This window comes from Marmota monax, unplaced genomic scaffold (genome assembly GCF_021218885.2).
Source record: "Marmota monax isolate L192 unplaced genomic scaffold, Marmota_monax_Labrador192_F-V1.1 WCK01_AAM20220418_F8-fsc00092, whole genome shotgun sequence".
In the NCBI taxonomy this organism is placed as follows: domain Eukaryota; kingdom Metazoa; phylum Chordata; class Mammalia; order Rodentia; family Sciuridae; genus Marmota; species Marmota monax.
The window spans coordinates 2,641,878-2,901,134 of record NW_026692583.1 but is presented as its reverse complement, the minus strand read 5'-3'; the positions used below and the strand labels follow the sequence as shown (position 1 = coordinate 2,901,134).

Here is a 259,257-nt window from a genome sequence, read left to right as displayed (position 1 = left end):
ATTGCTAAACAGGGATGTAGATGCCATATTCTTTGGTGCCTGGAAAAGACCTACTGTAGAGAGACCAAGGCCAATCCACAAAGCGAAACAAATCAAGGATACTCAGAGAAAATGTAATTCAAGTAGTTTTGTTGTTGTTTGTTTGTTTGTTTTTTGGTACTGAGATTTAATCCAGATTTAACCCTTTACCACTGAACTTAACATCCCCAGCCCTTTTTTAATGTTTTAATTTTTGGGAGGAGGTAACAAGGATTGAACTCAGGGATACTCAACCACTGAGCTACATCCCCACCCCTATTTTTTCATTTCATTTTGAGACAAGGTCTCATTGAGTTGCTTAATGCCTCACTTTTGCTGAGACTGGCTTTGAACTAGCGATCCTCCTGCCTCAGTCTCTAAAATCACTGGGACTACAGGTCTATATAGATTCTTTTTTTTTTTTTTTTGCCTACCTAGATTTTTGATTGATGAAATAGCACATCTAGAAATCAGAATACTTAAGTATTGGCCTTGAAACTAGTTCTATGATTCAGGGAACCACCTAGTCTTCTATTGAATGTGGGTTAGACACATTAACAATGAAAGTTTTGGGCTTATCATTTATAAATGGTAAGTGAAGTCCTCTGCAGTGCTAAAATTCTGTGACTTGTTACTCTATTTTTTAAAAAGTTTTTATCATGGGAAAAAAATACATGTAGCATAAAAATTACCATCTTAACAACTTGAAGTGTACAATTCAGCCTTCACATAATGTACAACCTTTACTACTACTTAGTACTGGAACATTTTTGATTACTCCAAAGGTAATAAATAAAGGAAAATCATATACATTAGGAATAACTCCCCATACCCTCCACTCTCCAGTCCCTGGATACCTTGAGCCACTTATTTTTTATTTTTTGGTAGTTGTAGAAACAGAATGCCTTTATTTATTTATTTTTTTATGTGGTGCTAAGGATCGAGCCCAGTGCCTCACCCATACTAGGCAAGCACTCTGCCACTGAGCTCCTTTTTTGAGCACTTTTTATCTATGGATATTTAGTATTTGTCTTTGAGATATTTAGTATGAATGGAATCCTACAACACGTGTGCCGCAGTCCGGCTGGGCAAATGACCGGGAGGTGACAAGCAACTTGAAGGTTGAAGCGGGAACTACTTCATTGCAAGTGAACTCAGCGGGAACTGAGCGAGAACTCAAAGTAGCGGGCTCCTAAGGTAGCAGAACCGCTTCTCTGCCAGACAGCAGAGGTATATATACTTAACTAATTACACACAGCTTGACTCAATTAACATCATTTAGATACAGCAGTCAGCCAATAAGGAATCCTCATCACCTTAATGGCTCGCTGGCGTTGCTTCACAAACCACTCCTCCTGGCAAAGTGCCAGGCACCATCTTGACTTGATTTGCATCCCCAACACATGTGGCCTTTGGAGTCTGATTTTTTTTAATTTGTATGTGAGGGACAGACATTGGGGATTGAACCCAGGAGGGCTACGTCCCAACCCTTTGTATTTTATTTTGAGACAGGGTCTCACCTAGGTTGGCTTCAAATTGTTATCCTCCTGCCTCAGCCAAATTGCTGGGATTAGATAAGTACACTACCACACCCAGTCCATCATTACTTCTAATGGATGAATAATATTCCTTTTTTTAAAAAGAAAAGAGAGAGTGAGAGAGAGAGAATTTTAATATTTATTTTTTTTTTTAGTTCTCAGCAGACACAACATCTTTGTTTGTATGTGGTGCTGAGGATCGAACCCGGGCCACACGCATGCCAGGTGAGCACGCTACCACTTGAGCCACATCCCCAGCCTGGATGAATAATATTCCACTGTGAGGATAAACCACATTCTGTTCATGCACTGATTAGTTGATGGAAATTTGTGAATCATAATGCTATGAACCTACTTTTACAAATTTCAGAAATATTTAATCTTCTCAAAGGGCCACCAAAGAAAATAGTGTTTAACAAAATATAATATTTGAGTGGCTGAATTTCAGCAAGTGTGGGTCAAGAGCTTTTGAATATCCCCTAGACTACGCTCCCCTTGGCACATACTAAACAATCAGTACCTATTGGTTGAATTATAATCTACTCTCTGTCTCTATATATTTGCCTATTCTGAACATTTCATATAGGTCTGTTCATACAATATATGATCTTTTGTGTCTAGCTTCTTTCCTGTAGCGTAATGTTTCTGAGGTTCATTCATGTTGTAGCATGGACAGTATTTCATTTCTGTTTGTGGCTGAGTAACATTCCAATGTATGAATAGACTACATTTTGTTTACCCATTCATCTGTTAATGGGAACATGGGTTCTTTTTTTAAAAATAATTTTAGTTGTACATGGGCACAATACCTTTATTTATTTATTTATTATTATTTTTTTTTATTTGTGTGGGTGCTAGGATCAAACCCAGTTCCTCACATGTGCTAGGCAAGCACTCTATGACTGACAACCCCAGCCCCTCATGGTTCTTTCTACCTTTTCACTATTGTGGATAAAGCCATTTTGAGCATTCATGTATACTTTTTTGGGTGATCTTCCTTTTGGTTGTTTTGATTTTGTTTTTCGATGTTGCCAGGAATTGAACACAGGGCCTTGTGCTACCAGGCAAGTCATCTACCACTGAGCTACCCTTCTCCCAGCCCCCTGAATATATATATATATATATATATATATATATATATATATATATATATATATATATATTTGGTACTGGGACTTGAACTCAGGGTTGCTTAACCTCTGAGCCACAGCCAAAAATATTTTATTTAGAGATAGGGTCTCACTGAGTTGCAAGTGCCTTGCTAAGTTGCTGAGGGGATCCTCCTATCTCAGCCTCCCGAGTCACTGGAATTAGAGGCATGTGCCACCGCGCCCGGCAAACATGTTTTCCATTCTCTTGGTTGTATATCTAGAAGTGGAATTTATGGGTCATATGGTAACTCCAAACTAGTCATCCCATTTCACATACCCGCCAGCAATGAACGAGGTGGACTATGCATCTAACCGAGGACCTAGCTCGCTATTTAATTGTGCATCATATTCAGAAATATCATGATTATAAAACAAATAAAAATTATCAATGATTTAAAGACATCCTGAGTCATGGATGCTCAGGGTCATGATTTTCTGTGTCTCTGAACACTACATATCCTGGTGAGGACTGTGGCAAGTAGAGCCCATTTTCCCTGTTGCTGACATGGCATATTCAGCTCCCACCACAGATGGCAAAGGCAGCATCATCTCAGAACAGCATGCCTTAACTGCTGCTCATCAGATCTAAAACTTCTGGGAGTGACAGACTCTACCCATGGTGGTTGTGCAATTTTAAGACATCACGTTAGAGGAAATGGGCGAGTGCTCTGATTCCTCCAAACAAGGGAAATGTAAGAAAGCCAGTCCTCCTGAGTGCATACAGAAGCACTGCCTTTTGATAATCCAAAAGAATCCAGCTGAGAGGGAAGAAAATAACTCCCATTGAATAAAATGAGCCCTGATTTTGAGAGAGTCAATGAGAGTCTCAATCAATACAGAAGATTCCGGGTTATTAACTGAAATGCTAGGGAAACTTGATCACTAGCTTAGCAAGTATTACTAAGTATTTCCAGATCCAAAGTAACATCCCAGCTTCTCAAACTAAATGGACCCCAATCCCTGTGGAAGGGAATTCTCCTCATTGTCTCTGGACTTCCTATTTCATCCAAAGTGGACATCACCATCTGCAGTTGGAAGGATCAAAGCACAAATCAATTACCTAGAGTTGGGTTTACATTTCTACTCCACCAGGTGACCAGCACGCTGGTTTCATTAAAGAGGTTCGTGGCATAGAAGTTAACTAGTGAGATCAAAATAAAACACACAGACTCAATTACCTTTTTCTATGACCAGGTCCGAGACGGCTCTCCCCTCTGGCTCTCACCTCGAACCACCCGAACCACCCGGTGGGGCAGCAAGGATTACTCAGGACTAGCAGGAGAGAGAGAGAGAGCACACCAGGGAGTGGCCTTTTATTGGGGAACAAGAAATTCAGGGGAAAATTCCATCCAATGAAGGTTGAGGGGGGCATCATTCCAAGGTCAGGGTCAGTGATTGGTCTCAGGATCAGTGGTCAGTCACACCCCCACACGGACAGGCTCTCGCACCTGGAGAGGGTGGGGATAGCTCCGACACAGTTTGGCCAGAATGCCTCACACCCAATCCGAGAGGTGCCCAATCACGTGCGAGAATGGCTTCCCACATTCTACCATCAAATTTTGTCACTTGCTTGGGTGAACCCACTTCCTGTATCTCTTTGGTGATTATGAGCAAAAGATAATTCATAATTTTCACAAGTATATGACTGCACTTACACTCACTTTTCTCTTTTGTTTCTGGGCATCCTGACTTATTCTCAATATCAGAGTAACTGTCAATGTCCAATAGAAGGAAAAACATTATTTGTTTGTTGTTTTTGCTTATTTACGGGATGTTAATTCCTTGCTTTGTAAAACTTTCAGACAGTTCATTTTGAAAGAGTTTCTGGACCTGTGAAGTCTGGTGAATATCTAGTGCCATCAGTGGCAACATATCAGTTCTCTACTCCCACGATAATGCTGTGTGACAACCGTGACAAACTACAGGGGTATAACAATGAGCCTGCTTGCTCACATGTTGGGGCAGCTGGCAAAAGAGCCCTGCTGCTCTTGTGGGGAGGGACTGGCTCACAGATCTGGAGGCTGGCTGATAGATGATCTAGAATGGATGTGGTTAGGTGGCTCTCTTCCTCCAGCCAGCCTCCCCAGGGAGAGTACTTGTGGTAAAGGTGGCTCAGTCCCCAAGTCCTCAGTTCAGTGGTGCCACGCAACAATACTTCTGCCACATTCTGCAAGCTAAAGCATAAGCCAGCCCCGATTCAAGGGTTCCTTAGCGATAGGAACAGCAAGTCACATGTCAAAAAGCCCGGATACAGGGAAAGATGAAGAATTGGGAAAAAAAAAAAAAAATTACAACATACTGAAGATAAGTCCCTGGTAGAGTGCCCCTGAGGTCATCCCCAGTACTAAAAAAAAAAAAGAGAGAGAGAGAGAGAGACAGAGAGACAGAGAGAGAGAGAGAGAGAAGAAAATACAAGTGAATGATTGTTTCACTCCTTCTAATGGTCTTGAACCACAAAAGCAATTAAGTTGCCAGAGAACATTTCAAATAGTCTGCTCATTTTAAGTTCTTTGAGAGGTATTTTATTCATTGTGTGTGTAGAGCAGAAAGGATGGGAACTTTTTTTTCAGGAAATTAATTTGTGTCAATTAATTAATAAAAGAATGGACCCCCCCCCCTTTGCTATGGATTAAACCTAGGGCTTCATGCATATTAGGCAAGTGCTCTAGGTTAAGCCTCTAGCCCCAAGAATTGACATTTTTTTAATATATTTATTTTATTTTTATGTGGTGCTGAGGATTGAACCCAGGGCCTCACACATACTAGACGAGTGCTCTACCGCTGAGCCACAACCCCAGCCCCAAGAATGGACATTTTTTAAAAAAAAATTGTTTTAATTAGTTATACAAGACAGTAGAATGCATTTTGACACATCATACACAAATGGAGCACAACTTCTCATTCTTCTGGCTGTACATGGGGCAGAGTCATACTGGTAGTGTAGTCATAAATGTGTATAGGATAATAATGCCCATCTCATTCCACTGTCTTCTCTCCTCCATACCTCCCCTCCCCTCTCCTCACTTCCCTCTGCTCAATCCAAAGTTCTTTCATTCTCTCCTCACCACCATATTATGGATTAGCATCCTCTGTCAGAGAAAACATTTGGCCTTTTTTTTTTTTTTTTTGATTTGGCTTATTTTGCTTAGCATGATATTCTCCAGCCCCATCCATTTGCCAGCAAAAGCCATAATTTCATTCTTCTTTAAGGCTGAGTAATATTCCGTTGTGCATATGTATCACATTTTCTTTATCCATTCATTTGTTAAAGGGCATCTAGGTTGGTTCCATAGTTTAGCTACGGTGAATTGAGCTGCTATAAATTTTTTTTTAATATTTATTTATTTTAGTTTTCGGCGGGCACAACATCTTTGTTTGTATGTGGTGCTGAGGATCGAACCCAGGCCACACGCATGCCAGGCGAGCGCGCTACCGCTTGAGCCACATCCCCAGCCCCTATAAATATTTTTTAATATTTTTTAGTTGTTGATGGACCTTTATTTTATTTATTTGTATGTGGTGCTGAGAATCGAACCCAGTGCCTCACGCATGCTAGGCAAGCACTTTACCACTGAGCCACAACCCCAGTCCCGAGCTGCTATATATATTGATGCGGCTGTGTCACTGTAGAATGCTGATTTTAAGTCCTTTGGGTATAAACCAAGGAGTTGGATAGCTGAGGCAAATGGTGGTTCCATTCCAAGTTTTCTGAGGAATCTCTATACTGCTTTTCAGAGTGGTTGCAACAATTTTCAGTCCCACCAGCAATGTATGATTTAACCTTTCCCCCACATTCCTCGCCAACAGGTATTGTTGCTTTTATTCTTGATAATTGCCAAAGAATTAACATTTTTTAAAAAGGAAGAAAGTCTCCAGAGAAGGAACTCATTAACCTAGAGGAAAAGAATTTGTTCAGAGGAAAAGAATTTGTCCATTAAAAATGGACTCATATTTATGAAATCTTTCCAGCCTGGCTTTCCACCATCCACATGTCTAGAGAAGAATAATCCTGAAAATAGACATTCAGGAAAGCTATTCTTCAACCCAAATGGTATCTCAGGGAAAAAGAGATAAATTTTAATCAGCAAAAGAAAATTTTAGAGTTTTATAATAAAGGACTAGGGATGTAGTTCAGTGTCAGGGTGTTTCTGGATTCAACCCCCAGTTCCGAAAAAAAAAAAGTTTTAGAATCATTAAATAAAATATTTAAAAAGGCTGTGGGTATCGCTCAGTTGTTAAGCAACCCTGGGTTCAATACCTGCTATCAAAAAAAAAAAAAAAGTAATATATAGCTAGGAGCTAGAGATATAGTTCAGTGATAGAGTGCTTGTTTAGCATGTGCAAGGCCCTGGGTTCAAACCCCAGTACCACAAATAACAACAAATCAATACAAGGTTGTAGTATAAAACTTTAAAAAATACAGGAAAAGGGCTGGGTTTGTGGCTCAGTGGTAGAGCACTTGCCTAGCATGGATGAGGCACTAGTTTCGATCCTCAGCACCACATAAAAATAAATAAGTAAAATAAAGGCATTGTGTCCACCTGCAACTAAAAATTTTTTAAATACAGGAAAGGATTAAGCAGAAATAGTAAAATTGACTGTCATTCCTCGACCCAGTGATAAATTCCATGTCATTCTGATATTTCCTTTACCTCTGCTCATTGTTCCACATCCACACTTAGAACAACATCTAGCATGCAGTTGGCTTGTAATAATTACTTGTTAAATATCCCAGTTATTGGATTGGATCCCTATTGAGAGAAAGCTAAACCAAGCTAATTCTACCTTAAGAGCAGTTAGAAGTCATGCGCAGTGGCCCACACCTGTAATCCCGGCAGTTTGGGAGGCTGAGACAGGAGGATCATGAATTTAAAGCCAGCCTCAGCAATTTAGTGAGGCTCTAAGCAACTCAGTGAGACCCTGTCTCTAAATAAAATACAAAATAGGGCTGGGGATGTGGCTCAGTGGTCAAATGCCCTGGTATGTCCCCACGCCTGCCAGAAAAAGCAGTTAGAATATAGGTAATAATTGTGTTAACCCTGTATCTTTTAGTTTTCAATTTTGTGGGACTGAGGAAGTATTATAGAGAAGCCCAAGATTTGGAAGCTACATGAACTTTTTTCTGGCCTCTGGAGCATGGTATAGATTGTCAAGACCCTTTTTAAAATTTTTTAAAAATATTGATAGACCCTTATTTTTATTCATTTATTTATATGTGGTGCTTAAAATTGAATCCAGTGCCTCACACATGCCAGGCAATTGTGCTACCACTGAGCCACAGCCCAGCCCGTCAAGACTCTTATTCTATTTGAAAGCTGAGTTCCTTGAGAATAATGAACAAGTCCTTTGATGGTGAATAAATTTTCCAGTGCCTGAAGGAGATCACAAATTATGACTGACAAGAAGTTGTTAAGCAGGTAATTGTGAGGCAACACAATTTTTTTTGTAGAAGCCTGAAATTTTTTTAATATTTATTTTTTTTTAGTTGTAGTTAGACACAATACCTTTATTCCATTCATTTATTTTTATGTGGTGCTGAGGATTGAACCCAGGGCCCCCACGAATGGTAGGCGAGCTAGAGATGATGAGCATTTTTTCATATATTTGTTGATTGATTGTATATTCTCTTCTGAGAAGTGTCTGTTCAGGTCCTCCACCCATTTGTTGATTGGGTTATTTGGAGTTTTTTGGTGCTTAGCTTTTTGAGATCTTTATATATCCTAGAGATTAGTGCTCTATCTGATGTGTGAGGAGTAAAAATTTGCTCCCAGGATGTAGGCTCTCTGTTCACCTCACAGATTGTTTCTTTTGCTGAGAAGAAACTTTTTAGTTTGATTCCATCCCATTTATCGATTCTTGGTTTTAATTCTCAATGTTTATAGCAGTACAATCCTCAATAGCTAAACTGTGGAGCCTACCTAGATGCCCTTAAGTGGATGAATGGGTTAAAAAAAATGTTGGGGCTGGGATTGTGGCTCAGTGGTAGAGTGCCCAACTAGCACGGGCGGGACCCGGGTTCAATCCTCAGCACCACATAAAAATTTAAAAAAATAAAAAGATGTTGTGTCCACGGAAAAACTAAAGATAAATATTTAAAAATTCTCTCTCTCTCTCTCTCTCTCTCTCTCTCTCTCTCTCTCTCTCTTAAAAAAATGTGGCTTATATACACAATGGAATTTTACTCAGCATTAAAAGAGAATAAAATCATGGCATTTGCAGGTAAATGAATGGCACCGGAGAAGATAATGCTAAGTGAAGTTAGCCAATCCCAAAAAACAAATGCCGAATGTTTTCTCTTATGAAAGGAGGCTGACTCATAGTGGGGTAGGGAGGGGGAGCATGGGAGGAATAGATGAATTCTAGATAGGAAGAGGGGAGGGAGGGAAAGGGAGGAGGCAGGGGATTAGCAAGGATGGCGGAATGTGATGAACATCATTATCCAAAGTATATGTATGAAGACTGGAGTTGGGTGTCAACATACTTTATATATAAACAGAGATATGAAAAATTGTGGTATATATGTGAAATAAGAATTGTAATGCATGAGGATGTGGCTCAGAGGTACAGCGCTTGCCTAGCACGTGCGAGGCTCTGGGTTCAATCCTCAGCACCACATAAAAATAAATAAATAAAGGTATTGTGTCCAACTACAACTAAAAAATTAAAAAAAAATTGTAATGCAAAAAATGTACATGTATAAAGGAATGAATTGGCATGAACATACTTTATACACAAAGATATGAAAAATTGTGCTCTGGTGAAGGAGTTCCCATACCCGCTGTCTGACAGGGTTACAGCGTGGAACCATTAGGAATGTTAAGTGTTTTGTTTGTGATACTCATGATATGGATAACAGGGCATACGTCAATCAATAATAAAAATTCGTATTGCCTGAGATTGCAGGAAAATTCCCAGAATGAGATTAAGGATACAATGGAGACAACCCATGAGGTGTGTTTCAATGTCTCTCAGGATACAAACAATGGTGTTATTCCTCAAGCCTGAGCAAGAAGAAATATTTATCCCATGGTTAACAATTTACACTACCCACCCCACCCCCATCTTAAAGCCACAATCTGTACAATAGCCTAGTTACAGAAAAACAATTGCTGTTCCAACAGTACAAAGACCACCATATGTAGCTTATGGTATCCCCCTAGAGGGCAAGAGGCTAATAAAAATACATTCCCCAACCAATAGACCCTCCTTTGCTTTGCGCAGAAACTTACGATGAAAATGGAAAACACATAGTTAATATAAATGACAGATGAGTTGAGGTGTAAAGCCTGCCCTTTAAGTTAAAGATTACAAAGACATAAGAATTGGTGTGCTTTGACCAAGGATCAAGGAAGTTCTTTAAGAAAGCAGTTGAATAGGTCATAGGAAAAAAGGAAATTACCTTGGAAATTAAAAATAGAATAATGTAAAATTAACATAGATATATTTTAGAGGCACTTCAGTAGACTTTCACTACTTTAAGTGTGTTTTACTGGGATTTTAGTTTAGAAGTAAGAAAGCTTACCAATAATCATAAGTATACTTTAAAGTTAAAGGTTAATGAAATAATTATAAGTATGCTTTAAAGTTAGAAGTGAATAATAGGTCAGGAGTCATGCAGTCTAGTTGTGTCGCCTAACACCTAGTGATTGAGGTGAAAATGTAAAAGCTTAATCATGATTGTCTAAGGTTACAGAAAAATATTTTGAACAATGTACTCAATATCTTAGGTAATCAATGTATGTCAGAAAATATTGTAACTATTGAAAATCATGTAAATCAAAAAAGTTTCAGGCTTTGAAGCTATCCATTAACTACCTGAAAAAACACCTGTAAAAAAAAGTATAAAAATAAAGATTCCCCCCAGAGGCAAGATGAGATGTCTTCTGAAGGTTGCTCATAACTTGCAACCTGTCATCCTGACTCTTCTTCTTTCGCTGATGCCACTCCTCCTTCGGGACCACCCTGGACCCTCACTCCTCCCGCCGGGGCTGGACCTCAGCAGTACTCTATATGTGTAATAAGAATTGTAATGCATTCCACTGCCGTGTATTTAAAAAAAATAAGACAAAAATCAATAAAACTGGGGCTGGGGATGTGGCTCAAGCGGTAGCGCGCTCGCCTAGCATACGTGCGGCCCGGGTTCGATCCTCAGCACCACATACAAACAAAGATGTTGTGTCTGCCAAATACTGGAAAATAAATATTAAAACTCTCTCTCTCCCTCCCTCTTTCTAAAAAAAAATCAATAAAACTAAAAAAAATGAAAAGAAAAAAGAAAGAAAAATAAAATGTTAAAATACAGATTCTGATTTAGTTGGTCTGAGACAGGCTGGGGATGACTAGCAAGTCCCCAGGTGATGTTGAGGTTGCTGGTTCTCTGACCAACTTTGAGAAGTAAGGTACCATCAGGCAATGCTGAAGAATAGCAAAATAGGTGTCTACTATTAAAACCCCAGGGCAATGAATAAATAAATAAGATCTCAGGGTTCTGTGCTATAGATTTAACAGAGGCATTTGGCTGGGTTTCATATGGAGTTATCTCTTTATCTGATCTAAATCATCTCTGTCTATTTTATTTTTAATGTTTATTTTATTTATATGTGGTACTGAAGATAGAACCCAGGGTCTCACACAGGCTAGATGAGTGCTCTACAGCTGAATCACAACCCAGCCCCATCTCTGTCTATTTTTGAAGTGCCAATAAATAGACAAAGCCACAATCATTATTTTCTCTTTCTTCATCTCTTCTTAATTGAGGTGAAATTTTCATAACATGAAATTAACTCATTTCATTTTTAATGGTACTGCATCAAACCCAGGGCCTTGCAGGTGCTAGGCATGGGCTCTGTCAGGGAGCTACACCCTCAGACCAAATAAACCATGTAAAAATGAACAATTCAGCCAAATGTGGTGGTGCACACCTGTAATCCTAGCTACTCAGGAGGCTGAGGCAGGAGGATCATGAGTTTAAGGCCAACCTCATCATTTTAGACAGACCCTATCTCTAAATAAATAAATAGGGCTAGGGATAAAGCTTAGTAGTAGAGTACCCCAGTGTCACAAAAGAAAAAAAAAAGAGCCTTCAGTATGTTTACAACGGGGTGCAACCATGACTTCTATCTTATTCCAAAACATCTGCTTCCTATCTCTATGGATTTACTATTCTGGATACAGTATTCTATATTCAGATGAAAATGTTCTAAAACTTTACATATAAAGGTAGAGGTAATGGTTGCAAACACTGTGAAGATTCTAAATGCCACTAAATTGCATACTCCATCTGGTTAAAATGATGAACTATATTATGCTATGTGATTTTACCACAGCAAGAAAATATAGACATCTGCACATTCTAGCTAAAGCCTCTTTTTAGTGATTTTTTTTTTGTATGTAGATGGACAGCTTCCCTTTATTTTGTTCTTTTATGTGGTGCTGAGGATCAAACCCCGTGCCTCACACATGCTACGAAACACTCTACCGCTGAGCCACCACCCCAGCCCCTCTGGTGATTTTAAGAAACTATTCGAGGCCTACATGATGAGGAAACCTAGACTGCTTATCCCCTGAGCCTACTTGTTTTCAGCCAATAAGGCAACAACCCATTTTTACTTATTATTTTCTTGGTACCGGAGATTGAACTCAGGGGCACTCGACTACCAAGTCGCATCCCCAGCCCTTTTTAAAATTTCATTTAGAGACAAGAGCTCACTGAGTTGCTTAGTGCCTCACTAAATTGCTGAGGCTGGCTTTGAACTCGTGATCCTCCTGTCTCAGCCTCCTCAGCGATGGGATCACAGGAGTGGGCCACCACGCCGGCCAACAAGCCATTTTTGATATGACACTCTATGGCAAAGAAATCAAAGATCAAGATCTGCTCCTCAAGGTTTGCAGTCTAATTGGAGAAACAAAATTGTCACATGAGAGCAAACAACCTATCACCAGATAAAAAATAATAATATGTGCAAAATGAAAACAGGTAAACATTAGCATACAGTCCGGGAACTCTCTACATACAGCTTTGAGGATTCTTTCTTCCCTGCATGGAAAGCGATTTTAAAAAATGAACCATGTTGGGCTGGGGATGTGGCTCAAGCGGTAGCGCGCTCGCCTGGCATGCGTGCAGCCCGGGTTCGATCCTCAGCACCACATACAAACAAAGATGTTGTGTCTGCCGAAAACTAAAAAATAAATAAAAAGAAAAAAAACTGAACCATGCAAATCAGGCCAGATAGGCACTTTGTTAACCTATTCAAAATGCAACATCTCTATTCTAAAATCAATGGTGAACTTGCTAGTTCTAATGTACTTTGAAGTGAGGTCCATGTAATTGGACTGCCTGGGTTTGAATGTGGCCTTCCAACTATGTGGGACTTGGGCAACTTCTTAACCCTCTGTACATGAATATCTCAGAGTTATTGCACATGCTGAAAATCACATCCCTTTCAATATATCATGATTCAGACTTTTCAATAATTCAGATAGACATTTTCTGAAACAGCACAAATTATTGAGATTTTATTTGATGTCAAAAGAAACTAGTGTGTTGCTAGGCTAGTGGTACATGCCTGTAATCCCAGTGACTTGAGTGCTAAAGTTGGAGGCCCGCTTTGGCAACATAGTGAGACCCTGCCTCAGAATAAAAAAATAAAGACTGGGGATGTACTTCAGCCGTTAAGTGCCCTTGGGTTCAATCCCCAGTAGCAAAAAACAAAACAAACAAACAAAAAATAATGTGCATTTTTTTCTCTTCCAGGGATTTGAACAAGATTTCTTTTTTGGTACCAGGGATTGAACTCAGGGGCACTAGATCACTGAGCCACATCCTCAGCCCTATTTCGTGTTTTATTTAGAGACAGGGCCTCACTGAGTTGCTTAGTTCCTTGCTTTTGCAGAGTCTGGCTTTGAATTTGTAATTCTCCTGCCTCAGCCTCCGGAGCAGCTGGGATTATAGGCATGAGCCACTGCTCCGGCTCTTGAGCAAGATTTTTAAAGTCTCTTTCAAAATCAGGTTGAAGGAACCTAGACAGACAGAAAAAAAGAAAGAAAGGAAAAGAGAGAAACACCTCATAAATGGGATGACATCAAATTAAAAAGCTTCTATATGTCAAAAGAAACAAGAATATGAAAAAAGACCTTACAGAATGGGAGAAAATCTGCTACCTACTCTTCAGACCGAGGATTAATATCCAACTATTAAAAAACTTAAAAAAACTTAACAACAAAAAATACCCCCCAAAATAAAAACAAATACCCCTATTAATAAACAGACAAATGAACCAAAAAGTCATTTCTCAAAAGAGGAAATCAAATAGCCAACAAATATATGAAAAAATGTTCAAAATCATGAGCAATTAGGGAAATGCAAATCAAAACTACACTGAGATTTCATCTCCAACCAGAATGGTAGCTATCAAGAGTAAAAACAATAATAAGTGCTGGAGAAGACGTGAAGAAAAAGAAACACTTTTACACTGTTGGTGGGATTGTAAATTAGTACAACCCCTGCGGAAATCAGCATGGAGTTTCCTCAAAAGATTAGGCATGGAACCACCACGTGATCCAGGTATATCACTTCTTGGTATTTATCCTGAAGAATTAAAGTCATCATGTTACAGACACCTGCATACCCATGTTTATAGCAACACAGTTCACAATAGTCAAACTATGGAACCAGTGTAAAAGTCCATCAACAGATGAATGAATAAAGAAAACGTGGTATAGTATGGGTGGTGATACACGCCTGTAATGCCAGCAGCTGGGGAGGCTGAAGCAGAAGGATCACAAGTTCAAAGCCAGCCTCAGAAAAGCAAGGTGCTAAGCAACTCAGTGAGACCCTGTCTCTAAATAAAATACAAAATAGGGCTGGTGATGTGGCTCAGTGATCGAGTGTCCCTGGGTTCAATCCCTGGTACTAAAAATAAATAAACAAATAAGGGGCTGATTATGTGGCTCAGTGGTTAAGTGCCCCTGGGTTCAATGCCTGGGGGTGAGGGAGGTTGGTGGACTAGGTGAATTTGATCAGGAAAAATATTTTAAGTAAAAGATCTGTAATTTGGGGCTGGGGATGTGGCTCAAGCGGTAGCACACTCTCCCGGCATGCGTGCGGCCCGGGTTCGATCCTCAGCACCACATACAAACAAAGATGTTGTGTCCGCCGAAAACTAAAAAATAAATATTAAAAATTCTCTCTATATATCTCTATCTCTCTTGCGCTCTCTTAAAAAAAAAAAAAGATCTGTAATTTGGGAAAAGGTAGGGAAGCATAAGAGAGCCAAGACTAGAAAGTAGGGTGAGAAAAAAAAAGTTGGCAGCAATTGTCTTATCTGTTCAAAGATTCTGGAAGAATATCCATTTTCTTCTTACATGTTGCGATTAGTCATGTAGCACATAGCCTGGGTGACTTAAACAAAAGAAATGTACTTTCTCCCAGGCTATGAAGGTCAAGGCCAAAGTGCTCGTCAGTGCAGTTTCTCCTGAGGACTCTCTTCCTGGCTTCCTGTCTCCTCACTATGTCCTTACATAGTGGAGAGAGGTTGCTTTTTCCTTCTCTTCTAGGGATATCAATCTTCATCTGTCCTATTAGATCAGGGCTGTCCCCTTATGACCTCATTTGGCCTTAATTACTTCTTAAAGGACTTATCTGCAAATATAGTTAGAGCTTCAACCTATGGTTGGGGGAGGGGGGGACACTGTTCTGTTCACAGTATTTTCTGAAATTTTGTTTTGTGTGTGTGGGGGGTAGGTACTGGGAATTGAACCCAAGGGGGTTTTACCACTGAGCTATAACCCCACCTTTTTTATTTTTAATTTTGAAACAGGTTCTCTATAAGTTGTCCAGGCTGGCTTGAACTTGCCATTCTCCTACCTTGGCCACCCAAGCCATGATTATAGGTGTGCTCCGCCATACTCAGCAGCATTTTCCAAGTTTCTGTGAAGAGCATTCATTACTTTTTTGATATGAGTATTTGTTTGTTTGTTTGTTGCAGTGCTAGCCTTTGAATCCCTAGCCTCAAGCATTGCTAGGCAAATACTCTACCACTGAGCTATAAAAGACTGAAATGAAAGGAAAGGGGGTACTCCTAGAGGTACTCAAAGGAGTTGCTGATCCGAAAGAATGTGAAATTACTTCCCTAAGTTAAACATAGGAATAGGGAGCCTTATAAATGCACAAGTCAGAAAGGGGTTCTAATTTGAAGGATAGGGTGGTGAGTTTCTCTGTCTCACCTGAAGTAGGATGAGGTCTCAAGTGCCTGCAAGAGAAGCCATGAAGGCAATCATAAAACAAGGCTTGGGACACTGGATGGTCAGGTTATCTCAGAATTCCCCCAGGAAGTCTATACTCAGGTCAAACCAGCCCTGACCACCCCAGCTAGGATGATTTCTTCCTCTTTGGAATTAATGGAATATCAGTCCTTACCTCTCATTTGGCACATCTTTTATTTATCCATTCATTCTGAAATAGTTTATGAACATCCTTTGTTCAGTATCACTCAGGGTAGGGAGTGAATAGACCAGATGTGGGGTTCAGCAGTGAGTAGGGAGGAAAAGGAAGAGATGAAGAGTAATGGAAGAGCCCCCCGGGGATTTTCCCCCTGACAGATTTCAGACACCTTCAAAATTATGTAGCTGATTGCTAATATGTCTCACACAAACAATAACTATTCCTTCTTCATGCAAAAATTTTAAAAAATGTCAATATAAAATTAAAGATAAAAATGTATCTGGCAAACAGGTGCCAAGCATCAGCTGTGAAGAGGTAACTGAGCATCTCATGATTGTCTCCATTGATAATGGAAGTAAACATTTAGCTAATCTCTTAATTCCCCTACAGTCACCCTTGAGCAGTAGGAAAAAGATGGTAATCTTTTGAATTTGATTCTTCCTTTCCAAATACAAATTATCCTGTGAACATCAATTACAGGACTTTACTACTTTTTTTTTTCCCAGATAAAAGACTGAGGAGGAAATTAATTTGGAAAACATCCTGTCAGGGCTGGGGTTGTGGCTCAGTGGTAGAGTGTACACCTAGTACACTTGAGGCACTGGGTTCAATCCTCAACACCAAATAAATATAAGGATATTGTGTCCACCTAAAACTAAAAAATAAATTTAAAAAAATAGAATCTGGCTCTCAAAAAAATCCTGTCAATAATTTTCTATATAAACATTAGTGATTAAATAAGCATTGAAAACATAAACATGTTAGGGAAAGTAAGAATATTATGACCACACTATATTGAAGAGTTTGTCAAACTTCTCATAAGACCAAAATGAAAGACTAATTTTTTTTCTTTTTGGTACTAGGGATTGAAGTCAGGGGCATTCAACCACTGAGCCACATCCCCAGCCCTATTTTGTAATTTATTTAGAGATAGGGCCTCATCATTGCTGAAGTTGGCTTTGAACTCCTGATCCTCCCAACTCAGCCTCCCCAGCTGCTGGGATTATAGGGGTGCGCCACTGCACCCAGCTGAAACACTAATCCTTTATTTTGTAATTTTTAAAAAATTTGAGATGAAATTCACATAATATGAAATTAACCATTTTAAAGTGATCAATTCAGTGATATTTAATATATTCACCATTTGTACAACTACCATCTATATACTTATTCCAAAATATTTCTATCACCCAAAAATGAAACCCCAGACCCATTAAACCCGTTTCTCCACTGAGCTATATCCCCACCCTTTTTATTTTTAATTTTGAAACAGGTTCTCTATAAGTTGTCCAGGCTGGCATAAACTTGCCATCCAACAGTTGGCTTTCTGTCTCTGTGGATCTACCTATTCTGGATAATTGAGACAAATGGATTCATACAGTAGATCATTATGTGTGACTTTTTGTGTCTGGATTCTTTGACTTAACATGTTTCCTATGTCATTCATTTTAGCCTGAGACCCTCGCTGGCTTCATGAAAGAAGATTTGAGCTGTGAGAAAACGCTAGGGAGTTTTAAATTAAAGAGACAAGACTCTAATTACCTTTAAACCAGCTCCAGGGGGGCTCCTCCTAGCTCTAGCCTCCAGCCACCTACTGGGGTAGCCAGGTTTACTGAGGAGGCCAGAGAGAGAGAGAGAGAACACACCAGGGAGTGGACTTTTATTGGGGAACAAAAAATTCTGGGGAAAATCACATCCAATGAAGATTAAGGGGGGGCAGCATCCCAAGGTCAGGGGTGACGATTGGGTCTTCCAAGTAGTGGCCAGACACGCCTCTGCACAGACAAGCCCTCAGACCTGGAGAAGGGTGGGGAAAGCTCTGACACAGCTGTGTCTAAGCGCCTCTCACACAGCCAGGGAGGTAACTCAAATCACGTGCAAGGATGGCCTCCCACAATTCATGTTGAAACGTGTATCTGTACTTCATTCTTTTTATGGCTGCATAGTATTCCATAATGTATCTACAACAACTTTTTATTTCATTCATCAAGTGATGGACACTTGTGTTACATTTATCTTTTTGGCTATTATTTTTAGTGCTGCAAAGAATTTTTACAAACAAGGACTTGAGTAGCTGTTTTCAATTTTGGGGGTATATATCTAGGAATGGAATTGGTAATTCTTTAAAAATTTCCTATTACTCTTAGAATACAGCATAGCCTAGGCCTAAGCTGCTTGATGAATGATTTTTTTTTTTGACAGAAGCAAATTTTTTTAGCAGGGTAGAGCGATTTTGTACATCAACAGCTACAGTCTGACATATTCATCAGACAGTAAAAAAAAAAATTCTCAAGAGATCTACATGCAATATACATGTTTTTTAGAGATTTTTTTTAAGTTGTAGTTGGACACGATGCCTTTATTTTATTTATTATTATGTGGTGCTGAGGATCGAACCCAGAACCTTGCATGTGCTAGACGAGCACTCTATTGCTGAGCCATAACCCCAGCCCCATGCATACAATATATTTAAGAATATATTCGAACTGAATGTGGTAAAGCTCACCTGTAATCTCAGCCTGGGAAATTTAGTAAGACACTGTCTAAATATAAATAAATAAAACTATGTTTGAAAATGTAGTTGTTAAGTTGTTGTTGTTGTTTGGGGTATCAGGGATTGAACCCAGGGGCATTTAACCACTGAACTATATCCCTAGTCCTATTTTTTTATTTTGAGACAGGGTCTTGCTAACCTGCTTAGGGCTTTGCTAAATTGCCAAGGCTGTCTTATGAACTTGTGATCCTCCTGCTTCAGCCTCCCAAGTTGCTGGATTTACAGGCATGAACTAACACTCACAGCCACTTGTTAAGTTTTGACAGTCATAGGAGCTGTGTGTGTGTGTGTGTGTGTGTGTTGCTGGGGATTGAACCCAGGACCTTGTACATTCAAGGCAAGCACTCTACCAACTGAGCTATATCCCCAGCCCAAGGAGCTACCTTTTCATATTCAAGAATCAGTTCCATGGGGTGGGGGGACATGGGTGGATTAGATGAACTCTAGATGGGGCAAAGAGAAGGGAGGGGAAGGGAGGGGGCATGGGGGTAGAATGAGATGGACATCATTACTCTAAGTACATGTATGAAGACACAAATGGTGTGACTCTACTTTGTGTACAAATACAGCTATGAAAAATTGTGCTCCATATGTGCAATAAGAATTGTAATGCCTTCTGTTGTCATATATAACAAGTTTAAAAAAAATAAAATAAAAAAAGAATCAGTTCCAAACCAGTCACTGTTGAAAGCATGTTTATTTATTACAACATGACTAGCCACTCTTATATATGCAGACAATAACAAATTTAGCTTGGTAAAAAAAAAAAAAGGTTCAATTCAAGACAAATAATGCATAATTTCATTACATACAGAATCTAAAGAAATTGAACTCATAGAACAGAGAGCAGAAAGTTGATTGACAGGAGATGGGGGTAGGAAAAATAGGGGGGGATCAATGACACAAAGTTTCAGTTACAAGAGGAATAAGTTTTGGACATCAAACATGGTAACTCTACTTAATAATAATAAATTATAAATATGAAATTTGCTGAGAAAGTAGATTCTAAGTGTTCTTACCACATACATACATACATACACACAGGAAAGTAATTCAACGAGATGATGGACATGTTAAATAGCTTGATTGTGATGATCATTATACAATGTATATCAAAACATCACATTGTACACCTTGAGTATATACAATTTATTTGTCCATTATACTCTAATAAAGATGGGGAAAACGTAAAAGAAAAAATAATCAGCTCTACCCAAGATAAAGGAGACACAAACCAAAAGAGGAAAGATGGTATTAGTTAGATGCAATATTAGCCAAGATTTAAATAAACTGATAAATAAGTGATAATCATGGCACAAGAATCATGTCTGCTGGGTGCAAGTTTCTAATCCTAGCTACTCGGAAGGCTGAGGCAAGAGGATCTTAAGTTTGAAGGAGCCTGGGCAATTTAGGGAGATCTAGTCTCAAAATAAAATTCAAAAAGAGTGCACACCTGGAATCCCAGTGACTCAGGAAGCTAAGACAGGAGGATCCTAAATTCAAAGCCAGCCTAGACAAAGTAGCAAGACCCTGTCTCAAAATAAAAAATAAAAACAGCTGGGGATGTAGCTCAGTGGTGGAGTATTCCTGGGTTCAAGCCCCAGCATTAAATTTAAAAAAAGAAAGAATTGATTCCTTTCTTTGTGAAATTGATAGGTTGACAGGAATGCAAATTGATACAAACTTTCCCTGGACAAAATCTACAGTGCTTATCAAATCCCTAAGAAAGGTTTATATTCTTTGAGCCTATTATCCTTTCTGGGATTTAATTTAAGAGAAAAATCATGAATATTTATGATAATTTATGAATTCATCATTCATTGAAGTGTTCATTAAAATGAAAAATTGGAAGCTATCTAGAATCTATAAATAGAGATTTAGTGACATGAATTATGGTTCATTCATATGAAGGAATATGGTGAAGCCAAATTATTTTGTAGGCAATATGTAATGACTTGGAATAATGTCTGTTTCATGATATATTTTTAAAGAGAAAATAATATGTACACTACAATACTAAAATTTTCCAAATAGATCTATGCATAGAAAAAAGTCAGCTTCCCTGCTCTAGAATATGGAAATAATAATATGCATCTCATGTAAAGATTACAAGAATAAAATAAAAATATCCAAGTTCTAATGCTTCATATAGTGCTTAGGTTATTTAAAGAACTCAGTAATTAATTTATATATATATATATATATATATATATATATATATATATGGAGAGATAGATAGATAGATAGATAGAGAGAGAGAGAGAGAGAGACATACATACATACATACATACATACATAAAGATATTACAGACAGAGTCTCACTCTGTTGCTCAGCCTGGTCTCAGACTTAGGGCTCAAATGATATTACTGCCTCAGCCTCCTGAGCAGCTGGAACTACAGGTGTGAACCACTCAGTAAATTTAGTAAATGTTAACTATTGCTATTGTAGTTGTGGAAGGATGTACATCAACATGCTAACAGAAGTTATCTTTAAGTGGTGGACTTGTGAGTGATTTTAAATTTTCTTTTGCATGCTTTTCAGTAGTTTTCACAATTAACATTTTAATTTCATAATCAGAAAAAAAATAAAGAAAGCATTAAAAGAAAAACATTAAGACTTTATAGCCATATAAGACTTTATAGCCATCTTTTCAATCAATATAATTCTGTTCAGGATAAATCCCACTTTCTTGGGAGAGTAATTCCATAGCAGATACCATAAAGTTTGAATATTTTTGGAACGTCATTCTGGTCTTTGCTAGTCTCTCTTCAGGAAAGAGTAGATGCAAACAGCCAATGGAAAAATACTTCTATTAAGTCAGTTCTACACACACACACACACACACACACACACACACACACAGGAATGCAGATTGAACCCAGGGATGCTCTGCTACTAAACTACATCTCCAGCTCTTTTTATTTTTATTTTGAGGCAGAGTCTCTTTGAGTTGCCCAGGCTGGCCTTGAGCTTGAGATCCTCCTGTCTCAACCTCCTGAGCAGGGGGATTACAGGCATGAGCCATCATGCCCAGCTTCTCCACAATATTTATATTTTTATTCTTAGACATAAAATAAAACGTTCAGAGCACTCCTTTAGAGGCTTGTCAAGAATTTTAGAAACTCAGGGATTATGACAGATCTGGACATTCCTCTCCCTACCTCCCATTAAGTGCTAGGAACTAAAAAACTCAATGATGAGTCATCATTTACAGAAAAAACAAAAAGCAAGAGAGTTGGATTATATCATTTCGACGCCCTTTTTACCTATTCTAGTGACTCTATATGACTCAGTCAGGCATTTAAGGTCAATTGAAAGATATTTTTTTCAGAGTGACTTGAAACGTGGATTTTTCTGAATCTAAGTATTGGAGTTTCAGTTTTGAGACTTTCAAGTTCACACCCAGAAATAAAAGTGTCAAGAGAAAATTCCAAGAACTTTTCTTTGGTTTTCACTTCCAATGCATGTAGTTAAAAAGAAACCGTTCACAGAAAGGTTCCTCTATTTAACCATCGTTGGGTATGGTGTGAAAGCCCCAAATTTCCCAGCCTTTTAGTTGGGTGAGATTGGCAACATTTTCAGCCAATGAAACAGCTCCTATTTCTCAGCCACAGTGATTGGTCCACAGTGATTGACCCTTGTTGGACCAATCAGAAGCAACCAGATTCAGTTCTGTGGGTTCTTTATACATTCTTTCCCATTAAAGGAGACTGGGTACGGTTGTGGCTTCAGAGCGGGGACCTCTCCTCTAGACTCTTGCTTGGGAAAACCTACTTGGAACTGCGAATCTGAGAAATAAATCGAGTCCTGGTTGCAGTGTGAAAGCGCAAGATTAAGCTTGGCCTAAACGAGTGTTGCTGAATTGGCCTGTTTAGGCAGTTCTTCACCCCCTGTTTTTGGTGCAAGCATCTTTGATTCATAATTTGGATCGGTTACTTAAAACTAAACAATTCTAACTGACATAGAAGGAAAGAGTGTACAAAATTCATAATTAATTATAATTAATTATAATGAAACTACACTGGATAATATTTTTTTCAAATATTTATTTTTTAGTTATAAGTGAACACAATATCTTTATTTTGCTTTATGTGGTGCTGAGGATCGAACTCCATGCCCCACGCATGCGAGGGGAGCGCTCTACCACTGAGCTACAAACCCAGACCCTACACTTGATAATTTAAAATCAAATAGAACTCTTTCCTTACATTGATAATGTACGTATTTCTCCACCTGTGGTTCTTTGAACAGTATGCTGTATTATAAATAATCTTAACATTCTTCTCTCTCTTTTTTTATTTTTTTTTCTTTAATTGTAGTTGGACACAATACCTTTATTTTATTTATTTTTATATGGTGCTGAGGACCAGACCTAGCACCTCACATAGCTAGGCGAGTGGTCTACCGCTGAACCACAACTCCAGCCCCTTGAGTCTATTCTTTTTTTTTTTTTTTTTAAAGAGAGAGAGAGAGAAAGAGAGAGAGAGAGAGAGAGAGAGAGAATTTTTTAATATTTATTTTTTCAGTTTTTGGCTGACACAACATCTTTGTTTGTATGTGGTGCTGAGGATCGAACCCAGGCCCCACGCATGCCAGGCGAGCGCGCTACCGCTTGAGCCACATCCCCAGCCCCTTGAGTCTATTCTTATGCACTGTTATAAGCAACCTAACCTGGGTTCATTCTCAGCAACAAAAATAAATTTAAAATAGGCTTAACGTAGAACTCATCCTACTTCAGTATTTTTTCCAAGTGTCAAATGGTGGGATAATTAGCCGTTCAAATAAAAGAGGCCATTCTAAAGAACTAACTCAATAGAATTGAGGCAGTTAAAACAAAAACATCTTCAATGTAAGGCTCGAAGAGCTATATGTTGGAAATCTTACCAACAGTGCTTGGAAGAAAAAAGCTATTTTATTTTAGCACAGACATAGTCAGATGTGAATATGATATTTGGAAATATCATTCAAATTCATGGTTTATAATCATGGTATATAAAATTGCTGCAAGTATTGTGTCCCTAGAAGGCATAAGGGTTTCAGAATGAGGCTGGATAAAAGCTTGACATTTTGGGGAGCAATTGTGAGGCATGTATATATTCTTGTATGACTGTAAATGAATGTGATGATGGAGAAGAGTACTAATTTTTTTTTTATGTTGTACAACCTGAAACTGGAATTTTTAAGGCAACTCTACTTATTACGACCTAATAAGTAGAGTTGCCTTAAAAATAATGTTTTTAATAATGTTTGCCTTGTTCCTTTATCAGTTTATTTAATGTTTGTATTTCAATGTATTTGTCCAATTTGGCTATAAATGGGCAAGAGCGTCAGCCTGTCTGCCTTGGATTGTAAACTGCTGGGGGGGAGAGGCAAGGTTTAGCTAATTTTCTCTGTGAATCATTTACTATGACATAGCAGGGCACACAATTATGGATTTAATAAGGGTGTTGATTTTGATCTTTAGAATGATGCTTAGTCCCATTTATTATCTTCTTGATCCTGCCAGCACTTCTAAGAGTGTGGGGAAAGTTGACTTGATGTACTTTTAATACATTGTGATCCCTGGAAACTTATATTAAATAGGATAACTGAGATCTACAGTGATGTCTATTGGTAAATGCCTGAAGTTTTATATTTTCACTCTTCTGTAGCTGTTTGATGTGATATATATATATATACACTTGAATGTTTTAAATTTTGATTCACTTCATATGAAACTCAAAAGTTGTGTTATTCAAAGTGATAGCTTTTAAATAGAGAATTACAAAACTTATTTTGACTTTTACCAATTGTTATTGGAAATAGAATACTTACCCTGACATTTAAAAAATATTTATTAATATGATTATGGTTATTCTTGTTTTTTTATAATTATTTTTTGTTGATGGACCTTTATCTTATTGATATATAGTGCTGGCATTTGAACTCAGTACCTCACACATGCAGGCAAGTGCTCTACCGCTGAGCCACAACCCCAGCCCCTGATTATGGTTATTCTTGATTGGAACCAGAGTTTTTTTGCATGCTAGACAAGCACTCTATCCCTAAATTACAACCCTAGCTTCTTTCCACATCCCCACCCCCACCAAAAAAAAAAAAAAAGAAAGGAAAAAGAAACCAAAGGATTAAAACAGGAAGAGACAAAGTCCAATGTATGGTATAGGAAGTTAATTTGTCCACAAGGTGGGAAATGGATTGGCAGAGAGCTAGACTAACGGAGGGAGGCAGGAGACAGGCGCCCTTGCAAGAGGTGTGGCCTGAGCAAAGTTCAGGGGCCAAGGGAATGGAGAAGTGGCTCAATGTGAGTGGCACATACGGGACGGGATAGAGTTGCCTGGATATGGGATTTATGGAGAAAGTGAAAGATGACTCCCAGATCCTTGGTATGGATTCCATATACCAAGATAAGGCACTCAGAAAAAGCAGCAGAGTAGGAGGGAGGTGGGGCAATGAGAGGGTGGATTTGATGGGCAGCTGAAGATGTGGATGGTTAGGGCATAGGACATTGTTGATAGGTCTAGACTTGGGGGCTGGAGGTGTGGCTCAGTGGCAGAACATTTGCCTAGCATGTGTGAGTCCGGGGTTTGATCCCCAGTACTAACAAAACAAAACAAAAAAACAAATCTAATCAAAACAAAATACCCAGATCTAGACTTGGACTTGGACTTCCTCAGAATGATTACAGTGTCTGGAGCGTCAGGGCCCGCTGGATGAGGTCCTCCAGGGAGAATCTGTAGAGTGAGAAGTAGAAAGGCCCAAAGAATTTGTATGAAGACCACAATTCAAAGGGTGGATGGAGGAGATCGAGAAGAAAATGGCAGAGAGAGAGAGAGAGAGAGAGAGAGAGACAAAAGAGTAGATGACAAAAATATACAAGGGAGGAGAGTCATTGTTTGCATATTTGATGATTGTTTGCATCAGTAATTCTCAACTGGAGTGACTTTGCCTTTTAGGGCACATTTGGCAATGTCTGTGGACATTTAAAATTATCACAACAGGCAGCGGGGCGGGTGTGCTACTGGAATCTAGTTTTTAGAGGTAGGGATGGTGCTTAATATCCTAGAATTCACAGGATGGCCCCTCCCTTCTCAACAAAGTATTAGTATTGCCAAGATTGAGAAATCCTGGTGAAAAGTTCATATTTTCCTTACTTAGTATAATGCTGTGTGCAGCATTATTCAGAACCTTATTATTTTGTTTTATAGTAGCTAACAATCTGTTATATGTCAGGTACTATTGAAAGCACCTTAAAAAACAAACACTTGGCTAGATATACACCTGTAATTCTAGCAATTGGGGGGGCCAAGGCCAGAGAATGACAATTCTGAGGTTGGCTTCAGCAACTTAGCAAGGCTCTAAGCAACTTAGTGAGACACTAACTCAAAATAAAAAATAAAAGGGGATGTGCTTCAGTGATAAAGCACACCGAATTCAATCCTCAGTACAAAAAAAAAAAAAAATCTTAATTACACAGGGAAAGTATTCTGACCCTGCATTTATTTCATGGAGGTGAATTGTTTCTCAATACTCTTCAGTGTTTACAATCACCATTAAGAGATTGTGAATTCAGATTTACTGTACAAGAATGAACTTGTTATGCAAGATCTCTTTATTAGAAGAATAGAAGTACAAGTGAACCTGACATTGGACTGGGGATAAGAGAGTTGGCAGCAATTCTAACTTTCATCATTGTTCACTGCTCACTGTGAAGACAGTTCAGTGGTGGTTCAATTTCCCAAGATATGAAAAAAAGAAAACTATCCTGTTCTCCCTACTAAGGAGGATTATGGAGGGGGAGCATGAAAATTGTCTCTACCTTATTTTTTTTTTTAACTCTCTGGAAACCACTTTAAAATTCTGTTTCTGTTTCATTTTCAGTAATCTTCAAACATTCAGCAAAGTTGAAGACATAGGTTCCCAGTTAATAATCCTTAACTCCATTTTTCAGATGGAAAAATTTAAGGTAGAAAATTACATGTTCAAGGCAACAAAGTGGGCTGGGGATGTGGCTCAAGCGGTAGCGCGCTCGCCTGGCATGCATGCGGCCCAGGTTCGATCCTCAGCACCACATACAAACAAAGATGTTGTGTCCGCCGAAAACTAAAAAATAAATATTAAAAAACTCTCTCTCTCTCTCTTAAAAAAAAAAAAAGGCAACAAAGTAATTCACTGGAAGAATTCCAAAAAGATTCCATGAGCCCAGACCAAAATGATTCTCTAGAACTGCAGAGATGGTTTTCTAAAGTGCAATAAGTGTTGTTGAAACCATTTTTAACGTAGTGGAATTTGATCCAACAACCCAGCCAGGATTCAGATGAGACATGATTGAAGAGATACATTTTCATTCTACCAGTGAATACACTTTTTATGACTTGTCCACAACCTTGCCATTTGCAAATTTAGGCTAAACTATGTTGGTCTTTTAAATCATGATAGTTAAGCAATGGCTACAAAGATGAATCACCATGACTAGGTTAAATAGTTATATTTGTGAAAGTGACCAAGGACAAATAGAACACAGTGAACTAGCTTCAATTCTCAAATACTTTCATTTGGCTCATATCTAGGCAACCAGAGTCATGCACCCATCTAATGATGCAATTAAACTCAGATGGGGGGTGGGTGGGGAGTGGGTAGAGAGACACAAGTTCTGGAGATGAGACAAGAATGGCAGAATATAGAGAACTGTTAAAACTGGGAGATGGGTACATGGGGGTTTCATTATAATCTATCTACTTCATATATATTTGAAATTTTCCAAACTAAGAGTTTAGTGCAGCAAGTTGTTAACCAACTTCGCAAATGCATTACTTTTATTGAAATTGTGTGATGTTTAAAAGCAAAAATATTTGTCAATCTTCAGGTCTCCACTCCAAGTAGTTAAGAATTTTTTTTTTAAGTTTTCCAGGTGATTTAACCATTCAATAAGAATATATATATATATATATATTTTTTTTAGTTTTCGGCAGACACAACATCTCTGTTTGTATGTGGTGCTGAGGATCGAACCCGGGCCGCACGCATGCCAGGTGAGCGCGCTACCGCTTGAGCCACATCCCCAGCCCAAGAATATATTTTTAAAATATTTTTATTTGTTGATAGTCTGAGTTTGGCAGTTTTTTTATCTTTATTTTGTTTATTTATTTTTATGTGGTGCTGAGGATCGAACTCAGGGCCTCACATGTGTGAGGCTAGCGCTCTACCACTGAGCCCCAGCCCCAGCCCCAGCCAGTAGTTAAGAATTTTGAACTAATGTGTACCCTATTAATTTCCTTATGACTTTCAAATAATTATCATATTTTTTTCTAATCTTCCAGAAAAAAAATAATTCATTCAGACAGTTACTGAGATCTTGTTTTATGCTAGGCACAGATCTATGTGTTGGGTGAAAGGACACTAGCAAAGTTCAAGGACCACACCACACACCAGAATCCCAAGCAAGAGATTTATTGTCAGAAGCATGGAGCAAATTGACAAGGCTGTCCATCCGAGCATAGCAAGCAGCCTATCGGCACTCACAGAGCAGCTTTAAATTTCACAACCACGCTAAGGGGTTACATTATGGGCTGGAGTGGGGTCCACCCTTTAGCAGACACATGTTCTTATGGGAGGCTAAGCACAGGCCTCAGAATCTCTAGATAAAATGGCTCCTAGGGCTGGGTTTGTGGCTCAGTGGTGGAACACTTGACTAGAATGTGAGAGGCATTGGGTTCAATTCTCAGCACCATACATAAGTAAATAAATGAAATAAAGGCCTATCAGCAACTAAAAAAGTATTTTTTTAAAAAATGCTCCTAAACAGAAACTTAGAGGAGTCCCTAGAAAAAATGGCTCCTGCCTAAAATGGTGGACCTAATACCAATATTCATCTGATGCCAATATTGGGGACAAAGATAATACAAAATTTTCCCAAGAATTGCATTGTTTTAAACTGTCCCCCAATACTCCTTGCCTTCGTTGTTTTAGTAGTTTTTCTGTGGCCATTCTTCAGCTGCATTAAATTTTTATATTGGTGTAAATCAATGGTAGTGTGCCTAGCATGCCCAAGCCCCTGAGTTCAATCCCCAGCATCAAAACAAAATGAAACAAATTTCATGTTGTTTTTTGATATTATTATCTTTTAAAAATATTTTTTAGTTGTAGTTGGATGCCATTGAGAAACTGATGTGACTCCATTTTTGAAAAACCAGCCTGTACCTCAGAGCAGGGCCTGTCCAAAGTGTGTGTGGGGTGACCCTTGTCCTTGGAAAACCTATTTCTAGGTACATAAGTTACCCTGCTGGGTCATTTGTATGTACCAGATGTCCTTGACTCAGCAAATGCAAGTTCCTGAAAAGACCAAAAGAATGCCTGAGGCCTAATTTCAGACCATAGCAACAACCAGAGTGAGACAGGGATAATACGTGAAATATCAAGTGGCCCTCCCAGTAGTTCTGGTGATTGATAACATGATTAGGCAACCCTGCAAGTTTAGCATATACACTCTGGCAACCCCTCATGGTGGCCCAAACCAATCAGTTCAAATGTATGTACCACTTGAACTAACCAATCACCCTTACCCAACTTGTTCCCGCCACTGAATGTGCTAATCAATGTTAAGAGTTGTTGTTTGATTTTCCTACAGTGTGAAATGATTTGCTGTGTGATGTTGTGACGCATAGAGTATCCCTGAAAAACCTATAAATCCTTACTGAACTAAGGGTCAGAAACTGTTGTGAGTCCAGGCTTGAGCTTGCAATAAAGACTCTTCTGTGATTGCATCGGATTCGGCTTCTGGAGGTCTATTGGGGTCCCAGGAATCTGGCATTACATCATACCTTTTATTTTTATGTGGTGCTGAGGATCAAACCCAGGGTCTCCCACATGCTAGGCAAATGCTCTACCACTGAGCCACAACCTCAGCCCCATAATGATATTATTGAAAGGAAAGCAAGGAACCGGGAGACGGGCGAGCAAGAGATGAAACACAGAGACCAGGCAGAGATATACATAGTTTGTCACAGCTGACAAGTAAAAGCCATCTCTCCATAGATGTAGAGAGGCAACACAGGCTTGGGGTTTGAGACTTTTATGGGAGGGGGGGCTCAGGGATTAGAGCTGGATGGGCCCTAATGTGGGCCGTTAAGGGTGGTTTCGGTATGAGGGAATGGTGGACCTTTCTCTGAAAGATCCTTGGGTGGGAAAGCAAAACTTTTTCTTAAGATGGCAGCTGTCACTTAAAGATGGCCATCCAGATGCTAAGCAAGGGCCTTACAATTATTATTGTAACTACTTTATTGATGTATAATTCACATAGCATAGAATTCACTTATTTAGATTTCACAATCCAATTTTTACTATATTCACAGAGTTTGGCAACCATTCCCACAGCCAATTTTAGAACATTTTCCTCATCCAAAAAGGAATGTGAGCTAGCCAGTAGTGCATGCCTGTAATCTCAACTACTTGGGAGGCTAAAGCTGGAAGATTCAAAGTTCATGGCTGGTGAAGCCAGAATTAGACAGGCAGTCAGTATAGATAGGTAAATCTGGCATTACAGGGCAACTTAATAAGACTGTCTAAAAAACTTAAAAAAGGGTTGGGGTAAAAGTTGGGCATAGTGGTGTAATGCCAGATTCATGAGACCCCAATAGACCTCCAGGAGCCGTATCCGATCCAATCATACAAGAGTCTTTATTGCAACTGGAGCCTGGACTCACAACCGTCTGCAATACAGCGGTGCCAAGGAGTGAGTCCTGATTCTTAGTTCAGTGAGGATTTATAGTTTTTTTGGGGGGATACTCTATGCGTCACAACATCACACAGCAAATCATTTCACACCATAGGAAGTCAAACAACAACTCTTACATTGATTAGCACATTCGTTGGCAGGGACCAGTCAGGTAAGGGTGATTGGTTAGTTCAAATGGTGGATACATTTGAACTGATAGGTTTGGGCCAAGAGGGCTTGCAAGAGTGTATAATGCTAAACTTGCAAGGTCAAGGGTCATCCCCCCTCCTTTGGACAGGCCCTGCTCTGAGGTATAGGCTGTTTTTTCAAAAATGGAGTCACATCAGTTTCTCAGAACATCAATTTAAAACGGCACCTGGGATTTGAGAGCCCTTGGTTGTCCAAGTGTTTTCAATAAGTCTTGTTCTTAAAGGCTTAGCCTACTACTTGCAGTTTGGCTGCTAGAGGAGACCCTAGGTCATTATCATCCAGTGGGCACAGTGAACCCAGATTTAAAGACAGGTCGTTAGTGTAGTTGGGTAAATGCAGTCTAATATCCAGTACGATAAAGAATATGGAAACCATATTGAGACTGGAGTCCAAAAAGAAGATAGAGTCCTATGTGAGCCCAGGAAACCAGAACAACACCTGGGGAAATTGAAATGTTAATGTCTCCAAGGCTTAGGGCCCATCTTAAAGAACTGTCAATGAAGTAGCTCTCAGCAAACAGGGAGGTGCTAATCAAACCACCCCAGGCCATCCCTGCCCAGATTACTCCTCTGTGCCCAGTTGTTCCACCAATTTCCCACCTTTTGGCCTTCTCACCTGCATTCTATCACTGAAGGAAAACAAAGGACAGGAATGTGGGGGGACTAAAAGAAGACCTTACATATAAAAAAGGGAGGATCTCCTCTTTCCATGAATTCCTCCTTTCCGGTCCCCTTCTTCCTGGGGGGGGGGCGGTCTTTTCTGCTACCCTTTAATAAAGCCTTCCACTTTCCACTCTACACTTGCCTCCAGTGCTTCTCTCATATTATACTTGAGCATTTGGGAAGTAAGGATTGGTAAACAGCGGTAACAACAAGGCAGTGTTACCACCAGTTATCAGTGACAGTTCTGCTCCCTCAGGTGTTGAAATTTGAGAACAATAGAGAAGTACCCCAGGCAAGCACATAAATCAGGGTTTATTTAAAAAGGGGTAACAAACACGTCTCCTGGGAGGGAGAAGAGGGCCATAGCTGGTATCCCCAGAACCGAAGTGTTCTGCCCTTGGTATGTGTCTTAGGCTTCCTTTGTTCTCCTGCTCTCTTCCCCTTATCTTTTTCCTTCGGTGTACATAACTAGGCCCAGCAAATGCTCCGTGAGACGGCCAAAAGGTGTGAAACAAGTGGGAAGGACAGGGTGGAGCAGCCCAGGACACATTAATTAACAACTTTTATCACTCTCTGTAGGGAGGGGCCATTCCTGGGACTGGTTACCTTAGTAACAGGTAGGAGCAGGGGCAGGTTCTTGATAAGGGTGGAGGAAGAGCACAGAAGGAATTAACATTTCAATCCCTCAGAGTACAGTCTCCAACTTCCCCAACTCACTCAAAATTGGCCTCCTTGATCCGCCCAATTCCTGCCTCAGCAGGTCAGGCAGGAGGAGTGGGAGGAAGACCTGAGGCCTTGCTCTGAGGTTTTAACAAAAGCCTTCCAACCATAGGCGTTTTCATATTCACCACAGCCCTTTCAGCCCTCCGCGCCCCGTAAACTTGACCCACCCACTCCAGAAAGCCCACTCTGCAGAAGCAGGGCCCTCAGGTGACGCTAACTTCCATTTCAGTCTCCTAAGAAGGAGGGTATGGAAAGCCCCTTCCGCCACGCCCACACTCGCCCATCTGGGCTTAGGACGGAGCAGAGTCCTCCTGGGTCCGCCCGCCTGCGCTGGAGGCCCCACCCCTCCCTGACCCTTCATTGGCTCTGTTGACCGGCCCCCCTAGCTTTGGCTTTCTATTGGTCAACAAGGCCGCCGCTCAGCTTTCTTCCCGGGGCGTGCGGCGAGCGTGGCCACGCCCCTTACGTCCGGACGCTAGGTCGCCTCGGGAGGCGGCGTAATCACCGCCTAGGAGGAAGGAGGTCGGCTCTTCGAGGAGCTGCTATGGTGTTGAGTTCCCCGGGAGCGCCGACCGAGCCGAGGCGTTCGCTGCCATGAAGGTGAGCGGTTGGTGGAGCTGGGCAGGCCCTCCTCGCCCCTCCTGTACGAGAGGAGGGCCTCCTTACTTTCTGCTTTAGCGGGTACCCCACCGGCTCCTTGGAGACCTCTGCGGAGGGTGGTCGCCGGCCGGCGACTGGGGCCCTGGGTTGGAGCCTGGTCTCCCGGACCCTCGAGCTCGCATGAGCGAGCCTTAAGGAGCCGGGAGAGGCCGTGTGGGCCCAGCGCAGAGAAGGGCTTTCTTCGGGGGCAGGAGGCAGGACCAGTAGCGCTCGCTTCAGCCCTCCGTGGCTTTGCCCACTGCATGCCCTCTCCTTCCCCGAGTCCTTGAACTAACCCAAATGTCGGGAACCTCACGGGACCAAAAGGAAAAAGAGTGCCGGGAGTGAGGAGGCTGGGGCCAGGCTTACAGGCTAGAAATGCCTGGGGTAGGGGATCCCACCCTCAAGGAGTTCTTGGTAGGCTTAACGTTGGGACGGTGACCTGGAGCGCCAGCAAGGTAGATGTGGCTGCATTGCCACTAGGTACGCAGCAAGTAATTTGACAGCTTTTCTCCCAGGTGGGAGTGAGAGCGTGGGAGCATCACTGATGAGAAGTTTAAGAAAAGGGGGCAGAGGGGAAATTCTGGCCTACTTTTCAGAGATGATTCTCTCAACTTGGTCGCTGAGAGTTCTAAAGGGCTTCTCCATATAGCGATCAGTTCAGGTGTTGATTTATTTAACGAACTCAGATGAAGTGGGATGAGTCATAAGGTGGTGATACGCTTCCAGACATGGACGGTTTCATTAATCTCAATGAACTGTGCTTGATGTGGGTAAAGAAAATAACAGTGAGCTGTTTGTTAGGTTAACTACCTTCATAAAGCCTCGAAGTTTTACTGTGGAAGATTGAAAAGGGATAGGGACAAGTGGGTAGGGACATTCAGTAAATATTTTGTTGAACACTCTCTGTTTTGGCCAAGAGGAAGATATGGTGAATAGGAATATTTCAAAATACAGTCTCATCCTTAGTAAAGAAGGATTTTGCCAATCGAAAGGGAAAAGACATTCGCTTGGCAGCTAATTACATTTCAAGGCAGAATGATCTAAGTTATCCCCCCCACCAAAACAAAACAAAACAAAACTCAGAGGCAGGAAAAGATACCTCTGACTGCAGGAAACAAGATTTTTGGAATAGGTAACTTTTGAACTGTGCCTTGAGGTATGAAGATATTATAAGAGTATTTATAATTCCCATTTTAGTTATAAAATATTTCAACTTCAGATACCTATTAAAATATCTAGATATATTTTATTTCCTGAAAATCATTATCTTACTGTTAAGATTTAAAATCAAAGCAGGGAAAAAAAGACAATAATAAATCAGGGGTCTCATACATATACCTCAAAAATATCATTGACTTGTTAATGTAAAGTTTTTATTTTTAATATTTTTTTAGTTGTTGATGTTTATTTTATTTGATATGTGGTGCTGAGAATCCAACCCAGTTTCTCACACATACTAGGCAAGTGCTCTACCAGTGAGCTACAACACCAGCCGACCTAATGTTAAGTTTGTGCCCTCTCAAGGAACTAGATAGATATGGAAGGAGAATTAGGAATAGGCCCAGTGTTGAAATTTTTAAGTATGTTCTTTAAAAACAAGTGTTTTTGAACTTAAGTGGAAGATACTGCTAGGTGGAAATTTTTAGAATCAGTTAAATGGCATTTGGAAACGCAGAAAAGATATTTTCTGAAGCACATTGCAAACTTGGGTAGTTATATATCTATGCAAGATGATAGGAATCTAGCTTTCATTTTTGGTTTTGTGAAACTGGATTTACAAAATTTAGGATTGGACTTTTTTTTTTTTTAATTATTGAAACTGTGTAATTGTGGATATTATTATCTGTAGATTTCTGGGAAAGACCAGTGACTCCTGATGTCATGAAATGGTAACATGAATATTCATGTAAGCAAATACTTTGTATTTATTTATTTTTTTAGTTGTAGTTGGACACAATATCTTTATTTAGTTAATTTATTTATTTATATGTGGTGCTGAGGATTGAACCACAGCCTGGCATGTGCTAGGCGAGCGCTCTACCGCTGAGCCACAACCCCAGCCCCCCCCACATGTAAGCACATAATTTGAGTTAGGATTAAAGTTACTTCAAAAGCTAAGTGACTAGATAAATACATCTTCATTCAATCCCAGGAATATGTGGAATGCATGTATTCTTTTATTTTTTTGATTTGTTTAGAAACTGATGTTTTGGCATCAGTTTACTTCTTACATGTAAGTAACTGTTTAACTCTAGAATTCATCTGCTTACCTCCCCACAATGGATTGTTTTAAAAATCTAAATTGGTGTCATATGTTAATTTGATTTTGCTTCTCCTTTCTGTGTTTCCAAGTTTATATGATCTCATCCTTAATTGTGCTAATCACATTCATTATTCCTAGCTCAAAATGAGATGTCAAGGATAAAGTAATCTACTAACTGTAATTTCCTGTTTTTTTTTTTTTTTTTTTCTCTGAAAGGAGGGGGAGTGGTGCTAAGGGTCAAGTGTACTGTTTTAAAAGACAAAAACCCAACATGAGGAAGGCAACATTTATGGTTTATACATGCTTTACCATTAAAAAAAATCTATCAACTTGACCAATATCTTGCCTACAAATATTACATTTTAAAGGCCAATATCTGTTTTAGGATATAGCATTTTTTTTTTGTGGTATAGGGTTGGATATTTTATTGTTAAAAAGGTGGAGTTCCTATGTGTTGTATTTCATTTGAAGCAGCAATTTGAGTAAGAAGTCCTTTTACATTCTAAGGACTATGTTTCTCAAGTGGCTCTAAATAGGGTAAAGATTTTGTTTATCTCAACTACTTTTTTTCTGTTTCTTTTTAACTTCTCTAGGTAGGTTTAACTGTCCTGAAATTTAAACTATAAAATGTGTTCTTTTATATCACTGGTTCAAAGATTTGAAACATCTTTTTCTTATTTTTTAACACAAGTGCATTCACTGAACTTTAGAAAATTAAAAGTTGTCCAGAATTTAAAACAGAACCCATAGTTAGTGAGTTCTTAATAATAGCTGAGAAAATTAATATTCCTGAATATGAAACTTTTATGTTCATTTTTAAGATAACTGTAAAAATATTACTGCATTTAGATTTAGAATTTTCGTAAGCAAAGTAGTACACTCTTAAGAGATGGCATTATTACTGTTGTTTACTTAATCAAAAACAAATGACTTAGATTATTTTGTTTTTATACCTAACTTTCCCTGCCCTCTGTGCATGTGTCCTCCCTCCAGTGTCAGTCTTCATGGAACCTACCATCTTTTTTCTAATTCTTTATTCTAAATAGTCTGGGTGGTTAGTATTACATTTGATGGAATCATTAAAAGGGCTCCTATGCTAATGCAATTGAGAATAGGATCCAAAATTTGTAGTAAACTTCAGTTAATTCTTTAGATTATTTTGAAATATTTTTACATGGATTCTAAAAGGACATTAGATCATGCACACAATCAAAAACTGCAGAACCTGAGGCCATTTGAAAACTGGCACTCTGCCACAAAGAGGGCTGGGCTATTGCTCTTATAAACAAACAGAACACATTTCCTCTTGGTTTAGTTGACTGAAATAATGATTCAGAATGAGTTTGTATTGTTTAAGTCTAATGAACCTGAGAGAGTACTTATAACATTGGTGGTCTATTGTTGTGGAAACCACAGTGCTGGCAACTGTCACCTTCATCCAAATTATATGGGCTTGTAGGTAGTACCTTCCTTTTGTTCCTGCAGAGGGGTAGGACAGTTTGTGAACACTTTTAGCCTTCCTGCTACCTGGAGAATATAGAGGAACTTTGATGTTGGTGAATTTGAGTGAAGGACTAAGTATGCTTGGCTCAGTACATTCAGGATGAGCTCACATCTGCCCTCTGAGAGAAGATGACATTTTGGTTTCCATCAGCTAGCTAGGTGTTAAGCTGCCCTTGATTAATTATGCCAGTGGCTAAAAGGCATATTAAGACCAGTTAGTTGGCTGCACAGCTGAAGTCATGTTTTCCAATTGGTGTTTTCAGTACAAAAGCAAACATTTTAATTTCCATTTGTTTCTTTGTTCACATTGGGAGTTATGGATATGAGCTGCTTTAAAATCTTGGTGCCTGGGCTTTGGGAAAAAAAAAAAAAAGGCCAGAAATGTCATTGGATGCTAGAATAACATAAAGAAAACTAATTGTTAGGGGCACTTCAGGTGGGTTTTAGAATTTCTTACTACAAACTATGTAAGTTTTTAAATGATGTCTGGTTCTTAACTGATGCACAAGACAGGAAACCATGGTCTCATGACTGATCTATCAGGACCAATTTTGGTCAAATGGTTTAGATAGGAAATAAGCTGCAAACACAGCTAAATTCCCTGAGGTTGGGATTTTGTGCCAGGCATAAAATATTATGTTTCAAACTACATTCATAGTCAAGGGAGGGAATTTAGCATCTCTGTAGATTGCTGTTCTAACATCTTGGACCCGTGATGTAGCCTATATAGCCCTGCTGTCAACCATGGCCCTGAGTAGGGCATGTGAGTCCCAATCAAGACTTAATTTCTAGTGATCCTGATTTTGTTTTTTTTTTAATACTCTTTTAAAATTATTATTATTTTTATTTGTTCTAATTAGTTATATAGGACAGTACAATGCATTTGACACATTGTACACAAATGGAGCATGACTTCCATGTCTGTGCATGGTGCTGTCACACACAGTATTTATGGGTTGGTGTAGATAGGGTAATAATGTCTGTCTCATTCTACTGTCCTTCCCATCCTTACTGCCCCACCCCTCACCTCACTCCCCCCTGCCAAATCCAAAATTCCTTCATTCTCCCCCAACCCCCTGCCCAACCCCGACTTTGGCTTCACAAATAGAATAGTAATTTTTTTTTTTTTTTTGTAGTGAGAATTGAACTCAGAGTGCTCTACCACTGAGCCACAACCCTTACCCTTTGGTTCATTTGTTGGTACCAGGGATTGAACCCAGAGGCACTTAACCACTGAGCCCCCATCATCAGCCCTTTTTTTTTTTTAATATTTATTTTTCAGTTTTCGGCGGACACAACATCTTTGTTTGTATGTGGTGCTGAGGATCGAACCCGGGCCGCGCGCATGCCAGGCGAGTGCGCTACGGCTTGAGCCACATCCCCAGCCCCTTATCATCAGCCCTTTTAAAAAATATATTTTATTTTGAGACAGGGTCTTGCTAAGTTATTTAGGGTCTCGCTATATTGAATTTGCCATCCTCCTGCTTCAGCCTCCCAAGTTACTGGGATTATAGACATGTGCCTGCGCCCGGCTCATTTTGTTTTATTTTGAAACAGGAACTCAGTTCCTGAGGCTGTCCTTGAACTTGCAATCTTCTTGTCTTAGCCTCCAGAGTTGCTGTGATTACAAGTGTGCATCACTGTGCCTGGCAAAATGAAACATTTAAAGGGGAGCCAGGTAGATGAGTTCAAGCCTGGGAATATTTTTCTTTTGGGTGGATTCTTAACTACTTAACGATGAAGGACAAAAAATAGTTTAAACAGTAGGATTGTGCTCAGGGCTGCTTTACTACCAAGCTATATTTTTTGCCCTTTTTTATTTTTACCACAGGGTCTTGTTGAGTTGCCCAGGATGTGATCCTTCTGCCTTAGCTTCCTGAGTAGCTGGAATTGTAGGAAAGCATCACCATGCCTGCCAATGGCTGCTTTTGACACACCCTGAAAGTCACACTTTCTCTCTATAGTGCAGATTTCATATGCCAAAACATGCATGAGTGTTAGGAAACAAAAGCTTGGGTAAAGAGTGAGTTAAATGAAGAAAATCACCAATTTTCAGCAAAAGTAAGAGGGGAAAGGAACTAACTTAATCAGATTAAGTTAAAAAAGCTGAGCATTTCTGCATGGACTGGGGGAAACTGTGGACTGCAGGCATGGCTGAGGTATTTGTCTCAGAAAGGTAGAGGCACAGGCTTCAGAAGTACCTGTGGCCCCTTTGTTCAGTAGTCTGTGGATGGTGATTTTCCAGTGGAAATAGTATAAGCAGGAAGGAGAAATCTTTAGACTGAATATCCTTGACTTTAAATTTTTTTTTTTTTTAGTTGTAGATGGATATAATACCTTTATTTTTATGTGGTGCTGAGGATCAAACCCTGTGTTTCACACATGTGAGGCAAGCGCTCTACCACCGTGCCCCAGTCCCAGCTTTTGACCTTTTAACTTTGGCTGTATATCAAAATCACCTGCTTAGGTTTTTTTTTTTTTGGCCCAGGATGAACCTCAGACCAGCAAAATCAGTCTCTAGGACTGAGACCTAGGCATCAGGATTTTTAAAAGGATCCATTGATGAGTCCATGCAGCCAAGATGGAAAACCTCTCCCTGTCTTAGGGCAGTTTCATAGCCTTAGGCAGTTCTTACCAAGAGGCAGTGACCAGTCCCTGAGGTACAGGACTAAAACTACTCCAGAGTTGGGGAGGTCAAATCACTAATGAAATTACTTCCATTACCACACCAGGATGCCAGGAAAATGGGCTTTAATAGGGAAGTGGAAATAAGTTTTTCAAACACACTTAACGGTAAAGAAAGGTATTTCACATAAAACTGGTGATTGGGGCCTCCGTTTCAAATTTCTGAACTATCAAGAAGGTTGGAGTGTTGCAAATGCTACTTTGAAGATGAGAGCCGTGCATACATGGATACCTTTCAGTATTCTAAGAGTATGCTCTTTTTTTTTTTTCAATTTTTAATTTTTTTTTTTAATTTTTTTTATTGTTGGTTGTTCAAAACATTACATAGTTCTTGATACATCATCTTTCACACTTTGCTTCAAGTGGGTTATGAACTCCCATTTTTAGCCCATATACAGATTGCAGAATCACATCAATTACACATCCATTGATTTACATATTGCCATACTAGTGACTGTCGTGTTCTGCTACCTTTCCTATCCTCTACTATCCCCCCTCCCCTCTTCTCTCTCTACCCCCTCTACTGACCTTCATTTCTCCCCCTTGTATTATTTGTCCCTTTCCCCTCATTTCCTCTTGTATGTTCTTTTGTATAACCCTGAGGGTCTCCTTCCATTTCCATGCAATTTCCCTTTTCTCTCCCTTTCCCTCCCACCTCTCATCTCTGTTTAATGTTAATCATCTTCTCATGCTCTTCGTCCCTACTCTGTTCTTAGTTACTCTCCTTATATCAAAGAAGACATTTGGCATTTGTTTTTTAGGGATTGGCTAGCTTCACTTAGCATAATCTGCTCTAGTGCCATCCATTTCCCTGCAAATTCTATGATTTTGTCATTTTTTAATGCAGAGTAATACTCCATTGTGTATAAATGCCACATTTTTTTTAATCCATTCGTCTATTGAAGGGCATCTGGGTTGGTTCCACAGTCTTGCTATTGTGAATTGAGCTGCTATGAACATCGATGTAGCAGTGTCCCTGTAGCATGCTCTCAATTTTTAATTTTTTTTAAGAGAGAATTTTTAATATTTATTTTTTAGTTTTCGGCAGACACAACATCTTTGTTTGTATGTGGTGCTGAGGATCGAACCTGGGCCGCATGCATGCCAGGCGAGCGCGCTACCGCTTGAGCCACATCTCCAGCCCTAAGAGTATGCTCTTAATGTATGACTTATTATTGGTCTATTTTGTCCAAATTTAAATTCACAGATCCTAATGAGGCTGCAACCTATATTTTCCAGTGTTGTTTTTTCTCCTTCTCCCCGACCCCCTTTTGTACCAGGGATTGAACTTGGGGGGCACTCAACCACTGAGCCGCATCCCCAGCCCTATTTTGTATTTTATTTAGAGAGCGTCTCACTGAATTCCTCAGCACCTTGCTTTTACTGAGGCTGGCTTTAAACTAGCAATCCTCCTGCCTCAGCCTTCCAAGCTGCTGGGATTCCACACTGTGCCCAGCTTCTTCTTTTATTCTGTGATGTCTTTGGCTAACAGCAGTAAAGTACATCTACACTGCACTGAGTATTGGGTTAGAGCAACATACTCCTGCCTGGGATATTTTGGAGGTTGTCTTGGGCTTTTTTGTTTTTAAATCTGGAGATGGCTGAGGGGAGATAAGTATTCTTTTTTGTTATTTTCTTTTTGGGGATGTAGAGGAAATTCCCATATTCTTGTAGAAATATGAGGAATGGGACAACATTGTTACCTTCTAATACTGACCTCTACACAGAGATTCCACCTGTTTTCCCCAAATAAATTCTCTGTTCCCTTCACTAGATCTGTGTAGATAAAAAAAACGTTTTTAGCCTGAAGAATTTTTTTTTTTGAGACAGAGAGAGAGAATTTTAATATATATATATATTTTTTTTTAGTTTTTTGGTGGACACAACATCTTTGTTTTTGTATGTGGTGCTGAGGATCGAACCTGGGCCGCATGCATGCCAGGCAAGCGTGCTACAGCTTGAGCCGCACCCCCAGCCCTAGCCTGAAGAATTTTGATGATCATTCTCATTAACATAGTTTGAACATTATATCCTTCCTTAACTTGTAAGATTGTCTCTGGTAGAAAGGGTGAAGTATGACTTTTTAGAAGTACTGCCTTTAAAAGGGAGTTTCATTGAGGTTTTCACCTGTTAAATCATGATCTCTTTTACCTTAATTGTTCTTTACAAGAAAACAATTTGAACCACTTAATAGTGTGCAAAATTTAAATAATGTTACATTGCCTGTAAAGAGGGAATACAAAGAAACCTTTTGCACAGGTGTCAGCCATATGGAACTAGAGTCCTTGGGAGAAAGAAGGTTGTGGTCAAGGAAACATCATAGGGGAATGAGAAGGGGGATAAAAGCAATAGGCCTCCTAGCTCATCAGTAGCTATATTAGCAGGAGGCTAAAGCTTCCTGAAGACTTTGCTTCTTTTGACTTCTATAATGAAGTGAAATTTGCCCAGTGGCAGTTCTGCAGGTGTATTCCCTCCTTTCTCCCAAAATTATGTGCAGTTTGAATTTTTTAAAAACAATATGTTTTCAATAGTTTTAACAGGGCTTACTTTTTTCTTTTATTATTTTTTAAAATATTTTTTAAAATAAAGGTATTGGACACAATACCTTTATTTTTATGTGGTGTTGAGGATCAAACACAGACAGAGCTTCACACATGCTAGGCAAGCACTCTACCTCTCAGCCATGACTGTAGCTCCCTATTTTCTTTTTATTTAACAAGATCTGAGTGTTTTCAATGCCAAATATTCTTTGGTAATACCAGAAGATTATCTTTCCAAATAGCTTGAAATTTTGGTGCCTAGAGGAATGCAGGTTGAGCTTCTCTTATCCAAAATGCTTGGGATTGAAAGTCTTTCAGATTTTGGTGTTGTCTCTGGAGGCTTCACCTGTTAAGTGTCTCCTATTCAAAAATCCTATGAGCATCTCTTATTAGAAAATTCAAAATCTGAAACTTCTTGAGCATCACGTTGGTGATTTCAAAATTTCAGATTAGAGATGCTCATCTCTAGATGTGAGAACTGTGTTAGTTACCCCCACCAGAGTGGCATTCCCTGGGGATCCCAGACAGCCCAGGTTCCACTTAGCTTTAAACTGTGGCACTTGTGTTCCTTTTCAGGCGGGTGCCACATCTATGTGGGCTTCGTGCTGTGGGCTGCTGAATGAAGTCATGGGAACCGGAGCTGTCAGGGGCCAGCAGTCAGGATTTGCAGGAGGCACTGGTCCTTTCAGATTTACACCAAACTCTGATTTTTCCACCTACCCACCAGCAACTCCGGAAGGGCCTAATATAGTTTGCAAAGCCTGTGGACTTTCATTTTCAGTCTTTAGAAAGAAGGTGAGTTGGATGACTTGTTACATACAAGACATATGGGATAAGAATTATTAATCATAGTTTATTTTGAATAGGTAATGAATTTTTTTTCTTATAAAAATATGAAAACTTGGTCCCATTGATTTTTTTTTTTTTTTTTTTTTTTTTCCCCCATTTAGAGAGGTATGCAGTCAGGGATTATATTTCTGTCGAGTGTTCTACATAGACATTGTTATGTGTCACATTGTCAGGCATCCTTTTGTCTGAACTCTGACCTGTTTGTACCATTTCATTCTTCCTGATGACACTTATTTTTTTGAAGCAAGAGATTTAATTAATCTGCAGTTTCATTCAGAGATGATTTACTATAATTCCGATCTCAAGTTTCAAAAAATTTGTCTCTAACCATGCTCTTAACTCACACGAAGAAATGAGTGTAATAAGCTAAGTGCTGTTTAGAGGCTAAACATAAAATGGGCTTAAATTCAGCTCTTTTCACTTTTCTTTGATCTTCATTTCAATCTTTTGAATATGCAGACAAAAAACTGTTAGCTTATGAGAACAGTGCACCAGGCAGAAGTGGCTACAGCTGAGTCTGTGAAGTTCTCTAGGGCATTGGTGTGGGTTGTGATTAAGGCCACGTAGGTGACAGGTTCCTGGATTAGTGGGTCCTCTCTTGAATTGACTTGGAAAGATTGGTTGCCTTTCTCTTCATTCTCTGTGGGATTCTTTTTTCCTCATCTTGAAGTGAGGAAGTCCTTCACATGGGAGACCAGGCAGAGTGTGTGGCTGTGCATTCCATGTGGTTCAAGTCAGCTGTGTTCTGCTAATTACATGTTTGCACCAAGGGGCGGGAAGGTTTTAATTCATTAACACAAGAGTGTCTGTTTTCCTTAAAGTGCAGTATTTGAACTTCACTGAATCCAGACTGCCTTGGCATCGACCGTGTTGATTTTTGTGGCTTTTGGAACATTAAAATTCCTGTGAAAATGGTGCCACAGGGGATTTCATAAGAACTAAAATTTAAATTTTAATAAAGGCAAGAATAAGGCGTGGTTTTCATAATAGCTTGTATCTTGCTATCATTAAATGCTTCCCTTCTGTCTCTTCAGCATGTGTGTTGTGACTGCAAGAAGGATTTTTGCTCCGTTTGTTCAGTCCCGCAAGAAAATCACCGTAGATGTTCTACTTGTCACTTATTACAAGAGACGGCCTTCCAGCGCCCTCAGTTGATGCGACTAAAAGTGAAGGATCTTCGGCAGTATCTCATTCTTAGAAACATACCAATAGATACTTGTCGAGAGAAGGAAGACTTGGTAGATCTAGTACTGTGCCACCATGGACTAGGCTCTGAGGATGACCTGGACACAAGCAGTCTGAATTCTTCACAGTCCCAGACTTCTAGCTTTTTTACACAGTCATTTTTTTCAAACTACACCACCCCCTCTGCTACCGTGTCTTCCTTTCAGGGGGAGCTTATGGATGGAGACGGCACCTCCAGATCTGGAGCACTGGCACAGGTACGAGAGGGTGATAGATTGCTGGGGTCCCTGCATGCTTACTCTTGGCCATATTTGGTGGCCTTTAGTGCCTGATGACTTCAGATAAACCGGAAGTTAGGATTTGGAGCGGTGTTTCCGCACCCAGCTGAATTGGCACTTGCAGCCTCTCCCGCTGCATGTGGTCTTTTGTGTAGATACAGGGTGGCCCCAGGGTCCACTGCCTGGAGAGTCCAAAAATAGCTCGTGGATTTCTTGACCTTACTTCAGCACTAAATAGTACTGACAGAAGCTGGGCATGGCGGCATACCTAGGTCATTCCAGCTACACTGGAGGCCAAGGCAGGAGGATTGCAAATTTAGACCAACCTGGGCACCTTATCTCAAAATATAAAATAAAAAAGGGCTGGGGGTGTAGCTAAGTGGTAGAATGCCCAGTGTTCAATCCCCAATGCCAGACACACACACACAAGTGATGACTGAAAAAGCAGCATGTACATATTTGCATGACTATTTGTATAAGTGTCAGTAACCATAGAAATAATCAGTACAGTAAATTAATCTGATGCCCCCTCTCTTGACATTAGTGAAATTGTTCCTAGTTTAGATACTGAAAGAGCCATCTAAGTAGAAAAATGTAGTTATTTGCTAATTTTAATTTGAATATTATCCCAATGAGATTCTTGAACATCCTGGTTGAATAACATGTAAAGACTTGTAGTGGATATTCCCTGGTGTGTGAGTGATTATAAAATGTTGAATTAAGCCCGGCATAGTAACATTCACCTATAATTCTGCTACTTGGGAGACTGAGGCAGGATGATTGGGAGGTTGAGGCTAGAGGCTAGCCTGGGCAACTTATGAAGACATTTTTCAAAAATCTCCGAAAATAAAATGATTTTTTTCCACATTTAATTTTCATCCCTGAAGAAAGGGGATTTTGTTTTGTTTTTTTGGGGGGTGAGGGGTACTGGTGATTGTACTCGGGTACTTGATCACTGAGACGTATCCCCAGACCTATTTTTTTTTTTTTAACCTTTTTTTTTGTTGTTGTTTTTGTGCTGAGGATTGAACCCAGGACCTGTACATGTGAGTGCATGTGAGTCAAGCACTCTACCAACTGAGCTATATCCCCTGTTGTAGATGGACACAATATCTGTTTTATTTATTTATTTTATGTGGTGCTGAGTATCGAACCCAGGACCTCATGCATGCGAGGCAAGTGCGCTACCACTGAGCCACATCCCCAGTGACAGGGTCTCACTGAGTTGCTTAGCACTTTGCTTTTGCTGAGTCTGGCTTTGAATTTGTGATCTTCCTGCCTCAGCTTCCTGAGCTGCTGGGATTACAGGTGTGTGACACCACACCCAGCAAGAAAGGGGTTATTAAAAGTAGATTTTTTCATCTGTATTTTACTCAAAAATAAGTCCAAGCTGAGAGATTTTATTATTTTCTCAAATAAGAACTGGCATAATAAGACTTTTGTATCCTTTTTGGGAATAAGATGCCATTTGGGAGATGTGGGTGGTTGGATGCTACAGTATAGTACCTATGAGTCAGTCAATTGGGAATTGACCTAGACTATTGTAGAACTGTGGTCGAAATATATTGAGAGAAAAGATGTGCAATGTGCAGTGGCTTGTGCCTGTAATCCCAGTAGCCTGGAGGACTGATGCAGGAGGAAGACAATGGCAAGATCCAGGTCAGCCTCAGTAACTTAGTGAGACACCCTGTCTTTAAAAAAAAAAAGGCCTGAAGGTATAGCTTAGTGGTCCAACCTCAGTGTTCAAGAATAGGGCTGGGGCTCAGTGGCAGAGCGCTTGCCTAGCACATGTGAGGCACTGGGTACAATCCTTGGCACCACATAAAAGTAAGTAATTAAAGGTATTGTATCCATCTACTCTAAACAAACAAAAAACAAAAAAGTTTTGAAAGGCATATGATCAAAATTAAAGGGATTTCTGTTTTCCTTAAAGCAGACTGATTGTTGAGGATTTTTAAAAACTAGAACCAGCACAAACACTCTGAAGCATATTAGAAAGCCTTCTTTGGAATTAGAAGTGTGACTTAGTAGGATTGAGACCTTTCAAATTGGATGCTTATGACATTGGGGCGGATCCTGGTCAAATTAGCTTTCTTTGTTCAGTTAAACTAGCCTTTTGCATCTTGTAGTGCTACCCCTTATCCTTGGTGGCTTTGGCATTCCATGATGGGATGTTTCTCAGGGAATTAGTCCTTTGGTTTTATTACAAATTCTCCCCCTCCCCCCCCCCCCACAAATTTGTTTCCACATAACTTGATGGAATATAAATTCTTTTTCTTCTTAATATTTTTTAGTTGTACTTGGACACAATACCTTTATTTTATTATTTTTATGTGGTGCTGAGGATCGAACCCAGTGTCTTACACATGCTAGGCAAGCTCTCTACCACTGAGCCCCAGCCCCAACCTGGAAGGTAAATTCTTTAGTCATGTGGGGCCCAACTCTGTGGGAGGGGCAGCAGCATTGAGGATCCAGAGAAGATGTGGAGTGTGCAAGGTATTTGGGTCATCCTTTTTTTTCCCCCACTCAGTACTGAGGATGGAATCCAGGGGTACTGTATTGTTTTTATTTTGAGATAGGGTCTAAGTTGCGTTGGGCCTCCTTGCTAGATTATGGAGGCTGGCCTGGAACTTGTGATCCTCCTGCCTCAGGCCCCTGAAACACTGGCATTACAGGAGTGCCCCCATCAGGCCCAGGCCCAGGCCCATTTTGAATCATTCTTGAGGATGATCAGTGGAAAGCTTTTCTCTAGTGATAAATATGGGTTGATAATGTTAGGAAAACATGATTCCTGACCTAATCAGATGCATCATGTGTATAGGTACAAAGTGAAATAGCTTCAGCAAACACAGAAGACGATGATGATGATGATGATGACGATGACGAAGATGATGAGGAAGAAGAAGAAGAAAATAATTTGCAGGATCGGGTGAGACCACTTATAAAATTTTTCCCTGGGGGCTATGGTGGTAGCTCAGTGGTAAAGCACTTGCTTTACATGTGTGAGGCCCTGGGTTCAACACTCAGCACCACATTAAAAACGATAAGTAAGTACAATTAAAGATATTGTGTCCATCTACAATAACAAAAAAATTTTCCCCAAGGGCTGGGGACATAGTTATAGTACATTGCTTGCCTAGCATGCCTGAGGCCCTAGGTTTGATATCCAGCACAACCCCCCCCCCCAAAAAAAAAAAATTGCTTTCCTAATATTTGTGAGCCAGCAGGAAGGGCAGGTGCCCATATAGACTTCTCTAGGATAGCACTGGTTTGAATGTAAGACAGTACATTAAAACCCTTCAAGGACTTCTGAGAAGTCTAGGAATCCCCAGTGGGGATTGTCTGGTAAAAGGGATCTGGACTCGTGGGAACAGAGGTAATGGGACACTCTGATTTCAGACCCTTGGGCTCTCCAAGAAGCGAGTGAGAGCTTCGCTGTCTGACCTGTCAAGCCTTGAAGAGGTGGAGGGGATGAGTGTGCGCCAGCTGAAGGAAATCCTGGCTCGGAATTTTGTCAACTATTCTGGCTGTTGTGAAAAATGGGAACTGGTAGAGAAAGTTAACCGGTTATACAAAGAGAATGAAGAAAACCAAAAGTCATGTAGGTTTATTTTTTCTTTTTTTTCCCTATAGTATCTTTCCTTAGGCTTTAAAAAATGGGGTTGTGTCAGATTTAGTTTTGGGAAAACTATTTACTTTTTATTGAATCTGAATTAATTATATGAGCCTGTTTATAGAATTGTTAGTAAGCTCATCGTGTGATGTTGCTCTGAGACCACCCTTACCAAGTGTGTTCAAGAAATTATTTGTTGACTTGAAAGGTCCTTTCATCACTCTTGTCATCTTAGTGTTAATCTTAAATCCTGGCTGTGATATGGCATCCATTGACGTTTATGCTCAGAATAGGCAGGAAGTCTTTAGGCACATCTACTTCCAGGGCAGTGCCACAGTGGCAGGCTCAGGAACCAGTCCACAGAAGCTTTAGAGGTTGGAGGCCGCTGGCTGAGGAATGGCATCCTGGCAGTGTAAATCCCTGCACGGTGCTTGGTGGACATGCGCGGAAGCCCCACCCTCAAGTTTTTGGTGTAGGAAACCATGACATGTGGCTGAAGAGTCTTTTTTGGTTAACTGTTTAATTTAACCCTAGGTCAGTCTGTTTGGTGGACACGTAGTTTGTTTTGAGCACAGCTGGGACTTTCCTAGCTTGACTGTCTTGACGCCACTTATGCCAAGATTGACCCAAACAGTCTGTACTCATAACCTGCTGCTGGACTATTTCCTTTCTTGGGCCCATAAGTTGTAAAGAGTTGGAAGGAACCTTCCTACCCAGGAGAGGGGGCCAAGGCCCAGATTCCAATCTTACCTGAGCCCTCAGATGCCTGCTCATCTGCCATTTTACGCTATACATCTTCTCTGTAGGTCCACACCAGTCATGGACCATGAACTAAGACCCCACATTACAAGATCTCTTGACATTGCAGGCTGTGAAATTTATTTGTCTTAAATCAAAATATTTCAGTCCTTCAAGCTTGAATTCTGGTTCTGTTCTAACCATGTTTCCCATTCCTCGCCTCTCTGACCTGTAGAAAGGGAAGCCTCCAAACTTCTAGCTGTAGGGTCAAATCTCAGCTGAGGTTAACTTTTTAAAACTCATTCATTGCCTTTCTTACTCAGAGCCTGGATTTTCTCAAAACCTGAGTATGGGTCATGGAGCCAGAAAGGTCCATCTTGTTTTAGGTAGATGGACTCCCAAGAATAAAATGGCAAAAGTATTTCTAGGGTTGTGGCTCAGTGGTAGAGCACTTGCCTAACATGGGTGAGGCACAGGGTTTGATCCTCAGTACCACATAAAAAACAAGTAAAAATAAAAGTTAAATTCTAAAAAAATTTTTAAAAAGTATTTCTAAGGCCAAGACAGGAGATGTAGCTTACTGGTAAAGCATTCCTGGGTTTAATCCCCAATACTAAAAAGAAAATAAAGGGAAGTCCGGGGGAAAGAGGCTCTTTTTTTCTACTGAGATGAAATTTCAAAGTGGCCTGACTCCTAGTCAAGTGCATGGTGTTGCATATCTGTCATCTCAGCAACTGGGGAGGCTGAGGCAGGAGGACTGCGAGTTTCAGGCCAGCCTGAGGAACTTAGACCCTATTAAGTAAGATAAAGTATTAACAAATAAAAAGGGGGGCTGAGGAATATAGCTCAGTTGGTAGAGTGCTTGCCTTACATGCATAAGGCCCTAGCACCCCACCCACTAAAAAAATAATAAATAAAGGACTGGGGATGAAGCAGGTGGTAGAGTGCTTTGGGCTTAGTCGCCAGTACTACCAAAAAAGGGGGGAAAACCCATTGTGGCCTGACTCTGGTGGCCCACATATAGAAGGCCAGGCTGGGGTTTAAGTTTCTTTTTTCTAAGTATAGTCAATATGTCCTTATGAAAACACCTTAAATTACACCAAGATATAAAATAGAAATAAGTAGCTGACATTTGTTGTGCATCTTACCTGGCCCTAAACACAAAACCTTGAGATGTAGACACTGCGATTTCTAATGAAAAGAACCAAAGTACACAGAAGTCAGGGATGGTCTCTTGTACAGCACTGTGCTGGTATCGGGCCTGCGATGGTCACTCAGCAGGTGGGCAGTGCAGCAGGGCAGGAGGCCTGGTCCACATCTCCAGCTCTGTTGCCTTTCAGATGGTGAGCGGCTGCAGCTGCAGGACGAGGAAGACGACAGTCTGTGCCGCATCTGCATGGATGCTGTCATCGATTGTGTCCTACTGGAATGTGGGCACATGGTCACCTGCACCAAGTGCGGCAAGCGCATGAGTGAGTGTCCCATCTGCCGCCAGTACGTGGTGCGAGCTGTGCACGTGTTCAAGTCCTGAAACCAAGGTTCTCCCCAGTGGGACACGCACCCCCAGACTCCATCCCAAACATTTCAATGCACAGAAGGGACTGGAAACTTACTGTTCAAAGGCAGAAGCTATTTTTAAAAATTATTTTCACTACTTATTGGGGGCATAAAGTTTCATCCTAAGTTGAAGAAACATTGGTCCGCGCCATGAGCCTGCCTGCGATCACGAGCTTCCTAGGTTTTACGGGGTTCTGTCACATGTCCCTCGTGAGCGCTAGTTGTTGAAGTCAGACTGTTGACACGTGGGCATCAGCTCCTGCTCTCTGGTGAATACTTACCCCATTCTTGTTTCCCTTTGATCCTATGTTGGAAACTTCTGTTCTCTTTGGGTGAGGTGAGCTCACTGTCCACAGTGGCTCATGTGGAACGTGCTAAGCAGCGGCCCCTTTGAATGTTCAGTTTATTAGTCATGTATATTTTAAATGCTAATATTTGATGAATGTAAGTTTCCACATTATTGCCATTTCTGGGTTTAAACATAATTGGGAACAACTGACATTCTGGTCACCTGTCAGGGCCTTAGATGAAACATGTCCATTTTTGTTTAGGTGCATCTTTTTATGCTGTGCCTAGCTTCTTACATTAGGAGTGTGTGTGCTTGATTTTTTTCTTAATGTGTAATCAGTTTACACTGTTTTGTATAGTGAAGGTGTATTTTTAGTGCTACCTGCTAGCTAATTTCAACATTAAGAATAAAATTAGATTTAAAGGAAATGTTTTTGTTTACATCGTCTCAAGTCGGTTCCTGATTCATTTGCATACAGTCTGAATGGTATCTGCAACCTGGTCTAGCATCCTCTTCAGAATAAATGAGTGCACCTTCAAAGATGTCATAACAAATTGCAATGCTTATCTTTGCTGCTTACTTACCAGAAAGGTCAAGTACTGTTTAGCTGTTTGTTAAAATCGGGTGTTATGCTAGATGCTGTGTAGTTTCCAGCAGTTCTCAGTATCAGACTGGATAGATAGCGCCCGAGAAGTTAAAGGACTGTACAGAATCTCAGTTAAAATGTGGCTGTAGCTGGGTATGGTGGCACACACCTGTAATCCCAGCAGCTCAGGAGGCTGAGACAGGAGCAGCTCAGCGAGACACTGTCTAAATAAAATACAAAACAGGGCTGAAGATGTGGCCTAGTGGTTGAGTGCCCCTGAGTTCAATCCCTGGTACCCCCCCCCCCAAAAAAAAAAAGGTGGCTGTATCAGGATCTGGGGTGTTGTTCAGTGGTAGAGCACCCTGTAAGCATGCACAAGGCCTGGGCTCCATCTGATACTATGAGGGGGAAAAAAAGACGGTTATGTCAGAATAATTCGAACCTAGCTTGGATGTCAGTTTCTTTTAACCTTTTCAATACCACACAGCAAATAAGAAACTTCAGATAATTATGTTTCTTTCCTTAGGTCCGGTTTGAATCAGGGTGTGTTTTTGGTTGATCCCAGCTGTGGATTCTTCCTATTGGTAGGGGGCAGATGTTTTTAGAAATGGCCAACTTAAAAAATCTCCAGGTTTTTTTTTTTTTTTTTTTTTTTTTGACTATGAAGCTGGTAACTCATGCCCTCATGTACTGGGGAATCTACTAGTAGACCTGAAAATAGCTTTGAACTTAGGGCTGAAAGTTTGGCTAAGTGAAGAAAAACATGCCTTTCTGCCCTTTTTTCCCCCCTTATCAAGGCCCTGAGGGTATTTTCAAATGCTGAACCCAGGCTGGGCTGGCAGCTCCCAGCTTGAACGATCTATGTATGCTACAGCTTTGTTGCCCATTCCCTGCCACAGCTGCAGGGGCACTGGCACCTGGTCTACATTTCAAGAGTGAACTCTTGAAATTTAATATCATCCCCACCCCCCGGCCCTGCAAATCTCTAACTTGGTGGTGGGAAGCCTTTAAATTCAGGCCAGCAAATGATGGTACACAAATTCAGATTTAGTTACATGTTAGCTTAAAACATGCTTCTTATTCTTCACTTTTGGATTTATATAGTTGGACACGATACATCTGTTTTATTTATTTTTATGTGGTGCTGAGGATTGAACCCGGGCTCTGCATGTGCTAGGTGAGCGCTCTACCACTGAGCCATAACCCCAGCCCAAATGGTGGATTTATTATTATTATTTTTTTAAGGTAGTGCTGAGATCACTTGGTTTAGTGACAAACTGACAGAGATGTTTAGTGCAACAGGCTTGACAAAGAACAGACAGCCCTTTTGTATCTGTGGATTCAACTGAGGAGTAAAAATATTTGAAATATTATACTAAACATGTACAGATGTACAGACTACTTTTTCCTTGTCATTAGTTCCAAAACAATTAGTTGTTACACGTTAACAACTATTATGTAGCATTTACATTGCATTAGGTATTATAAGCCATCCCGAGTGACTTGGAATATATAGGAGGATGTGTGCAAGTTATGTGCACACGGTGCACCATTTAGTAAGGAACTTGAGCCACTGCAGACACCAAGGGATGGCTGCTAACTTGTGTGGCAGAAGGCCAGTCATTTCCCCTGCAAGTTGCATGTTTTAACTGGCATACCATGCATCTTTACGTTAATTCTTTGATTAGGTAATGTCACATGGATAAAATTCTGCAGGTCCACACTGGAATATAGTGAAGTGCCCTTATCCTCCTTTTTTTAAAAAAAATATTTTTTAGTTGTTGATGACCTCTATTTTATTTATTTTTATGTGATGCTGAGAATCAAACCTAGTGCCTCACGCATGCTAGGCAAGCTCGCTATCACTGAGCCACAACCCCATCCCCCTTATCCTTCACAGTGAAGAGGGTAGTCATTTGAAGCTCCACTGTACCTTCCTTCATCAGCATCAAGTTCCCTAGAGATAGGACCTCTCCCCTGAGGTGGGAAGCTATGCTTTAGTACAGGGAGTGCAGTCAAGCATGTGACTCTTTCACTATTTCATCTGCCCTGTGTGGGCCTACAGCTGATGGCAGCAGGTAGCTTAGGCTGGCTTCACCCTAAGTTTATTTTTTTTTTAAATGGAAAGATTTATTTTTAGAGAGAGAGAATTATTTATTTTTTAGTTTGCGGTGGACACAACATCTTTATTTGTATGTGGTGCTGAGGATTGAACCCAGGCCGCATGCACACCAGGCGAGCACGCTACCGCTTAAGCCACATCTCCAGCCCACCCTAAGCTTATTTTTAAAAGGTCTGTACAGAGACCTTGGATTTGCATTGGGGTGAATCTCACCAGGCTGTTTAGTACTCTTGTGGCAAGCTCACCTATGGCCTGTCTTGCATGCCTAGAATATGTCAGGACATTGCTGTGTGTCCCTATGATGGCATGGATCCCTAGCAAGTGGCAATCCTGCCACAGGCGCCTCTCGTAGACCTGTGTGCTTCGAGAGTCCTTATAGGAGAGGTACTGCCTTCTAACATGGAACTCTGCTATATTTTAAGCAGTCACAGCTGCAGCCCTGAGCCTCAATGTTGGCTGCTAACAAATGAATACAAGGACCTCTGAAAACCACTATTACTCTTAAAGCTATTTCCCAAGGAAGAGAATAACCCAAGTAGCAAGGTAACTATTATTTGCAAGTTCAGAGAACTAAGGCTACTAAGAAACAGAACCTGTGTCTCTCCATCATGAACCATCAGGACGAGCAAAGATAAATTACACTTTTATAAATAAACCAGAGTGTTTACCAATCTTAATTCTGTTAAGTGGACCACCGAGTTATAGGGTGCAATGGCTTCAGTGTCATTTTGCCACAATGGCATAATAAGGTAAAGGAGGGTAAATAAAAAATTGGACTGTTGCTGGGCATGGTGGCATACACCTGTGAGGCGTGAGGCAGGGGAGGCTGAGGCAAGAGGATAACAAGTTCAAGGCTACCCTGTCTCAAAAAGGGATGGGGACATAGCTCAGTGGTAAAGTACCCTGGGTCTCATCCCCAGTATTGCAAAACTGGACTATTAGCAGGAAGGGCTTGTCTAAGGGGGACAAGGTTTTATGTTCTTGACTATTGAGAAAAGAAGTTGGTTATCCTCCCCATCTTCAGATTCGCCACAGCAGTTATTTCTGTACATGATTATGAGGTTACAAGACCCTACTTAAAAAAAATTAAGTGATCTAAAATTATTTCTAAGAAGCCAAGTGTGGTGGTGCACACTTAAATCCTGGCAATTGGGAGGCTGAGGTAGGGGTATTACAAATTCAAGGCCAGCCTCAGCAACTTAGACCCTGTCTCAAAATGAAATATAAACATTGGGGCTCAGTGGTTAAGAAGCACTGGGTTCAATCCTTTACCAAAATTAAGAAAAAAAAACCCAAGTGTCCTCTCTAGCTACTTTGCAGGAGGGGAACCTCTCCTTGAGTTGTCTCCTGTGGGAGATTTTTTTTTTTTTAATATTTATTTTTAAGTTTTAGGTGGACACAATATCTTTATTTTACATTTATGTGGTGCTGAGGATCGAAACCAGTATCTCGTGCATACTAGGCGAGCTCTCTACCACTGAGCCACAACCCCCAACAAATCTTGGAAACTTCTAGGGATAGGTGATACCAAGCAGCCATGGAAGTTGTTGTACAGATATGGCAAGAGGCCTCCACACAGGTGAGCTGCCCTGCCCCTTAGGAAAAGTCTTTTCCTTAATTTTTATATTTGGCCATATTACTTTATAGTCCAGAAACAGCTGAAGGAAAAAAAAATATCATGTACTCTGAGGCTGCTATACTTTTCAAATTAAAGAGAAATTATATTGACCTACAGACCCTGGGCTTTCCAATTAAAACTCCTAGTCCTCTCCTCAAACAAAAACCCCCGAACACACAGATTTTTTTTTTTTTTTACAACTATTTATACAAATTCAACAAAGGTAAAATCGAGTCAGGGAAAGTCTAGGAAACACCACCATACGACAATGGCACTTCTGAATGCAGAACATTACAACTAGGAAACAGCCAGGTTACGAACCTAAATGAGAACTCAACTCACACTTCAAAGGAGAGGAAAAAAGGAAAAGAGGCTGTGTGGGCGCATTTATTCTACTTCTTGTCTCACGGTATAAATTAGATCTATGTAGAGTACAAGAGCTCATGCTGGAGCAAAACCCTCCTGAGTGCAAAGGCTGAAGTCTGATTTGTAAAATTTCAGGAAAAGGTGAATTCTCTACAGAGGAAACTGGGCAGAGTGTCTTACTTCGACTGTAATTTACATCTGTCCACATCATGCTCTTGTAACTTCTTGACATACCAAGCAGGCTCCACTTCCAGTTAAACATGCTTTTAAGTGGAAGGTCTTGGCCCACTCTGTCAGATCTGGGCACATTTGTAGATGAGTTCTTTGTGTTGATGAAGTACAGGTTAAGTTCTCTCCTACCTGAAGGAAACCAGGAAAGTTGGCAATCTCGAAACAATAAAAACACTGGTATGCATTCAAACCTTGCATAAATAACTTTTAAACAATTTGTACAAAAATAGTTCTGCATAATGTAAGATGTAACAAAACCAACCAAACAAAATGTGTCAAGACGGCAGCAGATGTGGTGTGTGGTCCACTTTATATTGACACCAAAAACCTCAGCATTTCAAGGAACAAGGTGTCCAAAACAAAAACACCACAGGGGGTGGGGTAGGGAGAACCCCTAAAGCTCATGCTTCAAAGAAAATTCCTCCAAAGCCCATCTTCCTGCAACGGGAATGTCTTCTTGTAAAGGCCGCTTAACTGTGGTCCAGAAAGCAGTGCAGTTACAACGCAGAAAGACCAGAGGGAAGAGTCTGGCTCACACATCCCCAAATGGGTGGCTTCTCCCTTGGCAAGACTTGCAAAATGGAATCATTCTATGGTCTGTTGTTCCAAGTTCCATGAGAAATAAAAGCCCTCGTGTTTTGTGAAGTCTTTCCCCTCCCTGGCTGCGCCCACCCCCACCTACCCCATATTTACATACTTGTCCTTGGACTAACTCAGTTTTTGCAGGAGTTTTTCTTCCACTTGCCCAAACTGGACACTCACAGACATTTCAGCTATGAACTGCTCACAGCCTTCCTTGGTGACTTGCTTGCAGTACCTCAGGTCAATATGACAGATATTTCCACAGCGTTTGAAGAAGGACAGGCACTGATCAGTGACCTTATGGCAGTCTACAGGGAAGACAAAATTATGTTAAAAAAGAAAATGTGAGGTGGGGGAAAAGGTGCATTGTACAAAGGCTGCTCCTGGCACTCTACAGTGGAACCAGGCACAGCTCTCTCACATGCAGCCTCTGATGCCCTAAAACAAAACGTATTTGCTTAAAATTTTTCTTCTTCAAATGGGCAATGGTTTCATCCACCAACTATAAAGGGTTCATTCGGACTGGGCTGGGGATGTAGAGCATTTGCCTAGAATGTACAAGGCCCTTAGGTTCCATCGCCAGTACCACTGGGAAAAACAAACAAACAAACAAAAAAAAAAAAACAGTATATCAAGTAAAAACCACTTAGACCACAGAGCTGCCTCTTCATGTACACTCAAGTAAATCTATCTATGCTGTCAAGAAGCTTTTTTCCATCTAATATACTGTTGAGTACTTTTCTATGTGCATTATTGTATACTCATCTGCCTGTTCCCTTTCAGATAATGCTCAGGGGGACATTGCTGGATCAGAGAGAATATTCTGTAAGGTCATCTTGGGATCCTCCTTTGCCTCCTGGTTCATTTCCCCTGTTTTTTTTTTTTTTTTTTTTTTAATTCTGAATGTCTACCTGTGAAGAAGGATATGCCCAATATGCTGGAAGGGGATGGAGAGGTTCTGTCCAGAGAATAAATCAGAATGTATAACCCTAAACCACATAAGGCACCCCCCTTCAGCTACATATGTCCATCAATTTATACTTTCTGTTTTCCTTGAAAACTGAATCCACAGTCTATTGCCTTAAATGTCAGTCAACATCTGAGATTCACCATATAGCAAAAGGAATGATTTCTTTTGGGGCAAATTAAATGGAGGAGATAATGATTCCTACCTTCCTCTAAATGGTGTCAAGCCAAGCTTTCAATTCTGCAAATACTTCAACAAAATTGATACAGGCACATTAAAATAAGTTGGAAACCATAAACAGAACATGGGGACAATGTGCTATCTTTTATACATATAAGCTGTCCTATAAAGAGAACATAGGGCAAATGATCCCTGGGATGCTGGGACATGTAAAGAGAACTCATAAAGGCAGTGGGAATTCATGAACGGGGAATAGGTGGTGCTGAGAGGCTGTCTACACCACCTGCAGAGACACTGACAATGAAAGCTGGGCAATTAGTGAAGGTGGGAGAACTGACAAGGACCCTGGCAAAAAGATATTTTCTCTAGGGCAATCCTTAATCTAACTAATCCTTCAAAAATGTTCCCCCAAGAGAGCCACATCCCCAGTCCTATTTTGTATTTTCTTTATAGACAGGGTCTCACAGAGTTGCTCAGCGCCTCACCTTTTGCTGAGGCTGGCTTTGAACTTGCGTTCCTCCTGCCTCAGCCTCCCCAGCCACTGGGATTACAGGTGCCCTGATCACTTTATAATCTTGTACAAAAGTCAAAGGAAGGATATTATATATGCTAACATATTATTCCTTCAGAAAAAGATGCCCTCAAAACAATACTTGATTCATTTTAAGTGTAAAGATAAGGATTTTGGCAGTGATAAAATATGCTTGTTTTTGCTACTCAAAATTTGACATGAGGCCCTATATTGAACAGGTCTTTTTCCCTGAGATCCAGTTATCCTTAGATGGCAAGAGTTGCTTACGGGTGTTCACCTAACCCGGACAATATGAGCAAACTCCATGGATGACCAGCTAACCAGGGGCTCTAGTGTCAGCTGGTAGGGTGTACCTGTCTGTGGAAGTCTGAGAAACGAATCTGGAGGAAGTCTAATACACAAAAAGAACCTCCCCACAAGAGTCCTTTCTATTCAGCTTTCTGAAGCCTTTGGGCTTCAGCTTCAGGGATTTTTTTTTTTAAAACCAAGGGGGCTGGGGTTGTGGTAGGGAGCTTGCCTCGCACGTGTGAGGCCCTGGGTTCGATCCTCAGCCCCACATAAAGATAAATATGTTGTGTCCATCTATAACTAAAAAATATTAAAAAAAAGAAAAAAAGGAAAAAAAAAAAAAACACCTCCCAAAAAAACCCAAGAGCCAAGGAGCATGCTGGCTGCCATATGATCCTCCAAGGAGGTGTCAAGGCTGTCTGCAGGAGCCAGATAAGCACAACAGAAAGGTAAGCATCAAGACACAACTGAGGCCACTCCACAGCTGCAGGACTTGTCCAGCAGGCCTCTCTAGCTAGGGGACCATTGGTGATGGCAGTTGGGGTGGGGGTACAACTGGACAGCTCTGGAAGGACCCCCTTCAGGAGGAAGGTGGGTGAGTCTGGAAGATTCTCAGGAGGACTCAAGGGAGGGGTCTAAAAAAGGTGCCTGAGTGTGTCAACAATGGCAGCTAGGAGAAGGGACTGCCTACAGCAGGTGGGGCCATTCTCTGGTGTAATGGACTCTGACCAGCAGTTCCAAGGCTGGGAACTCACCCTAAAGAACACAGTATACGATTATCACCTGTGATGTTTTCTTGTCAAAAATATCCACATTGAATTTAAGCAAGTCTACAGTTCACAGGAAAAATGAAAACAAAACAAGCTAAATACCACAAAGTCAACAAATTCTGAATGTGCACATTCTTCTAAGAAAACCGTAGAAAGACTAGGGGGACTGTAAGGCTTTTTAATTTTTTTTTTGATGGCTTTTATTCATTTATTTATATGCAGTGCTGAGAATCAAACCCAGTACCTTGCACATGTGAGGTAAGTGCTCTACCACTGAGCCACAACCCCAACCCTTCAAAAGTAGTTTTTTTAAAAAAATATTTTTAGTTGTTGTAGATGAACACAATACCTTTGTTTTATTTTTATGTGGTGCTGAAGATTGAACCCAGTGCCTCACCTGTGCTAGGCAAGCACTCTACCACTGAGCCACAACCCCAGCCCTAAGCAGCTGTTTTGATAATGATTTTTTTAAAAAATATTTATTTTTTAGTTTTTTAGGCGGACACAATATTTTTTTTAATTTAATTTTTAATTTTTTTTTCAGACACAATATATTTTTTCATTTTTTTTTTTTTTTTTTTTTTTTTTTTTTTAAAGAGAGAGTGAGAGAGATAGAGGTAGAGAGAGAGAGAATTTTTTAATATTTATTTTTTAGTATTTGGCGGACACAACATCTTTGTTTGTATGTGGTGCTGAGGATCGAACCCGGGCCGCACGCATGCCAGGCGAGCGCGCTACCGCTTGAGCCACATCCCCAGCCCATTTTTTCATTTTTATGTGGTGCTGAGAATCAAATCCAGGGCCTCACACATGCTAGGCGAGCACGCTACCACTTGAGCCACATCCCCAGCCCAGATAATGATTTTTTTTTTTTTAAAAGGCTGGAGATAGAACCCAGGGTGTCATGCATGCTGGCAAGTGTTATCACTGAGCCAGACCCCCACCCCACGTTCCTTATCTAAGGATAGCTAACTGAAAACAGGAAGAGGCCTGTTGAATATGGGGGGCCCTTCACCATGAATAGTGGAAAACAAAAATATATGGAAATAAGCATATTTTATCAAATAGGCAAAATCCCTCTCCTATTTACACTTTTCTTCATTTGACTTGCAGGGTCAGCCATCTTGGTATGTTTGAGGGATTAATTAGAAGAGTAAGCAATGCCTTTAAAAAAGTTAGAGGTTACTTGAAGAATATTTTTGGTGCATCTCCTTTTTGACAGTTTTCCCGTCTTCAGTCTCACTGAAGAAAAGGCTACATTTGGTGATTTTTAATCTTTTTAGGTGTGGGACTATTGTTGTAGTCTTTAATCTTAGCAAATATACACAGAAGTATTTAAAGATGTTTAGGGGTGAAATGATGTTTGTAAACCTTCAAACAACTAAAAAGAAAAAAATATGTAGAAAAAGCACATGTGACACAATATCTACAACTGCTGCATCTAGCTGGAAGGAAATGTTTCAACTGTACCATTTTCCAGTTTTCCTGTATGTTTGGACGTGTTCAAAATACAGAACTGGTGGTGTGAGGAACTCTATGGATAGGTGAAGAAAGATGTTTTTCCTCAACTTTTTTAATGGTGAAAAGTAGAAGAGTCCAATGAAAGTAAGCTGAAATTAAGAGATACAAACCTCCAGTAGTACAGTCTATAATAAAGAAGTGTTCCTACATGATAACAAAATTCTAGACAAAACATTAAGTGTAAAAAGTAATAAATAAAAATGATTTGTTTGCAGATGACATGATCTTACACAAAGAAAAGAAAACTAATGATTCTACCCAAGAGGTGTGGGGGAGAGATCTTTTTTTTTTTTTTTTTCTAATAATCTAAAATTCAACAAAGTTGCAGGATACAAAAACCACACAAAAACTAACACCAATGAACAATTATGAAAGGAAATTAAGAAAACAAACATTCACAATAGCATCAAAAAGAAGCAAAAAGGGGCTGGGGATGTGGCTCATGTGGTAGCGCACTTGCCTAGCATGCGTGAGGCACTGGGTTCAATTCTCAGCACCACATAAAAACAAAGATATTGTATCTACCTAAAACTAAAAAATAAATATTAAAAAAAAGAAGCAAAACTTAGAAATAAATTTAAACAAGGAAGTGAAAGACTTGTACATTGAAAACCATAGAGCAGTGCTGAAATTAAAGATACATAAATAAAAATATTCCATCTTCATGGACTGTTCATGGATTAGAAGACTTAATACTGTGAAGATATCAGAGAGATCTATAAATGCAATGAAATTGCTATAAAATCCCCAATGTGTTTTTTGCAGAAATAGAAAAATCCATCCCCAAATTGATGTGCAATGCAATGGACTTGAAATTGCCCAAAACTCTTGAAAAAACTAGTTTAGGAGACTCTTGCTCCCATTTTGAAACTTAGCTGCAAAGCTAAAGCAATCAAAACACTTGGTACTGGTATAAGGATACCATAATCGAGAACTCAAAAACAAACTCTTGACTATAGAGTCAAATGATTTTTGACAAGGGTGTCAACACCGTTCAACGAGGGAACAGACAGTCTTTCCAATAAATGATACTAAGAAAACTGAATATCCATATGCAAAAGCATGAAGCTAGACTCTACCATACACCATATACAAAAATTTAACTCAAAATGACCTAAACATAAAACGTAAAGCTGTAAAACTCTTCTAAAACAGAAAATCTTCATAAGATTTGGAAAAAGATTTGGGAAAAGGAGGAAAAATTGGCCTTCATCAAAATTTAAAACTATTCTATGTAAATGACACTGTTATAAGAGTGACAAAACCACCCAAAGAATGGGAGGAAATATTTGCAAATCATTACCATCTGATAAGAGGTTAATATTCAGAATACATAAAGAACTAGACAACCTGATTAAAAAAAATGAACCCTGAAAGCATTATACCAAGTGAAATAAACCAGTCAGCCATAAGGACTGGATGATTCCACTTCTATGGGGTATGTATAGGAGTGGAATGGAGTGTTTAGGGGGACTGGGGTTCTGCCCAATGGGTATGCTTTTTAAAAAAAATTTTATGTTTTTTTTTTCTTGTAGTTGGACAGCATGCCTTTATTTTATTTGTTCTTATTTCTATGTGGTGCTGAGGATTGAACCCAGTGCCTTACATGTGCTAGGCAAGCGTTCTGCCACTGAGCTACAAACCCAGCCCGAGTATAGCCTTTTTGACTGGGTGATGAAAAATTCTGAAAATGGATCGTGGTGATGGTTAAAAAACTGAGTGTATTTCATGTCACTGAACTGTATACCTAAACACGGTTAAAAGGATCAATTTATTTACATATTACAATAAAATTATTTTGAAAGCTAGCTACAATACATAAAAACTTAGCAGGTTTAAAAAAGCTGAACCCTACTCCTAATCCTAAACTTATTCCTAAATGTCTGAGAAGAAAGCAGGGAAACACCTCCAAGGGATTTGGTACTAATTTCTTAGAAAGCACTGTTTTAACAGAGTCAACACATATATCAGAAGAGGAGGTAAACATGGGATTAGAAGCAGGATGACTGGCTGAGAATCTGTTTAAGGAACAATAAGATGCCCAGATTTCCTCCTCAGCAGAAGACAGGCCACCATGCACAGATATAGGGCTACCTACTCAAAAATGGGAACTAAGCAAAAATTTACCTAGTCACTGGTGATAACCCCAACCTCCTTCCCCATGCCCAGCCCAAGAACACTGGTAGCTCAGCCTACACCCTCCAGTTTGGAGATCAAGGAGTCTCTGGTGACCCTGATCAACTTTAGAGGAAGACAAAATCTGGTGTCTGGGTTTCTACAAAGAAACCACCAATGAAGATGACCCTTTAACGGCTGTCCATAGCAGGTGAACTCCAATCATCTGCCCAGAGTGTCCGGTCACCCTTGACTAGACAAGCAACTGAGTGTCAACATTCAATCTCAGGACAGCCTCTTATGAATATAGCTTGTGAAATTAAAAATATGGCAACCATTTGTGTTTGATCAATATAAACAGCAATTTCACATGGCTCAATCTACATGACAGTAGAAATGGAAAACTCACTGTATAAATTGTATGACAAAAGAGAAGAAAACTGCTAGAAAACAGCAAGTAGATACAGAGGTGGAAAATAAGAAGAAAAATGGATGATATCAGGAGTAGGACAGAAAGAAACAGAAGGGGAAAACAATAAGAAGAAATTCAAGAAATTTTTCTAGAATTGAAGAACATGTTTCTAGATCGAAAGGGCTCATGAGTGTTTAGTGTGATAAATCAGACTCAAGCCAAGGCTCATCATCAAAAATTATGAGACAAAGACAACTTCTATAATCTTCCCATGAGAGAAAAGAGATTCACTGATGGATGAAGAACCAAATAGTTTTGGATCAGGCATGTGGATCTGGAGGACAGTAGAACAATGCTGCTCACTCGCTGAAGCAACATGGCTCCCAAGCTAGAGCTCTAGACCCAGCTGAATTACCAACAAAATGTAAGGTCTAATAAGGACATGTGTCCTCTACCCAATGAGAGTCAACCACAAAAGATGATATGGGATCAAGGAAGGAGGGCGTCCAACAAAGGCAGAAACCCGAGGGGATGATGGTAAAAGACCCAGGATGACAGCGGTACAGCAGAGGTAGCCAGTCCCGGTGGAAGCAGGAATCCAAACAGGAAAAAAGAAAGGGAGGATAAAATGGTGGCCAGAGGGGAGGTCTGGTTGTGGGATTGATGAGTTTGTGTGGGGTAAAAGATTATTCTGTTCTGTTGTTTAGTTTCCTTAGAAACCAACCAAATAAAAATGAAACATTTAACTCTAGGAAACCCAAAAACAATTGATACAGGAAAGGAAGTTTACTCACAATCCACTATGTGGCTCAACAGTGACCAATACTCGCATGGTCATAATAAATAATAGTAACTTAACCAAAAACTAGAAAGAAAAGAAAAAAAGGGTGGTGGTGGGGTGCCAAGAGGCTGCAACAGCAGTAAATCTTCATGTTCTGTAATAGCCAGTTAATAAAGACTAATGTCTAAATGGAAATGGCAGTAGAGGGGCTCACTCTGGAATATGGGGGTAAATACTGGAATAGAGAACTCGAGCTAAAGGACTGCCTCACAGGGAAAATGGGAGGTGGGGCAGAAGCAAGGAACTGCCTTGAACATTCAAAAAAAAACTTCCAGGTTGAAATATGGACCAGGTGACAGCAGCTAGAATTTCAGTGTCATTTATCATGAGATCAGATCCTCCAACCATATTTGTGGATCATGAACATGTCAACTGCAATCTATTTTGTGGCAGAGACTTATTTTATAATTAACTAGTTATAATGGTGGGAGAGGGGGGAAAAAAACACCAGAAGAGACTACAGAAATATACCTTAATATACTTCTTGGCTAATAACAAGAATGCAGAGCTCCATCTGTGTGTAGTGAGATGAAAAGGTGACTTCAATGTATTATGGTGGAAAGATAAAATACCCAGAGATGATTTATACACACATACCCCCACCCCCTATACTTCCTGAACTACACTATTTAAGGGAGGGAATTTAGATGGAGATCTTTGCTACACACCCACAGTAACTAAGCCAGAACACGAAGAGTCACATCAAGCACTGAGAACAAGACACCTTCTAGCCCTTCTCCAAAAGGCAGGTCCAACACCAGTCCAGGCCAATGAATGGAGCTTCAATCCGGTGCCTCTAAGGAGAAACCTCTTTTCAGCACAGCTCTTTTCTTTGCCTCTAGGAGTGGGACAATCCCTGTCACCAAAATTTCATGAGGAAAGGAATGGTATCCTAGGTACAGTGGGATCTCACCCGGCAGGCAGGCCTGGTGTGCAGCATGGATGGTAGGGGGTGTTCATCTGGCATGAACCGGGATGTAAAGACAGACAAACAGTGAACCCTGAAGAAGCAAAACCCCAAATGGAGTCATGTCAAAATGGAACTTAAATGAAGTGAGGGTATGCTTTAATATTTAATAATTTCACGGGAGAAAAAAAATAAAGATTTAAGTTTCTATTTCTTTCTTTTTCTTTAAATCTCATCCAAATGTGACACCCCAACCCAAGCCATCCTAAGCTATCAAACCAACACTGCATTAGATGAGTAAGGACAGGCAGCACCACCTCTTGGCTACTGCACCATACATACAGCCAAGCTCCCAGTCCTTCAGAACCAACTCCCGCCCCATTAGTAAGTGAAGGAGTGAGGATTCCATGGTGTGACAGTCAGACAAGGAACAACAATGGAACTAACTGAAGTTTTTTTTTTCTCTCCAACAACAGGCCCTAGATAGCAGGGCCATGAGGAGTACACACAACAACAACAAAGGCAGAGACTGTTCCACTGCTTCCGCCTGGCCACTGGTCTCTAGATAGAAGCCCTGTCACTGTGGTCCTTGCCCCATGCCTACTGCTGTCCCCCTACCCTGGCTGGAAGGCATCAACTCAGTTGTACCACCTTCAGGAAGTTATCCCTAGCCTGTATGTTGGGTTAGAAGCCACTGCCATATGCTCTTACTGCTATCAGTACTATTTTTTTTGGTAGCTGTTACTGCAATTCCAGCAGGGACTTACGTATGAGTCTCCCCTAGACCAGGCTGTCTCACTCCCTGGTGTGCCCTAGCACCTAACGCTGATAAGAGTGGGCACACCATTTTCAACAAACATGAAACTCCCACTGTGTTCTGTAGACTTGGGAGGAGGGGAAACCTCACCTGACAGGTTGATCTCGGTTAGAGAGTCTCGGGTGGTGGTGCCAACAGCGGTAAGCAAGTTGATGGACTGGTCGGTGACGTGGTTACAATAACTAAGGTGGAGTTTGGAGAGCAGGGGCATGTGGCGGATGATGAGCCGCAGGGAGACATCTGTGATGTCCAGCCCTGCCAGGCGCAGCTCCACGATGTTCCGGAGCTTACTCCGATTGTCCATCTGACCTGGTGGGGCAGGAAGGAAAGGGGCAACCTGTCAACCTGACAGGAGATCAGGTCATACTGACATGACTTTAAAAGGCCTACAGACAGATATAACAGTTAAATTTCATTTAGCCACAAAGTGCTTCCTCCTAAAACCAGAATTCTAACATTTAAAAGTCAGGAGTCTACATAAAGAGTCAATTTCCAGATTAAAGAGTTAATTTCCAGATTTTCTAGAAAAAGCAGAAGATCTAGAAACCTGAACCAACATTTCACTCAGCGGCAATCAGCCAAATGAAACAAGGTGGCCCAGCATCGCTGCCCCCAGTACCTTGGGCACCATGTAAGCTGTGAGAGTCAATGATCCAGACAGTGAACCGGGCCGGGAGTGGGCTGTGCTACAAGCCCTTCTCCAACCACTTGACCCGGAGGCTCAAAGAGGTCAAGCCAGCAAGAGGCAAGTTAATATGGAAGTAGCCAGAGTGTGCTGAGCCCCAGGTGCAGAGTCTTGGCACATGCAAAGGAGCCTCTGCCTCCTCCTGGATCCCCTCTGTGCCCAATGCTGACTGAGAACACAGCAGCAGGGACTCTTCCCTGTGTCCTCTAGAGAAGGGCTGACGCTAGAGGAGGCTTCAGGACACATCACAGGATCCAATGGCACAAGTCACCCCATCCACAGGACCCCCTGGCACAGTTCTGGACTGGAACTTACCTGGCCTGTTATCTGTAGGTGGAGACAGGAGATCCCGCATCTGGGCATCCTTTAGTCCTTCTACCCACTGGACATCCAGAGTCCGGAGCAATGGACAACTGGAGCTACAGAGGGCTGAGACTGCGATCCACGAGCAGCCCGACAGCACCAAGTCTCGGAGCCCTGGAGGGACAGGAAAGGAGTCATGGGCCAGGTGATACACTCCAGCACCCCTGGCTTCCCACTCGGGTCCCTGGCCCAGGGCTCACCAGGCAACCGGTTGATGAGCCAGCTCAGCTGCTTCTTGGAGATATTGGTCCAGCTGAGGTCGAGGGAGACAGGCTGTCGCCGGATGATGCCGCTCAGCATCAGGGGCGTGATGGACTTGCAGTGGTTCAAGTCGATGCGGGTCCATAACCGCTTATCGCAGCACCTGAGGGCCCAGCAGGAAGGATAGCATCAGAGATGGGGGCTCATTTGGGGAGCCCCTGCATGGCCACCAAACCCAAACAGGAATCTCTTCTCTGCACCTTTCTGTTTAGCACTCATTTTGTCCACACGTGGACACCTCTGCTCTGATGGCCACAGGCCGTCAGCGGAAGTAGCTGGCATCCACTCTCCATCAAGTATTTCCTGCAGGCCTTACTACATTCTCTAAACCACCCTGTGAAGCAGGTATCATGCCTATTCATACATGAGGGTGAGAACTTGGCCAAGGCTACAAAGTTGATAAATGTCAAGCTGGGTCTAAAGCTGGTACTGGCACCCCTTGCTCTTAACCTAGGCTAACTCTAGGGACAAGGACTCCACTTGGTCTTTACTGAGCTGCAGAGAGTTAAATCAGGAAAGAACAGGCTGACAGGAAGTCTTTGGTGGACAACAATTAAGCTCTATCAGGGCTCGGCAGGAGAGAGTACCATAAGTGACTAGAGTGGGATACACGCCCAAACGGGCCATTCCAGGCTGAGCCAGCCTTAACCAAGAGCCTAACACAGGGAAGCCCCTCACCAGCGGTTCCAGGTCCTGCAGACCCGCATGCAGACACACAGGTCTTGGTGGCTGAGGTAGCTGAAGACGGCCATCCACACCTCCCTGTGCATGACATGGGCTGCCCCATCATCCAGGGGCAGCGAGTCGGGTGGGGGGCTGATAGGGGGTGGCCGGATCACGTGGCGCTCCATCTGGATGCACTTGGGAGGGGACACGGAGGGTGGGGGCCGGGAGATGACTCGGGGTGGGCTGCGCAGGCTGGGCCCCAATGGGTGCCTCAATTCCCGTGGGGTGCCATTGAGCCCCTTGCTGAAGCGGTGGGGGCGCTCACAGAGGCCCAGGGGCCGCTTGGGTTCCTCGTTCTCACTCTCAGGTTCTGACTTGATGGGCTGGTGGTTCTCATGGGCCAGGCTGCTCTCTGTCTTTTGGATCTCATGGTTGAGCTCCTTGCTCAGCTCCTTGCTCAGCTCCTTGTTGGGAAGCCGCCGTTTCCGGCGCATCTTCACCTTTTTCTTCTCCTCTGGACCCTCAGCCCCCTCATTGCTAGGCCCAGCCGTGGGCGAGCTGGAGCGTGAGTGGTCACTCTCCCTGGTCTTGGGGGGCGCCTCAGGCAGATCATCCTCTGGTTCCTGCTTGAAGCGCCGGAGGGGCTTATTGGCCATCCGGTCTTCTGAGTTTTTCCAGGATCTCCGCTACGGAAGAGAGGAGCCAAGGGCCAGTGGTCAACCCATACGGTTCTGTGTGGTGCCCACCCCAGAAACTCCCAACCCTTTGCCACGGGACTCATGAACCACCCAGGTGCTGCCTATACCTCTGACAGCTGGGAATGGTCTGGGAGCACAGGGAGGAAGGGGAGATGGTACCTTTTTCCTGAAAAGTTTATCTTCTTTGCCAGGTTTTAGCTGTCATGAGGAAGAAAGGATGCAGTTTGCTCATGGGTTAGAGGAAGCCAGTCCCCTCTACATCCAGCCCCACCACAAGCCCAGACTCCAGAGCAGGGGCTGGAGGGATGCCTTTCCCACAAATGCCATTTCCTCCTTCCCATCTGACTTTCAGTGGACCTTGCCTGCTGCTTTCAAGGAGGAAGCTGGAAGTAGAGTAAGGCCAGCTGTTCCCACCCAGCTGACATCCCAACCCAGAGAGACCCAGAGAATGTAGTCACCCATCACGTTAGCCTCGGCTCCAGGAGCGCAGGCCTACGAATATCTCACAGTGGGCTGGAGCCAGGAGGTTCCATGTGCCACCTTGTGGCCAGTGAAGGCAAGGCCAGTGGGTGGAGCAGGGCCACCAGGATCCTCAGAGGTTCCGGAGATTTCAGGGTTTCCTGGGCAGCCGCGCCTTCAGCTTTGATCCCAACCAACCAAGGCTCTCCTCAGAGAGCTCCCATAGACCTTGGGGCTAGACCTTGGGACCAAGGGACAAGGTGGGGGACAGCCCAGGACTCGCAAGTCCCCATGGCCTGGGGTGGGGAGGGGCATGGGAGCACCTGCTGCTGGAAGTAAGTGAGACTGGATCTCCACCAAGGGCTGAGGCTGCTGCCTAGAGGGGGCCTCGGCGAGAGGTGAGAGGAGGAACCGGGGGACGTTTGAAGCGTCGAGGCCTAAAGGGGGTGGGAAGAGGAGTGACTTGCTGTTTTTTTTCTCCCTTCTTTTGGGATGGGCTCTCAGGACTTGGGTGACCTGCTCAGGGCAACAAGAGGCCAGGATCCCGAGTTCTACCCATTGCCCATCCCTTCCCCCACCCTCCACCCTGCACCCAGGACAGCCAGGCCAACCCTCCACTGCCCAGGGCCTGCCCATTCGTACTCGTTTGCGTCCACTCAGCTCTTGGGGCTTCTCATATTTCCTCTTCCTCCTTAGGTGTACATCATCAGATTTTCGGCGCAGGATGCCATCAGGGGGCACTTTCTTGGGGTGCTCGTCTGACCTACGCCGGGGAGCCTCTTCACACTCACTCCTCCGCTTGACAGGCTCTGGTCCTTCCTTGTTGTCCCGGTTCATCTTCTGCTCCTTGAGCAGCGAGCCAGGCAGGTTGGAGGCATATTTAAAGCCAGGGCCACGCTTTTGCTTGTAGGCCAAAAAGAGAGAAGAAACAACCCCACTGTATATCTTTGGACTTGCTCTTCCTCCTCCCCAGGCTGCCGCACCCCACCTGCCTGACCACCCAGGGACAGGCTGGTCCTGACAAGGCCCAGCCTGGCCCCGCCCGCCCGCCCCTCTCCGAAGATCACGACTTGGTGCCCGCACTCACTTTCCCGGTCTTGCCGGCATGGTTACACTTGGGACACTCCCAGCAGTTTGGAAGTTCGTCGTTGACCACACCCTCTGACTCCTTAATCTGGAAGGACAGGCCAGGACTCAGCAGGCAGAGAAGGTTGCTGAGATGGGCCCTTGAGACACAGGGTCGCTGTGTCTTCAACCCCTCCCAAAAGCCATGTTCGTCCCATTTATATAGCCAAAAGAAAATACAGCGGTACAGAGCTGGTTGAGATGGGTAGTTCTAGGTTCAGATGCTCACCCTTCTGCCTCTGAATGGCTCAGCCATCCTGAGCCAAGCACCTCATTTCTGTGGCCCAGTTCCCTGGACCATGAGATGGAGTTTGAGTGCCCTTCTCACTGGGATTTGAGAAAATTCAATGAGGGTAGAACAGCTCAGGGTCTGATACACGGGACTTTGTGCAGGTTGAATCCTGTGTATGAGCTGAGGCAGAAGAGAAATGACCAGGCATTTAACAGGAAGGGCTAACTTCCAAAGCCTTAGAACTCACAGCACCCCTGCCAAGAGGGGTATGTGTGACAGAAGGAGAGAAAGGCAAGTGAGGTAGGAGACTGACACAGAGCTGAAGGACTGTCCTCGGCAGACCCCGCCCCCCACGGGTTCTGACACTGTATTGTCTTGGCACAGAGGGCACAGCCCAGAGTGGGCTCTTCCTTTCCAAGACAGAACCTGCTTCCTGAATCAGGCAGGCACAGAGGTCACCCAGAAGGTAGTCCTGCCCTCGACACACCAAGGGAACCGGTTCCTGGTGCAGAGGCACAAAAAGGCAGCCATCTGTCATTCAGGATCCACCCTCCCTGGCCCAGGCATAGTTCTCCCAAAAGCCAGGAGCCAGGACTCCAGAGAGCAGCCACCTCAGGTCTCTGCCTCTGGCCAAGGTGCAAACAAGTAGCCCATGTCTTCTGTCTGCTAAAATGCTGGGATCCCTCTGTGAGTCTGAGGTACTAGAAGGTGTTGTGGTGATGGGTTCTTTCCCCTAGGAAACTGCTCCTGACTCTTCTTGCCCTGGGCTCATCACTTGATACAGAATCCCCCAGATTCAGGGTCCTCTAGGAATTCAACATGCTACCTGCATCCCACCATGTCACCAGTGCTCTCCAGGAAGGAAATCTAATCCCACCCCACCATGCCATCACCACCAGACACCCCAGGGTGGGGTGAGGAGATGCATGCCCAGTGCCCACAGGGTCACTTACCTTAAGGCATCCAGGGTGGATGATCTCATTGCAGATGGAGCACTCCATGAGCATGAGGTTAAACTTGCTCTCTTCCTCTTCCACTGTGTCCTCCTTCCCCGCCTCGCCACACACAAGACACACAGCAGTGTGGGGCAGCACTGGCTGAGGAGCCGGGAGACACACAAGTCAGCAGGAAGGGAAGAAAGACCCTCCTGAGGACCAAGTCAAGGGCACTGAGCTACTCTCCTGTGCCTGCCAGGAGACTCCAGAAAGCTGGCCCAGGCACATTCATTCATCCATACACTTACCAGATTGTTACCTCTACATGCCAGTCACTCTGTATGAGCTAGGAACATAGCAATGAACAAGACAGATCAATCTCTCTGCCATCCTGAGCTCTCAGGTAAGGAAGGCCCACAGAATGAAGAATAATGAAGTACGTTAGATGGAACAAGAAATACCAGGGAAAACCAGGGGAAAAATAGAAGGGGGACTGATTTTAAATGTGGAAGTCTCCCATTTGAAAAAGACTGAAGGAGGTGGGGTGTGAGCCTAGTCCAGATGCCCAGAGGGCTGAGGCTTGCCTCTCCAGCAGGTATCAGAGCTCAGTCCACAGTATGGAGGTCCTTAAGACCTTTACAGGGAAAGGCTGTGAGGTCAAAATTGTCTTTAGAACAAAAGTTAAAAATACTTTTCCCTCTGCAATGTGTTGATTTTTGCACGGATGGTGCAAAAGCACTGGTGGATGAAGCTGCTGGCTCCTCAGCACCAGCAGGCAGGCAGGTCCAGCTGTCCCAGGAGTTGCTGAGGACTTGGGGCCAAGTGCACAACGAAAAGATCACCAGCTCCATTTAGGACTTTCTGTGATTTTATGAAAACTTCAACCCTTGAGCATACACCTTCTCACACAGGAAGGACACACACAGCACTTCTGCACACTGAGGGACCTTACTGAAGGACATATTCATGTGGCTTATCTTGTGAGCTCAACTGACCACTTTCTCCAAAGAACGTCATTTTTTTTACTTGAAATAAAGACTGAATAAACCACTGGATACTGGTGCATTTTCTTGAAGACAAAAGAAGTAAAAATCTGTTGTTTCCAGGGGAGGAGGAGGGAAAAAAAAATGCAGCACTTGGTACAAACAACAAAATTCAAGTATTTGAGGGAAAATGAGACGTTTGGAAAACTTACATGAGCCATCGTGAACTGGAAGGCTTCCCAACACTGAAAGGCTTTTCTGATGAGATTAGGAGTGGTATTACCAAATGTCACACATCTATATATCTATAGATAAATAATATAATGGCATGTGCCAATATTTTGGGAAATCTGCCTCAGTGAATCAATATTTTCCAAGTGACCAATGAATAATGTTACAACATACTGCATGAGCAAGATGAGCTACTCAAAGGGCAAGAATAATGACTTGTAATGTAACAGTATGAAAAGTCCTTGATACAGTTTCAGACTCCACATTGCAACTAACCTTTAAGTAACTGCCACCCATTCTGGTGGAGTATAAGAGTATCCATGATTATGAAATGAAGGCTTTTAATATACCCCTCCCTTATCCAACTACTTATTTGTATAAAGCTGGATTTCCCTCATTCTCCTTCTAAAATAACATATCCCAACAGATGAAATATACAAGCAAACATGAAAATCCAGGTACTTTCTAATGAACTACACTTAAAAGATTAATAAACAAGGTCTTCTTCCTCTAGTTATTTTAGTTTTAGAAAATGTAATTGGTCTTCAAAAAATGTTATTTTGGTTAATATATAATGGGTTTTTATTTTTAAAATGAACTTAAAACATTTTTAAAGTTTTCTGTTTTAATTTTATTATTTTTTTACGTAACACGAGATTTATCTTTATTTTTAATCCAAGAAACAAGTTCCTTCAAAATTGTGACTCCTCAAAAGTTTCTATTCAAGAAGTGGAAAATGTTACCCATCTATGACAGACTCATTTGAAGTGAAGGCTTGAAATGATTTCCACCAAGTCACAGGCTGAGGTAAAGAGTTCCATGCCTACCACCTCTTAGGCTAGCCCCACAGTAGCTCCCAAACCTGTAGTGATTTTTTTTCCCTTTTTTTTTTTTTTGGGGGGGGGGGTATTTTTAGGTACACATGACAGCACAGTGTATTTTGACATATTAAACATACACGGAGTATAACATCTAATTAGGATCCCATTCTTGTGTTTATACATGATGTGCAGCTTCACTAGTTGTATATTCATGAATCAGTTTTAATTTTTAAAATAGCAAATGTCAGTAAGTAAATACTTCACATGAAAACAAGAGCTCTTTGGGGTCTTTGTAATTTTTAAGTCCACAAAGTTTGAGCGCTATGTACCCCTCCCTAAGGAGAGGGGCCAGCTTAGACCTACTCTCCTTTATGTTCTTGCCTGGCCTCCTACACCCATTAGTACCTGCAATGTAGCAAAACCACACAGTTTTTATTAAAGTACTTCAAATAAGCTTGGATATACTCCACCAATAAGTGTGCTGGGGAAGAACCCAGCCAGGGCCTTATGTAGGATAGGCAAGCGCTCTACCACTGAGTCACACCCCCCCAAAATGTCTACAAAATGGCATGAATACTTGAACTCAAATAGAACACAAAAGACAAGAGCATCATCAATTGTTCAACAAATACTTAGGGAACACCTGCTACAGCCTGATCCAAGGTACCCAGGGGCACAAGAACTAGCAGACAGCTGCTCCCCTGCAGACACCTGGGAATACAAAGACATAACTCACTGAAATTCAAAGGAACATGGAAAAGTTATATTCAAGGGCTACCTGAAGCAGCAGAGGCTTACTTCTGCAGGACAAGAAAGGCAGAAGGAACCTCAAGGTGAACAAGGCCAGAGAAGGCTGTGCAAGAAAACTTCAGCATGGGGAGCAGGTCAGAAAATAGACCCCCATAGAAATTGTAGTTAGGGTGAAGAACACCTATGATGTAAGAAGAGAGTCTGAGACAGGGGACTGACTTGAGATGGGTGAGAGGAAGCACCAAAGGGGAAACTACTGTAGAAATTCATAAGGGAGCCCACCCGAGGCAGGGAGAGCAAGGCCCTGAAGGAAGCCACTGGGGACAGGGAACCAAAGCAGGGAGGCTGGCACATCAAGAGAGAAGGACCACAGAAGGGGTCGGAGGCAGATAGGTCACATGTGGGCAAAACATGGGATACTGAAAGGCAGAAAGACTGAAAGAACTATCAGAAGGGCTTGAGAAGCCAGAAGTAGCCGAACAACAGACAAGCAGAGTCGGGGTACTCTCTACCAACATGATCAAACAGGCCGGGCCTCCTGGCTGCAAAGATAAGGTGGCATACAGCACATGTCTCCTGTGACAACTAGGTCCAGGGCAAGGGGAAGAGAAAAGATAATCATGTCTTCACTGCCAATAGGCTAAGTTTTAGGTGATACCGTCCTCAAAGCTAACAGTCTCTATAGGCAAACCCCTTAAAATCCTGACAGAATCCAATGGGTCACCTGAACCCTCTTCTCCAGAAAAATGCACATATACACAGACAAAAATCTGTATTTAATCTAGGGGATTAATACTCAGAATAAATAAAAAACTTGTATAGCTCATCAACAGAATACCAAAAAATCCTACTAAAAAAGGGGCAAAGGACTTTAAATAGCATTTCTCCAAAGAGGATACACAAACAGCCAAGAAGTACATGAAAAGGTTCAAGGGGTGGCACACACCTGTAACCCAAGCTATCAGAGGCTGAGGCATGAGAATCACAAGCTGGAGGCTAGTCTGGGCAACTCAGCAAGACCCTGTCTCAAAATAAAAACTGAAAGGGTTGGGATATAGTGCTTGCCTAGGATGTACGAGGCCCTGAGTTCAATCTCCTATGATCCCTCTCCCCTACCAAAATTCTGTCAGAAGTTACAACAGAGAAGAACCTTGAGGATATTATACTAAGTGAAACAGGCCAGCCACAAAAGACAAACACTGCATGGTCCCACTAAAATCAGGCATCTAGATTAGTTAAACTCTTAGCATCTGAAAATAGAATTGTGGTTGCTGGGGGCTATGCAGAGGGAAAAGGGCAGTAGTTGTTCAATGGCTGCAGGGTTTTGGTTTTAAAAGATGAAAATGGTCTATCCAGGCATGGCGGTGCACATCTATAATCCCAGCAACTCAGAAGGCTGAGCCAGGAGGATCTAAGTTGAGGCAACTGGGCAACTTAGCTGGAGATGTAGCTCTGGAAAAGTATCCCTGGGTTCAATCCCAGTATCCCCCCCCCAAAAAAAAAAGTTTTAGAGATCAGCTACACAATAATGTGCATATATGGTTACCGCCACCTTGTACTTAGACATGTTAAGGTGGTAAATCTTATGATATATGTTTTTTGACCACAAAAACACAAGCAGAGTATGTATGCAGGGTGAAGGGAAAATGCGGCTGGGTTTGGAGGGACATCAGTACTTAGGGAGAAAGGGCTCATCCTTTGTCAGGCTGGGCCTACAGATGAGCTCACCAAGGCTAAGGAATCCTGCCTCTCCAGCTGAGCTGGCTTTTCAGGGAGCAGGGGGATGATCACTCCCACAGGGAGGACCACTGGGCCTCAGGTAGCAGTGCTCCAGGGAAGGCAAAGTGTGTGGGCATGCAGAGGAGGGAATTGAGAGCAAATCCCTTGCCAGTCCACACCAAGGTGCCAAAGGCTGCATCCACCGCCTGATCCAGGTAAGGCCAGTAGCCCTGGGCCACACTGGAAGAAGTGGCAAGGCAGTCTGTAGGGTCCTAGCTCCGGGGGCTCCATATCACTCCTCTTTGGGACAACTCCCTCAGGAGGGACACTAACCTTCTACAAAGACTTCTGTCTCTGAGGGAAGGATAGGAAGAAGAACAGGCCCAGAACCTTTAAGAACTGGACCATAAATGTTGGCTACAGGGTCAGAGATAGGACAAGACAACTTCAATGGGAGGGACTTTGAGGTTCCTGGCTACCTCAGAAAGGGAGGAGTTACAAGATCACCAGACTATGAAGACACAAGAGCCTGACGTGTGTTCAGCAATGGGGGGTCTGAAAGGAGCCCTGGCTGGAGCCCCCTCCTGCCCACCGAAAACACCTCTTGGATGGACAGGCCAATGAGCAGAGGGTCATAAAGGGCTGAGGCAGCGGGGCAACCCAGGACCCGCAGCTAAGAGCGGCACTCACCGCGATGCACTGCCGCATGATGCAGCTCTGCTTCATCCGCCCTGGGCCCCCGAACTTCTTCATGTCCTTGCAGAAGTGGCACTCTCCGCACTCGGTCCGCAGGCAGGCCTCGCACTTGCGGCATCGCGTCCGGCGCCTGCGAGCTCCTGCTGTGGTCCTGTTGGCGGCCAATTTCACCGCGGAGGCTGGGCCCAGCTTGCCCTTGGGCCGACCCACCGCCCGGTTCTGCAGGAGAACAGACAGGATGGATGAAATGGGAGGCTACCAGGGTGGCCGGTCCCCTAGGAGAGAGTATGAGCTGTATCTCCCAGAAAGAGATGCTGAAGCCCTAAGCCCTGGGGACCTCAGAACGTGATCTTATTTAGAGAAAGGGGCCCTAGAGAGGTAATTAGGCTCAAGAAAATCATGAAGGTGAATCCTAACCCTGTATGACTGGTGTCCTTCTGAAAAGGGAGAAATCTGGACACAGGCAGACACACCCGGTGGGAACACATGTGAAGACATAAGGAGAAGTGGCCATGTGACTGCAGTCTTGTCTATAAGCCAAGAGACACCAAGTATTGCGGGCCAAAACCAGAAGTTGGAGAAATAAGGAAGGTTCCTTCACTAGAGCCTTTAGAGCAAGCTTGTCCCTGCCAGCCAATACCTTGAATTCAGGCTTCTGGCCTCCAGAACTGAGAGCTTAGGTCTGTTAGGACAGCTCTAGGAAACTTACAGGGACCCCACACACACACACCTCTGCTGGCAGCGCACTCTGCCTCAAGACCTTTCAGGTCCCACACTCAGGACAGGGCCCCACACACCCCTCTAGCTTCCCCCTATCTGCAGCCAGGCTGTGCTTCCCCAGAAAGGCTGCATGGGGCCAGAAGTTGTCCTCTGTTCCCTGTGCCAGGAACACCAGTCCCCTCCCCATAGTACCTGGCTAATCTACACATTCTGCAGGACCAGCTCATACACTACTTTCTTCTGGAAGCCCCCCCCCCCCGCCCACCTGTGCTGCATTCGGTGCCCCTGCCATGGGCCCTGTCACAGCACTCATGACTGGTAAGCATCTGCCTCCAGCTGGTCTTCCCTCTGAGGTGGGGCACGGGAGGGAGCTCAAACACTGCTATATTTCTATGAGACGGCTTGTCACCCCAACCCCTGGGAAAACAGGAACCTGAAGGGCCCCTAAGTACTGAGACCCTCCCTAAATGGGAAAATAGAACAGGTCACAGAAAATGGAGTTAAATTCTTAACAATGAAAGAGAGCTGCAGTTCCTGCCTCCAGTTCCCACATGCTGACCCCAGCCCCCGAGCCTCCTGCAAACTCAGGAAGCATGGTGGAACTGCTAGGACACTATCCACCAAGGATATGAGGTGGGAGAGTTAGTCCTGTCTGAAGCATCCTTCTCAAGAACACGACTTTGCTGGGACACAGTCCTCTGTATGGCACACGCTGCACTTACATCGAAACCCTCTAATTGGCATCCAATGCTAAAGCCTGTTTTAGTCAACTAACCCCCCCCTCTTCAGTATGGTGCTATCCTTTCAACTTTCATTGTTTATCATACTTGGAGGGGGAACCCCAATCCTTCTGTTAAAACTCCAGAGAGTTGTAACTGTACCCTGTACCAGTGAAAAGGGTCTTCCTTCCAGAAACCCCGTCCCATAACACAAACAAATCCCCAGAGTCAAAATAAATCCCCTGGGGTCAGAGGCAATGCCATTAGTATGAAAGGTGCAACGAGAGGCACAGACAATATGGCTACTCCAAAGCAGAAGCCCCAGGAGTCTCCCCCTCTCCATGCAGCCAACCATGCTCTCTTTTCCCCCTAACAAAGCCCTGTTATCAACTCAGTCCTCAAAACATTGAAACCTAGGAAATGACCTTAGCTTTTTGAGAGCCTCAAATAGGTAGAGCACATAGAAGGTAGAGCACAGTCCAGATCTAAGGACAAAACCTGAAGGAAAGGGCTCAAACTTAGAACTTTAGAGCAGGAGAAGGCAAAGACTAGCTGCCTTGGTGAAAAACTGAAGAAATTCCAGAAGTCCAAAGGAATGTCTGGTATCAAGGGCCAGGGAGGCCAAAGGGGCTCACCTTCCCTTGCTTCCCAAAGCACATTCCCATCCAAAGAAGAACATTTCCAACCTATGGAAAACAAATCTGCCTGGACTTCACTGGCAGCTGAGACATTCTGGAAAACGACAAAGCAGATGACAGGCAATGCTTTGAAAGAAATCCTGTTTCCAAAGGTCGCTACTGTGCCCGCCAAATCCCAAGCTAGAAAAGCTTCCTCTGTGGTCACCAGTTGTCAGGAAGAAACTGAGCAATGGTGAAGTATAGGAGCTAATAAAAACCAATGAAAGGGGCCAGGGTTGTAGCTCAGTGGTAGAGCACTTGCCTAGCACGAGTGAGGCACGGGATTGATTCCCCGGCACCACATAAAAATATACAAAACAAAAATGGAAAAAAATCAACAGTGAGAAAGCCATTAGAGGGTCTCCATTAAAAAGTCCATTAAGAACCATCCAGGAAATCTGGAGAAGGTAGAATAATAGATAATAGTGACACCCAAAGAATAAAAAGGAAGGTGAATTGGTCAAAGTCATCTCATTCTGTCAAGAAGCTTTTATCCTAATAACTTTGGTGTGCTACCCAAAATTTCAAACACCTAACTTGGCCCAGTAAAAGAAAGGATGGCAACCAGACATTCACTCACAAACATGCAGCTCAACCCAAGGCCACTTTCCCAACTCAAAAATTGGAAAATTCTGGGCTAGGGATATAGCTCAGTTGGTAGAGTGCTTGCCTTACATGCACAAGGCCCTGGGTTCGATCCCCAGCACCACACACACACACACACACACACAAAAAAAAAAAAAAAAAAGGAAAATTCTGGAACATACACTTTAGTATTCCAACATCATTTCTCTCCATGGCAACTCAAAAGCATCTCCATTAAAGGAAAAATTATCAAGGTCATTCACTCATTCATTCACTCATTCCATCAAAACTTGAGTCCCTCCCAGATAGTGTCCTCTAGAAAATTTATGGGTATAACCTCCTCAATCCCTCATCTCAGAAGTACTGTGCCATGGTACACACCTGTAATCCCAGTGACTCAGGATGCTAAGGCAAGAGAATCGGAAGGTCAAAGCCCTCCTCAGCAACTTAGTGAGACTGTCTCAAAATAAAAAGATAAAAAGGTTTGGGGATGTGGCTCAGTGTTGGAGCACACACGAAGCATTGGAAAGGTTCTGGGTTCGATTCCCTGAACACATAAAAATACATACACAAAAGGAGAAAAGCAGAGGACTCAAACTTCCCGATTTCACAATTTATTACAAAGGTCCAGTAAACCAGACAGTAAGACACAAATACAAACAGATTGATGGAGATAGATCCGAGTCCAGAAATATACTCACTTTTTTGACCAACTGATTTTCAATAAGGGATGGGTGCCAAAATAATTCAGTGGGGGAAAGAATGACCTTTTCAACATATGGTGCTGAGATAAATGGACATCCACATGCAAAAGAATGAAGGTAGAACCCTACCTCACACCATGTACAAAAATTACCTAAAAAATGGATCAAAGCCAGACATGGTAGCACATGCCTGTAATCCCAGTGGCTCAGGAGACTGAGACAGGAGGATCATGAGTTCAAAGCCAGCCTCAGCAAAAATGAGGTGCCAAGAAACTCAGTGAGACCCTGTATCAAAATAGATAAAAATCTTCATGACTTCAAATTGTCTTGGATACGACACCAAAAGCACCAGTAGCAAAAAAAAAAAAAAAAAAAAAGTAAATTAGATTTTACCAAAGGACACTACATGATTAAAGAGCCCAACAAATGGGAGAACATATTTGCAAATCATCTATCTAATAAAGGGCTTGAATCCAGAATATAAAAAGAACTCTAACAACTCAGCAATAAAAAGACAAAAATGCCAACTTAAAAATGGGCCAAGGATTCAAATAGCTATTTCTCCCAAAGATATACAAACAGCCAATAAGTACATGAAAAGACACTTAACACCACTAGCCAATAGAGTGTGCAATCTGCACTTGGGATTCATTCATTAATCCCCTCATTCACACATTCACCCACCTACCCACCCACTCAAATGCTTTCTGGCTGTGAATTATATGCCAGATTCAATGCTAAATGCTGGGACTACAGAGATGAGTAAAATGCGTTCCCTACTCTTAAAGGCCTGAAAGACACGTGACCACATAAATACAATGCAGTGTGACTATGAGATTACAAGCTAATGCTGATTGAAGTACTAGTCAGTCTTCAATATTCGTATCAACAACCAATGAGGTAGGAATTACTATTATCTCCATTTATAAATGAGGAAACTGAGGCATCTGCCCAATGTCACACTGCCAATAAATGAAGAAGTTGAAATATGAGCCCAGGCAGATATGAGATATGGAGGTAGATATGACCCCAGCTCAGAGGGAAGGCAGGTTGGGAAAAGTACCCCAGACCACAGGAGTTGGTGATTAGGTAGACCTCAGAGGGAGAACAGGCCAAGGCTGGGGGTGGGGTTAGAATGGATATTCTGGTCAGAGGGAAGAGTAAGACAGAGATGTGAAACTACATGACACAGTCAAGGAACTGCATACAGCTCAACAGAGCTGCTGGAAAACAGCTCTGAGGCAGCAGGAACCTAACCTGCAGGGCCTCATATGCCACACTAGGGAAATGCACCCTGTACAACTATGTGACAAGGCCTAATGCACAAGAGCAATAGGACTGTGTTCTGGCAAGCAGTGTGGGAAATGTATATTTTTTGGGTAGTGAACGAAAGGCAGATCAGCTGAAGATTATGAAGGTATGAACAGAAGCAACAGACAGGGCGACAGGGGAGCATGATTCAGGAGACATCTTAGGGCTCAGTGGCAGAGCGCTTGCCAAGCTTCTGCAAGGCCCTGAGTTCAACCCCCAACACCATAAAAACAAAACAAACAAACAGGAAATATTTTAAAGACGACCTAGTTTTAGACTCAAGTAACTTGAGGGAATGTGGGAATGCAGACAAGATAAATCTTGGAAGACTGAGATTTTTAGCTGCAGGAGCATGGGGGCTCAGGAAAGGAGGGAAACAGTGACTCTGGAGTGGACCTGTGGACTCTAAAGGACACAAGGGACACCCAAGGAGGGTGGGGAGCCAAGCTAAGATACACATCTGGGAATCAACATCACATAGGTGGTTAGACTCATGAGGCTGTTTGGGGAAATGGGCAGAGTTAAGAGACTCATGGAACCCCTCAAGACTGAAAATATTCAAGATGAAGGCAGGAAAGGCTGCCCAAAGGGCAGAGAAGCAGCAGGAGGTGGTGCTATGACAAGGGCTTGGGAAGAGTCTCCAGAAGGGAGTAGTCAGGAGTTTCCACTTCGAGAGAATGAGGAAAACAATAAAACTTAACTGAATGCTTTTACAGTTAAGACAGTTTTAAGTTTCTCACCCAACTACCCCTAAGGACAACACACCTTTAGCCCTAGGGTTTCTCTGAACATACTAATGTTGCTTCCTGCTGCACGGAATTACTTCAACACTGTCTGTCTTCAAATCCTCCCACATAATGGACATCCCAGAAAAGCCTGGATTTGACCAGAGTCGCAGGCCCTGAACACACCTGCCAGATTCCAGGGAAGGCTCTAGTTTATTTATGTACTGACTGTAGGGAGGAAGAGAATAAAAACACAAGAATTACCAAAACACCCAGGGGACGGGGACCTCAGGAGAATGTGAGGAAAGATAAGGACTTCTTCCCCAGAAAAATGCAGATGGGCACCAAATTCACCAAATTTTTACACACATTTTTGGGAAGGTTCAGGGACCTCTACTTTAAAATTTTACTATTTAAGAAGCTATGGTGGGGGGCTGGGGATGTGGCTCAAGCGGTAGCGCGCTCGCCTGGCATGCGTGCGGCCCGGGTTCGATCCTCAGTACCACGTACAAACAAAGATGTTGTGTCCGCCGAAAAAAAAACTAAAAATAAATAAATAAATTCTCTCTCTCTCTCTCTCCCTCTCCTCTCTCTTTAAAAAAAAAAAAAAAAAAAGAAGCTATGGTGGGTAACGCAGTAGTATCACCACATAAATTTCGGAGGGATTCTCTTCTCCATAATTCACCAGTTCTTACTATTTTCAATGACAAGTTGCAGTCATTTTTATTGAGGGGGGAAAAAAGAAAGCAATTTTCACTTCAGGGTTAAAAAACACATACTCCAAGATGGAACAAAAATTCTTACCAACAGAGCTTCTTTAAGGTGGGGGTGGGGGTGGGTCCCGGTGCAACTTTCACCTCCCCAACATGGAAAGCAGAGCTTAAGAATTTTCCAACACATTCTGTACCACAGGTGCACACCAGCAGAGTAGGCAAGGAACCCCCTACCAACGTGGCTCAGTGGCCATTATCCCCTGCTATTCTATAGGCTGTGACCCTTGGGAGAACCCAGGATGCTAAGGGAGGGCATGGGGTAGAGTCCAGCCCAGCAGGGCAGGCCCGATACTGCCCAGGACTGAACACTAGTCTCAGGTGGGGATGAGAGAAGAGCAGACTTTTGTGGTGGCACAGCCAGAACTCTGATGAGGAATGGGCACCAGAGCTTCACCAGTAGCAGGATGGCCAGAGCAATACCAACTCCCCTGGAGGGCCTGTGGTTCAGCAGGTGGCTGATACTCATGTACTTCCACATCCAGGACTTGCACCACTTCCTCATGAAGTGCCTTTTCCTTTGGTGCCAAACCCATCAAGAGCATAGGGTGAGGCTGGCAGACAGAGAGACTCAGAGAAGAGCCATGTCTAGGGCCTATGATGCAGAAAGTTGCAAATGCCTTTGAGATTCTCAGGGGAAGCACCTCTTTTCAGGCCCCAAATCTCTCAAGTGGGAAAAACTGCAGTGGAAAGTGGGGGAAGCAAAGGGCACTGAGCCACAGCCTGGAGTGTCCCCATGTGTAGGGTACTTAAGCAGACAAAATCTCTGAGACTGAGAAAAACTGCTGCTCACTTGCTGGGCTTGGACGTCATCTTCCTCAATTAACCTAAGTGGAAAAAAAAATCATCTTAAACTGAATATCAAAATCCAGGGAGTATTTCTGTTGCTAAACACCATGGATGTTCCCAACCTGGCAGACCCATGGGAACAGGAGGAAAACTACCTGGCTACAGGAGTCCAGGTACCCTCCTAATGGCAGTCTTGCTTGGAAGCATCAGAATTTAAAAACATTTTTTAAAGCCCAGACATGTAAGTCTTATCCTGTGCAGTGTTAAAAATTTTATCTACCACAGACCAGAGGGTGGGATCAAATTTTAATAAACAGGTAAGAAGCCATGCACAGTGGTGCACACTTGCAATCCCAGCTACTTGGGAGGCTGAGGCAGGATAGCTCAAGGCCAGCCTGGGCAAGGTAGTAAAACCATGTCTTAAAATATTTAAAAAAAAAGGGGGGGGCTGGGGGTGTAGCTCAAGTGGTAGAGCATTCCTGGATTCAATCACAAGTACCACAAAAACAAAACAAAACAAAAATAGGTAAAAGGAAGCTCAGTCTTGACACACCAAATCCTAATGGACACTGAACACCAACATCCTATGAATGACCAGATGCCACAGGAAAGGTCAACTGTTGGCAGGTGAGGTGGACTCAAATCATACTGCAAATATTCAAACCAAGTACTGAGGTGTGAAGGACGTAACAAGAATCTGAGAGCCATTCACACACCATGCTACTGAAGCAACAGAAGTTCGAAGTCAAAAATCACTTGAATGCCCCTGGGTTAATCCAGCCAAAAGACCAGTGAAATTCAGGAACACTCAGAAGGTGCACACGCTGAAAAATGTACAGCACAGCCAAGAAACCAAAAGAAAAAAAATTAACTTTGTTAAATAAAACCACTTAACAATATGCATGATACGATTTAAGTGCAGCCTATGTGGTACTTCCTCAATGACGCCTAATGTTAGGAAAGAAGAGTTCCCACATATTTTATTAAACATTCCAAAACATCTTTATTTCACTAAGGAAATGCATCAGGATTATAAACAAGCATCTTATTCACCCAGTCTGTCCAATGCCCGAAAGATAACCCATCCTGTTAATTCCTTGCACAAGTCTACCTGGCCTGCGTCTTGTTACAACTATTATTTTGCACATTATACTTGGTAAAACCACAACTTTCTTCCCCCACATCCTAAACACGAACCTTCCCGGAGTAAATCCACGCCGTAAACACACCCAGGGCTTTGTTTTACACATAGATTTCTCGTCCTGGTCCCGAGAGATGTCCCTTTCCTTCCAAACCCCACCGAGGCCGAAGCCTGCCATCTGGGGTCAGGGCTTCCTCCGCTGCCGCCTCCAGGGCGCACTCGCCGGGTTCCGGATGGCCCGCGCCGGCCGCGGCTAGCACCCCTTCCTGTCTCCGCTGCCCACGGCGGGCGGGCGGCGAGCGCGCGGCGCCCAGACAAAAGCTCGGGCCGTCGGGCCCACGGGCCGCGGGCGTCCTCCAGGCAGAGGCCGAGGGTCCCGGCGCAACTTTGCCAACGGGGAAGAAGGAGGCACCGGCGCCCGCAGGTCCGGGTGCGCCCGGGGCGCCGGCACGCGCGTGGGCCGCGGGAGAGGGCGCCAGGGAGGGCGCGGCGCAACCGCGGCCGCCCGAAACTTGCCCGCGGGCCGTGGCCCGCGCCCCGCAGGCCGGCCCGACGGCGAGGCCCGGCGGCCCACATTGTCCCCGCGGCGCCCGGCGGCCACCCGCGCGCACGCTCGCCCGCACACGCCCCCTGCCCGGGCCGGCTGCGGGGCCCGCCCGCCGCGTTCCTCCACGCCCCGCTCCGGCCGGGCCCTGGCGGCTCCGCCGCCGGCGGCTGCAAAACTTTCTCCTCATCGCCGCAGCGGCGGCGTCGCGGCCGCCTCGGCGCGTCAGGCAGGCGGTCGGGAGGTCTGGCGGCGGGTCCCTCCCTCAGCCCCACCCCGGGCCGCCGACCTGGTCCGGCTCCGATTCATAGTCGTCGTCCTCGGCGCTCACGGACATGGCCATGGCTCATGGTGGGCCCAGGCTCGCGCGCGCTGACATGGCTGGAGCGGCGCCGCCGCCGCCGCCCGCCGGGAGCAGGCTCGGCTCGCCCTGGCTCGGGCTCGGGCTCGGGCTCGGGCTCGGGCTCCCGCTGCCGCGAGGAGGGAGCCGCCGCGCGCCTCGCACGCCCGCGCGGGAGGGGGCGGGAGGGGCCGGCGCGGGGAGGGCCGGGGTGCTCATGCATATGCATGAGGCGAGCCAGGAAGGGGCTGGCCCCCCGGGCGGGCGGGCCAATGGCGCGGCTGCGGCGCTCGGGCCGCACACAAAGGGAGACCGGCCTGCGGTGACACGGGGGCGGGCCCGCCGAGGGCGGCCCCTCGCGGCCGGCGCGCGGGGACTGGGGCTGCGTGGGGGCGTGCCCCGTGCGCCGCGGGATGCACATGGGTGGCTGCACGCCGCCGCCGCTGCAACAGGAAATGCACGCCCGGCCTGGGGTGGGGTCTTTTGTGTAGTCCTGCGGGGCGTTGCACTGGAGCCCCCGGGCGCACGGGCCACCGGGGGGCGGCCCCGCGCGCGATGCCAGGCGCGGGTCTCTACGCCCCCTGCAGCGGGCACACGGGCTACCGGATTTGCAGACGCTCCGGGATCAGAACCTGATGCCTGAGTCTCAGCGTCCTCTACCCAGAGCCTGCGGGCGGGCCTGCCTGGATAAAATCCCAGGACCTGGTTTCCCAGGACGCGGGTGGTTGGGCTAAGCGGCCCTCTGGACGCTACCCTTCTGCCTCAGGTTTGCGTTTCATGGAGGAGATTCAACATCAAACATGGAGTGGTGCAACCTGGAGCTCTCAGACTTCGGAGCTGTCAGAACGCCCGGACTCTGCCCTGAGGTGGGCGCCCCACCCTCTTGAACAGGAACCTGGATACTTTCCTCCTAAGCTTAGGAGTCGACCTCAGGGGGGTTGAGGGCGCTGCAGACTAGAGCCCAGTGCTCCTAGGAAACTGGCAGGTCCCTAGGCTGGCCTGGAAGGTGTGGGTTTCTAAATCTTAAACCCTGAAGGTTCCCTGTGCCTACTTCAAAAGCAGCCCACTCCTGCAGAAAAATGTCACTAGAAATCCAGATTGATATTCATTGCAAAGGAAGTCTATCCAGCACTTATGCCAGCAATCCTTACTGTGAAAGAGTTCATGACACCCTGAATGGCTAATGATGTTAGGTCAAAACCGTAGTTAAACATCACCTATGGAGCAAGATGACTTAGCTGGACAGATGGCACACATATCATCCATCCATCTATGTGATGTGCACACCTGCACCTCAGTTGCTCCACCTATGAAATGGGAAGGATTTATGGAGAGATGGGTAGCCTCTGTAAGAGATCAGAGGCTATTCCAAGAATAAACCTATTAGCTGTGAAATCTAGTGATCAACTCTGCAATGATCATCCAACTGTTACTCATGCCTAGGCCACTGGTCAAGAAATTCAGAGAACAGAAGGGCCTGTAAGCTGGTCATGGCCTGGGCTTTTAAAAAGGAAGAATGTGTGTGGAGACCTTATAAATAAAACTTGGAAGGCTTCTAACAGAGTCGGCAGGAGTGAATAAGCAAGCAGGGATGTCAGTTTTACTGAGTGGATTTTAAAGTCTGAAATTTATACACCTAATGACACTAGGGAAAAAAACCCAGCACACTTGCTCTTTACTGAAACATCTCTCTTCTCAGTTTCCTTCCTAACCTCTTTTATTTTTCACAGTCCACTCAAAGTTACAACGAGAACAGCAGCAAAAGAATACTACCCTTTCCCGAAAGGTAACCAACTTTTTAAAAGCTATTTTGTCTGGGCTGAAGTCTATCTCTGAGCTCTTAGGGACCACTCCATCCAGGAAGAAGCCTTCTGAAGAAATTGGAAGGGTCTGATAAAATGTTAATCATTGGGCTGGGGGGCAGAGAGCTAGCAAGCTCAAGCCCCTGGGTTCAATTCCCAGCACTACAACAAACAAAAAAACAACTAACCATACTTTCCCTTCATTATAATTGGTCCAACCTGCAAGGGGACAGAGACATCCAGATGATATGATACATCATGACAAAAGTCTGGAAGCAGGAATTTATTTCACAGGTCTCTCCCTTTACGAATCAGGAATGCAAATTATTTAATAGAATTGTCCTTTGAGGACTCTCAAAAGCTCACTCCTGTATTTAAGGCAGTAAAATGGCACTGGCACAGTTCGATGATCATGGTTCAAAGAAGAGAAAAAGTGTGGACAAACAGAAGCTGCACAGAATACAAACACCCTTCTCTATTTATAGCATTTCAGAGCTACCTTACCAGACTGCCCCCCACCAACTTCATGGATAAGGAAATGGAAGGCCCCAAATTATGAAACAGCTCTCAAGCCCAGGGTCCCTTATGTAACACCATCAGAGACAGCACCCCTCCTAGAGTGCAGGCAATAATAACAGCTAATAGTAACTAAGCAGGCTTAAGGGCTAGACCTGGCACTGTGCAACGGTCATGATCTCATTGAGATTACAGGCAGGTATGGTTTAAACCACCCTGTGAGCTGTGGATAGTTGTCCAGATAAGTGAAAGGACCTGAATCTGACCCTGTGGGCCACCCCTGCCTGGGCTGTTCACCATGCCACTCCACTGCCTCATGCCAGAGTCAAGAGTAGAGGATGCCAAATAAGATCAGTGTCATAATTGAAGTGACACACTCAAGACTTAGGAAATTCTGTATTCTTGGTTTAAATCCAATTCCAAGGTGGGCAGGTATGGCTCGGATGGCGAGCCTGCTGTCTGATCTGCCAGGATCAATGGTGGAACCAGGAAGATATGATTAGGACTTGACAATGTGATGGGTCCTCTCTAAACATTGAGAAGGTGCCTGCTAGCCACTATCCTAACACCTCCCACAAATTTTCTCTGACACTGGCCAAAAGCTTCTTCCCTCCTCTATCTGTCTCAACCAAGTTTCCTTTAGTTATCTGGTCTGTACAATTATCCAACATCTGTTTTGTATTGATAATGTTTTGGACTGTATGTAAAATGCAAATTATGCTACCCCCTGCCTGGCACAATTGCCACCTTAAAATGCCTTGTTTATGCTGAGCCTTCAGCTGGTCCTTTGTGAAACCTTCTTGATCTCAACAAGGATTTGACCCTAAGGACTGAAAGCTCTCCCTGCTCACAAAGCCAAAACTTCCTGATGTTCTTAGAAAGAGCTCCCCAAAGCGGATGCTACCCAGTTGTACTTGCCCTGAGCCAGGAAGATCCAGAACTTTCAACATGTGGTAAGGAAATAAACAAGGACAGATGCCAAGTCCTCCTTGGTCACACCTGCCACCCACTTTCCTGCTTTCTCTGGATGTCACTTAATTTTCTGGACTGCCTATCAGATCATGAGACCTCAGGAATGGCCCCTGGTTGCCCAGAGGTTCTGCCCAGACACCCTTGTCCCAAGGACAGGGACAGACAATATGCTAAGATGAAAAGAGAGAAGTAGTATAATACCCAAAGCAGGGAGGGCTGTATGTACATGGTAGTATAGCCATGATATGGAGTATGATGCAGCAGCCTCTATGCCCAGCCTCTAATCCCAGCAGCTCAGGAGCTGAGACAGGAGGATCTAAAGTTCAAAGCCAGCCTCGGTAAGGGTAAGGCGTTAAGTAACTCAGTGAGAAGCTGTCTCTAATAAAATACAAAAATTGGCAACTGGGGTTGTGGCTTAGTGGTAGAGCATTTACCTAGCATATGTGAGGCACTGGGTTCAATTCTCAGCGCATATGTAACTGAATAAATCAATAAAAATCTAAGGAATGAATCTTTTAAAAAAAATACAAAAAATACAAAAATTGGGCTGGGGATGTGGCTCAATGGTTGAGTGCCCCTGAGTTCAATCCCTGGTATCCCCCCTCCCCACAAAAAGAAGTTACAGAAAAGTATGCACAAAATGTATCACTTTATATTAAATATGCATCTATAAATATGATACTATATATTCTGTTGATTCATATTTGGTATATGTATGTTAATTTACAGTAAAACACCTGGAAACATCAATTCCAAATTAATTACAATGAAGAAAGAATTAGGGTAATGAGTGAGGATAAGGTCAGAACTGGGAGAGACGGTACAGGAGGATTTTGGTCTATATGCAATGTTTCATTACTCTTAATAATTCAGATACTGGGCTGGGAATGTGGCTCAAGCAGTAGCGCGCTCGCCTGGCATGCGTGTGGCCCGAATTCAATCCTCAGCACCACATACAAACAAAGATGTTGTGTCTGCTGAAAACTGAAAAATAAATATTAAAAAAAAATCTCTCTCTCTCTTTAAAAAAAAAATAATTCAGATATTCACGAATTCTTTTTAATGTTAAAGTTAATAAGCCAGTATTCATATTCTCCTTTATTTTTCCCATAAAAAAAGGGAGGAAAGGCCGGTGCGGTGGTGCACACCTGTGATCCCAGTGGCTTGGGTGGCTGAGGCAGGAAGATTGCAAGTTCAAAGTTAGCCTCAGTAACTTAGTGAGGCCCTAAGCAACATAGTGAGAAACTGTCTCTAAATAAATAAAACATAAGAAGGGCTGGGGATGTGGCTCAGTGGTTAGGTGCCCCTGGGTTCAACCCCTTGTACCGCCCCCCCAAAAAAAACAAACAAATAAATAAAAGAAAGAAAGAAAAGATCACCATCATCCCAAGGACAAGTATTCCCCCCCGCCCCGATAACACAGCACCTTTAGTGATCCCTCTTAATCCCCATCCTCTCCTAACCCCTAGAATGGACAGGGGACAGGCAGACTAGTCAAAGCCTGGATCTGGGCTAACCAAAGCTGGAGGGTCTCTCCAGTTTGTGTCCCCTTTCCTTGTATCCACGTCCCAAAGAATGATATCTTCTTTCTTTTCATCTTAGCCACAGCCAAAGCTTGTGAAATTATTTTCCAGAGATTCAGGACAGGGAAAGAGAATCAATTCTCTTTGTGTCAAGTCCAATGACTACCCTCCTGAGCCAATGAACACCGTTTGCAAACGAGTCCCTTAGGAGGGGACAGAAATGACAGAGCATGCCTGCAGAAGACCACTTCATGACACAAATCAAAATTCATGCTTAGCAAGCAGTAGAGAATGCACTCCAGTTATTTTACTGTACTTTAGCATTTGTCTCTCTGTTTTTCAATAGGTTTTCCTCTGTCTTATTAGCAAAAGCAAAAGGTCTTTTGGGGAGTTATTCTTCAAAGCTAACAGGAGGAAGAGGAATTTTAAAATTTCATCTTGTAAGAAGTTAGGACGGTAGGGTTACTTGGATTGGTTCACCTGTGTGCTTTGACAGACCAGGGATTGCGGTGAATTCTATTAAGGAAATTACTAACACTATTTAATTGCTTTTTATATTCCCCTTGGAGAGTCATTCCATGAGCATTTAAAAACTTGTCATATGGGTCCCTCTACACAACTGAGCTTTCTGTTTAGTGGGGGTTCCTCTCCTAATCATGTCTCCTTCATCACAAAATCAACCAATAAATATTCACTTGCACTGGAAGATGTGTGAGCATGCACAGGATGTTTTAAAAATCAGGTCATTTAACAGGCGACTGGAATTGATCTGAGAAATGTTTCTCTACCATCTACCTCATTTTCGATGCCTTCTCTAACCTTAGAAAGTTACTTTCCTTCTTTATTCATTTCCCACCAAACTCCACACCAAGGATGAATGCTCACACAATTTGAATGAAACTAATGAGTTCATTTTACGTCCCCCTCCAGGTGCTGGGGGTATAACTGAGGGCAGAGTATGAGGCCTCAGTTCTAACCCAAAACTATAAAGAAAGAAGAAAAAAATATATAGGTATACAAGATTTTTTATGTGTGTGTATGTGTGTGTGTGTGTGTGTTCATTTATTTATTTACAGACCATAGCTCCCCCTTGGTTTCCCTGTTAACTGGAATGCCCATCACACTGTCTCCCTGCCAACCCCTGGGGAAAAAAAAAAAAAAAGACCTTGAAGAAACAGGATCTAAAGTTCTATGGAACTTGGGACTCCAAAGATCACTCCAAATAGGATGGTACAGGAAACAGAAAAGGAGCAGAACTGTAAGTAAAATATGTTGATCACTTACAGCCCAAAGCTGGACACCTCTCAAATGCTCATCAGCTGATAAATGGATGAACAAAGCTTGGCCTGGCCCTACAGAGGAGCACGATTCAACTCTAACCAGCAAGGCTGCACTGAGGGGTGCTACAACGCCATGAGCCTTGAGACTGTGATCCTGAGCGAAAGAAGCCCAGCACAGAAGACCATGTACTGTGTGATCCTGTGTTTATGAACTGTCCACAGAAGGCAAATCCACAGAGGCAGAAAGCAGACTAGTGGGTGCCAGGGGACAGGGGAAGGGGGAGTAGGATGGACAGATGATGGGTCCAGGGTTTCCTTTAAAGGATGATGAAAATATCTGGATTTAGATAGAAATGGTCATGTGACATTGAGAATGTACTAAATGTACCAAATTGTTCACTTTGAAATGGTTAATTTCATGTTAAGTAAATTTTCCTTCCAAAACAGGCATATTGTCCATGTATATGCATACACAATATATACATATCCATATATACATTCTTTCTTCAGTAGCCACGTTTTCCTAGCTTATTAGCTAAACTGGCCAAAATGGAGGCAAAAAAACTTAGGAATGAGGATTAGTTCTGATCACCACTGAGGGCCTCCTCCACCCCAAGGTCTTTGAATGAACTTCCTTTGTTTTCCAAAGGTGGGGGCCATCTCCCTAGGGCTCTAACAACACCATTCCCATTCCCATTCCTATTCCCATTGCTGAAAGGAACCCAGCTAAGAAGGTAAGCTTTACAACCATACCAAAGCATAGCTGAATCACCTCTTAAAGAGCTGCTAACAGTCACTGTGGGGAGCCAGAAGGGCTCAGACTACACTTGCAGGTCTCAAATACACACAGGTCAGTACAGCTAGGAGCCAGGATAGGAGAACACATCCTCACACAAGCACTGTATCTCCCTCCTCCCTCTCCCTCTCTCTCCTTCTCTCTCTCTCTCTCTCTCTCTCTCTCTCTCTCTCTCTCTCTCTCTCTCTCCTTTCCTGTTATGGGCCTTTCTTTGTTTACCATTATTATGCTTTGTCTTTAAAAATGGCTCCAATAGGCCAATCTGCCTCATCTATGAAAATCCATGAATTTATGATGACAGTCATCAAAACAGAAAGAGCTTCACCAATCTCAACTGTCACTATATGAAGCAGCCACTAAACTAAACAAAACCTTTGAAAATTGGCATTTAAAGAAGAAAAAAATAGGGGCTGGGGATGTGGCTCAAGCGGTAGCGCACTTGCCTGGCATGCATGAGGCCCGGGGTTCGATCCTCAGCACCACATACAAACAAAGATATTGTGTCTGCTGAAAACTTAAAAAAAAAAAAAAGGAGGAAAAAAATAATCAAACATGCCTACTGCCTTTCCAGGAGGAATGTATTTTAGGGTAACCCTGATCAATGAAGGAACGCTCTGCAAAAGAATGTCCCCTGATTCATAGGCAAAAATGGTACGCTTCAAAAATCATTTTCATCTCCTGATAAAATAACTGATAGAAGAAATAATGATCAAGGGCTGGGGATGTGGCTCGGGCGGTAGCACGCTCGCCTGGCGTGCGTGCGGCCTGGGTTCGATCCTCAGCACCACATACAAACAAAGATGTTGTGTCCGCCAAGAACTAAGAAATGAATATTAAAAAAAAAAAAAAAAAATTCTCTCTCTCCTCTCTCTCTCTTTAAAAAAAAAAAAAAGAAATAATGATCAAGAAATATTGAAGCCAGCGCTGGGAGCGGAGGTGTACACCTGTAATGGCTTGAGATGCAAAGGCAGGAGGGTCTGAAGTTCAAGCCTAGCCTCAGCAATTTAGCAAGGTCCTGTATTTAAAAAAAGGCTGGAGGGGCTGGGGTTGTGGCTTGGTGGTACAGCACTTGCCTAGCATGTGTGTGAGGCACTGGGTTCAGTTCTCAGCACCAAATAAAAACAAATAAATAAAATTAAATGTATTATCCACAACTAAAATAAATTTAAAAAAAGAAAGGCTGGATGGAATGTGGGTTGGTGGTAAAGCACTGATTTCAATTCCCAGAATCTCCCTGCCTAAAAGAAGTACTGAAGCCAGCAATGAATGGTTGGCAGTAGGGGAAAGAGGAAGGGTAGCAGGAGCCCAATGAAACCCCATCCAGATTCTCTGGAAGAGAAGAACATTCACTAAATAATGAAGGATCATACTGCCATTGTCTTAACTATAATATTTACTTTAAACAAGACTTTTGATCAAATTTCCAGCTTGCGGAAATTGAGAGATAAGTGAGTTAAATGACACCATGAGGTCACACAAACAAATGCAAAAAGTGGGATGGTCTAGAAGACATGTGGCTTTGTGTCTTCTGCAAACTGCCATGCTGAGAAAAGTCTAGATGAAAAGAGAGAATCAAGAACTGATTCAATGTGTTGTCCTAGATTGGATTCTGATGTGAAAAAAGCAGTTGTAAAAGATTATCTGGAAGGTCTGAGTATGACTAGGCATTAGGCAGCACCAAGGAATTATAAATTGTGTTAGGTGTCATAATGTTATTTTGGCTATATAGAAAATCTTTCCCCTTTTTTGCTGGGCAAGGTGGCGCACACCTGTAATCCCAGCAGCTCAGGAGGCTGAGACAGGAGGTTTGGGAGTTCGAAGCCAGCCTCAACAAAAGCGAGACGCTGAGCAACTCAGTGAGACCCTGTCTCTAAGATTACAAATTCAACAGCCTCAGCAACTTAGTGAGGCTGTCTCAGAATAGAAAAAAAAAAAAAGAAAGAAGGACTGGGAATGTGGTTCAGTGGTTAAGTGCTTCTGGGTTCAATTCCCAGTAACCCCCCCAACAAAAGTAACACCAAAAGTAACCACCCTTTCACACCCATTAAAATGGCAATTGTCAGGAAGAAAAAAAAGAATATAAAGAGTATTGGTGAGGATGTGGAAAAATTGGAACCCTTGTGCACTTTGGCAGGAATGGAAAATAGTGTAGCCATTACGGAATGGTCAGACAGTCCTTTAAGTTAAACACAGAATTATCATGTGACCTGACAATTACACCTGTGGGCATACACCAAGAGAATAGAAACAAGAACTCAAAAAGATGTTTGTGGTAGAAGAGACTCAAGTGTCCACGGACAGACGAACTGATCAACAAAATGCGGTACTTACACACACGCAAGGCATTCAAACCGTGGAATTCGGCCTTGAAAACAGAAACTCTGTCACAGGCTACAAAGTAGAGGAACCTTGGGAATGAAATAAGCCAGGAGAAGTGGAGATGGCTGTAGGAGTCCACCTATACGCGGTCACCAGAGCTGTCAAACACTTAGGGTCAGAAAGTGGAATGGTGGACAGGGAATGGGGTGGGGGAATAGGGTGTGATAGGGACAGAGGTTCTGTTTGGGAGATGGAACCTGTCAATGTTCAATGTCAATGTACTTAATGAGGCTGAACTGTGCACCTAAAGATGGTTATATTATGTGTATTTCATCACAATTTACAAAAATGTGATAAAAAAGAAATAATAGTACCCCTGCCAGAAAATGAGTTAAGAATACCCATGCTCCTTCCCAGACCTGCTCTGTCACCTGTCTGATCAACTAAATGAAAGAAAAAAGAAGCTACATGGCAAAGAAATGAATAATAAAATAAAACTTCCTTTTATGCACGAGATTCCCCAGAAACTTCCTTAATGCTTTGCTGCTGAGTTATTTGCATTGATATTTTCAGCGATTTCCAGCAGGTTTGACGGTCACTATAACTCCTCACCCACTTCCTTCCTTGCATCAAACGCATTCATCTTCCCCACCTTTGATAAATGAAGCCAAATCAGGTGAGACTTTGGGGGCTGTGGGTGCAGTTCAGCGGCAGAGCACAGAAATGGCACGCTCATGCTTACCACACTCAAGGCCCGGGGTTCCAGCCCCAGCACCGTAAAACAAATATATGAATCTCCCCTGTCTTCACCCAATCTTACCCTTTTTGTCTTTACATCACATAAATTGGGAGGATTATCTAAAGGTATCAGGAGACCAAACACATACCCATCTTCATGACAACTTATTTGCAATATAGATGGCATTTGATGACTCATCCCCAAAGTTTAAAGGGCTTGTCTTTGTAATGGCAAATAATCACCTCTAGTGCCAGCAGGCTTTCTAATAACTCCATCAAAGGCAGAAACATTCAGTATCTCAGTGGCTCTCCAAGAATCTGTCCCTGGCATTATTAACACAGACAGCTGAGCAGGTTATCAGAAAGAAAAAAGAAACCCATGTCTACAGACTTTAATTATAGGTTATTTCAGCTGAACTCCGTCTTGAAGTTCCAATAACATGGTACTAAAAGATACAAATAATGTTGGCTGAAAAAAATCCCAGGCGCGATAAGATCTTTCCAAGTCCAGTAAGATAAAGGGAAATGCCTCAATTTGAGAGACAAGAGGGACTAGGAAGTTAGAAGTGTCTTCTTACTTCTCTTCCAATTAATGTTCTTTTAGCAGCTGGTTGGGAGTAGGACACAAAAGTTCAAGTATGGATGGAGTAAGTTAAGTCACCAAAGAGAATACAGAAGCATCCAGAAGCAGTGGAAAAAAGAACAGAGATGAGGGCTGGAGCTATAGCTCAGTTGGTAGAGGGCTTGCCTTGCACACAACAAGGCCCTAAGTTCGATTCCCAGCACTCAGGGGGAAAAAAGAAAAAGAACAGAGATGAGGCTGAGTTTGACTTCATCTTTTAAAAACTTTAGGAGAATTGTGCTATCGAGTTCATTCATTCATTTAAATATCTCCCAGGCCTTGCTACATTGCAAGAAATCTTGCATTAATAGGATATAAAATGGACAAGGAAAAAAAATACATAAGAAGAGCTCTAACCTCAAAAGCTAGGGGACACCGAGGACAGGTTATGTTGACAGTGAACATACAGAGGAGAATGTGGAAATTGAAAGGGAAAAGAAATTGGGGAAATCTATCCATCAGGATCTTGGCAGGAATTAGAGGGTTAATGCTCATGGAAGAGAGTGTAACAGAAGCTGGAGATGGGGCTGGGGATGTGGCTCAAGCGGTAGCGCGCTCGCCTGGCATGCGTGCAGCCCGGGTTCGATCCTCAGCACCACATACAAATAAAGATGTTGTGTCCACCGAAAACTAAACAATAAATATTTAAAAAAAAAAAAGAAGAAGAAGAAGAAGCTGGAGATGCACCCTAAGCCTAGGGACAATGATGAGCCATTACCCAATGAGAAAGAGAGCACAACTGTTAACAGAAGAGTTGAGCAGGTCACATGGTAGAAGCTGTGGTCTTCCACAGTAGGAAACAGTCCACCTGCAATGATCCTATAGGAAGGAGACTGGGAAAATGGACACTTCCCTCCATCTCCTCCTACCTTCCCTCTCCTGGTAGTGCCTCTGGCCCACTAGCTGTACTCAGCCAGAAGCCAAAGGCAGGGAAGCCCTTTGCTGTAGCCCACAGAGCAGGCGAAGGAGGAATTTGGCTGGGCCTGGAGTGGAAGGATCTGTTCATGAGGAAAGGAGGAGGATGTTTTTGAGAAGAGGAATAGTTGGCGGGCAAGGAAAAGGAAACTGTGGAGAATCTGGTTCTGATGCATGGGAGGGAAGACAAGAAGAGGCAATCCTGAGCACCTGAAGTAGAGCTCCAGCTGGTGACGTGGGCACCCCAGGATAGGCCCGGGACTCAAAATGTGATTTTAAAGAAGATGGAGATTCAATAACAAGGGATGACTGTGTTAGCCTCAGAAACTCCCATGGTGTATTCTAATCCCTGGAACTGCTTAAGATGACTGTGCTCAGACAACTCCACAGATCTAAGTTGAAATGATCACCTTCCGTCAGGGTGAGCAGAACCCAATGACAGGAGTCCTTATATGATGAGGAAATTAGGACCAAGATGCATCCAGAGGGGAGCTGATGCAGACACATAGGAAGGTGAGGGTCAAACACAGACCAAACAAGGACCGGCCTGGAGATCTTCCCTCCCAGCCCTCAGCAGGAACCAGCCCTGTCGACACCTAGAACTGCTGTCATTTAAGCCACATGGTCTATGGTTCTCTGCTACAGTGGCCCTGGCTAACTAACAAGGGTGTGATCAGATCTAAACTTGGGAAGTTTAGACAGAAAGCTGGGAGACAGGAGACTGGAAGCAAAGCTGCCATTCCATCTTAAGGATGTTGAAAATCATCCCATGTTCGAGTTTCCAGGTAGAAACGAGGACACTAACCCCAAGTACCTCCTGTCTCAGTAAATGGAACACGGGGGAGCCATGGAACACTTCCCCCTACCCCAAGAGCAAAATAAATCAACTCTGGTCCTGTCCATCCACCCCCAATATGCCAGCACCCATTCTCTTGATCACCACTTGCCACTACCCTAAACCAGTCCAGACCTGTAGCCACAGTCTCCTAACTGGCCAACTGCTCCCAGGTGCCCCAACTTCAAACTGTTCTCAATCTTCCCCACTCAGGAGTGCTCCCCCACTGGGCTACAGCCCTTTCTATGCTAGTTTTTAAGAAGTTTCAGTTTCCCTCCCAGGGGAGGGAAGAAGCAGGAGTAAGTGTGAAATGGTCCAGCGTTTGAATCCGGTGCATCATTGGTGGTTACAGCTGCGCAGCATGGTGAATGTCAACACCAGCTAAGCGTACACTTGACAATGCTTAAAACGGAACTTTTATGCAACATATACTTTATCACAATTCATAAAAATTCATCTCTTCAGAGTATAATCCTTCTAATTATGTACTTATTTGTGTGCCTGACATAAAAACTCTAAGTTCCATGAGGACAAGGAAATCTTCTTCATCCAATACCTAACCCAGGACTGTATAGAGGTAAAGGCTAGTCACTCATCCATTTGGGAAGGCAAGCAATGAAGAATCACAGCTGATTCTCTGAACTCGTGGCTGCTGCATTCTATAAAATCACTCCAAACACTGCATTAGTGAACACCAGGCTGTCACTCCAAGGGAAGATACAGAATTAGGTGCCTTCCAGTCTCTGGTCCCAACATTTTCCTCAATCAATGTATCACCTTGTTTTTTGTGTTTCTCTTTGAAGGCGCCTTTTAAATATATATTGCTGATCCATTACATTGAACTTGGGACCAACAGCGCCACAACCCTTGCCTGAAGGAGGCTCATCGAACACCTAGCTTCTCTGCACTGCAGAACCTCCTTGCACTTGGTAACAACAGACACCAACCGCCACAGCTCGGGGGGCATTTTGAACAGCGAAATCACCAATCAAAAAAAGAAAAAAAAAAAAAACCCTAAAATTTTGAAAAATGGGACACCTGGAAAAGGATACTTCTTTACAGTATGAGACCTACAAACAGAAGGCAGAGCACTGCCTGCTCAGCCCCGCTGCAATGCACCTGTCATCTGGCTCATGTGCATGTCTGCAAGTGATCACAAAAGCACTCCAAATATTGGTTTGGGGGCAACAGATGAATTTTATGGAATAGGTGAGTTCACAAATATAAAATCCATAAATGATGAGCCTTGACTGTACTTGAAAGTACGCCCCAACCTTGCTGATCCCAAGGCTGGAAATCTCACTTGCAGAGAGTCGGCAGGTAAAACTACCGCCCGTTCTGCCTCAGTCTGTCTCACACATGTTGTGAGACTCCAGAGACTTCCACTTTCTGGCTTCAGATCACCCCCCTTAGAAGGGCCTGAAGAGGGCATTGATGGGACCCTGGTCAGCAGACTTGCCAGCAGGTACAAAATACTATGGTTTCTCACTAGCAAATTTGGACCTGGAGTCGAAATCGACTGCCGGAGACCTGAGTCTCAGCTCCTGAGGAACTTGGATGCTACAGCATGGTTCAGGGATGTCCCCTAATGGCCCATGGGTTAGAGGCTTGGTCCCCAGCGTGGCGTTCTGAGAAGGTGATGGAAACTTAAAGAAGTGGGGTTTAGTGGGCAGTCTTCTGGTCTCTGGGGCTGTGCCCTTGAGGGGGATGTTAAGACCTGGCCCCTTCCTCTCTCTCCCCCACTTCAGCCACGAGGGGAACAGCTTTGCTCCACCTGGGCCAGGATGCACTACCTCAGCATGGGCCCAAAGCAATGGGGACAAGTGATCATGGCCTGGGAACTCCAATACTGTGAGCCAAATAAACTCTCCCTCTTTTTAAGTCGACAGTCTAGGTATCTGTTACCCTCACGGAAGTTGACACATGGGGTTTCCCTTTACCACCGACAACTTCTCAACTGGGTTTTTCTGTAGTTGATGTTCATATGTGAAAGTCCTACAGGTCGCAGATCAGGAGCCCCTCACCACACCCTGCCTGGGTCGGCTTGCTTTGCCTGCCTTTCTTAGCCCTCTTGGGCTCCTCTGTTCTGGCCCAGCTACTTCTGTCACCTCTTCCTTGCATGTTGAACTACACTGTCTTTCTCAGAGGTCACTCTCCTAACAGACTTTCACAAGGCCTGTCCAGCTCCCTGGAGGCTGCAGGGACAGGGCACCTGAAACCCCTGGTCCTTCACAACCATTCCTCCTACCTGGACCCCACAGCAGAGCGTGTGGCCTTGGCCGCCTCAAGCCCCAGGGGCAGAAGCTAAAGCACAAGCTAAAGGGCCTGGGGCTTCTCGGGCTGGGCCAATGTGGCAGGGATGAAGGAGAAATGGCTTTTTTAAACCAGTCCCCTCCTCCCAGGAAACATCAATCCACTTCAGCAAAACTACAACTATTTCAAAGAAATTAAGCCATCAAAGTACCCACTTGAGATTAAGTTTTGTACAGGCAATTTGTAGTCTAGGGATGCAATCTGTCTCTGCACCCTTCGCCCTCCCTTTGGTTTTCTCTATTTCTGTCAGGAGCTGGAGGGGGGCCGATTCAGGGTTACCGATTACATATAAATCATAATTCTAAAAAATTACAATAGCTACCAGTATAATTTTTTACAATGGTAGGCTGATACTACAGAAGCATTTCACAGGCAGCATCTCACAGGGATCCTGCCAGGACCACTCAATGAGCCCCTTTAACAGATGAATAAACTGGGGTTGAGACTCATCCTTTAGAATAATTAGTCAATCCTCAGGTGCATCTGACCCCAAAGCACATCCAGGTTATGCATGAGAATGACCTGGAAGCTTTTAGAAAGTCCAGATTCCCAGGCCTCACTTCAAATCTACTGGATCACAATGTCCGGGGCAGATCCCAGGAAATTATATTTTTAATTTTTTTGTTGGGGGAGGTACTGGAGATTGAACTCAAGGGCACTGGACCACTGAGTCACATCCTTAGCCCTATTTTGTATTTTTATTTAGAGAAAGGGTCTCATGGAGTTGCTTAGCACCTTGCTGTTACTGAGGCTGACTTTGAACTTGCAATCCTCCTGTCTCATCCTCTTGAGCCACTGGGATAACAGGCATGCACCACCATGTCTGGCAGGAAGTTATATTTTTAAAACAAGGTCCCCAGATGAAGGGGATGCCACCAGTCTAAGGACTGGTCATCATTAGACCACATGCCTTCCTAGGAAATGATGAACCCTGAGTAGGGGACGTGAAAGGGCTGCCACTGCCACAGTTGCCCCTCCTCATCATCAACTGTACATTGTCAACTTAATGACTCTGTGACAGGAATTGAGAGGAGGACACGTGTGAGACAGGAAGTACACGGGGCCTCACACTGAATGATGTGCCTCCTCTTCTGGGACAGGCCACGTGTCACATCTGAGAGACCCCAGCTGGATCAGGCCTCCCAGATCTCCCTGCCCCACTGTTGAGGAAGGGGAAGAGAAACATACCAAAACCATGGGTGGCAGGGCAGCAGGTGGTGTGTCGCTTCCTCCTGTAGCCTGCAATGTCCCCATAAGAAAGCTGATCCAGTAACTACTGAAGAGGGCTGGCCCCACATCCCCTGCCAGAGCACTTGTCCTACACACCCCAACCCCTCTGCTCCTTTGCTCCAGAAAAACTGCCAATAATTTAAATTCAAGTGGCACCTGCTTTGGCCACTGGTGACGACGGATTAAGAACCAGCTGCCTCCATAGGCTCACCTGCCAGCACAGCCCTGGCCCAGCTCCTCTCCTTCCCCAGTCTACTCTGGGAAAGATCCAGCAAGATCCAGGAGAGAAGCGACCGGCTGAAGCAGTTCAGCTTGCTAATAAGGCCAAGGTCAGAGGCCGGGCTTCAAATAAGCCCAGCTCCCTTCCTTTGCCTCTGGGGTCACAGACAGGGCCCCGAAAATCCTGCCACCTGGTCATAAAAGGAAGCGGCTAGAGTGTAGACAGATCAAAACAAATCCAACGCCACTCGTGAAAACAGCCAATCGGGTGAATGGTGATGGATGGTGACTCGGTGGCATCTCAGATTTGAAGGACATCGCATCAGAAATGACCTCAGAGCCTAATCAGTTCCAGAAAAGGGCTTTGTTCTCCTGGGGGCAAGGTGGGAGATCAAAGCATTTCTTGCTAATCACCATTGGGCATTAATTACTTGTTAAGAAACCCGACCCGAGAGCAGAACCCATTCTGGGCAGCCTCATGGAGCACCCTTGATCTTTCAACCCAACCTGCATCAAATTGGGAGGAAGCAGACTGCAACCCTGGGAACCCAGAGACCCCGGGCGGCCCAGGCAGCCAGTCGTTCAGTTACTTCTTCCTTTCCTGTTAACTTTTTAACCCCACCAGCCAGGAAGTGCAGAAACATAATGCCTTCCCCTCCCCACGCCTCCGCCACCTTTCATTAGGTTCTCACAGCAGGCAGATGGGGACAAACACCTCACTACTTACAAGCCGTGTGGCTTGAGGCATACTCCTAAACTTCTCTGAGCCCCTTGGTCTCCTTGACTGGACTGCGCAGCTGAGACTATCCACCTCCTGCCCTCATTGTAAAGATAAAGAAAATCTAAAAAACTGCATCTAAAACTTGATGCAGGGCTGGAGGTGTAGGTCAGTAGTAAAGCCTTGCCTAGCATGGGTGAGGCTCTGGTTCCATCTGGTTCCAAAGAAAGACAAAAAAAGAAAAAAAGGGCTGGGGTTGTGGCTCAGTGGCAGATCACTTGCCTAGCACATGTGAGGCACTGGGTTTGATCCTCAGCATCACATTAAAAAAAAAAAAAAAAAAGGAAAACTAAATAAAGGTATTATGTCCATGTACAACTAAAAAATTAAAGAGAGAGAGAGAGAGAGAGAGAGAGAGAGAGAGAGAAACAAAACAAAATGGTCTATCCATACAATGGGATATTATTTGGCTATAGAAGGAGGAGGACTAATCCATGCTTCATCACGGTAGACCTCGAAAACATTAGGCAAAATGAAAACAGTCAGATACAACAGGTCACCTCCTGCATAAGTTCGCTTATAAGAAATGGGCACCACAGGCAAACCCATGAATGAAAATAGAAAGTAGATCAGAGGTAGAAGGAGACCACGGGGGAGGGGTTGAGCACTGATGAGGTTCCCTTTTCCTTTGTGGTGCTGAGGGTGGAACTTGGGGCCTCACACACCCCAGGCAAGGGCTCTCTGCCACTGAGCTACATCCCCAGCCCCAACTGATGAGGTTTCTTTTGGGGGTATAAACATGACCATAGATCATGGCGATGGTCATACAAATCTTTGAATGCGCCAAGAAAACACTGTTTTATTACACTACAAAAAAAGTGCTGTTGGACACCCCCTGTCCTCCCTCCTCCCTCCCACCACTTCTTCCCCACCTAGCCCTTGATCCTCCCTGCAGCGTTGACCAACCAGCCAGGCAGAACTGTGCCCACTGAGTGTTTGGGAACCCACCCTCCCCAGGAATCCCAGAGAAGGTCTGTGCCACCAGAAGCCATCTTCCTGACCTAAGCTTTTGGAGAAAAGGGAAAAGAGGTTTGTTTGTGTGTGTGTGTATTTTTCCTGCCTATAAAGCCCTTGGAGGGTGGGGTTAGGGACTCAGCTCCAGACAGGGCCAGTTGTCTGCCTGAAGTGATTCAGGGGTCCACTGGGGCCCCTTTATTAATTCTGACAGTGGATGAAGGTGGGTTTGTCCTTTCAAAATCTTTTGTTCCACACATTCTAGTGCCCCTCCTGGAGCAACTGCCAGCTAGGAGGGACCTGGGTGTGGGGGACAGGCAAAGCCTTGCTTTCCTCTTTGGACTCAACACACCTATGGCCCAGCCCATTGGTTTCAAGATGCTGTGCCTGCAAGCTGTTTGTGGTCTGATAAACGGCATATGCTATTGCACACACAGGGGAAGGCGAGTTTGTAACCCTGCACACCTCCACAAGCTGGTGAGAGGGGAAGCCCTTTCCACTCCTACCTCCACATGGGGTCCCACTGAGCTTCGGAGAGAACTCACACCCACAAGTAATGGGCTCCTTTCCAGGCAATTCCACACCCAGAAATATATCCTCTAAGGAGATAATCAAACAAAAGTGAATCATCTAGAATAGCACTATCCAAAAGAGATACAAATAAGGTGAGCCACATATGTACTTCTCAACTTTTTTAGCCACGTTTTAAAAAGATTAAAAGAAACAGAAGAAATGAATCATTTTTTTTTGTTGAACCAATATATCAGAAATATTGCCTTTTCAACTAGGGTTACCAGATTCAGCAACTAAAAATACAGTGTGTACGTCATGACATTCCAGGTAAATGAGTAATCGTTTTGAAGATAGTTATATCCCATGCAACATTTGGGATATACTTATACTAAAAAAATTTTTTTTATCTTATTTGTTTATCTAAAATCCACACTTGGGCTTGGGGTTGTAGCTCAAGGGTTGAACGCTTGCCTTGCATGCATGAGGCACTGGGTTCGACCCTCAGCACCACATAAAAAAATAAATAAATAAAATAAAGATTTTGTGTCCATCTACAACTAAAAAAATATTTTAAAATAAAAATAAAATTCACACTTATTTACTTTTATTTGTTGGCACTGGGGATTGAACCCACAAGCACCTTAACATTGAGCTACATCCCCAACCTATTCTAATTCTTTTTCTATTTGAGACAGGGTCTTTACTAAGTTGCCCAGGCTATGCTCCTGCCCCAGCCTCCCAAGTAGCTGGGATTACAATTTAAGCCTAAACTTCTTCTTACACATGAGGAAAGTCAGGTTCAGGAAGCTTATGTAACTTGCCCAAGAAGATGGCAAACTGAGTGTATTTGGATGGATGGTAGATGGAATCATCCGTGCACAACCCACCCCACATGGCCTTTGGAGGGATGGACAGCAATATATCATTGACTTCTCTGAATGATGGATTTTGAGATGGACATCCACCGACCATCAAGCACTGACTTATTCCAATAAGTGACTTTACCTTTTTAAACCTCAGTTCCCTTTTCTGTAAAATGAAAGTCACTATGATCTACCCCCCTGACCTGCTGAAGTCCAGATAAAACAAAGAATGCAGAGGAGTAGACAGCAGCAACTTGCTCCTAATAAGTTTCATTGATGTAAATGTTATCATTCTTCCTAGTCTCTTCATCCTTTCCTGTTTGATTAGACATTTTTATGTGCAGCACTGATCAGTTAAATGAAGATAAAAAAATTATGTTCAAAAGAAGGGAAAACAGTCCATGGAGCAGCTGGACGAAAAGGGATGATGGAAAGAAAGAGGTAAAGGAGAGTGAATGAGAGAGATTAAAATCCACTTAAAGACAAAGTGAGACATTGCTTCCCCGCAATTATCTGGGTGACCAGCAGGGGGCACTGCTTGCAGCTTTCACAGCTAGGTAAAAAAGCCCTTTCAGAAAACAAAAACTTGCGATGAACAAACATATCACTGAAATCATTCAATTCATGATAATTGGGGTGCTCTCTCCCAAGAGCCCCCTGAAAAAGATGCCAACATTCACAGAAGGTGTCAAAGGCAGTGGACAATGTTCTCCCCAATGTGAGCAGTTTGCATCTTACCTTTGGAGTCTTCTTTGGCCAACTGACTACAGGGACACCAGTGATGGCCAGATTAGGGTCGTCATCTGCATGTTCCTTCAGGACATTCTGTGGCCAAACAAAGAAACCATATTAGCCCAGGGTGAGGGGCGGTGTTTGAAAGGGGCTGAAGGCTGGACCTAACCCAGCAGAAGACTGAAAACTCTATACACACACACACACACACATCAGTGCCTATCTACCACCATCCACTGTGCAATAACCAAGTCACCAGGGTTCCCTGGGGTCCACAAAATATACAATATCCTCTGGGTTCAGTGGTACACACCTGTAATTCCAGTGGCTCAGGAGGCTGAGGCAGGAGGATCCCATGTTCGAAGTCAGCCTCAGCAACTTAGTGAGACCATCTCAAAATAAAAAATTAAAAAGGGCTGGGGAAGTGGCTCACTGGTTATGTGCCCCTACCTCTGGTACCAAAAAAAAAAAAAAAAAGAATGAGGATGGAATCCCCCAGACAAATGCTGGCAGAGAAGTGGGCTGTGTTGGACATACCAGGAGGGGTCTCCAATGTAGTGCACTGTGTCCATTCCTTTGTTAGCAATTTTAAGGTTCTGCACAGGTAACTGATTCTACCAGATTTTGGCCTTATGTGCAACTGACTTTAGAACCTCTTTCAGGTGTAAGATGCCATTCTACTGGGTAGCCCTAACTTGCAGCTGAGATGACCAAGACTCAGAAAAGCTCAAAAGACTTGGATGCCACCTCAGGCAAGGAAGGGCAGGGCCCCGAACCCTGCCTTCTGGTACCCGACTTTCTGCCCCACGAAATGTGGATATGTTTGGCAGAATCCACAGCACACCTGATAAAACATGTGTAAGGACACTGGCCTGTTGTTACAGGCCATGAATTCTAGATTGTGCTACTAGGACATTTAAGAACAGAATAAATCACACATGAGCACTTAACAGGAATAACAGAGGAACCCAAGATAAATGCAGACAAAGATCATTTTAACTCACTTTCTCTAATCCACTTCACCAGAAATGACTCCAATTCAGTTCTGATTTACTTTATTTACTGTCCTATTTTTCTCGATTGTCATTTGGTTTCCTCATTTTTCAAGATGTACTTAATAACATCTCAGACCCGCACAAAGAACTCCCTCCACTTCCCATAGGAGGCCTCGACAGCACGTTGGTGGAGGGAGTTGGCTCTAGGTCTGGATGTCTAAGTTCAGATTCCAGCGCAGGCACATGCAGCTTTCTTGAAGCCCCTTGGTCAACATCAATGACATGAAAGCTTGATTCACTGGTATGAACCCAAGGCCCAGCACAATGACTGCAGTAAGCTTTCAGGAAGTGAAATTTAAAAGAAAGCAAGCCACAAATCTCAAAAGAAAAAACTGACCAGTATTCCTCAAAACAGTCCAGGTCTTCAAAAACAAGGAAAGGCTGAGAAACTATCACAGTTCAGAAAAGCCTAAGGAGACTAAATTCAAGATGGTATCCCAAGTGGGATCCTGGGACAGAAAAAAGGACATTAGGTAAAAACTGAGGATATGTGCCAGGCACGGTGGCACACCTGTACTCCCAGTGACTCAGGAGGCTGAGGTAGGAAGATCGCAAGTTCAGTCAGCCTGGGCAACTAAGCAAGACCCTCAGCAACTTATAAAATTAAAAAATAAAATGGGCTGGGGATGTGGCGTAGAGGTTAAGATTCTCTGGGTTCAGTCCCCAGGACCACACACAGTTGCTCCTTGGTATCCATGAGGACTGGTTCCAAGATGTCCCATGGATACCAAAATCTATGAATTTGAAAAATCCATGAATGTTCAACTCCCATATAAAAAGTGTTGCCAGGTGAGAGGGGTGCAGGGAGAGCCTTGCGGGTACAGGGCTGCACCTTTTGCTGAATGATGACAGTAAGAAGTTCTGAGTATGTTCTCTATTCAGACGACTATAAAAACTGTCTCATGTCACTCTCATTTGACACCTGTGACCACTCTAGGACAGGGACTGTCATTTCCAAGTCACATATGAGGAAACTGAGAGATTTAGATAGATGAAGACAACTGTCCATGACCACAGAGCTAGTAAGAGGTGGAACATGGCTGAATCCTGATGGAGAAAAGCATGGGGGCGTGTAGCTCAGTTCTAGGGCATTTGCCTGGCATGCGTGAGGCCCTGGGCTCATCCCCAGTACCCCCCCACCCCCACACACACAAATGGCAATATCATTTAGCCTATATTAGCTTACATAAAAATTTTTAAAAAAAAGAGTAGGGAGAAGCCCATGTTCAGAGCAGGGCTATTCGTAATAGCCAAAAAGAAGGGGTTACAGTGGTGGATGAATAGATACATGAAATGTCGTCTATCCATACAACAGAATATTATTCAGCCTAAAAAAAGGAAAATTCTAACCCGTGCTTCAACCTAGATGAACCATGAGGACAGACAAAAAAGGACCAAGGCTTTATGATTCTACTTACATGCAGGACCTGGAACAGGCAAATGTACAGAATGTTGCCAGGGAGATGCAGAGTAAGGCCTTAATGTTTCATGCATACAGAGTTTCAATTTCAGTTGCACAAAAAGGGAACATACTTAAGGCCACGGAGCTGCCACCTGACTGTGTCAGGATGGCCAATTTAATATTATGGTTCTTACTACATTTTTTACAAAGTGGTGAGGGCAGTAAGGACTCTAAGCCATGGACTCAGAAGTTCTAGAAAGCACAGGGTAGGGACATGATACTTCCCTAGTTGAATTGTTACTATAATATCTGGGGGGTGGGGGTGGGGAATGGTCTTCTCTGAAGACCTGGGGTCAAGTTCTGCAATTTATGCTTCCTACAGTCTCACCAGGGATAGAACACTGACATCAACTGTGAAGCCACCCATAATTTCATTACCATTCTTAGGAGCTGTTTAAATCCCTGCTCTGCATAACAATGTAATCCTATCTGTGAGGCAAGACTGATTCTCGGGCTGGGGATGTGGCTCAAGCGGTAGCGCTTGCCTGGCATGCATGCGGCCCAGGTTCGATCCTCAGCACCACATACAAACAAAGATGTTGTGTCCGCTGAAAACTAAAAAATAAATATTAAAATTCTCTCTTTAAAAAAAAAAAAGAATGATTCTCCCCACTTCAAGAGAGGTTAAGTGACTTGCCCACGGTCACATAGCTAGGAGGTGGTAGAACTTGGAGTTATCAACTAAAACAAAGGAACAAAACAAAACAAAAAACCCCAAATCACTAAAACTTGGGAGGCCAAGTTGGGAGGATTACAAAGGACAAGTTGGGCAACTTAAGAGGCCATGTCTCAATAGTTTTAAAAACGGATGGAGATGTGGCTCAGTGGTAGAATGTTTGCCTCACATGCAGGAGGCCCTAAGTTCAATCCACAGCACCCGCTTCCCTGCAAAATCTTTTAAGATTTTACTCGTAAGATGCCCCATGTTTAGTCAAAGCCTTAACTCTTCCTTATGTACAGGCCACTCTGGCTGAGAGAGGTCAACACTTCCACTGGGCTTTCTAAGTCCCCTTAGCCCTGTCCTGGACTCTAGTGGGGAGAGAGGATGAAAACCTCAAAGGCCTCCGGGATCCAGGCAGTAAGGCGAAAGATGTACGTGGACTAAGACAAAAAGAGTGGTGAAGCCTGTCCAAACTGGAGACCACGTGCCCCATTTAAAGGAGTCACTGGCTGGGCTGGGGCTGTATTCCCCAGCAGAGCGCTTGCCTAACACATAGTGAGGCAGGGGTTCAATCCTTAGCTCTACATAAAAATAAATAAATACAATAAAGGCCTTCTGCCCACCCACAACTACCAAGAAATTAAAAATAAAAAAAGTCACAGTCTACTCAATTCCAGCCTACTCACTTCCCATGGATAGGAAAGCCCCACCGGATCTCTGATTTTTTTCCAAAGAAACCAAAGATCTAGAGTTTTACTTGAAATCTCTGTATTTTAAAATGTTGAAAAATTTTAAAAATATTTCTATTTTAGTAGATGGACACAATATCTTTATTATGCTTATTCATTTTTATGTGTTGCTGAGGATCAAACCCAGTACCTCACATATGCTAAGCAGGCGCTTTACCACTGAGCCACAAGCCCAGCCGGCTGAAATTTAATTAAAAAAAAAAAAAAAAAATCAACCAACGTAAGTCGAATGTATGGCTGAAAACAATGCCGACTCGCCTTGTATTCTTTGCGTTTCCCTCTGAATTGTCTCAAGATTTCTTGTGATTTCAGTGTCAGAGATGAAGTCAGTAACTCACAAGCACAGAGGCAGAGGGAAGTCTGGTTACAAAAAGTTATTACTGGATTAAGTATGGATAATAACTAATAAATAATGATCAATAATAATTTATTTTTATGTATATACATATTTGTGTGTATATATGTATGCATATGTGTGCATGTGTGTGTATATATAAAATATATAATATAATTTTTTTTTTTAAACTTCCTCCTGGAGTAGAATTCTAAGTACTTCAGGGAGACAGTCCTCTCTCCACATGTGGGCCTGTGTGGCCACCAGGGGGTGCTCTTGGCTCTTCCCTCAAGGAAGTATTTTCTTTTGTAGGTGACATGTGGGATGGGTATCCTAATAGGAGATTTTATCTTTGAGAAATAGACTGTTGTGGAGGGAATCATGCCACTGGCTTCCCTAGGCTCTGCCTGAATTTATACATTCCCTGGGGCTCTTGGAAGCATGGTTCAAGCAGGCAGGTTGCCTGCAGCTCAGTCCCCTAAGCCTTCAAGCCTCAGGCTGGGAAAAGCCCAGGGCTGGCCCTCTCTGCTAGAAACTGCCCCATGTTTGACCCATGGAAGAGAACCACAGACCATGGATGGCTGGGCTTTGGCTCCCCCTTATGCCAACTTCTCTCAAAGAGCTTAATTAGTTAAAAATGGATTCGGCCCGCTGCTCCCCAGGGTGGGGTGTTAATAATTAGAAACTCCATCTATGCAGTGACTAAAAATACCACCACTGTGATAACAAGGCAGAGGCAGGCCGCAGGAAAGCAGCACTAACCCGGCTGGTAAAAGAGAGAGCAGCTGGGAACCCAGCTGCCTCAGGGGTACCCGCCCCCCTGCCAGCAAGAGCCAGTGCTAGGCATTAATGTACCTTGGCTCTCTGGGCACCTCCCTCTGTTCCAGCCTAACCATCTTGTGCCTGCCCCTAAAAACCATCTGTAGTGGGTTGAATTGTGCCCCCTGTCCAAAAGACAAAAGTGAATGCAAGCTTACTTGGAAAAAGTGTCTTTCTTTGCAAATGGAATGGCTACCTATGAATCAGGTGTGGAGTTTGCCTAGGTATCTGAATCTAAGCCCTGGGTCCCTGTCTTCTCTCCTTTGTTCTCCTGAGATTTCATGGCTTGTTCTGTAATCAAACTGGAAGCCAGTCCCCTACCACTGGTTCCGGGCCTTTTGGTTTCTCTGAAGTGGTTAAGGCAACAGGGGGCTGGGGCTGCAGCTCAGTGGTAGAGCCTGTGCTTAGCAGGTACGAGGCCCGGGGCTCAGTCCCCAAGCAGGACAAGAAAATAAAAAAATTAAAAAAAAAGAATCCAGAAATGGATGTCTGGGCTCTGTGCCTTATTGTTTTGTAAATCAGCAGGATCTGAGAGGGACAGCTTAAGTGAGAAGGTATGTTCCAGAATCAGGACTCGATGGTCCCAAGAGAAAAAGCTAAGCACGTCTGTTCTCTATGGTCCTGAGTTTTGTCACAGGCTCTTCCACGTGACTCTAGGCCAGCCTGTTTTCATTCCATGGTGAAATAATGATACAAACAACATCAATTCTAGTTTACTGCACATTTGGCCCAGCGTGAAGGCTTTACACCTGTCAACCCTGACGCAGGTATTCCTGTGTGCTCCCCAAGGGCACCCAGCTCAGGATGGATGGCACAGGGAATTCCACCTCCCTCTAGAACTTTTTTTTTTTTTAATATTTTTTCTAGTTGTACTTGGACACAATACCTTTATTTTATTTATTTATTTTTATGTGGTGCTGAGGATCAAACCCAGAGCCTCACACATGCTAGGTGAGCTCTCTACTACTGACCCATATTCCCAGGCCAATAACGTACTCTTAATTTAGGATTATTTTCATATTATGTTTGGAGTTTGATATAAGAACAGTACAACCAATCTCAATTTTGGTGTTAAGAAAGAAAAAAAAAAAAAAACACTTGAGGCTGGGGTTGTGGCTCAGTGGTAGTGTTTGCCTGGCACGTGTGAGGCACTCGAATCAATCCTCAGTACCACATAAAAAATTAAATAAAGGTATTATGTCCACCTACAACTAAATGTTCTTAAAAATTTTAAAAATAAGGGCTGGGGATGTGGCTCAAGTGGTAGTGTGCTCGCCTGGCATGCGTGCGGCCCAGGTTCGATCCTCAGCACCACATACAAACAAAGATGTTGTATCTGCCGAAAACTAAAAAATAAATATTAAAAATTCTCTCTCTCTTAAAAAAAATTTAAAAATAAAAATAAAGACATTGTGTCCACCTACAATTAAAAAAATATTGGTAAAAAGAAAAAAGGCAGATGTTCAGGTATAGTGACTCAGGCCTATAAGCCCAGGGACTCAGGTGGCTAAAGCAGGAGGATCTGAAGTTGAGGCCAGCCTCAGCAACTCTGTCTCAAAATAAAAAATTTTTTAAAAGGCTAGGGATATGGCTCCATAGTAAAGCACCCCTGGATTCAATTCCTGTCACCAAGGTGGGGAAAAAAGAGAGGGAGGGAAAGACACAAAGGCAGTTGTCCACAGTGAGTGGGCATTTCCACCCCAAACTGACACTACGGCACAGAGGAGTGTGTCATCTCAGGAAAGAGGGCGTAGCATGACATTATCTTAATGATGATGGGGCCAGGGGCACTCATGGGAGCAGCTGCAGAATCACCTTGTGAAGAGGTATCTGACAACATCCCTCTACCTCCAGCCTTTGTGGTCTCTGTCCAAGCCCTTCACAAACCTTGCCTTCTAGCCAGTTATTTTTTTTTTTTAAAGAGAGAGAGAGAATTTTAATATTTATTTTTCAGTTTTTGGAGGCCACAACATCATTGTTTGTATGTGGTGCTGAGGATCGAACCCGAGCCGCACGCATGCCAGGCGAGCGCGCTACCGCTTGAGCCACATCCCCAGCCCTAGCCAGTTATTTTTAAGTCATTTAGAATCAATTTGAAGACTAGGCCTGTCCCCAAAGAACTACATGCCCTCCTCTGCTGCCATCAGGAGCCACAGCTATCTCCCTAAGTCTAATTGAAAGCAGAGATGCTTCTTGGAGGGACGGCACACAGATCAATGGTGGCCAATCCAAGAAGGAAAAGATGATGTCTTGGCTTTATAGTGTACCCCTCGAACATCCTGTGTACCCACAGCCTCCCAATGCAACTACAGGGTCTTTGGAGACTGAATCAAGCTGAAATGAGGTCATAATGGATTAGGCTGGTATCAGTCATTGACAGCACACAGAGAAGACAGCCACTGACAGTCACTCATCCCCTAGGGGAGTTGGAAGTGACACAACTACAAGCCAAGGAGGACAGCCAAGGAGGACAGCCAAGGATGGCCTACAGCCACCAGGGGCTGGAGAAGGCAAGGAAGGGAACCCAGGAGCCTCTGGAGGGAGCGTGGCCCTGGTCACGAGGCAAGTAGCTAAGAGTAGAAACCAAATATGAAGCTGGGCATGGTGGTGCAGGCCTGTAGACTCAGGAGACGGAGGCAGGGGGATGGGGTAGCCTCGGCAATTTAGTGACAAACTGTCTCAAAAAATAAAAAGTGCTGGGAATATAGCTCATTGGTACAGTACTCGGGGTCCAATCCCCAGGACCAAACAGAACAAAAAGAAAGAAAGAAAGACACCAAACATGACTCCTGATTTCCGGCTCTTCCCAATTTGTACAGGCCAACTTCCTGACACCTTTGTTGGAATAAGTGTCCTACAGAAGGGAGTCACTGAAGGTACCTGGTGCCAACTTCCTGGAGGATTCTACCAAGAGAGGAAAGAGAGTGGCTTTCTTAAGACTTTCACAAAAATACTGGAATCTCCTTTTCTTTCATAAACCAAATTAAATAAGGTGGTTACTTCAGCTTGAATCTAAATAAACACCAGTCTAGGCAAGTCACCAAGGTACTGTCTGCCCACAGCATGTTGTTGAAAGGACAAGTGCAACTTTAAAAAGTTCTGTCCACAAAAAAGAGTAGGAGAGCTGGGGCTGTAGCTCAGCGGTAGAGCGTTTGCCTGGCATATGTGAAGCACTGGGTTCGATTCTCAGCACCGCATATAAATAAGAAATAAAATAAAGGTCTATCAACAACTAAAAAATAGGGGCTGGGATTGTGGCTCAGCGGTAGAGCACTCGCCTAGCACGGCGGGACCCGGGTTCGATCCTCAGCATCACATTAAAAATAAAGGCATTGTATTGTGTCCATCTACACCAAAAAATAAATATTTAAAAAAAACTAAAAAATATTAATAAAAAAATAGTAAGATGGATTTATAGGTATGAACACAGAAAAGAGAGTTTCCAGAGAGAAAAGAAATCACAGAGCAGTATAAACTAATTTTCTTTTTCTTTTTTTTTGGCCGGGATGGGGGGTGGGTACCAGGGATTGAACCCAGGGGTGCTTTAACCACTGAGCCACATCCCTAGCCCATTTTAAAAAATATTTTATTTAGAGACAAGATCTCACGGGCGGGGCGGGGGGGGGGGTTGCTTACAGCCTCACTAAGTTGCTGAGGCTGGGTTTGAACTTGTGATCCTCTTGCCTCAGCCTCCCAAGCCGCTGGGATTACAGGCATGCATCACCATGCCAAGCCTAGTATAAACTATCTTTATTAAAAAATTGGGGGCCGGGGTTGTGGCTTGGTGATAGAGCGCTTGCCTAGCATGCGTGAGGGACTGCGTTCAATCCCCAGCATCACATAAAAATAAACAAATAAAATAGAGGTATTGTGTCCATCTACAACTAAAAGAAAATATTAAAAAAAAATTATACAGTCCACCCAGCAGCCCTACATGTCCATGGATTCAGCCAAGGATCAAATTTTATATATATAATATATTTTATATTTTATATATATATATTTTTAACTGCATCTATACAGAACACACACAGACCTTTTTTTCTTATCATCATCCCCTGAACAATGCAGTATGACAACAATTTACCTAGCATAAACATTGTCTGAGGGGTTATAAGTTATCTAGATATGATTTAAAGTGTTTAAGAGAGTGTTTTGGGCTGGGGATGTGGCTCAAGCGGTAGCGCTCTCGCCTGGCATACGTGCGGCTTGGGTTCGATCCTCAGCACCACATACAAACAAAGATGTTATGTCCGCCAATAATTAAAAAATAAATATTAAAATTCTCTCTCTTTAAAAAAAAAGAGAGAGAGAGAGTGTTTCTAGGTTATTTGCAAATTCTCTGCCATTCATACAAGGAGCTAGAGCATCCGTGGATCTGGTGTCTGTGGGGGCCTGGAACCAACCTCCCAGGGATTGCAATGGACGCTAAATGTGTTTAAATACGTGGCGGTGAGAAGAAAACTCTAGAAGTCATCCTTTTGATGGTTAGTTACCTGCCGGATGTGAGAAAAGGGGGATATTTTCTATCCTCAGATTCTAATTGTTTGTTAAATCTTTTATTTGGATCATGTAATACTGTCATGCTTACAACTTGACAAAAATATTGGGGAGGGGAGGTACAAAGGGCCTTGCTAAGTTGCCGAGAGTTGCTGAGGCTGGCTTTGAATTCTCCATTCTCCTGCCTCGGCCTCCCAAGCTGCTGGGATCACAGGCATGTCCCACCCGTACCAGGCCACAGAAATAATTTTTAGAAGCAAATGTCATAATTTAGAACTGAGTCACAATAAAATATCCAGAACCCGGACAGAAAGCTGGTTGAGGTTGGAGGTGGGAAGTGATCTCTAATGGGCATGGGATTCTGTTTGAAGTGCTGAAAAGGTTCTGGAACTAGACAGAGGTGACAGTTGCACTGTATTGTGAATGTACTTAACACCGCTGAGCTGGACACTTAAAATGGTAAAACTTGTGCTTGCTGTATTTTCCTACAATTAAAAAAAAAATTACAAATGAAACAAAACAAAACCAATAAAAAGTGGGGGGGTGGTAAAAGCCAAAACTAGCCATCAAGGAACTGAACCAGAGTCAGAAAGAGCCCCTCCAATCCCAGGGACTCTAGTCACTATGAGCCACCGTGAGCAGTACCTCTGAGATTCCAGAGGAAGACAGAGGACAGGGACTATTTTCTGGAACACAAGCCAAAGATCGAAACTAGTCAATCACCAGGGAGAACCACCTCTGGCCAGAAGCAGGAATCATTCAACAACAGCAGTGGACGTGGGCATCAGCAGTGACTTCTGTCTCCAATCCAATTCCTGAGCTGTGTGTCTCCCCCCCCACCCCACCTCAACCAAGGCCAAAGAATCCCCACCATCTAAGAGAAAACTAAAGAGACGAGAGCACACAACTGGGAAGAAGGGGCTGCCCACTTTCTGTGACAACAGTTCCCAAGGTGAGTCCCTGGTTCAGAACCTTGTCAGGGTTTGTGGGATAGTGAAGAGCAAATGGCCTGTCCAGACAACCAGGAACTCTCCGCTCTTGAAGACGCCTTCCCCTCGCAGGCACCTGACCACAGAGCATTGAGACATTAGGGGAACTTCTGTTTTCCTGGGGCCCTAAGGAGGGTAGTGCACCCAGTTTACAAGCTCTTTAGCCTGAAAGAGCCGCTCAGACAATGCTCAGGAATATAAATATCTCTAGAGACAGTTAAGTTCAATAAATGAGCTAAGCGGCTAGGGTGTGTGAAAAAGAGACTTCGCCAAACTAATGGTAAGCAGCAAGTGACACTCAGGGAAACAGTAGGGAGTGGTGGGGACTGGGACACACAGGGTCAACTGCTACCCTCCTGTGATTGCAGTCAACGAGGAACGTGGACCAGGAAACTTATATAACTCCCCATCTTTTTTTCTTTCTTTTTCTGGCACCAGGAATTGAGCCCAAGGGTACTTAACCACTAAGCCACATCCCTAGTCCTTTTTTACATTTTATTTAGAGACTGGGTCTCACTAAGTTGCTTAGGGCCTCACTAAGTTGCTGAGGCTGGCTTTGAACTGGTGATCCTCCTGCCTCAGCCTCCAGAGATACTGGTATTACAGGCCTGCACCATTGGCACCCAGCTCCATATTTCTTAATGTTGGCAGCTATTTACAAACTATGTTTCATACTCTGTAGGCCAAATGCAATGCCTGGAGTCTAGATTTGATCCCAGGAGCTGCCGATATACAACTTATATTTTTGGACCAAATCTGTTGCTTGTTCTGTAGAGAAGACCAAGCAGCCACCTCGGTATCTCCCTGAATGTTGGTGACCTCTTGAGAAGTGAGAAAATCTCTTTCTGTATATCCACTAAAACAAAACAGTATGGCAACAGTGGGCACACGCCCCCCCCCCCGCCCACCCATTGAACAGCAAGTGTAGCCTAGGCCAGTTACTTTTAACCTCTCTTGTTCCTCAATTGTCTCATCTGTAAGATGAAGATAATAAAAGTAGCTCAGTGGTAGAGCACTTGCCTAGCATGTGTGAAGGACTGGGTTTGATCTTTGGCACCATATAAAAATAAAGAGTATTATTGTCCATTTACAACTAAAAAAAAATTTTTTTAAATCATCTTTTTTTTTTTTTGTAGATGGATACAACATGCCTTTATTTTTATGCGGTGCTAAGAATCGAACCCAGGTCCTGCTCATGCTAGGCATGAGCTCTACTGCTGAGCCACAATCCCAGCCCTTTAAATAATCTTTAAGAAAAAAAAAGTACCACCAAGGGTTGCTAGTTTACACACAGAAACACCTGCACTACATGCAGTCACTGATAGAATCACACACACAATCATGAGCTGCCACTGAACCTCAGGGCAGGGCACTGGGCTCTTTGCATTTTGTCTAAGCCCCTGCCTGCCCCAGGCTTCCTCCACAGCATCAAGAGGTCTAGGCTGGATCCAGCCTTAGAGATACATCTGGAGGTACAGGTGAGGGCCAGAGTCGGGGCCAAGTCTCATCTCCAGAAAGAAATCTGACGACTCAGCTACTAGGATAGGACACATGAGGTATTTTATAATAATAATAAAAATTAAAAAGGGGGTTTTTCCAAAAGTACAGACCATTTCTTCTTCAGATGAATCAGTTTTTAAACCATTTGCAATATTTCCAGAACCCAATGCCATTCATTATTTTATGATTGATGAAAATACCTTTGTTTTCATTTTAAGGGATCTCAGAAGGAAAAAAAAGTAGCCACATGAAAGAATCCTAAGGTTTCCTTTAGGAAATCTAACATTAAATAGGGCTGGGGATGTGGCTAAGTGGTAGAGCGCCCACCTAGCATTCACAAGGCATTGAGTTCGATCCTCAACACCACATAAATGTAAAATAAAGATATTGTGTCCACCTAAAACTGAAAAATAAATATTAAAAAAAAAAAAAAGGCTGGGGTTGTGGCTCAGTGGTAGAGTGCCTGCCTAGCATGTGTGAGGCACTGGGTTCGATTCTCAGCACAACACATAAACAAATAAATAAATAAAGGTCCATCAATAACTAATAAAAAATTAAAAAAAAAAAAAAAGCACATTTAGAGCCAGATACCATGGCACATGCCTGTAATCCCAGCATCTCAGGGGCTGAGATAGGAAGATTTCAAGTTCAAGGACAGCTTCAGCAACTTAGAGCATGTCTCAAAATAAAATTTAAAAAGGGCTGGGGATATAGCTCAGCGGATAGTGCCTGCCAAGCATACATTAGGCCCCAACTTTGATCCCCACTACCACAAATGAATTTTTAAAAAAGCACAGTTAGGAATGGGGGTGTAATTCAGTGGTAGAGCTACTGGGTGAAGGGTTGGGAGAGGGCATAGACGACACACAGCAAGATTAGGAAATGGGCTTAGGAGCCCAAGATCTTTCACTCCAGGAATGGGCTTAGGAGCCCAAGATATCTCTCTGTCTGTCTCTCTCTCTCTCTTTATTTTTATTTTTTTTTAATCAAGTCTTGCCATTTTTTTTTAAGACTTTTTTTTTTTTAAGTTGTAGATGGGCACAATACCTTTATTTATTTATATGGTGCTGAGGATCGAACCCAGTGCCTCACGCAAGCAAGACAAGCGCTCTACCACTGAGCCACAACCCTAGCCTGAGTCCAAGATCTCTTAATGTTGCATGGAAAATTTTATAAATTTTTGGAGGGTGGAGAGTTTTATTTTCATAAAACTCTTAAGAGGTCAGCAACCGGGCTTGGGATGTGGCTCAAGCGGTAGCGTGCTTGCCTGGCATGCATGCGGCCCGGGTTCGATCCTCAGCACCACATACAGACAAAGATGTTGTGTCCGCCAAATACTAAAAAATAAATATTAAAAAAAAAAAAAGAGGTCAGCAACCTCCAAAACTCATAAAGTAATGAAAAAGACCCATTCACAAGTAAAGATCTGCTGGGAGGGGTGGGCGCAGGGGAGGATAAGAGGAAAGCGGGGCAGGGATCATGAACTGAAATAGATTTCCATGCATGTGGCTTACTCTTAGAGCACCTGCTTGGCATGCAGGAGGCCCTGGGTTCAATCCCCAGCACCGCAAAAAATAAAACAAGGTTGGAGTTAGGGGTTTTGTACATCAGCACCCTCTACTGATAGCACCTGCCAGGCTACCTGATGCAGATCCCAGGTCTTTGACCCCCAAAGTTCAGTCCTTGGTCAGTGAGCCCCTCGATGGCAGGAATAGTACTAATAGTTCTGTACCCCAGGGCCCAACACAATGTTTCCTGAAAGAACAAATGTACGACCAATTCCTAAAGAAGAGGCAAGTTCAGTTTGCAGCCCCAGAAGGCAGGTGGCTTTCCCTGGGCATCAGACATTGCAGGAGGAAGCCCAAATGTCTCTGCAGCCTTACACCAGAGCCTTAGCCACACTGAGACAGGAGGCAGTTCTGTGTGGGTGGATACTCTCTCCTGCATCCTCATATCTGAGACTTCCCTTAACCTCTCTGAGCCTATACCCTCATTGGTTAAATGAAGATGAAAACAAAGACCTCTGAACCTCAGGCCATCATGTGGTAACCACATTAGCTGGAAGAAGACCACTGGGATATACAACCTATTCACATGACACAGATACACACTCCAGGGAACCAGCCACAGTGGCAAGTCCTTTTGACCAGGAGGGAGAAACCAAATTACTGCCACACTCAACCCCTCAGCCAGCAAGACCTCAGCCTTCCAACAAGTACAATGAAAGAATCTGCTGCCAACCACAGAGCCAGCTGCTACCAGGAAGTCCCTCTGCAGCCATTAATGGTGACCCCTGCTCAGGTGCCCTAGGCAGTCCTGTCTGGACAGAGGCCCTCCTTGCACTTGGGTGATCCTCTGAACATGTGCACTAAGCCATCCTGAGCCAAGCTGCTTGCTGTCACAATGGAAAGAACCTGCCCATCTCCCCAGCCATGACCCCTGCCCACCTTCACGCCCTCCAGGAGGGCCTGGGGGTCCTCGATGCCCTCGGGGACACACTTCTTGTTCTCTGGGAGGGACTCAAGTTTCTCCACCAGGGCTTTCAGGCCCTTCAGTTCAAATTCAGTGAGGTGGGTCCATTTGGTGGAGACCTCGGTGGCAGGAGAGCCGCTGGGTGTCTTGGGGTAGTCTATGGGCATCGTGGTAGACTTCACGCTGTCCTCTGACTCATTGGACAAGGTCCTTTTGAGGAACTGCATGGCAGGTGCTTTAGGCTTCTTGCCAAGGTTCTCCTGCTCCTCGGAGGGGGTGCTGGTGGGGGAGGCAGGGCCATCCGCTGGCAGCTTGGGCACCTTATCTGCCCCATCCCCCTCCTCCTCCTTCTCCTCCTCCTGGGGCTGCTGCTCACAGGACTCTTCCTCCATGTCCAACCAGGAATCAGATGAGAAGCCGTCTATGCTGGCCTTTCTTGGGGCATCTGCAGGGGTAAGACAGACAATGATCACCAACCCCTGTGGAAGTTCTGGAACTCCTTTCTCTACACCCCCTGCCCCCACTGTAGAAATCAGCCTTCTCTGAAGATCCTGAGGACCTCCACCTCCCGACCTCCAGAAAGACTGTGGTTAGCTGGACGTAGGTTCACATCCCAACTCTGCTTCTTCCTGGCTATGTGTTGAGAGAGGTTGTTTCACACCTCTCATCATAACTGGCAATTTATTGAGTGTATAAAAAAGACCATGTGTCATCTGATTCCAATGGTATGAAAAGTCCCTAATGATCCTGGCACAGTGGCACACACCTATAGTCCCAGCCACCTGGGAGGCTGAGATAGGACTGCAAGTTTAAGGCCAGCCTCAGCCACTTGAAGAGGCCCTAAGCAACTCAGTGAGACCCTGTCTTTAAATAAATACAAAAAAGTGGGTGCAGAGGCTGTAGCTCAGTGGTAAAGTGCTTGCCTCGCATGGAGGCACTCGGCTCAATCTTCAGCACCACATAAAAATAAATAAAGATACTGTGTGTTCACCTAAAACTAAATAAAATTTTTTAAAAATACAAAAAATGGCTGGGGATGTGGCTCGGTGGTTAAGTGCCTCTGGGTTTAATCCAGAGTCCCTAATGTATAAATCTCTACAGACAAGAAAGTAGATTAGTTCTTGGTGCAATGGCACACATCTGTTATCCCAGTAACTCGACAGGCTGAGGCAGGAGGATCACAAGTAAGGATCATAACAGCAAGATCCTGTCTCAAAAAAAATTTAAAATGGTCTGGGGGTGTAGCTCAGTGGTAGACTGCTTAACCAGCATGCATGGGGCCCTGGGTTTAATCCCCAGCACTGCAGAAACGAAATGAAGAAGGAAAAAATTATAATAATATAGTAGATTAGTAGTTGCCTAGGGCTGGGGTATAGAAGGAGAGATAAGGAGATGAAAGCTAAATGGCACTGCTTTCTTTTTGGGTGATGAAAATGCTGTAAAACTAATTGTGGTGACAGTTGTTCACACATGTGTGAATCTGCTAAAATCCACTGAACTACACACGTTAAATGGGTAAATCATATGATATGTGAACCTCATCCCAATAGAGCTGTTTTAAAAACACAAGGTGTATGGGCTGGGGATGTAACTCACTTGGTAGAGTGCTTGCCTCGAATGCATAAGGCCCTGGGTTCAATCCCCAGCACCACACATAAAAAAACTGCAAGGTGTGGACTGAGGGTGTAGCACAGTGCTGCTGTGCTTGCCATCATGCACCCAGTCCTGGGTTTGATCCCCAGCCCCACAGGAAGAGGCGGGGGGAAAGGCAGCTGGGCTCTGTGGCCCACACCTGCAATCCCAGCTACTTGGGAGAACGAGACAGAAGAACTGCAAGTTCCAGGCCAGCCTAGCAATTAGCAAGACCCTGTTTCAAAATAAATAGCTAGGGATGCAGTCGCAGAGCACCATGGATTTGATCCTCAGTCCCAGTACCGCACAGAGGAAACTAAATACAAGGCGAAGGTTGAGGATTAATCAAGCAGCACCGAGCCAGCTCCAGCATGCAAGTGTCAGACGATAAACCAGATGCCTCCCTAACTCCTCTCCCTCTCTTTGGCAGAGGCGCCAGAAGGGCCAGGGGCAAAACAGTGGCAAGAAAATGTAAACCAAAAGCGGGCACTGATTACCCAAAAGCCTCGGGAGTCCTCTGTTTCTGCTAACAGAACGAGAAATGTTCTTCTATTACCCTAAATATCCAAGCAAGAGAACAGACCCTCTGTTTCCAGTTTGGGGAACTGCCACAAAATCAGAAGTCCTTCCACTCTCCCCAGCCTCTGGACCCCACAAAAGCAGGTAGCTGCTGCAGTCACTGCGGACATCCTGCTATTTCTGGGTTATTTCCCATCTCTCCTGCGCAGCTGGGAGCCCCCAGAAGAGAAAGTTGTGAGGCTTCAGGATTTTCCAACACACCGATATTGCCATCACCTGACGTGAACAAGACTCTCAACAGTTCCCACAGACAAAGCTGACATCCCAGGTGGCAAATGAATGCTACCCTGTAATGATCCCAGCAGGAACATTCGTTGCCATTCCATGCCCAGCCTGAACCCCCACAAGTCAGCAAGGATGGGAGCCAAAGAAGCAGAGGAAGAAAGCTTATGGGGGCGCGTGAATGTGCTACACATCGGAGATTGCAGGAGAAATCACGAGACCTTAGGAGAGACGAACCAATCTCACATCTGAGATGGGATATATGACATCCAGGAAAACCCCTCAGCACTAGCAGCTCAGCAACACAGATGGAAAGAATTGTGCTCTTCCTACATATTGCAGGTCACGGCTCACTGTCACTGCTAGACACAACTCCAGAGCTGGCATCTATGAGTCAAGACTCAAGGATAAGCTGGGTGTGGTGGCGCACGCCTTAATGTAGCCATTTGGGAGGCAGAGAGGCAGGAGGACTACAGGTTCGAGGCTAATCTTAGCAACTTAGGGAGATCCTTGTGTCAAAAAAATAAAAAGGGCTGGGAATGTAGCTCAATGGTAAAGTGCCCTGAATTCAATCCCCAATACCAAAAAAAAAAGATTAAAAAACAGCCATGCAGCAGGGATGATGTCCCTTTAAGTACCAGTGGCCGTGCAGGGCACAGCAGCTGCAGCTCTGAACACTCCCCTGTGCCTCCAAGCTAGCTTCGCCACCACTGCTGCAGCACAAAGGCAGCCTGGATTGTGTGGAAGGCCTGCGCACGGGTCTGCTCAGTTAGAGCAAAACCCAACCCCCAGGGAGTGTCTGTATGGGGGTGTCAGCTGGTGACCACAGGGGAAGAAAAAGAACCAGGATTCTTTGCTCTGTGGGACGGTCCTGCTTCTGTAACCTGCTGGTGACCTGCTACTCCCCCCATCTGCATAGCCGTGAGTTGGAGGTGACAAAGTGACTCCTTGGGGGTCATGGGTTCTTTTTCTTGGCTTCTGTATTCCAGTTGAGAACCTGGCAAGGTTGCCTTCCCCTGAGGGACGTCTAGGATTCTGCCCAACACTCTGGCTCAAAAGAATCCCCTGAATCCTAGACTGTCCCCAGTCCCCAATGAAGAGACAACTCTTGCCCCAGCCGTGAGGACTGTCCGAGGGCTCTGGGGGTCACTCACCAACGAGCATGGACTCTCTCTGGTATTCCTGAGTGAGGTAGGAGCGCTGAGTCACACAGTACACATATCTCTCCAACACATACCAGCACATCTCATAGTAGAAGGGGTAACGGAACTTGGGCTGCACCTAGAAGCAGAGACCAGGTGGGCACAGGTCAGTTTCCGAGGGCCACGGGGACAGGAGGGAGAGAAGCAGGGGCAGGTTCCATAGGTTGGGGTCACTCTTATCATCTTAGCAAGAGCACAAATGGCGGCAGGGAAAAATGGGGGGTGTCACTGGAGGGGAGGAGGGAGGCAGGCGCTGGAAGGGAGGATGCCAGCAGCATGCACCGATGAGGCAGAGGAAGAAGCCTGGGTGAGGGCATCGCTTCAGAGGTCCCCAGGCTGCACACCCAGGAAGGTGGAGGGCTTGACTTTGTGCTTCTGTGAGATGCAGGCAAACAGAGCTGTCTCCTGCCTTGCTGACAGTGGCTATGGGAATCTGTAGGGGGGAGCCCAGCCTGACCCCAGCTTACAACATACATGGGCTCCTTGTTCTAGAATGTTCTTGCACAGACTCTGCTGTCTCTCCCTCCCCATTTAAAGGGAGAAACCCACCCCAAGCCTTACCCATCTGCAGACAGGCTATGGAACACCCTCCTCCTGCACTCTGGGAGGGAGGCTGTGGGGAGAACCAATGAAGATGGGGTATGGCCTCACCTACCTCCAGGGGCGGGGGCCTCAGGTGTCCACCTCCTGCTCCTCCCCACACCACCTGTGCTGCCCCAGCCTGTATTGCTACCAAGGGCTCCCTAGGGCACAAGTCCCTGGCATGACGCAGACATCCTGACACCAGGGCGCACACACCTGGAAGTCCACATGGAGGGCCCCCTTGGATGTTTCTTATGGGGGGAAGTAAAGGTGAGAGAGTGGATGGAATCTAAAAGGTTTGGCTCCCCAGGGGTGGGGGGAATTCCGATGGGTGGCAGTGCGGGATCTGCACAGTGGAAATGGCAGCAGAAGATGGGAAGGAAGCAATACCCTGGCACAGAGAAGCCTTCTGGAAACTGCATCCTGAGTGGGTGAGGGAAGAGCAAGGATGTTGAGGGTGGTCCCCATCTCTCACGGCAGGGCCCTCTTCTCCAGACACTACACGGGGGTCTTGCTCGACCGTGCTCGCCCCTGGCCTGCTCTCTAGCTCTCCTGCCAAGGGTCTGTCTGTGCCAGTCAGAAACCCCCTCACCTCTTTCACCCACCAGGAACTCAGGGAGTTGGAGGTTAAGCAAACACGCTCTGCCAGCCCAGCTCCCCTGTCTGCTGACAATATAAGACAGCGCTCTACCTCTGGGATGGAGACAAATACAAGCACACCTGCTGTTCTCCAGGCACCCACCTGGAAAAGCTCCCACCTGCCCTCTGCTCCTTGCCCTTGCCTGCTAGCTTAGTTTCTGAGGCCTCCCATTGGGTCCATTTGCACTCCCTGCCTCTGGTGGGTGGTATGCTTTGGAATGAGGTCATGGCCGTCGCATGCTTTCCAGCTCCTTGGGGAGATGCATGGAGGTGGGATCATAACCTAGCGTTTTCCTTGGCTCCAGCTACTTTCTGAGAAGCCCAGTTTTATTGCTGTGGTATTAATCTTTTTGCACAGTTAATGGATCCATGTCCCCTGGAGATTACAAAAGAGAGGGGCTCTTCAGCATGAAGCAGACCTTGACCACCTGTGACAAAGGGTTTGGGGGTCTTCAGCTCCTCCCCCCCATTGGAATTTTGAAACAAATCACCAATCCCTCAAATGCAAGCTGAGGAGACAGGCTCTCACTGGTATATCTTTACTTGACTGGTAAAACTCTGAGTTCATTTTGACTTTTCAAATTTTTTGACATCATCCAAGCCACTGTGCCATGGATGAGCACTGTGATGCCTGAGAATCTTCCTAGATTAGGAAAAAAAACCAAAAACATGGAGGGGCTGTATTTCAGGAGGGGAAGATAAATCTCCCCTGTTTGTTGCTGAACCCAAGGGAAACCAGCTGGGTGAAAATAAATGCTGATGAAGGAATTTGAGGGGTTTTTTTGTTTTTTGTTTTTATTTTTAATTTTTTTTTCCAAGAGAGGAGACTGCGCAGAACAAAATTTGCAAAGAGTTGACTTACAAACGGGTTGTCGCCTTCCACCCTTCGCCTTCAAAAGGTTTCAGCCACATGCCTGGGAACATTAAACACACGATTGCTCAATATTATTTGGTGACAAACTCGGAGCCTCACCAAACTGAGTTGTTAACTGACCTCAGTCCAAAATGCAGGGCAAGGCAGTCAGAAAAGGCATGCACTGAGGGGTGATCACAAGGTTCAATTTGAGTTCCAAAGGCCCATTCGAGGGGCACCTGGCCTGAGCCCCACTTTGGAGGCCTCAGTCATCTGATATCTGAACGGCCTTTGGAGATGACAGCCGAGGTGTCTCAGTGCATCTAGAACTCCCAGGTCTCAAGGAGTTGCACAAGTCAAACACAAGGGTGGGTGGAAGTGCCTTAAAATTTGTTTTTCTCCTGGAAAAAAAAAAAATCAATGGGGGAAAAAATCCAATAGCGGGGGGGTAGGGAGGGGGAGAGGAAGGGTAAATTATTTGCAATTTCCAAACAGATTTGCTGGCTGCGAGGGAATGGATATGTCGGCATTACCTTTTCTGGGAAGGCTGCTTTCACTAAAGCCATTAGCAGGGGGGAAAAAAAGATAAGTATAAGAGACGCAGCAGTTTGATGAGTGATCATTTGGACCATCCCTGTCCCTTATTAACCTAACCGGATTTAAAAGCGCATCGTGATCATGACATTATCTTAGAAGACCAGCATATCACATCCATACCAGGACACTTCGTCCATCATTCTTATCTTCAGAGTGGGGAGGGAGTGGAAATCCACCAGGCACTAAGGCTGTACCTGACCTGCCACCTTACTGGCAGTGACACTGCCAGGTGAGGTCACCTACCATCCAGCCCAGAAAAATTACAACAGTGAGAGCAAGACATGACCTCCTGGAGAATCTCAGGGCTTTCCAGTCGGGATGAGGGTCCCCCATCTTCAGCCACAAAGGCAAATTCCTTTTCTAACATAAACCTACATCACGGGCCTTTTAGTCTGAGAGTCCTCCGGCCCACCTCCTGCATGTAGTTTCCACAAGCAAAGCCAGGTTTAAGGACTTTTGGAAAAACTACTTTTTATTTATTCATTCCTTTGCGGTGCTGGGGATTGAACCCAGGGCCTTATACATGCTAGGCAAGTGCTCCACCACTGAGCTATATTCCCCAGCCCGGGAAAAACTATTTTTAAATGATGATAACCTTCTTAAGGGAGCTCAGGGGGATGCAAAGAATTAAGCTGTAGCGAGCTGACAAGGAGCCCTGGCATTTTATCTGGCTTCTAGGACTCTCTCTGCAGTGCCTTTTGTCTGCCTTGGCTCCTAAGACATAAACAATTGAGCCTTGTAGCCAAGCCCCTCTCCAAAGACCAGAAATCAAAGCAGATTAAAAAGCCTGCCGCTGGTTCCAGCCCAGCCTGCCCGTCAGCCTGTCCCCATCCCCCCATCTGGCAACCTGCTCCAAGGAAACCAGATGGGGTGCCCACTCAGAGGACAGGGACAGGGGGTCTTGGGGGAGGGGCCCTGCCACACATCTCAATATGGACACAATATTCCACAAGAGCTAAGCGTGAAGCCTGCCTCCTGCCTTGAGCACCGCCAGTGGGGGAGGGAGCTGGCTTCTCTGGGAATGATGGGGCCCAGATCCTCTGAGATACATGCTCAGATTCCCAGGGGAGGGGACGGCTGCCCAGCAAGTTGCCAAAGTCTTTAGAAATCCCAGCCTGACTCTGGCTTTCAGGAATTGCCTGGAAAGTCCTAAGCTTGACCTCCCGCTCTAGACTGTTCTGTTTCTATCCACACCTGCTGGTATGCTCACAAATTGGCCTGCTCTTCAGGGCCAAAGAACAGTTGGCCTGAGCCCCAGACAGCACTGACCCAGACTGTGAGACACCACTTGGGCCTCAACTGTGCCTTCCCCTGGACAGCCCAGAGTAGCACACTCCAGATCAGGGCTGGGCTGGTCTTTCCAGACCAGGACAGGAGGGTAGGGTGGGTGACAGAGGGGAGAAAGCCCACAAACAAGGGGTTTGCACAGAGTCACAGAACCCAGTGTCTGAAGACCTGGGCATCACAGGCAGCAAATACACCAGCTGCAAATGTCCACATGCCCTTGGAGTATGCATGACTGCCCACCAGGGCTTTGGGTCGTCTCCAGAGAACCTCTGGACCAGGCCCCTCCACATCAGGACTATTGAAGGGGTCCGGTTCACATAGTGGCTAAGACTTTGACTCAAGGATGTGATTCCATGAAGAAGACCTGGGCCTGAAAAAAAGATCAGGAAGATGGACTTGGCCCAGAGCTGCTCTTTTGTGAGATGCTTCTTTAGGGTCCAGGCATATCAGTGCCTCTCTGAGGCCCAAAAGAGGTAACTCCAAGGCAAATCCCAAGAAGAAAGGGTACCATCTACCCCCACAATGGAGGGTGCTGAGCCCTAAGAAGGAACGATGCATTGATACACATGGCAGTGTAGGGTGACCTTGAAAACACCATGCAAAGTGAGAGCCAGACACAAAAGAACACATATTGTCCAATTCCATTTATAGCCAATGTCCAGAATAGGCAAATCCATACAGAGAGTTGATTGGGGGCTGTTGGAGCAGAATGGGTGGGATGGGGAGTGACAGCTGATGGGTACGAGGTTTCTTTTTAGGGCGATGAAATGTTCTGGAACTAGCGGCGATGGTTACACAATGTTGTGAAGATACTAAAAACCCCGATTTGTGCACTTTGAATGTAGATTTTATGGTTATATGAATTATATCTCAAAAGAAACATTGAAATAGCCATGTTAAAAAGAGAGAGAGAGAGAGAAAGAGAGAGAGAGAAAGAGAGAAAGAAATGGCCCCTCTTTGCCCCAGGGATCCAGTTTCCAACCCTTGGTCTTGTCTCAGATACCTGGGGACGCTTGCTCAAGCCCCAGAATGGGGAAAGCGGGTGGTAAGTTCCCAGCCACCAGAGCTCTGTAGGGGAAACTCAAGGAACACAGGACACACATAGACCCTTGGTCCTGGGGCATGGGTTGGGGAGACCCGATATAAGAGAAATTGTCACTGTCAAAGGCAGAGGAAAGCCTTGGCCTCAAAGACCTTGAAATGTCCCCAGTAGGCACTGAGACTAGCTCGGAGAGGGGACCTGGGGGAATTCAGGCTTCCTCTCCATCAGATTTCAGGTCCCCAGGGAGAAGGCATAGCCAATAATTCCTGAATTTGGACCAGGGTAGACCCTCTTTCCAAGGCCTCCAAACATCAGCAACAATAAGATCCCCCAGCCCCTCATACCCCCTTCCTCACAGGAGAAGAAAAGGGCTAAGTTCCTGATATCTTATGCTGTTTTCTCAAGAGATACTTCCTCTTCCACAAGGAGGCTTGGCTGCCTTTTGTCTGGAGATGATCAAAAAACTTGAGGGACTCTTTGGGGATACCCTCCCCTCCACCCTGTAAGACTACAATCCAGGCCTGGCTCAAGACAGGGAGTAAGAGAGAAAGGGGGACTGCAGAGGACTTCATAATGGTTGGCACCACCACCACCACCCCCAGGAGAGAAGGAAGCCTCCTTACCCGGGTTCTGTCCTCGATCTCGTAGATCCGCAGCTGCATGGGCACGTTGAAGCTATGCAGGATGTTCCCACCGAACACCAGGGAGTCTACGGGGGTGTAGACTGCGTGGATCCAACCTGGGGTGCAGAGGGTAAAGGAAGATGAGCCTCCAGTCCCCTGGGGACTCCTCTCCACCCAAGGCCTGAGGGAGGGAAAGATGGCACTCAGGAGGGCCTGGGGGTGCCGCGAGTGTGTGCCTAGGGCTGGGAGAATTCCAACACAGAGAGATAGTTGGTGTAGAAAGCCAAGACTCCTGGTTAGCTTAGAGGAACTGGGCTGGCAGCCACAGTGGCCCCTGGCTACTTCTAGTCAGGTGGTAGAAGCTGCAGACCAAGCCCGACCTCGAGGACCTTGAGGGCCAAGTCTTTCTCCTGGGACCCCGCTATGGCAGCCAATAGAGAGTCAGGCCCTGTTCCCAGCTTCCACGCTGGCTAGGCAGCTGGAAACACCCCTCCCAGGCTGCACATCTGTCCCGAGACTTTTTCTCATCATTGCCACAAGCACCAGGACAGCTCAGAGCCACAACAAAGGAGTGATATCTTGCCAGAGAGGCAGGACCCAGACACTTTCCTCTGCAGAGTACAACTTGTCATTGAATCCTCCAGGCACATTTCCAGGTGGCCTCCTTCGCCACACGATGCCTGCGCCCCATCTCAGCTCTGCTTCCACTAGGCCCCCGATGCTGAGCGGCCTGACAGGCCTCTTTCCTGCAGACTGCAGCTTCAACAGCATGGGCCCTGGCTGTTCATCTCCCTGGGATCCCAGGCCACAGCCCCACAGTCACCACAGTAAGGATACTGAAATACTCACTTGTGCCAGGCACAGCCTCAAGACTTTCCAGACCTTTCCTCGGCTCATTAATTCTCCCAGAAGCCCTCTCAAAGACATGTATTCAACCCGAATACACGAAGAAACCAAGGCACAGAAAAGTCAAGTCACCGTGGGGATTTTGAACCCAGGCAGTCAGCCTCTGCTTGATCCCGCTAGGGACAAAGAAAGATGCAGAATTCATCCAACAGCCACCCCTCAGTTCAGGCTGGCCATCCTGCCAAGCGCCTGAGAGACCGACATGGCTCCAGGTTGCCAGATAGAGGCAAAGTGAGGGGCTAGAGAGCTTTGCATCGAGTCCAATTTACAGATGCTGAAACTGAGGCTCAGAGGAGGCCAGCCACTCGCTGAGCAAAGTCGCAGCTGACAAGAGAAGCAGCTCCCTTTTTAGCTGGGAAGTCCCAGGGGACAGGCATGGAAACACACAGGAGAGGCAAAAGGAGAAACACGGTGAGAAATAAGAGACAGAGGCAGAGACAAGGGCAGACAGAGGCAGAACAAGCCCCAGTGGGAGACAGAGGGAGGTCAGTCGGAGGGGAGGGGGCAAGTGGGCAAGGGCAGCAGCCACCCAAGACTCTTCTCCCGTCCATCTGTGTGCCTAATTCTGTTTCTTTTTTGGTTTTGTTCGGTTTGTTTGCTTTTGCAGCGCTGGGAATCAAACCTAGGGCCTCGCACTTGCTAGGCAAGCGCTGTACCACTGAACTGCACCCCCAAACCCTATGTGCCTAAGTCTTTTACTCAAAGGAAAATGACAGGGAGAGACCTAATCTGCCTCTCCCCACAAGCCCAAGCAGTTGAGTCGCTCCCCTGTGAGCTGTGACATGCCAGCCCTGAGTCATAGGCGGCCACCGCTGCTAGGAGCAGAGCCGCCACCTGGGAAGAGCATAGGGAGGCTGAGACCTCAGCTGGACACTCGGCTGCTGGCCCTTCCTACCAGGGCAGACCTGGCGGTCCTCAGGGGAGAGCAAGGGAAAGATGGTGTAGGAGGCAGCCACCCCCAGGCATAGGAACAGAGGCTTCCCTTTACCAGCCCGGCTCTGCCTTTCACTCCCAGGCTCCGGCTTGGCCATCAAATGCAGCTACTCCGTGGGCCAGGTGTGCCACTGCAAGCCACCTGGGCCCTCATACCCTCTGTGCAGAAAGACAAAGGCTGCGCCTCTGAAAGGCCTCGGCCCCCATAGTTCTTCAGTCTCCAGCCTCTGCTGCCTGCCGGCTGCTCTTCCTGGTCTCACACTTCCTCCCGTGCCCACCTCCCTCCCTCCACAAAGCCCAACCCAGTGGCCGGTGTTCCAGGCTGCCCCCAGCCCTGATCACCGTGTGACAAGAGCATGCGACTGCCCCCTCCCCTGGCCTCAGTGTCCTGCCTGACAAGAAGGAGAGCACTCCCTTCCTGGTGGAGAACTCACTGTGTAGGGAATGTGTCACTGATTGTGATGTTCTTGCCAATCACGAGGGTCTGGGAAAGGCTGGCACACATGGAAATCTGTATTAATCAGCCTCAGACTCTCCCTATTCTCCTGGCAGGTGGAGCCGCAGACGCACCTGGCTTATATCCATGAGCCCAATGTGTGAGCAAAGAGGGAAACAGACGGGAGTTGCCACTGCAGGAAGGGAGGAGGGAATCTGCACACCCCAACATTTGAGGGATTCTGGAAGCTTCTTCTGACCCCAGGGCTCCCTGGTAGGTCAGGTGGCCTGCCCTGGATTACAGTGGCTGCTGAATCCCTCCCCCGCCTGCTCACATCTGCCTCACTGCCCAAATGCTGGCCTCAGGAAGAACCCAGGAGGAGAAACCACAGCCGTCATGAGCCCCATCCTTGCCTACCCTCCCAAAGGCAGCCCGCTCATAACAATGCTCCAGGAAATCTGAGAGCAGGTGTCCCGGGCTGGTGGCTGGACAGGGGAGGCTGGCATCTGCCATCAGTTTTCAGTCCAGAGCCATCAGCAATATGATGGCAATAAACAGAGGCTATTCAGGCCAAGTGACAAGGGACAGATGCACTCATGGAAGGAGAGCAGCAATCCACAAAACCCACCGCCAGGCTGATCTCTAGGACCTGAGGGGGCCAAGAAGGGCAGTGAAGGCATAAGGAGTCTCACCCACAACGGATATTCAGGATTCAGAATCAAAAGCCCCCTCCGTACAGCTGCCTCCTCCAGTAGAGGTGCTTCACACAGAGGTTCACGACCCACAGAGGCCCATGACTCACCGGGGCCCTGGCTTCACTCCTGAGCACTGATGAGCATCCTGTGTAGGGTCAGGCCCTGGGTGGGCCCTGGGGCTGCCAACATGAAGTGAGGACCTCGTAGCTGGTAGCAGTAACCCAAACTGGCACACCACGGACTGTATCAGATCCAGGGACATGTTTAGTTTGATTCAACTCATGTTACAAAATGAAGAAATTTCATGACACAAGGGGTCGAACGGCTTCTCAGTCACCTGTCAACAGTCTTCCTCTCCCAGGCAGCTCTCCAGGACTGTCCAGGAATGAGGCTTGAAGAATGAACAGCCCTGACCACAGCCCCTCAGACACAAGCCAAAAAGTTCAATCACATCTCACAAAAAATACTGCACCATTTAAAATCTTCCTAACTCATCAGTGTCCCATGGGCTTTCAGAGAACTGAAGAGGACTTACTCAAGGACAGATTGGGGGGGGGGGGGAATTGAGGGTAGCATGAGGTGAGACAAGCACCTAAAGTCACACCAGGGGACAGAACACCCAGGTCAGAAGCAGGAAATGCCCAAATTAGATTCTCCAGTAAGGAAAAGCTCGTCTCAGGAGGCTGCCAACCCTTCCTGGAATCCCCAAGGCTCCCTCTCCACCCGAAGCCACAACCAACTACCCCAAATCTCAGATGTGGGTGTGTCATGGCTCACAGGGTGTGGACACAAGAGAAAATCTGAAGTCCCCAGAGGAGCCAAAACATTCGTCTATGTCCTGTGGGTCTTTTGATTTTCACTGGTTGGCAATAGAATGAGAAAACTAAAGATGGCATAGATTTTCATACACATGAAACTACCAGAATTAAAGTACCATCCCTTATTCTCTAGTTTCTTCCTGTCGTCTGTGCTCATCCGCACCTTCTGCATCTACACTTTCAACCAACTGCAGATCAAAAATATCCAAACAAATTGCATCTGTACTGAACGTACACAGACAAGGCTTTCCTTGTCATTATCCCTTAAACAATACCGCATAGCAACTGTTGGCACAGCGTTGACCCTGCTCTGGGTACCGTCAGTCATCTGGAGACAGAGCTTGGTATCCACCGAGGGTACTAGAACCAACCACCAGGGATGTCAAGGTGGGGCTGCATGTCACCTGCTTTACTGCAGGAATGGTCATGAAACAGCAGGATTACATGAGTAGGTTTTTTGCTCTTGGTTTTGTTGGGTTTTGCAGTGCTGGGGATTGTGCGCTCTAGACAGGTGCTCTACCACGGAGCTACAGCCCTCGTGTTTTTAATTCATGTCCATCTTTAGCAAAATTGTAATTCTATATCAGATCCCAACTTTTTTTTTTTAATTCATTGGTCCAACAAATGATGCCTGGGGACCACCGATTTATTTTGTTACCACCCCTCCCACACCACCACCAGGAGGCAGGTGGTAAATTCCAATGGTCTCTTATCTTCACTTTCTCTAACTTTCTTTCTTTCTTCTTTTTTTTTTTTTTTCCTTGTACCAGAGATTGAACTCAAGGGTGCTTAACCAATGAACTACATCCTCAGCTCTTTTTATTTATTTTTTTTATTTCTGAGACAAAGTCTCACTAAATTGCTTAGGGCCTTGCTATGTTTTTGCTGGGGTCTAACCCCTGCTTGCTGGGGTTCAAAGCCACATCTCTTCCAGCCCTCAAGACAGTTATATACCTTCTGTGGCTGTGATGCTTCCCAGGACCTTCCCCAACGAGTGGAAGTCACCAGTCAACAGAATGACCAGCCCCCTCCCAGTTCTGCACAGGGCCGGAGCTGAGGGAACAGGGATGGGAGGGATCTCGAGGGTCCCAGAGTTCAGTCCCAGGACACCACTCCCTCTGTAGAGATGCAATAGTTGAGGCACAGAAATAGGAAGGTCACAGAGAGTGACCAGGGCTGTGTGTGTCCCCCCCACACCCCACAACACCTGCATGGGCTGGAGCACACTCCAGGACCCACCTCCTGCCCAAGGCTCCACACCACTCTGCAGGGTCCACATACCTGCTGCCCACAAAGTGCTATCCCTTCTGTCTCAAGCAGGGGCCTGGGGCCACGGTAACAGAGTCACCCCCGCTGAACCCTGCCACCCCCAATTCCCACATTTTCCTAATAGGGCAGTCTCCACCTTCTGCCCAATCTGCTAGAAGAGCTCTGATGTGCAGGCCCTTCCTCCACTGTGAGAACTACTGCCACAACCACAGCCCTCCTGCTCCACGGCCAGACCCAAGGTCAATGTGCAGCAACCTAAGTGTAGCCAGCTTGTCCATGCAATGGATCTCCGTGGTCTCAAGGATACCCTTATCCTCTGGTACACACTTCCACCCAGTGGCAGTTCCCCTAATCTCCTTGAGACACCGATAGCTACTTTCTACTTGTATATCTTCAGTGGCGGAGACCTCACTACCTACACACAGAGCAAGTCATCCCAGCACCACTCAGCTATACCTTCTTCCAGGAGACAATCCTTCACCTGGCTAACTATAGTTACCACACATCTGTTTCTCAGGTTACCTGATGTGGTTTCTAGATTCCTTTCTCTTAATATTAACCTCCCCTCCAAAGTATAATGACCAAGAGGTACACAACCTCCCACATGTGGCCTGACTCCTTCACTCTATGCATGGTTGGACTGTAACCTATCTCAACCTGGATAGAATGCTTGTGTTAATGCAGCCCAAGACCTAGAACATGACTCCTAGGTCTTCAGCCACATCCACTAGTGACTCAGCCTATAACCAGCCAAAAGCCTTCAGTCCATCTCCAAAGAATGGCAGGCAGGTAGATCTCAGCTTACTCAGTCCTCACAACCACCCTGAAGCCCTACTCCCATTCCACAGATGGGAGCAGAGGCATAGAGAGGCAGTCACAGCTCATAAGCAACACAGCCACAATTTCAACTGACACTATTCACTGCACTTCCCCAGAACTTGCATCCCAAATATATGGGGTGCACCCACCACGGCACCTAAAGGGTCGCTGTCATCATCTCACACAGAAATCTCCCGAGGAAGTCCCAGGGAAGACATGAAGAGTTCCCCCAAGGCAGGGCCTGAGGCCTTCTCAAGGATAGACATTCTAGCCCATAGGCACAGACATGTAGGTTACATCTTTCCCAGCACCTGAAGCCCACTCCCTCGGCCTCAAACCCTGTTGAGGCCACTGGGCTGCAGAACGTGGTTCTGAAAGCTGGGGGAGCCAGTGGCAGACCAGAGCCCAGGGCCAGCCACGCCAGAACCTACCGGAAGGGATGAAAAACGTGTAGCCCTGCTTCAGCTCAATTCTTTGGCATCGTTCCACACGGTCTCCCAGGAAGATGTCGCTCTGTTTGCCTGACAGCACCCACTCCTCATACAGCGCCAAGTTGTGCAGGGTTGGTGGGATCAGCCAAAAGATCTTGGGAGGAAAAGATGTCATCAGCCAGTCTCCGATTTCTTCCAGGCCCTGACACAATCCAGGCAGCCTCACCTGCCTGGGGGCGGGGGGGGGGGGGCAAGGAGGGGAGAAGCTTCATCCCCCAAGCCCCTGGGTCCCCTCCAAGATCAGGTCTAAAGGGCCTCTGAGGAAGCAGGGAGGACTCAGGTCAGCTTTAGGGCATCTCCATTCCCGCTGAAATGCCAGGAGAGGAATACTGTCTGTGCTGAGGGCGTAGGGGCACATCCTCTTGAGCCACAGAGAATGGGAGGTGGGGGAAGGAGAGGAAGGGAATTTCCTAAGTTGTATGATAAAATGGCCCAATAAATAAACCCAGCTTGCTCTCACTTTGGAGAAGGAGAAAAAAACATCTGGAATCAAGTGGGTTGACTTCCTCCCAGACTCTCTTCCAACATGTTCTCTCAAAACAAATGCACATGCTGACCCAGACGAGCAGGGAGGCACACAGACATTCTCCAGAGGCACCCACGTCCGTGCAGGGACACCTACATCCGCACATGGACACCTATATCCGCACTTGGACACACACACAGAAAAGACCCATTGGGAGCACCCTGAACGCACACCCCCCCCTCCCGGCTCAGGTGGTATAAAGCATTTTTGAGGCAGGTGCTGCTGGCACTAGACTCTGAAGTTGAAAGATCCCTGGGCTGGAGCTTATTGGAAGTCAAGCTCAGCTCCAAACTGGCTGAAGGTGCTCAGGACACTGAACTGGGCAAGTCGGAGGGAATGGATAACCCGACATTATGCCAAACAACTGGTAGCATTGACCTTGCCCTCCAGAAGGAGGCAGAGAGTCCACAGATGGTCCTAGGAGATGGAGTGGCCCTGAAAGTACTCACGGGGCAGGGCTGGCTAGAGGAAAGGTGCAAAAGGAAGGGGACAGGTAAGTGAGCCCTCTGTGCTCAAAGAGTGAGAGACACACAAACAATTGGAGAATCATCGGAACTCACCTTCCCACCCCGGAAAACATGGTACCACACAGAAGTGCCTCCAAAGTCGATGTGGAAATCAGTGAAACAGCCCTTCACGCTCATCAGACAATACCTGCAGCACAGAAGAGGGGAGGGGACAGGAGTTTAATGCAGTCGCAGGAGGTGGGCAACCCTTCAGAGCTGTCTGACCTGGTGCCTTTTATACATGCTGATGCTGGGAAATTTCCTTTCCTTTTTTTAAAATTCAAATCTACATGGGAGTTCCCCCAGAGGGGATGCCCCTGTGATCAGGTGACAAACCTCAATCATAGGCCACCAAACCCCCAAGACTGGGGATGGCATTATTTTTTTTAAGGGGGGGTGGTACTGGGGATTGAACTCAGGGGCACTCAACCACTGAGCCACATCCCTAGCACTTTCTTGTAATTTTACTTAGAGACAGGGTCTCACTGAGTTGCTTAGCACCTCGCTGTTGCTGAAGCTGGATTTGAATTCATGATCCTCTTGCCTCAGCTTCCCGAGCTGCTGGAATTACAGGCGTGCGCCATGGCACCCATCTGGGGATGACATTTTTGTTGTCAGGTTCCTGAGAGTGGTGGCTACCCATAGACTCCTTCGTTGTCAGTGTCCACCTCTGCCCCACCCCCAACCAACTACGAGGCTTTCTCTCTGCTCTTTCACAGCTCTGATACCCACAGTTCTCCCAATCTGCCAGCCCCCCCTATAGCAGCTGGGCCCCCTGGAATTCAGTTGTAAACCACCTGCATAGCTTGCCAATTACTAGTTCCTATTCACCTCACTCACTCAACCAGTGGGCCAGCCCCCAGTGAGACAGGGCACTGAGAGAAATGAACAAGAATGCATAAGACCCTGTGGATGGAGCAAGGCACAGACAGGGACAGCGACGTGGCAAGAGGATCTGCAACTCCAAGTAAGCGACGCAGCTAGAAGCCAAGAGGGACAGGCCATGAAGGCCCACACAGTGTGATACCACCTATGAAATGTCCTAAGAAGGCAAATCCACAGAGGCAGCAGATAGATGGGTGGGGGCCAGGGGCTGGGGTGGGCGGAATGGGGAACAACGCTAATGAGTGCAGGGGTTCACACTGGTTCTAAAATTGATTGTGGTTGCACAACTCTGTGAACACACTGAAACCACTGGACAGCACACTTTTCACGGGTGAATGGTATGGGAATTTTATCTCAATAAAGCCGTTTAGAAAAAAAAAGAAAGTGAAGAGATTTAACAGAAGCCCTGGGGGTGTTGGCTAGGCAGGGAGGGGGAGAGGAGCTGGACCTCCAGGCTGGGGTGGAGGGCATATGCTGGGGGGAAGAAGGACTTCCCTCCCTCCAGAGCCCCAGGGAGAGCCAGAGTCCACCCTTCCTGACAGGATCACACCAGTCCCTCTCCTCTGCTGCCTTCCTAGGGGTGGGCAGAGCTTGAGGAGGGGGCACAGAGCAGGCTTCCAAGTCCAGGCCTGGAGGACAACAGTGCCAGGGCCCCCCACCACCACTCACCCCTTCCCACAAGAGCCCTGGATGGCACAGATGGGGGCAGCCTCCCCTCCGCTCATGCCCATGCACCTTGGCACCTCCAGAGGCCCGCGCACACGCTTACCCCACTGACCTCTTTTCCCTGCTGCACTTTGCTTTTCATGGTTTGGGGATGAGGGGAGGAATGGGGCGGGGACGGGCTGGGAGGAGCCAGCAGCAAGCCTGAGTGGAGAGAATGGGGGCATGGGGCTGGGCTGGTTAGCAGGCGGCAGGGCTGGGCCCCTCCTGCTGGCTGCCTTGTGCACCTTGCGTTCAGGTGGACCTGGGGCTCGGCAGTATGCAGGCAGCGTGCCCCGCGTCCCTCCTCCGGATAGGCTGGAAGGAGCCTTAACCATGTGTCTGCAGGAGGCTGACAAATCAGAAGGCCTTCCAGTACATCAGAGCCCCGCTGCCTAGCAACCCCATCGGAGGGGTGTAGTTGACAGCCCAGGACGCAGGCTGTCACGAAGCTGGCACTAGGGCTGCTGAAGTCCTCACTCTGGGTTCCACGCCCTCCTGCCTATCCGCCCTGGGCCAGGCGCGTCCCCAGACTGAAGGCCTCTGAGAGCCTCTTCTCTCCAAGGAATGGGGGGGTCCTGAAGCCCTCACTCACCCCACCCCCACGGACACCACTGGCCTCTTCTAAGCACCACTTCAAAATATTAGTCCTCATTTCCCTAAAACCACCTCTTCATCTAGGTTTGGTTTTTCCTTTTCTTTTTTTAATCTAACCTTGGTTTCCACCCCCTCCAGGCCTCAGCTGAACAGTTTAGAGAAAACAATTTAAGTGAGTGCAGGGTGGAGCCGGGGAACCTGCGAGCTGCCTTCAGACTGCAGCTAGAACCCACCAAGGGTGCCCACAGCAGAGGACAGGAAGGGTGTTTGGCTCCCCAGATCCGTGCCCCATGACTGCCTGGCCCAAAATCCTCACCCAGACTCAGCTCAACCTCAGCCCCCAGCCCTAACCTCCACAGCACGTGGAAAATGGGGATTCCTGACTGCTGTGTGTAGGGAAAGTTATCCAAGTTGAGTCTGTGTCTGATCTGCTTTCAGGGTCACCCTCCAACATCAGCGGAGGCCCCTTGGGGCCAGGGGAGGCCACTTCCAGACCAGCCTCTCCTGAAGTGGCCCCTCCTTCTGATGTCCCTCATTTCCTGGCAGCCAGCCCTGGGCTGCCCCTCCCACCCTGTGATTGCGAGCCTTAGAACAGCCAGGGTGGCTGTGACAGGGTGGTTTTGCCCTGGCCCCTACAGGCCACCCCAGACTCCAGCCTGCACCGACTTGGGGCTCCCCACTCGCTCCTGTTCGCTCTGGCGTGACGCCTTTGCACTGACCTCTACAGCTTCCTCTTCCCAAGCACACCGCAGTCACATGGGCACCCCGGCTTGGTGCCACGGCCGCTGAGCTCTCCCCGCCGCCCGCCGCCCGCACGCCAGCCCGGCTTCCGCAACAGTCTCGGGGGGGCCCCCTGCCCGGACAACCTCCCACCCGAACGCCCCTGCCCAGGTGGCTTCCGTGCAGGAGGGCACCCAAGTTGGCGACTGAAAATCGGGAGCCCCCCTCCAGCTGAGCCCTTGAGGGATTCCCGCCCTCCAAGGCCCGAGGTGGCGGGGAGGAGCGGGGAAGGAGGGGGCGCTGCACCTGCAGCAGCAACTTCGGGGTGCGCTGCCTGGGGCTGCGCGGGCGGGCCGCCTCACCCAGCCCTTTCCCCTCCAACTTAAAGAAACTCCCCCTGGGTGGCCCAGCCGCTGTCCCCTCGGGCAAAGGTCTGGCGGGGTGGGCCCTGGAAAGCTGTCACCGGGTGGCGGGCTGGAGGCGCCGCGCGGGCGCGAACGCATACACTCCACACTTGCACCCGCCCCGGGAGACACAAAGAGCAGCTCCGCGACGCCGGCCGCGCAGCCCGCGGGCTGGAGGCCACCCACACCCCGCCCGGAGCGCCACAAAGGAGCGGGCGCAGCGCAGGGACGCCCGCCCGGCCCGCCCGCGGTTACCCTCGGCGGCGGCGGCGCGGCTCCCGGGCGTCCCCTTCGGCGGCGGCGGCTCGACGCGCGCCCGGCCCCGGCGGCGACGGGAGCCGAGCCCCCTCCACGGCGCTGCCAGGCCCCGGCCGAGGACGCTGGGGCCCTCGCGCGCCGCCTTCCTTCCTCGGGGAGCCGGGCGCAGCCTGCGCTCATCCCCGCGCTGAAACTGAACACCCGCGCGGCGCGGCCGCCGCCAGGGAGGCGGAGGGAGGCCGCGGCGGCGACGGGGAAGCGCACCCGGCCAGCGCCAGGGGACGCCGCCGCCGCCGCCCACGGCCGCCCCCTGGCCCGGGCTGGGCGGCGGCACGAGGTTAGCTCTCCCGGCAGCCGCTTGGCCTGGGTTTTCCCGGAGTGTAGACGCCACACTGCTGCTGGGGTGACGACCAGCAAAGCAACCTTATTTAAATGTACACCTCCAGGCACAGCTGAAGGAAGCAGTTCTAGGGGATCAAGGAGTGTCAGATCCAGAACAGCAGCCAAGAAAGGAAGGATGAGGCTCTGACCCTTAAGAGAATAAGAGACCCTAAGAGGCTAAGAGCTGTGTGACCTAGAGCAGCTTACTTTCCTTCTCTGAGCCATTTCCTGATCCTTCTAACATGGAACGAGGTGACCTGAATGAAGTTCAACTGTGCATTCTATGAGACTCCCCTTACCTGACCTCTTAGCTTGTAACTCTACAGAATTATGCAAATTGTGACAAATACCCATTAACCAGAAGGGTGATACTTAGATTATTTAATCCAAACTTCACAACAACTGTATGAGGTCATTTCCAGGGCCCCCATCTTTCAGAAGCAGAGGATAACTGGTAGTTTCTCATCTTGGTCACTGAGACTGTTAGGTGGTAAGGCTTACCTGTCACCGGTGTTGGGGTCTGTCACGCCTTCTGCCTGGCAAATCCCAATTCTAACTTACAGTGTAGAAGATGCAGTCGAACCTCAACCACTGGCTTCGGGCTGAAGGAGGTGATCCAACTCAAATCACAAGTCCCACCCTACAGGTCACCAGGGTCACCGCCCTCCCACCCTGTCCCCACACCCTTCCCTTGAACCACAAGGAGGCAGGAGACAGTCTTCTGCAGGGGCAGGAACCAAGCTTCTTTGGCCAAACACCATTCACTGGGGCTCCCCAGCAATATTAATAGGCTCCAGTTATATAATCGGTAATAATAACCCAACTATTAACACACATGATCTCATTTCATTTTGGGGATGCAAATACTGAAGCCATTTCAAAGTGGTCAATGACCTGGGCAGGGAGCTGCTTCCTGGTGATGTTAATGGCCAATTCTGCCCATGAGATTAGACTATCAACTCTCTAACTGGTTGGATTTTCTTAGCAGGTATATGTTTTGCCTATTTAAAAGAAAAATTAACAACTCTGAGAAATGGTCTCCATCTTAGATTTGGGCAACAATCACTGGGAGGTATCCTTCAGCAAGAATTTTGTCACACTTATGAAACGGATGTGGGGTTAAATAAGTCAACAGAGGAGACCACCCTAACAGCTGGACCATGCTGTCCACGTGAAAGATTTACCTTTTAGAGTCACAAAAGCCTCAGCTCCTTGCTGACAGGGACCATATCTGGTTCCTCTGTGTAAGTGCAGCACCCAGCAACAACCCTATCGTTATTCTAATCAGCTGTGCAACCTCAGACAGCCTTCCCCTTTCAGAAACTTGGCATCCCCATCTGTAGAACTAGTCAAGAGCCTCTAACTGGTGGCCTCAAGGGTCACACCAGGATGTATTAGCTTTGGTGAGCAATGCTTTTGCAAAAAAAGAATTTCTAAAGGCCTGCCTCTCTAGTTATCCACAAGCCCCACCAGTCTCTATTGTCTTACACTCACCTGCTATGTTATCTGCACTGAACCATTATGAACTTCAGTTTCTTTATCTGCAAAATAAGGATACTACATCTGCCAACAGGATTGCTGAGATAGTCAAACCAGTATCTAACACAGAATGTTGGTGCACACCTATCTGGACAGAGAATGGTAGAGAGGTAGGAAAAAGAAATCAGGAATCCAAAGGCCTGGGGTGTGGCCCACAACTTCCTCCCTATTTGACACTGGCAGCCTCTTAAGCCAGTTTCCCTGCCTGATGGGACACAGGGGTGAAGCCAGCAAATGCAGATGATGAGAGGCAGTCTTGGAGTTAAAAAGTGAATGTGGTTGTGGAGAAAAGCTCTATACAGACATGAGGGAGGGCAGACTAACAGCAGAGGATGCCAGGGTCCAATAGGCCACAGGGGCAAACATTCTGTCCCACGTGGGGACGGCACTGCACACTTCACATCCACTCCCACACCAAGGCAGGGAGGCAGGATAGGGATGACAGAACCCCCACTTTGCAGAAGGTAAAACTGAGTCTCCAAATAAAAGATGAAAGATTTGCAGGGTCCGGAGAATGGCCGAAGCAGAATGGCTCATGCCTGTAATCCCAGACCAGAGAATGGCAGAAACAGCCCCTGCAAGTTGCTCAACCCAATGCCCATTTTCATCCTTTCAGCTTCTCACCCATATAGTTCCCCCCAGTTTTTCCTACCACTCCCATAAAATAAGGAAAAAAGGAGAGGTTTGCATTTAACTCTCAAACATATGCGCCAAACATATGCTTTACGTGAAGTCCCCTTTCGGCTGGGATTCTGAGTTCCTTCGCTGCTTCTTGGCCCACAGCATATCTTCATTTCACCAGCAAACCTCATTTCTGCAAACCCTGGTGTTATGGGAGCAGCAGAGAAGGGAGGAGACTCCTTAATACCTTTCTGGAATGCATTACAATGCCCAGTCCTTCTTAGTGAAAAAGGTACACCTATGTCATAAGGGATTGTGAAGGCTTTGAAATGTGTCCACACATTCTTCGAGGCTCCTCTCTTCAAGAGGTAGAACTAAATTCCTACCCCCTTGAGTATGGGCCAGACTAATTAACAGAAGACAGCACAAGCAAACAGGATGTGACTTTCAAAATTAGGTCATGAAAAGCACTGTATCCCCCTCCTTGGTCTTTCTTGAACCACTCATTCTGGGGAAATAGCTGTCAGTCACAAGGATGTTCAAGTGAACCTGTGCAGAGATCCATGTAGCAAAAAACTGAGGTCTCCTGCCAATAGTCATGTAAATGCCCATCTTGGAAGTGAATCCTTCAATCTCCCCATTAAGCCTTTAAATAAATGCAACCCAGGCGTAAGACTTTGTTTTTGTTTTTGCAGTACTGGGCAATTGAATCTAGTGGAGTTCTATCACTGAGCCATGCCCAGCTCTTTGAATTTTGAGACAGAGTCTTGCTAAATTGCTAAGGCTGGCCTCAAAATTGTGATCCTCCTGCCTCAGCCTCCAGAATAGCTGGGATTACAGGGTGCTCCACTATGCCCATCAGACCTAAGTCTTGACACAGATCATAAGAGACCCTGGGCAAAATTTATCTTACTAAGTTATTTTCAGATTTCTGATCTACAATTGTTTTAAGCTGCTAAATTTTTTTTTAGCTGTGAAGTTTTAGGGTCATGGTTATGTATCAATAAAGAGCTAAAGCAGCTGAGCACCGTGGCTCATGCCTGTAATCCCAGACACTAGGAGGCAGAAGGATTACAGGCTCCAGGCCAGCCTGGGCAACTTAATGAGACCCTGTCTCAAAATAAAAGATAAAAAGGGCTGGGGATGTGGCTCAGTGATTAAGTGTCCCTAAGTTCAATCCCCAATACCACCAAAACAAACAAAAATAATGCAAGGATAGTACCAAATAATTATCAATTGCTTAGACATAAAAGGAATTTCAAGACAAACAATCCTAAACAATTTAAAGAATTTCTATAGGGTACAGATGGAGATAGAGGAAATGCCAAGATGCAGATCAATTGGATCACCACCCATCATTCTCTTTCCCCTTCATCCTGCTTTATGTTTTTGTTCTTGTTTGTTTGTTTGTTGCACTGTGGAATGAATCCAGGGGTACTTTACCACTAAGCCACATCCCTAGCCCTTTTATTTTTTTTTTTATTTTGAGACAGGGTCTCACTAAGTTGCTTAGGGCCTCACTAATTGCCCAAGCTGAACTTGAACTTGTGATTCTCTTGCCTCAGACTTCTAAATAGCTAGTACAGGTGTGCGCCCGCCTGCCCTGCCTGCTTTATGTCTCTTTGAGACACTTAGCAACAAATTATTCCCCAGCTCCGAACTCTCTGAACACCCTCCGTGAGAACGGGGACTTGACTCTATTCATTGTGATCTATCAACCACTTAGAGAAGTGTCTGGCACCATAATATACATCAGCATACTCTTTACAAACCCTTTGTCTCCCAAGGTTGCAAGTACTCCCAAAACCCGCTGAAATTCCTAAAGCACCCCCAGACCACAAGTGAACAGCATAAATCCTGGAGCTAGGGCGCAAGCAGCAGTGCCTCGCACTCCCCCTCTGCGCCCCGCAAACCTTTGATTCGGGAGGACCAGCAGCTGTCTCTGCTCCGCGGGCGCCTCCAGCAAGGAAGCTCTGCGATTTCCAGAAACAATGTCATTTTAATTAAATTCCACAAAACCATTCCACACGGTCCCAGAGGACTTTATCGTGGTAGGATTTTTACCTTGCTTATGCATTCTTTTCAGCCAAACAAATGGATTATTTCCAAGGTGACAATTTCCTTCCTAACAAGGTTCAAATCCTGTAACAAGTTTCCGTGGCTGCTGACAGAGTTTGGAAATCTATTTGCTACACCATGCCTCAAAGACGTGTGGTCCTAGCAAACTGTGAGCCCGGTTTTTTTTTTGGTCCTTAGAGAAGGATTTTTTGGTCCTTAGAGAGGATTCGAAATTGTTTATAGAGCTTGCTATTTAAAGGAATCTCAGGAAGATAAGGCAGACCTTAACTGATATCTACATCCCCCAGTGCTACCTATTTTACTTCCTAAATACATGTCCAAGTGTCCTCTCCTTTCTTCTCTCCCCGCCGGATCCTTGTCTATCTAGGCCAGACAGTGGCCTCCTCCCATCTGCTTGGCCGCGCCCACTTCAATCTACATAGAGGAGAATTTGCAGAATAAAACCCTGAACACATCCTGCCCACTTAGAACCTCAGAGGTTTCTGAGTCTTTTGGGGGGAAATTGGGGCATCAGGCTCTATTCAGTCTGGCTCTTTACAAACCCTTTGTCTCCCAAGGTTGCAAATACTCCCAAAACCCTGCTCCCATATCCACAGCTGTCCCCTTGTCCCTCCCAAACCATCCTAGCTCCTCTGTACCCAGCCAGAAAACCCCTCAGTCCTCATCATCTAAGGAGCCCCCTAAACCCTTTAGAACCCAGTGCAGAATTCCTTGCCTGACCTCCCTGACCAGGTAGTCCCCTGGTGCCAGTGCCAAAGTGGTACTTTGCCTGGTGGCTTCATCCCAAATGCAAGCATCCAAGTGTTGTCTCTCGTTACAGGATTAACACCTGTCTCCCCATAAACTACACTTCATGTGGGCAGAGGCCTCATCAGCCCCCCACCCACACACAGTGTCCCCAGTGCCCAGCACCAGTCAGGGGCTCAGTACGTGGTTGCTGAATGAATCAATCAAATGATTGATTCCCTTCCTCCATCCCTCCCCCTCCTCCCACTGCCACCATTCCCTAAAGCCCAGGTTAGCCTCTCCTCCTGAGGACTTCAGCCCAGATTCCTCCTTCCCTGTCCTCCTCCCAAGAATCTGCTTCCCGGGGCCCAGGATCAGAGCCACAGGGTAGTAGCCTGGTGCTGCAGGGCACTTTCTCCACAGGGTGGGGCCCTTAGTCTTTTTTTCCTCTATTTCCCCTCCCAGGGGCTCTGGCTGCAGTCAGAAAAAAACAGAATTGGAAACAAACTCTGCTACTCTTCCTCCCCGCCTCGAGCCAAGTCTCTCTCATGGATGCAACTCTGTCCAAGTGATGTATGGAGCTTCAGCCTGAAGGGGGAGGAGAAATGTCTAGGAAGCAATTAGAGAAGGGGGTGGAGGGGGGTTGCTGAAAGCAAAACCTTTAGAAGCCCAGGACCAATTGGCCTCCCCTAGGAAGCCTGGCACGCACTCTGCATTCAAGACACAGCACTGAATGGAAGGCGGAGGGATGGAAAGTTCACAGCCTATAAGCTCTGAGGGTATTGCAGCAGCTCTTCTAGGAAGCCCAGCTCTGGCTGCGACAGCCAGCAAATCCTTCCCCTTTAAGGGATGGAAACAGAGGGCCTGAGCTGGTGGAAATCCCAAAGGTGACTTCTTCTGCCCAGAGATCCATTTATCAAGTCCCTGTACATGGAGAGGCCCAGAGGTGCCGCTGCTGGGGTTGAACATCAATCACAGGCTATGCCGCTGGTCATGCTGTGTCTAGCAAGGTCTCTGCTATTGACCAGGGTCACCTTCCCTGACCTGCACCAACCCCCTGCTAGGAGGGCACCCTCTAAGATACTTCTGGTGAATAAGATGACTCCAATTTCTGCTCAGGTGTACATGGAATCTTGGCCCATGGCTCCTCCTTCTCAGATCATGTCCTCCCCATGGGAGCTGTGGGGAGGCCCGAGAGCCAGCTGGTTGGAAAGCCTGCCCAGTGCAGGAATCGAGCCCTGTGTTTCAGAGAAGCAAGATGCCAACCTGCCCAAACCAAGGCCCACACCCTTCTTGTCCCAACTGTGGCCCAGCCCAGGCCCTTCAGCTCTGAAGGAAGTCAGTTGCAAAGTGACACTCAAATTCATGTGGACAGCCAGGCATCCCCCTGCTGGCCTCCCCAAGCTGGGGGTCACCCCTTCTTTTCCCCACCAACCAGGCCGTCTTACTTCTTTACTTTCGGGTACTTCATCTCTGCGATGGCGTTGGTGGCTTCCGTCTGCTTCTCCTTCAGGTGCTGGGGCCACATATTGTCCACCCAGTCCACCAGGTCCACCTGAAACCCAGGCCACTCAGTGTTCCTGGCCCCACTACCAGGTCAGAAGTAAATGCCCCCTCTGCTCCAGGGACGGCTCTGGTTGCCTTGAGCTGCTGCCCCCATCCACTCCATCCCATCCTCCTGCCTCAGTCTGCACAGAAGGCAAAACCCTGCTCCCAACATCTCCTCCCTGGCACCCAGGGGACCAGCCTTGGCCACACCCATGCCAGCCATTCCCAACTTAGGAGCAGGGCGGGAAGGAAGGGGACCATGGCAGGTGTCGGGACAGCCACAGCCAGACTTACTACAGTGGGGCGCTTGACCAGGTGCTCCAGCTTGGTGTGGCTGAACTCCAGGCTGATGACGTTGTACAGTTTGTCCCGCTGTGCCTCAGGCGTCTCATAGTAGCGCACGAATTGGGACATGCTCATCTCTGTGCCTTTCTGGGTGTTCACGTCCATCACATCTACCAGCCGCCGGCTCCCTGGGGACACAATCCACATGCTGGTCACTCCTGTCTGCACAGGACCTTCTTGGAAGCCCCCCACAAAACAACACCTGCTCCTCCTCCAGGGGTCCCATTCTCCTAAGCTCTGCTCCATGTCTGCTTAATGCCCTTTTCCTGACCTGACCTCTCTCCACCCTGTCTGCCTCCCTCCACCAGAGTGGCATCCCATGACTGCTTCCTAAGGTGTCCTCAATGGCTTCCTAAAGGACCTGCAGACCAACCCTCCCACTGAGCACCACCTGCTGCGCTGACGAACTCTTGAGGCACTCTCCACCCCTTCTGAGACTCATTTTGTTTCTTTGTGACATGGGAACAAACTGTCTCTAGAACTTCAGCCACACAGGGAAGAATGAGAGAGGGGAGAGAATTACTGGGAAAGGGGAGAAAACACACACAACACAGACTGCCGAGTTCAAGATGACTTACTAAGGAGGCTGGCACCTCCTGCGTGTCACAGGCACAAGGAGCATTACGGCTCTTATCTTATCTTATCTGGAAAGACCCCCAACTCCCCAGCAGCTCAGTGGCAAATGCATGGTCCATGGAGACTCAGAAATACTGAACAAAACAAAACAAGGGCTGGAGTTGTGGCTCAGTGGCAGATCACTTGCCTCGCATGCGTGAGGCCCTGGGTTCGATCCTCAGCACCACATGAAAATAGATAAAAATGAAGATATTGTGTTCATCTACAACTAAAAGAAATAAAAGTGGGCTGGGTACAATGGCACATGCCTGTACTGTAATCTCAGCAACATGGGAGGATAAGGCAGAAGAATCACAAGTTCAAGGTCACCCCGGCAACTCAGCAAGAGTGGTCCTGGGTTCAATCCTCAGTACGGGGACGGGGGAGGGGGAATGAAACAAGTGACCCCTTATTCACAGCTGCTGCAAAACTTTATGGGTACCCTCACTAGGGGTCAGCAAATGACAGTCCCAGGGCCAATCCGGCCCATTGCCTAGGACAGCTCACAAGCTAAGAATGTTTTTTACATTTTTAAATGCAATGGTGAAAATTAAAAAAGTATTATTTCTTGATGTGAAAACTATATGAAATTCAAATTCTCAAGGGAACATATAAAATTTGCTTGGTACCCAGCCATGCTCCTTGGCTTCCATATTGTCTAGGGCCACTAGCATGTTCCAAGGGTGGAGCTGAATAGTTGAGACAAAAAGCACATGGCTTGCAAAGCCTGAAATGTTTACTCTTTGGCTCTTTACAGAGAAAAGTGTGCCGGTCCTTGAAATAAGACGAAACTTTGAATTAACATGGATGCTGATATGGGTTGACAGTCTCATCTCTCCTCAAAAAAAAAAAAAAAAAAAAAGCCAGTCTCATTCTGTTCACTGCTACATGCCCAGCTCTGGTCTCAGAACTTGCCCTAGAACAGGCCTTTGGTCAATATTTGTTGAATAAATAAACACAGTGCCATTCACACAGTAGGAACTAAATCATAAAATTAACCTCTTACGCGTGTAGCAGAACGTAGGTGTTCTAAGTTTGCGTTCAAGGTCTAATTTTCACAACCAAATTTCACAATTTGTTCTTGTCTTACAAAGGGGGAAACCAAGGCCCACAGAGTAACTGATTCCATTCCATGGAAGACAACCATGCACACTCACTGAGCATGATCCCGCCCTCTACAGAGCTCTCATGGCCCCAGCTCTACGAGGTGGAACTTCAGTGACACTTATTTGATGGATGAGAAATTGAAGCCCAGACAACTATCTCGATGTAGAATGTCCAGTTTGTGAGTGACAGCTGACATGTGAAGCCAATCCTATCAAATACCAGAGCCTGGGCTCTTATCCTACATCCTGGAATAAACACTGTGCACTCTGATTACATGCTAAAACACAACAAAACAGAAAGAACCCCAGACTTCAGTGGTCAGGCTTCCCAGCCTAGACATCCTGGGAAGCTGATCCAAAAGACAGCTCTGCATCTGGAGGGTGTGGATCCACCAGGGGGCATCCCTGGTCTTTGCTGGAAATCCTGGCTACTATCTTGGCAGCACTGGTCCTTCCTTAACCAGAGTAACTGAAACAGGTGGGCTCCATTCAGGTTTTCTGGGAGGCCTACCTGACAGAGAATCTGCTGCTTGAGCCCCCAAGGCCTCCCCCTTCTCTGGACAGTCTACCATTTCTGCCCACCTCTCAGCCCTAACCTTGCTCAAGGTCAAGTTCAAGAAGGTTGCTGGGGAGGTCAGAGATAAGATTAAGATAAAGATCCTAAAATCACAGCCCCGGGGCTAGGGATGTGGCTCAAGCAGTAGTGCGCTTGCCTGGCATGCATGGGGCGCTGGGTTTGATCCTCAGCACCACATAAAAATAAAATAAAGATGTTGTGTCCACCGAGAACTAAAAAATAAATATTGAAAAATTCTCTCTCTCTCTCTCTCTCTCTCTCTCTTTCTCTCTCTTTCTCTCAAAATAAAATAAAATAAAATCACAGCCCCAACTGGGTGTGGTGGTGCACACCTATAATTCCAGCAACTGGGGAGGCTGAAGGATCACAAGTAGCCTCAGCTACTTAGTGAGGCCCTTAGCGAATTAGTGAGACCCTGTCTCACAATAAAAGTAAAAGTACTAAGAATGTGGCTCAGTGGTTAAGCAACTCGGGGTTCAATCACAGTACCAAAAAATAAAATAAAATGAAATAAAATCATAACCCCAGAGTAAGTATGGAAGGCCAGAATTCAGCTGCCCAGGCCAGCACCACACTAAGATGCATGAATCCAAATTCCAGCTGGACTTCCAACTATGCCTTGGACCACTTAGCATCTCTTAGTGTAAGTTTCCCTGCCTATAATATAGGAACAAAAATAGTAGCCAACCCAGGGGTTGTCCTGAGATGAAATGATTTAATACACATTAAATACAAGCAGTGCCTGCAGGGAAGGTAGTATTACCTAATCAGTCAATTTCATTTATAATTAGTTATCCCCCAGTATCTGAGAGAGTATCTGAGAGTTTCAGGAATCCCCCAACAAAGACACTAAAATCCAAGAATGCTAAAGTCCCTATATAAAGTGACACTGTATTTACATTTAAGGTATGCCCATCCTCCCATATACATTAAATCATATTCTTTTTTTTTTTTTTTTTTTTAATTTTTTATTGTGGGTTGTTCAAAACATTACAAATTTCTTGACATATCATATTCCACACTTTGATTCTAGTGGGTTATGAACTCCCACCTTCACCCCATACACAGATTGCAGATTCACATCAGTTACACATCCATTGATTTACAAATTGCCATACTAGTGTCTGTTGTGCTCCGCTGCCTTTCCCATCCTCCACCCTCCCCCCTCCCCAAATCATATTCTTTATACTTAAAATTTTTTATAGTTGTAGATGGAAAGAATGCCTTTATTTATTTATTTATTTTTATGTGGCGCTAAGGATGGAATCTCATACAGGCTAGGCAAGTGCTCTGCCACGGAGTTACAGCCCCAGCCCTAAATCATACAATGTAAATGCTGTGCACATCATCCATATACCACACTATTTAGGGAATAATGACTTAGCCCCTGTCCAGCGTGGGCTACCAAACCAGGGTCACTCAGGTCACCGGGGTGACAGACACACAAAATACCTTTTTCATGGCCCACCTCCAGCCTCAAGCTGCCACAAGGTGGGCAAAGAAAAACAGGGGAGGCTGTCCAAAAAAGTGGCAGGGGTAGGATTATAACACACAGGTGGGTGTAACTCAACCCATCAGGGGATGCCCACCCTCAGGGCTGCACCTTTCTATGCCAGCAGAGGTTAAGTCGACAGGCATTACAGGGGGTGCAATGCCAGTCCAGTACCTCCTGGCTCAGGACTTCAAGCTGTGTGTAAAACTCCTTCCTATTCAGGGTGGCCTCCGAAAAATGACCAAAGAAATTCTGTACATGTTCAATATGGACCCCATTTTTTTCTAGCATATTTAATCCATGTTGGGTTCAATCTGCAGATGAAGAACCCACAGGTAACAAGGGTCAACTAACTACACAGGTGGAGAAATTGGGGTGATATGAATCTTACACAGCTGCCTCATCAAAACCAGTGAAATCTGTGCCCTCCAGTCTCACTGGACTGACCACTTAGGATCCTAAAACAACCATGATAGCTAATAAATGGCAGTTTTTTGTTGTTGTTTTTGGTACTGGGGGTTTAACCCAGGGGCACTTTACCACTGACAAAAATCCCCAGCCCTCTTTGTTTTTTTGAGACAGGGTCTCATCCCAATAACTTGGGAAGCTGAGGATTACAAGTTTGAGGCCAGCCTGAGCAACTTAGAGACACCCTATCTCAAAATAAAAAATATAAAAAAGGGCTGGGAATGGTAGTGTGTCCCTGCGTTCAATTCTGATACCAAAAAAAAAAAAGATTTATTACTAAACTGTAGGAATACTTATGAATATATGGTACGATGATTATTTAAAATATGGTTCTATTATTTAAAAATTAAAAATGTCTCAAAGGGCTGGGGATGTGGCTCAAATGGTAGCGCGCTTGCCTGGCATGCGTGAGGCCCGGGTTCGATCCTCAGCACCACATACAAAAAAGATGTTGTGTCCGCCAAAAACTAAAAAATAAATATTAAAAAAAATTCTCTCTCTCTCTCTCTCTCTCTCTAAAAAAAATAAAAAAAAAAATGTCTCAAAGCTAGTCTCAGCCACTGAGAGAGGCCCTAAGCAACTTAGTGAGATCTTGTCTCAAAATAAAAAATAAAAAGGGCTGGGGATGTAGATCAGTGATAGAGGATTTATTTAGCGGGCACAAAGCCCTAGTACTACACAAAGAAAATAAATTAAGTACTAAGTACGGACACAGGCTACAACATAGGCAAGCCTCAAAAACATTATGCACAGTCAAAGAAGCCAAACACGAAAAGCCACATGCTGCATGACACCATTTATGTAAAATGTCCCGAACAGGGAAATCCATAGAGATAAAAAGTGGATGGGAGCCGGGGGTGGTGGCTCACGCCTGTAATCCCAGAAGCCCAAAGCTCTGTAGGCTGCGGCAGGAGGAACACAAGTTCAAAGCCAGCCTCAGCATAGCAAGGTCCTAGGCAACTCAGTGAGATCCAGTCTTTAAACAAAATATAAAAAAGAGCTGGGGATGTGGCTCAGTAGTTAAGCACCTCTGGGTTCAATCCCCAGTACCAAAAAGAAAAAAAAAAGAAAGAAAGATAAAAAGAACAGGGATGGGAGTGAAGGAAGGTGGTTGCTTAATGGGTCCGAGGTCTCCTTTTGGGGTGATGATGGTGGCTGCACAACACTGTAATGTACTGGATGCCACTGAATTGTTCAGTTTAAAATGGTTAATTTTTATCTCATGTGAGCTCCATAAGTTATTTTTAAATAGAGAAATTTCAAACATTAATTTTAAATCCCATAAAATCCCTCCACTCAACAGTTAAGGAGTCAAAGCTTCAGCTACAACAAGAGCAAGAACTTCATGTCTCCTAGTCTCTGTCTTTTTCCTTAATTGTTTCTGGGGTGTGGATCTCTCCTCTCCGCAGGGCTCAAGAACTTGGGTAGCCACTGACTGTCCCAAATCATCTCTCCAAGGAAACTTCACCCCCAACCCCAGGCATGTGCTTGGGTTCCATTCTTCACAACTTGAACCTGCAGCTTGGGAACACATTCCGGTGGCAAGTGCTAGGCCAGGAAATGAGAAACATAATCAAGAAATGGAAGAATCTAGCAGTGGCCCCTAAATATATGTCCACCCAGAGCCTAAAATAGCACCCTATTTGGAAAAAGGGTCCATGCAGATATAACTGAGGAAAGGATCTCAGATGAGATCATGTCAGATTCAGGGGAGGCCCTAAACCCAATGACTAGTGTCCATTGGGAAGGCCATGTGAAGACAGACGGAGATTGGAATGATGTGTCCCTGTGCCAAGAAATCCTGGAGTCATCAAAAGCTAGAAGGGGAAAAGGCGGTTGCTAAAAGCCATCAGAGGGAACCAAAACTGCCAGCATCTTGCTCTGGACTTGTAGTCTCCAAAAACTAAGCAAGAATAAAATTCTGTTGTTTGAGGCCCCCTGCCCCACCAGTACGTGGCCCTGTTATGGCAGTCCAAGGAAGAGAATACAAGGACAGCAGCCACCTCTAGAACAAGGAGGACCTCATGGCAATGTCCAAGGAATGTTAAGATTTCTTAACTTGGATGGCAGGTATTATTTTAGAATTTTTCTTCAAAGTCTTCAATATATGTCATCAATTTTGCATTCTACAGACCCCAGAGTGTCATACACCCCTGAGAATGGGAGATTCACACCCTAGAAACAGTGAAGGAGGCAAACTTCAGCTATTTTAGGTTCCACAGGCCACAGGATAAGATCTTTAGACAAGGTGCCTCAGTTTCCTTATCTGCAACATGCAGATAAGAACACCTTCCTGGGGCTGGGAGGATAGCTCAGTTGGTAGAGCACTTGCCCAGCCTGCACAAGGCCCTGGGTTCAATCCCCGGCACCACCACCAAAAAAAAGAACACCTTCCTAAAAAAAAAAAAAAAGTTATAAAATATATTATGATTTAAAAAGTAATATATATTCAGAATGTTACTGCTGGAATCAAATGAAAGGACTTTCAGAGCACCAAATAGCATCTTGCTGCACAGAAGTTACAGATCTGTACACAGAACATGCCTTTCTGTCTCTACCAAGCCAAAACAAGATTGCACGGACCCCTCCCTTCACTTCCAGGACAATTATGATTCACCAGCCTGGTTCCCAAAGTTGCACAAATAAATATAATTAAGAAAACCAATGCCCGGTAAATATAAAATTTTGACCATCCTGAAAAGATAGGTCATTCCCTTCAATGTTTTTCTCAAGTTAGGATTATATATAATGCCAATTTATATACAACCCAAATCAAAGATGACTACAATAAAGATTTCCAAAAATAGGCCAGACACAGTGGCACACACTTGATCCCAAATACTTGAAAGGCTGAGGCAGCCCAAATCTAGTTCTAAAATAATCTTCTAAAAGCAATGTAAATTTATCAATTTTACTACTGTATAATATATATATATATATATATATATATATATCATAGATATATATACACACTCATGTGATTATATAATACATGTAACAAGTATATATGAATATATAAATATATCATATATGCAAGTATTAATATTTGTTATATATACATACATTCAGAGTTAAATGTCATATATCTAGTTTTTTATGATTAACACAAAGCAATGTACAAATTACTGATATCTTAAAACATATATGGGGCTGAGGTGTGGCTCAAGGGTAGAGCGAAGGCTTAGCACGCTCAAGGCCCTTGGTTCAATCCCAAAATAAAACATATAACACCTTTTGTATAGCACATATATATCCACATGCAATTGTGAGTCAAATTTGGATAAAATGTGCTTTCTTAAAAACTTTTTTATTTTTATTTTTTAGAGAGAGAGAGAGGGGGAGAGAGAGAGAGAGAGAGAGAGAGAGAGAGAGAGAGTTTCAATATTTATTTTTCAGTTTTTGGCGTACACAACATCTTTGTTTGTATGTGGTGCTGAGGATTGAACCCGGGTCACACGCATGCCAGGCGAGCACGCTACCGCTTGAGCCACATCCCCAGCCCCGATAAAATGTGCTTTCAAATAAATGTATACCTTGTGTATCTGTGATGATGTCCCAGGTATATTCCCTTCCACAAACTCACAAATATTAATCCACAAGTTATTATTTTCAATCTTTGTCCAAATGTGAACCAAAAAAGTATTCAAGATTCATCAGGCACTCAAATATCCGATAAATCCAAGAATAAATGATAAATCATATTTTGTGAAAAAGGGAAACAACAACAAGAAGTGTTGGCGAGGATGCAGGGGGAAAAGGTACACGCGTACATTGCTGGTGGGACTGCAAATTGGTGCAGTCAATATGGAAAGCAGCATAAAGATTCCTTAGAAATCTGGGAATGGAACCACCATTTGAAGCAGCTATCCCTCTCCTCGGACTACACCCAAAGGACTTAAAAACAGCATACTATAGGGACACAGCCATATCAATGTTTATAGCAGCACAATTCACAATAGCCAAACTGTGGAACCAACTTAGATGCCCTTCAGTGGATGAATGGATAAAAAATATATATATATGGTATATATACACAATGGAATTTTACTCAGAGAACAAATTCACGGCATCTGGGCTGGGGATGTGGCTCCAGTGGTTGCGCGCTCACCTAGCATGCGTGGGGCACTGGGTTCAATCCTCACCACCATATAAAAATAAAATAAAGATACTGTGTTCACCTAAAACTAAAAAATAAATATATATTTTTTTAAATCATGGCATTTGCAGGTAAATGGAAGGCATTGTAGAAGATAATGCTAAGTACAGTTAGCCAATACCAAAAAAACAAATGCTGAATGTTTTCTTTGATATAAGGAGGCTGACTCATAGTGGGGTAGGGAGGGGGAACATGGGAGGAATAGATGAATTCTAGATAGGCAAAAGGAGAGGGAGGGAAAGGGAGGAGGCAGGGGATTAGCAAGGATGGTGGAATGTGATGGACGTCATTATCCAAAGTACATGTATGAAGACAGGAATTGGGTGTCAACCTACTTTATATACAAACAGAGATATGAAAAATTGTGGTATATATGTGTAATAGGAATTATAATGCAAAAAAAAAGTACATGAATAAAGACATGAATTGGTGTGAAAATACTTGATATACAAAGATATGAAAAATTGTGCTCTATATGTGTAATAGGAATTGTAATGCATTCTGCTGTCATGTATTTTAAAAATAAAACACAATCAATTTTAAAAAGTTTCTAATAAAAAAAAAGAAAAAGGGAAACAGTTTGGGGTTAGGGCTATGGCTCAGTAGTACAGCACTTGCCTGGCACACATGAGCCCTGAGTTCCATCCCTAGCACCATGAAAAATAAATAAATAAAAGGTTTAGTGGTATCATTTAGTTACAAGGAGATAGTCATTTACAAAATTGTACATCACCACCCTCAAAATGTTATTTATTTTTTGTGTCAAGGTTTCAAAAAAAATAAATAAATGCTTCAGTAATAACAAAAACAAAACAAAAGCCAAAACTAAAATTAGAAAGAAAAACAATTTCACAATGCTAGTTGTGAAACTGACTGAGATGACCCATATAAAATGCTAGATGTTTCAATCCCTGGCACAAAAAAAAAAATTAATTAATTTAATGTACTTGATAAATAAGTGTTGAACACACAGAAGGGGGAATCGGCTCCCCCTTCCCAGGCCAACCGGGTTTCCTCTAGCCTGCTAATGTGTCTTTGGTGACTCATGCACCTCCAAAGGTCTTAGGAGTAGAGTGCCCATGCCCCAAAGTGACACATTCAAGTCCAAACCTCTGACACCTGTGAGTGTGACCTTGTTTGAAAACAGGATCATTACAGAAGTCAGAAAACCAAAATGAAGTCACTCTGGATTGGAGTAGGCCCCAAACAAGTGACTGGTGGCCCTGTGAGAAAACAAGGGAACTTTGTACGCAGACACACAGAAGGAAGACAGCCATATGAGCCACGTGAGGAGGAGGCCGAGACTGGTGAGATGCAGCCACCAGCCAAGGGACCTGGGAGTAGCCAATAGTCACCAGCAGCTGGAGGAGGCAGGTCCTCCTCAGAACACCTGTATTTCAGACTATGAGAAGATAAACTTCTACGGTTTTTGTTTTGTTTTGTTTTTTCATAGTTGTAGATGGACAGCATACCTTTATTTTATTTGTTTATTTTTATGTGGTGCTGATGATTGAACCCAGTGCCTCACCCATGCAAGACGAGTGCTCTGCCACTGAGCTACAGCACCAACACTTCTGTGGTCTTTTGTTATTGTTTTTGTTGTTGTTTGTTTTTGGTACTGGGGATTGAATCCAGGGACACTTTACCACTGAGTGACATCCCCAGCCCTTTTTTTTTTACTTCCAGACAGGGTCTCAGTGAGTTGCTTAGGGTCTTGCTAAATTGCTGGGGCTGGCTTTGAACTTACAATCCTCCTGCCTCAGCCTCCTAAACTGCTGGGATTACAGGCGTGTGCCAGGGGGCCCAGCAAACTTATGTGGTCTTAAGCCACCCAGTATGTACTGTTTGGCAGCCTAGGAAACCAATAAAAGGGCTGATGAAGGGATTACTGGAAAAGTCTACAAGCCTCATAAATGTCAAGTATTCAGGCTCCCCCAGGAGCCTAGCACAAACTGGAATGGGGCAGACACGCCATATATGAAAACTTTGTGAATAGTAGCTTCACAAAGAGAAAAATGAGGTCACATAGATGACATGATAACATCTGGCCCTCAACATGTGTTTTCTGTTGTTTTGTGGAGCTGGGGGTTGAACTCAGGGCCTCACACATGCTAGGTAAAACTCTACAATTGAGCCACATCCCCAGTATGCGTGTTCCCTCGCTCTCTGTCTTTTCAAAATTGAATCCAGAGGCATAGCATCACTGAGCTATAGCCACAGCACTTTTTATTTTTTTATTTTGAACACATCTCTCACTAAGTTGTCCAACCTGGCCTCGAACTTGTGATGCTCCTGCCTCAGCCTCCCTCCTGAGCTGTTGGTATTACAGGCATGCACACCTTCACCCAGTTATTCAATACAAGTTTTTTGTCTCTTGTTTCTTGTCTCTCTCTCCTACCATTCTGTAAGCACTGTGGAGTTGGATCTGTCTAGCTCATTCCTCTATTCCAGATTTCCAGATTGGAGCTCAGTAAATCTCTGATTAATGAATCAATGCATTCTTTTTATTGACTCTTATGTCCCGCCTAGTGTATCCCACATGACTTCACATGTAAATTACAGATGACCTGAGGAAATGGCCTGAGGACCTGTGGGTGGGTGTGCATAGCCCTGCCTGGGCAAGGAAGACAACCCCATCACTACTGCTGAGAAAATACCCAGCGGTCCTGAGCACCCAGGAGCCCCAGCCCTGGAACCAGTAGACTAAACATAGAAAGACAGACACCATTTTACTCTTGGGGGCACTAAGCAGTCCCCCAGACCCCCCATTGCAATCCCTGGTCTCCCGTGCCCTCTCCCGGCCCTCTGCTCCTCTGTAGCTTTCCACAGTCACAGAGGCCACTGGGAACCAAAGCTGGAAGACTCCTCCCCAGCCAGCCAAGGTCCCCAGCTGACCTCACCTCTCAGCCTGCCCTACTCACTGATGACAGAGGAATCAGGACTTGGAGTGGCTGAACTCTGTCACATTCCTCTTCAGACCAGGGAAGGGTGGTGGGGAGCAGCAGCTGGGACAGAATGACAGCACTGGGAGCAGAAGGCTGGGACACTTTGTTCTAAGAACAGCTTCCTAGTGTGCTGAGCGGTCCATTCAGCTCCCCAGGTGACCTAGAAGTCACAGTCCTTGGGAGGCGTCAGGGTGAGAAAGAGAAAGAAGTAGCTTCTGTGGTGCTCTGGGCTCCATGGACCACCCAGGCCCCCAAGGAAAGGAATGCACCAGTAAACAGCTAGAGCAGCGGGCAGGTTCCAGCCCTGGCAGGCAGCAGGAAACGCAGGCAAGACGGCAGCTGCCTGCGGAGGCAGGTGATTTGGGTAGAAGCAACCATGGACTTCGGAGTCTCATCTGGGGTAAGGGCCAACTCTAGACCAAAAGGCAGATATGGGGGAGTTTCTCTCCACAGACAGATCCCAGCCAATGAATGACAAAGGAGTGACAAAATTAGATCGTCACTACTGTGATGATGCTGAGGAACTGGTGCTGAGCATCAAAGACTGCTAACATCAGAGGGAGAACGAGACCTGACATTTCCTGCCTCCTGAAGGAGAGCAGAACACCAACCATGAAGCAGTCCTGCCAGACAGGAGTGAATGAGAGAAAGAGAAAGACACACTTGAACTGGGCTTTTCTTTTCCTCCTTTTTTTTTTTGGCGGTAAAAGGCATTGAGCATGCAAGGTAATGTTCTACCTGAGCTACCCCTCAAGAGGGACACCTTGAATCTGCAACCATCACATGCAACTATCAATTCACAGGAACATCAGAAAATAGGGCATGTTAAACAACTCTCCGGGATGCCATCAGGAGAACCCAGGAGGTACCAGAGACTTCAGAGACTTCTCAACCAATCAGAGTAGTGAGCTTACTAATATTCTGATTCATATGACTGTCAAAAAGAAGGAGAAGGAGGAGGAGGAAGAGGAGGAGGAGAAGGAAGAGGAGGAGGAGGAGAAAGAAAAAAACTGGCATATATTAGGGTCTGTAATATACTTAGCCACCTATCCTGTCTGGGTCTATGGAAAGAACCGGGAAGCTCTGAAAACAGATGAGTGTCACAGGTAGACCCAAAGGGAAAGAGGAGCTCTTTCTCCCCTGTACATGAACTTACTGGCACCCAGGGTAGAGGCATGGGTGCCTGACCTCTTCCCATAATCAAGGCCCACAGGAGGCCACAGAATGCACCAAGGGTTCCTCCAGGAAGAGCACCCAGGCCAGTGCCAAGAGCCCTGGTCTGAGTTCTAGTCCCAACAACCCACAGACCCTTTCCTAGGCCTCAGTTGCCCCCTGGATAAAGACAGGAAGAAGCGACCTTTATACACCACCCCCACCCTTTGCAAGAGAACTGTTTCTTCCAACAGAAGCTTTGACAAAATTCAAATTCATAAATAAAAACAAGCAGCTCAGGCTGGAACAGGAGGTAGGGACCTCAGAATTGGACCAGATTCCCAGGACTTCCCTTTGAAAATCACTGGATTAGGTCATTTTTAGGTCCCTTCTCTAGGCTGACAAACTGACTTTTAGTCTAGTTCCTGAATACTCATTTCATTTCTCATCAGGGTTGACTAGAGGGAATTTGGGGAAGACCTGGAGGCTTGCCTAAGAGACCACGGCAGCCAATGGAGCCCACCAGCCCTTCTGCCTGGTCCACCTTCACAAAGGGCCAGGTGTTTGAGCAAGAGGCTCAGCACTGGGGGAGGAGGTAAGTGCCCCAAAGGGACAAAAGGGACAGATTATTGGGATGGGAAAAGTCACCCCTGGAGCAGGTGACAGGGAAAAGCTGCCCATTGGAACCAGTAAAGAATCCATATAACTGGAACTCTTAGGCCCTGAAATCACTGTGTTCCTGGGGAAGCATTCCACCTCCAAGCAAATCCTGGAGTTCCTAAGTAGGCCAGCAGTTTCCCGCTCATCTCCCTCTGAGTTTCCCAGGCTGTGCATACATCCAACAGACCAGCTACAGGAACTGATCCATGGCCCTGTGGCCCTTGCTTTGAAGGCTCCATCAGTCAGCTCCAAGAGCCAAGGACTTGGAGCCAGAGGACGCTGCTCAAAGTCACCTTGAAGGCTAACAGGAAGCACACACAAGCACTGACACCAAACTCCCCCTCAGACCCGCTCTTGAGAAAGGTCACAGAGCTGTTCCCCTTCACAGTCCTGGCATGCTGTCATCCCAGGCTTCTGGTCTGGGTTTACATCCTGCTCCTTGGGAGTAGCTCCTCACCAATCTAACACTAGCAGCATGTGTTAGGGAGGTCACCGGCCCCAGGTTCAAATCCCTCTCTACCCTACTGCTTCTAGCAGTGAGGCCTTGGGTATGACCCTGAACCCCTCTGGGCCTCAGTTTCCTCATCTGTAAAATGGAGATAAAATCCTGGCACTATCATGGAAAGCACTTGGTAAACTTGATAGCAGGGGATCTCTTGAGGATATGGTCCCAAACTGAGGGCTTAAATGCACTGGAAAGAAAAAGCATTGAGGCCAGGAGTCACTGCACAAAAAGAATAAGCCTCCTCAAGCTGAGTCCTCAGTTTCCTCATTATGAAAGGAGAGGATGGGTGTCACCATGCCCAGATGTTCCCCAGGCCCCAATGCCTTCAGGCTCCTCATCTCAGCACCTATTTGCTTTTGTTGTTGTTTTTGTTCTTTTACAGAACATGGAATTAGATCTAGGGCTCTATACCACTGAGCCCTTTTTACTTATATTTTATTTGAGACAAAGTCTCACTAAGTTGCTGGCCTCGAACTTGCAATCCTCCTGCCTCACTCAGCCTCCTGTGTAGCTGAGACTATTAAGGATGTGCCATCATGACCAGCATCTTGGGCACCTTTTCAAATGACCCCAGGACTGCTGTCTGTGCTGCAAAACCCTGACCCTCATGGGTGGCCTAAGGGGACACAAACATAGACTGACAAATCTTGGCTAAACCCAACCAAGCAAGGACATCCACCAAGTTACCCAAGACAACAAGGGAAACCTGGATGATTCGAGGCTGAGACCCAGCTGCAGGGCTGTGCGGAAGTTGAGACAGTAGAAGCTGCCGTCAGTCAGACCCGGGAACAAACTGTTCTTCCACTCACTACCTACACGATCGTGGACAAGAAACTGTGAGCCTCAGGGTTTGTTTTTGGTGCTTTTATGGTGATGGGCACCAAAGCCCAGGGACTCATGCATGCCAGGCAAGCACTCCACCACCAAGCTATATCCCCTAGCCCTAAGCCTCAGTGTGGTTTTTTAATATTTTTTAGTTGTAGATGGACATAATACCTTTATTTATTTGTTTATTTTATGTGGTGCTGATGATTGAACCTAGCACCTCACAAGTAACAGGCAAGTGCTCCACCACTGAGCCACAACCTCAGCCCCTTAAGCCTTGTTTTTGACATCTATAAAATGGGAGTGGGGCCAGGTGCTGTGGTGCATGCCTGTATTCCCAGCAGCTCGAGAGGCTAAGGCAGGAGGATCATGAGTTCAAAGCCAGCCTCAGCAACAGCGAGGCGCTAAGCAACTCAGTGAGTCCCTGTCGCTAAATAAAATACAAAACAGGGCTGGGGATGTGGCTCAGTGGTCAAGTGCCCCTGATGTTCAATCCCCAGTACAAAAAATAAAATTAAATTTAAATAAATAAAATGGGAATGGAAACGGGGCATAGCTCAATGGTAGAGAGCTTGCTCTAGGTTCAATCCCCAGCACCATTGGAAAAAAAACAAGACTAAGGCAGAAGGATCACAAGTTCAAGGCCAGCCTCAGCAACTAAATGAGACCCCCTGTGTCAAAATGAAAAAGGTTGAGGATGTAGCTAAATGGAAAGCACCCCTGAGGTTTCAATCCCTAGTACTAAGGGAAAAAAAAAAAAAGTCTGTGTGGCATTGGCTTCAGGATAGGCAGATGGACAAATGGAGCAAATTAGAGCATCCAGAAACAGCCCCCACCAATGCGGACACCTGATACATGAGAAAAGAGCACTCCAGGGCCACGAGGACAGGGGATCCTTTTCAGTAATGGTGCTGGGTCAACTGGATATCCATATGGAGAGATAAAAGAATTTTGACCCCTATCTCCTACCAAACATGAAAATCAATTCCAGATGAACTACACATTTAAATGTAAGGGTTCAGGGCTGGGATGTAGCTCAGTAATAGAGCACTTGCCTAGCATGCGTGAGGCCCTGGGTTCAATCCCAGCACCACAGGAAAAAAAAAAGTCTCAAACAATACAGCTTTTTGAAAAAAAAAATGTGAACATCTTTGTGACCTTGGAATAAGCAAACATTTTTACAAGACACAAGAAAAACTAAAGAATCAAGCAAAGCTAAGTAGTATCTGTTAAAATTAAGAACTTTGAGCTAGGCGCAGTGGTGTACCCTATGATCCCAGAGACTCAGGAGGCTGAGACAGGAGGATCAAAAGTTCAAAGCCAGCCTTAGCAACTTAGCGAGACCCAAATCAACTTACTGAGACCCTGTCTCAGAATAAAATATAAAAAGGACTGGAGATGTTGCTGGTGGTAAAGCACCACTGGGTTAAATTCCTACGACTCTAATACCCCTTCAAGAACTTCTGCTGGGTATAGTGGCATGCTCCTGTAATCCCAATTTACTTGGGAGACTGAGGCAGGAGGATTACTTGAGCCCAGGAGCCCAAGGTCAGTCTGGGCAACATAGCAAAATCCTGTCTCAAAAAAGAAAATTTTCCAGCGACTCAGGAGGCTAAAGCAGGAGATAGAAAGTTCAAAGCCAGTCAGTCTGGGCAGCTTAGTGAGGCACTTAGCAACTCAGCAAGACTCTGTCTCTAAATAAAATACAAAAAGGGTTGGGGATGTGGCTCAGTGGTAGAGCACTTGCCTAAGCATGGGTGAAGCAGTGGGTTCAATTCTCAGCACCACATATAAATAAATGAAATAAAGAAAGGTTCACTGACAATTAAAAAAAATTATTAAAGGGGGGGGGGCTGGGGATGTGGCTCAGTGGTTAAGCACCCCTGTGTTCAATCCCCAGTATCAAAAAAAAAAATATATATATATATATTTTTTAGGGGGATGGGGTATGGTTCAGTGGTAGAGTGCTTGCCAAGCATGGGTGAGGCCCTGGGCTCAATCACCAGCACCACAAAAATAACAAATAATAGATAGCGGCCATGCACACGCCTATAATCCCAGCAATTAAGAAGCCTGAAGCAGGAGATTCCACATTCAAAGCCAGCTTCTATAAGACCCTCAGCCACTTACTGAGAACCTGTCTCAAAACAAAAATAAACAGGTCTGTGGGTATGGGTGTAGCCCCTGGGTTTAATCCCCAGCAAAAAAAAAGAAAAGAAAGAAAAAAGATTATTAAAAGACAATCCATAAAGTTAGAGAAGATTCTTTAAGACAGATATCCAATAAAGAACTCATATCCAGAATACATAAAAATCCTTATGTAAAAGGCTAAATCTTGTCTTCCCCAAAAATTCATATATTGAAGTGCTAACCTAAGGGAGTCAGAAGTAGGCAAAAAATTTCTTGAACAAGACACAAAAAATCGGGGGCTGGGGATATAGCTCAGTCCGTAGAGTGCTTTCCTGTCATGCACAAGGCCCTGAGTTCAATCCCCAGCACCACCAAAAAAAAAAAAAAAAAGACAAAAAATCTGAATGGATTTGCTGAGTGCAGTGGTACCTGCCTGTCATCCCTGCAACTCATGGGGGGAACAGGGCTGAGGCAGGAATATCCCAAGTCCAAGGCCAGGATCAGCAATTGAGTAAGACCCTGTCTCTAAATAAAAATGAAAAGGTATAGGAATGTAGCTCAAAAGTAGAATAAAGGGGTCAATCCCCAGAACTGCAAAAGAAAAAAAAATCAAGAAAAGATACATTGTCTCTCTTAAAAATTAAAATAAAGAATTCGGGCCAGGGCCAGGCAGAGGCCTGTGATACAAGCCTCTTGGGAGGCTGAAGCAGGAGAATCACAAGCTCAAAACCAGCCTCAGCAACTTAGTGAGATCCTAAACAACTTAGCAAGACCCACTCAAAATAAAAACTAAAAAGGGCTGAACAGGCTGGGGATGTGGCTCAGTGGTTAAGCAACCCTGGGTTCGATCCCTGGTACCAAAAAAAACTTATGCCAGGCACACACCTGTAGTCCCAAATTACCCAGGGGAACCCACGAATGTAACTTTGTTTGGGAATAGGGTCATTAAATAGGTAATTAAGTGAAAATGAAGTCTTTAGGGCAGGCCCTCATCCAAAAACTATTGGTACTCTAAGAAGAGGAGACTAAGACAAAGATACATGTAGAGGGAAAACCATGTGAATCAGGGACAAAATAGACAACAGGCCAAGGAGAGAGACTTGAAAGAAACCAGACTTCCAGCTTCCAAAACTGTGAGAAAATGAATTTCTATTATTGAAGGCCCCCCAGTCTATGGTACATTGTTAGAGCAACTCTAGCAAATTAATATACTCTCCAATCAATAAGCACCTGTTCCAAGCATGGGGGGCACACACCTGTAATCCCAGTTACTCAAATTCAAGGCCAGCCTGTGCAATTCAGGGAGACCCTATATTAAATAAAAGGGGCTGTGGTGTAGTTCAGTGAACAGCACTCGCCTAGCATACCTGAGGCTGAGATCAATTCCAAAAAATTACCAAAAAAAAAAAAAAATAGTAATGAAACATAAAATTACCAAAAAATAGTAATGAAATATAAAATATAAAAATAGTATCTAGGGGCTGGGGTTGTGGCTTACTGGTAGAGTGCTTGCCTGCATGTGTGAGGCACTGGGTTTGGTTTGCAGCACCACATATAAACAAATAAATTAAAGGTCCATTGACAACTAAAAAAAACATAGTATCTATTTAAAGTAATGGGGAAAAGGCTTGATCAAATATCTCACAAAAGAGCATATCCAAGGCCAGGCAAGATGGTTCATGCCTGTAATCCCAGTGGCTGAGACAGGAGGATCGCAAGTTCAAAGCCAGCCTCAGCAACAGCAAGGCGTAACCAACTCAGTGAGACCCTGTCTCTAAATAAAATACAAAAATATAGGGCTGGGGATGTGGCTATGTTAAGTGCTCCTGAGTTCAATCACTGGTACCTAATAAATAAATATATTTTTAAAAAGGCAGAGGGGTGCTGGAGATGTAGCTTAGTGGTTAAATATCCCTGAGCTCAATCCCCAGTGCCAAAAAATAAAAAATAAAAAAAGAGCATATCAAAATAGTCATTAAGCTCTGACATGGAGTTCAATTACATCAGTCATTAATGAAACACCAAAAATCACAGTGAGGGACTGGGGTTGTGGCTCAGCGGTAGAGCACTCGCCTAGCAGTGCAAGGCCCTGGGTTCGATCCTCAGCACCACATAAAAATAAATAAATAAAATAAAGGTATATATTAAAAAAAAAAAAAAAACAGTGAGACACAACTCCATACCCACCAACAGGGGAGTGCAGCTAAAATAAGAATAATGACACTAATTCCTTAGGACAATTATTTGACAGCATCAACTAAAACTGAATATACATATATACTCTATGCCCAATGATAGTTCATGCATATATTTACCAAAAATCATGTTCTATAATGTTCTCAGGAACACTCTAGATATAGCCTTAAACTGACTGGTACCCAGGTACCCATCAACTATAGAACGAATAAATTGTAAAATATTCGCATAATGGAAAACTACACAGAAATAAATAGACACAACAAATGTAGATGAATCTCATAAAAACAAGGTTGATTGCCACGCATGGTGGTGCACACCTGTAATCCCAGAGGCTCGGGAGGCTGAGACAGGAGTACCATGAGTTCAAAGCCAGCCTCGGCAACAGTGAGGCACTAAGCAACTCAGTAAGACACTGTCTCTAAATAAAATTCAAAAAAAGGCTGGGGATGTGGCTCAGTAGTTGAGTACCCCTGAGTTCAATCCCGAGTACCCCAAAAATAAATAAACAAACAGGGCTAGGGATGTGGCTCAGTAGCTAAGCACCCTTGGGTTCAATCCCTGTTACCAAAAAGAAAAAGAAAAAAGGAAAATGTGGACAAAGTTGAGTGACAAGAAGTCAAAAGAAAAGAGGACATTCAGTGTGATTCCACTGACATAAAGTAGGAAAACAACAGAACTCATTCCTGCCATCAGGGTGACAGGAGGGGAGGGGCCAGATTAAAGCACAAGAGGATTCTGGTGTACTGGTTCCCTGGCTGTTTGTTTAGTTAAAATGACTCAAGTGGCCAGGCAGGGTGGTGCCCGCCTATGGTCCCAGCTGCTCAGGCGGCTAAAATGTTTTGAGTCCAGCCTGGGCAACTTAACAAGACCCTGTCTCAAAAAAAAAAAAAAGGCTTTTTTTCAAGGGTTGGGGATGTAGCTCATTGGTGGAGCACTTGCTTACTGTGGGCAAAGCCCTGGGTTCAATCCTTGACAGTGGAAAAAAAAATAATAATGGATACAGTTACTGTATGTGCACCTATCTATACATACATTTTGCTTAAATTAAAAAGTATTGTTTTGGGGGGCTGGGGTTGTAGCTCAGTGGTGGAACACTTGCCCAGCACATGTGAGGCCCTGAGTTAGATCCTGGCACCAAATAAAAATGAATAAATAAATAAAACAAAGCTATTGTGTCCATCTACAAATAAAAAATTTAAAAAACTAAAAAGCGTTTGGCTGGGGTTGTGGCTCAGCGTTACAGCACTCACCTTGCACGTGCGAGACCCTGGGTTCGATCCTCAGCACCACATAAAAATAAATAAGTGAAATAAAGGTATTGTGTCCAACTACAACTAAAAAATAAAATATTTTTTTTAAAAAGTGTTTTTTGTTTTTTTTTTTAATGTAGTATTATAGAAACGGAAAGTGTTTTTTGGGTTTTTTTTCCCCCTTGTGTTATTGGAGATTGAACTCAGGGCCTCATACTTAACTATATCTCCAGCCCCTTTTTAAATTTTATTGAGACAAGGTCTCAATAAATTGCCCAGGCTGGCTTCTGCTCCTGCCTCAGCTCCCAAAGCACTGGATCACAGGCGTGAGTCACAGTGTGTGAGAGTGTGCCTTTGCAGTTCCACTCAGGAGACTGAAGCGGGAGGATCATCTGAGCCCAGTATCTCAAGCCCAACTTGAGCAACATAGCAAGATCCTGTTTATAGAAATAAAAGACAGGGAGCTACAAGCTGATGGCTTATAAAGAAAGCCTGAGGGGGTGGGGTTGTGGCTCAGAGGTACAGCACTCCTCTACCAAGCATGAGGCACTGGGTTTGATCCCCAGCACCACATAAAAATAAAATAAAGATATTGTGTCCAGGGCTGGGGATGTGGCTCAAGCGGTAACGCGCTTGCCTGGCATGTGCTGGGCGCTGGGTTCGATCCTCAACACCACATAAAAAATAAAATAAAATAAAGATGCTGTGTCCACCGAAAACTAAAAAAAAAGAACATTAAAAAAAAAGATATTGTGTCCACCTATAACTAAAAAATAATTTTTTTAAAAAAAGAAAAGCCTGAGAAGAGTCTAAGACCCACACTGTGGCCCCTAAAGCTAGCCATGCACCTTTCTAAAACAGTCACCTGGTTGGGCCAGCCTCCCCATACTGCCCTCTCGAGCAAAACTCTTGGTTTATGTTAGGGACACTTCTGTCACCCAGCAACCCTGGAGAACTGTTGCTTCCCCAACTCAGTCGTTGACCTGGGCCCCCATTCTACTCTGGGGTTGTGCTAGGTCTATCAGAGCCAAGCCAGAGACGCTGCGTGGAAGTCTGTGGGTCGAGGAAGGAGGACCCTGAGCTGGTAGGATGTGAACCTTGAGCCGCTGGCTGTAGCTCTTTACATGGAGAGAACCTTCCTGAAAACCAAAGAGACAGAGGAAGCAAATCAGGACACAAAAAGCAGGCAACCTCCTGGGATCATCTTGGAGCACCTAAGCCTAGATGTGCCTGCGGATTACGCCCCAGATGTATGTAAATCAGTAAGTTTCGTTTTGCTTAGGCCAGCTTGAATGACATTTGTCACCCCCATCAAATGTGCCTATCACCACTCTCCAAAAGCCTATGCACACTCAGAGATAAAAATGGACATTTTTAATACCCCAAATTGGCTACAGCCACTCACACCCCTCACAGTGTCAAGTGCACCATACCTTCCCAAAGCACCAAGAGACATGGGGCTGGCTTACTGTTCATGCTTTCTGTACCTTCCTAGAAAATTCTAGCACTGGCAAGGATGTTGGGACCATCTTACTAGACCCTTCTGTATCCTCCGTGAGAAGAACGAGGCTCAAGGGAAGAGACTGCCTGGGCACATCCAGAGCGAAACAAAACCTCAAAAGGCTTGAGAAGCTGTTCAAAAGGGCCAGGCAGGCAATGTTATTTAAGAAAGCTTGCTGGGCTGGGGGTGTGGCTCAAGCGGTAGCGCGCTCGCCTGGCACGCGTGCGGCCCGGGTTTGATCCTCAGCACCACATACAAACAAAGATGTTGTGTCTGCCAAAAACTTAAAAAATATGTATATATTAAAAAAAAAAAAATTCTCTCCCTCTCTCTCTCTCTCTCTCTCTCTCTCTTTCTCTCTCTCCTCTCTCTATCTTAAAAAAAAAAAAGAAAGAAAGAAAGAAAGCAGCGGTGCACACCTGCAATCCCAATGACAAGGGAGGCCGAAGGTTCACAAGTTCAAGGCTAGTCTGGGCAATTTAACAAGACCCTGTTTCAAAATAAAAAAGGGCTGGGGAGGTTGATCAGTGCAAGAGCAATCCTGGATTCAATCCCTAATATGGGGAATAGGGGCAGGAAGGGGGAAGCAAGCTGCATTTATTAAGGTTGTCATGTTGCTTCAACCCCAGGTTTGAGAACTTGGCTTTCGTATTTGCTCATAGACATTATAATAAATAAAAATATTGGGCCTCATCTGGCATAAAGCTATGCATTCATTCATTCATTTTCTTATAATCCTTCTTCAAGACACACTCTGATAATTAGCTTCATTATCAGATGAAGAAATTGAGACCTAGTCAAGTTACCTTGCCCCAAATCACTCAGTTAAGTAGCAAGGGTAACTTCAAAGCAAGGTTGTCAAATAACAAAGGCTCGGCTGAGTTGGAAGCACCAGGCCAAGTTCCTGTGCATAGAGTTGATTTAAAAGGTGCACTGTCCCATCTTCTGCCCTTGATGGAATAGTTTTTCCCCTTCAGCTCTGATATTCACTTCTTTAACATATTTAGTAATCCAGCTTTAAAAAAAATAAAAATTGCCAGGCACAGTGGCACACACCTGTAATCCCAGTGACTTGGGAGACTGAGGCAGGAGGATTTCAAGCTTGAGGGCAGTCTCAGCAACTTAGCAAGATACTTGTCTCAAAAATTTATTATTTTACTTATTACTTATTAAACCCAGGGATGCTTAACCACTGAGCCACATCCCCAACCCTTTTTATTTTTTACTTTGAGGAGGATCTTCACTAAGTTGCTGAGGGACTTGCTAATTGCTGAGGTTGAATTTTCGACCCTCTAGCCTCTGGAGCTGTTGAGATTATAGGCATATACTACTGCACCCAGCTCAAAAAAATTTTTTTTAAAAGGGAATGGGGATATAGCCCAGTGGTAGAGCATCCCTAGATTAAATCCCCAGTACTTTGGGGTGGGGGAGAAGCAGAAAGTAATAAGTGTTGGTGAGGATAAGGAGAAATGAGAACCCTCATACATAGCTTATGAGAGTGTACAATGGCGTAGCTGCTGCAGGAAGCCAGGCTAATAGTTCCTCAGAAGTTTAACACCGTCACCGTATGCTGTGGTTTATATGTCCTGCAGAAGTTCTCCGATGCAGCAGTATTGGGAGGTGGAAACTAGTGGAAAGTGTTTGGGTCATGGGAACGAAGTCCTCATGGTTAGATTAATGCTTTCCTCATGGCCCTGGATTAGTTACCATGATAGAGGTTAAACGCTATCATGCTCTCACCAGAAGCCAAGCAGATGCCAACATCATGCTCTTGAACTTCCCAGCCTCCAGAACCATGAATCAAAATAAACCTCTCTTCTTTGTAAATTATCCAGTCTCAGGTATTCTGTTATAGCAACAGAAAATGGACTAAACCACCACATGACTCAGCAATTCCACTCCTCAGTACTACAGAGAATCAAGAGAAATGAAAATGTATGTTTATACAAAACCTTGTATGTGAATATTCCTTGCATTATTCATAACTGCCAAAAATGGAAACAACCAAAATGTGTATTAATGCATGAATGAATAAACAAAACATGGTCAATCCATACAATGGAATATCATTCAGCCATTAAGGGTTGGGGATGCGGGCTGGGATTGTATCTCAGTAGTAGCATGCTCGCCTAGCATGCATGAGGCACTGGGTTTGATCCTCAGCACCACATAAATATAAAATAAAATATTAAAAAAAAAAAAAAGGGTTGGGGATACAACCCCAAATGTGTTAGATAAGTTAAGAATGCATGCATAGGATGCAAAAGGTTCTGGGTTCCATCCCTACTACCAAAAAAAGGAATGAAGCACTGATTCATGCTGCCACATGGATGAGCCTTGCATACATGTTGAGTGAAAGCACCCAGTCACAAAGGGTCTGCATTATTTGATTCCAGCCCATAATCCCAGTCACTCTGGAGGCTGAGGCAGGAGGAGCACAAGTTCTAGGCCAGTCTGGGCAACTTAGCAAGACTATCTCAAAATGAAAAAATAAAAAGGGTTAGGGATATAGCTTAACAGACAGCAGTCCTGGGTTCCATCCCCAGCTCTGCAAAAAAATCAATGTCAAGGCAAATCCATACAAAAAAAATCATGAGATTAGGAGCCACCAAAGGATGGAGGGAGAAGCGAACTGGGAGGTGCAGGGTTTATTTTTAAGATGATGAAAGTGGTTTGGAAATAGTGGTGATGTTTGTACAATATTGTGAATATACTAAAGTGAAATGTACCCTTGGAGATGGCTAAATGGTGAATTTCATAGTGTGAGAATTTAGGGTTAAGCCATTGTTATTCAAACCACATGGTACCCCCTGTGCCCTACTTTTAATCTCCCTAGGGGCTTCCCATCACACCAAGAGTCAAATTCAAATTCCCTGCCGGGGCCTACAAGGACCTAATGACTTAGCCCTGCAACTTCCACCACCTCTTCCATTGCTTGCCCCCTCACTCATTCAGGTCCTCCACACACCGAGCTTATCCTCACCTCTTAGCATTTGCACTTGCTCATCTCTCAACCTATAATGTATTAGAATGTTCTTTCAGGGAGCTGGTGGTAGAGCGCTTGCCTACCAAGTGGGAGACCCTGGGATAAATCCCCAGAACTACCAAAAAAAGAAAAGATCTGGGGATGTGGCTCAGTGGTAGAGTGCTTGCCTAGCATTCAGGAGGCCCTGGGTTTGATGACTAGACCTGACTCCCCCACCCCTGCAGGGAAAAAAAAAAAAGTGCTTTAGAATGTTCTTTCCCATGGCTGATTCTTGCCAATCAGGTCTTGTTCAAATGCCCTCCCCAGACACTGAGAGGACCGCCCTGACCACCCTGCCTAAAATAATGCCCCACATTAAGGGTGGCAACAGTTCTGATCACTATTAGAAAATATATGTAGTTTACTTCTTTATTGCTGGTTGCTATAACCAAAAGGGCAGGAACCATATCTGTCATATTCAAGACCACCATGTCGGCAAGAAAAGATTTTCTGGAAATAATGGATTTAATGGAAGACTTCCTTTAAGATCTGAAATGCCACCTGCTGCCCAATCCAGAGTTCAGAGCACCAAGTCCTCAGCCACACTCTGCAGGTGCCCAGGGAGTTAACAGGCATTTGCTGAGCACAGAGTGCCAAGCCCCACCCAAGGCTTGTCTAGAACCCTGAAGAAGCAGGAGGACTAATCCCTCCCCCAGAAAGCCTGAAAGTCTTTAGGGGTCACAAAACGCCCAGTGTTTACCCAGCAACTCACAAACAAACACACAGCAGAGATCTAAGATTGCATTGCTGACACCCAAGCTGGAGGCTAGGGTCCAAATCAGCCTCATAAAAGCATGTAATGGCAAACACACTCTGATCCAGGCCTTCTCAGGACTTTGCAATCTGACCTGTTCTCCACAATGAGACGGTTGCAGCTCACACCTGCCCCTGCCCCTTCCCAAGGGGACTTTCTATTTAGAGGCAGTTAAAAGTCTAAATGGGCAGGTGATAGTGAAAGCCTCTCCCTTTTCCCTTCTCCTGTTCCTGTTCCTCAGCATCTCTGAATCACACACACAGCCAGCAACTTACCCACTAGGAGTTTGACATCTCGGACTGTGAAATCAGGATCAGGCATCCTAGAAAAAGAAGCACAGACACTGGTGAGAAGCCAGAAACAACAGAGCCAGACTCTACCCTGCCCAGGGTGAAGCCATTTTTCCAAGTGGGGTCCTTGCTCTCTGTTTGGAATCCAAAATGAGATAACCTGGATAGAGGGCAGTGGATCAGGTAGTACCTCAAGGGAGGGTCACCCAGAACCATGGTGCCCCTTCCCCACCCCTAGAGGTACATCACACCTAAATCTCAGCCGGTACTGTGCCTGCCTATAATTCCAGTGACTTAGGAGGCTGAGGCAGGAAGATCACAGTTCAAAGGAAGGCTCAACAAATTAGCGAGACCTTAAACCACTTAGTGAGACTGTGCCTCAAAATAAAAAAGGGATAGTAATTTTGCTCAGTGGCTAAGCACCCCTAGATTCAATCCCTAGTATCAAAAAACAAAAACATAACAACAACAAAAAAACTCTGAACCTCAGCAGAGAATGGGACATCTACCTACCACCCCACCCTCACTTCTGCAGGAAAGACTCAAGTGTGGTGTCAAGGGCCAAACACCAGCTTTCTTTCTAGGGACAGCCCTCTCTGTGTCTCTTTCTCCCTCTAAAAAAAATACTCTCCACAGTTGTATGGAAAGTGGAAAGAACCTCTTTAAGTTCAGAGGGAAAAGAAGACAGACATTAGACCATTTCCAGGAATTTGATAACCCTGCTACAATGATTATGGGAACTATTAACTAACAGAGATGCTGAAGGTTTACTTTCCACTCCTAGGAGCATGACTGGTGAGCAAGTCCAGCTTCAGAGGCTGGAAAGGAGATGGCCTAGGATGACACCCTGAGCCTCCTCCTCTGTCCCTGCCCAAGGGGCAGAAACCTGTTCTTCCAGCCTGGCTCTGATCTCTCCCCCACCTGGAGCTCTGGTAGATCTCAGCCAGAATATAAACCAGACACAGTGGCAGGCAAAGAAAGGGGAAACGCTGGTGCCCAGGGAAATATACCCTCCATGGAAGGGAGCAATTTCCCATACACTAGCTAACATAGCTCAGGGTCTGCCAGTTTCTTGGTTCAGAGTTGAGGAGCAGGACAGGTACGATTCTTGGTAAGAGGTTGCAATGTGAAGCCAGATGGATCAGGGCAGAAGTCATCACTGTTCAAGTACCCTAAGTCCTCTCTGCCCAAATTCCTAAAAAAGACCAATCTTTAGAGAGCTTTCCCCTTGGTCAGGGCTTGAACAAGGAGCCGCTATTCCCAGATCATGAAAAAAAAGTTCCCTTGGTGATGAGCGGCAGGAAGAAGGTAGAAGAAATCCACCCAAGCTAGAAATTGAGTTAGGGAGGAAGACAGGGGAGAGGCAATTAGTGTCAGCAACTTACTTAATTCCTAGTCCGTCCTTTTCTCGAAATATCAGGGGAACCCTGAGAGCTTCTCTCTGTACGTACTCATAGTTGAAATCTGTTTGGATATTTGAATTAAAACAAGTTGGTTAAGTTATTCAGGAGCAAATGAACCACGAGCCATTGGTGAGGGGAAGAAAAAATGGCAAAGGAAGGGAGTGAGGGGGTGCTAGAGGGAGGCCTGACCTCAGTGGCAGAAGCTCCCTGGAAAATGGCAGGGCCTAGTCCGAGAGAAATGGCAGGGAAATGGCAGGGCCTAGTCCGAGAGAAGCCATGCCAGTGATCGCTCCTTTGCCTACTCAGTCATTCTCTGCATGCCCCACGGGTCCGAACTTGTCAATGAACAGCCCAAGGCTAGCCAGGGTTGGGGAGGAGACTTATAAAGAGTCCCACACTGAAAGAGACCCAGCTAGTGCTGAGAAAGGGGGACAGACAGGAAAACGCATCCCTGGCTGAGCTCAGAGAGTAAAGGGACTGCAGAACTGAAGAATGCCACCTGGGAGGATCTGAAGCCCCAGAGAGGAGGCTGGGAGGAGGGCTCTCATTGTAGCTGAGCATCAGTGAAAATCTTATTGTAATATCCTGCATCGTGAAGGGGAGGGGGGGAAGCCGGTTTCCCTGGAAACTGTGTATTTGGTGCCAAAATAACTAGGGAACTGGGCACAGCTTTGTTGTCTTCATAGTGAAATTCTGTCGGAGCCATCACACCGCTTGCTTCCACTGGATCACCAAGAAGGATGCTCTCCAGGTAGGCTGCACAGAGCAGGCACAGCAAGGCCCAAGAAAAATCCACTGGGTAATTTCCTAACTGGGATTTGTCTGGTAGAGACCCCCAAATCTTTATCCAAAGCCCTGGAGAATGAAGGGGGCCTTTGATTAATTTCTTTCCTTCCTCAATTCTCCCCAAAAATCAATGAATCTGACCCAAACACAGCCCTAAATATGGAGGTGAGGGGAGCTGATATCAAACCCCCCCAAAGTCCAAATCACGTCCCCCAAGTCCTCAGGTGACTAAAGTATCCCACAAGGCTACAAGGCCTCTCTGACTGGTCTGAAGTGAGAGAAGAGTCCCGGGGCCACTGAAGGCTGCGGCCCCTGGCGAACAGTTCACTAGGGCCTTGGGGGAGGAGGCCAAAGCTACTGGCTCAGAAAAGAGAACAAAACCATGGCAGGGAAAGCCCTGACCTCAGTGGCTCAGATCCCCAGGGGCTCACAGTGAATGGGGATTCCTAAGGATTTAAAGGAAGGGAAGTTTAAGAAGCTTCTATTTTTGAATCCAGGCGAAGGGCTCCTTCTGTTTCTCAGCTCCTCCCTCAAGTTTTGGGACCAGATCTGAATTAACTAGTGAAACCCTAAGGCCCGGTCCTTTGAAAGGATCCAGGACAGCAAATTTAAGGATGCCATTTAGAGCCCCTGGCTGGTAACCTTCCCTGCCAACACACCCAAAGCCCTGCACTACCCCACCCCCAGCTTCAACTTCCTCAAATGAGCCTGAGAAAAAGTGCTGAAATCCTAGGCTGAGGATTCCTGACAAATGACTAGGAAAAGTTTACATACTGTTTTCTCATAGACTCTGCCAAATGACTCTATAAAATGGGGGGAAGAAAGGAGAGAAATTAAAATCCCATTTATGTGCAGAAAATTTACATGCAGTTAGGACTGGCACCCTGCTCTAGGACCAAACACGCTAGAAAAAATATCTTCTTCCCTCCCCACATTTCTCCCCAACACCACCAGAGCCCAGGGGGGCAACAAGCACGAAAGAGAAAATTCAAAAATGCAAAGCCAGAAAGATCTCTCCTCCAGGCCAACTCAAGGCCTAGCCACTCATCCAGAACCCACAGGGAAGCACCTTCTGGCTGTCAGCTCCTGGAGAGGGAAGGGTTTCCAAGAAGGTGGGGAAATACAAAATAGAAAGTGAGTAACTGAAAGGACACCCAAACAGCTGAGAGGAGAAGAAAAAAAAAAAAAAAATGAACACCATACCCCAGGAAGGCCTGGGGTGAGAAAAGGCATCTCCAAAACCCTCACCCCACAGGCCCTGTGGAAATCCAGGCTGCAGGGTTGGGTGGGTCATGGCTCCAAAAGCCTCAGACCCAAGCAGAAGCAACACCCCAAATCTGTCTGGAGGACACCCTGAGACACTCTTACTAGGAAGGTCAGGGAGAAAGGCAGGCCTTGCTAGATCTCAGGCTAGGCTGTACTCTGGCACCCTGAGCTTCCCCAACTTCTGCTCCAACTGGGGAGGGTTCACAGGAGACAGACAAGCCTCAGGCATGGGAAGAGACCCTATTTCCCCTAGAAGTGCCCCAAGACTTTACCAGGGAACAGGAATCTCTCAGCCTTAAGCCTGAGGGGAAGTCACCCATATCCCCCACTCCAGCTTCAAACTGTCAACGCTGCAGGCCTCAAGCTTAGGTGGCAATTCAGACCAACAACCCTGAGCGCACCTCCCCAGGCCTATAACGGGATGCGAGATGCACTCCAGAGACCCCAAGCCTGAGGAGGTGTAACCCCAATAACTCAAAACGTTCCATCACCAGCTCCTAACTAACAGAGCCCGAGAAAACAGTGGTTTAGGAGGCTTCGAGTCTGGGGGGCCTCACCCCGATGTCTCAGGAGGACCCCAGAATGAGGCTCCTCCAGTCAGGCGACTGCACCTTGGGCAGCGCAAGAGCACAACCGGCTGAGGAGGTGGAGGACGCGGCGCTCACGCCCTCCTTCGGTCCGACTGTCTGTTCCCAGGTCCCTCAGTCCATCAGCCCTCTGGTTCTGTCCACCGTGGTGCTGGTGGTGGGCAGAAGCCAGGCCTAGGCCTGCGCCCGGCCCCCTTCCCGCCTGCCCTCCTCCCTCGCCACCCCACCCCACCCCACCCCCAGTGCTCGGCCTCGTTTCGTCACCGGATCCCCTGGAATGGGGGACGCGGGCGCGAAATACGAACCCAGCCACCGGCAGCTCCCTCCCCACGTGCGCGCGGCCCGCGGTGCGGAGGACGGCCCGGGGAGGGGGCGCCTCACCTTTGCCCTCCATGGCGTGCACGAAGTCCCCCTGGTACAGCTGGCTGCGCAGCTTCTCTTCCAGGCTGAATCCGCGGACGCTGACAATCTCCTCCACGTCCGACAAGTCTTCGTTCTCGTCGTATCTCTGGCGATCAATCGGGCGCTGCGAGGATCCAACCAGAGAGCCCGCGATATTATTGTAGGAACTGGGGGGTCGCCTCTTACCCCGGGCCAACACGAACAGGTGCAGGAGTGCACGCCCCCTGTACCCCACCATTGCAATCTGAGCAACTTTGCGCAAATGCCAAAGATGCTGAAAAGCAGGAAAAGGAGAGGGGCCCACACCCCCAGGGTCCTACTGCGCCCTACACGACGAAGCACTCTCCTCCTGCATCTTTGGAAGCCATGGAAAGGGTATCTAGGGGCTCTCCCACGTCCCCCATCCCCGTGATGTGTTGAGCTTTGCCCACTCAGCCGGGAGCCTGGTTATGTAACCCGCAAAGGGGGCTCCGGACACGAGCTGGCGGGGCAGATGTAGGCCCCGGGAGGAGCCGCTGCAGCTCCGGGCTCGGCGGTAACAGCCGCCCCGGCCGCGGTGGAGGCAGAGCCGGGAAGCCGGAACCGGGGCCGGCGGCGTTTCTAAGGCTGGAGCCGCTCCCGAGCTACCGGGGAAGCTGAAAAGCTGAAATGGAAGGGCTGAGACCCCAGCCGCCCCCGCCGATCGCCCGCCAGTACGAGAAGAGGAGGTGAGGGGAGGAGGTGAGGGGCTTGGGAGGGGGAGAGGCAGACGGCCCGCCACAAAGCTCCCATCGGAGACCCCAAAACGCACCAGCAGCTGCCTCATCTCCCCACGAGCGCGCGCGCACACTCACTTCCTAAGGAGACTCCCCCACCACTCCCCGCATCCCCCTACCTCCTCCCTCCACCGCCCAGCGCCCGGCGCGGCAGCCCCCCAGATTCCGGGCGAACCCCCAGCCCGCTTACCACCCCCTACGCCTTTCCAAGCTACCATCTCCCCACTTAAGTGTCTGAGACTCTGAGCCTCACAAGGGACTGGAGGAGTAAGCTGCTTGCTTCCTTTTGCATGCAATTTATTATTTTTTTCCGGTCCTCTTGTAAAATACAGAAAAGGAAAGAAAAGGCAGCAAGAAACAACCGAAAAAAAAATAGAGCTATCATATACCAGATACAGATTTGGAAAAAAAAAAAAAAAAGCTACACACCAATCTTCTTCCAGAGTCTTTCTCTGCCTCCATTTTTTTAGGAGAGTTCACCAATTAATTGTCAACACTCCTGCCCCCTGCATTTTGGCGGAGGGGGGAAGGAGGGAAGACCAAAGAAAACAAACCAAAAAATAAATAAATAAAGCAAGCCAGAGCCGAGATCTACAAAGTTTTGCACCAACACTTAGGCAGATCCGTTTGCAAAGTCCTAGGAAACCATTTTCAGCAGTTGTGGGGGGGGGGAGGCGTCGACGTCATAATCCCCGGAACGTAAACATTGTTGCCGATCGCGCTCTGAGCCCGCGGCCGGGCTAGTTGGGGGGGCACTCGGCCCGGGATGGGGGGGCCGGGGCAGCGGCCCGAGGAGGTGTGGGACTGGGAGGGAGCCCGCGAGGCACCGGGCGCCGTTAGCGCCCTGGCATCGCTGTTTTGTTGTTGGGTCACGAGTGCGCCTCTGCACGCAGGCGCCGCCGCCGCCCGGGAGTTGTGTGCAGAGCTGACTTTTGGAGGGCTGAGTTGCAGGCGACTGGCGCATCCCGGAGATGGCGGGGCAGGGAGGGAGGGAAGGAGGAGGGGGTGGGGAGGGAGGTGCAGATTTGCACGGCTGGCCTCAGCGGGAGGCGCGGAAATGCAAGCCGAGCATGCTGGTGTGAAAGCCCCCGGGCCCTGGCACCCCCAAAACGACCCCCCACCTCAGTCCCTGCCCCCACTGCCCACGGCTGCCCTTCTTCCTTTTCCTTCATCCACCCTACCCCACAACTTGCGTTGGCGACCCAAATTCAAAGCATTTGGGGGATATATATATATATATATATATATATATATATATATATATATATATATATATATATATACATATATATATATATACATATATATATTTTTTTTTTTTTTTTTTGCTATGTAACTGCATGTCTTTTTGGGGAGGAGGGGCAACCCTGTTTAGACCCCCATTTGCGAACCCGCCAAATGGAGGACGCATTTGATGGGCTCAGAAATAAAATTAGTACAGCTCCATATCTGCATGGACTCAATACTTTTAAACTCTCGGACTGAAAGATAAGAACACACACACACACAGGTACAGGAAATACAGCCAGATCGGAGCCTTTTCAGACCGCAGGTGACCGGAAGACGTTGCCTTTCATTCATTCATTCTGCTCGCCTCCGTGGAGTTCTTCACTAGCCTACGATCCCTGAAAGAGAAGTTGGACTTTTTTTTTTTTTTTTTTAAAGGTCCTTGCGCCCGCCCAGTGGAGAAAATTGATGCTCTGGAAGGAAATACTCAGAGAATCGGATCTAGCGTCTCCTAACGCAGCTTGCAAGCAAGCGAAAGGTAAGCCCTGGTTGGTTGTTGACAGGAGAAGAGTTGTGGAAAGGCGTGTGGCTCTTGGGATGGGATACGAAAACCTTAAGCGCACCTGGACTGATTCTATATGACTTTAGCGGAGATGTGGCCACCCTCTAAGCATATATAGAATGTCATTAGGTCCGGGAGTTCTCCCATGTCCCCCTTCCCAATGCTTGTGACAACCTCCAGAGTTGTCCTGTAATTCATCATGAACACGGAGAAACGCTTTACTCCAGACCAACTCTTGTGTCCTGCAAGGCCTGGTCTTAGGGGTTAAATCTCCTGATAAGATGACATGGCACCTGGACTACAATAAGGGACATAGTAGGTGCTCACAGCTGGTGTCCACGTGCTATTTTATTTCTGCCCCTAATCCTGTGGGCTAGTTGAAGCAGGTCATTTTGCAAATTGGGAAACTGAGGCTCAGAGAAATTATGAAACTGGATGACTACTCAGCCTTCAGTCATTCCCATGTAACAGGCCATTAGACCTGGGGAAGAAATGCGTCCCTCACTCACCTTAATTCACTGTCATTTCATTCTTGTAGTTTTTGTTTTGTTTTGTTTTTTTTCATGTGACCCCAAAGACTAATCTTTAAAGTTTGTTTTACTCTGTGTTCACTAGCTGTAAAAATCTTTTAAAGTAGGTATGAAGCTAGCAAACACCAAACTTTTGTCTCCAAACTGAAATGGCCTATGTTGGTTCTGCTACATCCAATCGACAGCCCTTTGTATGTGGCGGGCTCTTTAGCCCTCTATCAAGAAGTGGGACTATTTTATTTGCTTCTGTCTTGAGAAAGAGAGAACCCTTTCAGGGAAACCATCTCGAAATTCCCCATTTTGCAAATGATGAAACTGGGACTCAGGAAGGCAAAGCCACTTTTACCCAAGATCATACAGTTTTCCTGTGGGCTATTGGGGTTCCAATTGGAACCTGGCTTGTCTATCACATGCCTTTTCCGATATTAATCAGGGTCACTGCTCCCACATAATGAAAAAACAAAACCAAAACACTCAAAGGAGGGCTTCTGGGCTGGAGGGTGGTGAGAAGTGAATTAAGTGAAATAAAACAAAATTGGCAAGTAGGATGCAGGATCTTCGCCCTTCACCTTTTTTCCCTGGGATTCCTCTCTCATGTGGCTTCCTGGTGTCCCCCCAAAAGCTGGCACTAGGAAAATGATGGGGGGGGGCAGCCACCTTAGTGTGAAAACAGTTAAGCCTATATATCACCTCTATGGGGAGTTCCTGGCCTGTCAGAGCAGGAAGGGGTTGACTAGTCACCTAATTTAATCCCCTCCCTTTACAAACCTCCAGGAAACTGCAAACCCCAGAGAAGAATGGGCCAGCCAGGGGCTTGTTCCCCTTTGACTCCCCCAGAATGCCTATCCTGCTGCTGGGCCCTAAGTGGTCACTCCATAAATGTTGGGCCCTTGATGGATCACCTTCCCCAGCATATTTGCATTTTCTCTTTATCAGTAATTGGCAGATGAAAGGCTTTGTCCTCCTGTTGAAAGAATTCCAAGCATTTGCTGAAAGTGGGGGAGGAGGTTATTTTGGGCCAAAGGGGGAAGGGCCAAGACCCTTGAGCTCCAGCTTGGCTGATTGTCCCTGAGGAGCTGAGAGTAGGTGAGGGAGGGCACAGAAGCTGAAGGTGCTTATTTAAAAGATGAACTTTTTTTGTAGGAAAACACCAGGCCAATTGCATTGGAAATTAAATAATAATGACTTTCCTGGACTCTCCGGGAGTGTTCTAGCAACAGTAGTCAAATCCTGCCTATTATCCCCATTCATTCATTTCTTCCATCCTCAAAGGTTGATGGTGCAGCTCTGTGCCCAAAGACTGAGAAGACAGGAAAGACAAAAGAAGAAACAGCTAAACTTCCAGGCATACTCCAGGCAGGGGCTGGAGAAGGACTAACAACTTCCCAAGGAAGAGGCTGACTCTGGATGGAGCCCTCAGAAATCAGAATCCAGGATTTGGGGCTATTAAGACACTGAAGCTCCTAACTTTTGAGAATTTAATATGCCTTCAAGCAAAGTCCCTCACATTTGCTATCTCTTTGAATGCTTGCCAAAACTCTTTTTTTTTTTCTTTTTTTTAAAGAGAGAGGGAGAGAGAGAGAGAAAGAATTTTAATATTTTATTTTTTAGTTATCGGCGGACACAACATCTTTGTATGTGGTGCTGAGGATCGAACCCGGGCCGCACGCATGCCAGGCAAACGCGCTACCGCTTGAGCCACATCCCAGCCCCCTTGCTCCTCTTAAGGAGGAGCAATGGTATAATTCCTTACTTCTATAGCTGAGGCTCAAAGAATTGTCAATTACTTGGCCAAATTTTACAGCTGTGAAATAACGGTAACAGGATTTGAACCCAGACCTTGTAGGAATCCAGGGCCCAAGGACTGACCACTCTGTAAGCCCCTTGCAGGGCTGTGCCATACAACCAGATAATGGAAATATTGTACATTTGCAATTGTTTTCTCTAGCCACATCTTGCTATTGAGCCCCTGAAATATGGATACTGGGCTTAAAGAATTAAAATATTTATTTATTTTTGGTACTGGGAATTTAACAAAGGAGCACTTTATCACTAAGCTACATCCCCAACCCTTTTTCATTTTTATTTTGCGATGGAGTCTCACTAAGTTGCTAAGGCCAGCCTCCCTAGTCACTGGGATTATTTGCTTGTACCATTGCACCTGTCAAGGAATTGAATTTTAAATTGTGCATGTGTATGTGATGTGTGCATGTTCTGAGGGTTGAACCCAGGGCCTCAGGCATGCTGATCGCTGCTCCACCATTGATCTACACCTGCAGTCCAATTTTTAATTAAAAAATTAAAACTGCCCCAGAGTGTTTTCCAACATTTGTCTTAATGTGCTTACTAAGCTATATATACACATCAAGGTCTGATTTGGCTTCCAGGAAACATTTGTGGAATGAGTGAAAGGTCCATACGGGAAAGAAGTTACTAATATCAGTAACCCCTGGAAGAGGACATCTGGTACAATGTGAGTGCCTATGATGTTAGCCTTTAAACCACTTACTCTGAGAGCCTGCCAGGAACATGGTACTATATGGGAGCCTGAAGATACAAGTGGATATTAGACTGGCCCACCTGCCCAAATCTTTCAAGGACAAATAATTGGTGATGAAGCAGGAATCCTAAGACCTGGGTAGCCACTTCCAGACATACATTCCAGGGACAGACCAGGCCTGGTGACTCACACCTATAATCCCAGCTGCTCAGAGGCTGAGGCAGGGGGATCACACATTCTAGGCCAGCCTCTATAACTTAGTGAGACTCCATCTCAAAAAAAAAAAAAAAGAAGAAGGTAGGGCTTGGAATGTAGCTCAGTAGTAGAGCACATACCTAGTGTGCCCAGGGCTCTATTCCCATCACTAAAATAACAATAATAATAATAATCAGCAAGATAACTATTATATGTGTAGAATTTCCTTTGGAAAGACCAAAAAAGGTTGCGGGGTGCTGGTAGAACTGGAGAAAAATTAAAAGGAACTATTCTTTAGTAGAATGTCAGATTTTACCACATGTATATATGGCTGTTGCCTGATTTTGAACCATACAAATTCAAGTGTTATTTTTTTCACCAGTACTGGGGATTGAAGCCAGGGGCACCCCACCACTGAACTACCTCCATTTTCATTTTTTTTTTTTTTAATCTTTGAGACAGGGTTTGGATAAGTTGCCGAGGCTGATCTGGAACTTAAGATCTTCTGCGTCAGCATCCTGAGATGCAGGTGTATGCCACCTTGCCCAGCCCTTTCACTACTTCTTTTTTTTTTCTTTGTGGGGGGCAGTTTAATGGGGCAATGAATCCCCCAAGGGCATTCTGCCACTGAGCTAAACCCCGACCCAGTCCCTTTTATTTTATTTGAGACAGGGTCTCTCAGTTGCTGAAGGTCTAGCTAAATTACCCAGGCTTGGAATTTTCAATTCTTCTGCCTTGGCTCCCTCAAATTATAGGGTGCGCCATCACACCTGCCTGAGTTAATTTCATTTTACATGTTATAGTGCCTTTTGAATTTCATATTTTTTTTTTTTTTTAGTGTTGCCTACTCAAAAATGAATTCTAGGAATAGCTTAGAGGTAAAGCACTTGCCTAGAATGCATAAGGCCCTGGGTTCAATCCCAGCATCTCAATAAAAAGGAAAAAGAAAGATGTAGAAAATAAAAAGCATTACCAAATCTTAAAAGAGTTTTGTCCCATTTTATAAGACTTTTATTAACTTTATCCTGGGGAGACAACAGATGGTGACATTTCTGTTAAAGTGATTGTTCTCAAAGAACTTTTTTGTTTGTTTGTTGTTGGGTTGGTTGCTTTCTATTTTTTTTCTTTTCTTTTTAATTTGTTCCTTTTGTATTAAAGTGGAAAAGTAAGAAAGAACAAATTAGGGGCTGGGATTGTGGTTTAGTGGTAGAGCACTTGCCTAGCATGTGTGAGGCACTGGGTTCCATCCTCAGCACCGCATAAAAATAAATAAAGGTACTGTGTCCATCTACAACTAAAAAAAAAAGAAAAGAAAAGAAAAGAAAAAAAAAAACAAATTATATACAGAGACCAATCTTCAGGCCTTAACTATTTTGGGACGCTTGATTTTCTATTTAAAATTCAGCATTTCATATTCTCTCTCTTCCTATGTGAGGATTGGAAAGAACCTTGGAAATAACAGGTGAGTTAATTAAAGGGTTAATGCCAGGAAACGAGTCATAAAAGTTCAAAGATTCTTTTATAAACTTACATCTTTGGATTGATGAACAAGTGTGTGAGCCAATAGAAATAAAAATCCAGGCATTACTTCATCGTGCTCAACTGTCATTGGCTGACAATCCCTGAGAGATGGACCAGAGGGCTGGCAGTTAACCCTTTCAGGGTGGAGCTTGCCCTCTGCATTCATTTTAATTTCAAAGATGAAGCAGGGACAGAAGAAAAGTCTAGAAGAGTCCTCAGATCCTCAAGTGCCAAGTTTGGATCTAACCTCAGAAGGCAGACTTTACCTAGCAAAGAAATACTCAGGGACAAATTTTCTGGAGAAAAAAAAGTTTTGAACTTTTAAAATGGGGAAATGAGCTGACCTTGCCGAGTGGGAGGAGAGGGGAGGAGAGAAGTTTGATGCACCTTTTGTGCTGTCAGAACAGAGACCTAGGTTGGAGACGATTCCATTAATCTTGCAAAGTGATCAGTCACTGAGAGGATTGAATTGCATTTCCTGCCCAAAGATGTAGAGACAGATGACCTTTGCAGCAGCCCTCAGACCCCCAGCTCACAGCTGGAGAGAGGATGTGTCAGCATCTACTTTCGGGTCTCACCCTGCCCTTTGTTCAAAATTCAAGCCCTTTGTGTTGGAGCTGCTCAGGGGTTTTGGTCGTTGTTGATGCTGCTGATTTTTTTAACCGCCCACATCTTGAGACTTCTGAGAAGCAAACTCTCTATCTGGCAGAAGATAATATCTGGAGGTGCCCCAAAGAGAGAACCGGAACAGACATGGGGAATTTTGAGAGGCCATTGGACCTTTTGGCTTTAATTACTGCCCTTTCCTGGGCTCCCTGAGTGCTGCAGGATGAACCGATGGAACCAGGAGTCCAGCAGAACTAATCGTGCCTCAGGTTTAGACGGTTCTGTTAAAAAAAGCTTTGAGTACATTACCCCCATGTAAGAGGCATTGCTAAAACAAAAGCATTTGCATAAAGAAAACATTCTAAATTCCCCAACAGTGAGCTACCAGACTTTGAACAAAAATGCTTAAACTGAGTCTCAGTTTCCTGTCTGTGAAATCAGGGTGGTGATAATGCAATGGCTTGGGGATTGTCTTCATTCACATGAAGAGGACCACCTGGCTTCCATGACCCTGACAAGGAGCTTCCCCTAACAGGTTAGCTGTCCCCAAGTTGAAGGCTGACGGGGAAGACTGCCTGAGAGGGATGGCAGAGCCCTGATTCCCCAGCAGGGCTCCTTCCAAACCTGACCACGCTGTGCTATGGATTTGGATTAAATGTGCTCCTTTTTCCGCCTTTAGGCCTTTGCACATGCTAATCCTGTCCCCCACTCTGTCCTACCCTCCAAACCAATGGCTTCTCCTGGAATCTGCTTAGATAGAGCCTCTTTTCCTTCCCCCTCCTAACACTGATCACATTACTGGCTTTGCTAGATATCCTGGGGGGTGAGGGGGAGGCAATTCCAGGACCCCTGCCGATTCCCAAACCCAAGGATGCTCATATCTGTTTTATAAAATGGCATAGCATAGAGCCAGGCTCTGTGGAGCACACCTGTGATCCCAGCGGCTAGGCTGAGACAAGAGGATCATCAACAGTGAGGCGCTAAGCAACTCAGTGAGACTCTGTCTCTAAATAAAATATAAAAAAGGGCTGGGATGTGGCTCAGTGGCTGAGTGAGTGCCCCCTGAGTTCAATCTCTGGTACCCCTTAAAAATAAATAAAATGGCACATCGTTAACATAACCTACCCACATCATCCCATCCTCTCCTAGCCTTTAAATCATCTTGAATACTTAATAACTAAACACTATGTAAATAGTTGTTAACACTTGCATTGTTTAGGGAATAATGACAAAGGGGGAGAGTAGGGAAAGGAAAGAAAACTGCAGAAGTCTCCAGATGAAGTTTTTTTTTTTTTTTTAATAACTATTTTTAGTTGTAGATGGATACAATACCTTTATTTTGCTGCTTATTTATTTATTTATTTTAATGTAGCACTGGGGATGGAACCCAGTGCCTCACATGTGCTAGGCAGGCACTCTACCACTGAACCACAACTCCAGCCCCAGATGGAGATTTTTGTGATGTTTTCTAGGGATGGGGATAAAGGACAGTGATGGAGGGTGTGGGGGGTCCTGGGTTCCATCCCCAGAACCACTAAAAAAAAAAAAATTCCATCCTCAGATGCTGAACCTGCATATAGGGAAAGCTAACCGTATATACAGACGTATATTCTCGTCTGTGTTCTCACTAAACAGGGATCTCTGGGAGGGCAGGGACTCCACCTTCCCTTTCTTTGCATCTTCTACCTCACATAGCATCACTGTGTACTTACTCTAAAAACCCTTGTTGAATGGTGGCCCAGCACCCCACGGGATAGCTCCTCCACCAAACTGCTCACCCTTGCACAAATCTAAAAGTCACAGTGTTGGGGCTGGGGATGTGGCTCAAGCGGTAGCGCGCTCACCTGGCATGCGTGCGGTCCGGGTTCGATCCTCAGCACCACATACCAACAAAGATGTTGTGTCCGCCAAAAACTGAAAAATAAATATTAAAAAAAAAAAATAATAAAAAAAAAAAAATAAAAGTCACAGTGTTGAAGATTTTCTTTTTCATGGCTTAACCATATTATAATGCCCTTTGCAGATGATGTCAGTGGCTCTTTAACCCTTCTCTCAATGACGTTAATTAGCCAGTTCTACATGAAACGTGACCTTGATTCATACACAGAGCAGCCTTAGTAGGAAACCCCTCCTCTTCACCTGGCAGCACCTCTTCCTGGCAGAAATAAGGGCTTCCCCTCCCCGGTGAGGATGAAATGTCTTGAATGAGGACCCTGGCTCTTCTCTCTAGCCCCAAGAAATCTCTGACACCACCTCCTGCAAATAAATGGAGAGCTGGCAAGTTCTTGCAGATTCTCCTCACAGTAAACTTCTCTCTGGGAAGGAACCTGTGTTCACCACCTAACATCTGTCGTTAAAAGGCAAAGTCCCTGAGAATATTGACCTCCTCCATCTTATTACTGTCTTCAGCCCTTAGGACCTGCCTCCTGAAACTATTAAAAAAAAAAATTATTGAATGAATGAGTAAATTCCTCTAATGCCAAACTGTATTTCTTTTCAACTAAACCTTCAAATGTACCTCTTTGAAGAAGATACAAATGTTCTTGGAGGCACTCTTGAAGTACAAAAGACTAATGTTAGTGTGTAGAGTAGGGAAGGGGAATGATGCTATACACCTATCTAGCTCCACAGCCCAGGATGTTCCACACACTGCCTCCATGGATCATGAGATCAGTTGGGCAGAAATTGAGCTACAAGGTCACCTGGAGGCAGAGGACCAACTATCCTCACCTTCAGTTGAAACCTGTACACTTGCACCCTGCATCCTCCACCAGGACCCCCAACCTACAAGTACTAAGTGGGAGAGGAGAGGCCACACTATTGCCATATGGCAAAGGCATCCTTAGGGCCAGGCCTGGAATTAATCACTGGACCCCTGGGGTCTCCCTACCTGTGGCCTGAGGGCTAGAGACATAGGGCTAAAGGAGCAAGAAGCAGGGCCAGCTAGGGCAGACTGGGGGCCTTGCTGCAGGGAGAATTCGACTCTAGAAACTGTAGTTGTCATGCACCTTGGTTCCTTTTCCTGCCCTCCTTTTCCCTGAAGCAGTGGTCATATTCTCTTTTGTTTTTTTGGTCCTGGGGATTGTACTACTGGCCTACATCTCCAGCCCTAATTTTTTTTTCTGACTTTTTTATTTTGGGACAAGTTCTCCCTAAACTGCCCAGGCTGGCCTCAAACCTGCAATCTTCCTGCCTCACTCCCAAAGAGCTGGGATTACAGGTGTGCATACTGTGCCCATCGCCATCAGTCATTTATGTATTTTACTTTTTTTAATTCTTTTTCTACTAGGATGTCAACTCCACAAAGCAGGAACTTTATTGTTTTGTGTATCTCCAATTCCCAGCCCCCAAACCAGAGCTTGGAACATTATAGGTTGTCAGTAAATATTTTTGGAATAAAATGAATAGGGTTGATAAGTGCCCAGTAATGATAGACATCGTTGATTATCTATGACAATATTATGATTAAGAACTCAGTATCAGGGGCTGGGGTTGTAGCTCAGTGGCAGAGCACTCGTCTAGCACACGTGAGGCACTGGGTTCAATCCTCAGCACCACATAAAAATAAAGTAAAGATATTGTGTTCACTCATAACTAAAAAAATATATATTTTTTTTAATAAAGAACTCAGTATCACTAGGCGCAGTGGCACATGCCTTTAGTTCTAGCTATTCAGGAGGCTGAGACAGGAGGATTACAAGTGTGAGGTCAACGTGGGCAACTTATCAAGACCCTGTGTCCAAAACATAGGGCTGGGGGTGCAGCTCAGTGGTAGAGCACTTACCTCACACATGAGGAGCCCTGAGTTCAATCCCCAGTATTGCAAATAAATAAATAAATAAATAATAACAACAACAATAACCTTTAGAATCTTTAGTCTCTGGATTAACTGAAATTAGTATAATTGGGACAGAAGAAATGTAGCATGATGATAAGCGGTACAAATCAGGAGCTCTGGCTGAGAAGGCCTGTCTGTACCATTTACTTCCTCTGTGCAGCCTGGAATGACAGACCTCACCTTCTTGAGGCTTAGTTTTCTTACCTGTGAAATGGAGGTAACAAGAGAACTTCCTAGGTAGGATATGAGAATGTGTGAGAGGGCAAATGTAAAGCATTTAGCAGGGTTCCTGGCATATAATAAGTGCTCAACAAACACACCATTGTTATTATAGTAATAGTCTAGAGGGGACCTCTGAGTTAAACAGTTGCTAAGCACTTAAATATGCTATGCTCTAGCAAGCTCAGTGTTTATTGATGTGAATCTGTAGGCCCACAAGAGAGAGAACATCTTGGCCCCAGTAGATACTAAGTAATATTAAAACATGCTGGGAGGAGCCAGGCACAGTGGCACAGGCCTGTAATCCCAGTAGCTTGGGAGGCTGAGACAGTATAATCCCGAGTTCAAAGCCAGTTTCGGCAATGGTGAGGCGCTAAGCAACTCAGTGAGACCCTGTCTTTAATAAAATACAGAATAGGGCTGGGGATGCAGCTCAGTGGTTGAGTGTCCCTGAGTTCAATCCCTGGTACAAAAAAAAAAAAATCCTGGAATATTTGACAGATCGTTCTGTATATGTTCAAATATGGGCATAATGAATCCCACTATTACATATAATGCATCAAAAAGTAAATAAATACCCACAAAATGCTGGAAAAGTTACATAATGAATTCAAGGAAGAGTGAACAGAACAGCTAGTAGACTCCTGTCTTGCCCACTATGCATGCCAGGCACAGTGTTGGGTGCTGCAGACTGAGCAGTGAGCTGAAGCAAACATAGAAGCCACTGCTTTTAGGGAATACAATTTGGTGGAGAAGAGAGACATTGTTCCAACAGTTGCACAGATAGATGGAACATTGCAACTGCTAAGTATCACAACGGAGTAATATACATGGATTTTGGGGGGGCATGGTACTAGGTATCAAACCCAAGACCTCCTGTATGCTAGGTGAGTTCTGTACCACTGAGCTACATCCCCAGCAGAAGTAGTAGGTGATACTTTTTTGATACTTTTTCTTTTCCTTTTTTTTTTTTTTTTTTTGGCACTGGTGATTGAACCCAGGGGCGCTTTACCACTGAACTATTCCCCATCCCTTTTTATTTTTTATTTTGAGACAGGGCCTTGCTAAGTTACCCAGGCTAGTCTCAAACTTGCAATTCTGCCTCAGCTTCCCAAAGGTCTGCGATTACAGGTATGCACTACCATCCCCGGCAATATATGGTACTTTGAGGTCCATAATATAAGAGGAGGTTATGTGGTCTGCAGCTGGCGGGGAAGTTAGGGAAAACTGTTCAAGGAGACCTGGCTAAGAGGGAAGAGAAGAGTTTAGCTAGACTGCTGCTGGGAAAATGCCCTTAGCAGAGACAAATAACAAATGCAGAGGCCTTGTGATTGGTTGCGCATGTAACCAGAGTACAGTGAGCTGAGGGAGGGGTCAAGAGTGAGACTAGAAAAACAAGTAGGCACTTTGGGAACTACCTGGGCCATATCCAGTAAAGCTGAAGATGCGTGTCACCTAGGATCTAGCAGTTAGACTGCTAAGAACACTCTAGAGGAGACGCAAGTCGCTGGGAAACATGGACAAGGAGGCTGGTCCTAGTAGCATCCTTTGCAAATATCAAAAACATGAACCAGGCACTAGGTTCGATCCTCAGCAAACACATAAAAATAAATAAAATAAAGGCATTGTGTAAAAAAAAAAAAAAAAGAACCAGCTTAAATGCTCGTAAACAGCAGAGTGCACAAATTGTAGAGTATTTCTTAAGCATGGAATCCTCCTCAGAAAATAGTCCCAATCAAAAGTGTCCGGAGTGCAGTGCCAGGGAAGGAGAGTAAAGCAACAGGAAGGTACTGAGGACAGGCCATACCTATGGTGGCACCTAAGGAGGAAAAGGGGGAGAATTTATCCATTGGTTCCTGGTCAAAGGTTTACTCCATGATGTGTGAACTGCCTCCTACTTCAGGATCCACTGGGTAAATCTGCTAGGCCCCTTAGCACTTCACACTTCAGCCAGCAGAGGAGCCCCAGCCATAGTTAAGAGGCATTTAACACTGACTGTGGCAGGTTGGCCAAAGTCCATAGAACTGGTCACCTTCCCAGGGTCCTGGAACAAGCGGCCAGGAGAGCTCACCTGAAGAAGGGGAGGTATGAGCAGAAACTGCAACTGGTGCGAAGGCATCCACATGGGTGACTTGACCAAAAATCTTGAACAAAAAGTCAAGTTGCAGCTGGGCAAGGTGGTGCATCTCTGGAGGCTGAGGTAGGAGGAGTGATAGTTCAAAGCCAGCCTCAGCAAATTAGTGAGACCCTGTCTCAAAAAAAAATACATCTGGGGATATAGCTCAGGTAGAGTGCTTGTCTTGCATGCACAAGGCTCTGGGTTCAATCCCCAGCACCACAAAAAATATAAATAAAAAGTGCAGGCATTGTAGTTTAGTGGTTAAGCACCTCTGGGTTCAATCCCTCATAATGGGGTGGTGGGGAGGTCAGGTTGCAGAAGTCCATTTGGAACTGAATCATACATGACAGAAATTTCTCTCTCTCAGTTCTGGGGGCTGGGATGTCCAGGATGAATGCATCATCAGCTTGGGTCTTTGGTGTTGACTCAGATGGCACCCTGTTGCTATGTCTTCATGTTGGAAGTGGTCTAGTTAGTCCTCCCTCACCCAGACTATTTTATTTTGTTTTTGGTACCAGGAATTGAACTCAGGGGCCCTTGACCACTGAGCCACATCCCGAGCCCTTTTTTGTATTTTATTTAGAGACAGGGTCTTACTGAATTGCTTAGTGCTTTGCCATTGCTGAGGCTGGGTTTGAAGTCTGGATCCTCCTGCCTCAGCCTTCCAAGCCCCTAGATTATAGGCATGCACCACCATGCCCAGCTACCCAGCCTCTTTATAAAGGCACCAACCCCCTTCATGAGGACAAAATCCTCATGATTTAATCACTTCCTAAATGTCCGAATATTATCACATTGGATATTGTATTCTGACATAGGATTTTGGTCTAATATCACATTCACACTGTAATGGTATGTATGGTTTAAAAAATAATAATTCATTGTGATCACCAACAGCTTAAGAGAACATTGCCAGTTTCGTAGCAGTTTAAAAACAGCCCAGTGTAAAATGGTAACTATTGGGGGTGATAGATGTGTTCATCCATGAGACCAGAGTAATCAGTACACAATATATATGTACACTGCACACACTGGAATATACACAATTTTACCAAATAAGAAATAGGGCTTGGGCTGAGGTTGTGGCTCAGTGGCAGAGAGCTCGCCTAGCATGTGCAAGGCCCTAGGTCTAATCCTCAGCACCACATAAAATAAATGAATAAAATAAAGGTATTGTGTCTAATTATAACTTAAAAATAAATATTAAAAGAATAAATAAAGGGCTGAGGATGTGGCTCGAGTGGTAGCAAGCTGGCCTGGCATGTGCAGGGTACTGGGTTTGATCCTCAGCACCACATAAAAATAAAGATATTGTGTCCACCTAAAACAAAAAAAAAAATAAATATTTAAATAAGTAAATAAATAAAGGGCTGGGGTTGTAGCTCAGTGGTGGAATGCTTGCCTTGCATGCCCCTGGGTTTGATTCTCAGCACCACATGAAAATAAATAAATAAAAATAAAGATATTATGTTCATCTACAACTATAAATAAATAAATATCCATCAACAAGTAAAATAAATAAAAGAAAAGAAAAAGAAAAAGAAATACAGCTGAGTGGGTATAGCTCAGAGGTAAAGCACCGGCTTAGTATGAGGGTTTGGATTCAATCCCTACCACCCCCAAATAAGTACATTTTTGAAAAAGGAAGACAATAGAGGCTGGGCTTGTAGCTTAGACGTAGAGTGCTCACCTAGCATGCATGAGGCACTGGGTTCGATCCTCAGCACCACATGAAAATAAAATAAAGATATTGTGTCCACCTATAACTAAGAAATAAACATTTAAATAAAAAAAGGAAAACAGGGCTGTGGTGAAGCTGGGTGGTGGGACGCTTGTGTTTCATCCCTGGCACCACAAAAAAGAAATAAATGAACAAAATTTAAAAAGAACAAGCAAATGGACAAAATAAACTATGAAAAAGCAAGTGCTAGGGGTGTGGCCCTGTATTAGAGCACATACTTAGCATGCACAAGCTCCTGGGTTGCATCTGCAGCACCAAACAAAAACAAGGGGACAATCAATAAGAGGTAAATAACAAAACTCAGCATGGCAGCTGTTTCCAGGGGTTAGCAAGAGGAGACTAGGGTGGGGCCATGGACAATTTCAAAGAAAGATGCTGGTACTGCTACAGTGGTGCTGGGGGTGTAGCTCAGTGTTAAAGATTGGGTTCCCAGGGGCAAGGGGCTTTGGAAGGGGTGGCTTAATAAGGAATGCTCCACAAATTTGCCCATAGTCCTTTCTCAAGGGCCCTGCTCTCTTGTTTGTGTCATTCCAATTTTAGTATTTGTGCTACTAAAGGGACCACTGTTGTTTGTGTGTGTGACAAAATATATTTAACAAATTTACTATTTTAACCATTTTTTAAAGGTTTATTTGGGTTCATTGTTTTGCAAGTTTCAAGAGGGAGAGAGAGAATTTTAATATTTATTTTTTAGTTTTCAGCGGACACAACATCTTTGTATGTGGTGCTGAGGATCAGGATCGAACCCGGGCCGCACCTGCACGCATGCCAGGCAAGCGCGCTACCACTTGAGCCACATCCCCAGCCCTATTTTAACCATTTTTAAATGTGCTTTTTGGTGGAATTAAGTATATTTGCATTGTCCTACAACCTTCACATCAATCTGCAGAACTTTTTCATCTTAGGGGGCTAGAGATAAAGCTCAGTTGGTAGAGTACTTGCCTCACATGCACAAGGCCCTGGGTTCAATCCCCAGCACACACCAGTAAATAAATAAAACCTTTTCATCTTTCCAAACAGAAATTCTGTCCACATTAAACATTTGACTGTCCAAGATTCCTCCTCCCCAGTCCCAGGTTCCCACAATTCTACTTTCTGTCTCTACAAAGCTCTAGGAATTTCACATAACTGGAATCATATTTGTCCTTCCTGTCTGGCTTATCTCACTTAGCATGTCTTCAGGGTTTATCCATATGGTAGCATGTGTCAGGATTTCCTTTTTGAGGCTAAATATTCCATTGTAAAGATGGACCCCAAGTTATTTTTTCATCCATCCATTGAGGAATTTGGGCTATTTCCACCTTTGCAGCTGTTGTGAAAAACACTGCTATGAAACTGGCAATGTTCTCTCTCTCTCTCTCTTTTTTTTTTTTTTTTTTTTTGAGAGAGAGAGGGAGAATTTTTTATTTATTTATTTTTTTAGTTTTTGGCAGATACAACATCTTTTCATTTGTATGTGGTGCTGAGGATCGAACCCGGGCATGCCAGGCGAGCGTGCTAACGCTTGAGCCACATCCCCAGCCCGCAATGTTCTCTTAAGCTGTTGGTGATCACAGTGAATTATTATTTTTTTAAACCATACATATGTTTATATCCTAATGTTTAAGCTTAGTGCTTGTGATGTTTTAAATATATGTTCTTCATCACAGTTTCCTGGCATAAGACTTCTTAAATCCTTGGAATCTCCAAAGTGGTTGTCTTTTTATATGCTGATGAGTTGGCTGGAGGCTGACCATTCCTAAGTAGCTTCAGGATGGGGGCTGGTTAAGAAAAGACCCAGGAAGGCTTACAGAGTGGGGACTTTCAGCCCTACTCCCATAACCTGGAAGGAGAGAGGGATGAGGGGCTGAAGGTTAAGTTGATCACCAAGGGCCAGGGATTTGATCCATCATGCCTATGTAATGAAGTCTCCTGTAAAAAGAACAAAAAGGGGACTGGAGAGGTAGCTCAGTCAGTTGGTGGAGTCTTGCCTAGCATGCACAAGGCCCTGGGTTCAGTCCCCAGCACCACCAAAACAATCAAAAAGGGGCTAAGGATGGGGGAGAGTGGCCTAGGAGCTTCCTGCCAGGCACAAGACCCTTGGTTCGAACTCCAGCTATGGAAAACAAAAACCCCAAAAGGTCAGCTTTGACCCCGGCACCAGATCTAGATTCAATCCCCAGGGCACAAAATAAAAGAAAAAAGAAGACAAAAGGGCTGAGGGTGTAGGTCAGTGGTAAAATACTTGGCCTAGCATATCTATAGGAGGCCATCAGAGGGGAGGGAAGTATGGCCCCGCCCCCCCCCCAAAGCTTTGTGCCCAGGGGCACTTAACCACTGAGCCACATCCCCAGGCCTTTTTGTTGTTTGTTTTTTTTTAATATTTATTTTTTGGTTTTTGGCGGACACAACATCTTCGTTTGTATGTGGTGCTGAGGATCCAACCGGGGCCGCACGCATGCCAGGCGAGCGCACTACCGCTTGAGCCACATCCTCAGCCCCTCCAGCCCTTTTTGTATTTTATGTAAAGACAGGGTCTCCCTGAGTTGCTTAGAGCTTCACTAAGTTGCTGAGGCTGGCTTTGAATTTTGAATTTGTGATCCTCCTGCCTCAGCCTCTTGAGCTGCTAGGATTACAGGCATGCACCACCACACCTGGCTCACTACCTCTATACTTTAAAAAAGAATTAATTTCCTATTATAAAATCCAGGCAAGTGGTTTAAACAAGAAAGAAGAGTAAAAAATCCATTCCCCACCAATCCCCAGCACTGGGGCTCAAACCCAGGGCCTTGCACATGCTAGGCAAATGCATGAGCTACATCCACTGAGCTATATCCCTAGTCCTTTTGAAACAGGGTCTCACAAATTTGCCAAGGTTGCCTCCATCTTGAGATCTTCATACTTCAGGTCCCTGAGTAGCTGGGATTACAGGCATGCACCACCATGCTTGCCTCAAATTCTTTATTTGATACCTGGAAAAGTCAGGCCAAATAGAGGGTGGGCAGCCTACTGGGCTGCAGCCTTACCACCAGCAGCATCAGTATAGACCTCAGCTGCTGCCCTCTCGCCAGGTGAGAGGAAAGTGCAGTACTCAGAGCCCACACCTTGATGGAGATTGAGCTACACAGGCAGAGGTGCCAGGGGATGGCCAAGCAAATGAAAGGGACTGGTAGGACCTCACCTTCAAAGAGCTGTTTCCAGGAGAAAAGATAAGTTTCTGAGAAAGGTACCTGGCAGTACAAGGTGATAAGGGGCCCTCTGTACTCTGAACACACCCACATTATAGCCTTTATCTTTGTATGTGAGAGTTATTTATTTACAGGCATTTCAGCAGGAAGACCAGGGACTCCTCAGGGGCACTCATTCATTCAGACATTTACTGAGCTACTATATACCCAGGCATTGATTGGGGACAGTGACATCCAGTAGATGCTTGATAAAATGTACATTGCATTGAATAAGTTCACACTCATCATTCAACAGTCATTTGATACATGCTGCTCAGATTGAATAAGTAATACGTGAATCAATCACTTCTATCAGGCTTGGCACAGTGGGCATTTAATAAATTTGAATTGACTGGGAATAGCAGTACACACCTGTAACCCCAGCTACTCAGGAGACTGAGACAGGAGGATCCCAAGTTTGAGGCCAGTCTAGATCTTGGAATTTAAAACCCTGGAATTTTTTTACAGAGGGATGGGGGTATAGTTGGGTGTCTATTGTGCATAAGGGCCCTGGGTTGGATTTCCAGTACTTAAAAAAAAAAAAAAAATCAAATTAATGGGCTGGGGTTGTGGCTCAGCATTAGAGTTGTTTTTTTTTTTTTTTTTTTTTTAAAGAGAGAGTGGGAGAGAGAGAGAGAGAGAATTTTTTAATATTTATTTTTTAGTTCTCAGCGGACACAACATCTTTGTTTGTATGTGGTGCTGAGGATCGAACCCGGGCCGCACGCATGCCAGGCGAGCACGCTACCGCTTGAGCCACATCCCCAGCCCTAGAGTTCTTGCCTAGCATGTGCGAGGCCCTGGGTTTGATCCTCAGCACCACATAAAAAAATAAATAAACAAAAAATAAAGGTATTGTGTACAACTAAAAAATAAACATTTAGGGCTGGGGATGTGGCTCAAGCAGTAGTGCGCTCGCCTGGCATGCGTGCGGCCCGGGTTCGATCCTCAGCACCACATACAAAAAAAAACAAAAGATGTTATGTCTGCCGAAAAACTAAAAATATAAATGTTAAAAAAATTCTCTCTCTCTCTCTCTCTCAAAATAAATAAATAGAAAGAAATAAAATAAAATAAATATATAATGAATTGCATGTAGGAATTAATTACAGGAGGCCTGACATGCAAGAAGCTCTCAACTGTTGCATGATCCTGCATTTCTGTCCTACTTCATCCTGATTCTGAGTCCCAGACACTTGAACTCAGAGACCAAATTGGAAGTCTAAGCCAGCCGGCCGGCTGTTCACCCACATGTACATACACACATACTGCCATCCATCCACCTGCTCACTCATCCATCCATCCACCCTCCCTGCCACTTGTCCATCCTTCCATTCATCTATTCACGCACACATAAACCCATACATCTACCCTTCCTTCCATCCACCCACTGAGCACTGATCAAGAGACCAGCGTACCAGTCACTGGGGAGACAGTAATGAACAAGGCAAGGGAGAGTTTTTCTCTCATGTTCACATCCTGATAAACAATAATGTTAAAGGCATGTAACAAAAAGGACTTATGTTGACACTAAGTAAACTGAGGTGATGAGAGAGAGGAGGCCAGAAGGAGGGTCAGCGAGATGGATTCACCAGGGAAAGGCCTGTCTGAGAGGGTGACTGCTGAGCCAACCTCTAGAAGGGAAGAAGCCAACTGTTTGTTGTTGTTGTTGTTTTGAGGCGGGGTACAAGGGATTGAACTCAGGGGCACTTGACCACCGAACCACATCCTCAGCCCTATTTTGTGTTTTATTTAGAGATAAGGTCTCACTGAGTTGCTTAGCACCTCGCTGTTGCTGAGGCTGGCTTTGAACCTGTGATCCTCCTGTCTCAGCCTCCAGAGCCACTGGGATTACAGGTATGTGCTACTGCACCCAGCTCCAGTTTTTAAGTCCAAGATGCAGCAGGTGAGGACCTGCTTCCTGATTCACAGGGGTACCTTCTTGCTAGATGCTTATGTGGTGGAAGGGATGAGGGTTCCTGGGGCCTCTTTAATAAGGATCTAAATCTCCCTCATGAGGTTCCACCCTCATGACCTATTCACCACCCAAGGGCCTTACCTACTAATAATCTGCCTTTCGGAATTAGGCTTCAACATATGAGTTTTAGGGGGACCAGAAACATAAACATCCAGTGTATTCTGTAACAATCTGGGGAAAGAACATTACAGGCACAGGGAATCATACACATCAAGGCCTTGAGATAATAATGAACTTGACCTGTGGAAAGAAAAATGAGGGCAATGAGGGCACCTGCATAAGAGAGGGAGAGAGGAAGGAGACTATGGTTTGGGGACATAGTAAAAGGCTTAGATCAGACAGATCTTCCCAGGTAAGGAGCTTGGGTGGGGCTTCCAAAATATAGCAGGCTAAATGATGGTCTTGTGCTATCCATGTCCTATTCCCTAGAATCTGTGACTACGTGATCTTATATGGAAAAAGGGCTTTGCAGCTGTGAAGGATCTCAAGATGTGGAGATTATCCTGGGCTTAATGTCATCACAAGTGTCCATGCAAGAGGTAGACAGAAAGGGAGGTGGGATGATGGAAACAGAGACCGGAGTGGTGTGCTTTGAAGATACAGGAAGGGGCCACAAGCCAAGGACCACTGGCATCCGCTAGAAGGTGAGAAAGGTAAGGAACTGAGTTTTCCTTTTAGAGCCTCCAGAAGGAGCCAGCCCTGCCATCACCTTAATTTTAGCCCTTGCCAATTCATGTTGGACTTCTGACTTCCAGAAGGCTTAAGGGAATAAACTGGTGTTGTGTTGAGCCATTACATTTGTGATCACTTGTTACAGCAGCAATAGGAAACTAATACAACCAGAGAAGGGACGTGATGATGTGTAGGTTATTGATTTTTCTGGCTGCTGTTACAGAATTGGCTTTAGGAGGATCAAGAGTAACCAGAGTCTGGGGGCAGGTGACAGCAGATATGTGGATGAGCAGCAATGGCAGCCTGGATGAGAAGGAAGAAGCTGGAGGAAGGAGCTCAGATTTTAAGGTGTTAAGTGCCTAAGCTGGCTAGATCTTCTGGTGGTTGGATGTGGTGGGAAAGGGCACAGTGAAGGAACAGGGTGTCTCTGGTAATGAGCACTCCAATTTCCCCTCTTTCCCTGGGGCCTCACACAGCCACCCTGTGCTCGACAGGCTGTTCCCTGGACGCCCAGCGTTTTTATGTGATTATCCTGGAACAGCTCTCCGGGAAATAAATGCCCTCGGTCTAAAAGGCTTTTATGAGCCAGGGCAGGGGATTAAAGGTGGCCAGGCTGTGGAGAAATCCCAGGGTCAGGAGACGGCCGAGCACCGAGACTTTTAATCTAAACCCTAAACGTTTTTATTTTTCACTCCCTGAACTCAGGGTGTCACTTTAAATACATGTTTGGCAACATCAGCTGTTCTATTTTTCTTTTTAATTATACAAAGAGAGATCCTGGGAATGGCTCAGCCCCAGGCTGGGGGAGGCAAGTGAAGTTTGGCAGCCGCAGTTGGAGGCAGAGGCACCAACTAAAAATTGAGTGGATTTAAAATCCTTTTGAGAGGGAGCAAGGAGCCCAAACTTCCAACTACCCAGAACCTGGAGTGGCCTACCCTGAGTCAGGACTTCTAAAAAGAGTCTGATAAACTCACCAGCTTAGAATGGACATAGGACAGATGAATGCATCTCTAGGATAAAAATATCACCCACGCTCGCACTGTGTCTGTACCTTGAATTTATTCCCAGGCCCCTCCTTGCTTGCTTCCTGAGTGGAAAACAGTTCACACCATCGGTCATTCCTCAGCATCCACACTGCCTACCATGTGCCAGGCACTGAGCCAAACCATTAATGTGCATTCTCTCCTTTTATGTATACAACTGATCTGTGTGAGTAGGTGCTATTAGTATGCTTGATTCTAGATGGGAAATCTGAGGCTCGATAGAGTAAATTGAACCTTACTCCCTAGGGCTGGGGCTGGGTTTCTTTGCCCTCAAATGCATCCCTTGCTTTTCCTCTGCTGTCCTCTGGACCACAGGAAGGCCAACCCTTGGAGCGGCCAAATCAGGAGACTTACTGAGCCTACCTGGTGTCTCCAATCCCTCCTGGGTCCAGAAACGCCGCCTCCTGTCTCCATCCTTCTAGCAGTCGGAGTGATGGTAGACCCCCTGCTCTTGCTAATTTGTAGGGGCTTCCCCTCTGGTTTGCCCCCCTCCACAGGCCTTCCACAGCCTGTGGGGCAGCTCTGTATTAATTCCTCTCTTCTGGTACCTCTTTTTCCTAGTTGGAGTCTCAAGAATATATGGCCTTTGGTAAAATCAGATCAGCCAATTCATTGGGTTTGGAATGAGGCAGTCCTCCTTCTCTGAGCACAGTATATCCTGCAAGAGGGAAAAGAGTAGCTACCACTTATTGAGCGCTGTACTGAATGCCAGACAAATGTTCTTTCGTGGAATACTCAATCCCTGTTGCCAGTTGACAGATGGGGCTTTGAGAGGTTGGGTTGCTTGCACAGTTATAAACTGTGGCACAATTATAAACTGTCAAATCAGGGGTTCAAATCCAGGTGAGCCTTGATCCAAAGTCTGCGGTTTTCTAATCTCTCTTGATATTCTGAACACACTGGCAGTCCCCGCCCACAAACACGCTAAGATTCCACTTCCTTGGCTGGCTAAGGCCCCACCCAGCTCACTTACTTACAGAAATCTCTAAATGCTGCTATAACAGCCCTTCATGTCACAACCTAGGGGCTTTGAACTACAGAAATTTATTGTCCCCTAGTTCTGGAGACCAGAAGTCTGAAATCAGCTGATATCTATAGCCATACCAGTGAAGTTGCACGATCTTGCCCAAAATCAGTGTATCAGCAGGACCTCATGCTCTGAGGGGTTAAGGAGAAGATCTACCTGTTCAGGCTTTTCTCCCAGCTTCTGGTAGCCTCCAGTGTTCCTTGTCTTATAGACAGCTCTCTTATCCAATGTCTGTCTCCTCACATCGCCTTCCTCTGGGTGTGTCTGCCTATTGTTTTGTTGTTGCTGTTTCTTTGTTTTCTGTACTGGTGTTAGAACTCAGGGGCACTTTACCGCTAAGTTACATCCTCAGCCCTTTTTATTTTTTATTTTGGGACAGGGTCTTGTTAAATTGCTGAGGCTGGTCTTGAACTTGGAATCCTCCTGCCTCAGCTTCCTGAGTTGCTGGGATTACAGGCCTGCACCACTGTGCCCAGCTTCTAGGAAGACATTTAATCCTGCTGATGTCCCACCCCTTTAAAGGATACCTGATATTCCTCAATATCACCAAAATATTCACTGATAAAATTTATTCCAATATTTTACTACAAAACATATATAAAGGATTTAACACTGCTAATTTTGAAAAAGAACAAAATTGAAAGACTTACCTCTACTTCAAGATTTATTTAATTAAATTTTTTTTTTTTTTTAATTTTGCCAGGCACAGTGGTGCACACCTATAATCTCAGTGGCTTGGAAGGCTGAGGCAGGAGGATCACAGGTTCAAAGCTCTAAGCAACTTCGTGAGACTCTGTCTCTAAATAAAAAATAAAAATAGGGCTTGAGATGTGGCTCAGTTGTGAAGCACCTCTAGGTCCAATCCCTGTACAAAAAAAAAAAAAAATCAGTTTGATTGGGAAGACGAGACAGAGGATCACAAGTTTGAGGCCAGCCTGGTCAACTTAGTGAGATCTTGTCTTAAAAGACTGGGGATGGGCCAGGGTTGTGGATCAGTGGTAGAGCACTTGCCTAGCATGCATGAGATACTGGGTTTGATCCCAGGAACCACATAAAAATAAACAAATAAAATAAAGGTATTGTGTCCATCTACAACTACAAAAATATTTATTAAAAAAAAGAAAAAAGAAAAAAGATTGGGGATGCAGCTCAGTAGTAGAGCACCCACCTAGCATGCATCAGGCCCTGGTTCAATCCCTAGTACTTCTCCCCACACACCAAAAAAAAAAGGTATAGGTACAAACCCATGAACCCAGACATTTTTCTGATAGGGGCTGGGGTATGGGTCTGGACTGAGCCCTACCAGTTGAAGAACTGGGGAGCAGGAGGCAAGGCATACGTTCCCCACAGAATGGTCTCTAAACTCCCAGTCCAGAGAATCCTTTTGAGATCAACACAGACACAAAACCTAATTATGAATTTTGCACTAGTCCCTTGATAGTCTCTAAATTTTATTTTTAAATATCTTTTTTTGTAGTTGTAAATGGATACAATACTTTTATTTTATTTATTTATCTTTATGTGGTGCTGAGGATCAAACCCAGGGCCTCATATATGCTAGGCAAGTGCTCTACCACTGAGCCACAACCTCAGCCCTTTTTTTTTTTTGGTACCAGGAATTGAACTCCAGAGCACTTACCACTGAGACACATCCCCAGCTCTATTTTGCATTTTATTTAGAGACAGGGTCTCACTGAGTTGCTTATTGCCTTGCTTTTGCTGAGGCTGGCTTTGAACTTGTGATCCTCCTATCTCAGCCTTCTTAGCTGCTGGGATCACAGGCATGTGCCACCGTGCCAGGCTCTAAATTTTTTTCTAGCCTTTTAACCCCAATTCATTGACTATGAAAATCTGGCTCATTCAGAACTGCCTTCCAATGTGAAGCTGGCACCGGGGTAGGGTGGCAGAAGGATTTCACACATTCTATGTGACACATATAGGGACTTGCTGACAGGGAGGCTGATATCAGCTCCACGGGACAAGTCTTGAACCATTAGAAACAACTGATACACACATGATGGCTTTCAGAATGAGTGAGCTTCCCATCACCTCAGGTATACAAGTACTATTCTGCAAGAGTAGAAGATCAATAAATGGTGGCTCTTTTATTATTACTAATTGGGGGGGAGGGGTTCTAGCTTTAGAGCAGTGAGAAGAGTCAAGCCATCATAATGGCTCCAAGAAAGCATGCCTTTTGAACAAAATGTAAGTGGACATTTCTTTGAAAACTTGTTGGGCAAGAGGAGCCAGAGAGGGGCTGGGGATGTGGCTCAAGTGGTAGCGCGCTCGCCTGGCATGCGTGCGGCCCGGGTTCGATCCTCAGTACCACATACAAACAAAGATGTTGTGTCGGCCGAAAACTGAAAAATAAATATTAAAAAATTAAAAAAAAAAAAAAGAGGAGCCAGAGGGTTTCTCCAGAGCTGGATATCAGATTGACCTCTGCTGAATATCTGAGTGAAGGCTTGGGCGTCCAACTTTGGGGTCCACGAGTAGATATCTGTAATATCTCATCTTTGCTTAGAGAATCAGGGCTCAGAGAGGTTGGGTAATTTGTCCAAGGTCACATTGCAACTGAGCAGCCAATGGGACACACAACCTTCAGCACCATAAAAGACTCAAAATACTTGAACCCTAAATACCATCTAGTTCAGTGGTTCTCAGACTTTGACTGAAAAAGTTGCTAAAGTTAAACTGCTTGCGGGGCTGGGGTTGTGGCTCAGCGGTAGAGCACTCACCTAGCATGTGTGAGGCCCTGGGTTCGATTCTCAGCACCACATAAAAATAAATAAAATAAAAGTATAAAAAAAAAATAAAAAAATAAACTGCTTGGATGGGTTTTCATTACTTGCATTTTAACAAACATACCTTTGGAAACTCTGATGTTGGGGACAGGGATGATCAAGGTTGCTGTGAAGTTCCGGATTCTGGAAACCCATCAACTGGGTTAAAAGACCTATCCTACTACTTCTTCTGGGCCTCATTTTTCTCATCTGTAAAATGGTGACATTAACACCATGGGATTATTGTGAAGAATTCCCAAGTTTAATGTAACATATTTAGTAAAATAATAAACTAAATAATTTGGTATTAGATAACATAATCTTACATATTTAATATGTTACAGTGCTTAGAATAGTGCCTATCATTAGGAAGCACTAGTTTAGTGATAACTACTTTTTTACCCCACGTGAAGGAGAACTTGCTACCTCCCAAGGCAGCTCATGACACCTTTGATCAGCCCTGGACTGTGGCCATTGGTCAGCATGGGCCAGATAGCCACAGTCCTTTCAGTTGGATTTCTATAACCTTGTGCATAGTTGGTTGAAAATATTTTATTTGGCTTTTTCAGATGTAAGCCCCCAAAGGACAAGAGCACACCTCCAAGCTATAAGGGGGAGCCATGCGTGATGAAGGCATTGCAGGAATTGGAAGTCTAGATTTTGTGTCCTTTGGCAAGGTGCTCTCCCCCTCTCTCTGTCTGAGGTCTCAGTTTCTCCATTTGTTAAATATGGGTTTGGTGCATCTGGCTCTAACAAGGTCAAGTTATTACAAACTGGCCCTTGAGCACTCTGAGACAGGAGGCAGACCCTCCCAGACCCTCCCCATGGGGTTGAACCTAGGTCCTCACACATGCTCTACCCCGAAGCTATATCCTGGCCCTTTTTATTATTTCTGATTTGTGCAAATGATGAGATTCAAAACTAGAAACTTAGAAGAGGGGGAAGGGAATGATGTAGGAACTTGAAAAGGAAACCATCCTCACTCCCTTTCTGAATCACCACTCCCAGGTCCTTTTGTTCCTCCTCAGTCAGCAAATCTCTGCTCTTGGCTTTCAGTCTCTTCCCCCTCCAGACCTCAGACCCCATCCACCTCTGGATATTGTGTATCCCCAGATGGGGTTTCTCTGTAATAAGGGACATTATTTTATTCATTGAACTGCTTTCTTTTGGGAAGCATGAACTCCACTCTCAGGAAGGTCTTCTGCCAGTGGGGAACAGGGACAAACAGGGCAACAAATAAGCAAGCTAGGTGACTTCAGATACTGTGGTGATCAGAGGTATGAAGGGAAAACATCAGAGTGAACAACCAATGGGCTGCTTGGTTAGGAAAAGTCTCTACAGGTGATATCTGAACTGAGACAAAGGGAAGGAGCAACAAGTACAAAGACTCCCAGAGAAACAAGCCCAGAGGGGTGAGACTTCAAATCCCAAGTTTCCAATCTTCATAAAAACACGGAGGGCCGCGTCTGGAGCAATCCCAGAAACTTGGGAAGAGGGGGGCCTTCAGTCTTATTCCATAATGCGGTTGGGTTGAGGGCCGCCCTCTAGTGGTAACAATAGTAAAATGTCACATTTGCAGACCTGGAATGCCACATGCCGGTGACTTTATGGGCTAATTCTGTCAGGCTAATTCAGTCTTGTTTCTCTCACATTTATTCACTCAACAAATATTTCCTGAGTGCTGAGTATGTGCCAAGGGGTCTTCTCAAATGCTAGGGCTAGAAGCTCTGAAGTCAATAGGTTTCTGCCCTGGAACTGATATCCTAGCTGGCAATTCTTAAGCCCAGTACTCTGCCTCTGCTCCCCTCTTCCCCACTCCCCACCAAGGAAAATTGGCTTTCTAACGCTCCAACAGCCAGAGAGCTCAACTTCAGAGTGTTTCTTTTGCAGTTCCCTTCCCCCTGGAGTGCTAGGCCCTGGCTCTGCATTGCTGGCTCAGGTATCAGCTCAAATGTGACCTAGTCAAAAAGGTGTGTACTTATTGTCTGGCCCCCAAATATAAAATTCCAAGAAGGTTATCATTTTCTTGGAATCCCTCAGCTTCACACTTTTCTTAATGTGTACTCAGAAGACACCTATTGAATGGGTTTGAGAGTTCACTGTTAGGAAACTTATTAATGGGGTACTGCCAGGCCCAATGCGTGTCAGATGCTTGAAAGTGTAAGCCAAAATAAATTAAAAGCTCCTAACATTCTAAAATTTAAACGGCATCCCTGGTACTACCCCTCCTTACCCTATTTTATATTTTCCCACACATTTACAACCTTCTAAAGTATTGAAATGTACTTATCAGTGTTTGTGTGTCTCTGCCGCTAGAATGTGAGCTCCAAGAGAGCAAGGGATTTTTGTCTCTTGTTCACCAGCCTACCTGTCCTTAGCGCCAGGAACAGTGTTGGCACCCAGTAGGCATTCAATAAACACCGAAACAACTTCAGACCTCAGCTTGCTGTTTTTCCAACAGACTTTGCGCCACCTTGTTCCAAGGGGGAAACGTGCCTCAGAAGGCGTTCAAAGGTGACCTTAGACGGCTCGACCCAGGAGTCTGAGCTCTGGGAGCAGGGCCATAGCACAGCTGCGAAGGGACACGCCAAGAGCAGGAGCGCAGCAAAGCCTGCGGACTTGTGGCGCTTCCAGGAAGAGGCGCGGACACGAGCAGCTGCGCGCCTGCGGCTGTGGGCGGTGCCATCAGAGGCGGTGGGTCACATGACCCGCGTAGGCGACGCCCACCCAGTGGTGGGCGGGGGCCCAGTGGGAGGGACGCATGCAAATAACGCCGGGGCGGCGGCCAATCGCTGTACGCGCCGAGGGTCCGGACCCGGGACGGGACGCTGGCCCGCGCGCAGGCTCGGGTCACGACCGCCTGGGGCTTTGGCGAGCGGCGCGACAGGCCAGAGAGCTGGAGCTGCAGCTGCTTACTACACCTCCTCCTTGTCCTGTGCGGCGGGCCGGGAGAGGCCGGGCCCGCGTGGGGGGCAGGCGGCGGTGCGGCGGGGGCCGCGACCGCTGCCTTCGCAGGCGCCCGGGCCGGCCCGCGCCTTTGCAGCGTGCTCCATGCATCCGGAGCCCGCCCCGCCCCCGAGCAGCAGCAACCCGGAGCTTCCCCTCAGCGGCGGCAGCACCACCAGCGGCAGCCGCCGGAGCCGCCGCCGCAGCGGGGACGGGGAGCCCCCGGGTGCCCCACCGCCGCCGTCCGCCGTCAGCTATCCGGACTGGATCGGCCAGAGTTACTCCGAGGTGATGAGCCTCAACGAGCACTCGATGCAGGCGCTGTCCTGGCGTAAGCTCTATTTGAGCCGCGCCAAGCTCAAAGCCTCCAGCCGGACCTCGGCTCTGCTCTCCGGCTTCGCCATGGTGAGCTCGCGCCGCCCTGCCCTCCCCCCTCCTGCTCCGGCCGCTCCCGCCCGCAGCCCCGACGGGGCCCACTGGGGAGCAGGCTGGGCGGGCCGCGGTGAGGGGAAGAGCTGGGAGAAGCCGTCGTGGATGCCAGAGGGGGGCCAGAGGCGCTGGACATGAGGAGAGGTGGGCGACAAGGGACACCCGATGTGGGGTGGTGACAAGTCGTGCAGGTGTTCAGGGATACAGGTGCCTTAACCAGAGCAAGTAGGGTGCAGCAAATGGGAAAGGGACATAGCACGAATGATGCGTCCCCAAAGTTAGGTCTGTAAGAATACCACCCCGCATGATGAGTCAGGGAAAAAGGAGGAACTTACAGCGTCCGACCTATTTGGGGGCAGATATCCGGAGGTGAGGATAGGGAGACCCCGGAGCTGTCTTGTGCCCCAACAGCTGAGGCCGGAAGGTGTTGGCTATATTCTTTTATCAACTAGTAGAGGGGATTTCCTGACACCCTTTTTTTCCGCCCCACTTTCCGAGAGCCTCAGCCTGGGAGTTTGACAACCACTTTCCATCCTCAGTTTCTTCTCCTGAAACTAGCCACTGAGTCACTGGGTGTGGGGGAGGAGGTGGGACATGTTCCCCTTGAACAGGCTCTTCTTTGATTGCAGGCATGTTTTCCTCTCCTTTGATCCCAAGGGGCTGAAGTGAGAAGCCTCTGTGTGGGGTGGGGAAGGCTGCAGATTTGGACCCAGAAGTGGCTCTGGGGATACCTTCAGGCCTGGGATCTTGGCATTTGTCTGGGACAGGACACTGCATAACCACTACATCATTATTGCTTTCAGTGACATCAGCCTGCATTAATGGAGCCTACCCCCCCATCCCAGCACTCCTGCCTCCCCTATGATGAGCTAAGCCCTTGGCCTTGAGGATGGGAGTGGCTGCACCCTGATGTTTTCTTGGGAAGGGAGTGTGTGGCTGGGTCTCTCCTTGTGCTCTACAAACAAGTGGGTCAGTGCAGCAGAGCCCAGAGTACACTGGGCCACAGTGGAAAGGCCAGGAGATTAGGGGTCAGGAAGCAGCTCTTCAGCTTTGCCACTTGCTGCCTGTGTGACTTTAGGCAAACCACTATCCCCTCTAGACATTATTTATTTATTATCTTTTTTAGCACTGGGAATTGAACCTAGGGCCTTGTACATGCTAAGTGAGCACTTTACCACTGAGCTACATTCCCAGCCCTTTTTAATTAAAAAAAAAAAAAAATCTTATTTATTTATTTTTATGTGGGGCTGAGGATCAAACCCAGGGCCTCAAACCTGCTAGGCAAGCACTATCATGCCGAGCCACAATCACAGCCCTAATTTTTAAAAAAATATTTTTAGTTGTAGATGGATACAATATATTTATTTTATTTAATTTATTTATATGCAATGCTGAGGATTGAACCAAGTGCTTCACAGGTGCTAGGCAAGTGCTCTACCAGTGAGCCACAACCCCAGCCCCCCCCAACCCCCTTTATAATTTTTATTTTGAGACAGGGTCAGTTTAAGTCGTGATCTTCCTGACTACCACCCCAGCCCTGAATCTTGATTTCTTTTTTCTTTTTTTGTGGTGCTGGGGATTGAACCCAGGGCCTTGTACATGTGAGGCAAGCACTCTACCAAGCCCCTGGATCTTGATTTCTGAAATGATAAAAAGATTTCTCTTCCCAATTGAGAATGAAATTGAGGGATCCCTTAAGAGGAGATCTGAGAGAGGAGAGTAAAGGGGGAGATCTCGAATTTTTTTGTTTAGGACAAAATGATGGAATTCTGTTCTGTCAGTCTCAAATTCTAAGTGACCAGTTTGTCTTGTGCCTAAAGAATCTCTTAAGAGGGGCTGGGGGTATAACTCAGTTGGTAAAGTGCTTGTCTCACAAGGGCTGAACTCTGAACAAGGCCCTGGGTTCAACCCCCAGCACCAAAAAAAAAAAAATCTCTTAAAAATAGTTGACTTTTCAGGGCTGGGATTATGGCTCAGCAGCGGAGCGCTTGCCTCGCACGTGTGGGACCCTGGGTTCGATCCTCAGCACCACATAAAAATAAATAAGTGAAATAAAGGTATTGTGTCCAACTACAACTAAAAAATAAATACTAAAAAAAAAAGAATAGTTGACTTTACAGAACACTCACTGTGTGCAGGTTCCCTCCCCCCTAACCTCACTCCTCAGCAATCTCTTGATTTTTGTCAAGAGACTTTCCCAAGGCCACACAGCTAGTGTGGTGGAGCTGGATTTGAACCCAGGTCTGCTGGTGCACGAAGCTCTGATCAGTGTCCAGCTAGTGACATGGTAGGACCAGGCTTAGGGAAAAGAAAGAGCAAAACAGTTTCTTTGAAACCAAAGAAAGTTTTTTTCAACTTATGGGGAGGGAGCCACCAGTTGTCAGCTTTTCCCTTCACCGCTCTGGGTTTGAGATGGTGGGATGCCTGTTCCCTTTTCCTTGGGGTTATAAATCATAGTTGCCCCAGACACCTTCTCACCCCAGTACAGGTGAGGACCCGATGGGTAATACTTTCTGGCTTCTCAAATTCTCTTCCTCCTGACGAACGAAAACAGGCCTTCTTCCTCTTGCCAAAAAACAAGTACAGGGGAAGTCGAGAGGCGGGCAACAGTGATCCTTGGGTGGGCCTTGACTCACCCACACTGTCTCTTAGGACCTTTATTTTCCTCAGCCTGTGTGGAGAAGGCTTCCTAGCGCTGCTGAAGGAACCCCCAAGTTCTGCAGGCAGGGAAGGGCTGAACTCTGGGACAGCCTCCATTCTGGGGCAGCAGTTACCAAAGGGTAACTGTGTTTACCCTGCAGCCGGAATTCTATGGGAGAGATCTGGGTGCAGGGTGGGTGGTCTGACCGTTCCCCACCCTCACCAATACCACCCGGTCCTTGAGTGAGCCTCAGAGAAGAAGGGGTGCCTGGCAGTCCCGACACCATGGCAACAGAATGACAAGTTTCCTGGATTACTCTCCCTTGGCCTATGAGTCAGCACAACCAGCTTCCTGCCCCCAGAGGGCTTCCTTCCTACAGACCCGGAAAATCTAGGAGCTAACATGACCTTTGAACTCTAGGAGGCAGGAGAGTTTCCTAGAATGCCAAATTTACCTGCTCACCAGGTGAGGTTGAGGGGGGATCTTCCAAAAAGCCTGGCAAGAATTCAATGATTCCCTGTTCAGGGGAGAGGCCTGGCCCAGTGCCCAGAAGTGTTGGGGATAGGCCTGAGGACCCAGGGCAAGATGCTTTACTGCTTTGAAGCCAGTTTTCTCATGTATACAAAAGTGGAAAGAGTCTCCTCTCGACTACCATAAGGATTCATTTTAAGGCCAGACTGGGCCCTTGAAGCATTGAAGACTTTCAACATCTGATGATGTACACTTTGGTTGGACGCTGTCTGGTTGGTAGACAGGGTTCCGGCTCCCGACAGCATTTCTACAAGCAACCACCTGTTCATAGAAATGTACCTGGACTCTGCTAATACAAAACAAGGGCCCCTGGGCCAGGTGTGGTGGCGCATACCTGTAATCCCAGCAGTTTGGGAGGCTGAGGCAGGAGGATCACAAGTTCAAAGCCAGCTTTAGCAAAAGCAAGGTGCTAAGCAACTCAGTGAGACCCTGTTTCCAAATAAAATACAAAATAGGGCTGGGGATGTGGCTCAGTGGCCTAGTACCCCTGAGTTCAAGCTCAGGTACCGCCCTCTCCCCCAAAAAAGAGGGGCCCTGGATCTGAGGGTATCCTTGGGGACGTTGCTTCATGCCTCTGTGTGTCAGTCACCTCTCAGCCACAGGTAAACCAGTCCCAGCTTGTCCCTGTCCCCTGCAGGAGTGTGGTAAGCAGGCGTGGTGATCCAGTCCACTGGGGAGGGCAGGCTGTAACGTTAGCCTAAGCAGACCATAATTGGGAAGGTCGCCCTGCTGCCATAAACAAAATGCTTTCCACGACCTGGGATCAATTATCTTTGGATTATCTGCCTCCTCAAATTCTCTGCCTGCCAGCACCCTTTGTTCCCAGGTTCCAAAGCAGGTTCAGAAGTTTGTTGGGATTCCTGTGAAAATAAGCTGGAAGGAAGCACTCAAATCACGAGATGTTAGTGAGCCTCCAGGACATGATTGGCGTTCAGAGGGCATGGAGATGAGCAAGAAATGACTATTTCCACTCAGTCCTAATCCCCGGGAGTAATGGTTACTGCTGTGGTTGACTGGGCTCTTGCACTCAGCTAGATAGTGCCAGATGCTCCAAGTGTATCATCTAGCTTTCTATAGCCTGCTAAAGGTTGGTGGTCATCCCAGATGAATCATTTGCCTGAGGTCACCTGACTGGGAAGCCACAGAGCCTTGGGATTATGATAGAGGAAGAGAGGAAACATCCAAGAGTTGTAGGAAGACAGAGCTGAGAAGCTATGTAGTAGAGGAAAGCGGAAACGTTGACTCTAGCCAGACAACTTGGGTTCAAGTCCCAGGTCTGTCTCTTATGACTGTGAGACCCTAGAGAAATCACTTAAACTCTCTGGGCCTAAGTTTCCTCACACTTGTAATCCCAGGTAATGGGAAGGCTGAGGCAGGAGGATCTCAAGTTCAAAGCCAACCTGGACAATTTCACAAAACTCTGTCTCAAAATAAAAAGGGCTGGAGGTGGTAAAGTTCCTCCTCATTTGATTCCCCAGTATCACCAATAAAAAGTGCTGGGGATAAAGCTCAATGGTGCAAGGCCTGCATGTACAAAGGCCCTGCTAGGTTCTTTCCCATCTTCCACCAAAAAAGCAGGAATAAATAGTGCCAACCTCATCAGGGTGAGGATTCACTGAGTTAGTGTTTGCAAGGCACTTCCATACAGTACCTGACTTGTTATCCAGGACTTGCTTATCCTTGTACTCATGGTGTCAGGGCTGCTCCTAAAAATTGAGTTGGAAAAATGGGATTGCAGCTGTACCTTGAGGATGGCAGAGTTAGGGCTTGGAGAAGAGCCCTCTAGCCAGGCAATGGCAGGAACCGTTACAGAATTGAGAAGTTACAGTCTCAGGGAGAAGCAGGGATATGGCTGAGGTTGTGGGTGTGTACTATGATGAAGGACCTTTGGTTGGCTGTTGAAGAAGCTTAAACTCTTTGCAGGCAATGGGGAGCCATCAAAGGTTTTCAAGGAGTTGCGTGAATTCTGTGATACTAACAACGAAGGTGGTTACTATTTACCAAATCCCTGTTGTGCCAGGCATGAGTCCCAACCCTTTCCTTTCATTCTTGTTTAATCCTCACAATAGGTCTTCAAAATGTGTTCTGTAGACAGGAGGTTGAGATCACCAGCTAGGAGGACTGAAGCACTGGTCTGATTGTAGTCTTCTCTCCTTTCCCATCCTCTTGCCTCACGCTGCTCAGCGGATTGAGACCTGGGTCCTTGGAATCTTCCAGATTCTCAGTTCTGCATGCTAGATTTATACTCTGGGCTGTGTGTAGATGGAATTTTGCTGAATGCCTCAAGAGGAAGGTGTCCTCCACCCAGCAGAGAAGCCTTTTGTAAAACTTCACAAATGCCCCTGTGGCCTGTTTCTGGAGTTCTCAGTGAGGAGCAGTATAGAGAGCCCTGCGGCTGCTGGGTCCCTGGCTGGGAAAGAGGGCATCGACGGCAGAGGTGGGGGTAGAGTTCCTTGGAGGAAGGAAACCGAATGTAAAATTTAAACATAAGTCAGCAGATTTCCCTCTGATGGAACTTTTAAATGCCCTTTAATGTACTCACCGAAATGTCAGACTGATCAGATGGGTAGAGTCTTGTGGGACTGTGATTGGACAGTTAGTTGCCTTCAGGGAGCATGGAGCTAACCCAGGGATGGCCAGCCTATCTGCAAAGGGCAGTTCACTAGCTCTCAGGGGTAACCACTCAACATTGCCATTGGCCAGAGGCTATATGTAAATTATGGACGTGGCTTATGCCAATAAAATTTTACTTATGCTGTGGTCTCCAGACTTTTTTTTTTTGGTGCTGGTATTCAAACCCAGGGCCTCAACCATACTAGGCAGGTGTTCTACCACTGAGCTACACCTTCAGCCCCAGTCTCCAAATTTTTGAGCATATATTCCTAACAAAGAACTTTAGCACTTAGCCTCACCAATTTATAAGGAAATAAATGATATATGTGCTGTAATATGTAAGTATAAGAATACAGAATAAATGTGGAAAGGACAAGGTAAATAATCAGTAAGTGTCGTAGAAGGTCTAATAGGATGTTCTGTTTCCCAGGGGATCACCTGTGATTGTCCTCCAGACACTTTGGAGACTCTGGGCTGAAATGGTTAAAGTCAGGCCTTCCTGTTTATATTCCTTCAGCCTCCTTTTATTGAGACCCATAGTGGAAAGTAGAGGGAGCAAGACTTTTTTTTTTTTGCCCTATACTGGGGATGAACCCAGGGCCTCACATGTGCTGGGCAAGTGCTCTACCACTTAGCTATACCCCCTTTTATACATTTTATTTTGAAGCCACATCTAAGTTGCTGAGATTGGCCTGGAGCTTGTGATCCTCCTGTCTCAGCCTCTGAAGTAGCTGGAATTAGAGGCGTGTGACAGCACACTGAACTAATTCCATTTTTAGGACATAGTTGGTAAATGTGGCAAAGGGATAGCATTGATTGAAGGCACTTCACACGTCTGGAAATATTTAAGTGTTTAGTGCCTGTCATCCTAATATCCTCACTACTAGGTAGGGATCTTGCTGTCTATTCTCTAATTCCTCTCTAGCAGAGGTACATAGTTTTTTAGACAGGTAACTATTTTCCCTGAATGAACAAATGGCCCTGGTCCTCCTCACCTGGGGTCCAGGGACAGCTGTGACTTGGAGACTTGGAAGATAATATCCACACATTCTTTTTTTTTTTGGGTCAGTGATTGAACCCAGGGGTGCTCAATTGAGCCACATGCCCAGTCCTTTATATATATATACACACATACATACATACATTTTTTTTTTTTTTTTTTAATTTAGAGACAGGATCTCGCTGAATTGCTTAGGGCCTCACTAAGTTGCTGGTTTTGAACTCGGGATCCTCTTGACTCAGCCTCCTGAGCCACTGGGATCACAGGCATGCACCACCACACCTAGCTGCAAATTCAGTTTTTTCAAATGAAGCAAGAATTAAATGAAACAGCAGCAGCGTGCGCCTGTGTCTTGTAAGAACAGGCTATTGGCATGCTTCAAGATAAGCGGTGTTTGGTAGAACTTTCATTTCTATTATAAAAGTGTGTGTATTTATAGAAACATTTGGGACTAGTAGGCTGTGTTAGTCAAAAGAGTTTGTAGAGCTGGGGATGTAGCTCAGTGGTACAGCACTTGCCTAGCATGCGTGAGGCCCTGGGTTTAATCCCCAGCACCAAAGAAAGAAAGAAAAAAAAAAAAAGAGTTTATAGACCACTGACTGAGGTCTTGGGCTGTAGCTGCCCACCCTCCTAAAAGGTTAACAAGAGAAGGCCTAGCTAGGGAGAGAAAAGTCATTTCCCCCCATCTGTGGGTGCTGGGATTAGGCCAGTTATGAGAGAAGGATTGCCTCAGAGGGACCTGGACCACCAGGTGCCCCAGGTCTCCATAGAGCCCAGCAGGAATGAGGAGGGGTGGCTGGCATTCAGGTGGGGTGGGCAAACTCCTGGCCAAGTCATGTCAGTCAGGCCCTGCCCTCTGCAGGATCATGTAATCCTTTAGGGGCCTCATTTAAGGCTTGGCATCTCCAGCAGGGATCCCTGGACCAGAGTGAGGTGGGGCTGGTGGTCTTTCCCCGTTCCTATCCCAAGGAAGCCCGGTGTGTCCAGGTTCAAAGAGGCTCATGACTGGCTGTCTGGGAGCTGTTTATTTTGGGTTTATGGGCCCAGCTCTCGGGCTATATTTACCTTGTGAAGCTGCATGCAATCTGATCTGATCTGATGTCTCTGGGACTCCTCTGGGGCCCTGACAGTCAGCTGCCAGATTCTGTGAGGTCCCCCTGACTTTACTCTCCCCACCCATGGGGACATTTCCCAAGCAGGAAGCTTTCTGGAAAAAGCAACCGCTTTTATGCCTGTGAATAGTTTCCATCGAGGTCTATGATTGACGCCAACTGTTCTTTCTTCTCACTCTGAGTCCTTTGTTGTAGGCAGCCCCATGGCATTGAACTTGGTTCCAAAAGTGACAGTGGTACATTCAGCCTACCTGTGCAGCCGGAGTTCTAGGAACGGTAGAGTCCAGTGAGGTAATGGGGTTTCTTCCAGAACACAGGAAGAGGCCCCTTCCTCTTCCTCAGAGGGCCCAGCCTCTCCTCAGCCTAAGGCCTGAGGAGGGCTGGCTAGTTTTGGCATCTCCAGGCTGGGTGTGTCCCAGCAGCTGCAGAAAACTTAGTTTTCTGGCGGTGGAGGCCATGGGTATGACAAATGGTGTGGAGTGGGCTCTGTCCTGCAGAGGTGGCCATCTGGCCAGGTGTGGTACAAGGTACACATTCTCCTTGTGCCAGGGTTGGGCGACCTGGCTACCTCACATGGGGCAGGTAAGGTCCAGAGTGAGGGGCGGAATTGGGGCATGTGGGCTCAGCCCCCTCCGGCCCCAGGCCAGAGTGTCCGGGAGCTATTTCTCTTCCGCTTCAAGCTGTTTTTTCTTTTTAACTAAGATTTATTGAGCTTCTCCTGTGGCTGGTCCTATGCTAAACATTTAGACGTCAAAACCTCATTTAACCTCCTCGGCAGCCACACTCTGTGATTCCTGTTGCTCACAGGCTTCCAAGAGGCTTGGAGTTGGGATCCCCCATACAGCAGCCAGGGAGCTCTTGGGGACAGCTGATCTCACTTCTCGGAGCCTCAGTTTCCTCATTTGTAAAGGAAGAATAATGGTATTACTAAGAATCGTCAACATTTTAAGTTTATTACATGCCAGGTCTTGTTCAAATGGCTCTCTTCATTAACTTTAGAGTGACCATAAGGAGTGGGCCCCTATTTTATAGATGCAGAAACTGGGTCACACAGAGGTTGAAATACTTGTCTAAGGTCACCAGCTTTGTAAATGAAGGTGCCAGTTTCACACCCAGCTGTGGGTCTGGGTGCTGAAGGATTCTCTAGAGGGGGAGATACATGACCTGGAGGTGGCTGGGATGCAGGGGAGGTACCAGGTGGGGAGCAGATTGAGAGTTAACTGTACTCATCCCTTCCGCCAGAGACACCCCAGTGCCTGGCTTAGGGCCTGACCTACCTGAGGACGCTAGACATTCCCATTGAGTAGATAAGTAACTAGTGGGCCTGGGGCAAACCAGCCGCAGGTCCCCTACTTGTCGTTTCTGAGGTTTCAGGTTTCAGGACAACAGGCCAAAACAGGAAGAGGAAGTGTGGGGAGGTGGCAGGAGGCCTGGCTGCAGAGGGTGCCCCCACTTTTCCAGGTGTGGGCAGCCTGGGGGTAGAGCAAGGAGCCTTGGAATATGGCCCTTGATCTGCTTGCCCTGGTGGCCTGCCTTGCTGCCTCAGTCCCTCACCCGCATGGGCTGAGATGCCTAACACCCTCACCCGCATGGATTAGGAGTGCTCAGCGTTGGCTTTAGGCCACCAATGATCTTAAAAGAAAAACAGTCAAAATCCTGATGGCACTGCCCCAAATTTACATGAGTTTGAACTGTTTTGTAAACTCGCCGGCTGAAAAGTATATATCCCTGTCAGATATGGGAATTCTCAGGCACAAGTCTGTGAATCCCATTGAAAAGGTCCTTGAGGATATAAACTGGGTGTTTTGAAGTCATCCATCCCTTTTCTCCATCCTCAAAGGTCAGCTGTAGACTGACCTTAATCCTGCTGCTTCCCTCCCTTGACAGACAGGGCAGAGTCTTTACCAGTGCGCCAGGTAGAAGCAGGAGCCAGGTGTGCTGACTGGCCTTGCTACTCTCTGGCTAATCCTGCTCCTCCATCTGGAGGCTAGAGACCCCGCCAGGGGTTAGAGGGGGATTTCAGGAAGAGACAGTGGGTTTTTAGGGTGAAGTTTTCAAACTGAACTCACTTTTTGTGCCATTCTATTGTGTGCCTGGCACTAAGTAGGTCACATGGATTAACTCAGTCCTCCTGACAACCCTCTGAGGCCTGTGCTATTATTCCCATTTCACAGAAGTGGAAACTAAGGCATAGAAAGTTGAAGGAAACTGCCAGAGTCACACAGCCTAATTAAGGGAGAGGAATCAGGGTTCAAAGCCAGGCAGCCTGGCAGAGGAGACTGGTGAGGAGGAAGGAGCCCACCCTGCTACCTAGAGGTGCACGGAACTCAGTGTGTGGGGCAGGCCACTGTGAGGCTAATGGTACAAGGTACACATTCTCCTTGTGCCAGGGTTGGGCGACCTGGCTACCTCACATGGGGCAGGTAAGGTCCAGAGTGAGGGGCGGAATTGGGCCTATATATTTTTTGGGTATGCTTCAGCATCATACACCCCCTCTTTGAGCCTGCGACACACACAGTTGCTTTGTAAAGAGCCCTGTCTTTAACTGGGCCTGGTGGTGCGCTGCTGTCATCCCAGCCACTCTGGAAGCTGAGGTAGAAGAATTGCAAGTCCAAGGCCAGCCTCCACAACTTGGTGAGACTTTCAACAATGTAGCCAGACCCTCTCAAATATTACAAAAGGGGTTGGGGGCATGGTTCATTAGTAGAGCACCCCTGGATTAAATCCCCAGTACCACGAAAAAAAGACGCTTCCTCTGATGTTATTGTCACTGGTGCCTGCTGCTCCCGTCCCTCCCGCTGAGCAGGCAGACCCTGGCAGCCTGCCTGCTGCCCGCTGCCTCTGGCCCAGATCTGATGAACTGGCTCCTTCACATAGGGGTGATTGGCAAGGCCCAGGTGAGAAGAGCAAGTAGCAGGCCTGGAGCATGCCCTTGGTGACCCCAGATCCACAGGTCTCCAGGAACTGGAGGGCAACCAGTGCATTGCCCTGGAGCTGGGCAGGAGAAGGCCTTGGGACACCAGGGTTGAGTGTCTCTCTTCTGGGAACCTCTTGGTTCCTTGTTGGTCTGTGCACTGTGTTCTCAGAAGGGGCCTGAGGAGGGAGGGCCTTCACCTCTCCATCCCCCAACCTGTTCCTTGTCCCAAGAGCAGGGTGTAAAGGAGAAGCCTTGCTTGATGTGAGAGTTGATGCCAACAGAGATGGTGATGGTTACCTCTCTCTTTTTTTTTTTTTTTTGGTGGTATGCTGGGGATTGAACCCACAGCCTCGACCATGCTAGGCAAGCATTCTACCACTGAGCCCTAGCACCAGCCCCTATATATTTTTTTTAATCATGGTAAAATATGCACAATCTAAAACTTAACCATTTTGTCCATTCATGGTGATTGGTTGGTAATGTCATTTGAGAGGTGTTTATCATGTACCAGGTACTCTCACTTAATTGTTAAAGTAATTCTTTGCATTAATATGATAGCCCTATTTATAGGTAATAAAGTTGAGGCTCTGACAGGTTAAGTGACTTGCCAAGGGACACACAGCTAATGAGCTCCAGGCTTGCTTTCTTCACCAGTTCTTTTTGCTACTTATTTGTGGTGCTGAAGATTGAACCCAGGACCTTATGCATGCGAGGCCAGCACTCTACCAACTGAGCTATGTCTCCAGCCCCTCTTTCTGCTACCTCAAAACCAAGTGGGTAGGCTTCATTATCCCCATTATATACATATGGAAACAAGCTCAGAGAGGCAAGTGACTGGCCCAGGGTCCCATAGCCTGATGAGAGGCAGGATTACTTATTTTTATTTTTATTTTTTTAATATTTTAGTTGGGGTTGGACACAATACCTTTATTTTATTTATTTATTTGTATGTGGTGCTGAGGATCAAACCCAGGGTCTCGCACGTGCAAGGCGAGTGCCTCTACTGCTAAGCTACAACCCCAGCCCAACTTATTTTTAATTGATTTTTTTTCTTTCTTCCTTTTTCTTTTCTTTTTTTTTTTTTGGTGATTGGGTCTCACTGAGCTGCCCAGGCTGTTTTCAGATGGCTCTCCGCCTCAGTGTCCGGGTATCTGGGACGACAAGTGTTCACCACCATGCCTGGCTTTGGGGAGGCCAGATGTGCGTGTGGTTCATTCAGTCCTGCCACTCACCCTGCTGTCTCTCTCCCCCAGGTGGCCATGGTGGAGGTGCAGCTGGATGCTGACCACGACTACCCGCCAGGGCTGCTCATTGCCTTCAGTGCTTGCACCACAGTGCTGGTGGCCGTGCACCTGTTCGCACTCATGATCAGCACCTGCATCCTGCCCAACATTGAGGCCGTGAGCAACGTGCACAACCTCAATTCCGTCAAGGAGTCACCCCACGAGCGCATGCATCGCCACATTGAGCTAGCCTGGGCCTTCTCCACTGTCATTGGCACTCTGCTGTTCCTGGCTGAGGTGGTGCTGCTCTGCTGGGTCAAGTTCTTGCCCCTCAAGAAACAGCCAGGCCAGCCGCGCCCCACCAGCAAGCCCTCACCCAGCGGTGTGGCCACCAACGTAAGCAGTGGCATCACCCCGGGTCAGGCAGCAGCTATCGCCTCTACCACCATCATGGTCCCCTTCGGCCTGGTCTTTATCGTCTTTGCTGTCCATTTCTACCGCTCCCTGGTCAGCCATAAGACGGACCGACAGTTCCAGGAGCTCAACGAGCTGGCTGAGTTTGCCCGCTTACAGGACCAGCTGGACCACAGAGGGGACCACCCCCTGACGCCTGGCAGCCACTATGCCTAAGCCCTCCTGCTGGGCCCTTCAGAGCTTTGGCCTTATGCCCTTCCCCATGACCTTGTCCTGCCCCAGCTTTGAGGACAGCCTGCAGGAGGCCGGGCTTGGTCAGGGCACAGAGTAGAGGGAAGGGGCTTTTTAAACAAGACATTACTGCACTTTGAGACTTTCCTCTAAGAGAGCAAGCACTTCCTGTTCTTCCAGCTCCGGGGCCACCTCCTGGTAAGAGGCAGTGGGGGCCAGAGTGGGGACAGATGCTCTCTTTGTCCCTATTCCATCACTGTGCCAGTGCCAGCCGGATGCTTCCTGTCCTCTCCGTCTCATCCTCCCTCCCCGTTGAGTGTCAAATGTGTGCATGTGTGTTAGCACATAAATATACTCATAAGGGACACCTCTTCCTTGTGTCTGTATTTGTTGTGTCCTGGTTCCGAAGTCAGGCAAGCCTCTAAACAGTTTTTAAAATATTTTGGAGGGGTTGGAATGTAGCTCAATGGCAGAGTGCTTACCTAGCATTTGTGAGACCCAGGGTTTGATCCCTAGCACCAGAGAAAAATATAAAGTAAGTTTTTAAGTTTTTTGTGTCTGTGTCTGTACATATGTGTGGTACTGGGGATGGAACCTAGGGTCTATCTATCTATCTCTTTATTTATTTATTTTGAGGAGGTACTGGGGATTGAACTAGGGGCACTCAATTACTGAGCCACATCCGCAGTCCTTTTTTATATTTTATTTAGAGACAGGATCTCACTGAGTTGCTTAGCACCTCACTAAATTGCTGAGGCTGGCTTTGAACTCACAATCCTCCTGCCTCCAACCCCTGAGCCGCTGGGATTACAGGCGCCCAGCCTCTACTTTTTTTTTTTTTTTTCCCCTAGAACTCTTTGGAACCTGCAGAAAACCTGTATAAATAGTAACTAAAATATGTATAGTCATTTCTTTTTATTTGAGGTAGTTGCATTCTATAAATCACCATGAACTTTAGGTGAGCAGTACTGAGCCATTGCTCCTAGGGAAAATCCAGGGTTGGTTGCCTGCCAGCCTCTGGTATGATATTTTTGTCATTTAATGAAAACATTACCTTGTTTTAGGTGTAATTCTATTTAAAGACATATTTTTATTGTTGATTCATTACCATTGAACTTACAGCCAACAGCAGCATTAAGTCATGCCTAAACAAAGCTTATTTAACACACATGTTGTCTCTGTAAGAGACATTATCACCTTGTGTTTAGGAATGCTAGACAGATTTCTAATACTGTATTTGGGAATCTTTTCTTTTTGTGCTGGGGATTGAACCAGGGCCTTAGCCTCACTCCTCTACCACTGAACTACTATATCCTCAGCCCACTGGGGACCATTTTAAATAGCAGGATCAAAATGTAACACTAAATATTAAACTGTGAAGCTGGACACAGTGGTATACACTTGTAATCCCAGCTACTTAAGAGACTGAGGGAAGAGGATCTCAAGTTCCAGGCCAGCCTGGGTGACTTAGCAAGACCCTGTCTCAAAATGAAATGGAAAAAGAGCTGGGGATGTACCCTGGTAGCGTACCTGGGTTACATCCCTAATACTGCGAAGAAGAAGAAGAATAAAAAGACGCTTGTTTTTGGTAGAAGCAGAAACTAGAACAAGGCAGTGTTAGGCAGTATTTTTCTTCTTGTTAGACCTCAGCAGATAGGCAAGTTCACAAATACTGAGACCACAAATGAGGCTGGACTGCATAAATCCCCCAACCCCATGTCATATCTTTTAGTTGTTTAACATTCATGTTCGGTTTCCCACTTATCCCAGGAATGAATGCCCTTTCTGATGATGCTTTTTCCAATCCTGAACCATGCATAGCAATGAATCATCCTGTCTTAACCTCCTTTAGTTTGGAACAGGTTCTCAGCCTTTCTTGTCTTCTGTAATATTAACATTTTCAGAGTCCAAGCCTGTGGTTTTATGTAGAATGTCCTATCAGTTTGGTTTCTCTAATATTTTCTCACTATTTTTTAAATTACAATCAGGGTGTGTGTTTTGGCAGAAATAGTGTATAAGTGAGATGGTGTCAGGACCCTTTTAAAACAAACAAGCAAAAATGTTAGTTCACCATTCACCGATATATCCATCAACTCATTTAATCCTGAGCATCCTTACCAGACACCAGGCAGGTTCAGACTAGGAAAAGTCTTGCTCAGAAACTGGGTCTGCGCAAAAGTCCTACCTGGGCTTATTCTGGTTTTGCTTGAAGAATGGGAAGATGCAGGAGCACTGGGCTTACCTTGCAGAGAAGCAGCAGGAGCTGAGTTGCCACCACCCTCTCTCCCCAGGGCCTATTTTTATCACAGTCTCCACCTCTTTTTATTTCATTCTTTCTTTTTTTTAATATTTTTAGTTGTAGATAGACACATACCTTTATTTTATTTATTTATTTTTATGTGGTGCTGAGAATCGAACCCAGTGCCTCACACACTCTACCACTGAGGCAAATACTCTACCACTGAGCCACAACCCCAGCCCCTCCACCTCTCCCTCTTGTCCCACACCAGGCCAGGTTCACTTGTTACTTGCCTGGCCCCAATAGGCCCTGAGTTTGAGATTTCAGAAACTCAGTATGTAAAGTGGTTTTAGAAAGTGCTTGGCTAGTCAGGCATGATGGTGCATCCCTGTAATCCCAGTGGTGGCTCCAGAGGCTGAGGCAGGAGGATCACAAATTCAAGGCCAGCCTCAGTAATTTAGCAAGGCCCTAAGCAACTTAGTGAGACCCTGTCTCAAAATTTTAAAAAGGCTGGGGATGTGGCTTAGTAGTTAAGTGTCCCTCCTTTTAACCCTGATACCAAGAAAAAAAGGCGGGGGGTGCTCTGGCTGAAATAAAAGTTGGGTGGGGCATTGGTAAGCCTAATACTCATCTCCCTCCTATGACTTCACATTCACCCTGCACCCTAAGATCTCTACTTCACTACTTCTGCAGAGACCCAGGATTTGGCGGTAGTCATTTCTGCTGTGATCCTATAGTCTTAGATTCGCTTTCCTAAACTTGCCTGGACTCAAGAATCCCTGGACTAGCTTGCAGGATGCAGATTTCCAAGTCCCGCCCCCAGGAGATTCTGATTCAAGTTGGTTTGGGTGTGTCTCTGGAACTATTTCTAATAAGCACCCCAGGTGTCTCATGCCCAGGCAACTTGGGCAAGATTCATAGTTAAGAGCAGTCTGGAGCTGGGTGTAGCTCAGTGGTAGAGCACCTGCTTAGCATCTGTGAGGCCCTGGGTTCCATCCCCAGCATCCAAGTAAATTAATAAGATCACAGTCCTTTAGTTACAATTTTATTTATATTTTGAATACAGCAGATAATACATTCACAGGGTTCCAAATATAACAGTGAAAAGTTGCTCTCACCCCTGTTCCCAGATCCTCTGTTCTCCCCAGAGATGACCATTATTGCCAGTTTTGGCTCCTGCCTAGCACTATTTTATACATAAACACACCTTCCCTCCTCCAGCTTTTTCTAAAACAAAATGGTAACCTTCTATACATACTCTCCCATGCCTTGAAAGCAGATAGATTAAAGTTTAGGCACAGTACTAGCTTGATGACATATGAACCTCCCTCAGTTTCCTCCTCTAAAATGGAATTAATAATAGCAGGACAACTCACAAGTCTGGGTAAAGTCACTTGGAGAGTAGGCATAGGAAGTTGTTGACACAGGCCTGGGCATAGGATAAACACTCTGTATCTGGTAGTTGATTCTATATCCTGTGATGGCCAGCCTTGATTCTGATGTCCATTACAGACAGAACCACACCCTGGGTCAAGCCACTTAGGATGCAGGGGGCAGGGAGCATCTTTACTGAGCTTTTTACTATATACCTAGCACATCCTGAGGGCTTTACAAGCATCACTGGATTTCAGTGCTTCTCCACCTCGACACTGTTGACCTGGGATGAACAGCTCTCCGGTAGCATTCTTACATTGTAGCGTACTGAGCAGCATCCCTAGTCTCTACCCGCCAGACCCCAGTAGCATGCTTCACTAATCATGACAGCTCGAAATGTCTCCAGACATTATCAAATGTCTGAGGTGCTGGGGATAAAAAAAATCTCACCTGATCTTAAAACCACTGCTTGGTTCCATCCTTGTAGTAACGAACCACAGTAACCCTGGCAGCTAAGTCTTGTTCTGACCCAGGTTACAGGTGAGGAAGCCCAGAAAACAGAGTTTGGGTGACACTCCCAAGAAGACACAATTCACGCCCAGGCAGGCTAGCTCTAGGGTGCATTAAGCAAGAGTCCCTTTTATCGCTCAGGAATGCTGCCTACCTTAGAATTCTGCAGAACTCTTCCCGGGCACATGGTCCACAGTTAACCTCAATACATGCTATTGCATCAAGGCCTCCAAACACTCCTGTGAAGTTTCTAAATTTGATTTTACAGATAGAGCAAAACTAAGGCCACTAGCTTAGGGATCCATGGCCAGAAGATCAGGGGTTCTTGTCTTCAGCTCCACATCAGAAAACCTTGGGGAACTCTTTGAATGCCTAGGCCTCATCCTAGATGGGACTCCCTGGCAATGGGACCTGGGCATCCACAGCTTTTATTTATTAGATAATTTATTTAGGTACTGGGAAGGGAACCCAGGGTGCTTCACCACTGAGCTACACTCCCAGTCCTTTTTTTTTTTTTTTTTTTTTGAGGGTCTTGTTAAGTTGCTGAGGCTGGCCTCAAACTTGAGATCCTCCTGCCTCAGCCTCCCAAGTTGCTGTATTATAGGTGTGTGCCACTGCACCAGGCTGTCCATAGCTTTTAACGTTTCCGTGGATTCCAAGATTGAGAGCTTCTGTGTGACATTGAGAAGGTGGGTCAGGCTTTAATACCAAATCTTGGTGGCCAGTGTGGTAGAATGCAGGTTCATCCTCCTCTCTGGACTGTCTGAGAGGTCAGAGACCAGGAATCCTGTGATTTTCTCCACCCAGAAATTCATGCAACGATGAGGCAGTCTTGCCCTCCTCCGTCTGACATCTTTCTGAGCTTTCCCACCCCTTCCTCATACCACAGACCCTGGGCTAAGGCCACCAGGTTCTTTATTCTCATGCACTCAAAGATGAGGTCATAGGATGAAAGACTGAATGAAAGTCCCAAAAGTCAGCTGGTCCCCCCATCAGCAAAGAATGACCTAATGCTGGGAGGAGTGCCCTCTGAGGGTGCCAAGGGCATGCCCAGAGTCGCTGCTTGCTCCTCCAGCAGGAGCCGCACCAGTCTGAGCAGTTGGGTGACATGGCTTGAGTTTCTCCTGAGCCTTGACACTCTCTCTGCAGGGGTGAGGGAGACATGGAGCTGGCATTTGAAAAACATAATGCCCTTTCCTCAAGCCTCACTTACACCCACTCCAGGAGGAGCTACCCCTGGACAAGGCCCCATCACACAGATGTGCAAATGGAGGCTTGGGACCCACTCTCCTCACCTCAAGGGCATTTAGGAGTGAGGGAACCACCTAACTCCAGCCCAGTGCCCACCCCAGCAAAGCCCAGCATGCAAGAGGGAAGATTCAGGCAGGACTGGAATGCACTAGTCTCCAGGGACATGGGTTTTGAAGGGGAGGAACCAAAAAGGACTACCTGGACCACAGGAGGCAGGAAACCTGCCTTCTCTGGTCTTGCCCTGCAGCCCTTTGGAAACCCTAAAAGACCTGTGCATCCTTCTGGTCCCTGGAGCTGCCTCAACCTCTTCAAAGGTGTCAAGTGTGGCCACCTCCTCACCTGGCATCAATCTCCTTCTTTTTCTGTCTTCTGGAACATGGCCAAGGCTTCCTTCAGCACACCATCAGGGTCTAGAAGTTTGACCTGGAGGGAAGCAGCCAGGGTTTGGTTTGGGGAGCATGGGAGTCGCCTTGCTGGGGATGCCCTCCCTGCCTGAAAACAGAACCTCATCAGTTCCCTGGCTGAGCGGGGTCAGGGGCTCCTTTCTTTCTCTCTGGGTGTGGCTGCAGGTCCCTGGGAAGCGACTCACCTCAGGAATAGGGAACCGAGTTGGCTCAGGGACTTCATCACGGCCAAAGTCGATCATGGTGCCACACTTGGCCACATCGTCCACCCAGAAACCTTCAAACAGCTGACCATGGTCCAGGTAGAAGAAACGCCCTTGTCCATTCTTCATGCCTCTCTCCCAGAAACCCTCATAGCGGTTCCCATTCTCTGGGGAAATGATAGGGAGGTGAGGATGCTGGGAATATCAAACCAGCCTGAGCCCGGCGTGGTTGTGCATCCTGTAATCCCAGCCACTCAGGAGGCTGAGGCAGAAGGATCACAAGTTCAAAGCTGACCTCAGCAACTTAGCAAGGCTCTCAACTACTCAGTGAGATCCTGTCTCTAAATAAAATATTTAAAAGGGGCTGGGGATGTGGCTCAGTGGTTAAGCACCCTGGGTTCAACCCTCCCGTACACTTCTGCCTAAGGCAGGAGGATTTTAAGTTCAAGGCTAGCCTCAGCAATTCAGCAAGACCCTCAGCTACTTAGTGAGACCCTGTGTCAAAACAAGAATAAAAAGAACTGGGCTGTAGCTGAGTAGTATAGGGCAGCTGAATTCAATCCCAAGTTTAAAATTTAAAAAATTCAGCACTTACTAATAGGTTTCAGCCTCCACGCTAAGGCATTTTACAAACATACATCTCATTTGACCTTCACAATAATTCCAGAAAGTTTTATTTTATTTTATTTTGATGGTAAGGATCAAACTCAGGGCCTTGTACATGCTAAGCATGCACTCTGCCACTGAGCTATAACCCTAGAATGATTTTAATTTTTATCTACAAGTTATGGACAAGGAAATCAAAGCACAGTTCAAGCAAATCACCTGAGGTCCTAGCACTTGTCACAAGCTCAGGACAAGTTCTCAAACCAGGCAGGTTGTCCCAGAGTCCAGGCCAAGGGAATGAACCACTTAGCTGGGCATGGTGGCAAAGGCCTGTAATTTCAGCTATTTGGGAGGCTAAGGCAAGAGGACTACAAGTTCAAGGTCAGCCTGGGCAATTGAGTGAGACAAAAGACCAGGATGTAGCTCAGTGACAAAGCATCTGCCTAGCATGTCAGGCCAAGGGATCAACTCCCAGCACTCAATTTATATATATATAGAAAGAGAGAGAGCGAGAGAATCTTTATTTATTTATTTATTTAGTTCTCGGCGGACACAACATCTTTGTTTGTATGTGGTGCTGAGGATCGAACCCAGGCCGCACGCATGCCAGTCGAGCACGCTACCGCTTGAGCCACATCCCCAGCCCAACTCCCAGCACTCAAAAAAAAAAAAAAAAGGAAGGAAGGATACACTTAAGGATACACTCACACTGGCAGGCCACAGCAGGTTATTCACAGAGGGTGTTTAGGCTCACAGCTGGGGTGTGGGGAAGACTAGAAAGACAGAAAAAATGGCCCACCTAACCTTCCCAGTGGCCCTGATGCCTCAGCTTGGCTGACTCTCACTGGAAATTAGAATCTTGTGGGGCTGGGGATGTGGCTCAAGCGATAGCGCGCTTGCCTGGCATGCATGTGGCCCGGGTTCGATCCTCAGCACCACATACAAAGATGTTGTGTCCTCCGGAAACTGAAAATAAATATTGAAATTCTCTCTCTCTCTCTCTCTCTCTCTCTCTCTCTCTCTCTCTCTCTCTTTAAAAAAAAACAACATGGGGAATATAGCTCAGTTGGTAGAGTTCTTGCCTTCCATGCACAAAGCCCTGGGTTCAATCCCCAGCACCACCAAATAAATAAACAAAAATAAAAAGGTGTGGGGACTTATCTTAGTGGTAAAGTACTCCTGGGTTCAATGCCCAGTACCAAGAAAAAAAAAAAAAAAGGACTTTTTGTAAAGTTCTTAGAACTTTACAAAGACTGATGACTGACTCATCTTCCCCCTACACAACTCTATGAAATGGATACTGCTATTATCCCTATTTTACAGATGAGGAAACTGAGGCACAGAGAGGTGAAGTCACTTGCCCAAGCTGATACACCTAGTGCTAGAAAGAAAGGAAGCAGGTATTGAGAATAATGAGAAGAACCTCACAAAGTGGGAGATACTGCAAACATCTAAGGGAAAGCATTCCAGACTAGCGCAAGGTCCCAGTATGGGAGCCCGGCATGGTGGGGCATGCAGGTGAAACTAGAGGGGTGTGAGGGCAAAAACCACAGAAAGGAACTTGAACTCAGTTTGAGTTCATAGCAACAGAGAGCTATGATAGATTTAAAAACAGATGAGATCCAATTTATGCCTTTAAAAGCTCAAATCGTCAGGCATGGTGGTGCACATGGGTAATCCCAGTAACTCCAGAGGCCCAGGCAGAAGGATTGAAAGTTCCAGGCTGGCCTGTGCAATTTAGCGAGACACAGTCTCAAAAAATAAAAAACAAAAAAGAGTGGAATGCAGCTCAGTAGTAGAGTGCCCCTGGGTTCCACCCCGTACTTAAACAAACAAAAAAACCTCGTTCTGGTTCCTATGCATAAACAAGACTGAAGATTAAGTCCTGGCCCACTGTGTTTTTCACTAGTAATTAGTGAAAATTAATTATTGCTTGATGTGCCCTTCTCAAGCTCACTGCAACTCTGGCTCTCCCTCTTCCTCAGGTTGGCCTTCCGAATGTTCAATATCACCGACTCTTGGAGGCATTGCCTGACCCAAGTTCTTTGCCATTTCCCAACACACCTTCCTGTTTTTTAAGAATTCCTTAGGACCTTTGACCCATAACTAAAAGCCTGTATGACCTTGAGCAAAGGACTTTGCTTCTCTGTAACTTCTGTGATTAGAGCTTCCAATCCACAGGATTGTTGTGAGGATTAAATGAACTCCGTGCTATGATTACTATGGTAATAAAAAATTGTGTTATTTATCTGCTTATAGTTATGCTCCCTTATTAGAGCATAGGATCCAACAGAGAGAAGGATCCAGGCACCTTAAGCCCTTATCCCGCTAAGGGGCGCGGCCAGCGGCCAGCAGGGCGTCAGGGGCGTGGCCACAGGGCATTTGGCGTGGTTTGCTGGGGTGAGGCGGAGCCAGCGTTGGGGCGTGGTCAGAAGGTGGGGCGGGCCCAGCTTTGGGGCGGGCCCGGCAGGGGCGGAGCACTCACTCAGGCGCAGCATGCCCTCCCCGTCCGGCTTGTCCTTCCACCACTGGCCCTCATAGATGTCTCCGTTGCTGTAGTACATTCGGCCCCACCCGCAGCGCTGGTTGCTACACCACTCGCCCTCGTAAAACTCCTTGGGTCCGAAAAACTGGACCCCATAGCCCTGAAAGCACAAAAATGTTTCTGTTCACAGAGCCCCCACCACAAGAGAAGCGCATCACCTTCCCAGGCACCAAGCCACCCACCTGAGCTCTGTCCTCGCTCAGCTCTCTATCCAAGCGGAGGGAGGGCCACACCTTGAAAGACCTCAGACTGTCCACTTCTCTCTGTCCCTCTGCTACCCCTGCACGCAGCCCACCATCCCCTCTCCCTCCCTTCAGATCCCCTTCCATCCTCTACCGTCCTTCAGCAGCCAGGGCACCCTTCCCCCACCCCACTGTACTGCTGGGGTTGGAACCCAGGGGTGCTCTACCACTGAGTTACATCCTTGGCCCTTTTAATTTTTTTTTTTTTTTTTGAGACAGAATCTTGTTAAGTTGCCCAGACTGCCCTCGAACTTGTGATCCTTCTGCCTCAGCTTCCTGAATCAGTAGGACTGCAGGTGTCCAGCCACCAAGTCTCCCTTGCCATACTGTCTCCATGTGGCTTAAAATGAAGATTCCTCCAAGTCTGTGAAAATAACTTGAGGGAACCTGTCCCTGTTTGGGAGTTCATGGCTCTTCTGACTGGCTTCTATCCCCTTCTTCCTTTCTTGTGCCATGGCCAAGGGTGTGGCTCTACATTTTGTTCCCAGTTTCCTACCCTCCCCTTTTATCCAGGCCCAGTATCCCCCAAAAGGGGAATTCTCAGAAGAGATGCCCAGGGAAAAGAAAGGCAGGTAATGACGAGGAGGAGGGTGGAGGAGACCTCAGCCTGGCCTGACAGGCCTGTGGTCTCCTTGGAGCCCCAGGGTTTCATGGGCTCCTCCCTGGGCCCCCTCCTCTTGCTTCCTGTTTCCTGGGTTTTGTTCTGAAATGCTTTGACCCTTGCTAGGCAAGCACTCTACCACTGAGCCACAACCCAGCCCCCCCAGTCTTATCTCTTAACAACTACATGACCATTAGTGGCCAGGTTTTCTAGAACATGCCTAGAAAACAGTTCTAAAGACACAAGGAGACCTATCTCCTACTAATCCAGCCACACCACCACTCCCACCTTCCAGATTACAATCCAATCACTATGGTTTTCATACCAGCCATGTTCCTGCCTCAGGGCCTTTACACTTGCGTGTCCTTTGTCTAGAACACTCTTCTCCAGGGGGTCTTTCCCAATGTAGGTCACACTCCCTGGGCTCCAGACTCTTACACACTGGCTCTCTCACACTCAGCAGGTATCAGACCCACCTCCACCCAGGGCATGCTGGGAACCACACTCACAGATTTCTTATCCTCTTTCCACCAGCCGGAGTAGACTCTCTGGTACTTTCTACTTCCTTTTTCAGGAAGGCTGAGGGTGCCATAGCCATCTCGCTTCCCAAACTTCCAGTCCCCTTCATAGATGGCTCCATTCTTCTTCCAGACCTGTGTTCCCTTCCCTGGTGACACATAGATGGGTCAACACTGCAGACATGGCCACCCTGGGGCTGGAGGCTGTGTGCTCGGACAGGCCTCAGGGACCCCTACACTGGCAATTCTCCAGGCCTAGGACAGGGTCTGCAACTCCTCTCTAGACTGCCAGAGCCCAGGAGAACCCCAGGAAAGCTCCATTTCTGCAAAGAGCTGTTCTCTGACAGCCTTTTGCCCTAAAGCCCAACTGATATAGCAAACCCCAAGGAGAAATCCACCCCTTCAGTGTTTCAGCCTCATCTCTTAAATATATACATATATGTGTGTGTGTGTATGTGTGTGTACACATATATATGTGTGTATGTTGTAGATGGACCCAACACCCTAATTTTACTTATTTATTTATTTTTGGTACCAGGGATTGAACTCAGGGACACTTGACCACTGAGCCACATCCCCAGCCTTATTTTGTATTTTATTTAGAGACAGGATCTCACTGAGTTGCTTAGGGCCTCGCTGAGTTGCTGAGGCTGGCTTTGAACTCGCGATCCTACTGTCTCAGCCTCTGAGCCACTGGGATTACAGGCGTGCGCCACTCTGCCCATCTTACTTATTGATTTATTTTAAAATATTTTTTAAGTTATAGATGGACACAGTACCTTTATTTTATTTATTTTTTATGTGGTGCTGAGGATCAAACCCAGTGCCTCACACATGCTAGGCAAGCACTCTACCACTGAGCCACAACTCAGCCCCCTCAGTCTTACCTCTTAATAACACTACATGACCATTAGTGGCCAGGTTTTCTAGAACATGCCTAGAAAACAGTTCTAAACACACAAGGAGACCTATCTCCTACTAATCCAGCCCCACCACCACTCCCACCTTCCAGATTACAATCCAATCACTATGGTTTTCATACCAGCCATGTTCCTGCCTCAGGGCCTTTACACTTGCTTGTCCTTTATCTAGAACACTCTTCTCCAGATACTCATTCCCTACTTCCAGCAAGGCTTGGCTGAAGCCTTATTTCCTTAATGAGGTCTCCCCTGACCATCCTGACCCAAATTACAAAGCCTCTCCCACACCCTTACCCGGCTCTGTTTCTTTCCATGTCCCTTATCAGCTCCTGACACAGTAGACAATTCTTTTGTCATTTTTTTGTGTGTTGTCTGTCTCTTCCAGGAGGATGCAAGCTCTACGAGAGTATGCACTGTCGATATGTTTTGTTCATCATGCCAAAGAACAGTGTCTGACATACAAGACCAATATTTATTGAACAAAGGAATGAATAAAATACAAGCCAATTCATGGCTTGTTCTTTTTAATATTTTTTTAATGTTTTATTTTTTAGTTGTAGTTGGTCACAATACCTTTATTTTATTTATTTATTTTTATGTGGTGCTTAGAATTGAACTGAGGGCCTTGCACATGCTAGGCAAGTGCTCTACCGGTGAGCCACAACCCCAGCCCCATGCTTGGTCTTTGATAGCCTGGGAACAAACCCAACATTGCCCCTGTGAGCTTTGTGACCTCAGGGAAGTAACTCTTTGGACCTGTCTAGGTCTCAGATGCCTCATCTATAAAATAGAGATGAGATTGTCTCATGGGACAACCTAACTATCTATACATGGGTGAATGAAGAAAGAAAATGTAGAGCTGGGCATGGTGGTGGCACATGCCTATAATCTCAGGTACTTGGGAGGCTGAGGCAGGATTGCAAGTTTGAGGTCAATTTAGGACACCTTAGAAAGACTCTGTATCAAAATTTTAAAAATAAAAATATAAAGTGGGCAGGGGGGCGCTGGGGATGTGGCTCAAGCGGTAGCACGTCCGCCTGGCATGCGTGCGGCCCAGGTTCGATCCTCAGCACCACATACAAACAAAGATGTTGTGTCTGCCGAAAAAAAATAAAATAAATAAAGAGAGAGAGAGTTTTTAAAGTGGGCAGGGGATGTAGTTCAGTGCTGCAGTGTTCCTGGGTGGTTCAATCCACAATACTTAAAAAAAAAAAAGGAAGGATATATATGTGTATATGTATCTGTGTATATATATGAAGTGGGAAAGAAAGGAATATTATTCATTCTTAAAGAAAAGGAGATTCAGCTAGGCGTGGTGGTGCACACCTGTAATCCCAGTGGCTTGGGAAGCTGAGTCAGGAGGATCGTGAATTCAAAGCCAGCCTCAGCAAAAGTGAGGAGCTAAACAACTCAGTGAGACCCTGTCTATAAATAAAATGTAAAATAAGGCTGTGGCTGTGGCTCAGTGGTCCAGTGCCCCTGAGTTCAAACCCAGGTATCAAAAAAAAAAAAAAAGGAAATCCTGCCATTTGGGGCAACATGGATAAATATGGAAAAACCTAGAGCACCTTATCTTTTTTATTGCTTTTTTTTTTTTTTGGTAATGGATTGAACTCAGGGGTGCTTAACCACTGAGCCACATCCTAGCCCTTTTTATCTTTTATTTTGAGACAGGGTCTCACTAAGTTACCCAGTCTGGCTTTGAGTTTGAGAATTTCCTGCTATGGCCTCCCAAGTTGCTGGGATTATAGGCATGAGCCACTGCACCCAGCTGGAGCACATTATCTCGATAGTAAAATAAGCCAGACACAGAAAGATAAATATCACATGATGTCACTTATATGTGGAATATAAAAACGTCAAACTCGTAGAAACAGAGTAGAATGATAGTTACCAGGAGCTGGGTATGAGGGAAATGGGAAGATGTTGGCCAAAGGGTATAAAGTTTCAATTACAAAGCCCGGCTCTATGTGCACACCTATAATCCCTGTGACTCAGGAAGCTGAGGCAGGAGGATTGAAAGTTTGAGGCTAGCCTCAACAATTTAGCAAGGCCCTAAGCAACTTAGTGAGAGCTTGTCTCAAAATTTTAAAGAAAGGGCTTGGATGTTGCTCAGTGGTAAAGTGCCCCTGGGTTCAATCCCTGGTACCAAAACCAAAACGAAACAAAAAACCTTTCAGTTATTATTTTTTAGTTTTCGGAAGACATAACATCTTTGTTTGTGGTGCTGAGGATCGAACCCGGGCCGCATGCATGCCAGGCGAGCGCGCTACTGCTTGAGCCACATCCCCAGCCCCTGGCCATATTATTAAAAAAAGCACAACTCACCTTGGCCTTTGAAGCCCTATGTAGTTGGCTCTACTAACCATCCTGCTCTCCTTCTTTCACTGTGCTTCAGTCACTGGATGCAGTGTCCCTGGATGCAGCCACACACCCTCTTAATATTTCAGACCATCCCTCCCCTCTGGTTCCACTTTCTAGAAGGCATGCTGCTCTGCCCTCCAGGGTCTGAGACACATTCTCATCCTTGGGCCCCACTCAAATATCACTGCTACCCCTGACTATCTGTCTCTCAGGGCCCCTTAGCTCTCCTCTCTGGTCCCCTTCTCATCCTGATGCCACCACTTTTAGCTGCTCCATCTTGGGTAGTTACTTCCTGTCTGTGAATCCCAGTTACCCCATTTGTGAGATTTTTTTTTCTGGTACTGGGAATTGAACTCAGGGGCACTTGATCACTGAGCCACATCCCCAGTCCTATTTTGTACTTTATTTAGAGACAGGGTCTCACTGAGTTGCTCTGTGCCTTGCAGTTGCTGAGGCTGGCTTTGAACTCGAGATCCTCCTGTCTCAGCCTCCAGAGCTGCTGGGATTATAGGCATGTGCCACTGCGCCCGGCCCATTTGTGAGATTTGATGTTACCTTATTGTGCAGGTTCTCGGCAAGACCAGAGGATCCCTGAGGATTGGAATTGTGTCAGTTGCCCAGCACTGGGTCTGGCATGGATGGGCAGTTCAGTAAGTATTTTTGAAGTGAGCAGTCTTAAGAAACCTCTGAGATACCCAATCCTGCAATCCCGGCCCCTCATGATCTTTCTTTCTTTCTTTTTTTTGCAGTGCTAGATTGAACCCAGGGCCTCATGCATGCTAGGTGAGTGCTCTATCCCAGCCCCAGCACTCGCTCTTGTGACTGCTACTAATCTGTCCATATTCACTTCAACTTAGTCAAATGTGTCCCAAAGAGCAGGGGTCTGGATTCTGCATTCCCAGAATTCACCAACAGCCCCAGGCTCCTCTACTCTGGGTGTTCTCCTCCAGGGTCTGAGACACATTTGACAGAAGTTCCCCTATTGCATGAGTCCTGGGCTACAAGATTGATGGATGCCATCTCTTAGCTTTACAAATCGGTCTTGGGGTGTGGCTCAGTGGTAGAGCTCTCGCCTAGCATGCATGCGGCTCTGGGTCTAATCCCCAGGACAGGAAGGCAGTAGAGGGCAAGGATTGAGAGCTGGCAAAAGTGAAGAAGCCTGGTCAGGTTTTTGAATAAAAAGGCTGCCTTTTCCTTTTGCCAACCAGTCCCAAGCTTAACCCATATTTCAGAGAGCAGGGACCTCGCTCAATCCCCAGAGCCCCAGCGGCAGGCTGGCTTCTGGAGGCCCCTTTGTCCCCTGCTGGTCCCAAGACCCTCACGCAGCTGAGGTCAGGGCTGAAGTAGGTTCCAGATCCCCAGCACGGGGAGGTCCTTTCTGGTCCAGGTCACCACCCTACTTGGAGAGCCTTAGGGTCACCTCTTATGTCCCTAATGAATTCTGCACAGTTTTCTTGTGCCTGTTGCCTGCCCACCACAGCTCTGACCTCACACTGGCTACCTGAGGGTCCCCCGCTCACCATGTTTTGTGTTGTCCTTCCACTCGCCCACGTAGTGATCACCATTCACAGCATACACTTGGTGTCTCAGTCCGTTCTTCTGGGCCTTCTGGTCCCACCCCTTCCATAGGGGCTCCGACTTTGGGGGGCATTTGAAGACTGGCATGTTGGTTGCTTCTGTGGGGCCAGAAGGTGCTGGAAAAGGGACAGGGACATGAGGGGTTTAGTGTGCCTTGTTTACAGGCTGGGATCCTAGGGTTTCCCAGGGAGGCACCTGAGTGCAGGTGGGATGATTCATGTGTATTCTGAGTCCCCAGGGCAGATGAGCAGCCTATGGAAGGGGGTCCTTTTGTGCTGGGCTGACCCTTAGCTATTCCCTCCCTTGCCTTCCCCTAGGGCCCCCTCCATGGGGATCTGATGGAACAATTGCTTGGGAATCCAGGGAGACCATTAGGAACCCAGGGTTTATGATGGCATCAGAGAGAAGCTGCCGCTTGGAGGAATGACAGTCACATATTTGATGACTAGAATGATCAATCAGAGTAGGTCCTGGTCCTGTGGCTGGAGGAACCCAGGGGAAAGGGCCAGGTGGTGGGAGCAAGGGGGTATCTGGCAGACAGCTGGCTTTTGCATAGCTTGCAGGAACCGCCTGCCCCCCAGGGCCAAGCATTGTACTGTGGTTCCCCATGGTCCTGCCTCATCTATCTAGCTGACAGGATGGTGGCAAATCCCAGGGGCTGAGTTTGACAATTAAAGAGACGGTGGGGGGAAGGGCGGGTGGTGACCAAGTGAGCAGGTTTCGTGGGGCTGAAGGGTTTCCTGGCACCTCAGATTTTTGGTGCTAAAATATGGGACAGTCCCAGGCACACCAGGACTGTCACCCTTCCATGTGTGACCCTTAACTTCCATCCCACTGCCTTGTTAGGTTTTTTTTCCACTGGACCCAGCTCTGCTTAGTTTAGTCGCAGAGGGACTTTGTTGGGGGGAATGTAGGTCTTCCCTTCAGGGTCTGGGAGCCTGTGTTTCTATTCCTTGTGTCCCCAGAATCTCCAACACAGACATTCACGGCCAGCTGTCTGTCTTCGTTTGTCTTGTTCATGGGTGATAAAAATGGCCTTCTCCAAATCCTGGGGACCCTTGTCTTCCCTCAGCAGCTGCATGGTTTCCGGGGCTACACATAAGCACTCCCAGGTACTGACATACTCAGATACTGACCAATTAGAATGGCCTCAGAGACAGCAGATTCCAAGAGATCATGGTGTCCCAGCAACCATCCATGGGGCCAGCCTGCTGGGCATGTGCCCCCTGTGCAGCTGCATAGCAGGTCCTCCTTACAAGCCCTGAGCTACATCTTTGGTTTACTGTTCTTCTATTACCATTTCAAAATTCTTATACTTTTGGAGCAAAGGCCCCTGAGTTTACATTTTGCACCGTGTATCCGTGTCCTCTTTAGATAGTCTTGGTCTTGTACATACTCTTCAGTTGCTGTATTGTGTGGTAGCTGGAGCTCTGGGGGGGGGGGTGCTCAGATAGGAAGAGGGAGCCTGGCTAGTATGAACAGATTTGGCTGCTGGCTGAATGTTGGTGTTGCCCATCTGCATTTGCAGTCCCCCTACCCCCGTCCCCATTCTGGGGATTGAATCCAGGAGCACTTTACTGCTGAACTACATCCTCAGTCCCCTCTGCCCTTTTATTTTGTCAGGGTCTTGCTAAATTGCTGAGGCTGGCCTCAAACTTGCAATCCTTCTGCCTTGGCCTTCTGAATTGCTGGGATCACAGGCATGCACCACCATTGACAGTTTTTAGCATTCTTATATGTTCTTCAGCATCAATCTAAATTGCACCATCTCTGAGCGTGCCTGAGGCTGGAATCCCTCACTACTATGCCCTCCACCCCAAAGAAAAGGGTCTCCTTGGGACCACCAGGACTGTGTCTTTCTTTTTTCCCACTTGTCCCTGTGGGAAAGTATACTTTTAGCTAAGAAGAGTTAAATGGGCTCTGAGGGTACACTCCTCCTTTCCTCCCTCTCCCATTTTTTTCTTTTTAAACTAGATGTGGGGCAGGGGGAAGTCATAGCCTCTTGCTCTGGATTGAAAGACTGTCTCCCCAGAGTAGGACCTCCAGGATTTTATTTTATCTTTTTTTAAAAATACTTTTTTTGGGGGCTGGGGCCGTAGCTCAGTGGCAGAGCTCTTACCTTGGACGTGGGAGGCACTGGGTTCAATCCTCGGCACCACATAAATAAATACACAAATAAAATAAAGGCATGCTGTCCATCTACAACTACAAAAAAAAAATTTAAAAATACATTTTTACGTTGTAGATGGACACAATACCTTTGTTTTATTTGTGTTTATATATATATATATATATATATATATATATATATATATATATATATGGAGAGAGAGAGAGAGAGCGCGCGCACTTGCGCTAGGGATTGTACCCAGTGCCTCAAGCCTGCTAGGCAAGCACTCTACCACTGAGCCACAACTCCAGCCCCTTATTTTATCTTTTATACTGGGGATTGACTTCCAAAGTATTTTAGTACTGAGCTACATCCCCCGTCCTTTTTACTTTTTAATTGTGATACAGGGTGGACCTAAGTTGCTGAGGGTATCATTAAATTACTGAGGCTGGCCTTGAACTTGGGATTCTCCTGCCTCAGTCTCCCAAATAACTAGGATCACAGGTGTGTCTGGGAATGAATAATCTTTATGTTAATTCATTTTAAAAATTGATACCTTTATCCAAACAAGTAGACTTTACACACCCTTACCAAAAGTAGAAAACTGGAACCAGGTACTCTAGGGTGAAGAGAACTAAAAATAAAAGTACCCAAAATGGGGCTGGGGTGGTGGCTCAGTGGTAGAGTGCTTGCCTAGCATGCATGAGGCACTGAGTTCGATCCTTGGCACCACATTTAAAACAAAACAAAACAAACAAACAAAAAAAACAACTAAAGATACATAAATAAATATTTTTTAAAAGTACCCAAAATAACCAATTTAAATCTTAGCTAGGTTTTGTGGCTTACAGCTGGCTGAGTTCCAAGGTCTCTGCTAAAATGAAAGATAAGCAAAAACTAAAACAAGTGTTAATGCCATGATAGCCCCATATTGACACTTTCTCCTTGGCTTACTCAGAAACATAACAAACCACAGACTCGAATAACTGTCCTTTTCATTTCGTTTTGCTTGGGATGAACCCAGGGCCTTGCACATGCCAGTCAAGTCCTCTACCACTGAGCTACGCCCCTAGCACAAGTAATAACTTTCTTATGATGTCACTGGTGTTATTTACTGCTTCATTAGTGCCACATAAAGTCCATCTCCCATCCACACTTCCGGAACTTAGGTCTACTCCGGGGAAGGTTGCAAGTTGTAAAACAATAGCTATTGATAGGAAAAGAAAGGCTTGCAAGCCTGTCCAGGCTGTTTTGATCCTAAATAATAATGAGGACCACAGAAGAAGGTGGAGGGGGCGGTGCCCAGGCCGCTGGGGGTTAGCTGGAGCCCCAGTCCACCTACGCTCACCTGCGGTCCCTCGCAACCTCTCGCCGCCTCACCATCAGCTTGCAACTTTAGTCCCCGCAGGTGGTGGAGCTGCAGGGGTCGCTATGGCAACGAGACGCTCGCAGCAAAACAATCAGTTTCCGCCCCTTCCTGCTGAGACCCGGTAGCAGGAAATTTTGAAGGGCAAACCAACCCGCGCTGGTTCTTAGTCTCATGGGGGCGGGGGAGGGGGTGCGGTCTGCACCGCTTCAAGCGTCTGTGGGAAGCTCTGGGACCCCCAGCCCTGGACAGTGCATTTGTATTGCACAGTCCCTCCTCTGCTCTCACCCGACAGTATGGGGGGAAAAGCCCTTACGATGACCTTCAAGACCCCGGGTGACCTGCCCAGCCCCTCCCCTGCCCTCTTGGCCACTTTGCTCTGCTCCTTGCACCCAGTCTCTGCCCCAACCACACACTTGCTTCTTGACTGTTCCTGGAAAGTGCTGGGCACGTTCCGGCCTCAGGGTCTTTACCTCTTCTTTGCCCACTGCCAGGACATCTCTTCCTCTAGAGAGCCGCATGGATCGCTCCTTCCTCTCCTTCAGGGTTGTATTCAAACGTCACCCCCTCACCGAGAAGTTCCTGGAACAAGCACCCTGTTTAAAATTGGAATCTCCACATGTACTTGTCAAAGCTCATCCCTGTTTTGTGTTCTGTTAGCGCTTGGCGCAGGCGCCTCCACACATTACTGTTTGTCTCTGAAGACTAAGATTTTTTTCTTCCCACTTTTGTTTTCAATGAAAAATTTCAAACACAGAAAAACATAACTACAATGAACACCTGCTACAACATCTGCCTATATTCAACAGTTACTGGCTTTTACCTTCCCCCCTCCCCCCAAGGCATTGAATCTAGGGACTCTAACCACTGAGCTACACCCAGCCTATTTATTTATTTATTTAGTTGCTGGTGATTGAACCCAAGGGTCTTAACCACTGAGCCACATCCCCAGCCCTTTTTTAATATTTTATTTAGAGACAGGGTCTCACTGAGTTGCTTAGGGCCTCACTAAGTTGCTGAGGCTGACTTTGAACTCTTGATCCTCCTGCCTCAGCCTCCAAAGCTGCTGGGCTCCCAGCTCTTTTTTGTTTTGAGACAGAGTCTTGCTAGGTTGCTGTAATATCAAATAGCTGGTATTACAGGTGTGTGCCACCATAACTGACATTTTGCCATACTTGAAAGCAGAGAGGTTTTTTTTATTTATTTTTTCCCCCACGGCTGTCTCCATAGAATCCAGAAGACTGCCAGGAGCACAGTAGTTGCTCAATAATTATTGTTAAATGAATGAATGATGTGCACTTAGGAACTCCTGCTTTGGGAGTCTGTGGTCCTCAGGTAAAGTCCCTTGCCAGAGACAAGCCAGACTCTCCAACATGGTTGCAGAAATCTAAATAGGATCTTGCCCAGGAATATCCAGCTTGTTGGATCTGCTGCTGGGATCTGAGAGGCTCTGCCTTCCTGGAGGACCAGCTTTTTCTAATTTGCACAAAACTGTGGTATGGACCTGACATAGCCCTGAGACGAACTGTGCAGGTGACCTGAAACTGGGTTTCCCGGAGATGGTGATACCCCCTGCTGCACCAAATCACCTCTATCCTGCTACAAAAAGAGTTCTGTGCTGTTCCATCCTGTGCTCCCGACTTTTCACACAATCTTGGCTCATAGCAGGCACTTAGGAAGTCCCTGGTAAATAGGAAAATGATTAAGGGGGCTGGTCCTCAGCCTGTTTGTCCTCTGATTCTTTTTTTTTTTTTTTTGTACTGTAGATTGAACCAGGGATTTACCACTGAACTATATCCCCAGTCCTTTTAATTTTTAATTTTAAGAGAGGGTCTCACTAAGTTGTTGAGGGTCTTCCTAAATTGCTGATTCTAGCCTCAAACTTGTAATCCTGCTGCTTCAGCCTCTAGAGTCATTGATATTACAGGTGTGGACCTCTGTGCCTGGTGGAAGTGGGATAGTGGGATGGGGGTGGGTTATCATTTTTTCCCCCTGCTGTTCTTTCAGTGTAGGTAGCACCTAATTGGTCCAACTACTTGGCACGGATTTTGGTTTTCTACCTAGACCTTGACAGTGGGGTCAGTGACCAGTAACACTAAAAATATATGCCTCTGGTAAGATTGCTGCCTAGTTAGTACAGGTGACCTGAGACTGGATACAGCTGACACTGGTGCTGGCCACATGATATTCTCAAATCTGTCCTGCCTGTTCCATGTGCTCATCCCCTCCACCATGCGGCCAGCGCATTGGTTTCATTAATGAGGTTCTTGGCATAAAAGTTAACTAGTGAGATCGAAATAAAACACACAGACTCGTTACCTTTTTCTATGACCGGGTCCGAGATGGCTCCCCTCTCTGGCTCCAACCTAGCCACCTGTAGGGCAGCAAGGATTACCCAGGGCTAGCAGGAGAGAGAGAGCGCGCGAGCACGCCAGGGAGTAGCCTTTTATTGGGGAACAAGAAATTCAGGGGAGAATTCCATCCAATGAAGGTTGAGGGGGGGCCGCACTCCAAGCTGAGGGTCAGTGATTGGCCCCCGGGGTCAGTGGTCAGTCACACCCTCATCAGGAGAGCGCCAGGAAAGCTCCGACACAGATTAGTCAGAGCACCTCAGACCCAAACCCGGAGTCGCCCAGTCACGTGTGAGAATGGCTCTCCACAATCCCCCATCTTCTAAGTGCTTCTCCAGCTCTGGTTCTTCAGAGGACCGTCCCTGAGCTCCAGGAGCCTCCTCACCTGTGGGGGGAGGAAGCTAGAAGGGCGTGGGAATTGTGCAGCCCAGGAAGGCCCCTGGCCGATGACCAACTGATATGGGAAAGTGAAGGGCCTTGCTTCAAGACTGCAAAAACTCTCAAGTGAAGTATTTTTTCTATTTTTGATTATTTTGTTTATTGTGGTAATTTATACATAATGTAAAAATTACTGGGCTGGGGATGTGGCTCAAGCGGTAGCGTGCTCGCCTAGCATGCGTGCGGCCCAGGTTCGATCCTCAGCACCACATACAAACAAAGATGTTGTGTCCGCCGAGAACTAAAAAATAAATATTAAAAATTTTTTTTCTCTCTCTCTTTCCCACTCTCTCTTAAAAAAAATAATGTAAAAATTACCATTTTAATCGTTTGGGAGGTGTGCTAGGGACTGAACCCAGGGCCTTGTGCATTCTAAGCACATGCTTTACCACTGAGCTGTACCCCCAGACCCATTTTAAACATTTTTTTAGCATGCAGTCAAGTGGCATTAAGTATCTTCACATTATTATACAAACCATTACCACCAATGCAAGTTGAAAGCAACCATTTCCAGAACTTTTCCCCAGTCCCCATTGAACTCTTTAGCCTCCAATTTGTGTCTCTATGAATCTGACTACTCTAGGGACCTCAAGTAAGTGGATTCACACGACCTTGGTTGAAGGATGATTTTCATGCTAGTTTTCCCTGAGTCATCAGGTCAAGGTCAGAACATCTCTGTACTCCTGCTTGGCTTCTTCTCCACAGTACTCCTTGGTCTATTAATCAGTTTTTCCTAGGAGCACTCCATAAAAAATCATCAAGGGGCTCAGGTTGTAGCTCAGTGGTTGAGTGCTTGCTGCGCAAGCGTGAGGCACTGGGTTCGATATTCAGCACCACATAGATAAATAAATAAAATAAAGATATTTTTTAAAAAATTATATCAAGACACTGTATGTATTTTTGCTTTTTTTTTTTTTTTGTTCCCCCCTTGGGTATTGGGGATTGAACCCAGGGCCTCACACATGCTGAGCATGGTTCTGCCTTTGAGCAATACCCCCAGCTTGGCTATACTGGTTTTATTCTCTTTCTCTGTCTCCCCACCCCGCCACAGTGAACTTCCACAGTGTATCTTCCTGCCTTATCCAAGGTTCTTTGGTTGCAAAGAAAGCATCTCATGCTCTCCAAAAAGGGAAATTTATTAAAGGATATAGAGTGTTTTATGGAGGCCAAACACAGGAAATTCAACTAGTGTTTATAAGGAACTGGACTCCGAGACTGGAAAACTGTCAGCAAAGCATTCTCTCTCTCTCTCTCTCTCTCTCTCTCTCTCTCTCTCTCTCTCTCTCTGCCCTGTTCCTCCTCCCCACATTTCTCTGCATGTTTCCCTCATCTTTCTCATTCTACCATCAACTTTCCCATGCTCATGGTAGAAAATGGCTGCTCTCTGGGTCATTTTGGTTCCAACTTCACACAAAAATTAACCATTTTCAAATTCCAGTCCCAAATTCCTAATTGGCCCAGCTGGGGTTCTGGAGTCTGTCCGAGCCAGCCATGCCACTGACACTATGGTTCTCCTTGGGACGTCTTCCTCTCCTCCTCAGGCATCTGGCCAGCAGCTCCAGCCAGCTTTTACCCTGGTACTAACTGTCCCTTGGCTGGTGTCCCTGTCTAGAGTCGCCCTGCCACCTGCTGAGTGGTACCTCATGGTCTAGAACCCCCATCCCCCCAGGCCAGGATACCACACTGAGCCTAGGGAACTGAACATCACACTGCAGTCCCACAGGGCAAGGCACCCTTTCCCAGCCCCTGATCAGACTCGGCTCAGAGGAAGCAAAAAGGACTGCCCCATTGAGAAGCATCTGGCCTCCATCTTATCTGCATCAGCAGGCTGGCTGGAAGGGCAGGTTGCAAGTCTATACCATTAGTCTTTCCATGAGATCAGAGTCTGGTGGCATTTTTCACAAACCCTGAGTAGGTGGCTTGGACTGGCCACTCCCCAGCATACCACCTCTGGGGCTCTGGCCCCAAATACCCTTCTAGTAATCACTTGGCAGATCTGAATGCCTAGAATTTGTTTGGACTCCTCTCAAAAACCTTGTTTACAGAGTGGAGTGCAGAGAGTTGCCTGGGTAGTCTGGGGTGAGAGGGACTCCCCCACATGCCGCAGACAAATGTTCCCTTGGGGAGGTGTGGTCCTGTCCACATTTTCCTGGACCCAGAGTTTTGGCTTGAGGCCTGGATGCACAGCCCTGGCAGGGAACCCTGGGATTTCATCCAATGCCTGCTGAGTTGTCCAGCTCCAGGGGGCGCTAGTCACACTATCATCCATTCCTGAGAACAAGGCAGAAAACAAAGAGAGAGTGTGTGTGTGTGTTGGAAGGGGGGCGGGTCTCCTGGAATGGAGCAACCCGGGCTCAACCTTCCCAGAAGTAGAAGGACAGACCCACCTGTAAGGACCAGCAAAAGACTCCACTGCATACAATGGACAATGGTGGAGACAACCCAAGTATCTGTCAACAGATGGATGAATAAACAAAATACAGTCTGCCTATACAATAGGATATTATTTGGCTATAAAATGGAATGAAGTTCTGATACATGCTACAACATGGATGAACCTTGAAAACATGATGCTAAGTGAAGGAATCCAGACACAAAAGGCCACTTATTTTTATTCTGTACATTTGAAATGCACAGATCCACAGATAGAAAATTGGCAGGGGCTGTGGTTGGGGCTCAGTGGTAGAGTGCTTGGTGAGGCGCTGGGTCTGATCCTTAGCACCACATAAAAATAAATAAATAAAAATAAAGGGGCTGAGGCTGTGGCTCAGCAGGTGGCACGCTTGTCTGGAAAGCATGAGGCATTGGGTTCGATCCTCGGCACCACATATAAATAAATAAATGTCCATTGACAACTAAAAAATATATATATTAAAAAATAATAATAAAGGTAATGTGTTCAACTACAACTAAAAAAATATTAAAAAAAAAAGAGAAAGAAGATTAGTGGGTACCAGCGGGTGGGAGAGAGGAGTAATAGCTAAGGGATACAGGGTTTCTGTTTGAAGTGATATTGTTTTCAAATTGACTGTGGTGATGGTTGCACAACTCTGTTTTTTCGGGGGGATACTGGGGATTGAACCCAGAAGTGCTTAACTACTGAGCCACATTCCCAGCTTTTAAAAATTTTTTATTTAGAGACAGGGTCTTGCTTAGTTGCTTAAGGCTTCACTAAATTGCTGAGGCTGGCTTTGAATTTGCCATCCTCTTGCTCAGCCTCTAGAGACTTTGGGATTATAGGCGTGCACCCCTGCTCCCAGCAGTTGCACAACTCTTTGAATAGACTAAAAACCATTTGACTGTTCACTTTGAATGAATATTGTGATATGTGAATTATATCTCAATAAAGCTATTTTTTTTTTACTTCTCCCATGCAGAATGAGCGCCCTCTGGGGGCTTGCAGACATCCAGAGCGAGTCACAGACCAGTTTTGTTTGTTATGCTACTAGAGATTCGATCCTGGAGCTGGGCATGGTGGTGCAAACCTGTAACCCTGGGGGCTCTGGAGGCTGAGACAGAAGGATTCCGAGTTCAAAGCCAGTCTCAGCAAAAACGAGGCCCTAAGCAACTCAGTGAGACCCTGTCTCTAAATATAAAATAGGGTTGGGGATGTGGCTCCTTGGCCAAGTGTCCCTGGTACCCCTGCCCTCCCCAAAAAAGAGATTAGACGCCAGATTATCAGTTATCCACCACCCCAGGCATCTATGAAGTTAAAAAATTAACAAAATTGTTTTCTACAAACACCTACAGGGAAAAGGCTTTTCACAATGGGTGATCTCTGAGCTAAGACAAATAAAGACAACTCTTGCTTATGGCACCTTCTAGAGAGCCACTAGACAGGTTAAATAATGACAGTTCTCTGGGAAGGAGGCTTTGGATATCAAACAGGTGCCATACACGAAGCCATATCCCCAGTGCTTTTTTTTTTTTTAGATATCTGCTAAAAATTAGAGATATGCTAAACAAGGGTGACACAAAGTTCAGTCAGGTTTAGTTATTGAGACATTGTCTCACTAGTGTCCTAGAGAGGCCTCAAACTTGCAGTCCTCCTGCCTTAGCCTCTTGAGTTACTGCGATTACAGGCATGGGTCACTTGCACCTGGCTCCCAATCCTCTTTCTTCAAACAAACGAACTTTAAAGACATTCCTTCTTTAAATTGGTCAGCAAGATGCATCAAACAATATCTGCAGGGATAAACTGGTGGAGAGTACAGTGTTTGAAATTAGTTGTTAGGCAAAGCAATAAAACTCAAATATCATTCCAAGGAAAAATCACAGCCTCCCTTGCAATTAAATAAATGAAAGTTGAAATTACTCTGCCATACCATTACATACTGTCTAGACGAAGAAAAGTGTGTAAAAATTATAGCCCGTGATACTGGCTGCACTGTGGGATAGGAGACAACATTACACACAGCTAGCCATCCTTATAATTAGGTAAATCCTCCTGGAACCGGTGGAACTATGGTACAGTAACTGTAGGGTCATTTTCTGATTGAAGAATGTCACTTAATGACTACTGTTTATTTAACATATAACTGGTATGAGACAGAGTACTTGGCGTGTTTTTTTAAAAAAATTCTACTTCACACAATCCTATGAAGCTGGTAGGTATTGTAATTCTCAGTTTGAAAATCAGCAGACTAACAGGTTCACTTACATTAGGTAACATGTTCAGAGCAAAAACAGTAAGGAGGTGCCAACATTTACTCTCTCTCTCTTTTTTTTTTTTAGAGGTAGAGAGAGGTAGAGAGAATTTTTTTTTTTTTAATTTTAGTTTTTCGGCGGACACAACATCTTTGTTTGTATGTGGTGCTGAGGATCGAACCCGCGCCGCACGCATGCCAGGCGAGCGTGCTACCGCTTGAGCCACATCCCCAGCCCAGAGAGAATTTTAATATTTATCTTTTTTTAGTTATCGGCGGGCACAACATCTTTGTTTGTATGTGGTGCTGAGGATTGAACCCAGGCTGCAGGCATGCCAGGTGAGCGCACTACCGCTTGAGCCACATCCCAAGCCCAACATTTACTCTCATACCTCCTAACCTGGGAAGGCCTGCCACCAACTTCGCCCCCATTTCACAAACTGCCTTCAAAGAAAAAGTACAGTTGGGTGGGGGAAGACATTTTTGCAAAAAAATATACATATGAATGCAACTGTTACACATTATTGCAGAAGGAACTATGGGAAAATGCATATAGGAAACAATGTAAAGTTGGGCTTGGCACATACATAGTAGGCACTCAACACAAGATCTGTATAAAAAAGGAATTTGGGCCGGCACGATGGCACATGTCTTTTATCCCAGCGGAGGCTGGGGCAGGAGGATAGGGAGTTCAAAGCCAGCCTCAGCAACTTAGGGAGACCCTAAGCAACTCTGTGAGAACTTGTCTCTAAATAAAATATTTAAAAGGGCTGGGGATATGGTTCAGTGGTTAAGCGGCCCTGGGTTCAATGCCCAGTACCATAAAAAAAAAAAAAAAAAAGAAGAAGAATTTGGCCATTATGTGGGGAACATATCTGTAAACCCAGCGGTTTGGGAGGCTGAGCAATTTGGCGAGACTGTCTCAAAATAAAACAAAAGGGCTGGGGACGTAGCTCAGTGATAGAGCGCTAAATGTTATTATCACAAAAAGTAAAATTATAAAACAAAAACACACAATTCGGTGGAATAGTACTCTGTCCCTTTAAAAGTCAGGGGAGGGTGAAGAGAGCAAGTCGGAGGGTTATGAAATTGACGTCACTAGTTTCGAGCTTATTTAAATGAGCATGCGTAAAGCTCGCGCCCCAGCCTCCGCCACGTTCCTGTGTTCAGTGCGCGTGCGCCTCCTGAAGCCAGGGAGGTCTGTAGGCTCCGCCCTCCATTTGAATGGGCGGAGACAGTCGCGTGGGTTCGTCGGACCCACATTCTCCCGCTCAATGAACCAGCCTCGCCTCTTTACGCATGCGCTTCTACTAGACTGAGAGGTTCCTGAGTGGCAGCTAGAGTTGCGCCTGCGCTTTGGATCTCCCTGCCGGAAGTAGGTGGGGCCGCGTTCCAACGTCTATAGGGCGGAAGAGGAAAGCGCGGCAAAGGCTCCTCCTGCCCTCTGTGGGGACTGGAACTGTTGCAAACTCCCTCCTGCAGAATTGCCTAACCTGGAAACGTAAAGGCCGAGGAACTTTTCCATTGAAACAAGGTTTTGCAGAATTATTATCATTGTCTATATGTATGTTAAATTTTTTTAAAGGGAGAGGGAAGTTTTTTTTTTTTCTCAAAGTGTTTGTTTTCCACATGAATTTTTGTATTTCTAGAAGTCTTTGAGACTCAGTAAAACACTTTGTCAATCCCCAATACCAAAAGCGAAAAAAAAGGAAAATACTGTATGCTTCCATGCGCCGAGGTGGAAAACAAATATAAATAACAAAACAGAAGCAGGTACTCAACCCACGTGAACACATACTTTAGTCTGGAAGACCTTGGGAAGATTTCCTACAAGCCAGGAAAGAAAAGTCTGCGCAGAGTTAAGATATTGTGTCCACCTAAAACTAAAAAAATAAAATTATATATAAAAAAAGAGAATCTTGTTCACAGAGAACAAGGACCCTGTGGTTGTATAGGAATGACCTGGGTAAGGTCTTGGAGGAAGGTGTGGCAGTGCACAATGACTCCAGAGACTGGTAGGATGACATAAAAGAATATAAAGTTAAGGTCCTAAAAGTACAATGGAGCTAGATAAGGGGAGGGAAGGTCTAGGTGCCAGCTTAAGAAAGTTATTTGGATGCAAGCAAAGTGGTCAGAAGCCACGTAGTTTTTTTGGGGGGGATTTGTTTTGTTTTGAGTTGGGGGTCATGCTATGTTGTCCAGTGTGGTCTCAAACTCCTGGACTCAAGGGATGCTCTTGTCTCAGCCTCCTGAGTGCAGATACTACAGGTGCATGCCACTGCGCCCCCCCCACCCCTTTCCATTTGTTTTCTTGAATATGCTGTGAAGGAAGGAAAAGAGTGATTTTTAAAAAATATTTATTTTTTAGTTATAGGTGGGCACAATATCTTTATTTTTTAATTTTATTTTTATGTGGTGCTGAGAATCGAACCCAGTGCCTTACTCATGCTAGGCAAGCGCTCTACCACTGAGCCACGGCCCCAGCCCAAAAGAGTTATTTTTTTAGGCCAAGATGACCTAGTAAAATAGGGAGAAGTTGGAGAACTGTTTAAGAAAGTCTTCAGCTGCTCCATTCTTGGGCCAAGAAACCTCCATCCAGGCCATGAGTTATAAATTTCAAAAAGCTGAAAGAAAAGGAATGGGGATTCTTAAATACCGTGAGGAAATCGCTCAGGCATTCTATGGGAGAAAAGCTTTTCTCATTTGGGTAGATGATATCTCCCTAAACTATTTTCTCCTTAAGAGGCAGAGCTGGGGCTGAGGATATAGCTCAGGTGGTAGACTGCTTGCCTTGCATGCACAAGGCCCTGGGTTTGATCCCCAGCAGCAAAAAACCAACCAAACAAAAAGAGGCAGAGCCTAAGAAATGTCCCCAGCCAAGAATGGATATACTGGGCTGGGGCTAGGGCTCAGCGATAGAGCACTTGCCTGGCATGTGTGAGGCAAGGGGTTCAATTCTCAGCACCATGTATAAATAAATAAAATAAAGGTCTATCAACAAATAAAAAAAAAAAAAAAAGAATGGACATGCTGTGAAAAGAATGAGCTCTTTTGTAGATAACTCATAAATTGCGTGTGTGCACGCACACTCTCTCTCTCTCACACACACACACATACAAAATCCTTAAATGGATTAAAAGCCCTCTATTCAATACATTGCTCCCTGCAGAGCCTGCTTTATGGGCATGTGACCTGTGTGGTCCCACACTTTTGTTTTGCATTACCCAACAAATTATGTAGTTAGTCCTGCCTCTCACCTTCCAAAAGACTCCACATCATAACACCATTATCTTGGGGTTTAGAAGTTGAACATGCTGGGGGACACAAACATTCTGATCATAGTAGAAGGTGATCCAGGGATTAGTAACAGTAGGAAGCCACCACAATAATACTGGTGGGATAGGAAGAGATGGTGCAGCCAGAGGTCAGGCCAGAGTACTTGGAGGAGGCTATCATGATGGCAGGCCTGCTCAGGCATCTCAGCCAAAAATGATTCTGGAAATACTGTCCAAAGCAAAGAGAAATGGAGAGATACTCCCAGCATCTTCCCTTCCTGCATTCCAGCCTCCAGCCAGTGCCTTCCAAGGACTGAGCCCAGCAGGAAGCCTGGAAAAACTCTTCCTGCATGTCCCTCATCTTGGGACACAGAGCAGGCAGGTGTGTCATATAGGTAAATGACAAATACAGTAAATGTATATTCATTGAGTAAGTATTTACTGAGTACCAGAAACCATAGTACATGCTGGGCTGCACATCCTTGATCAAAATAGATAAGGGCCCAGGTTTAAGATAAGAATTGTTTCAAGACCTCAATGAGAAATGTAAACCACAGGAAGACACAGGTCTCAAAAATAGGTCACAGTAATTTTTTACCATTTCCCTTACCAATTAAAACGCTGTTATTGGCATATGTTAAGTTAACCAAAGTGCTTTCCAGAGAGAAGCAGCTCCTTCGAACCCCAGGGGCACTCAACCACTGAGCTACATCCCAGTCCTTTTTATTTTTTATTTTTAAGACAGGGGTCTTTCTGAGTTACTGAGCCTCCCCAGTCACTGGCATCACAGTTGTGCTGTCACCATATCCACCTTACTGTATTATCTTTGTCAAGGGAAGTACTTGCAGGTTTGGAGTTAGGAGTTCATTTATTTTTGGTATAATTACAGGATACATTCAGGGATACATTCTTTCCTCCATTCTCCTTTTCTTCTTTTCTTTCTTGATGCTGGAGATTGGATCCAGGGCTTGTATATTCTAGGCAGATGCTCTACCACTGAGCTGTACCCCAGCCCCAAGGATGCATTCTGGGCTTTTTGGTTTATTTAAAAATTCCTGAACTATCCATTGATCCCCCAAAGGGAATGAGAGACACTTGGTACAAAGCCATCCTTTTTGGTTTATTTAGTTGTACATGGACACAATATTTTATTTATTTTTATGTGGTGGCTCAGGATTTAACCCAGTGCCTCACCATGCAAGGCTAGTGCTCTACCACTGAGGTACAACCATTGCCCTTATTTTGTATTTAAGATGGGGTCTCATTATGTTGCCCAGACTGGCCTTGAACTCCCTGTCTCAACTGATCCTCCTACCTCAACCTCTTGAGTAGCAGGCATTACAGGTACATGCCATTATTCCTGGCTTAGGAATCTTTCTTTTTTTGAAACAGGGTCTCACTAAGTTGCTGACATTGACTTCAATGTGTGATCCTCCTGTCTTAGCCTCCTGAGTAGCTGGGATTAAAGATGTGTACCACAGGGACTGGCGGGACTTGTTCTTGTAAGTTATTTGGGGTTAGAGAGTGACAATTATACATAAAAAATTTTTAATTGGCTTTCTGAAATCTGGGCAGCAGTAACAGTAACAAAAGCTATGGATTTCATTCATCACTCAAGGTATTAAACCTAAATCTAAACCATGAATAAGAAAATCTCGTGTACTATTCTATGTATCATTCCAAAGGACTGTAGAAAAAGTCTGTTCACATGTAGTAGACTGTATCAGTTAGCTTTTGCTGTGAAACAAACAGTAACTTATTGTGAGGTGTATACAGCAGTAAACATTCCTTTAGTTTACTCTTTTGTGGGCTGGATGTTCTCAGCCAGCCTTGGCAAGGATGGCTTTGTACCAAGTGTCTCTCATTCCCTTTTGGGGATCAATGGATAGTTCAGGAATATTCTCATCGCAATGGCAAATGAGCAAGACAGCGAGCATTGTCATTCAAGTGCTTTTGATACCTTTGGCCAAAAAAAGTTATATGACCAAATCCCAAACTAAGAAGTAGCAAAGCAAACACATTAGAAATAAACTTAGCTATAAGCTTCTACATTGCAGTGCACCAGCGTATCTGGGCGGCTGTTATTCTTTGATGCTTGGTTTCATCATCTTAAAAATACACATTTATCACGTTTGCCTCTCAGAATTGTTATGAGGATTAAATGAAGTAGTGTTTGTGGAAGCATGTTGAGAACAGTTAACTGCTGTTCACATTAAGGTGTGTGGGAAATGTCCTGGTGGTGTTTGCTCTGTTGTCAAACACAGAGGAGAGCCAAGAGGCTTTAGTTTGCTGCAGTCTTTCAAGTGCTTTTTTCTGGCAAGTGGGACTTCTCTCCCCAGTGAAAACCAGCCCACTGTCAGCTTTCAGGAAGACCTGCTTTGATTGTTTTTAAACTACCAACAAAATGAAATATGCTTTTCAGAGGTAATTCAAAGAGGCAAAAGGTTTGGATTCTCTCAAGGTGTGTGAACACAATTTGGTGTTACCTGAGAGGTTGGAGAGGGGAAAGAAGCCTGCATCCCAGTTAGATTTCAGGAGAAAAATACAGGGATGTCCCTGCAGCGTTGTTCCTGGAAATCCCAACCTGGAAATGACCCAAATGTTTATCACTGAGAGTGTGAGGGTCTCACTGTGTACTCTACACACAACAGAGTCATAGCTGTGGGAAGAATGATTCGTAGTTACATGCAGCAGTAGATGGACCTAATTGTCGTAATGCTGAGTGCAAGAAGAAAGGTGTACACACCTGTGATTTTCTTTTTTAATGTTTATGTTGGAAAAAAAGAAAGTATATTTAGAATTAGACAGCTGGACTCTTTTTAGATGATCCCAATTTTATTGGCAACGTCCAAAGCATCATAATCAGGAGCCAGTCGAACATACACCTTTTTCTCTCCATCAGGCCTGATCAGGGTGTTAACCTTGGCCACATCAATGTCATAAGCTTCTTTACAGCTTGTTTGATCTGGTGTTTGTTGGCCTTGACATCCACAATAAATACAAGTGTGCTGTTGTCTTCAGTCTTCTTCATGGCTGACTCAGCGGTCAGAGGGAATTTGATGATGGCATAGAGGTCAAGCTTGTTTTCCTGGGAGCGCTCTTCCGAGGATATTTGGGCTGCCTCCGGAGCCACAATGTCTTGGGTCAACGGAAGGTAGGTGACGTGTGGATCTTCTTTTTTTTGACTGTGGACACCCTTCAACACTGCTTTCTTGGCTTTCAAAGCTTTTGCTTTGGCTTCAGCTTTGGGAGGGGCAGGAGCTTCCTTCTTAGCTTTCGGTGCCATCTTGGTGAAAAGGCACACCTGTGATTTTTCATTTATAAAAGTTCCAAATAACAGCAGCAACAACAAAACAAGTCTAGGTTAAGTAGGCATGCAATTATAAGTGGTAAAACTGCAAAGAAAGGGTTTGGGGGTAGTTCAGTGGTGCCGTGTGTGTTTCGAGGCTAGAAAGTGAAGCCTCATACCCATTAGCAGTTATTCTTCTTACCTTCTTTCCTCTAGCCCCTGGCACTAGCCACTCTGCTTTATGCATCTCTGAATTTACCAAATCTGGACCTTTTATAGAAATTGAATTATATAGTATATGGTGTATGTTTGTGATTAGTGTCTTTCATTTTTCATGTTTTCAAGGTTTTTCCACATTGTGGTATGTATTAGTACATTATTATATTTTATGGCTGAATAATATTCCATTGTATGATAGACAACTTTTTGTTTATTTACTTATCAATTGATGAATATTGGGTTGTTTTTACTTTTGGGCTAATATGGATAATGCCTCTCCAAGCATTTGTGTCCAATTTTTTGTGTGGATATATGCTTTTATTTCTTTTGGTATTTACCTAAGAGTGGAATTGAAGGGTCATATGGAAAATTCTGTTTCACATTTTGAAGAACTGCCAAACAGTGTTCCAAAGTAGCTGTACTATTTTACATTCCAATCAGTAATATATATGGATCTTAATTTTTCTACATCTTTGATATTTGTGATTGTTTTTCTTTTCAAATTTAGACATCCTAGTAGGTGTGAAATAGTAACTCACTATGATTTGGTTTGTATTTCCCTAATAAATAATGATATTGAACTCAGTATATATTGGTTAAATTCATGAATAACCGTGTAAATTTTCAAATTAAATAGTCGTGGTACAATTTATTTATTTATTTTTGTACTGGGGGTTGAACTCAGGGGCACTCAACCACTGAGCCACATCCCCAGCCCTATTTTGTATTTTATTTAGAGACAGGGTCTCACTGAGTTGCTTAGCGCCTTGCTGTTGCTGAGGCTGGCTGTAATCTTGGGATCTTCCTGCCTCAGCCCCCAGAACTTCTGGAATTACAAGTATGTGCCACCATGCCTGGCCTATTAATTTATTTTTTCAATGCTGGGGATTTAACCCAAAGGCACTCTATGATTGAGCTTCAGCACCAGCTCTTTTTTATTTTTTATTTTGAGACAGGGTCTAACTTAGTTGCAGAGGCTGGCCTCAGACTTGGGATCCTCCTGCCTCAGTCTCCTGAATGGTTGAGATTACAGGTGTGTGCCATTGTACCTGGCTATATTAGTTTTTAAAATTAATACTTTAGTTGTTTTCTAGTTGTAAAAGTAATACATACTCAAATGGTTTTCCCCCAAATCAGAGTAGAATCTACCTTATGGGGAGGGAGGGAGTCAGGCTCATGGGAAAAATGCTTTCTTCCTTACCTGGGTTATAGTACAGAGTACAGAGTTACTTTGTAATTATTGCCTAACCCATACATACAAATTGTATACACTTTTCTGTATGCATGTTTTATGATATCATTGTTGAAATTTTGGAAGGCAAATGTTTTGTGTTATTAAGGATAAGTTAAGGGGCTGGGGATGTGGCTCAAGTGGTAGTGCGCTCTCCTGGCATGCGTGCGGCCCGGGTTCGATCCTCAGCACCACATACAAAACAAAGATGTTGTGTCCGCGAAAACTAAAAAATAAATATTAAAAATTCTCTCTCTCTCTCCCTCCCTCCCTCTCTCACTCTATCTTAAAAAAAAAAAAAGGATAAGTTAACTTGAATTTTTTCCACCACCCAAGCATATTAGTTGTTTTTTCTGTGCTTTTTCTGGCAAGGGGAAAAAGAGTATTTGTTGCCTTTTGTTGGAGGAAAAAGAAATTTCAAGAAGTTGCCAGCAGGTGGTGCAATGAAACAGTAGTTAATCTTGCAGACCAAAAAGCAAACCAAAACAAAAACATAAAAAGCAGCCAACATTTACTTGGTCACTAGAAAATTTTTCTTGTGAAATTCCTAGCCATATCTACCATTATACAAAATAATAAATGTGGCTTAATTGAAGACCCATTAGACTTAATTCTTCAAATGCATCAAACAAAAGATAAAAACAGATACTTTTTTTTTTTTTCTGCTTCTGCTTGATTGTTTCTTCAAAATAATGGGTTTGGGAGGATACTGGAATTTTTGTGTCTACAACAGATGAGAACAGCAAAGGTTTCTTCTTATAAATTTGTCCCTCAAAATATTCTATGGCTTTTGAGATGAATTAGGAAGGATTCAATTTCTAAACTTTTATCAAGCACTTCCTTCATTTCATATCTGGTTGATAATGGCCTTTGGAGTTTGAGGGAGTTTTCATAATAGTAAAAAGACATTTAAATTTGGACACAAAGCTAAAAGAGGGATTATCATTCTCATCATAACTTTCATTAATATACATTTATTTGGAGCCAGGCATGGTGGTGCACACTTGTAATCCCAGCAACTCAGGTGGCTGAGACAGGAGGATTTCAAGTTCAAAGCCAGTCTCAGCAACTTGGAGAGGCCCTAAGCAATTTAGCAAACTTATTTCAAAATAAAAAGGGCTGGAGATAGTGACAAAGCGCCCCTGAGTTCATTCCCTAGTACCAAAACCAAACCAAACCAAAACAAAACAAACCATTTATTTGGTGCTGATAATGTGGCTTAGTGGTAGATTGCTTGCCTAACATGCAAGGTCCTGGGTTCAGTCCACAATACTGCCAAAATAAAAATAAAAAGAGATATTCATTTGAGGCAGACAAGGTATCTTCATTGGGGAGAGGATGGTGGTGGTAATGGAAGACGGACTGCATATCAGAAGTTGTGATTAGATGAGTAAATATTCTATGCATAATGTACTTTTCCAATCCTGTTGGAGAAAGTAGCAAATATGGAATAGGAAGGAAACTAGAATGAACCATATGAATTGAATATTGGTTTAGTTTTCTAAATCTGTGGATAAATATAGTTATAAAGGTATAAATGTATATAAGCACATACATGCATGTGTGTATGTACACACATGCTCATTACACACATGTACATACATGTACACATAATACAGAGAGTCCCTAGATCCATTATCTGAAAGAGCCTGAGAGTAGTGATACCACATCATGATGAAACATCTTTGCCAAAGAATATGGAAATACTGGGGCTGGGGTTGTAACTCAGTGGTAGAGCACTTGTCTAGCATGTGCGAGGTGCTGGGTTTGATCCTCAGCACCACATAAAAATAAATAAAATAAAGGCATTGTGTCCAACTACAACTAAAAAATTAAAAAAAAAAAGAATATGGAAATATTCAAAGCAAGATGGGACTTTTTCTAAGTAGCCAAGTCTCTAACAATTTAAGCGTTAAAATACATAGTTGGGGCTGGGATTGTGGCTTAGTGGCAGAGTACTTGCCTCATACATGTGAGACACTAGGTTCGATCCTTAGGACCACACATAAAAATAAATAAATAAAATAAAGGTGTTCATCTACAACTAAAAAACTATTTTTTTAAACTTTATTTATTTATTTATTTATTTATTTATGTGGTGCTGAGGATCAAACCCAGGGCCTTGCATGTGCTAGGCGAGCACTCTACCATTGAGCCACAACCTCAGCCCTAAAAAACTATTTTAAAAAATATATAGTTATAGTAGCTGGTCACCATGTTGTATGCCTATAGTTCCAACTACTCAGGAGACTGTTAGGAGGATTTCTTGAACCCTGAAATTCAAGATCAGCCTGGGAAATACAAGGAGACTAGGTCTCTTAAAAATACAAAACAAGGCCAGGTGCAGTGGTGCATGCTTGTAATCCCAGCAGCTCAGGAGGCTGAGGCAGGAGGATATCGAATTCAAAGCCAGCTTCAAAAATTTAGCGAGGCCCTAAGCAATTCAGTGAGACCCTGTCTCTAAATAAATACAAAAAAGGGCTGGGGATGAGGCTCAGTAGTTAAGTGACCCTGGATTCAATCTCTGGTACCAAAAAAAAAAAAAAAAAAAAAAAAAAAAAAACCAACCAAACAAACAAAACAAAAAATAAAAAACCCAAGAACAACAAAACCCATAGTTATAATATTGGATCATACATAAGTCATTGACTAAAGAGGAAATCATGAGTTCATGCTGTTATAAATAAATGGCATGAAATGAAGAGCAAAATACTTATTAAAGTGCCTCCCCAGGCTGGGGTTGTGGCTCAGTGGTAGAGCATGCTTGCCTAGAATGTGAGAGGCCCTGGGTTCAATCCTCAGCACCACATATAAACAAAATAAAAGTATTGTGTCCAACAACAACTAAAAAATAAATTTAAAAAACAGTGTCTCCCCATAAAATACTTAAAGGTTACAAGGGGGAATAAGAGTATCTATAGCCAGGCACAGTGGCACACAGCTATAATTCCAGTGACTCGGGAGGTGGGGATTGCAAGTTCAAAGCCAGCCTCAGCAATTTAGTGAGGCCCTAGGTAATTTAGGGAAATCCTGTCTCAAAAATCAAGAAAAGTGGGGCTGGGGATGTGGCTCAGGCATAAATAAATAAATAAAAAGGGCTGAGGATGTGGCTCAGTGGCTGAGTACCCCTGAGTTTAATCCCTGGTACCAGAAAATAAAAAGAAAAAAAAATCACAATATGATACCCATTCTACACAAAACCTCAAGGAGGGTTAAATTGAAAACTCAGATTATAATAGTAACAAGTGTTGGTGAGGGTGTGGAGAAATTGAAGCTTTCATATGTTGTTGGTAAGGATGTAAGGTGGTGTGTCTCCACTCTGGAATACAGTGTAACAATTTCTTAAAATGTTAAACACAGAGTTATACTATGACTCAATAATTCCATTCTTAGATGTATAACCAAGACAAATCAGAACATAGGTCCACAAAAACTTGTGCATGGATATTTGTAGCAGTACTACTCATAATAGCCAAAAAGTGGAAAAAACCCAAGTTTCCATGAATTGATGAATAGATTAAAAAGTGGAATGGGATATTATTCAGTGATGAATGAAACATGCTAGCCTACAGAGTTCATGCTAGAATACCATTTCAAAAATAATGACTCATCCAACAAATAATAATAACAATATTAGAATGTTTAAGTCTAGTTAACTTCAAAGCACGAATGTGAATACTTAGATTTAGCTGATTCTCTGAGAGTTATAATAAATAAGATGATAACAACAACAAAATGTTAAATTAAGTGGAAAGCAAATATCTACAGATCATTTCCTGGGAAAGTAGTTTTGATTTGATAAATATACCATGGTTATGTCAACCATCAATGTTAGGAGAAGCTGGGTGTAGTATATATGGGAACTTTGTACTATCTTTACAGCTTTTAGGTATATTTTTAAATATACCTAAATAAAATATTTATTTTAAAGAAAACATGAATATATAAAGCCAATACTTTTTAGTGCTGGGGCTACATCCCCAGTCCTGTTTATTTTTAATTTTATTATTTATTTATCATGGTACTGGGGATTGAACCCAGGGGTACTTTATCACTGAGCTACATCCCAGTCCTTTTTATTTTTCATTTTGAGACACAGTCTTACTAAGTTATTGAGGGTCTTGTAAGTTGCCCAGTCTGGCCTTGAACTTGTGATCATCCTATATCAGCTCCAGAGTCACTGGGATTATAGGTGTGCACCACCATGGCCAGGTAGAATTTACAGACTTTACAGAGAGAGTAAATGAGGTACAGGGTTACCAATCTAATGATTTGGTAGAATTGAGATTTAAACTTTTTTTTTTTTTTTAAGTGACAGGGTCTCATTATGTTGGCCAGGCTAGCCTTGAACTCCTGGGTTCAAGTGATCCACCTGCCTCAGCTCGTTTAGTAGCTGTAGAGCTAAGATTTGAACTCTGGTCTGACTGACTGGGCCTAGCCCCTAATCATAGCCTATGACCAATATGGAATTTAGTCACCCTCCTATACCTCCTCCCCTCGCCAGATTAAATAACACAAATAACTACATAAGGACATAAATAACATTCTGATGTTTGAACAATAAACTTTAATTGCATGACTTTTTTTGGGGTGGGTGGGTGGGTACTGGGGATTGAACTCAGGACACTCCATCACTGAGCCATATCCCCAACCCTTTTTGTATCTTATTTAGAGACAAGGTCTCACTGAGGTGCTTAGCACCTTGCTTTTGCTGAGGGTGGCTTTGAACTCAGGATCCTCCTGTCTCAGCCTCCTGAGCCACTGGGATTACAGGCATGCACCACTGCGCCTAGCCTAATTGCGTGACATTTAATAGAAATAGCTCTGGAGAGGAAGGAAAACCCAACCCAAACTCAGTTTTCCTGCCGTACACTCACAACACAGCTCACCTCTGCTACCTGCAGAGGTATGGAGTTTGCTACTTACCAGCAAGTAAGCAGTCATTTCTGTAGCCATTTTGACACCAGCTGGGTGGTCTCAAATCCAATTCAGTGTTAATTCACTGTCTACCTAGAGGAAGAACAGACCCCCCAAGACTGCCACCTTAAAAAAAACCCTGTGTTTTCCCTGTGATTGCATAAATTGAGGTTTTTCATAGCCCCCTTCTTGGGTTTGATTAATTTGTTTAAGTGACTCACAGAACTTAGGAAAACATTTACTAATATTTACTGGTACATGATTAAGGATATTACAAAGGATATGGATGAATAAGGCAAGGTATAGGGAAGGGACATAGAGCTTCCATAACTTCGTTGGGGGCATTACACTCCAGTAACCTTCAATATATTCAGGTATCTGAAAGCTCTCTGAGTCTTGTCTTTTTTTTTCCTGTACCAGGGATTGAGCCCAGGGACTTTTGCCGAGTCACATTCCCCAGGCTTTTTTTTTTTTTTGAGACAAGGTCTCACTAAGTTGCTTAGGACCTTGATAAATTGCTGAGGCTGGCTTTGAACTTGTGATCCTCCTGCCTCAGCCTCCTAAGTCGCTGGGATTATAGGCAAGCATCACCGTGCCCAGCCCTTCTTCTTTTTTCTTTTCTTAAAATTTTTTTTCTTTTAGTTGTAGATGGACACAATACCTTTATTTTGTTTGTTTATTTTTATGTGGTGCTGAGGATCAAACCCAGTGCCTCACATGTCCGAGGCAAGCGCTCTACTGCTGAGCCACAACCCCAGCTCCCCTTCTTGTTTTTTTTTTTGTTATTGTTGTTTTGTTTTTTTGTAGTTG

The 259,257-nt window shown here is 45.2% G+C and overlaps 4 protein-coding genes, 2 long non-coding RNA genes and 1 pseudogene across 20 annotated transcripts; 3 read left to right on the top strand and 4 right to left on the bottom strand.

Annotated features, from left to right (window-relative positions):
* Positions 1–32,478: 32,478 nt before the first annotated feature.
* On the top strand, positions 32,479–50,578 carry Rnf34 (ring finger protein 34). Of its 3 annotated transcripts, XM_046446254.2 has the most exons (7): positions 32,528–32,608; positions 34,500–34,556; positions 42,218–42,436; positions 43,525–43,932; positions 46,775–46,882; positions 47,353–47,554; positions 49,645–50,578. In XM_046446254.2, exons 2-7 carry the CDS (start codon positions 34,545–34,547, stop codon positions 49,833–49,835), a joined length of 1,140 nt encoding a protein of 379 aa, XP_046302210.1. In that variant the 5' UTR covers positions 32,528–32,608; positions 34,500–34,544; the 3' UTR covers positions 49,836–50,578. The 3 variants fall into 3 exon arrangements, with proteins under 3 accessions (XP_046302212.1, XP_046302211.1, XP_046302210.1); XM_046446255.2 differs by lacking the exon at positions 34,500–34,556 and having other exon boundaries at positions 32,482–32,608; XM_046446256.2 differs by lacking the exons at positions 34,500–34,556; positions 42,218–42,436 and having other exon boundaries at positions 32,479–32,608.
* Positions 50,579–54,849: 4,271 nt separating this feature from the next.
* Kdm2b (lysine demethylase 2B) lies at positions 54,850–178,253 on the bottom strand. 10 transcript variants are annotated; one of them, XM_046446131.2, is made up of 23 exons: positions 177,856–178,253; positions 176,651–176,795; positions 173,613–173,691; positions 172,213–172,259; positions 146,527–146,705; positions 146,133–146,239; positions 135,827–135,920; positions 134,681–134,834; positions 128,374–128,489; positions 122,703–122,829; positions 119,091–119,560; positions 104,581–104,667; positions 75,624–75,848; positions 70,448–70,591; positions 69,225–69,311; positions 68,780–69,049; positions 68,461–68,574; positions 67,838–67,876; positions 66,993–67,666; positions 66,254–66,417; positions 66,006–66,167; positions 65,096–65,314; positions 54,850–55,963 (listed from the first exon to the last, which is right to left on the bottom strand). In XM_046446131.2, the coding sequence occupies exons 1-23, from the start codon at positions 177,886–177,888 to the stop codon at positions 55,782–55,784; spliced, it is 3,918 nt and encodes a 1,305-aa protein (XP_046302087.1). In that variant the 5' UTR covers positions 177,889–178,253; the 3' UTR covers positions 54,850–55,781. The 10 variants fall into 10 exon arrangements, with proteins under 10 accessions (XP_046302087.1, XP_046302088.1, XP_046302089.1 ...); XM_046446132.2 differs by having other exon boundaries at positions 68,780–69,040; positions 177,856–178,250; XM_046446133.2 differs by lacking the exon at positions 177,856–178,253 and adding an exon at positions 177,462–177,494.
* Positions 176,860–182,541, top strand: LOC124093603 (uncharacterized). 2 transcript variants are annotated; one of them, XR_006852006.2, is made up of 3 exons: positions 176,860–177,378; positions 179,092–179,191; positions 181,018–182,541. It is a non-coding gene; the product is annotated as an uncharacterized LOC124093603 (long non-coding RNA). The 2 variants fall into 2 exon arrangements; XR_009226914.1 differs by lacking the exon at positions 176,860–177,378 and adding an exon at positions 178,756–178,978.
* Positions 182,542–201,065: 18,524 nt separating this feature from the next.
* On the bottom strand, positions 201,066–205,819 carry LOC124093676 (uncharacterized). The gene is made up of 3 exons (XR_006852025.2): positions 205,562–205,819; positions 203,279–203,403; positions 201,066–201,275 (listed from the first exon to the last, which is right to left on the bottom strand). It is a non-coding gene; the product is annotated as an uncharacterized LOC124093676 (long non-coding RNA).
* Positions 205,820–206,015: 196 nt separating this feature from the next.
* Orai1 (ORAI calcium release-activated calcium modulator 1) lies at positions 206,016–219,621 on the top strand. Its single transcript, XM_046446282.2, has 2 exons — positions 206,016–206,544; positions 218,636–219,621. Exons 1-2 carry the CDS (start codon positions 206,245–206,247, stop codon positions 219,233–219,235), a joined length of 900 nt encoding a protein of 299 aa, XP_046302238.1. The 5' UTR covers positions 206,016–206,244; the 3' UTR covers positions 219,236–219,621.
* Positions 219,622–222,518: 2,897 nt separating this feature from the next.
* Morn3 (MORN repeat containing 3) lies at positions 222,519–238,726 on the bottom strand. 3 transcript variants are annotated; one of them, XM_046446298.2, is made up of 7 exons: positions 238,555–238,726; positions 234,548–234,721; positions 229,735–229,892; positions 228,323–228,482; positions 225,214–225,398; positions 224,964–225,047; positions 222,519–224,516 (listed from the first exon to the last, which is right to left on the bottom strand). In XM_046446298.2, exons 2-6 carry the CDS (start codon positions 234,690–234,692, stop codon positions 224,970–224,972), a joined length of 726 nt encoding a protein of 241 aa, XP_046302254.1. In that variant the 5' UTR covers positions 234,693–234,721; positions 238,555–238,726; the 3' UTR covers positions 222,519–224,516; positions 224,964–224,969. The 3 variants fall into 3 exon arrangements, with proteins under 3 accessions (XP_046302254.1, XP_046302253.1, XP_046302255.1); XM_046446297.2 differs by lacking the exon at positions 238,555–238,726 and adding an exon at positions 238,064–238,193; XM_046446299.2 differs by lacking the exon at positions 238,555–238,726 and adding an exon at positions 238,064–238,193 and having other exon boundaries at positions 222,519–224,136.
* A 12,849-nt stretch (positions 238,727–251,575) lies between these two features.
* On the bottom strand, positions 251,576–252,077 carry LOC124093530 (large ribosomal subunit protein uL23-like; annotated as a pseudogene).
* Positions 252,078–259,257: the final 7,180 nt, after the last annotated feature.

Excerpts from the sequence above, each read along its gene's own strand:
- Rnf34 (XM_046446254.2), top strand. Across the intron at positions 42,437-43,524 it reads TTTCAGTCTTTAGAAAGAAG|CATGTGTGTTGTGACTGCAA; the intron begins GTGAGTTGGATG and ends CTGTCTCTTCAG. Across the intron at positions 46,883-47,352 it reads AAAATAATTTGCAGGATCGG|ACCCTTGGGCTCTCCAAGAA; the intron begins GTGAGACCACTT and ends CTCTGATTTCAG.
- Kdm2b (XM_046446131.2), bottom strand. The coding sequence starts at position 177,888 with ATGGAGGCAGAGAAAGACTCTGGAAGAAGATTG. Across the intron at positions 134,835-135,826 it reads ATGTTTTCCGGGGTGGGAAG|ATCTTTTGGCTGATCCCACC; the intron begins GTGAGTTCCGAT and ends TTTCCTCCCAAG. Across the intron at positions 75,849-104,580 it reads GGCCAAAGAAGACTCCAAAG|AACCGGGCGGTGGGTCGGCC; the intron begins GTAAGATGCAAA and ends GTTCTCCTGCAG.
- Morn3 (XM_046446298.2), bottom strand. The coding sequence starts at position 234,692 with ATGCCAGTCTTCAAATGCCCCCCAAAGTCGGAGCCCCTATGGAAGGGG. Across the intron at positions 229,893-234,547 it reads GAAGGACAACACAAAACATG|GGAAGGGAACACAGGTCTGG; the intron begins GTGAGCGGGGGA and ends ATGTGTCACCAG. Across the intron at positions 228,483-229,734 it reads GGAAAGAGGATAAGAAATCT|GGCTATGGGGTCCAGTTTTT; the intron begins GTGAGTGTGGTT and ends TTGTGCTTTCAG.
- Orai1 (XM_046446282.2), top strand. The coding sequence starts at position 206,245 with ATGCATCCGGAGCCCGCCCCGCCCCCGAGCAGCAGCAACCCGGAGCTT. Across the intron at positions 206,545-218,635 it reads TGCTCTCCGGCTTCGCCATG|GTGGCCATGGTGGAGGTGCA; the intron begins GTGAGCTCGCGC and ends TCTCTCCCCCAG.